Here is a 288,358-nt window from a genome sequence, read left to right as displayed (position 1 = left end):
ATAACTTTATGTTCTGTGATGCATACCTTTCTTTGTTGCCATAACTATCCTTGGTGGTTCTTTCTGGGCCAAACCCACTTGGTTCAGGGGATTCAGTCCCAGTAGTATGCAGATTGCGGGACAGTGTGGCTGGTTGTCCCTCTTTGTCTCTTTCCTTAGTTAGACCCTTGCTGCGACTGGTTTGCTTTCACCTCGTTGTGGGTGTTGTCGCAGTTTGGCAGCATAGCCCAAACCGGGCTTGCGTGAGTGAGCGCAATGCCTGTTACATCGGTGTGGTAGGTAAGATCGCCTACCCCTTTTTGGGAACTGTTCCAACACGGTGGTCGGACTCTCTCTCCCCTTTCGTCTTGTTTTCCCACTTCGATAGAGAGCTTCGGACTCCAGCCTATGGGGCTGCATTTATACCTACGACTCACAACCTGATGAACCTGCTATCTAGGTTTGTACCATTGTCTAGACTAGAGGGCCACGTGGGTTCGCATAGTATTATCACCTTTATGGTGTTTTGGAGACTTAAATCCCGAGTTGTGCGATTGCAGCACTTTAGCTGCAATCTACTTAGTGGTACTGCGACCTTTGGGCAAGAGTTTGGCCCTTGTTACAGTCAGATTGGGTTGTTGCTGCTGCGGTTTTGGTGCAGCAAGTGTTCAGGCTTCGTCCTTACAGTTTCGTAGTCCTCTATATGAGATAGCTAGCTGACTAGTCGTACCTTTCCTATTGCACGACATAGCCACCACTCTACTCGTTAATAACGACGGTCTCCGTCGCCGCCTTGATGGCAATAGTAAATAGTTAAATATGTATTTGTTATGTGTACATTGTTACGATAAATACATTGGAGTTAGCACTCTCTGTTATGAGTGGTTTGTCAAATATAAAGCATGTGAACACTTGTGTGTGACACGATTCCCTGTAACCATATGCGTATTAGTTTGCATGAAATTAGATTATTTGGAGGCTTTGGTTCGATGATTCGAACAATGTGTCTTTTCCTACGTGTTCATGACAGTCGGCTATTGCACTCCTTTCGAGGTACTTGTCCCTCATTGTATAGCTACGAGATTCGAGTGTGTTCGACACTACTCGGTATGTCCATGTCATAGGCCTCTTTAGCAAGTCATTTTTGGGCTGTAGACCCACTTTGCGAGATAAGCTCGCTTACATTAAAGATACATGCTTTGTATGACGTCTTGATTTGTTCGAGAGCGGTTTTACTGTGGCCACATGTTTCTAACTGTCTCATCATGAGGTAAGCTGTTCTGCAATGTTGAATTAGCTTGATTGTGTGCTTGTCGTAGTCAGCACATGCGCGACTACTTGCACTTGAGGTTTACTCGCTTAGTTTGTACTATTTCATTGAAGTATGATACTTGTTCACACTTGATTGTTCAGTACACACTCGTGCCGTTTTGCCTTGTTTGTGGATATGCGAGTGTCAATGTTAATGTTTTAGAGACAATGCTTTATGTAATGGAATATTGATGAAATATCATATGCATATGAATGTGTGTTTGCTTGTACACTTAACTGTCTCTTAGAAATGATATATGCAATGCCTTTGTGGTTATAATTGTGCAAAAGATAGAACTTGTGATATTCTTACACTTTGAACTTGGCACATCCTGACACAGTTGTTGAGTAGTGCGTACCCCGAGGAGGTACATTGCTTGAGGCATTGGTAAGTGCACCACGTGCCCTTACTTCATGAAATGAAAAGATAACACCATAGGGTATGAATAATGATATGATTTGATATGGGCTCAGTTAGAGTCCCCGGGCAATGGCCCTTGTGTGTGTGGACTCTTGTGTGATATACTCTGAATAAGAAATAAATAATATGGTGGTGTGACTGCTTTCACGAGCAGTGTGCTTTATTGGCCGCGTGAGGCTGAGCACGTGAATGGGCAGGCCAAGTCCTTGTTTTGCGTACCCTGCGGGGACCACGAGGCAAATTCCTCGTTGTGAGGTATGATTGAACATGAGCCTTAAGAAAGATAAACCTGCTTCGTCCCATTCACAAAACGGTTCACCTTGGGAGAGGGTGGATGGTACAACCCTGAGCGACTTATCGTTACTACGACAGGTGTTTTGACAGGAGCCGTAGCGCCCTTTGGCCTCCAGTCACTCAGAGTTAGGGAGGTCGAGGTTACCTTTTTAGGACCTCACTACTGCAGTAGTATGGATTGCAATCCTTGCCTATGCGAGTATTTTCTCCTAGTCGTGTGCTGCTCGCATGAGGTTGAACTCGGTCTGTAGCTTCCCCGGTTACCACACTAGAACGGTTCCTGTCTCATAGAATGCGAGGTTCCTTCGCGTACCCGAAAGAGTAATCAGAAGAACTTAAAGACTAACCAATCAGCTGACTTACTGTAGTTGATACTTACTTGTTTTGTAGTCTGTGCTCCAGTTGCCTTTCTTGTTCGGTTGTTACTTTGGTTGACTTGTTGTTCAGTACTTGGTACAGTTTGTTACTACTGTGAGTGTTTGTCTTACAGTTATTTCAGCTATTACTATAGTTCTTTGCTGCTTAGTGTTCATTACTGTTCAGTTTGTCGTTCTAGTTACTTGTTGTACGGCTGCTCTAGTTGCTTGTTCGTTTCCAGCACTCGTTACGATTACTACAGTTTGTTACCTTTCATTTGGCTTGTACTTGCCCTTTCGCACTTACCTGACACCGTTCACAGTACATTGGTAATTTATGTTCTTTGATGCATACTTTACTAGTTGATATGGATTGTGAAATGCATTAGCGTAGTTACTGTCCATGATATCCTGTTAGTTACTTCCACTTATAGTTTTGTGCTCTTGCTCATGCTGTAACTGCTTAATTATTGTAATGTGTATGCTATGTATTGTCATGAATAGCTCTGCTTCGTCTTCCACACTTTGGTTTTTTGAGTTGGGTTTGTCTCACCAGCTCGAAAGAGTACTGACCTTGTTTTATGGGGATACAGGTTGCTTAGGCGTGCGATGGAGCTCGATGTGCTGCAGCAGACTCTGGACCCACACTTCTGACACTTGCTGGATCTTGGCAGTTTTGGTTTTTGTATAAGGGAAATGAGATTTGTACACTTTGTAATGTATTTAATAAAAAGTTGTTTCCATTTTTGTTGTTCTCTTCTGTGACCCTCCCAGAGTTTCCACTTGTCCTTCCCTTTCGGTTTTTCGCACTTGTGCTCTCTGGTTTTCAAAAAAAAAATTCCTAGATATCCAAAGGATTTTCCAAGTAGAAATTCTGGGGTGCCACAGTTATGGTATCATAGCAGTGTTTTTAAAAGAGTTAAAGAAGTGTGATTCAAGTCTCTGCAAGCATCGACCATCGCACTGTAAGTATTTTAATTTAGTTCTGTTGTTTAATGACTTGTTCTGCTTGATTTGATGATCTTGTGTGTTTTTCGGGTGTCGTCCGATGTGAGACCCCATTTCGTGGTTAAGCCTCGTATATCGGGCTTAAGATGTCGATTGTCGAAACCTAAGGGTTCATTCGCGCTTGTGGACCTAGTTTCTCAAGCTGTTTCGAGTAGACTCCTGCGAGAGTTGAAGCTTTTGAGTTGGATCTAGGGGACTACTTGCGTAGTTCGCCCTTCTCGTTCCACATTGTGTGGTGGAGACGATTGATTTATTATAGCAACGATCGAACTACCATCCTAGTCATGTTAAGGATGAGATAGCTTTGATTACGCACGCTTTGAGGTCTTATTTTGAGAATGTAAGGTTGTAGTGGCAGTGACGAGTAGCATAGTGTGAATCTCCTTTATGATATGATGGTTTTGCTATCTGAATAGAATTATCGAGAGCATGCGACAGACGTTTAGATCTGATGTATGACTTTGGTTCATGGAACCTTGTTGAAAGAATGTGTGATTTTGTTTTCTGATGTGCCATGTGAAGTGGTGTGATGCATGTTGTTGTGTTATGTGCCTAAACCCTTGTTAGTGGTTTCTGACCCTAAGTGCGGTCAATTGTCTGGATGAATCGATTGTATTGATGTATCTCTGTGTACGGAGTATCTGTGAGGGTAGGTATGACCAAGACCAGGTAATCCGACTAGCGTGGTAAATCTCTATGAGGAAACACTGTCCAAGACCAGGTAAACCATCTAGGACGGTAAATTCGTGTGAGGTTATACGTTTCCCAGATCTGGCGATCCGGAGAGTAACTTGTGTGATTTTGATAGATATAGCTAGTTATGATCTATAAGTTCGATCTTTCTAGCGATAGCGACTCTGTAGGATGTCACCTGCAATTGTTCGTAGAACATGTTTCTCTGTCGTGTTATTGCACGATTGAGTTGCAATGTGACTTTTGTTTGAATTGTGTTGAATGTTGCCTGATTAGTCGTGTTGTGTGCTCGTGATTTCTATGTGATTGCGGCGATTATCGCTTAGCGAGCATGGTTGTTAGACCCTTTGATTGATTTATTCTGCCCTTTTGCCATGATAAATGACTCATAAGACTAGTTGCAACGATGTTTCGAGTGTTGTGAACAACCTTGCAGAGGTTGTGCAACAACAAACGATAGCAATTCAGCAGTTGGATGCAAATCTTTAGCTCATAGCCCAAAGTGGGCAGAATAATAGTGCAGAAACCTATGAGCTATCTATAGATTTGAATCTTCCTGCCTTTGAGAATGAGACAGACCCTGAGATTGCCGAATCAAGTATATGTGAGAGAGAGCAGAAGCGTTAGAAGGTATCTCAGAACCGCCAGCGTAAGCGATCCCAGCGATCGATTGTCCAGCAAAAGCGACCACAGCGACCGGAAGTTCAGTGGAAGTGTCGACGATGCGACGTAGATCACGGTCTTGGAACTTGTCCTCTCTTTGATGGCAAGTGTTTTAAGTGTGGACAAACCGGGCATGTTGACAGGTTTTGTCCCAAGAAGTCTATGGGAGACCTAGTTGTGGCCGATTAGGCATTGTTAGACGAGATCTGACCATTTTGTTGTTACTCCTTGTTTTGTGATTTCGCGGACGAAATCCTTTTTAAGGAGGGTAGGATGTAAGGTCCGGGAATATTTTTGAGGAGTTTACTGCTTACTTAATGTTGATATGTATGCTTTCATATAATTATGAAGTTATATTGCATAATTAAGTATATTTTGAATATACCTTGTGTTTTGGCTTTGTACGCGCGACCCGAAAATCGCGTAAATATACTATGTAAGAAAGAAGAGCCTAATTCTGGATGAATTAACCTTTGAAATTTTAAGGGTTAATTTATAATATGTTTTTATAGTTTGTCCCCGAATTTGGGATTTATACGACGTAAAAACCACGTCAGTGCATGTGAATTATGAGTTTTGGACCTGAAATCACAATACGCTTAATCCTAGCGAATGAAAGGTAATTTTATTAAAAGGCCTTGACCATTTTGTATTAATTGAGGTTAATTAGAGAACTAAATGATTTATTGGAATTTAATTAATATTTTAGTGCATTAATTAAGCGTAGTTTTGAAGTATACCAAATGGCAATTTCTGGATTTGGAGCGGATCTACTAGAAGAGGACCCAAATCCATTGGGCGCCCTCTCTAGTGGACATCCTTAACCTTGGTTGATCAGCTGGCCAAGGTTTGACCAGCTGGGTGGCACTTTTGAAAACTTATGCATGGCATTTGAAAAGGAGGCCACTATTGGCCCTCGGTCTTTTCAAAAACCCCATTATGAAGCATCATAAGGGGGCACACTTCTCAAAGAGAGCATGGGGCTGGCACCCCATGGCATTTTTGCAACACTTTTGAAGAATTTCAAACAACAAAAACCGATTGGCTGAGCCTTAGGGGCAGCCCTTGTAATTTCTTCAAGTTTTAAAGGTTTTTCTAAAACTCTTTCAATGACATTTTTGAAAAGACTTTTTAAAAGTTCAAAAGCACAACATGCATGGAAATCAATTTCTCAAGAAACTTCTAAAATTTTCAAAATTGGATTTTCCAAGTCAAGTTTTTTTTTGCATGATTTTCCCTGGAAAATGTTATTTTCTTAAGATTCATTTTCAAAAGGAATTTCTCATCTTTCTCAAAAAATCAAAATTGATTTTTAAATATTTTAAGGTCAATATTCTCAGGATTTCAGTTTCCCGAGTTTTGATTTTCCTTCTCCAAAGAGTTTTCTAATTAATTTTAGTCATTTTCCAAAGAAAGTTTTCAAAGTTTAAATTTTCCTTGATGAATAGTTCCTCTTCAAGTCTTTTCTCAAGAATTCTCTCCATTTTCTCACGATTTTCTCACATCCTCATAAACTTTCTGGTGATTTCCAAATCTTTTCATCTGAGTTTCCTGAGAGACTGATTTTAATCTTTTTCTGAGAAATATTTTCCAACTCCAAAGCTTTTCCCGAGCATACATCATGTTTTCCAACCTACATTTTACAAAATTTCATAACACATGCCTGAATTCTCTGTGCATTTAGGATAGAACACAATTTCGATGATTTACCTAAGTCAAGCACATTTTTGGTCCTTGGTTCGATTACCCCTGTTAAAGGCGGCAGGAACGGTCGAACCTCGTACCGACAGGTTGAGCCTCATTCTATGAATTTTCCCGCTATTTTCAAAACGGAGGCGAGTATTTCAAAACAATTTCCAAAATCCGATCAAGTTTGACTCGCGAAAGCATTTTCCTCTCTCTCCCGCAAGGAAGGGAAGACGAAAATTTTTTGCGATGATAACACCATGGCAATCTTGTGATTGACATGCATGGCCGCCCAAACAATCCACACATCTTCTAGAATTTGAAAAGCCTCAAAAAAAGATAAAGTGTGCCATGGGGTGCGGTCCCATTCACCCAATGAGGGCTCACCCTCCCCTCATAAATGTTTCCTTTGAAAAGGGTTTAAGGATTTTGAAAATCCCATGGGGCGTAGCCCCATGCAAGCCTTGGAAGGGCGTCCCACCCTCATGATGATGCCCCATGCATCATCATGCGGCCTAAGCCATGGGTAGGGACAATCGTGGCCCTCCCTTTAGATCTTGCCTCACACCTTACAAGAATGCCACTGCCCCAGCTGGTCAACTTGACCAGCTGGTCCTCGTGGCCAGGGTCATCAAAAATCCCAAATAGATGTCAACCAAGGGCTTGGGTCAACCACCTAGTCGGACCTAAGGCTAAAACAAATAAATTTTTTATTTAATTTCCTAATTATAATTAGATTTTTAAAGCACATTTTTAAATTTCCATCTCTTGCGAAAATTGTTCCCGTTATGACTCATTTCCTATCGATATACGCTTTTCACTAATTCACATGAAATAATGAGGTTTTTACCTCGTTTGGGCCCTAGATTCGGGATTCGACTAATCTTATCTATTATGAATTGAATTTAGGGTCCTCGGAAATTAATGTATCATAGATCACATTCATATCACTTCGTACATCTTATATATATGCATATTAGGGCCTTGTATATATATATATATAATTGTATGCAAAAGCCTCGCAATCATACAATAAATTCCAACACTGAATCACATCATATATTGCATTTTCTCAGAAATATCGTGGGCCTTACAATAATGTTGTTAAAGCTACTCGTGCTTGGGGTCCACACGACCATGAAGAGGTCGTGGGTCACCCAACCAAGGTGTTCGCAAACCACAAGTTACAAAGGAAAAAGCAAAACCGAGTATGGACTGTGTGCGTGTGTGGCAATGCTTGTGGTAGCATGCAAGTAAATTTAGAACAATGTCATTCACATCTAATCTGCCGAATCCACCATGCTTTTCTTGCAAATACATTGGGGAAATACTCGGTTTCATGTTTGCATGAAAAAGAAAGATGCATAATCAAACAAAACGAAAATGGAGTGTGTAGACATATTCTCACCTTGATCGGATTTTTCGGAAACCACTAGAGAAAATGCCAACTCCCTTGCTTGGAGTGTTGGGGAAAGTTCCAAAACTCGGCACCCACCCCTACACACAAACAAAGATGGAGCTACAATGGAGCCAAAGGTCGGATAGGGTGAGAGAGTCCCACGGTTTGGGGAGAGAGACAAAAAAGAGAGTAGAGAGAGAGGGAAGAAAAAATCGCCCTTTTTTCTCTCTCTTTCCTCTCAAACCTTAAGTAGGTAGGGTTAGATCAATGAGTGGCTGGGATTAATTCTTAGAAAAGGAAGGGCTAAGATGAGTTGCACACCCATCTAGGCCATGGCATAATTGTGGTTTCTCAAACACACTTGAGATTCAAGCATTCAAATTTTCTTAAAACTCTCTTAAAAATGCCATTGCATTTGGTCTTTAATGCCCTCTTGGCTTTTGAAAAACTTCAAAAGGTGCCCCAGGGTTGTTGCCCCTGTGGCCAATGAAAATGCATCCTTTATGCTACTTTTAATTCCTTTTAAGAGTGCCATGGGTTGCTGCCCCTATGGACAATGAGCATTAATTCTTCTTAAAATCCTTGTGTTATTTACAACTGAGCCACCGCCCAGCTGGTCAAACATCCTAGCTGGTCAAACACGCCCAACTAGGTTCATGTTTGAGCTCTCTAAGTCGAGCCCAAACATTCTACAAACCGATTTTTAGTTTATCACAATTTTACACCTTGAAAATTAATGTATAGATATATATTTTTTTATTTTGAATTGCTCAAGTTTTATCCCGGTAAAACCCATAATCTTTTAAAAACACCTTCCTTGCCAAATTACATAAAATAAAAGGGTTCTAAATCATTTAGAGGTCTCATTGATGAAATTCAATTAATTATATGCTTTTGAACAAAACTTAGGTATAATTACGAATAATATATATACATATATATAGACATTCATTTTAGGGTTTCCAATATGCATACACACACACACACACACACACACATACACACACACATATATATATATATATATATATATATATATATATATATATATATATATATATATATATATATATATATACGAATGTGCACACCTATATATGCAGATACATATGTATATACGAATACATCGATAATTGAAATTATGAAATTCCATCTTGTATTGAATAATTTCTCAAAAAAATTGTGGGTCTTAAATCTGCCCAAAACATATTCACAACATATCCATCTTCATCCAGTTGCATTGCAGTAAAGAAACCAGGGTCATTGCTTGATTTCTTCTGTAAGTAATCAACCAAAGAACATATTTCTCCATTCTTCATGTTATTTGTCATCTCCCTTCTCGAGTGGTTTCTTAGATCTATAGGTGTGAATGACACATTCTCGCGACCACCATCTATGTGCGCGCATAAATTGTATGTCTTCCTTGGTGCAATGTCAACGCTATCAGCGATTTCAGCAATTGCAGCATGTGTTTCAGTTACTTTACGATGTGACATTAACATAGGAGTCATAAATGAAGGTGCTAGTTCATGGTTATGATCACTAATTAAAGTACGAACTACATATTTTACATTCGAAAGTCTTCTTAACACCATTCTCGTTGGACAACCACATCTTGAATCTGGCTTGCTCCTTGTTGGATTTTCACTTGACTTCTTCCAACCTTCCTTAGAACAAACATGTCTTTCTCACCACGACACCCTGCGCATTTTTTTACCAAGAATACCTTCTAACACTGAAACCAAGTTTGAAGGCATAATCATTGTAAAATTTGTATGTAGCTTCCTCATTATTATACTACATTCCTTCTACGGGAACAGAGTCAAATGTACTGTCATGATCGTCTACCTCATTATCGAATTACATTTCTTTTGTTGGAACATTCAAGTCAAGAATGAATTCAATGCTTGCACCCTTCTTATCATGTGCATCATTAATGCACATGTTCACTTTTTCAGGTGCATCATTAGTACAGATGTTTACTTCTCCATAACTTTCTAATAATTGAGATACATCATCTTCACTGCAACCAGATGATAAGCTCACCACTGTCATAAGAAAGATATCAATGTGTTAGCCAGCGCATACGTTTACCATAATTTATTCAAGATGCATATAACAACGGATACTGATTAGTTAAGCAAGTCAAATAAATGATTGAATGAATAACAGTATAAAAGCAACAACGATTTGTTATTTGCTTATACTATGCATCGAGTTGTTATTTACCATGCCAATAAAAGAAACAATTTATCGTATATGTGTGTTGATGATAGTGATTCACGTAACAATGATTTAATTATATCTACGACGTTGTGAAGCGATTTCAATAGAAATCGCTAAATGAGCGGTGATTTGAATACATAAATTGCTACCGCAAGCACGGAACAATATAAATTTCACACGCACATGTTTTAAAATCATACTACAAATATCTTACAAATCGACAATAGAAAACAATAATATCTTACAAATCAATACGACAATTCAGCATAATAGTTTACAAATCGATATTAACAAACAAAACAATATCTCACAAATCGGTAGTATGTTACTACAATTGTGATTTACGATACATTGCATATACTGTGTGAATGGATGATACCGAATAGGATAGAGGCCCTTTCTCGCATATGTAACCAAGCATTCTTATCAACAGGTCTCAGCGTCCTACAAATATCTTTAATTTTCCAACCGTCGAAAAGCCAACATCCACCTGCAATAACAAAAAATGCCTTAATGGCACTCACGATGACATACGTTCTTCAACAATAGTATGATGACATGAAAAGGTACTCACGATGCCTTAATGGCACTTGTTGAAATGTTTGTGCGTCATTGCTTTTTTCCATACTGCTTAACAAAAATGAAGAAGAAGAGAAGACAGTAAAAAGAGATGACCGACAAATCACTCTATGACGCCCACCAATGATCGAACCAGTCGATCGGTTTATATTTATCTCTATGAGGTAGGAACGAACCCGAGAATGTTTTGTAACACAAAGCAGGAACAAAAAGGCAGCAATGTGTTGTAACACAAGCTAAAAACTAAAGCGAGAACCTGGACTCGCGGGAACATGCAAAGCTATTTATTGAAGGATATTTTTGTCAAACGTATATTTATTTTATGAGAGGACATTTTCGTCAAATGCATATCTATTTTGTTATATGTTACTTAATTTTTTTATATATTATTTTATTATAAAATCATCATGGATAACATTGGCATATGAATCATAGCAGATCCCAAGATATTCTTTTGTACACCCCCAAACACACGAATTTGTCTTCGGGGGAGAACACACAACCCCCTTGAAGAAACAGCCTCGCAAGCCACTGAATATCCCAGAAACACAATGAAAGAAAATCCAAAGTCGAACATTCCCATAAAAGACCATGTTTCACGACTTTTTGCTGAGAATATAGATGCTGCCAAGAAGTGTGGTATTGTTATTTCTGAAATCGAAGCTAGAATCAGAGATACAAATCTGGCGAAGATCACCCATTTGTTGTTCAAAACCATATCCTAGGTCTGACACAAGGTGAATGAAGTTGTGATTGTCTTCGTGTCACCTTAAAAGACATGATCCTCGAGCCTCCACCACTCCCCGCCGGGCATAAACCTCTGTAAATTCTCAAGAAATTTCACCAACAGGCATTTCATTCCAGGAATCGCTCTCGGCGAAAGCTACCCATGTACCCATCAACCGAGGCTGATGAATTCAAGGGGCGGAAACGAAGAACGCGCTCCTTGTGCACCAAAACTGAGGAAGGGAACGCCTTGTGCATAATGGGATGCAGGCATCTGACTCTGTTAGAAAGATGGTGGTGTCTCCATGGAGGGAATGAATTGGGTGGGAGCTGAGAGAAGACGACGGCCATGAGAGTCGATATATATATATATATATAGAGAGAGAGAGAGAGAGGGAATGGGAGTCAGCTAGGAGTAAAAAATACGTGAAATGGGGGTTTAAGAGAGTGAGAAATGGATCTGCAGAGATGAGAAAGGGTTTTTGGCTATGGGGAGTGAGAAAGAAAGAGAAGAGGGAGGATGAAGATGAGTTTCGACTAGGGTGAGAAATAGGAAAGGAAAATGAGGTGCCAAAGAAAAGAAGGGAATAAGGGAGGTTGGGTGCCTCGTGGGACCCATCTATCCCCTTAGGCGCATTTCCCGTTCCGTTCACATTTGGATCATTTTCGGATCCAAATGCCCAAAACCCTAAAAACTTATTTTAAGACATCTAAAAAATAAATAAAAAAATCCAAAAATAAACTAAAGTTATATTTATCCAAAATATTGTCAAAAGATAAAGCTATAATCAAATAAAATTTCTTATTTACTATATAAAGCCCATAACTTCAAGTTTGGTTCGTTTCATTTGGGACTAACTTGTATGGACTTTGGGTCCATTCTAAAATCCATAATCTTTTCAAAAGATTCATTTTTCTTATCTTATTAGCACAAAAATAGTTATACTAATTCTAAATAGTTCATGGTTTTGGTACTTTTTAAAATACTAATTTATTTGATTAAAATATTTCTCATAAATTATTAAAGACCAAAATATCCTTTTGATAGAATTTTCTCTGAAACAACCAAAATACGCCTAGTTAGGTTCAAAACACTTTGATGAGTCATAGATCACTAAAATAAATAGTTTTAATGATAGATTAAATATTTTAAAGAGTACTTTTGATTAAAATAATCAAAATGCCTCTTAGTTAAAAATTAAAATTTTTAACTGCCAAATTCATTTAGTAAATTTCAGAATTCGATGATATCATACCAATATTTTACAAACCTGCTAAAAACATGTTTTTGATTAGAAGTAATATAATTGATTATTAAATATCTTAAATAATTTTAAAAATACCAATTTTACCTTTGTTAACCAGAAATAAATACTTAAGCATGTAAAACACCAATAAATAAAATTTAAAAGATAGAAACACGTTTCTAACTCAGAGATAAAGCTGAATTCTTTACTTATTAATAATCCTTAAAAATTACACGTTTTCTCCATTTTTTCTCTCATGATCTTTTACAAAAAAAATTTCAAGATAACAAAAACTATTTTTTTTTGCTGGAATGGTTTTAAATATTAAGGAGTTGTAGCATGGCCTCTTATTGGCCACAAGGGAGGCCACCTCCTTGGTAGCCAATGAGGAGCCAACATTCAAAATGTGTATCTGTTATCGTCACAAATTTTTCTCTCTCTTTCTGCGAGAGAGAGAAAACGATTCTGCGAGTCAAACTTGACCAAAGTTTTGAAAATTGGTTTTTAAAATTACTTGCCTCCGTTTTGAAAATTTATAAGAAAATTTCGTGGAATGGGATCCGCTCTGTCGGTACGAAGTTCAACCGTTCCTAGCGCCTTTACCAGGGGTAATTGAACCAAGGATCAAATGTGAGCTTTGACTAAGTTAAATTATCTAAATTATGCTCTTTTTCTTAAATTGCCGAGAGAATCAGGCATGTGCTATGGAATTTTGAAAAGATGTAAGTTTGAGAAGTATGATGTTTGCTTAGAAAATTGAAAATGTACTTGGAAAATGACTGAAAAAGTGTTTGAAAAGGGAATTTCTGGAAAAATCTTTGAATTTCATTGAAAATCAGAAATTGTATTAGAAAATGGATTCTCAGGAAAACGAGAACTCTGAGAGAATCGATTTTTAAGATTGGAATTGCTTTTTCTAGGAAAATCGATTTCTGAATAGGATTTGAGAATTCTGGAAAAATCAATTTCAGAAGTAATTCAAAGTTTTTGAGAAAATCGATTTTGGGATTTTAAAATGAAATTCAGAATATGGAAAATATTTGGAATCTCATTTGAAAATCCAGAGTTCTGAGAAAATCAAATCCTGAGAAAGACTTGGAAAATTTTTGGAAAATCAATTTCTATGAAATGAAATTGCGAAATGAGTTTGAAAATGATACAAATTGAACGAATGAATATGAATTTAAAAGATAATTCATTGAGGAAATGGGAAAATTCTTTTGAATTTTTGAGAAATGCAGTGCATTTTTGAAGTTAGCCTAAGAGTGTAGGATGAATGTGGCTAATACGAAGATCATAAATCTGGGCATTTTTCGTATTCTTACTATGGCCATAAATACAAATTCCACCGAGTTTATGAACTCCCTAAGAGCTTGTGCATGTGTCATTCGTGTCAATCATAATGGATTTGTAAAAATATGCACATGAATGATACATCAGATATTAAGATTTGCAGAAATTAAACTATATGGAATGCAGTCCTATTCTAAGCTGAAAAGTAACTTTTATTCCAAATTATTACATCTGATATTACATTGAATTGAAATAAAAGAAAATAAAAGTCTTCTTTCTGGATATTCTTGTAAAACTAGAAAACAATATTAGCACAAAAATATAGGTCTATTTAGATTTATCCAAAAATATTAGAAATTATCGGATATTATTCAGATATAAACCCTAATTAATACCCACTTTGATATCAACATGAGAAATAAGTAATCAAATTAAAAAATAAACTTGGAAATTCGAAATTAGAGTAAAAATAACCAAAATACTCCGGATGATCTTGAAATCAGGGTTTTTTTAGAGATTTTTTGTAAAATTTGAAATTTTGAAATTTTGAAAATCAAATGAAGTAAAATTAAACACAATATGATGTAATATGATGATATGCATGAAAACTTAGAAAATTAAAGGTTGGGATTTCAAAATTAAGGTCAAATTGACCAAAATGCCCCTCATAACAAGACTATGGCCTTGAAACCAGGGTTTTCTGAAATAAATTTTGCAAAAAGTTGAAATATGAAATGCAAATAATATTGAAATTAACTCTAATATGATCTGATATGCTTATTCACATGATAAAAACCCTAAAATGGCAAAAATATCACAAATTACTGAATTTAACTTGATTTTCACCTGCTGCTGAGGACAAGAAAAAGAAGCTGTCGTTATTCTCCAAAAACTATCCCACACAGCCCTAGGATGTGCTTTTTAAGGATGGTCAATGGATCTGGGTCCGGACCCGGACCTGGACCCGGATCCGAACCCGAGAAGGCCTCAATTCTGGACTGGATCGGTGCTGAGCTGGGTTTTCCCTTTCCTGGAGTAGGTGCGCGTTATCTTCCGGCATCGAGTCAACTCACCTGGGGTCGGACCCTGCTGCTGGGTCCGATCGTCCATTCCCACTGGTGGATCGGGTTCTCTGGCCGTGCCAGGGTCACCTGGTACTGGTACTGGTACTGGTACCGCCTGCTCTGCATCACCTGTCAATGATCTTAGAAGCAAGCTTAGTTTGAGATAAGAAATACTCTCTATGAGAGTATGCTACTTCAATTCCCAAAAAATAAGTTAGAAAACCCAAGTCAGACATTTCAAATTTATCTTTTAAAATTGATTTTATACTCTTAACCCCATTAGAATCACTTCCGGTGATGAACATATCATCCACATACAACAACAAAATCACAATCCCTGCATTGGATTTTCTAATAAACAAAGCAGTGTCAGTAAAGCAAGAAGAAAATCCATTTTTCAACATTACTGAGTTAAAGCTATCATACCAAGCCTTAGGGGCTTGTTTTAGGCCATAGAGCGCTTTCCTAAGACGAAGCACTTTTCTTTGGGAGTCTCCATTCAGGTAGAGCATCCATATAAACTTCCTCATTCAAATCACCATTCAGGAAGACATTCTTAACATTCATTTGATAGATGTTCCAATTGTTAATTAATGCAATAGTGGTGGGACATCGAACAATGACCATTCGGGCCACATGCGCAAAAGTTTTTTCATAGTCAATCCCATACTCCTGACTGTAACCCTTGGCAACCAATCGAGCCTTATATCTCTCAAGAGATCCATCGCTCTTAATTTTAACTTTTAAAACCCATCTACACCCTATTGTTTTCTTACCCTTAGGAAGAACTTGAAATTCCCTTGTCTTAGCTTTTTTCAGAGTTCCGAGTTCATTTTCCATCGCAACTATCCATTCAGGACTTTTACTAGCTTTCGCAAAGTTTCTAGGTTCTACGTAGGAGTGAATGGCACTAAGACATGCTCTATATCTAGGTGAAAAAGAGTCATATGATATGAACCTAGAGGGAGCTTTTTTGTGTCTTTCAGTTCTACGAAGATTTTCCTCACCTTGAGGAATAGTCTGACTATCATCATATCTTTCAAGAGCACTTCTAAAAGTGCTCCTAGCTCTATGAGTATAGGTGATGGGATCTCTAGATGGCCTTTCATCAATAGATTGGTGAGAGGAGTAAAGCAGAGAAATGATTTTCTCAATATCAATATCACTTGAGTCATTCTGATTTGACTCATCATCACTAGAATCATCATCTTTGGCTAATAGTTCAAATAGAAAAGAATAATCAACATTTTCATTATGTAATTCTGGACTTTCAAAACCACTAAGATTTTCCAAAAAACTCACATTTCTGGAAACATAAAGTTTGTCATTTTTAATGTCATAACATCTAAAACCCTTATGGGTTTCAGAATAACTAAGAAAGACACACATAATGGCCTTTGGGGAAAGCTTATCATTTTTATCTGTAAAGACAAAGCACTTACATTCAAACACCCTTAACCTGCTCTAATCAGTTTTTTTTTTCATAAAACTTTTCAAAAGGAGAAATTTTACTCAAATTCTTTGACGGAAGTCTCTTTATGAGATATACCGAGGTAAGGGCGGCTTCAGCCCATAGTTTCTTTGGAATGTTTTGCGAAATGAGCAAGGTTCTAGTTGTTTCAATAATATACCTATGCTTCCGTTCGGCTAACCCATTTTGTTGTGGGGTTTTCGGGCAAGATTTCTGATGGATAATGCCATAACTTTCAAGGTAACTCTTGAATTCATTTGAGAGGTATTCACCTTCAGAGTCAGACCTAAGAATTTTTAAACTTTTATTAAATTGATTTAAAATCATCATATGAAATGTTTTAAACGTTAAAAAAACTTCATGTTTATGTTTAAGAAAGTATATCCAACAAAACCTAGTGTAATCATCCACAAAAATAACATAATACGAGAATCCTCCTTTAGATATCACAGGAGCGGGTCCCCATACATCGGAATGAACAATTTCAAAGGGCTTTGTTGAAAACATGGATCTTTGAGAAAAAGGTAGACTTTTCATTTTTCCAAGAATACAATCATTACAAACAAAATCTCCTTTACAAAGATGTTTAATAAAAGGTAAATAAGAGATTTTAACAATGTTGGGGTGTCCCAGTCTCTTATGCCATACATGAATATCTTTGTTTTGGACAACATTACAAAATTGATTCTTGGGAATTTGAAGAAAGTCAACGTAGTAGAGGTCGCCTCTCCTAGAGCCTTCCCTAATCAATCTCCCGGACTGGCGATCCTAAATCCAACATTTATCAGAAGTGAATTTTACATCGCAATCATGATCTGAGAGTTGAGAGACCGAAAGTAAATTTAAATTTAGTTTTGGTATAAGACGGATTTTAGGGATAAAAAAATCTCGTTTTTCAAAATTTTCTATTCCTTTAATTTTAAGAGGTGTTCCATCCGCCGTTGAGACAAAAGATGGAAGAGGATTTTTAGAAAATTCGGAAAGAGACCAAACACTTGGAGTCATATGAAAAGATGTGCCGGAATCTAAAAGCCAAGATATCTTACCGGAAGGTGAAGAGGTAGACATAGCGGCTCCAGAAGTTCCTCCCTTGAGAAGAGGTTGCAAAGCTTCTACAATTTGATGAAGAGAAAGACACCTATTTGATGATGATGGTCGTTCCTCTTGTTGAGATGTCATGGCCATAGCAATTATTTTCTTCCATTTGGGGCATATAGGTTTAATGTGCCCCGGTTCTTTACAAAAATAACATGTAAGCTTGCTATAGTCCTTCTTCACTCCTTGGCCAATAGAGTTTTGATTCTTGAAGTGAGTAGGCTTATAAGTCTTCAAATTGTTCCCCGGTTTTGATACAACATTAGCGCCTTCATTTTCTTCATTACTTGAAGTAGCGAGAACACTTGAATTGTTTTTGCTAATGTTCATACGAGTTTCCTCCCCACTTAGCTTTGTAATGACATCTTCAAGAGGGGGAAACGAAAGAGGAAAGGAGAGAGGACCGAATTTGCTCGAACTTGGGTCTAAGGCCATTCAAAAAATTAAAAAAGTGGTCCTCTTCCAATTGTTTGTATCTAAGCTCAATAGCTTCTCCACTCCACTTAGGCTCAAGCATTGCGAGTTCATCCCATATGGACAACAATTCCGCAAAGTATTCCCTTATGGACATCTCATTTTGTTGAAGGGTCAAAGCCCTTTTTTGGAGATAATACTTATGTAACAAGTCTCTTGACGTGTACATTTTTTCTAGATAATGCCAAGCTTCCGATGCTTTCTTGAATTTAATAATATTGGCATTTATCTTTGTTTCAACCGATGAAAAAATCCAATAAAGAATCTTGAAATTTTTCATTTTCCATTCTTCATGTTTCTTGAAGTATTCCTCAAGAGCTTTATTCCTCTCTTCTCCTTCGAGAATTTTGATTTCGCCTTTCTCTACCAAAGTAATCTTTGGTTCGGGTTTCGGTATAGAACCAAGAACGTATACCCAAAGACCCTTACCTTTTATTTGAGCTTCCATATTCCGGGCCCAAACATGATAATTTGAGCCATTCAATTTGAAGCCAAGAGAGAAATGAGTCTTTTTCGCCCATTAGAGAGGAAAGAAGTTGAAAAATAGTACGTACCTCAAGAAACTTTCACGCCTTCCTTGACAAAAGAGACTCAAAATATTGCTCAAAGAAGGTTATCCACTTTAAACGCCAATAGCTTGAAGGCACGTTTTTCGAGACACTCGAAAAACAAATAAATGCACGAACCTTCTTCTTCAACCAAGCTCTCATACCATGTAAAAGTATCTTCAACAAGATACTAATAACAATATTACAATATTCTTGCAAACAAATGCGTACACATACACAGAACAAAAACACTTGTGCACAAAAAGCACAACACAAACTCACAAATGCGCAAAAGCATACCCAAGAGTCATAAGATTGAAAAGGAGCTTGGGCTATAATCCCAAAAGCTTAAAGAATACGCAAGGGGAGAGCCACTTTAAATAGAGGAGGTGGAGTCCTTGGAGAGGCTCCACCTCTAGCCGTTGGACCCCCTTCCAACGGTCACAAATGTGACCGCTGGAAGGGGCCCAACCACTAGATGGTGGACCCCTCCAAGGTGCATAATATCCAGAATACATGCATCCTTTTAGCGTTAATTTTTCAAGATTTGTTGAAGAAAAATCTGACATGAAATAACACTTATATTGAATACACAAATCAAACTTATAAAATAATGAATAAGAACTTAATGATCTAATCTAAATACCCAAAGTAAACCTAAAACAAAATTGTAAATCTAACAATGATGCGTTTAAGAACATGAAATATGCAAAAAAAAACATAAATAAATAAATTGGGAGGCATGGTTCTTTCTTGATGTGGCTCTCAAAGTGAGAGATCCGATCCATTGAATGGATGAATCTCATCACTATTTCGGTCCATACACATAAGATGTATGTTTTTTTTTATTCATTTATTTATATGTATTTTTTATCATAAGATAAAACAAAGGGTCCCCTTGCCACCTTGGATCTGATTTGATCTTGGCTATATGTTGACATTCATGGTAATGAAGTTTGGGAGGTTCATGTCAAGGTGTGGCAAGGGAGGAAAGATCACATGATCCTAAAAATTAATATTGGAGGATCTAATAGTCCAAAGAGGTTCTCACCTTGGGTTGGATGGAAGGATAGGCTACCAAAGAGGGTTGGTAATAGTGGCTGCTATGGCTGGAGGCACCAATGAGATTGATGGTGCAAAAGGGGTAAACTAGAGATGATGGTGGCATTGGAGGAGTTGGAAGCTTGCAGTTGTAGCGTGGAGGGTGCTGGAAGAGGAGGCTTGTCTGGATCAATTGAAGGAGACTTGTTGTACCAATGGAGGGAGTAAAACCGTCTGGAGGGCTGCAACAAGTGGCTGACACCAATGATGATGAAGGTGAGCCGAAGATGGTGGCAATGAAGGTTGTTGCAACCGGCTGGGAGTGCTTCACAGGTGGTGTCTTGAAGGTTGAAGATGATGGACCGGTGGCTGGAACCAAAAGGGGACCAAGAGAGAGAGAGAGAGAGAGAGAGAGAGAGAGAGAGAGAGAGAGAGAGAGAGAGATGAATGTGAGGTGAGAGCAAGAGGGATTAGGCTGGAGCAAGGGGGTAGCTAACGTATGGTGTCTGGAGAATAGTAAGAAAGAATAGGTTTTTAAGGTGGCTGGACAATGGGGAAGGGAAAGAAAGAAGGAGGGGAAGAAAGAAAGAAAGAAAGAGGAAGAAAGAAGGAAAGAAAGGGAGAAAGGGAAAATGAAAGAAAGAAGAGAAGGAAGAGGAGGAAGGAAAGAAGAAAAGGAGAAGAAAATGGAAGGATACGGGGGTCGACCAAGGAGAGAGGGAAGGAAGGAAGGGGGAAAGAAAGAAAAGAAAGAAAGAAAGAATAGAAGAAGAAAAGAAAGAATAGAAGAAGAAAAGAAAGAAAAGAAGAAAGAAGAAAGGAAAGAAAAGAAAGAACAAGAAGGAAAGAAGAGGAAGAAAGAAAAGGAAATAAGGAGAGAGGGGTTGTTCGATCCCTCTTGTGGGTCCCACAGGGTAAAGGATAAAATAAAATAAAAAATAAAAAGATAAACTAAAAAAATAAAATAAAAATAAAAAACAATTACAAGGAAAAATGAAATTTTTTTTTATTTTAAAATAAAAGGGTAGATATGACTGAATGAGTCATCTCGAAGTGGGCTCACTTTCTAAATTTGAAATTCATTTTGAAGATCATAGGGGTAGAATAGTCTTTTTAGAAAATTTTTGGATGAAATGAGCTATTTTTGGCAGTTTTTGAAACGAGCTCAGAATTTGAAATTTCATACTTCGTTGCAAAGCAAATCCAGTTTAGAATTTAAAAATTTGAGTTTAAAAGAAATCTAAATTGTTTTTCTTGAGAAAATATTTTCAAATTTAGAATTCTGGGGGTAAAAATGTCAATTTAGGAAACCCCGGGTTTAAAATTGATTTCTAAAAACTTTTAAAACTCAATCTGGATTGGAATTTATAAAACTGGAGTTCTGGACTTCGAAAATGAAATAAAATATGATGAAATGTTATGAAATGTTGAGAAATTATATGGAATGATGAGAAATGACATGAAATGTTATGCGAAATGCAGACCCTGAATGAAGAATTTTGGATATTGGACTTTGATTGACACTTGTACCGGTTTAAAAAGTGTTAAAATTGATAAATTTTGCAAAATGGTTCAAGAAATGGTTTTTGGGCTCTACCGGGCCAGAGTGACACTGAAAATTGGGGTTTGAACTAAAATGAATTGGATTGAGCTGGGTTTTAGGGTTTCAGAACTCAAGTGAATTGACAAGACACTGACTCAACTGAACTCCCCGAATAGATTTTCAAGAAAAACTGCCAATTTTAGAGAAATTACACAGAATGGTCACTGAAGTGAAGTGAATTACAGACCAGAGCTGGGTTTGAGGTGGAACAAAGATTAGTAATACAGAGATGAACTAAAATTGAAGCTCGAACACTAGATCAACTGACTGGGCTCAGCTCAATTTCAGCTAAAATGGGCTCCTGGACACTTGGAAATGGTTTTGAACTGAAACTGGGGCACTTGAACTTCTGGTGAGCTCAAGCTAGACTCTGGGGAATAGGATTGACTAGGAATGACTGACTCAGAGACAATTGGCTTGGATTTAAGTGAGAAATGAGCTCATTTCTAAAGAAATGATCCCATTTTGGCAGGAATGATCAGAAATGAAAATGACCTTCTCACTATGAGCTAGAAATGGCTGACATTCTAACTGTTCTGAACTTATTAATGAGCTTGGTTGACTCCGACTGACTGGGTCTGGGATGACCTAGGGGTAAAATAGTAATTTTTCTAATGAAAGTGAGTAAATTGGTAATTTTCTAACATAGACTCGGGGTTGGACTTCTGTACTGACCTACTAGGGTTGGTATTCACATGAGGGGGTGTATCTAAGAGTAGATGAGGAAAATTTGGGGTGTTTACAATATCCTATTCTCCTCTCACGTGGCCAATAAGGAGCCACTAAACTCGTTAAGAGTGAATCTCTTGGGCAGCACCTCCATCTGAGCCCAACAAGGCTTGAGGTGAGGTGGCTAGCCCTTGGTTGGCCACTTAGGTGGCCACCTCCTTTAAGGCCCAATCAAAATAGACCAATTGTTTAAGTAGGGCTCTCTTTAAAAAATTGGATTTGAATATGGATAAAAAATCTATTCATAGACCAACTATACCCTCTAGTAGTAAAAAAAGGATCTTACTGGGTACTAGAACTACCAGGATCTGTAAGATTCGAATCTTACTAAAAAATAAATAAAAATATTATAACATTGCTCGAGGTTCCAAAATTCATAAAATAGGAATCAAATACAATGAATAAATTTCTTGAGATATATTACACTAAATTCTCAAAAAATTACTATAGATAAAATTACTAAAATACCCTTTGGTTCCAAATTAGCCTAAATAGATCGAAAATAGATCAAGTAACTCTAGTTTTGCATTTTTGATGGATTTGGATCTAGCTACCACTCCTCGCATGTGGGTGCATATCCTGATGCTCCTCTATCAAGAAGACACATACCAAAGAGCAAGGGCTAACTCATTAGGGTTTAGACACTCAAAACTTCCAAATTTGATGCAGTTTTTAGGCTGGTTCACTGGACTGCAACACTCTTCGGATGAGCTTCTTCTTGTGCAACAACTTTTGGACAAGCTTCCTGGTCTTAGGAATGGTGGCTCTCAAACCAATTGATCCATACATGATAGAGAGTGTCCTTAAAAATTCATCTGAGTTCAAAGCTTGATCGTTGAGTTGGAAGGGTTCCACTTGAGGAGGGAACCAAAATAGTAGAACATCTCCTTAGAGGAGTTAATCCTTGACTTGTGGGAGTGGAGAAAATTGAAAGAAAGTTAGGGATAATGAGCGAGATAGCAAAAAATTCACTCAAAATTCACAAGATGTCTCATTGCTTTTTGTTTCTACATTTAATGTCTTAAATCCAATCATTATGTATCCTTGCAGATGTAACAACTTCTTATAGCTCTTTGAAAAGGCTAGGGGCTCTAGTTTAGGTGGCATCTGCTTTGAATGTAACTCCTAAAGATTGGTTATTAAGGAGGTGTCTTGTGAGTGGTCATCTTGGGTGGTATGCTCATTGTTGATTGACCTTAGTGATAGGCTTCCCATGATGGGTTTGCAACCCTCTTCTTTTGCCTTGTTGGGCTGCATGATTGACAACTTTGCTTGGCTCCTTTGGGTGGCAAGAGAGCTCTTACAAGTGCAAGTAAGTGTAACACTTCAATTTTTAAAACTAAAATTTTAAGGATTTTTTTTCTTAAATCCTTTACATGATTTTCAAGAATACAATGAAAACTCTTTTTAAATATGGTTCAAGCCTTAGGCGGGTTACATATACAACACACATATGTAAGATTATAATAACTGAATCAAACCATCATAATATAAATCAAATCAACTACTAGTCTCACAAATTATAAGAGTTTACATAACTTAATAAAACAACCAAATAACAAAATCAAGTCCTCTCAACAGCCTTAAAGAATCGTGACCTTCTTGGCACCACAATAAATCCTAAACAACATGAAACCATGATTTTTTTATGCAATAACATGTTCAATCATGCTAAACACAAACTAGTCTACCATAAATGCTTAGATCGACTTTTTTTATTATAAAACATCAAAATCCTAAAACAATTTTATCAAAACCTTATTCAAAAATATTTTTTGCAAACAAGAACATGAATTCAAGCATATATCAAATTTCCAAAACTTATATTTCATCAATATAATATAATATTAACATCTTAAACATGTTAAAACAAATAAGATCTAACAAATAACAAAAAAGCAAGCTTTTCGAAATTGTTTTTCACATTGGAAGACACAAAATAGTTCTCTTTCGAAACCGTTTTTCTTTTTTATTCCAAAGTGACATGGATCCACCAAAAACATGTTTTCTAAAATGAAAATCAATATTAGATAGGTGTTTCAAGGTCTGATCCATATTGTAAAGATTTGAAAATCGTTTATATGCATATTTCATGTGTTTGCATAGATCTATGTATACGCGATTGATGTACCTACCTTAATTGGGTTCTCAAACATAAAATGACCCTTATCTTCTGTTTTTAAACTTAGAGAGACTTCAATAGCTGCTATAAAAGTTCCAAGAAAAAAGGAAGAAATAAGAATAAGAAAAACAAGAAGAATAGGATTCTAGAAATAGAGAGCTTAAAAAGCTCTCTATAAGGAGCCGTCCCCCCCCCCCTATGTGTCTCTCTCTATCCTACTAGAGACAAGACCTATCTCTAGTAGCTATCAGGTGGGCCCTACTAGGTGGGTCGACCAACCTAAAAGACTCCTATATTAGGTCTTCTAACAAAAATAAAACTCTTCTTCTTGAAGAGTTCTAAAAGATTATGAACTCTCTAGAGTCCTACTTGAATAAAACTCTATCTTGTCTAACTAATGTAGGGTCCACTAGCGAGAGACATCCCACCCTTTCTAGAACCCTTTAAAATAATTTAATTAAATGAATTAATTAATTAAATATATTCTAGAAAAAACAAAGTGGGTTTGACCTAGGTGGCACCCCACTTGGGTCCAGATCCAACTGATCTGGATCCACAACTCCAAATCTGAATCCAAACTCAGTTGGGTTGGATTCAAGAACCAAAAAAGAATCCAAAACCAAAACTCAATTTAAAGATTCATGCTCAAACATAAGATGCAAGTCAATATTGGATCCAAACTCAGGTTTGGATCTGAACCGAACTCATCTATGATCCATATAACCCGAAGTCACCTCTAAACCCCTTATGGGCCACCCTAGTGGCACGTGGCACCCCACTGAGCTAAGCGTGACCCTCTGTGCCTCTTCTGGAGCCTGGTTTGAGTCCAAAACATGACCCGATAAACTTAGAATCTAGAAATTCACATGAATTTAAAATTGATTTTAACCTAAATTTAAAAGTTAAACTTAAATCAAAATCGCAGGTGTTACAGCGAGAGGCAACCCTTCTCCTCTGATTAGATGCCATATGTCAAGGTAGTTTTGGGTAAGCCTTGAGGTAGGTTGTCCCTCTTGGATGTCGATAAGTAGCGACCAACTAGAGGAGGTGCTACATAAGGGTATCTTTGATAGTTTGTCCAGGGTTGGACAAAATGAATAAAAAAGACAGAACAAAACATTGGTTTTGTTCATTCCATAATAATTGTTCCAAGTCCAACGTTTGTTTGGACTATACTCAGATGCTATGTTCCAAATGTCTTTTGTATGATGACTATGTGCAGACAACTTGGATAGTCATGGATAGTGGGTCGAATTACTTCGTTTTGGACAGTTTGACCCGATTTGTTGTTTTCGTCGCGATATTTTTCCCCGTCTTCCCTTCCTTGCGGAAGAGAAAGAGGGAGAAACGATTTCGCGCTTCAAACTTGACCGGATTTTGGAAAAATTGTTTTGAAATACTCGCCTCCGTTTTGAAAATTGCGGGAAAATCCATGGGATGGGGCTCGACCTGTCGGTACGAGGTTCGACCGTTCCTGCCGCCTTTAACAGGGGTAATCGAACCAAGGACCAAAACTATGCTTGACTTAGTTAAATTATCGAAGTTATGTTCTATCCTAAATGCACAGAGAATTCAGGCATGTGCTATGAGGTTTTGGGAAAATGCAGCTTGGGAAAACATGATGTATGCTTGGAAAATATTTGGAGTTGAAAAGATTCTCTCAGGAAAAAGATGAAAGTCAATTTCTCAGGAAACTCGGATGAAAAGGGTTTGAAATCTCGAGAAAACTTATGAAATTTTGGGAAAATCATGAATAGATGAAAATCCTGGGAAAATAGAAGTGATTCTTGAGAAAAAGGTGAACATTTGAAAAGGGAAACACTTCTCAGGAAAACTCGGACTTTGAAAATTTTCTTAGGAAAATGGTGGAAAATTTATAGGAAAACTCATTGGAGAAGGAAATTCAAAACTTGGGAAATTGAGATCCTGGGAATTTTACCCTTGAAATACTTGGAAATCGATTTTGATCTTTGAGAAAGATTGGAAAACTCTTTTGAATCTCTTAAGAAAATATCATTTTCCAGGGAAAAACGAAGGAAACTTGGATTTTGGAAATCCAACTTCAGAAATTTTAGAAGTCTCTTGAGAAACTGGTTTCCATGGAAAACTATGAAAACTTGACTTGGGAAAACTGATTTTGGAAAATACTCAGAGTTTCTTGAGAAATCGATTTCTTGAGAACGAAGTTTTCTTAAGAAAATCATGGGAAAACCAATAATTTCATGATGCAAATGATATGAATGTATGAATGCACTTTGAAAGATTTTCTAAGAAATTTGTTGGAAAATGTGCATTAAGTCCAAATAAATCCTTCACATATTCTGACTGTGGTCATGAATATGTTCAGAGTTTAATTGATTTAATGCACAATACTTTGAAAATATTGGAAATATGATGTGCATTTTAAGATAGCCTAAGAGTGTAGGCTCAATGTGACTAGTAGAAAGATGATAGATCTGGGTCTCGTCCATATTCCGACTAGGGCCGTAAATATGGATCCCACCGAGTCCATCAACTCCCTAAGAGTTGGTGCACGTGCCATTCGTGAACATCCATAGTGCTTTTGAAATAAAATGCATGAATCATAGAAACATGATATTGCATAAAATCAAACTATATGATATGCATCCTAGTCTAAGCAGGAAATTAAATCACTTATTCCAAAATTTACATTATTACATCACTAAATAAAGGAAATAAAAGAAATTTGCAGACTTCAGCTCCTTCTTTGGAATGTCCCTGCCAAGCTTGAAATAAAGTTAGCTCAAATATGTGGGTTTTTCCAAGATTTTCCAATAATATTATGAAATTATTGGATTTAATTGGATATAAACCCTATGATCATGCTTCCTTGATATTTGAAATGATGTAAATGCAGGGAATTCAGTGGAAAACAGTTTGAAATTCGGAATTGGGGTCAAAATGACCAAAATACCCCTAAAATTAAAGTTACACCTTTAAAATCAGGGTTTTTTGAAGGAAAACTTAGTAAAATTGGGATTTCGAAATTCAAATTGAATTCAATGATGATGAAATGCAGTATGACATGCTGCTAAACACATTAGGACTGTAAAATCAGAATTTGGCATTTTGCAATTTACTCAAAATAACGAATTTCGCTTGTTTTTCGCTTGGATCTGGGTCCTGCGGGACCCTGTTTTGGTATTATGGATGATCCGAACCTAAAATGGATTTCAAATTGCACCAAATTCGGTATGAAGCATCTACTTACTCTGATAAACATCCTAGAATGCTAAAAATCATGAAATGATATGATTTAAATGCTACAATTCAAGGAAAGTCCTAAAATGATGGATTTTGCCTATGGATCCGAACCAAATACAATGTTTAATATGATAACGCAAGATTTACACCATGGAAATTTCTGATATTTTGCAGACTGCTAAAAGACCTGAAATGGAACATTTTTGGTTTTTATAGCCTCGGGATTTGAGCCATGGTGAGTTCAATAACAGAGATTTAGTTCGGACAGAGGTAAAAATCACACTAATCTGATGAAAAATGCTAAAGAAATACAAAACGGACATGGAAATTTATGAAATTAATCAGAGTTATGCACTACATCTACATGAACAACTTTCATGTTTATGAATTCGGCATTTGATCAACGGAAACACAGATAAAAATATAACTATTCCTGCCTAAACTAACAGAACAGACAAATGTAGCAAAACAGGGGGCTGACAAGAAAAATCCGAAGCAGGGGTCAACACTGTTCTAAAAATTACAGGCTTTCAGATTCAAACATAAGACATCTCGGACACCACTTTAATTTTTTACAGTTTCGGATTTGGAGCTACACACAAAGAGAAACCATAGCCCTAAGTCGATCCAAAACCTCAGAGGCCCAAATTAGGCTCTGACACGTGTACCGACATCTCGGATTTTTGTCAGACATTAAAAAAAATCATAAAAATCTTAGAAAATCATATTAAAAACTAGACATTCTCCCGAGTTCATAACAGCTTTCGGATCTAAAATCGGATCTTCCATGAGGGATATCTCGATTTTACAAGTCGGCAAATGATTTTCAAAACGTATCCCGGGTAACAAAACCCGACTTGCCATTTTGAATGTTTACCGCAGTAAACAAATTCAAATACCTCCGAATTTTTGGCAAAATTTCAGGGACACCTAAGGGCGCATTCAGTGATTTTTTTGGGATTTTTAATAAAAAATAAATGCATGAAATTACGTGTGGACTGACTGACAAAAACAGAGAACTACTGAAAATGAGCAGAATTGAAATAAATCCTAAATTAATCCTAATTAATTCATGAAATGTGCTAAATAAACGAAATAAAATGCAAATTAAATCTAGATAAATGCATGAATGATAAAAATCATCAAGGAAGCATAATTGAATATTTTTATGTATGTCGTTTTATGAGAATAGCTCAATCCATCTCTCGGATGAGCTCTTTCTTCAAACGACTCCCGAATCGAATTATGAAATCAAATCAAGAGGAAAAGAGGTGCACCTTGCTTCGTTAGGCAGCGTAGGAGCTTGCAAAAGGGGCGGCTATCACGAGCTTCATTCGTCCTTCGCTCCGGGCTTCGGATGGTTCACCAAAATCGAGCTCTGTTGGAATCGAATTCGCCACAGCACGAGCTTTACTCGACCTTCTTCAATGCGCCAAAGAGGGCACGATTTCCAAGGCTCCAAATCAGATGTTAGAAAGGCTAGGTCGGATTTTCCAAGTTCACAAGAGTTAAAAAAAATGATCTCCCTTTAGGCTGGGCGTGAACCCTTGTTTTTATAACTTTTCTGAAAATTTTTGAAATTCAAACAGGTTCAATCTAAGCCCTCCATGTGGCGCCGTCTCAGGGGGTGTCATCTGAGGGGTTTGAAATTCGAATTTGTCTTTTGCAGGGAGCCCTCAGGTGGCGCCACCTCAAAAGGTGTTTTAATTTTTGAGAAAAATAAAAAAAATGGAAATTTTGTGGGTGAGACACCTCAGCAGGGGGAATTTGGAATTTTTCAAAAGTTTGCTTGATTCTCTCTGCAGGGAACTCCCAGAAGACGCCACCTCAGAGGGTGCTCTCTTGGAGTTTGAATTTCAAATTCACTTTTTGTAGGGAGTCTTCAGGTGGCGCCACCTCATGGTGGGCTACCTTTATTAAAAATAAAATAAAAAATAAAAATGGAGCCAAGTGGAGTCCTGGAATGGTGCCACCTCAAAAGGTGTTTGACACATGTCAGAAGGTCAGAGCAGTGGGCTCAGAAGGCGCCACCTCAGAGGAATTTGAATTCTACCTTTTCTGGAGAAAGGAGATCTGGACATGTGGCGGACAAGTGTCAGATGTCTGGAGAGGCTTTCTCAAATGGCGCCACCTCAGGGGGAAGTTTGAAATTCAAATGGAGGTTGGCCCTGGAGGAATGGAGGATGGACATGTGGCGCCACCTCAGGGTGGCTCCTACAATGCCATGTGGCAAGAGGGAGGAAAAAGAGGGAAGGGACATGTGGCGCTCTCATAGGCCATCTGGGAAATCAGAGCTCTGGATTTTCGCCACCTAGTGCCCTGTTTGAATTTTAAATGGTTTGCTTTTTCTAAAGAAGGCCAGGAGTGACATGTGTCTCCTACTTTTCTGAAAGAGGTAGGGAGAAGACATGTGTCCTCTACTTTTTCTGAAAGAAGCAGAGAATGACACGTGGTAGAGGGGAGAGAAGGTGGGCCAAGCCATGTGGCGCCATCTCAGACAGGATGAAAAAGGTAGGAGTTCTTGATTTTCGCCACCTATGGGAATTTTTGAATATTTGAATTCTAGCTTTTCTGAAGAAAGCAGAAAATGACACATGGCACTTGCTTTTTCTGAGGAAATGAGAGCTTGCCATGTGTCCTCTGCAGGAGACACTCCAGATGGCGCCACCTCAGAGGAGACAAGCCTACTTTTTCTGTAGGAATTTATGAGTGACACATGTCTCCTACTTTTTTGAGAAAAGTAGGGAGAGACATGTGTCAGGCTACTTTTCTAGAAGGAGGGAGAGGTTGACACGTGTCCCCTGCAGGAGACACACTTCAAGTGGCGCCACCTCAGAGGAGACAAACTCCACTTTTTCTAGACAGGACAACCTATGACACTTGGCATCTCCTGGTAGTCTTTGAAATGACACATGGCGCAGGATGGATAGGGTGACACATGGCAGATAAATGGGATGACATGTGGCGGCTTCTGAAGGTAGCCCCACACTGACACTTGGCATGGAAATGGGAGGAGAGAGAAATGACAAGTGGCACCAATCCAGGGGACAAGGCTCCTATATTTTTGGGTTTTTCTCAAAATTCAAATTTTTCAAAAGGAAAGCTTGTGTGACACCACCTCAGTGTGGGTCCCACATTGCTTCTTTATTGAAATAAGGATAAAACCACAAAACCTCTTTTTGGAATTTTTATAAAATCTGGACTAATGGGCAAAACAGGAATTTTGGAAAGAGTTGGCCCTTGTAGGGCGATTTTGTAAAAGGAGGATATTTGAAATTGTAAAAAGGGGCAAAATCTGAGGTGAAGTGACTGAAATCCATATTGAAAACTATCCAGATGGTTTTCCTGAGGAAATATTTTGAAATTCAGAGTCCTGGGGGTAAAATGGGAAAAAATGATAATTTTGAAGACCCAGGGTTTTGAAATCAATTTTGAAAAGAGTTAAAATTCTAATCTGGATTGAAGATTTTGAAATCGAGAGTTCTGGACCTCGAAATGACATGCTGTGCCGTGCAGTGATTTGAAATGCTCATGCAATGATATGCAATGTCATGTCTTATGAAATGCAATCTTGAATCAAGACTTTGGAGATGTCTGTCTCCTGTCAGGAGTAAAATCTTGAACATCTGAGATAAAAATAGAGAAAATTTGAGAGTTGCAGATGAAATTTGGACTTTTGCAAGGTCCGAGCTCAGAAAATGACCATTTTGCCCTCCAGCGATTTCAGAGGCTGGATGATGATGTTTGGTGGAGATGTCGGGGAGGTGAGTGAAAATTTGGGGTGTTTACAGATGCCCCTCTTTGCTACTAAGCCGGCTCATGGCCGAGCTTAGTGGCAAAGAAAAACACACCAAATTTGAGCTATATAAAAAAAATGCCCCAGTTAGAAGGATCTGACTGGGTGTGAAGAAATTAGCCCGAGGAAGATGGTAGATATGAAGCGAAGAATGGAGAGAAAAGATTCACTCTATGAGAGTGAAGTTCAGGTTTATGCCCTTAACCTGGATGGGACAGAAATACCTCGCATGGAACGAAGCTCAGGTTTGACCCTTAACCTGATGGGACAGAAATACCTCGCATGGAACAAAGCTCAGGTTTTGACCCTTGACCTGATTGGGGAATGGAATATCTCATCGAAATGAGACTCAGGTTTGTACCCTTAACCTGATCGGGCGGAAGATGAAATACCTCTTTGATTGAGGCTCAGGTTTGTACCCTTATCCTGATCGGGCGGAAAATGGAATACCTCTTTGAATGAGGCTCAGGTTTGTACCCTTATCCTGATCGGGCGGAAAATGAAATACCTCTTTGAATGAGGCTCAGGTTTGTACCCTTATCCTGATCGGGCGGAAAATGAAATACCTCTTTGAGTGAGGCTCAGGTTTGTACCCTTATCCTGATCGGGCGGAAAATGAAATACCTCTTTGAGTGAGGCTCAGGTTTGTACCCTTATCCTGATCGAGCGGAAAATGAAATACCTCTTTGAATGAGGCTCAGGTTTGTACCCTTATCCTGATCGGGCGGAAAATGGAATGGAATCCTCGAAGGAAGAGACCATGATGGAACCTTTGGATTTTGCACAATAAATCCAATAGGGTTTTTGCAAAAGGAAGGAAAATGGGGTCCCTAAAGCTTGAAAAGGGATTGGTTTTGGGCGTCTCATTGCTGAGACTAAATAGCTTTTGAAATTGCCTTTTGCGGGAAATGATTGGTGGTTCGACCTCGAACCGAAATGGGACTGTCTATGGTGGGACAGTGGGGACACAGGGAAGTGTGCAAATTTGAGAGTTCATGCTCTCAAAGAAGGGAAGGAATCAAGTCCTTAGGAGGGATTTAAAATTGGTGTCAGGATGCATCGAAGACGGATATCGAGCTCTCACTTCATGTCAGGATAGCTAGGAAATATTGTCAAAATGTTGGAAATTTTGCTGTTGATTCAAAATATTTGAAAATGTTGCACATTGTTGCAAAGATATTCTTTTCTTTTCTACCCAAAGCATTACCTCCAAACAAGGTTCACTTTGTAGAATCGAGACTTGAAATCCAAATTGCTTGCAATTGACCTTCTTCAAGGAAGTTATCAATTTCCTTGATATGAGCAGGAAAGAGAATTTGATATTATGAAAGCAATTGATGAAAGAATATTGATAATAGAATTTCACAAAGTTAAAGAGGATTCTTGATAAATTTGGCAGTTTGATATCCTGGGAGCTTCTCTCTTGACAATCTTTCTGCACTCTTTTGGCTCTCTGGGTTTTTGCTACATTCTCCTTCATTTTGGAGATGTTCTGACTTTTTCTCTCTTTCTTTTTCCTCTCTTTCTCTCTTTTGGAAAGGATACGTCACAAACTCCTTCAACTTGGAGATGTTTCGATCCTTCTTGAATGATGGGTTTGGAGATCTTTGGGCGATAGCTGAAATTAAATATCTTTTAGGGATTGTCGAGAGGTTCATCGCATCTGCCTTCATCTCGACAGTGCTTTGGACTTTCCCTGGAAGGATCCGTCACAAACTCCGTCATCTTGGAGATGTTTCGAATCTTCTTTGGCCCCGGGGGTCTACTCGCCTAATTCGCCTTCATCTTGACGACAGGTGAGAGATCCCTTTTGCGGATATTTAATTACAGCTTAGGTGATTCTGAGGAAACGGGGCTTGGGTAAATGCTCTCTTTTCTAGCGCTCAGGATATTTCCACTGCCTTGTCTTTACAAGAATAATCCTTTAACGATGCGCCATTGACTGCGATCAATATCGATCATCTACGGCTTTTCGATAACCTTGAATCTTCTTTTCTGGCCATATCGAGGATTTATCCTTCATTTTTTTGGTTGGCCAATAGAAAGAATTTGAAGTTTGAATCCCTTTTCGCAAAAGCTTCACTCTTTTGGAAGTGATGCTGAAGGTAAATTGAGATAGATATTAGTGCAATAAAAGATTCTGAAATCAACAATTGATTGACAAATTTGACAAAATTTTCTTGAAATCCTTGATGAAAGAGAGCACATGAGGTCCAGCTTAACGCATCCGTGACGAAAATTCTCCTCTCTTTTTCTCAAAGGAGGTGACTATCAGTTCACTGAGAACAATATCAGTTCAATTAAGAACGACCATCGGTTCGCTGGAAACAATATTAGTTCAATTAAGAACGCCCATCGGTGGGAATAATATCAGTTCAATTAAGAACGACTATCAGTTCGCTTGGAACATTATCAGTTCAATGAAGAACAACTATCAGTTCACTTGGAACACTATCAGTTCAGTGGAGAACAACTATCAGTTTGCTTGGAATACTATCAGTTCAATGAAGAACGACTATCAGTTCACTTGGAACACTATCAGTTCAATGAAGAACGACTATCAGTTCACTTGGAACACTATCAGTTTGATGAAGAACGACTATCAGTTCACTTGGAACACTATCAGTTCGATGAAGAACGACTATCAGTTCACTTGGAACACTATCAGTTCGATGAAGAACGACTATCAGTTCACTTGGAACACTATCAGTTCGATGAAGAACGACTATCAGTTCACTGGGAACAATATCAGTTCAATGAAGAACGACTATCAGTTCACTTGGAACAATATCAGTTCACTTGGAACACTATCAGTTCAATGAAGAACGACTATCAGTTCACTTGAACACTATCAGTTCAATGAAGAACGACTATCAGTTCACTTGGAACACTATCAGTTTGGTTGGAACACTATCAGTTCGATGAAGAACAACTATCAGTTCACTTGGAACACTATCAGTTCGATGAAGAACGACTATCAGTTCACTGGGAACAATATCAGTTCAATGAAGAACGACTATCAGTTCACTTGGAACACTATCAGTTCGATGAAGAACGACTATCAGTTCACTGGGAACAATATCAGTTCAATGAAGAACGACTATCAGTTCACTTGGAACACTATCAGTTCAATGAAGAACGACTATCAGTTCGTTTGGAACGACTATCAGTTCGCTTGGAACGACTATCAGTTCGCTTGGAACGACTATCAGTTCGCTTGGAACACTATCAGTTCAGTGAAGAACGACTATCAGTTCGCTTGGAACACTATCAGTTCAGTGAAGAACGACTATCAGTTCATTTGGAACGACTATCAGTTCGCTTGGAACACTATCAGTTCAGTGAAGAACGACTATCAGTTCGTTAGGAACACTATCAGTTCAATGAAGAACGACTATCAGTTCGTTTGGAACACTATCAGTTCAATGAAGAACAAGGACCATTATAGAGAGTTGAATCGCTTCTATGAATGGTTTCAGGATTATCCCTTATCCTGAACGGGGAATGGAAATTGGATGACCTGGCGGTCGAAATTGAGAATTTTGGTAGTTTAAAAATTGGAGATTGGATGACCCGGAGGTCGAAATTGAAGAATTATGGAAAATGATTCAGGTTTATCCCTTAACCTGAAGAGGAATGTTGATGTAAATTTAATGCAAATGAATATGATTAAATGCAAATTGATGCAAATGAATGCAGAATTAATGCAAATGAGTGCATATATATGCAAAATGAGAGATTGGTTTATCCTGCCTGCATACAGGATGTTTTAAGGTAAAGATAAATTTTCAAAAAAAAATGCCCCAGTGTGACTGGAGAGGAAAATTTTGAATAAAAAAAGGATAATTGACAAGCTTCTTGACTAATATACGTCCTCAAGATCATTCCTCACAAGAGAGACATTTTGAAAAGGAAGAAGAAGCAAATAAGATGGCGCCAAGCTATTGAAAAAAATTCGATGACTTTATTGATGCTTTAAAATCAAGGAAGGAGAATGGGATTACATTATTCTTTTTGAAAAAGCAAGATGGGAAATGGGAAATTGTTGGCATTGTCATCTTCTTGAATGATTGTAGAAAAAATCTTTGTCAGGATGACTAGTCTTCCTTTTCATCTTCAACGAGGAGCTTCTTGTCAATGCAGTCTTGAACAATGTTCTTAAGGACGAAGCAGTTTTCTGTATCATGCCCTACTGCTCGATGAAACTTGCAAAATTGTTCTTTGAATCTGCCCATAATTGCTGGAGGATCAGCAGCTTTAGGCAACCGGACAAGGTCTTTCTCAAGCATATACTCGAGGATACTCTCGAGTGTCTGATCCAGAGGGGTGAATTCTCGATCAGTTCTCCAGTCCTTGCGCTTTGATTTTTCCTGATCTTTCTTTTGATGCTGAGGGCTGGATTGGAGAGGTTTATCACTGTTGATGTCCTTCCCCTTTTGTTTTTTGATTCCCTCCAAACTGTTGCCATGATCATTCTTGTTGCCTTTGCTATTATTGAAAGATTTAGCTGCAAAAGTGAAGTGAGCCTTCTTTTTGGCATCTTGACTGTTTCTTGCAATGGTAAGGCCTTCATAGACTCCATTCTCTATTCCCATTTCGAGCCATTCAGCTCGTTCAATGAGTTCAACGAAAGACTTGGAGGGTGAGGTAGAGATTAATCCTCTCAGAGGTTGCGAAAAATTGTTGAGGATTAAGGATAAAGCATGCCTTTCTGATATAGGATCCCTCATTTTGTTGCAGGTCTCTCTCCATCTGCGAATGAAGTCCCTTGCCTTTTCATTTTCATTCTGCCTTAGATTGCAGAGATGGCTCAATGTTGGGAGCGCTTCAGTATTGAACAAGAATCGTTCAACGAACAAATTCACGACTTTGTCGAACTCTTTCAGTTCTATAGGATTGACATGTTCCGCGTACCATTTGGACGCGACTCCTTCCAGGCTGCGAGGAAAGCATAAGAACAGTGCTCTATTGTCTCTTTTGAACCTAGAGCATTCAGCGAAGAACATGGCGAGATGGGCTTTTGGGTCGCCAGAACCATCGAACTTGATGAATTTTCGGGGAAGATTCTCCAGATCTTCGTCTCCTTCTAAGCCATCATAGAAGTCCTCGCTGGTGAAGACTTTCTTGCCCTTGTCGCGGGCTTGCAGATCCTTGACCACTCTGGCCATTTCCCTGAATTGTGCTTGTAGGGGCTCTTCTGCGACCCGACTTTTTGATTTGTGACTCCTCCTTTGGCCACATTTCTGAAATGCCGGAGGCACCTCATATTCTTCATCGGTATCATCTTCGTCTGAAGTATCTTGAACATTCTCCTCAGAGGACTTGGTTGACCTCTTGGCCACACGATCTCTAATTCTCTGACTGAATGGATTTTTGTCTGAGCTGGTGCCAGCCTGCTCACTCATCATCCTCTTCATCATTTTCTGAAACATCGCATACATCTGAGGGTCGATACCGTCATCTTCTGGCTGCTCTTGGTCTTTGTCTGACCTTGGCGAATTCATCTCTCCTTCTGATGTTGATGAGTAGCTGATACGCTGAATTGGTGCGGTCTTCTTCCCTGACCTTGTCTGAACCATCAAATGTTGTGAAGGCTTTCTTGTATTCTCTCTCTTTCTCTTTCTATGCAGGACTCTGCAGGGCAAAGATAGGATCAAATTTTGAGGAAATTTTTTTGGATTTTTGGAAGGAAATATTGAAGAAAATATGGTAGACCATTGGAAGATTATCCCATTACTAGGGAGTGAGTCGTCATAAGGATTATGACAATTGTGTTGTCATTCTTTATAAGAGAAATAAACAACAGAAAATGTGCCTTGTTACCTAGGCGAGGTCGTCAACCACGAGTAAAACACCATTTTTGAAGGAAAGAGATATCTTTTGGAAAAACAATCCGCAAACAGATTTAGAATAAGGAGAAGGCGAGTGGGTAAACAGTTTCCGCCACAATAATCAAGGTATGCACGAGGAAAATGCGGTGAAGAATTTTGCAAGTAAACAACAGGATCGAAAATCCAATGAGAGAAAACATATGATTTTGAAAAATTGCAGGCAGGATAAAAATGCAGCTGGAAATTCGAGATCCAGTAGAAAGGGAGAATGAAAAATCACCTGGAGTTTTGGAAGAAAAGGGATATTTGGGAAAAACCATCCAGGGTTTTAGAAAATAAAGGAAAATATGAGAATATGGATATTTGGAAAGATATTTTTGAAAAAAATATGAGAGAAATAAAAGTAGCATACAAACTCACATCCTGCATAAACATTTATGCACATTCAGCACTCCCTAAAAAGCTGACTCTAGATGCATCATTTTGAAAACAGCTGTAGGACCTTAATCCTAACTCTAAGTTCAGATCATCTTTGTCCAATCCAGTTATGCCGATATACCCGAATTGAAATCCGAGGTACGTGGCATAGAATTTCAACTCCGGTTCTAAGGTAAGGTTTTCCAACATCCTTGAGCGCCTACCGATATACTTCGGACTGTGGCCCGCGGTACGTGGTAGGGGGGTGTTAACCCAAATAGTTGGCCCAGTTGTGAGGCTCTGTCCCGAACTATGGTTCTGGAAGAGAGCCCAGCAACGTGAAGACCGGGTAATGATAGGTAATTGAGGTTTTGAAAAAATGATCACATGCAAGAAATAGAGGGCTCTAAGTCCTAGAGAGATAGACTTTTAAAAATCTTTGAAGAAGCATACAATGTTTGCATTCAGATCCTAAACTGAGGAGAGTTGTATTTAGACCTAAGTCTATGTGAGCATGAAAATTTCTCCTCAATATGGTCCTACCAAACCATGCCTAAACTATATGCAATCAATGTCAGCTAGGTCAGAATCTAGGCTCCTAGGCTCACATGATATTGAAAGTAAAGAGCTGACATTTAGTGAACATAATTTTGATAATTAAACTAAGTCAAGCATAATTTAGGTCAGACGAGGACAGGTCCCATCACGGTCGCCAAACCTGTTTTCGTCGCGATATTTTTCCCCGTCTTCCCTTCCTTGCGGAAGAGAAAGAGGGAGAAACGATTTCGCGCTTCAAACTTGACCGGATTTTGGAAAAATTATTTTGAAATACTCGCCTCCGTTTTGAAAATTGCGGGAAAATCCATGGGATGGGGCTCGACCTGTCGGTACGAGGTTCGACCGTTCCTGCCGCCTTTAACAGGGGTAATCGAACCAAGGACCAAAACTATGCTTGACTTAGTTAAATTATCGAAGTTATGTTCTATCCTAAATGCACAGAGAATTCAGGCATGTGCTATGAGGTTTTGGGAAAATGCAGCTTGGGAAAACATGATGTATGCTTGGAAAATATTTGGAGTTGAAAAGATTCTCTCAGGAAAAAGATGAAAGTCAATTTCTCAGGAAACTCGGATGAAAAGGGTTTGAAATCTCGAGAAAACTTATGAAATTTTGGGAAAATCATGAATAGATGAAAATCCTGGGAAAATAGAAGTGATTCTTGAGAAAAAGGTGAACATTTGAAAAGGGAAACACTTCTCAGGAAAACTCGGACTTTGAAAATTTTCTTAGGAAAATGGTGGAAAATTTATAGGAAAACTCATTGGAGAAGGAAATTCAAAACTTGGGAAATTGAGATCCTGGGAATTTTACCCTTGAAATACTTGGAAATCGATTTTGATCTTTGAGAAAGATTGGAAAACTCTTTTGAATCTCTTAAGAAAATATCATTTTCCAGGGAAAAACGAAGGAAACTTGGATTTTGGAAATCCAACTTCAGAAATTTTAGAAGTCTCTTGAGAAACTGGTTTCCATGGAAAACTATGAAAACTTGACTTGGGAAAACTGATTTTGGAAAATACTCAGAGTTTCTTGAGAAATCGATTTCTTGAGAACGAAGTTTTCTTAAGAAAATCATGGGAAAACCAATAATTTCATGATGCAAATGATATGAATGTATGAATGCACTTTGAAAGATTTTCTAAGAAATTTGTTGGAAAATGTGCATTAAGTCCAAATAAATCCTTCACATATTCTGACTGTGGCCATGAATATGTTCAGAGTTTAATTGATTTAATGCACAATACTTTGAAAATATTGGAAATATGATGTGCATTTTAAGATAGCCTAAGAGTGTAGGCTCAATGTGACTAGTAGAAAGATGATAGATCTGGGTCTCGTCCATATTCCGACTAGGGCCGTAAATATGGATCCCACCGAGTCCATCAACTCCCTAAGAGTTGGTGCACGTGCCATTCGTGAACATCCATAGTGCTTTTGAAATAAAATGCATGAATCATAGAAACATGATATTGCATAAAATCAAACTATATGATATGCATCCTAGTCTAAGCAGGAAATTAAATCACTTATTCCAAAATTTACATTATTACATCACTAAATAAAGGAAATAAAAGAAATTTGCAGACTTCAGCTCCTTCTTTGGAATGTCCCTGCCAAGCTTGAAATAAAGTTAGCTCAAATATGTGGGTTTTTCCAAGATTTTCCAATAATATTATGAAATTATTGGATTTAATTGGATATAAACCCTATGATCATGCTTCCTTGATATTTGAAATGATGTAAATGCAGGGAATTCAGTGGAAAACAGTTTGAAATTCGGAATTGGGGTCAAAATGACCAAAATACCCCTAAAATTAAAGTTACACCTTTAAAATCAGGGTTTTTTGAAGGAAAACTTAGTAAAATTGGGATTTCGAAATTCAAATTGAATTCAATGATGATGAAATGCAGTATGACATGCTGCTAAACACATTAGGACTGTAAAATCAGAATTTGGCATTTTGCAATTTACTCAAAATAACGAATTTCGCTTGTTTTTCGCTTGGATCTGGGTCCTGCGGGACCCTGTTTTGGTATTATGGATGATCCGAACCTAAAATGGATTTCAAATTGCACCAAATTCGGTATGAAGCATCTACTTACTCTGATAAACATCCTAGAATGCTAAAAATCACGAAATGATATGATTTAAATGCTACAATTCAAGGAAAGTCCTAAAATGATGGATTTTGCCTATGGATCCGAACCAAATACAATGTTTAATATGATAACGCAAGATTTACACCATGGAAATTTCTGATATTTTGCAGACTGCTAAAAGACCTGAAATGGAACATTTTTGGTTTTTATAGCCTCGGGATTTGAGCCATGGTGAGTTCAATAACAGAGATTTAGTTCGGACAGAGGTAAAAATCACACTAATCTGATGAAAAATGCTAAAGAAATACAAAACGGACATGGAAATTTATGAAATTAATCAGAGTTATGCACGACATCTACATGAACAACTTTCATGTTTATGAATTCGGCATTTGATCAACGGAAACACAGATAAAAATATAACTATTCCTGCCTAAACTAACAGAACAGACAAATGTAGCAAAACAGGGGGCTGACAAGAAAAATCCGAAGCAGGGGTCAACAATGTTCTAAAAATTACAGGCTTTCAGATTCAAACATAGGACATCTCGGACACCACTTTCATTTTTTACAGTTTCGGATTTGGAGCTACACACAAAGAGAAACCATAGCCCTAAGTCGATCCAAAACCTCAGAGGCCCAAATTAGGCTCTGACACGTGTACCGACATCTCGGATTTTTGTCAGACATTAAAAAAAATCATAAAAATCTGAGAAAATCATATTAAAAACTAGACATTCTCTCGAGTTCATAACAGCTTTCGGATCTAAAATCGGATCTTCCATGAGGGATATCTCGATTTTACAAGTCGGCAAATGATTTTCAAAACGTATCCCGGGTAACAAAACCCGACTTGCCATTTTGAATGTTTACCGCAGTAAACAAATTCCAATACCTCCGAATTTTTGGCAAAATTTCAGGGACACCTAAGGGCGCATTCCGTGATTTTTTTGGGATTTTTAATAAAAAATAAATGCATGAAATTACGTGTGGACTGACTGACAAAAACAGAGAACTACTGAAAATGAGCAGAATTGAAATAAATCCTAAATTAATCCTAATTAATTCATGAAATGTGCTAAATAAACGAAATAAAATGCAAATTAAATCTAGATAAATGCATGAATGATAAAAATCATCAAGGAAGCATAATTGAATATTTTTATGTATGTCGTTTTATGAGAATAGCTCAATCCATCTCTCGGATGAGCTCTTTCTTCAAACGACTCCCGAATCGAATTATGAAATCAAATCAAGAGGAAAAGAGGTGCACCTTGCTTCGTTAGGCAGCGTAGGAGCTTGCAAAAGGGGCGGCTATCACGAGCTTCATTCGTCCTTCGCTCCGGGCTTCGGATGGTTCACCAAAATCAAGCTCTGTTGGAATCGAATTCGCCACAGCACGAGCTTTACTCGACCTTCTTCAATGCGCCAGAGAGGGCACGATTTCCAAGGCTCCAAATCAGATGTTAGAAAGGCTAGGTCGGATTTTCCAAGTTCACAAGAGTTAAAAAAAATTGATCTCCCTTTAGGCTGGGCGTGAACCCTTGTTTTTATAACTTTTCTGAAAATTTTTGAAATTCAAACAGGTTCAATCTGAGCCCTCCATGTGGCGCCATCTCAGGGGGTGTCATCTGAGGGGTTTGAAATTCGAATTTGTCTTTTGCAGGGAGCCCTCAGGTGGCGCCACCTCAAAAGGTGTTTTAATTTTTGAGAAAAATAAAAAAAATGGAAATTTTGTGGGTGAGACACCTAAGCAGGGGGAATTTGGAATTTTTCAAAAGTTTGCTTGATTCTCTCTGCAGGGAACTCCCAGAAGACGCCACCTCAGAGGGTGCTCTCTTGGAGTTTGAATTTCAAATTCACTTTTTGTAGGGAGTCTTCAGGTGGCGCCACCTCATGGTGGGCTACCTTTATTAAAAATAAAATAAAAAATAAAAATGGAGCCAAGTGGAGTCCTTGAATGGTGCCACCTCAAAAGGTGTTTGACACATGTCAGAAGGTCAGAGCAGTGGGCTCAGAAGGCGCCACCTCAGAGGAATTTGAATTCTACCTTTTCTGGAGAAAGGAGATCTGGACATGTGGCGGACAAGTGTCAGATGTCTGGAGAGGCTTTCTCAAATGGCGCCACCTCAGGGGGAAGTTTGAAATTCAAATGGAGGTTGGCCCTGGAGGAATGGAGGATGGACATGTGGCGCCACCTCAGGGTGGCTCCTACAATGCCATGTGGCAAGAGGGAGGAAAAAGAGGGAAGGGACATGTGGCGCTCTCATAGGCCATCTGGGAAATCAGAGCTCTGGATTTTCGCCACCTAGTGCCCTGTTTGAATTTTAAATGGTTTGCTTTTTCTAAAGAAGGCCAGGAGTGACATGTGTCTCCTACTTTTCTGAAAGAGGTAGGGAGAAGACATGTGTCCTCTACTTTTTCTGAAAGAAGCAGAGAATGACACGTGGTAGAGGGGAGAGAAGGTGGGCCAAGCCATGTGGCGCCATCTCAGACAGGATGAAAAAGGTAGGAGTTCTTGATTTTCGCCACCTATGGGAATTTTTGAATATTTGAATTCTAGCTTTTCTGAAGAAAGCAGAAAATGACACATGGCACTTGCTTTTTCTGAGGAAATGAGAGCTTGCCATGTGTCCTCTGCAGGAGACACTCCAGATGGCGCCACCTCAGAGGAGACAAGCCTACTTTTTCTGTAGGAATTTATGAGTGACACATGTCTCCTACTTTTTTGAGAAAAGTAGGGAGAGACATGTGTCAGGCTACTTTTCTAGAAGGAGGGAGAGGTTGACACGTGTCCCCTGCAGGAGACACACTTCAAGTGGCGCCACCTCAGAGGAGACAAACTCCACTTTTTCTAGACAGGACAACCTATGACACTTGGCATCTCCTGGTAGTCTTTGAAATGACACATGGCGCAGGATGGATAGGGTGACACATGGCAGATAAATGGGATGACATGTGGCGGCTTCTGAAGGTAGCCCCACACTGACACTTGGCATGGAAATGGGAGGAGAGAGAAATGACAAGTGGCACCAATCCAGGGGACAAGGCTCCTATATTTTTGGGTTTTTCTCAAAATTCAAATTTTTCAAAAGGAAAGCTTGTGTGACACCACCTCAGTGTGGGTCCCACATTGCTTCTTTATTGAAATAAGGATAAAACCACAAAACCTCTTTTTGGAATTTTTATAAAATCTGGACTAATGGGCAAAACAGGAATTTTGGAAAGAGTTGGCCCTTGTAGGGCGATTTTGTAAAAGGAGGATATTTGAAATTGTAAAAAGGGGCAAAATCTGAGGTGAAGTGACTGAAATCCATATTGAAAACTATCCAGATGGTTTTCCTGAGGAAATATTTTGAAATTCAGAGTCCTGGGGGTAAAATGGGAAAAAATGATAATTTTGAAGACCCAGGGTTTTGAAATCAATTTTGAAAAGAGTTAAAATTCTAATCTGGATTGAAGATTTTGAAATCGAGAGTTCTGGACCTCGAAATGACATGCTGTGCCGTGCAGTGATTTGAAATGCTCATGCAATGATATGCAATGTCATGTCTTATGAAATGCAATCTTGAATCAAGACTTTGGAGATGTCTGTCTCCTGTCAGGAGTAAAATCTTGAACATCTGAGATAAAAATAGAGAAAATTTGAGAGTTGCAGATGAAATTTGGACTTTTGCAAGGTCCGAGCTCAGAAAATGACCATTTTGCCCTCCAGCGATTTCAGAGGTTGGATGATGATGTTTGGTGGAGATGTCGGGGAGGTGAGTGAAAATTTGGGGTGTTTACAGATGCCCCTCTTTGCTACTAAGCCGGCTCATGGCCGAGCTTAGTGGCAAAGAAAAACACACCAAATTTGAGCTATATAAAAAAATGCCCCAGTTAGAAGGATCTGACTGGGTGTGAAGAAATTAGCCCGAGGAAGATGGTAGATATGAAGCGAAGAATGGAGAGAAAAGATTCACTCTATGAGAGTGAAGTTCAGGTTTATGCCCTTAACCTGGATGGGACAGAAATACCTCGCATGGAACGAAGCTCAGGTTTGACCCTTAACCTGATGGGACAGAAATACCTCGCATGGAACAAAGCTCAGGTTTTGACCCTTGACCTGATTGGGGAATGGAATATCTCATCGAAATGAGACTCAGGTTTGTACCCTTAACCTGATCGGGCGGAAGATGAAATACCTCTTTGATTGAGGCTCAGGTTTGTACCCTTATCCTGATCGGGCGGAAAATGGAATACCTCTTTGAATGAGGCTCAGGTTTGTACCCTTATCCTGATCGGGCGGAAAATGAAATACCTCTTTGAATGAGGCTCAGGTTTGTACCCTTATCCTGATCGGGCGGAAAATGAAATACCTCTTTGAGTGAGGCTCAGGTTTGTACCCTTATCCTGATCGGGCGGAAAATGAAATACCTCTTTGAGTGAGGCTCAGGTTTGTACCCTTATCCTGATCGAGCGGAAAATGAAATACCTTTTTGAATGAGGCTCAGGTTTGTACCCTTATCCTGATCGGGCGGAAAATGGAATGGAATCCTCGAAGGAAGAGACCATGATGGAACCTTTGGATTTTGCACAATAAATCCAATAGGGTTTTTGCAAAAGGAAGGAAAATGGGGTCCCTAAAGCTTGAAAAGGGATTGGTTTTGGGCGTCTCATTGCTGAGACTAAATAGCTTTTGAAATTGCCTTTTGCGGGAAATGATTGGTGGTTCGACCTCGAACCGAAATGGGACTGTCTATGGTGGGACAGTGGGGACACAGGGAAGTGTGCAAATTTGAGAGTTCATGCTCTCAAAGAAGGGAAGGAATCAAGTCCTTAGGAGGGATTTAAAATTGGTGTCAGGATGCATCGAAGACGGATATCGAGCTCTCACTTCATGTCAGGATAGCTAGGAAATATTGTCAAAATGTTGGAAATTTTGCTGTTGATTCAAAATATTTGAAAATGTTGCACATTGTTGCAAAGATATTCTTTTCTTTTCTACCCAAAGCATTACCTCCAAACAAGGTTCACTTTGTAGAATCGAGACTTGAAATCCAAATTGCTTGCAATTGACCTTCTTCAAGGAAGTTATCAATTTCCTTGATATGAGCAGGAAAGAGAATTTGATATTATGAAAGCAATTGATGAAAGAATATTGATAATAGAATTTCACAAAGTTAAAGAGGATTCTTGATAAATTTGGCAGTTTGATATCCTGGGAGCTTCTCTCTTGACAATCTTTCTGCACTCTTTTGGCTCTCTGGGTTTTTGCTACATTCTCCTTCATTTTGGAGATGTTCTGACTTTTTCTCTCTTTCTTTTTCCTCTCTTTCTCTCTTTTGGGAAGGATACGTCACAAACTCCTTCAACTTGGAGATGTTTCGATCCTTCTTGAATGATGGGTTTGGAGATCTTTGGGCGATAGCTGAAATTAAATATCTTTTAGGGATTGTCGAGAGGTTCATCGCATCTGCCTTCATCTCGACAGTGCTTTGGACTTTCCCTGGAAGGATCCGTCACAAACTCCGTCATCTTGGAGATGTTTCGAATCTTCTTTGGCCCCGGGGGTCTACTCGCCTAATTCGCCTTCATCTTGACGACAGGTGAGAGATCCCTTTTGCGGATATTTAATTACAGCTTAGGTGATTCTGAGGAAACGGGGCTTGGGTAAATGCTCTCTTTTCTAGCGCTCAGGATATTTCCACTGCCTTGTCTTTACAAGAATAATCCTTTAACGATGCGCCATTGACTGCGATCAATATCGATCATCTACGGCTTTTCGATAAACTTGAATCTTCTTTTCTGGCCATATCGAGGATTTATCCTTCATTTTTTTGGTTGGCCAATAGAAAGAATTTGAAGTTTGAATCCCTTTTCGCAAAAGCTTCACTCTTTTGGAAGTGATGCTGAAGGTAAATTGAGATAGATATTAGTGCAATAAAAGATTCTGAAATCAACAATTGATTGACAAATTTGACAAAATTTTCTTGAAATCCTTGATGAAAGAGAGCACATGAGGTCCAGCTTAACGCATCCGTGACGAAAATTCTCCTCTCTTTTTCTCAAAGGAGGTGACTATCAGTTCACTGAGAACAATATCAGTTCAATTAAGAACGACCATCGGTTCGCTGGAAACAATATTAGTTCAATTAAGAACGCCCATCGGTGGGAATAATATCAGTTCAATTAAGAACGACTATCAGTTCGCTTGGAACATTATCAGTTCAATGAAGAACAACTATCAGTTCACTTGGAACACTATCAGTTCAGTGGAGAACAACTATCAGTTTGCTTGGAATACTATCAGTTCAATGAAGAACGACTATCAGTTCACTTGGAACACTATCAGTTCAATGAAGAACGACTATCAGTTCACTTGGAACACTATCAGTTCGATGAAGAACGACTATCAGTTCACTTGGAACACTATCAGTTTGATGAAGAACGACTATCAGTTCACTTGGAACACTATCAGTTCGATGAAGAACGACTATCAGTTCACTTGGAACACTATCAGTTCGATGAAGAACGACTATCAGTTCACTGGGAACAATATCAGTTCAATGAAGAACGACTATCAGTTCACTTGGAACAATATCAGTTCACTTGGAACACTATCAGTTCAATGAAGAACGACTATCAGTTCACTTGAACACTATCAGTTCAATGAAGAACGACTATCAGTTCACTTGGAACACTATCAGTTTGGTTGGAACACTATCAGTTCGATGAAGAACAACTATCAGTTCACTTGGAACACTATCAGTTCGATGAAGAACGACTATCAGTTCACTGGGAACAATATCAGTTCAATGAAGAACGACTATCAGTTCACTTGGAACACTATCAGTTCGATGAAGAACGACTATCAGTTCACTGGGAACAATATCAGTTCAATGAAGAACGACTATCAGTTCACTTGGAACACTATCAGTTCAATGAAGAACGACTATCAGTTCGTTTGGAACGACTATCAGTTCGCTTGGAACGACTATCAGTTCGCTTGGAACACTATCAGTTCAGTGAAGAACGACTATCAGTTCGCTTGGAACACTATCAGTTCAGTGAAGAACGACTATCAGTTCGTTTGGAACGACTATCAGTTCGCTTGGAACACTATCAGTTCAGTGAAGAACGACTATCAGTTCGTTAGGAACACTATCAGTTCAATGAAGAACGACTATCAGTTCGTTTGGAACACTATCAGTTCAATGAAGAACAAGGACCATTATAGAGAGTTGAATCGCTTCTATGAATGGTTTCAGGATTATCCCTTATCCTGAACGGGGAATGGAAATTGGATGACCTGGCGGTCGAAATTGAGAATTTTGGTAGTTTAAAAATTGGAGATTGGATGACCCGGAGGTCGAAATTGAAGAATTATGGAAAATGATTCAGGTTTATCCCTTAACCTGAAGGGGAATGTTGATGTAAATTTAATGCAAATGAATATGATTAAATGCAAATTGATGCAAATGAATGCAGAATTAATGCAAATGAGTGCATATATATGCAAAATGAGAGATTGGTTTATCCTGCCTGCATACAGGATGTTTTAAGGTAAAGATAAATTTTCAAAAAAAAATGCCCCAGTGTGACTGGAGAGGAAAATTTTGAATAAAAAAAGGATAATTGACAAGCTTCTTGACTAATATACGTCCTCAAGATCATTCCTCACAAGAGAGACATTTTGAAAAGGAAGAAGAAGCAAATAAGATGGCGCCAAGCTATTGAAAAAAATTCGATGACTTTATTGATGCTTTAAAATCAAGGAAGGAGAATGGGATTACATTATTCTTTTTGAAAAAGCAAGATGGGAAATGGGAAATTGTTGGCATTGTCATCTTCTTGAATGATTGTAGAAAAAATCTTTGTCAGGATGACTAGTCTTCCTTTTCATCTTCAACGAGGAGCTTCTTGTCAATGCAGTCTTGAACAATGTTCTTAAGGACGAAGCAGTTTTCTGTATCATGCCCTACTGCTCGATGAAACTTGCAAAATTGTTCTTTGAATCTGCCCATAATTGCTGGAGGATCAGCAGCTTTAGGCAACCGGACAAGGTCTTTCTCAAGCATATACTCGAGGATACTCTCGAGTGTCTGATCCAGAGGGGTGAATTCTCGATCAGTTCTCCAGTCCTTGCGCTTTGATTTTTCCTGATCTTTCTTTTGATGCTGAGGGCTGGATTGGAGAGGTTTATCACTGTTGATGTCCTTCCCCTTTTGTTTTTTGATTCCCTCCAAACTGTTGCCATGATCATTCTTGTTGCCTTTGCTATTATTGAAAGATTTAGCTGCAAAAGTGAAGTGAGCCTTCTTTTTGGCATCTTGACTGTTTCTTGCAATGGTAAGGCCTTCATAGACTCCATTCTCTATTCCCATTTCGAGCCATTCAGCTCGTTCAATGAGTTCAACGAAAGACTTGGAGGGTGAGGTAGAGATTAATCCTCTCAGAGGTTGCGAAAAATTGTTGAGGATTAAGGATAAAGCATGCCTTTCTGATATAGGATCCCTCATTTTGTTGCAGGTCTCTCTCCATCTGCGAATGAAGTCCCTTGCCTTTTCATTTTCATTCTGCCTTAGATTGCAGAGATGGCTCAATGTTGGGAGCGCTTCAGTATTGAACAAGAATCGTTCAACGAACAAATTCACGACTTTGTCGAACTCTTTCAGTTCTATAGGATTGACATGTTCCGCGTACCATTTGGATGCGACTCCTTCCAGGCTGCGAGGAAAGCATAAGAACAGTGCTCTATTGTCTCTTTTGAACCTAGAGCATTCAGCGAAGAACATGGCAAGATGGGCTTTTGGGTCGCCAGAACCATCGAACTTGATGAATTTTCGGGGAAGATTCTCCAGATCTTCGTCTCCTTCTAAGCCATCATAGAAGTCCTCGCTGGTGAAGACTTTCTTGCCCTTGTCGCGGGCTTGCAGATCCTTGACCACTCTGGCCATTTCCCTGAATTGTGCTTGTAGGGGCTCTTCTGCGACCCGACTTTTTGATTTGTGACTCCTCCTTTGGCCACATTTCTGAAATGCCGGAGGCACCTCATATTCTTCATCGGTATCATCTTCGTCTGAAGTATCTTGAACATTCTCCTCAGAGGACTTGGTTGACCTCTTGGCCACACGATCTCTAATTCTCTGACTGAATGGATTTTTGTCTGAGCTGGTGCCAGCCTGCTCACTCATCATCCTTTTCATCATTTTCTGAAACATCGCATACATCTGAGGGTCGATACCGTCATCTTCTGGCTGCTCTTGGTCTTTGTCTGACCTTGGCGAATTCATCTCTCCTTCTGATGTTGATGAGTAGCTGATACGCTGAATTGGTGCGGTCTTCTTCCCTGACCTTGTCTGAACCATCAAATGTTGTGAAGGCTTTCTTGTATTCTCTCTCTTTCTCTTTCTATGCAGGACTCTGCAGGGCAAAGATAAGATCAAATTTTGAGGAAATTTTTTTGGATTTTTGGAAGGAAATATTGAAGAAAATATGGTAGACCATTGGAAGATTATCCCATTACTAGGGAGTGAGTTGTCATAAGGATTATGACAATTGTGTTGTCATTCTTTATAAGAGAAATAAACAACAGAAAATGTGCCTTGTTACCTAGGCGAGGTCGTCAACCACGAGTAAAACACCATTTTTGAAGGAAAGAGATATCTTTTGGAAAAACAATCCGCAAACAGATTTAGAATAAGGAGAAGGCGAGTGGGTAAACAGTTTCCGCCACAATAATCAAGGTATGCACGAGGAAAATGCGGTGAAGAATTTTGCAAGTAAACAACAGGATCGAAAATCCAATGAGAGAAAACATATGATTTTGAAAAATTGCAGGCAGGATAAAAATGCAGCTGGAAATTCGAGATCCAGTAGAAAGGGAGAATGAAAAATCACCTGGAGTTTTGGAAGAAAAGGGATATTTGGGAAAAACCATCCAGGGTTTTAGAAAATAAAGGAAAATATGAGAATATGGATATTTGGAAAGATATTTTTGAAAAAAATATGAGAGAAATAAAAGTAGCATACAAACTCACATCCTGCATAAACATTTATGCACATTCAGCACTCCCTAAAAAGCTGACTCTAGATGCATCATTTTGAAAACAGCTGTAGGACCTTAATCCTAACTCTAAGTTCAGATCATCTTTGTCCAATCCAGTTATGCCGATATACCCGAATTGAAATCCGAGGTACGTGGCATAGAATTTCAACTCCGGTTCTAAGGTAAGGTTTTCCAACATCCTTGAGCGCCTACCGATATACTTCGGACTGTGGCCCGCGGTACGTGGTAGGGGGGTGTTAACCCAAATAGTTGGCCCAGTTGTGAGGCTCTGTCCCGAACTATGGTTCTGGAAGAGAGCCCAGCAACGTGAAGACCGGGTAATGATAGGTAATTGAGGTTTTGAAAAAATGATCACATGCAAGAAATAGAGGGCTCTAAGTCCTAGAGAGATAGACTTTTAAAAATCTTTGAAGAAGCATACAATGTTTGCATTCAGATCCTAAACTGAGGAGAGTTGTATTTAGACCTAAGTCTATGTGAGCATGAAAATTTCTCCTCAATATGGTCCTACCAAACCATGCCTAAACTATATGCAATCAATGTCAGCTAGGTCAGAATCTAGGCTCCTAGGCTCACATGATATTGAAAGTAAAGAGCTGACATTTAGTGAACATAATTTTGATAATTAAACTAAGTCAAGCATAATTTAGGTCAGACGAGGACAGGTCCCATCACGGTCGCCAAACCTGTTTTCGTCGCGATATTTTTCCCCGTCTTCCCTTCCTTGCGGAAGAGAAAGAGGGAGAAACGATTTCGCGCTTCAAACTTGACCGGATTTTGGAAAAATTATTTTGAAATACTCGCCTCCGTTTTGAAAATTGCGGGAAAATCCATGGGATGGGGCTCGACCTGTCGGTACGAGGTTCGACCGTTCCTGCCGCCTTTAACAGGGGTAATCGAACCAAGGACCAAAACTATGCTTGACTTAGTTAAATTATCGAAGTTATGTTCTATCCTAAATGCACAGAGAATTCAGGCATGTGCTATGAGGTTTTGGGAAAATGCAGCTTGGGAAAACATGATGTATGCTTGGAAAATATTTGGAGTTGAAAAGATTCTCTCAGGAAAAAGATGAAAGTCAATTTCTCAGGAAACTCGGATGAAAAGGGTTTGAAATCTCGAGAAAACTTATGAAATTTTGGGAAAATCATGAATAGATGAAAATCCTGGGAAAATAGAAGTGATTCTTGAGAAAAAGGTGAACATTTGAAAAGGGAAACACTTCTCAGGAAAACTCGGACTTTGAAAATTTTCTTAGGAAAATGGTGGAAAATTTATAGGAAAACTCATTGGAGAAGGAAATTCAAAACTTGGGAAATTGAGATCCTGGGAATTTTACCCTTGAAATACTTGGAAATCGATTTTGATCTTTGAGAAAGATTGGAAAACTCTTTTGAATCTCTTAAGAAAATATCATTTTCCAGGGAAAAACGAAGGAAACTTGGATTTTGGAAATCCAACTTCAGAAATTTTAGAAGTCTCTTGAGAAACTGGTTTCCATGGAAAACTATGAAAACTTGACTTGGGAAAACTGATTTTGGAAAATACTCAGAGTTTCTTGAGAAATCGATTTCTTGAGAACGAAGTTTTCTTAAGAAAATCATGGGAAAACCAATAATTTCATGATGCAAATGATATGAATGTATGAATGCACTTTGAAAGATTTTCTAAGAAATTTGTTGGAAAATGTGCATTAACTCCAAATAAATCCTTCACATATTCTGACTGTGGCCATGAATATGTTCAGAGTTTAATTGATTTAATGCACAATACTTTGAAAATATTGGAAATATGATGTGCATTTTAAGATAGCCTAAGAGTGTAGGCTCAATGTGACTAGTAGAAAGATGATAGATCTGGGTCTCGTCCATATTCCGACTAGGGCCGTAAATATGGATCCCACCGAGTCCATCAACTCCCTAAGAGTTGGTGCACGTGCCATTCGTGAACATCCATAGTGCTTTTGAAATAAAATGCATGAATCATAGAAACATGATATTGCATAAAATCAAACTATATGATATGCATCCTAGTCTAAGCAGGAAATTAAATCACTTATTCCAAAATTTACATTATTACATCACTAAATAAAGGAAATAAAAGAAATTTGCAGACTTCAGCTCCTTCTTTGGAATGTCCCTGCCAAGCTTGAAATAAAGTTAGCTCAAATATGTGGGTTTTTCCAAGATTTTCCAATAATATTATGAAATTATTGGATTTAATTGGATATAAACCCTATGATCATGCTTCCTTGATATTTGAAATGATGTAAATGCAGGGAATTCAGTGGAAAACAGTTTGAAATTCGGAATTGGGGTCAAAATGACCAAAATACCCCTAAAATTAAAGTTACACCTTTAAAATCAGGGTTTTTTGAAGGAAAACTTAGTAAAATTGGGATTTCGAAATTCAAATTGAATTCAATGATGATGAAATGCAGTATGACATGCTGCTAAACACATTAGGACTGTAAAATCAGAATTTGGCATTTTGCAATTTACTCAAAATAACGAATTTCGCTTGTTTTTCGCTTGGATCTGGGTCCTGCGGGACCCTGTTTTGGTATTATGGATGATCCGAACCTAAAATGGATTTCAAATTGCACCAAATTCGGTATGAAGCATCTACTTACTCTGATAAACATCCTAGAATGCTAAAAATCACGAAATGATATGATTTAAATGCTACAATTCAAAGAAAGTCCTAAAATGATGGATTTTGCCTATGGATCCGAACCAAATACAATGTTTAATATGATAACGCAAGATTTACACCATGGAAATTTCTGATATTTTGCAGACTGCTAAAAGACCTGAAATGGAACATTTTTGGTTTTTATAGCCTCGGGATTTGAGCCATGGTGAGTTCAATAACAGAGATTTAGTTCGGACAGAGGTAAAAATCACACTAATCTGATGAAAAATGCTAAAGAAATACAAAACGGATATGGAAATTTATGAAATTAATCAGAGTTATGCACGACATCTACATGAACAACTTTCATGTTTATGAATTCGGCATTTGATCAACGGAAACACAGATAAAAATATAACTATTCCTGCCTAAACTAACAGAACAGACAAATGTAGCAAAACAGGGGGCTGACAAGAAAAATCCGAAGCAGGGGTCAACAATGTTCTAAAAATTACAGGCTTTCAGATTCAAACATAGGACATCTCGGACACCACTTTTATTTTTTACAGTTTCGGATTTGGAGCTACACACAAAGAGAAACCATAGCCCTAAGTCGATCCAAAACCTCAGAGGCCCAAATTAGGCTCTGACACGTGTACCGACATCTCGGATTTTTGTCAGACATTAAAAAAAATCATAAAAATCTGAGAAAATCATATTAAAAACTAGACATTCTCTCGAGTTCATAACAGCTTTCGGATCTAAAATCGGATCTTCCATGAGGGATATCTCGATTTTACAAGTCGGCAAATGATTTTCAAAACGTATCCCGGGTAACAAAACCCGACTTGCCATTTTGAATGTTTACCGCAGTAAACAAATTCCAATACCTCCGAATTTTTGGCAAAATTTCAGGGACACCTAAGGGCGCATTCCGTGATTTTTTTGGGATTTTTAATAAAAAATAAATGCATGAAATTACGTGTGGACTGACTGACAAAAACAGAGAACTACTGAAAATGAGCAGAATTGAAATAAATCCTAAATTAATCCTAATTAATTCATGAAATGTGCTAAATAAACGAAATAAAATGCAAATTAAATCTAGATAAATGCATGAATGATAAAAATCATCAAGGAAGCATAATTGAATATTTTTATGTATGTCGTTTTATGAGAATAGCTCAATCCATCTCTCGGATGAGCTCTTTCTTCAAACGACTCCCGAATCGAATTATGAAATCAAATCAAGAGGAAAAGAGGTGCACCTTGCTTCGTTAGGCAGCGTAGGAGCTTGCAAAAGGGGCGGCTATCACGAGCTTCATTCGTCCTTCGCTCCGGGCTTCGGATGGTTCACCAAAATCAAGCTCTGTTGGAATCGAATTCGCCACAGCACGAGCTTTACTCGACCTTCTTCAATGCGCCAGAGAGGGCACGATTTCCAAGGCTCCAAATCAGATGTTAGAAAGGCTAGGTCGGATTTTCCAAGTTCACAAGAGTTAAAAAAAAATGATCTCCCTTTAGGCTGGGCGTGAACCCTTGTTTTTATAACTTTTCTGAAAATTTTTGAAATTCAAACAGGTTCAATCTGAGCCCTCCATGTGGCGCCATCTCAGGGGGTGTCATCTGAGGGGTTTGAAATTCGAATTTGTCTTTTGCAGGGAGCCCTCAGGTGGCGCCACCTCAAAAGGTGTTTTAATTTTTGAGAAAAATAAAAAAAATGGAAATTTTGTGGGTGAGACACCTAAGCAGGGGGAATTTGGAATTTTTCAAAAGTTTGCTTGATTCTCTCTGCAGGGAACTCCCAGAAGACGCCACCTCAGAGGGTGCTCTCTTGGAGTTTGAATTTCAAATTCACTTTTTGTAGGGAGTCTTCAGGTGGCGCGACCTCATGGTGGGCTACCTTTATTAAAAATAAAATAAAAAATAAAAATGGAGCCAAGTGGAGTCCTGGAATGGTGCCACCTCAAAAGGTGTTTGACACATGTCAGAAGGTCAGAGCAGTGGGCTCAGAAGGCGCCACCTCAGAGGAATTTGAATTCTACCTTTTCTGGAGAAAGGAGATCTGGACATGTGGCGGACAAGTGTCAGATGTCTGGAGAGGCTTTCTCAAATGGCGCCACCTCAGGGGGAAGTTTGAAATTCAAATGGAGGTTGGCCCTGGAGGAATGGAGGATGGACATGTGGCGCCACCTCAGGGTGGCTCCTACAATGCCATGTGGCAAGAGGGAGGAAAAAGAGGGAAGGGACATGTGGCGCTCTCATAGGCCATCTGGGAAATCAGAGCTCTGGATTTTCGCCACCTAGTGCCCTGTTTGAATTTTAAATGGTTTGCTTTTTCTAAAGAAGGCCAGGAGTGACATGTGTCTCCTACTTTTCTGAAAGAGGTAGGGAGAAGACATGTGTCCTCTACTTTTTCTGAAAGAAGCAGAGAATGACACGTGGTAGAGGGGAGAGAAGGTGGGCCAAGCCATGTGGCGCCATCTCAGACAGGATGAAAAAGGTAGGAGTTCTTGATTTTCGCCACCTATGGGAATTTTTGAATATTTGAATTCTAGCTTTTCTGAAGAAAGCAGAAAATGACACATGGCACTTGCTTTTTCTGAGGAAATGAGAGCTTGCCATGTGTCCTCTGCAGGAGACACTCCAGATGGCGCCACCTCAGAGGAGACAAGCCTACTTTTTCTGTAGGAATTTATGAGTGACACATGTCTCCTACTTTTTTGAGAAAAGTAGGGAGAGACATGTGTCAGGCTACTTTTCTAGAAGGAGGGAGAGGTTGACACGTGTCCCCTGCAGGAGACACACTTCAAGTGGCGCCACCTCAGAGGAGACAAACTCCACTTTTTCTAGACAGGACAACCTATGACACTTGGCATCTCCTGGTAGTCTTTGAAATGACACATGGCGCAGGATGGATAGGGTGACACATGGCAGATAAATGGGATGACATGTGGCGGCTTCTGAAGGTAGCCCCACACTGACACTTGGCATGGAAATGGGAGGAGAGAGAAATGACAAGTGGCACCAATCCAGGGGACAAGGCTCCTATATTTTTGGGTTTTTCTCAAAATTCAAATTTTTCAAAAGGAAAGCTTGTGTGACACCACCTCAGTGTGGGTCCCACATTGCTTCTTTATTGAAATAAGGATAAAACCACAAAACCTCTTTTTGGAATTTTTATAAAATCTGGACTAATGGGCAAAACAGGAATTTTGGAAAGAGTTGGCCCTTGTAGGGCGATTTTGTAAAAGGAGGATATTTGAAATTGTAAAAAGGGGCAAAATCTGAGGTGAAGTGACTGAAATCCATATTGAAAACTATCCAGATGGTTTTCCTGAGGAAATATTTTGAAATTCAGAGTCCTGGGGGTAAAATGGGAAAAAATGATAATTTTGAAGACCCAGGGTTTTGAAATCAATTTTGAAAAGAGTTAAAATTCTAATCTGGATTGAAGATTTTGAAATCGAGAGTTCTGGACCTCGAAATGACATGCTGTGCCGTGCAGTGATTTGAAATGCTCATGCAATGATATGCAATGTCATGTCTTATGAAATGCAATCTTGAATCAAGACTTTGGAGATGTCTGTCTCCTGTCAGGAGTAAAATCTTGAACATCTGAGATAAAAATAGAGAAAATTTGAGAGTTGCAGATGAAATTTGGACTTTTGCAAGGTCCGAGCTCAGAAAATGACCATTTTGCCCTCCAGCGATTTCAGAGGCTGGATGATGATGTTTGGTGGAGATGTCGGGGAGGTGAGTGAAAATTTGGGGTGTTTACAGATGCCCCTCTTTGCTACTAAGCCGGCTCATGGCCGAGCTTAGTGGCAAAGAAAAACACACCAAATTTGAGCTATATAAAAAAATGCCCCAGTTAGAAGGATCTGACTGGGTGTGAAGAAATTAGCCCGAGGAAGATGGTAGATATGAAGCGAAGAATGGAGAGAAAAGATTCACTCTATGAGAGTGAAGTTCAGGTTTATGCCCTTAACCTGGATGGGACAGAAATACCTCGCATGGAACGAAGCTCAGGTTTGACCCTTAACCTGATGGGACAGAAATACCTCGCATGGAACAAAGCTCAGGTTTTGACCCTTGACCTGATTGGGGAATGGAATATCTCATCGAAATGAGACTCAGGTTTGTACCCTTAACCTGATCGGGCGGAAGATGAAATACCTCTTTGATTGAGGCTCAGGTTTGTACCCTTATCCTGATCGGGCGGAAAATGGAATACCTCTTTGAATGAGGCTCAGGTTTGTACCCTTATCCTGATCGGGCGGAAAATGAAATACCTCTTTGAATGAGGCTCAGGTTTGTACCCTTATCCTGATCGGGCGGAAAATGAAATACCTCTTTGAGTGAGGCTCAGGTTTGTACCCTTATCCTGATCGGGCGGAAAATGAAATACCTCTTTGAGTGAGGCTCAGGTTTGTACCCTTATCCTGATCGAGCGGAAAATGAAATACCTTTTTGAATGAGGCTCAGGTTTGTACCCTTATCCTGATCGGGCGGAAAATGGAATGGAATCCTCGAAGGAAGAGACCATGATGGAACCTTTGGATTTTGCACAATAAATCCAATAGGGTTTTTGCAAAAGGAAGGAAAATGGGGTCCCTAAAGCTTGAAAAGGGATTGGTTTTGGGCGTCTCATTGCTGAGACTAAATAGCTTTTGAAATTGCCTTTTGCGGGAAATGATTGGTGGTTCGACCTCGAACCGAAATGGGACTGTCTATGGTGGGACAGTGGGGACACAGGGAAGTGTGCAAATTTGAGAGTTCATGCTCTCAAAGAAGGGAAGGAATCAAGTCCTTAGGAGGGATTTAAAATTGGTGTCAGGATGCATCGAAGACGGATATCGAGCTCTCACTTCATGTCAGGATAGCTAGGAAATATTGTCAAAATGTTGGAAATTTTGCTGTTGATTCAAAATATTTGAAAATGTTGCACATTGTTGCAAAGATATTCTTTTCTTTTCTACCCAAAGCATTACCTCCAAACAAGGTTCACTTTGTAGAATCGAGACTTGAAATCCAAATTGCTTGCAATTGACCTTCTTCAAGGAAGTTATCAATTTCCTTGATATGAGCAGGAAAGAGAATTTGATATTATGAAAGCAATTGATGAAAGAATATTGATAATAGAATTTCACAAAGTTAAAGAGGATTCTTGATAAATTTGGCAGTTTGATATCCTGGGAGCTTCTCTCTTGACAATCTTTCTGCACTCTTTTGGCTCTCTGGGTTTTTGCTACATTCTCCTTCATTTTGGAGATGTTCTGACTTTTTCTCTCTTTCTTTTTCCTCTCTTTCTCTCTTTTGGGAAGGATACGTCACAAACTCCTTCAACTTGGAGATGTTTCGATCCTTCTTGAATGATGGGTTTGGAGATCTTTGGGCGATAGCTGAAATTAAATATCTTTTAGGGATTGTCGAGAGGTTCATCGCATCTGCCTTCATCTCGACAGTGCTTTGGACTTTCCCTGGAAGGATCCGTCACAAACTCCGTCATCTTGGAGATGTTTCGAATCTTCTTTGGCCCCGGGGGTCTACTCGCCTAATTCGCCTTCATCTTGACGACAGGTGAGAGATCCCTTTTGCGGATATTTAATTACAGCTTAGGTGATTCTGAGGAAACGGGGCTTGGGTAAATGCTCTCTTTTTTAGCGCTCAGGATATTTCCACTGCCTTGTCTTTACAAGAATAATCCTTTAACGATGCGCCATTGACTGCGATCAATATCGATCATCTACGGCTTTTCGATAACCTTGAATCTTCTTTTCTGGCCATATCGAGGATTTATCCTTCATTTTTTTGGTTGGCCAATAGAAAGAATTTGAAGTTTGAATCCCTTTTCGCAAAAGCTTCACTCTTTTGGAAGTGATGCTGAAGGTAAATTGAGATAGATATTAGTGCAATAAAAGATTCTGAAATCAACAATTGATTGACAAATTTGACAAAATTTTCTTGAAATCCTTGATGAAAGAGAGCACATGAGGTCCAGCTTAACGCATCCGTGACGAAAATTCTCCTCTCTTTTTCTCAAAGGAGGTGACTATCAGTTCACTGAGAACAATATCAGTTCAATTAAGAACGACCATCGGTTCGCTGGAAACAATATTAGTTCAATTAAGAACGCCCATCGGTGGGAATAATATCAGTTCAATTAAGAACGACTATCAGTTCGCTTGGAACATTATCAGTTCAATGAAGAACAACTATCAGTTCACTTGGAACACTATCAGTTCAGTGGAGAACAACTATCAGTTTGCTTGGAATACTATCAGTTCAATGAAGAACGACTATCAGTTCACTTGGAACACTATCAGTTCAATGAAGAACGACTATCAGTTCACTTGGAACACTATCAGTTCGATGAAGAACGACTATCAGTTCACTTGGAACACTATCAGTTTGATGAAGAACGACTATCAGTTCACTTGGAACACTATCAGTTCGATGAAGAACGACTATCAGTTCACTTGGAACACTATCAGTTCGATGAAGAACGACTATCAGTTCACTGGGAACAATATCAGTTCAATGAAGAACGACTATCAGTTCACTTGGAACAATATCAGTTCACTTGGAACACTATCAGTTCAATGAAGAACGACTATCAGTTCACTTGAACACTATCAGTTCAATGAAGAACGACTATCAGTTCACTTGGAACACTATCAGTTTGGTTGGAACACTATCAGTTCGATGAAGAACAACTATCAGTTCACTTGGAACACTATCAGTTCGATGAAGAACGACTATCAGTTCACTGGGAACAATATCAGTTCAATGAAGAACGACTATCAGTTCACTTGGAACACTATCAGTTCGATGAAGAACGACTATCAGTTCACTGGGAACAATATCAGTTCAATGAAGAACGACTATCAGTTCACTTGGAACACTATCAGTTCAATGAAGAACGACTATCAGTTCGTTTGGAACGACTATCAGTTCGCTTGGAACGACTATCAGTTCGCTTGGAACACTATCAGTTCAGTGAAGAACGACTATCAGTTCGCTTGGAACACTATCAGTTCAGTGAAGAACGACTATCAGTTCGTTTGGAACGACTATCAGTTCGCTTGGAACACTATCAGTTCAGTGAAGAACGACTATCAGTTCGTTAGGAACACTATCAGTTCAATGAAGAACGACTATCAGTTCGTTTGGAACACTATCAGTTCAATGAAGAACAAGGACCATTATAGAGAGTTGAATCGCTTCTATGAATGGTTTCAGGATTATCCCTTATCCTGAACGGGGAATGGAAATTGGATGACCTGGCGGTCGAAATTGAGAATTTTGGTAGTTTAAAAATTGGAGATTGGATGACCCGGAGGTCGAAATTGAAGAATTATGGAAAATGATTCAGGTTTATCCCTTAACCTGAAGGGGAATGTTGATGTAAATTTAATGCAAATGAATATGATTAAATGCAAATTGATGCAAATGAATGCAGAATTAATGCAAATGAGTGCATATATATGCAAAATGAGAGATTGGTTTATCCTGCCTGCATACAGGATGTTTTAAGGTAAAGATAAATTTTCAAAAAAAAATGCCCCAGTGTGACTGGAGAGGAAAATTTTGAATAAAAAAAGGATAATTGACAAGCTTCTTGACTAATATACGTCCTCAAGATCATTCCTCACAAGAGAGACATTTTGAAAAGGAAGAAGAAGCAAATAAGATGGCGCCAAGCTATTGAAAAAAATTCGATGACTTTATTGATGCTTTAAAATCAAGGAAGGAGAATGGGATTACATTATTCTTTTTGAAAAAGCAAGATGGGAAATGGGAAATTGTTGGCATTGTCATCTTCTTGAATGATTGTAGAAAAAATCTTTGTCAGGATGACTAGTCTTCCTTTTCATCTTCAACGAGGAGCTTCTTGTCAATGCAGTCTTGAACAATGTTCTTAAGGACGAAGCAGTTTTCTGTATCATGCCCTACTGCTCGATGAAACTTGCAAAATTGTTCTTTGAATCTGCCCATAATTGCTGGAGGATCAGCAGCTTTAGGCAACCGGACAAGGTCTTTCTCAAGCATATACTCGAGGATACTCTCGAGTGTCTGATCCAGAGGGGTGAATTCTCGATCAGTTCTCCAGTCCTTGCGCTTTGATTTTTCCTGATCTTTCTTTTGATGCTGAGGGCTGGATTGGAGAGGTTTATCACTGTTGATGTCCTTCCCCTTTTGTTTTTTGATTCCCTCCAAACTGTTGCCATGATCATTCTTGTTGCCTTTGCTATTATTGAAAGATTTAGCTGCAAAAGTGAAGTGAGCCTTCTTTTTGGCATCTTGACTGTTTCTTGCAATGGTAAGGCCTTCATAGACTCCATTCTCTATTCCCATTTCGAGCCATTCAGCTCGTTCAATGAGTTCAACGAAAGACTTGGAGGGTGAGGTAGAGATTAATCCTCTCAGAGGTTGCGAAAAATTGTTGAGGATTAAGGATAAAGCATGCCTTTCTGATATAGGATCCCTCATTTTGTTGCAGGTCTCTCTCCATCTGCGAATGAAGTCCCTTGCCTTTTCATTTTCATTCTGCCTTAGATTGCAGAGATGGCTCAATGTTGGGAGCGCTTCAGTATTGAACAAGAATCGTTCAACGAACAAATTCACGACTTTGTCGAACTCTTTCAGTTCTATAGGATTGACATGTTCCGCGTACCATTTGGATGCGACTCCTTCCAGGCTGCGAGGAAAGCATAAGAACAGTGCTCTATTGTCTCTTTTGAACCTAGAGCATTCAGCGAAGAACATGGCAAGATGGGCTTTTGGGTCGCCAGAACCATCGAACTTGATGAATTTTCGGGGAAGATTCTCCAGATCTTCGTCTCCTTCTAAGCCATCATAGAAGTCCTCGCTGGTGAAGACTTTCTTGCCCTTGTCGCGGGCTTGCAGATCCTTGACCACTCTGGCCATTTCCCTGAATTGTGCTTGTAGGGGCTCTTCTGCGACCCGACTTTTTGATTTGTGACTCCTCCTTTGGCCACATTTCTGAAATGCCGGAGGCACCTCATATTCTTCATCGGTATCATCTTCGTCTGAAGTATCTTGAACATTCTCCTCAGAGGACTTGGTTGACCTCTTGGCCACACGATCTCTAATTCTCTGACTGAATGGATTTTTGTCTGAGCTGGTGCCAGCCTGCTCACTCATCATCCTTTTCATCATTTTCTGAAACATCGCATACATCTGAGGGTCGATACCGTCATCTTCTGGCTGCTCTTGGTCTTTGTCTGACCTTGGCGAATTCATCTCTCCTTCTGATGTTGATGAGTAGCTGATACGCTGAATTGGTGCGGTCTTCTTCCCTGACCTTGTCTGAACCATCAAATGTTGTGAATGCTTTCTTGTATTCTCTCTCTTTCTCTTTCTATGCAGGACTCTGCAGGGCAAAGATAAGATCAAATTTTGAGGAAATTTTTTTGGATTTTTGGAAGGAAATATTGAAGAAAATATGGTAGACCATTGGAAGATTATCCCATTACTAGGGAGTGAGTTGTCATAAGGATTATGACAATTGTGTTGTCATTCTTTATAAGAGAAATAAACAACAGAAAATGTGCCTTGTTACCTAGGCGAGGTCGTCAACCACGAGTAAAACACCATTTTTGAAGGAAAGAGATATCTTTTGGAAAAACAATCCGCAAACAGATTTAGAATAAGGAGAAGGCGAGTGGGTAAACAGTTTCCGCCACAATAATCAAGGTATGCACGAGGAAAATGCGGTGAAGAATTTTGCAAGTAAACAACAAGATCGAAAATCCAATGAGAGAAAACATATGATTTTGAAAAATTGCAGGCAGGATAAAAATGCAGCTGGAAATTCGAGATCCAGTAGAAAGGGAGAATGAAAAATCACCTGGAGTTTTGGAAGAAAAGGGATATTTGGGAAAAACCATCCAGGGTTTTAGAAAATAAAGGAAAATATGAGAATATGGATATTTGGAAAGATATTTTTGAAAAAAATATGAGAGAAATAAAAGTAGCATACAAACTCACATCCTGCATAAACATTTATGCACATTCAGCACTCCCTAAAAAGCTGACTCTAGATGCATCATTTTGAAAACAGCTGTAGGACCTTAATCCTAACTCTAAGTTCAGATCATCTTTGTCCAATCCAGTTATGCCGATATACCCGAATTGAAATCCGAGGTACGTGGCATAGAATTTCAACTCCGGTTCTAAGGTAAGGTTTTCCAACATCCTTGAGCGCCTACCGATATACTTCGGACTGTGGCCCGCGGTACGTGGTAGGGGGGTGTTAACCCAAATAGTTGGCCCAGTTGTGAGGCTCTGTCCCGAACTATGGTTCTGGAAGAGAGCCCAGCAACGTGAAGACCGGGTAATGATAGGTAATTGAGGTTTTGAAAAAATGATCACATGCAAGAAATAGAGGGCTCTAAGTCCTAGAGAGATAGACTTTTAAAAATCTTTGAAGAAGCATACAATGTTTGCATTCAGATCCTAAACTGAGGAGAGTTGTATTTAGACCTAAGTCTATGTGAGCATGAAAATTTCTCCTCAATATGGTCCTACCAAACCATGCCTAAACTATATGCAATCAATGTCAGCTAGGTCAGAATCTAGGCTCCTAGGCTCACATGATATTGAAAGTAAAGAGCTGACATTTAGTGAACATAATTTTGATAATTAAACTAAGTCAAGCATAATTTAGGTCAGACGAGGACAGGTCCCATCACGGTCGCCAAACCTGTTTTCGTCGCGATATTTTTCCCCGTCTTCCCTTCCTTGCGGAAGAGAAAGAGGGAGAAACGATTTCGCGCTTCAAACTTGACCGGATTTTGGAAAAATTATTTTGAAATACTCGCCTCCGTTTTGAAAATTGCGGGAAAATCCATGGGATGGGGCTCGACCTGTCGGTACGAGGTTCGACCGTTCCTGCCGCCTTTAACAGGGGTAATCGAACCAAGGACCAAAACTATGCTTGACTTAGTTAAATTATCGAAGTTATGTTCTATCCTAAATGCACAGAGAATTCAGGCATGTGCTATGAGGTTTTGGGAAAATGCAGCTTGGGAAAACATGATGTATGCTTGGAAAATATTTGGAGTTGAAAAGATTCTCTCAGGAAAAAGATGAAAGTCAATTTCTCAGGAAACTCGGATGAAAAGGGTTTGAAATCTCGAGAAAACTTATGAAATTTTGGGAAAATCATGAATAGATGAAAATCCTGGGAAAATAGAAGTGATTCTTGAGAAAAAGGTGAACATTTGAAAAGGGAAACACTTCTCAGGAAAACTCGGACTTTGAAAATTTTCTTAGGAAAATGGTGGAAAATTTATAGGAAAACTCATTGGAGAAGGAAATTCAAAACTTGGGAAATTGAGATCCTGGGAATTTTACCCTTGAAATACTTGGAAATCGATTTTGATCTTTGAGAAAGATTGGAAAACTCTTTTGAATCTCTTAAGAAAATATCATTTTCCAGGGAAAAACGAAGGAAACTTGGATTTTGGAAATCCAACTTCAGAAATTTTAGAAGTCTCTTGAGAAACTGGTTTCCATGGAAAACTATGAAAACTTGACTTGGGAAAACTGATTTTGGAAAATACTCAGAGTTTCTTGAGAAATCGATTTCTTGAGAACGAAGTTTTCTTAAGAAAATCATGGGAAAACCAATAATTTCATGATGCAAATGATATGAATGTATGAATGCACTTTGAAAGATTTTCTAAGAAATTTGTTGGAAAATGTGCATTAAGTCCAAATAAATCCTTCACATATTCTGACTGTGGCCATGAATATGTTCAGAGTTTAATTGATTTAATGCACAATACTTTGAAAATATTGGAAATATGATGTGCATTTTAAGATAGCCTAAGAGTGTAGGCTCAATGTGACTAGTAGAAAGATGATAGATCTGGGTCTCGTCCATATTCCGACTAGGGCCGTAAATATGGATCCCACCGAGTCCATCAACTCCCTAAGAGTTGGTGCACGTGCCATTCGTGAACATCCATAGTGCTTTTGAAATAAAATGCATGAATCATAGAAACATGATATTGCATAAAATCAAACTATATGATATGCATCCTAGTCTAAGCAGGAAATTAAATCACTTATTCCAAAATTTACATTATTACATCACTAAATAAAGGAAATAAAAGAAATTTGCAGACTTCAGCTCCTTCTTTGGAATGTCCCTGCCAAGCTTGAAATAAAGTTAGCTCAAATATGTGGGTTTTTCCAAGATTTTCCAATAATATTATGAAATTATTGGATTTAATTGGATATAAACCCTATGATCATGCTTCCTTGATATTTGAAATGATGTAAATGCAGGGAATTCAGTGGAAAACAGTTTGAAATTCGGAATTGGGGTCAAAATGACCAAAATACCCCTAAAATTAAAGTTACACCTTTAAAATCAGGGTTTTTTGAAGGAAAACTTAGTAAAATTGGGATTTCGAAATTCAAATTGAATTCAATGATGATGAAATGCAGTATGACATGCTGCTAAACACATTAGGACTGTAAAATCAGAATTTGGCATTTTGCAATTTACTCAAAATAACGAATTTCGCTTGTTTTTCGCTTGGATCTGGGTCCTGCGGGACCCTGTTTTGGTATTATGGATGATCCGAACCTAAAATGGATTTCAAATTGCACCAAATTCGGTATGAAGCATCTACTTACTCTGATAAACATCCTAGAATGCTAAAAATCACGAAATGATATGATTTAAATGCTACAATTCAAAGAAAGTCCTAAAATGATGGATTTTGCCTATGGATCCGAACCAAATACAATGTTTAATATGATAACGCAAGATTTACACCATGGAAATTTCTGATATTTTGCAGACTGCTAAAAGCCCTGAAATGGAACATTTTTGGTTTTTATAGCCTCGGGATTTGAGCCATGGTGAGTTCAATAACAGAGATTTAGTTCGGACAGAGGTAAAAATCACACTAATCTGATGAAAAATGCTAAAGAAATACAAAACGGATATGGAAATTTATGAAATTAATCAGAGTTATGCACGACATCTACATGAACAACTTTCATGTTTATGAATTCGGCATTTGATTAACGGAAACACAGATAAAAATATAACTATTCCTGCCTAAACTAACAGAACAGACAAATGTAGCAAAACAGGGGGCTGACAAGAAAAATCCGAAGCAGGGGTCAACACTGTTTTAAAAATTACAGGCTTTCAGATTCAAACAGAGGACATCTCGTACACCACTTTCATTTTTTACAGTTTCGGATTTGGAGCTACACACAAAGAGAAAACATAGCCCTAAGTCGATCCAAGATCTCAGAGGCCCAAATTAGGCTCTGACACGTGTACCGACATCTCAGATTTTTGTCAGACATTAAAAAAAATCATAAAAATCTGAGAAAATCATATTAAAAACTAGACATTCTCCCGAGTTCAGAACAGCTTTCGGATCTAAAATCGGATCTTCCATGAGGGATATCTCGATTTTACAAGTTGGCAAATGATTTTCAAAACGTATCTCGGGTAACAAAACTTGACTTGCCATTTTGAATGTTTACCGCAGTAAACAAATTCAAATACCTCCGAATTTTTGGCAAAATTTCAAGGACACCTAAGGGCGCATTCCGTGATTTTTTTGGGGATTTTTAATAAAAAATAAATGCATGAAATTACGTGTGGACTGACTGACAAAAACAGAGAACTACTGAAAATGAGCAGAATTGAAATAAATCCTAAATTAATCCTAATTAATTCATGAAATGTGCTAAATAAACGAAATAAAATGCAAATTAAATCTAGATAAATGCATGAATGATAAAAATCATCAAGGAAGCATAATTGAATATTTTTATGTATGTCGTTTTATGAGAATAGCTCAATCCATCTCTCGGATGAGCTCTTTCTTCAAACGACTCCCGAATCGAATTATGAAATCAAATCAAGAGGAAAAGAGGTGCACCTTGCTTCGTTAGGCAGCGTAGGAGCTTGCGAAAGGGGCGGCTATCACGAGCTTCATTCGTCCTTCGCTCCGGGCTTCGGATGGTTCACCAAAATCGAGCTCTGTTGGAATCGAATTCGCCACAGCACGAGCTTTACTCGACCTTCTTCAATGCGCCAAAGAGGGCACGATTTCCAAGGCTCCAAATCAGATGTTAGAAAGGCTAGGTCGGATTTTCCAAGTTCACAAGAGTTAAAAAAAATTGATCTCCCTTTAGGCTGGGCGTGAACCCTTGTTTTTATAACTTTTCTGAAAATTTTTGAAATTCAAACAGGTTCAATCTGAGCCCTCCATGTGGCGCCATCTCAGGGGGTGTCATCTGAGGGGTTTGAAATTCGAATTTGTCTTTTGCAGGGAGCCCTCAGGTGGCGCCACCTCAAAAGGTGTTTTAATTTTTGAGAAAAATAAAAAAAATGGAAATTTTGTGGGTGAGACACCTCAGCAGGGGGAATTTGGAATTTTTCAAAAGTTTGCTTGATTCTCTCTGCAGGGAACTCCCAGAAGACGCCACCTCAGAGGGTCCTCTCTTGGAGTTTGAATTTCAAATTCACTTTTTGTAGGGAGTCTTCAGGTGGCGCCACCTCATGGTGGGCTACCTTTATTAAAAATAAAATAAAAAATAAAAATGGAGCCAAGTGGAGTCCTGGAATGGTGCCACCTCAAAAGGTGTTTGACACATGTCAGAAGGTCAGAGCAGTGGGCTCAGAAGGCGCCACCTCATAGGAATTTGAATTCTACCTTTTCTGGAGAAAGGAGATCTGGACATGTGGCGGACAAGTGTCAGATGTCTGGAGAGGCTTTCTCAAATGGCGCCACCTCAGGGGGAAGTTTGAAATTCAAATGGAGGTTGGCCCTGGAGGAATGGAGGATGGACATGTGGCGCCACCTCAGGGTGGCTCCTACAATGCCATGTGGCAAGAGGGAGGAAAAAGAGGGAAGGGACATGTGGCGCTCTCATAGGCCATCTGGGAAATCAGAGCTCTGGATTTTCGCCACCTAGTGCCCTGTTTGAATTTTAAATGGTTTGCTTTTTCTGAAGAAGGCCAGGAGTGACATGTGTCTCCTACTTTTCTGAAAGAGGTAGGGAGAAGACATGTGTCCTCTACTTTTTCTGAAAGAAGCAGAGAATGACACGTGGTAGAGGGGAGAGAAGGTGGGCCAAGCCATGTGACGCCATCTCAGACAGGATGAAAAAGGTAGGAGTTCTTGATTTTCGCCACCTATGGGAATTTTTGAATATTTGAATTCTAGCTTTTCTGAAGAAAGCAGAAAATGACACATGACACTTGTTTTTCTGAGGAAATGAGAGCTTGCCATGTGTCCTCTGCAGGAGACACTCCAGATGGCGCCACCTCAGAGGAGACAAGCCTACTTTTTCTGTAGGAATTTATGAGTGACACATGTCTCCTACTTTTTTGAGAAAAGTAGGGAGAGACATGTGTCAGGCTACTTTTCTAGAAGGAGGGAGAGGTTGACACGTGTCCCCTGCAGGAGACACACTTCAAGTGGCGCCACCTCAGAGGAGACAAACTCCACTTTTTCTAGACAGGACAACCTATGACACTTGGCATCTCCTGGTAGTCTTTGAAATGACACATGGCGCAGGATGGATAGGGTGACACATGGCAGATAAATGGGATGACATGTGGCGGCTTCTGAAGGTAGCCCCACACTGACACTTGGCATGGAAATGGGAGGAGAGAGAAATGACAAGTGGCACCAATCCAGGGGACAAGGCTCCTATATTTTTGGGTTTTTCTCAAAATTCAAATTTTTCAAAAGGAAAGCTTGTGTGACACCACCTCAGTGTGGGTCCCACATTGCTTCTTTATTGAAATAAGGATAAAACCACAAAACCTCTTTTTGGAATTTTTATAAAATCTGGACTAATGGGCAAAACAGGAATTTTGGAAAGAGTTGGCCCTTGTAGGGCGATTTTGTAAAAGGAGGATATTTGAAATTGTAAAAAGGGGCAAAATCTGAGGTGAAGTGACTGAAATCCATATTGAAAACTATCGAGATGGTTTTCCTGAGGAAATATTTTGAAATTCAGAGTCCTGGGGGTAAAATGAGAAAAAATGATAATTTTGAAGACCCAGGGTTTTGAAATCAATTTTGAAAAGAGTTAAAATTCTAATCTGGATTGAAGATTTTGAAATCGAGAGTTCTGGACCTCGAAATGACATGTTGTGCCGTGCAGTGATTTGAAATGCTCATGCAATGATATGCAATGTCATGTCTTATGAAATGCAATCTTGAATCAAGACTTTGGAGATGTCTGTCTCCTGTCAGGAGTAAAATCTTGAACATCTGAGATAAAAATAGAGAAAATTTGAGAGTTGCAGATGAAATTTGGACTTTTGCAAGGTCCGAGCTCAGAAAATGACCATTTTGCCCTCCAGCGATTTCAGAGGCTGGATGATGATGTTTGGTGGAGATGTCGGGGAGGTGAGTGAAAATTTGGGGTGTTTACATTTGTCTACCGTTTTATATGTTTTAAGAAGTTTATTATGTTTTATGATCGGATATGGATCCAATTATGAAATTATATCTAAAATCATGAATTTTGGCCATGAATATGAATTTGGAATTGGATTTTTGCCCCAAATATGGATCTCAAATTTGATTTTTACTCCGAATATAATTTTTTGCTCCAAATATGTATCTCAAATTGGATTTTTGCCATAATATGAATTTTTGCTCTGAATATGGATTTTTGCTATGAAAAAAAAAAAGGTTAGGGAAGAAAAAGCGAAGATATTGAGAAAAGCACATGACCTCAAACATATCCCAAAATATTAAGAATACCCTATTATACTGAAACCCAGAACAAACACCCGGTTATAATGAAAGGGAAAATTTATTCTTCGAGAAAAATAAAAGTGAAAGAAAGAATCACTATGGAGGGAACCTTCTCTGATTGTTTTAACCTTGAAGAGAGAACGCTAAGCTAACATGTATTATGAAAACATCAACCATGGAATTTTTGCAGTGCCACAAAAGAGATCCTCCTCACAAAACAGAACCAACCCATCAGAAGTGACATAGAGAGGGAGAAAACTGTGAGAAGAAAGAGCAATTGTGGATGGGGAGGAGAAGGTTTATCCGCCATGGGGACACAAGAAAGAAAGATGAAACAACTCAGGTTTTTGATGAGACAACAAATACCCACCATGAGGAAAAATAACATAAATTTAAAGATGAATAAAACCATGAAAACTTTTCCCAACCAGAAAAACAAAAACTCAAAATATATATATTTTTATAGAACCTTAAATAACTTCGGAAAGGAAAAAAGAAGAAGCAAATGCTGCATTTTTTCTCTCCAAGGAAGATCACCCATCATCAGAAAAGTTGCAAAAGGGCAGCAAGAAACCCCGGTTTTTCGAGTTTGAGCGCTATGAAGGAGAGAGTACTATTCCTGTTCATTTTTGGTGCACCCATCAATGCACATTTTTTTTTCGTCCCCTCTGTTCGTGTTCATTTTGTAACAAGGGGGGAGGTGGATCGACAATTACACTATATATTGAACGTGGTAGACGGACGGAATGTCGTCTGCCTCATCCCATTCTCAGTGGAATTTGGATCCCGATCTATGGCAGTGACTCCATTTATATTTGGAGTGGGTTATGTGAAGAATGATTCTTGGATCTGATCCATTTGGGCCATATACAATTAACAGAAAAGATCACACAAATAACATATTTTTCGGGCATTTTTTTAAGGATCACGAAAAAATATATACGAATATACATTTAAGGGAGGTTTTGTCTTAGCTGATGTGGGGAACGATATATGGGGCGAACTTAGTGAGGTTCGCTTGTGCAAAATGTAAAAATGTCCTAAAAAGTTGTCTATTTATGGTTTTGGACACAAAGCATATTTTCAAAAATTCTAAGGTAATTGAAAAAAATAGGTCATATTAGTTATACAATATAGTTGTTTTTTTATTTTATTTTCCTAGATTTTCAAAGTTTAAGAGATATGATACACAAAAAGGGTCTCTCTTAAATTTGAACCCAAGTTTTGCAAAAGTTGTCCTTTATCGGTAGTAGAGAAGAAATGACTTTGGCTTGCACGAGCGACATCCCATCAACTTCAAAATTTTTTATTTTTAAAAGAAAGAGTAGATACCAATAAGGGGCTCCGCTTGTTGCTATGAGCAATTAGTTATTGCCACCTTGTGTTGGGAGGTTGCAAGTTCAAAACACATGGTACGGATGTATAATTAGTGGGGGTCTGATTAACCCAAGTTTGCTTATTCGAAAAAAAAAGGTAGGTATATCTCTGGATCGTTTGGATGTCTAATGCTCCGTATAACTAATTTTAAGTGACAAGGACGTAGATGGAGGATAAAAGTAACTGCACTGACTATTATCTTGAATATTTTAAACCTAATGCGACTAAACGTAAAATGGAAGTAGGTGAGCCGCTATATGCTATGTCACACGGATACGGCTGTAGATACGGATAATTGTTATGAAGTTTACAGTGCAACCAGAGAATCCAAAAGGTCTGTCAAAATGGAGTATCCGTGTGACATATGCTATGCAAACGATTACCCCCCTTGAAAAAGAATTTCCTTAGAAGGCTCTTGTCGAGCTCAAGGAGGCAGTTTGCCGACTTTCATGTGCATCCGTCCCGAACCGTGCTGGACCTATGGCTTGTAGGCTCAAACGTAGCAGCAGATAGATAGATGCCGTGGCACACACAGCACTTATCCTCTTAGAGAAACTGCTGGACGAGCAAATGAAATGCAATCTCAGTGCCGTTCGTTTGGGACGAGTCTCGTGAACTGTAGGTGCCGGGAGACTCTTTTCAACACAAAAGGGTTGTCGGTGGTCGCCTATCGCAGCAAACGGTGGTGGTGGGGGTGCGATCGAGGCAGAAGATCGTTCGCTCGTAAACAGAGTTTGGGGTTTCCATCTCGTTCTCGACTCCGCTCATCCTTTTGCGTCTCCAGTAAGAGAGGAATGAACGCCCAACCCGAGCAGGCCGTCCGGAGGTTGAAGGCCATCGACGCAACGCCCGAGAATTTCGGAGAGTTCGGTCAGGTGATCGAGCCATCCCAAGACGGCCAGGAGTTTGGCGCTCACGATGCCCAGCTCCAACTCCACCAGGGCGTCCCCAGGTCCCCCTCCATCCACTCCATTCCCTTCTTGTACCGCTATTTTTTTTTGGATTCTCAACAAATCGGTGTTTATGTCTTTCCTTCTTCTGGCTTGTTTCCTTTCTTTGTCGCGTCGTGGTTCTGGCTGTGATTTGTGTCCATTTCAGTTTTCGGCAGACGGTGGTCAAAATTTCTCCGTTTTTTTCTTTTTTTGTAGATGGATGTTTTCTCTCTTCGTACAAGAAGCTGAAATCGATTTTGATCGGCATTTTGCGATCGCCGGAATGCATTTGTTTCATGCGGAATTGGGTCTTCACTTCTTTTCGATTGTCCGGATACTAATGCACCCACTTACTCAGAAAATAAGGGATAAGTTGGGGGGGTTGCTTTGTGGACATCAACCAAACGATCATAAGATCCAACACCAATTGCACCAATTGAAGAAAAATATTTTTGTTGAAGAAAATTCAGACAAGATATTGTCCTCTTTTTGAGGACTATGGAGCACAAGCTCAATCACAGGATAAGATGATGGACATCTCTTCCTTCTCCTTCTACTTCCTTATATATATATATATATATATATATATATATATATATATATATATATATATATATATATATATATATATATATATATATATATATATATATATATATGAAAAACTACCCAATAAAAAACCTCCCAAACCTGCCCACTAAGAAACATTTATCTGATTTTCTGTGTTTTATGGAAATTCGGACCTTACAGATGTGATCTATGCACTTGTTTTTATAGGAATCGGTTCTTGGAGCATTTGATTCAGATGCATGGATATGTTTTTATAAGGTTTCAAAAATCAACGGCCTACAATTTCATAAATTTTCAAGGCTGCAAATACCATTTTTTTCATCCAAAATGCATGATCCAAGTGTCTATTTCTAGTAAATCAATCATGCTGAACACATCTGTAAGGTCAGAATTTCGAAAAAATGCTGAAAATTCTATGGGTAGATTTTCATATATATATATATATATATATATATATATATATATATATATATATATATATATATAGGGTAATACATCCGTGCTAAATGGGCACGATTCTAAATGAAACATGCTATTTGATTTTCATTTTTTTTTTCAAATTTCTGACCTTACAGATGTGATCTATATGCTTGTTTTTATAGGAATTAGTTCTTGGAGAATTTGATTCCGATGCATGGATAGGTTTTTATAAGGTTTCAAAAGTCAACAACCTACAATGTTCATAAATTTTTGATGTTCTAAATACTATTTTTTTTCATAAAAAATGCATGATCCAAGTGTCAATTTCTAGTAAATCAATCATGCTGAACACATCTGTACGGTCAGAATTTTGAAAAAACCACCGGAAATCCAATAAAATGATTCATTTAGCACCGTGCCATATTTAGCATGGATGTATTACCCTATATATATGTTTTGTTTCACATTCAAGAAAGGGGACTGTTCATAGGCCTGCCCAGACCATTCCAATAATGATGGAAGGGCAACAATCACCTTAGTATTCTTTCCAGCTACTTCAGGGCAACGACTGTATTTGTCTGCTCTCTAACTGCTGCAAAATTTCTATTTCTACTCGCACAAACACCTTATCATTTCCACCACCTTAATAAAGCAACCACATCAGCCGAAGGTCGTACTATCATAATCAAGGGGTCTCGGGTTCGAATCCCACAGGGACTATCTTCTAGCTTGACTATCAAAAAATGAAAAAGCAAACTCTTCCTCAGGATTGGAAGTTAGGGAAATTTTGCTGAAGTTTATGTCAAATTTCTCACGCGGCAACTTCTAGAGCCATGCCTTTCCAATGAACTAGCACTTTTGTGACAGCTTTATTATGACATTCAGCCATTCGACTATCCCAAATTGCATGAGGTTCTTCTTGGAATCCTCCATCCTATGCCATAGTGGGTAGGTTTATTTGTGCTATGATTTTAATTTTTCTCCTCTATACTTCTCTTCAAACAAGAAACATGAAAGACAGTCTTGGATTTTTCTGGCAAGTCTAATCAACAACCCACAGGTCCAATTTATCCAATGATTCTATATGGCCCCTGAAATCTAGGCGAGAGTGTCTCACAGTTATGCCTGTTATACAATTGTAAGTGCAGATATACCGGATCACCTACAACATTTTGATCTGTTTTTACCTGCGTGTTTCATTTCATGTTGAGCTGCTACTGGATTTCCTTTTTTCATAATGCAAGCTCCCAATCCCTATCTCCTAGCTCAACTTCCAATTAATTTGCATTTACTCACCTTGAAAGTCGTAAGGGGTTGTCCAAGGCAGTTTATGTTGTCATCTTTGTGGATGAATGAAAGATGTGTCTGTAAAGAAGCGGCTTTGAATATATTGGGTTCAATAATGAACCAATACACATGCACATGAAGTGCGAATATACCCACTAAAGGGAAAACACAAGCACATAATGTGCTAACACATAAACCCACAAAGGGGCAAAAATGCCTATAAGGCATAAGTTAATATCATTGAAGAAAATAAGGGTGTAACACCCATTACATGGAGCAAAAGCTCCTTATTGGAGTGAAGAATACAAAGGGGAAAGCCCCTATTTATAAGCACAAAAAGGGACCACCTTGGGGGCTCCCAAAGGAGACGTTGGAGAGCCCCCAACGGTCACATTTGTGACCGTTGGGGGCTCCCAACGTCTCTATTGGGAGGCCCCCAATATGGTACGAATACGAAAAACAAAAATATCTTTGCACTTTACTCAAATGGAACATTCCTAACAAGGTGCAAAATTATAACTTATGCATAGAAATTTGAAGCACAGGATAAGATAATTACTTTAGCATGAAAATAAAATTTAGAAAACCAAGGTTTCAAAATCATATATCATGTTAAATAGTGGGCGGAAACAAATTGCAAAAATGCATAACGCATTTATAAGGTCCAACATTGGACAAACACAACCCCATAATGGGGAATAACACAATGGTCCACTAAGGGACACCACAAGAAGCCTACGAAGAGGCGTAAGTTATATAAACTTCATTGAATGAGGGCCTAAAAGGCCAAAATGAGCATATGCATATACTATCATGAAATGAATCAACACTTAAAAGAAACATTAATGAACATGCCCCAAACGTATAGAAAGACAAGGGTTATTGATTTTAGCAATTCCTTTGAAAGCGATTTCAAGAGGGAAATGCTTCAAGAGCATAAAAAGAGTGTATGAAGCACAAGATTTCAAAAAGATTTTAAATCCATTTAAGAGGCAAAATAATGAGTGTTATTTGAGTAGAGAACCTCACACTTTTAGGAAAATCTCACTCAAATGACAAAAAAACTCATTTTGCATATAAAAAAGTGGCCAAAAAACCATAAGCACTTAATATATAGATTAAATGCCAAAATATTGATTTGATTTTAAAATATGCATATCAAAGATATGATTCACTTGTAAAAAGAAAGCAAAAAATGAATGTAATTTCATAACTTTCAACAATAGTTCATCCACTACAAGCAACTACTTCATTAGTCCTCCAAACCCCATAAATCAAGTGTATAAGCTACTAGATCAAGAATATAAATATAATGCCATTAAAGGCCAAATGACACACGCAAAGGTGTGCAAAAGAACCTCTTGTCTACATGTAATAATACTTGAAATGAGTGCATCAACGATAAGAACAAGAGAATACACGCCAACATGGACCAAAAACATCTCTTGTCTACGTAAAAATACACTCAAGACCAAGTATGTTCAGCTATTAGAACAAGAGTATGAAGCCAACCATGGGCTAAAAACACAATACATCTATTGTCTACATAAAATGACACTTGAATTGAGTGAAAGAAGCCAACCATGGGCATACATCTCAGCGACTAGAACAAGGACACAAATGCCAACCTGGACTAAAATCACACACCATTGTGTCAATCAACGTGCCTTGTCTACATATAATAACACTCAAGACAAGTGTGTTCAACTACTAGACCAAGAGAACAAAAGCCAACAAAGGGCTACCAACACACAAAGGTGTAATAAAATTCTTGTCTACATATGATGACACTTAGATATGAGTTATAAAAGGAGAAGACTTTTGAGGCAATAAAACTTGTAATGACAAACATATAAATAAAACCTTGAATCAATAGAACAATATTTTTCAAAAAAGAATACCCATATTTTGGAATAAACTATGTAAAAGTATCTTCAACAAGATACTACAACCGATAAAACAATATTCTTGAGAATAAATGTGTGAACATACGCACACCAAGAACACTTGTGCACAAAAGCACGAAATCACAAATGTGCAAATGCACTCATAAGTTTCATAAACAATAAAAGGTTGGGCAATAATCCCTAAAACCTTGATTTTAATATACCTTAAAACATTTAAGGTTTCAAAACACCATATTTCCATCACATATATAAATAAGAGCATCCATAAGATCAATGACCAAAATCAAACGAGTGACACACTCATAATTAGAGATCATATACCAAATCATTCTAGAGTCCTAAGGTACCCATAACTCACCTCAATCACCATCTATAATATGGCAAGTGGACAATCTAAAATGACATAACACAAGGTGCCCATAACTCACATTAACAATTATCTCTAATATAACAATAGGGCCATAAAAAAGGATTGATGCATCATATACCTTGTGATGGATAGAAGATAAATGCCATAAAAGGGCAATGAACTCTTAGGGAAAACATTTTCCAAATATGTGATTTTACAAAGAGGGCCGACTCAAAGGTCCAACATAATTAATCACAACAATATGCCATATAACAATAATGTTGCATATATACGAAATTATGTTCAATCATGATTATTATAAAAAGACTTAATAAACACAACATGAAATATTTAAGCTATGTCATGTGTGAGAAAGGAATTGGAATAATCCAAGAAACAAATCAAGCCTTTATAATTTGCAATTATATGTATACCAAGATGTAAAATGACAATAATCTTAAATGTGCAAATTTAGGACAACATGTACCAAGATATTGCAAAAACATTTATAATGATAAAAGAAACAATCTTACAAGTCCATTAAGGGATAAAAACAAACACAAGCCCTAAAGAAGGCAATAAAAGCATCTCTTTATTGAAAAGAGAGTACCATGTGAAAATGTCTATGAATAGACAATATGCATATAAGCATAAATATTTTATAAAAGAAGTGTACGAAGACACTCTTACAATCACTTGAACAAAATACGCAAAAAGCGTAATAAAGGCAAACATGCAATAATGCATGTCTTTCATAAAAAGGAACAAATGCTTGAGTCTCTCAAGCTTTAATTATGCAATTATATGCTTGATAAATGCAATTTAAGACAAAGAAGACCATATTATGGCCAATGTAGGCATCCTTAGAGATACAATCAAGAGGTTTTGAAACCTTATGTGAAAAATACAAACAAACATGTTTATAAAGTTGCATCATTAGAAGAAAAATAAAAAATTAATGAAATCTTTTATACCAAAGGATGCAATAGATACACTATGCATTCTATATAGTGTGAGAAGATTTTTAAAAGATCTTTCCTAATGAACACAATGGTTCATACAACATATTTATCACAAATAATTTTTCAAAATTCTTTAAATAAACCAAAACCATTGAGAGACTTTTAGGAGTTCATAAATATTTATCATTAACAAGAACTACTTAGGGTTCATAAAAAAGTAAACTACAAAGATTTAGATGTGAGAAATTCTCATACAAGAATTATATCAAAAATTTAGCAAAGATCATTAACTTATACAAGAATTATATAAGTTATCACAAAAAAATGCACTAAAAACCATACACAAGAGTTTTTAAACAAAGATCATTAATTTAGCAAGAAATTATATAAAAAGTTAACTTATAGGTTAATCACGAAATTCTTATGAAAAAATCATAAATCTCACATAATTGAAAAACAATTTTGCAAAACATAAATTACTATTATATGTGATGAGGAATCGATAAATATATAACCAAGAATTATAATAAACAAATTTACCAAATTTAAAAGGAGATATTTTAAAATATACAAACACGCGAAATGTGAAAGAAAATGATTCAACTATCAAAAACACTAAATGTGCAAGAAAAATAGTTTCATAATGCATAATATGTTAAGAAAAGAGATACATACCGAAAACTTCTAAAAAGGAGAGGAACAATGAATACTTACCATTTCTTGAGCACCACGCTTTCCGTTGCACCAGGAGACAACCCCATCTTAACCTTGCTCTGATACCATGTAAAGAAGCGGCTTTGAATATATTGGGTTCAATAATGAACCAATACACATGCACATGAAGTGCGAATATACCCACTAAAGGGAAAACACAAGCACATAATGTGCTAACACATAAACCCACAAAGGGGCAAAAATGCCTATAAGGCATAAGTTAATATCATTGAAGAAAATAAGGGTGTAACACCCATTACATGGAGCAAAAGCTCCTTATTGGAGTGAAGAATACAAAGGGGAAAGCCCCTATTTACAAGCACAAAAAGGGACCACCTTGGGGGCTCCCAAACGAGACGTTGGAGAGCCCCCAACGGTCACATTTGTGACCGTTGGGGGCTCCCAACGTCTCTATTGGGAGCCCCCCAATATGGTACGAATACGAAAACCAAAAATAAAAAAACAGAAAATAAAAGAAATATTACAATGCATATTCCAATTGGAATATGCGTAAAATGACAAATTACAAGAATACCCTTGAGGGTATTTTAGGAAGAGAAAATATATATATTTATATATATATATATAAAAATAGAGATAATATATATATATATATATAAATAGAGATACGTATACATATATATATGTATACGTATCTTTATATATATATATATAAATATATATATATATGTACATTTAAGGATTATATTTCAACATACATATATGTGTATGAGTACACATATTTTATCAGTGTCATGCCACCATCCTACAGTTCTTTGGTTTTGTCTGTTGCCAAACATTGTAACTAACTTTCCAAATAGTGATTAACCTCCTCAGTCTGGTCATTTGTTTATGGATGTACTGTACTTGTTCAATTGAGTGTCCTGTAATAGCAAAAAATTTCATCATAACTCGCTTATAGAAATCACATTTCTGTCATGAAATGTACAACCAGGCAATACCTTTGCCACAGTTACTGATGTATAATGATGTGATTATGGTGAAAACTATGCACGCTTTGGTAATAAGAATAGATCTCTTTCAAATGTGATGGGAAGCCCTCCTATGAAGTCTGTTGAAATATCTGCCCATATTTGATCAGGTATGCATAGACACAATTGTTTCACCCATATTTTGTTGAGATATTGCATTTTGTCACAAATTTTTCGATGTCCTCACTTAGGCCATCTCAATGAAACACTTGTGTGAATCATAAATGTTTCTAATCTTGGATCCTTTTCATGCTGAAGAGGAGAGAAAGATAAAAGGAGATGCATGATTGAAGAAAGAAAGGTTCTATAATGGAGTGTTGTGGGATGTCCTCTCTTAACAATATATTGATCACGTTTCGACAAACTCTTTTACACAGAAGTTGTACCATCATAAAAATTACAATAAAACAAAAAAAATGTGTATTGTAGGGTTAACTACAATAACCAAATTCACTGTGGTGAAAGGATGCAAGATACATTCTCAAAACCCCCCAATCAAACCAATCAAGGTTCATGACTATCGAGTGGTTTCCTCTTGATTATTGAATTGCATGCACACAGAGGGCTTTGTTATAATATCTGCCACCTGAAACTTTTCATAAACAAATTTTGGCTCAAGTTCATTGATCTTCAATATTTTTGCCAAAAAATTGCTTACCAATCCTTGTAAGCTGTCTTATTATATTGAACCATATTCAATGAAATTGCAATGGCATTCCAAATATCACAATATTAGAGATTTCAAATGGATTAATGCAAGAGCTGAGAAGGTTCATACTCTATGTAATTTTGGCAGTTACTGGGGCTGTAGCTCAATACTCGGTTTAGTGCTAGATCCTGCCATTATCCTGTGTTTTCTATTACTCCAAGAAACAAGTGTGAACTTAAAGAGATACAATAGCCAGATCAGCATCTATGTGAGTGACAATGATAACTTTGTGAGTATTTGAAGGCCTAAATTGTTGTTATTTGTAGACAAAATTGTTATTTGTAGACAAGGCCTTCAGTGGGTGTTCCTTTGATGTATGCTAATATTCTTTTAGTAGCATCCAAGTGAGTTCTTTGTGCATCCATAGTTTGAGACATTTGATTTATTACATGTTTGGTTGGGTGAAGCTTAAAATTGTAATGCCCTAGCGATAAATTGTTATTCTTATGGCTTTTGTAATATGTCTCCTTCTGTTTATATATATATATATATATATATATATATATATATATATATATATATATATATATATATATACCCGATAGGGGTATTTTTGTACTTTTACATAGTTGTTTCTAGAAACAACTATTCTTTTCTTTTTCTATTTTTTCTTATTTCTTATTTCTTTTTCCTTTTTGTAGCTTGCAATGGGGGTCCCAACATAGAGTCGTTGGGCCCCCCAACAGTCATAAATATGACCGTTGAGGGCTCCCAACGACTCCATGTGGGTGAAAAGACGCTGACATTCACGACTGGGTCCAGACCCAATTCATTTTATCTAACTCTTGTTTTATTAAGAGTTTTATTTAAATACATGCTCATTAATGGCATGTTATAATTTTAACATACAATGTAATGGGTATTTTCGTACCCTAAATATTGTTCCTATGCATACTTAATGAGAAAAACAAGCAACCGAATACCCTATTGGGTTTTCTGCAACTACCGACGCCTCTCTCCCTCTCTACTCTTATTCCTCTTATGATTGACGGTCGAATACCATTTTCTTACATGGTATGAAAGCTTCAGATCCTTCGTTGAAGATCGTGACCTCCTAGAGCATTCAATCCAGCCCCTTTGTTCTCTTATAAGGTATTTTTCTTCTCTTCTTTTCCCTTCTTTCACTGTTTCTTCTTATAAGGCATTCAATTCAATTCGATTTCTTCTTCTCCTGTTTGTTTCTTCTCTCACTGTTTTCTTTTATCTTTCATCCTGCTGTATCTTGATTTCACCCCTACAAAACTCTTACCTAACCACGCAAATTCAATGTTTGCGTGATTTCAAAGATTGAAATAATGTCAAACTCGTCCTTTCCTCTCTCCCATATTGACGTCAGTACAGAATCTAACTTGCTGTTCTGCCTTGATTGATTAACACGACTCTATCTCTGTTCTATTTTGACATTTTCTCTTTTAGAAAGAAGATACGTTAAAGAAAACATGTTATTTTCATATTAACGTGTTTTCTTACTGATTGAATATTTATTTTTTCTCAAAGTAGTTTTTTCTTTACTGCATATTCTGCCTCGGGTCCGCAGGTTAAAAAAAAAGGCAGCAGAGTTCTTTGAAATTCATTGTTCTAAATTTTTATTTTGTTTACTCTAAAGTGACTTCTCTTTTCGGTATCTTAATCCTCCTCATTTTTTCGCTCCCCATTGACTATGAATTTATTCTCTTCTTCGCAATCTAGCCTTTCTTCCAACTTTCTCAGTCAGCTTGTGTCTGAGAAGCTGAACAATTTCAATTTTCTAACCTGGAAAAGACAAATCATCCCATTCATAAGGAGTCAGGATCTTTCTGAACATCTGGATGACTCTGTTCCTGTTCCTCCAGAGTTCATATCACAAGAAGGCAAGAATGGGGAGGGTGACACTTTAATTACCTTTGTTAGAAATCCAGATTATGTATCCTGGATGAAGCGAGATCAGGCTTTGGTTGCCTACATCACTTTCACTCTGTCACAGGAGGTACTTGTGGCAATCCCTGATGACTGCTCAGCTATGCAGTTGTGGCATCGTCTTGTTCAGACATATTCTCAACTTTCTCATGCTAGAATTTTATTTTTAAAGAAGGAGTTTCAAATGCTAAGGAAGGACTCCATGACCGTCATGGAGTACTTAAACAGAATGAAGACTATCACAGATCAGTTAGCCATCGTGGGTTGCGCGGTCAGTGACAAAGATATGGTGCAACAGACTTTAAGCGGGTTGAGACCTGATTATCACATGATGGTTACTTTTTTGCTGTGTTTGCCTGAATTACCTACATTTGAAGACCTTCATGCTAAACTCTTACTATATGAGATGACCTTGAAGGGATTCTCCGAAGGAATTCACAACCCCATTGGAGCACACAATGTTCTTGCCACAAGAGTTACCTATGGTCGAGGATGTGACATGTATGAATCTCGGGAGAGGGGAGGTCAAGAGAAGAATGGATAAGGAGCCCGTGGAATATTACCTACTCCCAGTATGCCTCCTAATTTGCAAAGGCAAAGGACAATACCTACCTGCTTTCTCTGCAACAAATGGGGCACATCAAGGCAAATTGCTGGTATAACCCGCAAAATAGAGGAAAACAATTGGAGACAAGAAAGGGCACAGATACATTAAAGAATACTGGAGAAGTCAAATAGTTGTTATTATCTGCCTTGGCTGAATTGAATATCAAACAGAATGATTAAGGTACTTGGCATGCTGATTCTAGTGCAACCACTCGTCACTGGTGATGCTGGTAAGCTCCTAAATCTTGTTTCTTATGTTGGTAGAAACAGTATTGTCACTGGAGATGTGTCTCATCACCATATTTCGCATATTGAAAATTCTATAATCCCTATGTCCAACTCTTCCCTTGCTCTTTCAAATGTCATTCATGCTCCTAATATCAAGAAGAATATTGTTTCAGTCTCTAAGCTTGTAGATGACATTAATGCTTCAGTTGAATTTACTCATTTTTCTTTTCATATTAAGGACCTTCACACGAGGGAAATGTTCGCTGAAGGAAAATGACAAGGGAATATGTACGTGTTTCAAGAGAATCCTTCATCTCGTGTTCAATCTGTTGATTCCACCTTGAAGCTCAGATCATCGTCATCATCTTCAGTTCCTCCTGAGAGTTTTCTTAATATTTCTGAATGTATTGAGCCGCATCTTTGGCATGGTCGTCTGGGTCATTGTAGTAGTCGTTTTCTTGATAAGCTTGTTTCAAGCAGTCTTATTCCCAAGTCAAGTCTGAATTTAAGTGTCGATAATAAAAAATGTTCTAGTTGTCTTCAGTGTAAGAGTCGTGTTCTTCCATTTCATTCCATTAATAAAAGAGCTTAAAGACCATTTGAAATTATATGTTCTGATGTTTGGGGTCCGGCTCCAGTTCCTTCCATGTCTGACACTAAATATTATCTTATTTTTATTGATATCTATTCTCGATATACATGGATCTTCTTTATGAGAAGTAAATCTGAAACCTTCAAATTGTTTCAGAATTTTCATTCCTTTGTTCAAAATAAATTCTCTGAGAATATTACTTGTTTCCAATGTGATGGAGGGAGTGAGTTCTCTTCAAATGACTTTATTAATTTCCTCCAAACAAATGGAATAAGTAGGCAGGTGTCTTGCCCTCATACCCTTCAACAAAATGAGATTGCTGAACGAAAGCATCGTCATATCGTCGAAAGTGCAATGAGCATAATGCATGATAGTAATCTTTCAGCTAACTTCTGGGCAGAGGCTTTTCATACAACCTATGTCATAAATCGCTTTCCCATGAACATCTTGGAAAACAAATCACCCTATTTCTCTTTGCATGGTGTGCATCTCAGTTCATGCATGAACCGTGTATTGGACATATGGAAGCTGTTAAACGTATTCTCCGATATTTGAAGGGAACTATTGGGGATGGTCTTTTATACAGAAAGAGTATGAGTGAACATCACATGCATGAACTTCTTGTTTACACAGATGCAGACTGGGCAGGAGATCCAGATGAGCGTAGGTCAGTCTCAGGATATTGTGTTTTCGTTGGCCTAAATCTTGTCTTGTGGAGCAGTATGAAACAAAGGGCTATTGCCAGGTCAAGCACAGAAGCTGAATATAGATCAATGGCAGCTGCTACAACTGAAGTAACATGGATTAAACATCTGTTGGCAGAAGTAGGAGAATCGATATCTAAATGTATTCTCTTATCTGATAATCAAAGTGCCATCAACATGTCATTTAATCCTATCCACCACAGTCGTGCCAAGCATATTGAAATTGATCAACATTTTGTAAGACAGAAAGTTGAAGAGAAGGAAATTAAACCAGAATTTGTTCGGACTGCTGATAAAGTTGCTAACTTGTTTACCAAAGTCTGACTTGTTTACCAAAGTCTTTATAAAGGACAAATTTTGAATGTTGAAAGGCAAGTTGTTCATGGTTCAAAACCATGTACAACTTGAGGGAGGATGAAAAGAAGTCACCATTCACGATTGGGTTTGGATCTTATCCAAACCCAATTCACGTCTATTTAACACATGTTCATTAAGTTCATTAATGGCATATTGTAAATTCCCCTTGTTATGTAATGGGTATTTTCGTACCCTAGTAATTGTAACATCCTATATCTAAATGGAAGCCAATACAACAACCTCTTATTGAGGATTCTGCTGCTCTCACGTGTTTTCTCTTCAACCTGTGTTCTCTTCAACCTGTGTTCATTCTTGTGTATGACAGGAGGGATCCACGATTTCTATTACAAGATTCATTGGATGGCAAAGGTGTGGAATTCAAAAGAAAAAGAATCATAACACACCCAACACTGCGGCGGTTTTCGAATCCGTGCATATCTTCGAGACTGATTCAATTGAATTGTATCTATAGGTTCAATTGCAGTAGGAGTAGATTCTGACAAGGTAGGTGGAGGAGCAACAAGAGGAATCTGACCAACATGAGTAAATTGGGAAACATCTTCCTCTGGGGCACTATGGCGATGCCTGTGGTATGTTTTTGGATATAAGTTGAATAATGCATGTGTCTGGGACTGATTGACATCTCCAGTAATAGTTGGTGCAACATTATGATCAACACATGTAGTAGATGATATATCATCACTTTGCTGTCCATTGGTTGCTGATTTTTCTGGACTTGGTGAAACACGTGATGGCCAAAAAAATGAGGGTCACTCATGTGGGTGGATTGGGCGGGGATGGTTCTTGTCATTGTTGGTAGCATCAAATTCATTTTCATGAAAAGTAACATTGTAAAGTCTAATTTTTTTGGATTTTTCAGAAATAATAAGGGATTATTCTCAGTATTTTTATGAGAAATTCATCGATAGTTATTAATCGATGATCTTTTGGATGTTTATTAAGTTATTTAACTTATACGAGCTTTTTGGACACTTATGGATTGGATCTCGAGGGGGGTGAAATTCCACTAGAGGGGGTGTGAATAGTGAAATACTGTAATGATCGATAAAATAAAAATAAAATGCAATAAGGCACAACACATAAAACACAGAATTTATACTGGTTCGGTCAATCCCCAGACCTACATCCAGTCCCCAAGCAAACCACTTGAGCTTTCCACTATAACATCCGAGTTACCGGATAAATAGTACAACACCCTCTTCCTCAGAGGTCTTCTTCTCTCAACAGAGAAGGGGCACACCCTCTTTCACAGAGGTCTTCTTCTCTCAACAGAGAATGGGCACACCCTCTTTCACAGAGGTCTACTTCTTTCAACAAAGAAGGAATACAGTGAATAACAGAAAGTTACAATACTTCCTATAGAACCTTCAGAATGATATGAATGCACGAATGAAGGATTCTCAGAATGTTCTGTTCTTTTCACTCAGAAGATACTCTTTGTCAAAGAGCTATTCTTGACTTTTTCTCTTTCTTTTCTTTTTCTTTTTCAAGGCTCTCTTTCAAATATCGAATAGGAATTTTTCTCGTTGTAAGCTCACATGTCCTTGTGAAATAAGTAATTTGATTGTGTTTATATAGCCTTAGAAAAATAGTCGTTGCCTTTTTGAAATGATAGTCTTTTTGGGATGTGAGATGTCAAGTCATTTCAAAAAAAACATCTTTATGGATTTTCGAAAAAGTCTTCTTTCCATAAAAGTAGTATTTGGGGTACACTAGTCGTTGTAATATTTTAGGTATGATATATTTTATGTAAAAAGTCTTTTTCTTATAATAGTACATTGAACGGTTGGATGTGTAAGCCATCATGTAGTTTTGTCTTTATTCTAATTAATGATTTGTAGTACTTAAGTATTTTATTTAGAAATTGTCACTTCTTTACTTAAATGAGTGTAAGTACAATAAATGCTTTGAGATCTTTATTTGTAAATAGTCATTATCAAGAATTGCTTTATGATGTGCTATTTAATGTCTACAGAGAGAATGAAGATTTTAAGCAAGTCGACATTCTTGAGTGAAATTAAAATAGTTGTTGTAAAAAGATTTTTAGGGGAGGTATTAAATGTTTTACAAAGAGAATGATGACTTTGAGTAAGTCGACATTCTTGAGTTGTAAAAAGGTAACTAAAGTCTTTTCTAAACATATTATATTTGTTTTTCTTTGTCTAGCCGATTTCTATGTTTTGTCTTTTTCTTACATAGTTGAAATTATTTCTTTTTATTTCTTTTCAAGTTGTCTTATACATGATAGAATGTACAATTATTGCTTTTCGAAATCATGAGCTAATATGTCATGTCAAAATGCCTTTTCCATGAAGGTTTGTAAGAAGGTACAATTATTGGTTTTCAAAAAGGCGCTTTTTGAAACTATCGTATACTTTTATGAAATATAGCTTTTGGGAATGAGTGACTTTTATGATAAAGTATGCAATATGCATGCTTCTGAAGGTTCTGTTACATATGACTCTAAAGAAGAAAAAAGTCTTCATCTTGAGGAAGCCGATCTCTTTAGATGATCTTTAAGAATGCATGGCTCATCAAGCTTTTTCTTCAAGAAGTATGATTGCACCACGGTTGTACTTGAACAGTAGGTCTCCATCCTTTTGGGTGAGATATCCTTGCATCAAATATTCGTTTGATATATGGCAAAGCATATTCAATCATAATATAACATTTTTCAAGAATACATATTATCATATCATATTAAATCAAATATGACAGTGTATCATATTGTGTGTCATCAAAATATAGTTTCTCAACATTCTCCCTCTTTTTGATGATGACAAAATATGCTCCTCCTGTCAAAAAGATATTATGATAGTAATAATAATATCATAAGAATATTAAAAAATGTCAGAGTATTTTTCTCCACTATTGGAGACAGGGTTTTCTCCCCCTTTGTCATGAACAAAAAGGAGGGGATCAGAGTAAGTAGAGTTATTACAGACCAAATGGAAAAAATAGTTAAAGTTATTATAGACGACATGAAATGAAAAGTTCATTTTGTGCCGGATGAGAGGTGAAACTTCCTTAGTAATTCATCTTGGCCGATTTGTAGTGATGCTTGATTCTTGAGAAGGAGATCCTGGGTGTTCTGGACATTGACAAGTGCTGAGAAGATGTCAAGGTCAGAAGTTGCTGCTTGATCTGCTTCTTGAGGGCCTTCGTCGTCAGAGTTTAGGTGAGAGGACTCTTCCTCATGGAGAGAGGAGTCATCAAACATGCGGTTGGAGTGATAGACAATATCGGTGGCAAGAGGGATTTGGAAGAATTCAAGAATAAGGGTGATGAAGTACCCGAAGGGAAGAGACTGAAAGGTACGAAAGTTAATCATGTTATGGAAGATGACACTGGACCAGTTGATGGGAAAGGCACAAAAGATTGCATAAAGAAGAAGGGAGACTTCATTTGCAATAAATCCCCTAGAGGGCGACTTAGGGACAACATTGGAGGAAAGAATTTTGGACAACAACAGAGCATGAGGCTTTAAGTTGCTTTCATGCCATGGAAAGTGGGTGGAGCGAGTGGAGAGGAGGACTTTCTTAAACACGGTTTGGTCGAGAGGAACTATGTTGGGGAGCTCAATCCCGTAGGAAGAGATATTCAGAATGTGGCCTAACTTAGACATGTCGAAGGAGAAGACTTTTCCATGTACCATGGAAGTGATAGTAGAGTGATCATGGTCGACAGAAAGGTTTGTGTGGAACACTTTGATGAGATGGGGATAGATGGGCATTAATTGTGGAGAGGCTAGGACATGAATAAATTCGCAAAGAGATGCTTGTAAATCAAAAGATGGAAAGGCTGCAAGATGAACTAACTTGCCTGGTTGGATGGTCATGGAGTTTATGTAGTGATATGTGTGAATGAGATATGAAAATCTCAACTCCAAAGCTTCAAGCAAATTAATGTCGGATGTGGAAGAGGATGCCATTTGTAAGTACTTTTGATCAAAGAGAGACTTAAAAAGAAGAGCTTGGAAAGAGCGATAGCTTGTATGAAGATAGAGAAAATCGAGTGGAATGGTGAGGGATGAACCAATCTATTAAATAGAAGGAAGAAAATAATTGGGATAAGAAATGAATGACATTTGAAGTGAATGATTTTTATATTTTAGTTGAATAAGGAAATTCGTGAGTTGTAGCTTGTGAATGATAAATCAAATCAATTTTTAGAAGATAGTGTATTATATTAGTAGGTATGTCAAGAAGGACATAGTTTTAAATAATTTTTTTTACATAGAGAAAATTTTACTATGGGAGAGTTTATCGAATTGTGAGATGTGTCATGTATTGAGTATGGAGTGTCCTATAGACTTGATGTGTGATGAATGAATAAAGTCAAGAAGGTGAATAATCTATGGATTTCAAAGATTTTCGTGTGAGGAAGTGAAGAGATGTAAGGATTGTTATAGAGTGAAAGAAATAATGGCCTAATAAAACAAACAACTTTTTATATGATGTTTTTACTTTATGTGAAAGCATTCTAAATCCGTGAAGGAGTTTGGAATAAGACAAAAAGGATATATGAGTGAGAGTTGCAATAATTTCTTATTTAAGAAATTTTCTTATGGATATGCGTGAGAATAGTCATAAAGGACAATAATCACATGAGGTTAGATATGAGATGTATGACATAAAGTAAGGTTATGATTGACATGAATTGATGTTTTGCTTAAAGGACATGGTTTTAATGAATCTCGTTTGGAGGGAGTTCATGGTTTTTGAAAAAGATGATTTTTTTTGTAAAAAATAAAGGGGTCAATGGTTACGGATGGAGGCTTACTTCATATGAGAAAGAGAAAAAGAAAGGGTGGTACTAATAGTACTTATGAGAATAATAAAAAATGAAGGACAAGTTGTCGAGAATGAGTTTTTATAATAGTTTTTCATAAAAGGTGTGAATGACGAAAGAACAAAAATAGATTGTACTTAAGATATGATATAAAAGATGATATAGTAAATTTTATACGTGAAATATAAAAGAGCTTAATTTTGAAAAAGGTGATGAATAGAAAATAAGAAGGATAAACACTTGATTGTGACTCAAGTTTGAAAAACAATATTTCTCGTAAAGTGGTTTTATTATTTTTACAATATCATGTTGAAGATGGGCTAGCTTATCGTAAGAGAGGTTTTCACAAAAAGACAAAATTGATAAAAGGTGTTATGAGATGAGTGATGTGAACAATGTCATGATAGCTTTACTTAATGTAATTGGTTCTTATGGATATGTGTGAAAGGGAAATAGGACAAGGAGTTATTATTGATGTGTACTTGAAAGATGACAAATTGAAAGACATAAAGAATGTGTCATGATGAAAGTGTTTGGAGTATACGTGAATATGGAGACACAATTTGACTATAAGGAAAATGTATATGATAGATAAAAGAAAAGATCGATAAGAAGGAATCGGTTTTAAAATAAATACTTTATCAGAACTCATAAGATGTTTAATCCAAATAAGTGTGATTAATTATAAGTCACTTAATTTGCATATTCCTAATTCTCTTCTAATTCGTGTAAAGTCTTCGTGTTTTAAAGGTTTAGTGAAGATGTCTGCTAACTGTTGATTGGTGGATATAAATTCGAGTTTAATTATGTTGTTTAAGACTTGTTCTCTTAAGAAGTGATGTCTTATTTGAATATGCTTAGTTCGTAAGTGTAAAATAGGATTCTTAGATAAATTTATAGCACTAGTATTATCAAAGAAAATAGTTGTATTTTCAAAAATTAGACCAAAGTCTTTTAAAGTTTGTTTCATCCAGATGACTTGAGTGCATGCTAGGCTAACAACTATGTATTCAGCTTCAGTAGTAGATAAAGATACACAGTTTTGTTTCTTACTGAACCATGAAACTAGTGAGTGCCCTAGCATATGACATGTTCCACTTGTGCTTTTTCTGTTAGATTTACTTCCAGCAAAGTCAGCATCGCTGTATGAGATTAAATCAAATGTAGAAGATTTTGAATAAAATAATCCAAAATCAACTGTGTCTTTTAAATATCTTATTATTCTTTTTACAACTTTAAGATGTGATTTTTTTGGATTTGACTGAAATCTAGCACACAAGCAAACACTGAACATGATATCTGGACGGCTAGCAGTTAAATAGAGTAGTGATCCTATCATACCTCGGTATACCTTTGTGTTTACAGACTTACCATCTTCATCTTTGTCCAAAACAGTAGTTGTGCTCATAGGAGTATTCTTTGAAGCAGTTGAGTTCATGTTGAACCTCTTTAGAAGTTCATGAGCATACTTAGATTGATTGATGAAGACTCCATCCTTGGTTTGCTTAATATGCAGTCCAAGAAAGTAGGTGAGTTCTCCCATCATACTCATTTCAAATTCTTTCTGCATGGACTTAGAAAAGTCTTCACAGAGAGTGCTGTTAGTAGATCCAAAGATGATATCGTCCACATAAATTTGAACAATTAGGGTATGATAATTCACTATTTTCACAAATAGAGTAGAGTCTGCTTTGCCTACAGAAAAACCAGTTTTTAATAAAAAGGTTTTTAGTCTGTCATACCAAGCACGAGGTGCTTGTTTTAATCCATATAAGGCACGTTTTAGTTTGAAAACATGATCTGGATATTGTTCATTTTCAAAGCCTGGAGGTTGTTTTACATAGACTTCTTCATTTATAAAACCATTTAGAAAAACACTTTTAACATCCATTTGATATAGTTTGAAATTCATATAGCTTGCATATGCTAAAAACATTCTAATAGATTCAAGTCTAGCAACAGGAGCAAATGTTTCATTAAAGTCAATACCTTCCTCCTGGTTGTATCCTTGAGCTACTAGTCTTGCCTTGTTTCTTATAACATTACCTGTTTCATCTAGCTTGTTTCTGAAGATCCATCTTGTCCCAATGATCTGATGATCCTTTGGTCTTGGTACAAGATCCCAAACATCATTTCTTTGGAATTGATTCAGTTCTTCAGTCATGGCTAGCATCCAAAACTCATCGATGATGGCTTCATCAATCTTCTTTGGTTCAAGTTGAGAAATGAATGCCATGTTTGCAATCCGTTCCAGCTAAGCTCTAGTTTGAACCCCTTTGGTTAGGTCTCCCAAAATCTGCTTTTGAGGATGATCTTTGATTTCAACAAATGTTCTTTGATGATCATCTTCATTAGATTTAGCTGTGTTATCTAGGAATAAATCTGTACTTTCAACATCATCATCGTTAGTCTGGTTAAGAACAGATTGATCAATAGATTCACAAAAACTGACATGCATAGATTCTTCAATAGTATATGAACTCTTATTTAAAACTCTGTATGCTTTACTATGACTTGAATATCCTAAGAATATCCTTCAACAGATTTAGCATCAAATTTATACAGGCTATCTTTTATATTAAGGATAAAACATTTACATCCAAAGACTTTAAAATAGTCTATTCTTGGAGTTCTGTCATAGAATAATTCATAAGGAGTTTTATTTAATAAGTTCTTAATAAGAACTCTATTTGTTATATAGCATGGAGTATTAACAACTTCTGCCCAAAAAGATTTAGCAAGATTATTATGTTGGAGCATAGTTCTAGCAGATTCCTGAAGGGTTCTATTCTTTCTTTCTACTACACCATTTTGAGGTGCAGCTCTAGGAAAGGCAAAGTTATGAGAAATACCATGCAAGTTACAGAAATTTATAAAACGTTTATTATCAAATTCTCCTCTATGGTCACTACGGATTTTTATAATAGAACAAGATTTTTTATTTTGTAACTTTTTACATAAAATTTCAAATTCACAAAACGTATCACTTTTGTTTTTAAAAAATATAACCCAAGTAATTCTTGAGTAATCATCTACAATGACAAAGGCATATTTATTATGGTTAAGACTAGCTACTCTAGAAGGACCAAAAAGATCCAGGTGGAGAAGGTCTAAAGGTCTTTTACTTGAAACAATATTTTTTTATTTGAAAGATGATTTTGACAATTTTCTTAGTTGACATGCATAACAAAAGTAGTCCTTTTTAAAAGATATTTTAGGTAACCCACGTACTAACTTGTTTTTAGTTAATTTAGACATGTATTTGGAGTTGACATGACCCATTCTCATGTGCCATAAAAGTTGAGTGTCATTATTAGTTATAAGGCAATGTTCAATAATGTTTTATAGGTATAATTCATATATATTATTTCTTCTTATACCTTTTAAAATGATGTTTTCGTTGGTGTCTGCTATAAGACATGCATCATGTTTAAAGCTAACATTATAGCCTTAGAAGGTTATGTTTTAAGCCTTTAACAAGGAGAACATCTTTGATAAGAGGTTTATCAATATTGCCAATATTACCAATACCAATTATCAAACCTTTGTTGTTATCTCCAAAGGTGACAGTTCCTCCTTCTTTGTGATGAAGAACAACAAAAAGATCTGGATGTCCTGTCATGTGTTTTGAACATCCACTGTCTAGTATCCATCTGTTCTTCTTCTTTGGAGCCTGCAAAATATCAAGTAAAAATCCTTTGTGGTACTCAATCGGGTCCTTTTTTGTTAGACTTAGGAACCCATATCCATTTTGATTTGGGTTTGTCTATAACTTTTAGAGGAGTATAAAGTATGAAAAATGTAATGCTTCTGCTTAGGTTCAGTAGAACCTTTGATGAAAACAATCTTTTTATTTATACAAGAAGGTTTATTCATTTGAGAGTAACCAACACCATTCTTGTAAAAAGAGAATTTTTGAGAGGATATGAGTTTATCCAGGTTCTCTTTCCCTTTGGTAAACTTGAAAACCGCTTTCATAAGGTTTTTAGTTTTACTTTTTAGTTCTGAAATTTTTACTTGAAGTTTTATAGTTTTGGAGCTAGTAGAAGAGATTTTAGAAGTAAGCATACAATTTTTCTTTTTCAACTCAGAATTTTCAATACTGAGTTTTTCATTTTTCTGCATAAGCTCTAGATTTTCATATTTCAGATTTTTATTTTTGAGAATCGTTTTTCTTGATTCTTCAAAAAGATCTTGAAAAGCATTTTGAAGTTCTTCAAAAGAAAAATCAAGGGATTCACTTACAGAGCTTTCTGTCATGAAGCACATGTTGGCGGTTTCAGCTTCATCATCACTTGACTCTTCACTTGTGGATGGTTCTGAATCATCCCATTGAGCATGCAGAGCCTTTTTCTTGAAGAACTTTTTCTTTAGTTCCTCGGTTTTGGATTTTCTTTTTAGGAAAGGACAATCACGTCTCATGTGGCCTGGCTTGTTACACTGATAGCACATGGAATCTTCCTTAGATTCTTTTCTTTCCTTGTGCTTATTTTGAAGCCGGTTCTTTCTCATGAAGCGCTGAAATTTTCTGGTGAGTAGCGCAATTTCAGATTCTTTTTCTGAGTCCTCATTTTCAGAAAGAGCTGGGAAGGCTAGAGTTTTCTTTGTAGGTTGTTCCTCTTCCCTTCTTTCCTTCATATGGACTTCATAGGCCATAAGATTGCCTATTAAGTCATACAGGGCAAGTTTGGATAAATCTTGAGCTTCTTCAATTGCTGTAGTCTTTTTCTCCCAATCAGTTGTGAGAGATCTCAAGATTTTCTTCACCTTATCTGTCTGGGAATAAGTTTCTCCTAGAGATTTCAGGTCGTTGGTGATGTTGGTGAATCTTGTAAACATCTCTGTGCTGGGTTCATCTTTGTTCATTTTGAACAACTGATATTTTCGGACAAGAGATGAGATTTTGGCTTCTTTCACTTTGTTGGTTCCTTCATGAATAACCTTCAGAGAATGCCAAATATCATATGCAGATTCACAAATAGATATTCTATTGAATTCATTTTGATCAATGGCACAATATAAGGCATTCATAGCCTTTGCATTTAGATTTGCCATTTTTTTTTCTTCATCAGACCATAAGCTATAGTATGCGGATGAAGATATGTATGGATGCTCAACAATTTTCCATACAGCAAAATCTATGGATTTGAGAAATATAGCCATTCTGCATTTCCAGTATCCATAGTTGGAGCCGTTGAAGAAAGGAGGATGAGATGCGTGTTGACCTTCAATATCACGAGCATAAGAGGTAGATGCCATTTGTGCTGGAAGATTTGTTATGTCGAAACCAACAAACCTGCTCCGATACCAAATGAAATTCCACTAGAAGGGGGGTGAATAGTGAAATACTGTAATGATCGATAAAATAAAAATAAAATGCAATAAGGCACAACACATAAAACACATAATTTATACTGGTTCGGTCAATTCCCAGACCTACATCCAGTCCCCAAGCAAACCACTTGAGCTTTCCACTATAACATCCGAGTTACCGGATAAATAGTACAACACCCTCTTCCTCAGAGGTCTTCTTCTCTCAACAGAGAAGAGGCACACCCTCTTTCACAGAGGTCTTTTTCTCTCAACAGAGAAGGGGCACACCCTCTTTCACAGAGGTCTACTTCTTTCAACAAAGAAGGAATACAGTGAATAACAGAAAGTTACAATACTTCCTATAGAACCTTCAGAATGATATGAATGCACGAATGAAGGATTCTCAGAATGTTCTGTTCTTTTCACTCAGAAGATACTCTTTGTCAAAGAGCTATTCTTGACTTTTTCTCTTTCTTTTCTTTTTCTTTTTCAAGGCTCTCTTTCAAATATCGAATAGGAATTTTTCTCGTTGTAAGCTCACATGTCCTTGTGAAATAAGTAATTTGATTGTGTTTATATAGCCTTAGAAAAATAGTCGTTGCCTTTTTGAAATGATAGTCTTTTGGGGATGTGAGATGTCAAGTCATTTAAAAAAAAACATCTTTATGGATTTTCGAAAAAGTCTTCTTTCCATAAAAATAGTATTTGGGGTACACTAGTCGTTGTAATATTTTAGGTATGATATATTTTATGTAAAAAGTCTTTTTCTTATAATAGTACATTGAACGTTGGATGTGTAAGCCATCATGTAGTTTTGTCTTTATTCTAATTAATGATTTGTAGTACTTAAGTATTTTATTTAGAAATTGTCACTTCTTTACTTAAATGAGTGTAAGTACAATAAATGCTTTGAGATCTTTATTTGTAAATAGTCATATCAAGAATTGCTTTATGATGTGCTATTTAATGTCTACAGAGAGAATGAAGATTTTAAGCAAGTCGACATTCTTGAGTGGAATTAAAATAGTTGTTTCTAAAAAGATTTTTAGGGGAGGTATTAAATGTTTTACAAAGAGAATGATGACTTTGAGTAAGTCGACATTCTTGAGTTGTAAAAAGGTAACTAAAGTCTTTTCTAAACATATTATATTTGTTTTTCTTTGTCTAGCCGATTTCTATGTTTTGTCTTTTTCTTACATAGTTGAAATTATTTCTTTTTATTTCTTTTCAAGTTGTCTTATACATGATAGAAGGTACAATTATTGCTTTTCGAAATCATGAGCTAATATATCATGTCAAAATACCTTTTCCATAAAGGTTTGTAAGAAGGTACAATTATTGGTTTTCAAAAAGGTGCTTTTTGAAACTATCGTATACTTTTATGAAATATAGCTTTTGGGAATGAGTGACTTTTATGATAAAGTATGCAATATGCAATATGCATGCTTCTGAAGGTTCTGTTACATATGACTCTAAAGAAGAAAAAAGTCTTCATCTTGAGGAAGCCGATCTCTTTAGATGATCTTTAAGAATGCATGACTCATCAAGCTTTTTTTTCAAGAAGTATGATTGCACCACGGTTGTACTTGAACAAGAGGTCTCTTATCATATCATATTAAATCAAATATAACAGTGTATCATATTGTGTGTCATCAAAATATAGTTTCTCAACAGGGGGATCCATGATGATCCACCCCATGAAACCCAGTTCAAGTCATACATTTGACATACGTAGTATTAATTGAATCTCCTAATTAAAATATGTTTGGATCCAATATATGATCCGAATTTATGAAACATCGTAATAAGGACTCAGATCAATTCAATGGACCCGGTTCAAGTTTAGAATTATTTCGAGTTGGGTCTCAGAAGAGATCCAGATTACTCTAAGCCTTAAAGCTTAAGATTGGATCCATTAGATGTATCCAATCTCAAAACAAGTTGAATCCGAGAGAGATGCAAATTTATGAACACTCCGCATCTAGAATTGGATCCAAAAAGATGAATCAATTCTTAAAACATGCGAAAACCTATGTCACAGGGACTCGGCAAAACAGATGTCGCACCCGCGTCGACGCGACGCGGGTGCGCGTGCGGTCAACACGACCCTGGGTGCGGTCAACGCACCCAGGGTCATTTTTGTCCATAATTTGGGCATAAAAAAAAATTCCCCCGATGAAATGGAGGATTAGGGCAAATTTTTTTTTTTGCCCTAATCTCTCCTCTCTCTCCCCCTGAGCTCGAACTCTCTCCCATCGCCGCCCCAGCTCCGCCTCCCAGGCTCCTCTCGGCTCCTCCTCTCCTTTCGCAGGTATGTCTCTCACTCTCTTCTTGGGTCGGCTCGGGAGGGGTCGAGCACCCCCCCTCTTGGTCTCTTGTTGGGTCGGCAGGGGAGGGGCTGAGCCCCCCCTGCTCCCTCGTTTTTCGGCACAGGAGGGGCCGAGCCCCTCCCCCATCTGGCTCTTTTTTTGGGTCGACAGGGGAGGGGCCGAGCCCCTCCCCCATCTGTTTTTATTTTTTTTGGGTCGACAGGGGAGGGGCCGAGCCCCTCCCCCATCTTTTTTTTTTGGGTCGACAGGGGAGGGGCCAAGCCCCTCCCCCATCTGTTTTTGTTTTTTTTTGGGTCGACAGGGGAGGGGCCGAGCCCCTCCCCCATCTGTTTTTTTTTTGGGTCGACAAGGGAGAGGCCGAGCCCCTCCCCCATCTGGCTCTTTTTTTGGGTCGACAGGAGCCCCTCCCCCATCTGGCTCTCTTTGTTTTCAGCAGGGGAGGGCCCGAGCCCCCCTCGCTCTCGCTCTCTTGTTGGGTTGGCAGGGGAGGGGCTGAGCCCCCCCTTCTCCCTGTGTTTTCGAATTGATTTGAAAATTTTAATGTATTTCTTTTTTGTGTTTTCAGGATAAAAATGACGGATAAAGGGAAAGGACTTGCGTCATCCTCATCCCAACATGTGAGTTCTGCTGCTAGTTTTGCTGATAGTTGCAGTGGGATTGATGATGTGGGGCCACTATGGGTACATATAGATAAACTTGCAAAAACTGGAGAAGGAGGTGGTGAAAACAAGAGATTTCGATGCAAGTTCTGCGAAAAAGATTTTGTTGGGTCTTACACAATAGTGAAGACTCATTTGTTGAAGATACCAGGACATGGCATTTCAGCTTGCAGGAAAGTTGATGAGGCAATGCGAAGACAATACAAGAAATTACACGAAGAATATGAGAAGAGAAAGGCAATGGCCGATTCTTCTGCAGTCAGTGTGCCATTTGCAAGCCACCAAGAAGATGCTGAAAAAAAAGAAAAGTCAATGCAGGAGGTAGAGGAACGATACAAGCAACATTCAATAGATATGGAAGAGAAGAATTGGATAGAAAAGTTGAGAGGTATTTTTATTCTGGTTCACTCCCATTTAATGCGGCTAAAAATCCTTATTGGAAGGATTTAGTAACATCCTTGGCAAATTGTAATTTGAGTGGTTATGTGCCTCTAAGTTCAGAAAAAATACGAACCACACTTCTTGCAGAAGAGAGGGCAAATGTGGAGAGGTTGCTAGAGATTAAAAAATATTCATGGGAGCAAAATAGAGTTTCTATTGTGTCTGATGGATGGATAGATATTCAAAGGCGTCCATTAATCAATTTCATTGCTTGTTCGCTTAGTGACCCAATATTCTTGAAAGCAGTTGATGCATCTGGGGAATATAAAAATGCAGAGTATTTGAAGAGATTGTTTATAGAAGTGATAAAAGAAGTGGGTGATCAGAAAGTGGTACAAATCATTACAGACAACGCTCCATTTTGTAAAAGTGCAGCGTTGAGTTTGGAGAGTGAGTTGAGTACCCTCATATTTTTTGGACTCCCTGTGTAGCACACAGCTTAAATCTAGCCCTAAAGAGCATCTGCAACCCCAAAGAAGAAGAAAATTCACAAGCATATGCTTTATGTTCATGGATTGAAGATTTAGAAAGAAATGTCAAAAGCATTAGGAATTTTGTTGTTAACCACCATCGTGCTAATGCTATATTTAATAGGCATTCTGATTTGAAATTGTTGAAGGTCGCTGAAACACGTTTTGCGTCCATCATTGTGATGATGAAGAGAATTAAAAGAGTGAAGAATGCTTTGATTCACATGGTGACTGATGAAAATTGAACATTCTATCGTGCTGATGATGATATCAAGGCTCAAGAAATTAAGAAATTCATTCTTGATGATGAGTTTTGGGACAAATTGGTATACTTTCTTCAATTTACGCAACCTATTTGGGAAATGTTAAGAGAAGTTGATAAGGATGAGCCTATGCTTCACAGAGTTTATGAAATGTGGGATAATATGATTGAAAAAATACAAGCTATAGTTTTCATGCATGAAGAAAAAAATCCTGCATTGGATGATTCAGATTTTTTTAATCATATTCATTCAATTTTAGTCAGAAGATGGGATAAGAGCAACACTCCTTTGCATTGCATGACACATTCTCTTAATCCAAAATATTATGCAAATAAGTGGCGGGCTGGTGGTATTGGTCGTGTCCCTCCAAATTTAGACCCAGAGCTATCAAGACATTGAAATATGTGTATGACAAGACTTTTCCCAGAAGCATATCTTCTACATCAAGTCACACAAGAGTTTGGAAAATTTTCATCTTCGAGATTATATGCACCGACATTATTTGCGAGAGAAGAAGATAATATAGATCCTATCACATGGTGGTCAACATTTGGATCAGAAACACCTCTTCTGTAACGTCTTGCATTAAGATTGCTATCGCAGCCTGCTAGTTCATCTTGTTGTGAAAGAAATTGGAGCACATATTCTCAAATGCACAACACGAAGATAAACAAACTCACCAGCAAGCGTGCAGAGGATTTAGTATATGTTCATTCAAATCTTCGATTACTTTCGCGAAACAATGATGAATAAATGTACTAATTTGCTCTCTTAGTTATTTGATTATTTCTTAGTTTTCATTTAAATATACTTGTATTGTATTTATCATTTTCAAATTAGGTTTATAACGCAGACAAGGAACATCCAAATTTTGGGATATAAACCCAGAAGAGTGTGACTTCGAGGGAGAACATGAATTCAACGTAACAAACATGGATTTAGCTGAGCCCAGTATTCATTCTAATGATGCATTTGATGATGAAGAAGAAAATTATTAACATCCATTACTTCATCAGGATATACTTTGGTATGTAATTTAGTTCTTTTATACAATACTTATTTGATTGATATTTAGGTCGATTTATGTAATTGCTTTACTTATTTGATTGATAATTTGATATTTAGGTTGATATACTGCATGCATGATGAATCTTATTATGAGTTTATGACAATGTTTACTGTTAAATGTTAAACTGTTAAAACTTCAAAATTATATATATATATATATATATATATATATATATATATATATATATATTTTACATTTTTGCCCCTGCCGCACCCCCGCACCCGGGTTTTTTGGAAGTGCCGCATCCCCACACCCGCACCCATGTGACATAGGCGAAAACCTAATTATATATACATGAATGCTTATGTTTGGAACCGAAATCCAAACATGACCCAAGATGGATCTCACATAAGAGAATAAGGATTTTGGGTCTATCCGGACCCAAACCAACTCAAAACTCAAACACCGTTGCACTCAATTGGAAATTTGAATATGAATTTGGATCCAATCCAATCTAAATTCAATGCATATAACCTAGACATAAGTTTTGGAAATGGATTTGGATTTCTATCTAAATCCAAACCACACAACATGCAATTATATATATATATAATTAGGATTGAGTTGGATCTAAATGGACCCAGCCCAATCTGAATAAAAACACCTAATTAATATATATATATATATATATATATATATATAGAGAGAGAGAGATAGAGATAGAGATAGAGATAGAGATAGAGAGAGAGAGAGAGAGAGAGAGAGAGTTGGGTCCCAATGGACCCAATCCCTTGAACAACCCCCCTAAATCGCCCCTTTTAAAGAAAGAGAGAGAGGTTTGGATTAAGGTTGGATCCAACACAGATCCAAACCATTGAGCCTACACCCCACCACTGCCATACATACTCTATTTAACCCCCCCCCATACCTTGTTTCCCTCCTCTCTGCAGTCTCTGCCAGAGAAACAGGTCGGAGGCCTGCCCACCTCCCCAACCTCCTCCTCTTCTTCCTGCGGAGGCACTCAACGGAGGTTGCCCCCACTTGTTTCCCACCTCCTCTTCAACCTGACACTGTAACGATCCCAACTGTCGTAAAAATAGTGGATTTTTTTTAAAGAAACAATTACAAAAACTCATCCAAGGATCCGGGGCATCAGATATTTAATATTTCAAACCATAAACCACACTAAATCACACTTTATTAATTTAATTAAACTGTCAAATAGTCTACGAAAATCAAAAGCATCTATGTCAATATGAGCCATCCTGTCAGAAACTAGAACACCAGTCACAACTCTCGTAGTCTCCAGCGAACTAGTATAGAACATCACTGAGTATCTATGTCTGTTGCAATGAAGTAGGCTGAAATACAAATAACAAGTGATAACACTTGAAGGTTTAATAATGGACAAGAAATTACAAGCACATAAAGTGCAGATACACAAACCCACTAAGGGAAAATCACAAGCACATAAAGTGCAAATGCACAAACCCACAAAGGAGAAATGCCAAAAGGCAAAAATGAGTCAAGAGGTGAGAGAACATCTTAATGTGAGGCGGAGCACTCCTTTATATACAAAGCAAAAGAGAGAGAGGGATTATTGGGGCTCCTCACAAAGGAATCATTGGGGAGCCCCAACGGTCATATTTATGACCATTAGGGACCCCAATGATCCAAAAAGGAGAAAAAAAGGAATAAAATAAAATAAAATAAAATAAAATAAAGAAAATAAACAATCTTAAAATAAGTTATTTTAAAACAACTTATATTACATGTGAAAAGACCAAAATACCCCTATCAGGTATTTTGGATAAAATAGAAACACACACACACATATATATATGATGCATATATATATATATATATATATATATATATATATATATATATATATATATATATTTTAACATGCCCCCTCAAACTTTACGGGGAGAGGACGAAAAGTTTGGAAATACGAAAGGAAGGATTCCAAGTCTTAAAGAGTTTTTAATGGAAATCGCCATCTTTATAACATGTCAAATAATTTTGCAAATGTCAGCCTTCAACTGTCTTTAATGGTGATTATCCCCAAGCACCTTCATTGACTATCTCCATGATGTATCAAAGGTACTCTTCCATCACATCTTTAAGAACCTGTAGAACAAACCAAAAAGCTCCAAGTATACAAGAAAAATATCCTTGCCGATTAGTTATAAAGTTTTAAAACCAATATATTTTTTAAACAAAATAGAATTTTTCAAACAAGTCATTGGGTCTCCAATAAAGATAAATTCAATCATAAAATCAACTCATTTTTCAAGAAACCATAACATTGATCATAAGAAGATTCAATCATATGATTCGTTAAGAAGAGAAACAATTATGCATAAAAAAAATATCTTAAGCATTTCAATCAAGCACCATATGAAAATGTCTTCAAACTTGAAAAAGAATCAAGTTCTAAAAATGATCTTCAATAAAATCAAGTTCAAAGATGACTTGATTAACCCACAAGAATCACAAAGAGGTTAAGTGCACAAAGGCACAATGAAATACTCACAAAGGAGCACAAATACACAAAGGCATGCAAATGAATCTTTATTTAGAGAGCTCAAAAGCTTTAGAAAGAGCTAATTAACTTCATGTATACAATTATGTGAACCATGCTAACAGACACATATATGCATCATGTAGTTAAAACATATTTAATGCATATGAAACAACAATGAAAAGATAACTATTTTTATCAATAAAAGATGAGTTAATTAAATTTATGCGTACCATAATATGGACAAGATAATTGATTAGAAACATAATTTACTCACATTTAAGTATAGAGAACCAAATATCAATATATATATATATATATATGTATATATATATGTATATATATATATGTATATATATATATATGTATATATATATGTATATATATATATATGTTACCAATGAAATGCATGATCTTTTATCGATAAATATTTTTTCATACAAGGAAAAAACTAGTACTGGTTTAAAAAATTCATGAAAGAAGTAAAAAATCCCACATGACAAAGAAAATGATATATGCAAATCAAAACCAATTTGCGGAAGATGAAAAAAAAATTTCATAAATATCAATAAATGCTATTTTGCAAATTTTAACATTAGTTTGACCACCACGAGCAATCACCTCATTAGACCTCCAAACCTCAAAAATCAAGTGTATAAGCGACTAGAACAAGCGCATAGACACAATGCCACTAAAGGGCCAAAGACATACATGAAGGTGTGTCTAAACATCTTTTGTCTACATATAATGACACTTAAAACTAGTGTATCATCCACTAGGATAAGAGCACAATGCCAACAAAGGGCTAAAATCACACACGAAGGTATGAATAAACAACTCTTGTTTATATATAATGGTACTAATGATAAGTGTATCAACGACTAGATTAAGAGTATAATGCCAACAATGGGCTAAAACACACACATAAAGGTGTGAATAAACATCTCTTGTCTACATATAATGACACTCAGAAAACAAGTTTATCAGCTACTAGATCAAGAGCATAATCTTAATGCCAACAAAGGGCTAAAAACACACACGAAGGTGTGAATAAACATCTCTTGTTTACATATAATGACACTTAAATAAGAGGCATAAAAATGATAAGACACCCGGGGTAAGAAGGCTTGTAATGAAAATACACTAATGTAATTAATAAAAATATCAATTTTAGCCATATTTCGAAACACCATGGTTTCAAAAATTAGATATCCATCACAGATACACATAATTAAAAGCATCTATAATAAAAAAATGGCTAAAAGTAAATGAGTGATTCAATACACTCACAATCAGAAATCACATAACTGTTAGAGTCAAACTATAAGTTGAAAATCTAAAATGACATAAAACGAGGTGCACACAACTAACCCCAACAAACATCTTTGATTCAATAATAAGGCCAAGAAGATTGATGCATCATATAAAAATCTGTGATGGACAAAATCAATGCCATAAGAAGGCAATAAATACTCACGGAAATCATTTTCCAAATAGGTGAGTTCATAAAAGGAACCGATTTAAAAAAACAAATTCAAATAAAAAAATCAATAATGGTAGATGACCAACCATAGAAAAAGTATAATAATATGCACAACAATATGTCTTCTCACAACTTTTTATAATCTTGAATAAACAAGAATCATGCTTAACATAATCAATTCTTCAAATTGAAGTCATAAATTCACCAATCAAGGAATAGATGCACTAAGGCACATTGCATACAAAGGATCTAATAAGTTTTAAAGAGAAGACAATAACATATTATCTTAAAAGGAAGTCTGATAAATCAAAAGTCTACTATGAGACAAACAAATTATGTAATATTAAGGAAATAATACATATAGAGTTTTTAGAAGAACCTTTTACAATCCCAAAAGTAAACATAATTACTACCAACCATGAATACTTAAAGCAATAAGATAATCTAATAACTCATAGCCACATAGGTTATATAGAAGCTATGAAATTTAATATACCAAACATCATTCATAATGCAATCTATTTTGTGTGACTATGACACATTTTAGAGAAAAACGAGTTAACATTATAAAATGCATTCGAAGCATTCAATGCAAGATTTATTTTCTATATAAATGTCAAATAGAGATGAATACAAATATCTAAGATCATTCTCAAGTATAATCAATCGAGAATGTTTTTCAAAGAATTAGTTTTGCATAATGAGAGAAACATCTTAAAGCCAACCATTGAAATCACATAAAATATGGGACATGAATATGTCAATATGCAAAATATCCACGATATTACCAAAGAGTTAAAGAAAACATGGTGACTTAAGGTATACATCATACAAGTTTCTAAAATTTTAAAGAACACATAAAATTCATATAATATACCTAAAAATCATGTTTTAGCATATGCCTAGAATCACCAACGATCATTACGATAACACCAAATACATACAACAAGGGAATTAGCAACATGAAAGACATATAAGCATAATATTTAAGATTTTAAAGGAAAAACATATATTTTTGTAAAATATAATTTTTATGACGATATGCATAATTAAAACAAATATTTTATGAAAATATGCTTACACACAAGATCTAATGATTAATTTAAAAACCTATTTATTTTTAACATATTTAGCAAGAGGCTACTATATTTCAAATACATTTTCAAATGCGTACTGTAACTATCCAAAGAAAATAACAAATGTATATATATATATATATATATAAAATTATATATAATGATAAAGAAAATAAGTGTTTTCTCATGCATAATGTATGAAATAAATAATACGAGATACTTAAAAAATATGAGATACATACCGAGTAAATATTTTTCTTGAATTGGATATAAGGAGAAAAGAAGAAAGGAGAGATAGTGAATACTCCATCGATCTTTTACGTGATCACAATTTCACAAGAGCTTTGTTAAGAAGTAGTCGTCACATATGGGTAGTTTAGTAACTACTCATATGTGACAAGGGCATTATTGTAAATAAGGCGTGTCTAATCTCTCTATTTAAGTGAGATTAGACCTAACTATCAATACACGATTCTTCTCTTTCTCTCTCTGTTTTTCTTTTCTTGTTTTCAGGCAGTCTCCCTAGCTGACTTCAACATGGTATCAGAGCCATCCACCTTGGGTGCCTAACGCCGCCGGCGACGCTGCCTAGCCACCGCCGTGAGACGTCGTTGCCTGAAGACGTCTCTGCAATATCGCTGGGGTCGCCTCCGTGCGCAGGTGACGCGAACGACTGCAGGTTCACGCCGTGAGACGTCGCTGCCTGAAGACATCTCGACAGTGTCGCTGGGGTCGCCTCTGTGCGCAGGTGATGCGAACGATTGCAGTATAGTTGGGGTCACCGATGCTTCTGCCGTGTGGAAGACATATATGGGTTTCACAGCAGCCTCATGACCACATACGAGGTCTGAAATAAAAGAGGTCAGTTGATGGTGATGCAACCAGCTTTCATTATGGCTGAAGTTGTCGTCGATGGAGCAGGTATGTGCACGCAGCAGCAGGGAAACCCTGACCGTGTCAATGGTGCATAGCAGCAGGTATGGCAGTTGATGGTTGCGTTGATGTCGAAAATGCCTGAAGATGCAGTTGTGGTTTACAGGTTGTCGAATAATTTTTTTGTGTGGTATACATCTGGTCGCAACTTTTAAGGTGAATAGTTCAGATTTTATCAGGGTGATTCAGATCTGATAGAATAAGTTTTTTTTTGGTTGGTAGTTGGTGTGCACAGTAGTTTCTGATCTGAGCAACGTATTATGTTTTTTTTTATATATCAGATTTTATAAGTATGATTAAAATCTGGTAGTGTCAGACTGGTAGTTGGTGCGCACGTCAGACCTGAGTTTTCAACAATGGTAGTTGCGTGTGGTTGTAGTTTCATGGCTGATATGTAGAAGTCAGACATGAAGACTGAAAGTGTGTTTGATTATAAGGCCTTTGCAAATCCCTTTTCATACGGATCATCTGTAAAGTTAGATGAGACTAACTATGCTAGACGGTCGCATACATTCTTGATGTCTGTTTCAGGGCATCGACGAAAACATATTTTGTTGGAAAATGAGCCTACAGAAAAAACTGAAAAATATGCTACATGGGAAGAGGACAATGATATTGTTATGTCTTGGATTATGAATAGTGTGCAACCTCACATAGCCGACAAGCTTATTTATTACACCTCTGCAAAACAAATGTGAGATAATTTGCAAGATACTTATTCTCAAGAAACCAATGTTAGTCGTATTCTTCAAGTAGAACAGGAGATCTATAAATTGCAACTAGGAGAACAAACTCTAGCCCAGTATTATGCCTCTGTGAAGGCAACTTTTGAGAGACTAAATGCTCATCGACCATTATGTTGTGACAAACAAAAACTACACCAGGAGCATACCATGGTCGCACGGTTCCTGACTGGCTTGTCAACTGAATTCTCAGTTGCCACCATTATGTTGTGACAAACAAAAACTACACCAGGAGCATATCATGGTCGCACGGTTCCTGACTGGCTTGTCAACTGAATTCTCAGTTGCCAAAGTTCAGATGTTGACAGGCTCAGATGTTCCCACTCTTACTTAGGCATATAATCGATTGAGCAAGCTTGCCATGTCCCTTCCTTCAATCTCAATCAGACTCACAAACCTTTGCTCTGTCTATTTCCTATGGTCGAGGCTAGGGTTTTCTTCCTAGTTCTCGAGGTTGTGGTCGAGGCCCGGGAGGACGAGGCAAGCTCCAGTGTACCTACTGCGGAAGATTTGGGCATTTAGAAGATATATGTTTTGACAAGAATGGACGACCTCCTGCATCTTCAGCTAAAGTTGTTCCTACAACACAAGTGGCTAAACCCGAGTCCCCCACCGTTCCTCCTAGTGATTCGGTTACACTCACTCGTGCTGAGTACAATGATTTGTTGGCACATATTCCGTCTAGTTCTACCGTGGCTGATATTGCATGCTCTGCAGGTGATGAATTCTCTTGCCAAAGTAGTAGGTGGATTATTGATTCAGGGGCATCTAGCCATCTGTGTGGAAATGAATGTGATTTTTCAAAGTTGAATAGTGTTGCTAATTATAAAAAGGTTGTTCTTGTCGATGGGAGTTCCTCTCCCATTGTTGGCCAGGGAAATATCTCTATCTCCCCTATTCTTCAGTTATCAAATGTTTTCCATGCCCCTTCATTCCCTCAAAATTTGTTATCTGTTAGTCGTGTTGCAAAGGAATTGAATTGTCGTGTAATATTTGATCCTGCCTGTTGCACGTTTCAGGACTTGCTGACGGGGAAGACGATTGGTGGAGGCTATGAGGAAGGTGGAGTCTATTATCTACACCAACCAGTTGGCTCTGTTCATTCCGCAGTTGAATCCTCTTCTAGTCCGCTGCTTTGGCATCATCGTCTTGGTCATCTTCCGTTGCTTAAATTGCATAGAGTTATTTCTCACATCTCGCCGTCCACTACTTTGTTGTGTGAAGCATGTCACCTTGGGAAGCATCATAGGAGTTCATTTCCGTCCAGTCAGAGTCCTTTGAGTCAAAATCTGTTTGATCTTCTTCATGTTGATGTTTGGGGTCCAAGTAAAATTCTTAGTCGTTCTAAGTCTCGTTATTATTTAGTCATTGTAGATTTTTCTAGATTATCATGGGTATTCTTGTTAAAAGATAGGGCTGAAGCCCCCATTATTCTTAAATCCTTGATTATTGAAATAAAAACTCAGTTTAATTCTTGTGTCAAAGTTGTTCGCACTGACAATGCTCTTGAATTCAAATCCTTTGACTTATTACAATTTTACAAAAATCTTGGGATCCAACCTCAGACTTCTTGTCCTCATACCTCGCAACAGAATGAAGTAGCAGAGCGCAAGCATAGATACATCCTAAATATTGCCCGTTGCCTTATGATTCAGTCTAATATGCCTGCATCTTATTGGGGAGATGCGGTTCCAACTGCGGGATACCTAATAAACCGTATGCCTTCAACCTCGGTGGAGGATCATATTCCCATTCAAATTCTCAGACCTGAAGCTCCTCTTTTCCCTATCTCTCCAAAGGTGTTTGGTTGTGTGCTTTGTTCATAAACTTGGTCTCAACCGAGATAAATTGTCACTCCAATCTATAAAATGTGTTTTTGTTGGGTATCCTAAGCACCAAAAAGGATATCGTTGTTATGATCCCATATCCCAGAGAGAGTATGTCAGTGCAAATGTTTCATTTTTTGAGTCTATCCCATATTTTTCTAGTACTTCTCCGAGAATACATGCTACTCAAGGTGATTCATTCCCTCTTCCTGTTCCTCCTTTTCCATTAGAGTCTGTTCGTCTTGAGCCTCTTGTTCCAGAGTCCGACTCTGTCTCGGTACAAAAATCCTCTTGTGGTGTACACACATTGAGCTCCACCCAACTTTATGCCTGTGCCATCAGCTTCTCCAGAGGTGAGTGTTCCTGATCCTACTGACGATTCTCTTGTTGATGGTGATTTACCTATTGCTCTTCAGAAAGAAAAAAGGCAATGCACACTTCATCCTATTTCTCAGTTTGTTTCTGAGGCCAGATGAAAATATGAAGAATTTTGTATTAGCATTATCTGCTACCTCAGTTCCTCTCAATCACCATCACGCTCTTCTAGACCCCAAATGGGCGAAGGTCATGCAGGATGAAATGGATGCACTGCTTTCTCGAAGAACATTGGGACTTAGTTGATCCTCCTCCTGAGGCTGATAATGTTGGTTGTAAATGGGTCTATACCATTAAGTATAACTCAGATGGATCGATTGAAAGGTTTAAAGCTCGCCTGGTTGCAAAAGGCTACACTCAAACTTATGGGGTGAACTTCTTTGAAACATTCTCTCCTGTCGCTCGCCTTGTGACTATTCGTCTTGTTTTGTCCGTCGCAGTACTCCATGGTTGGTCTCTATGTCAGCTTGATGTGAAAAATGCCTTTCTGTATGGAGACCTGGAGGAGACAGTTTACATGCAGCAACCTCTGGGGTTTGAAGTTCCGGAGGAGTGCCCGAAGGTGTGCAAGTTGAACAATGCAATCTATGGTCTCAAACAGAGTCCCCGTGCGTGGTTCTCCAAGCTGGCTGAGGTCATGTCAACATTTGGGTTTGTCCGCTATGCCTCAGATCACTCTCTTTTTATTAAAAAGACCGACACAGGGATTGTGGTCATGATAGTATATGTTGATGACATTATAGTCACAAGAAGTAGCAAAAAAGATATTTCTAACACAAAGCTCCATCTTCAGAAACACTTTGTGACTAAGGATCTGGGACCACTCAGATATTTCTTAGGAATAGAGGTTGCAAGGAGTAAAGATGGACTAGTTCTGTCACAGCGGAAATATGTCTTGGACCTGCTGAAGGAGACAAGGATGTTAGGTGCCAAACCTGCAAAGATTTCTATGGATCCCAACTCTCATCTGTTTGATGAAAAATCCGAGTATGTGGACTGTAGCCGTTATCGCTCTTTGGTTGGCAAGCTATTATACGTGACTGTGACCAGACCTGACATATCTTTCACAGTGAGCAAGATAAGTCAATTTATGAACAAACGTACAAAGACTCACTGGGATGCTGCTATGATGATTCTCAAATATCTAAAGTTCTCCTCAGGTAAAGGACTGGTTTAAACAAAACCTGTCTTTAGATGTTACTGCTTATTCAGATGCAAATTATGCAGGGTCGATCGTTGACAGAAAGTCCACAACTGGATTCTGTGTGTTTGTTGGAGGGAATCTGGTTACTTGGAGAAGTAAAAAACAAACTGTTGTTGCCAGGTCAAGCGCTGAGTCAGAATATCGAGCTATGGCTCAAACTGCTGCTGAGATGATGTGGGTTAAATCTGTGTTGACTGATCTTCAAGTGAAAGTCTCATTACCTATGGAGATGATATGTGATAATAGAGCTGCTACCTATATTGCTAATAACCCAGTATTTCATGAACAACCAAAGCATATTGAGGTGGATTGTTACTATGTACGTGACCTGATTCAGACTGAGTGGATTTGCACCAAGCACATATCTTCATAAAACCAAATTGCTGATGTCTTCACAAAACCTTTAGCGAGTTTAAATTTTTCGAAATGTTGTGACAAACTGAGCATTATTGATATATATGCTCCAGCTTGAGGGGGAGTGTTAAGAAGTAGTCACATATGGGTAGTTTAGTAACTACTCATATGTGACAAGGGCATTATTGTAAATAAGGTGTGTCTAATCTCTCTATTTAAGTGAGATTAGACCTAACTATCAATACACAATTCTTCTCTTTCTCTCTCTCCTCTGTTTTTCTTTTCTTGTTTTCAGGCAATCTCCCTAGCTGACTTCAACAAGCTTGAATAGGAACTGTAAGAGAGCTTCACCGCCTTTTCAAATTTTGAATGACACATTTTTCGATGTATAAAAAAGAAAATTTAGCTTCATCTCAACTTGGCTCTGATACCATGTAATGAAATAGGCGAAAATACAAATAACAAGTGATAACAGAAGGTTCAATAATAAATAAGAAATCACAAGCACATAAAGTGCAAATACACAAACCTACCACGGAGAAATCACAAGCACATAAAGTACAAATATACAAACCCACTAAGGGGAAATACCAAAAGGCAAAAATGAATCAATATTATTGAGAAGAGGTGAGAGAACATCTTAATGTGAGGGGGAGCACCCCTTTATATACAAAGCAAAAGAAAGAGAGAGGGAGCATTGGGGCTCTCCACAAAGGAGCCATTGGGAAGCCCCAGCGATGATATTTATGACCGTTGGTCACCCCAACAACTCCCTTTGTGGGGTCCCCAATGATCTAAAAAGGGGAAAAAAAGAAAAGGAAAAGTAAAATAAACAAAGTGAAAAATCCTAAAATAAGTTGTTTTAAAACAACTTATATTACATGTGAAAAGACCAAAATACCCCTATCAGGTGTTTTGGATAAAAAAAATACATGTATATATATATGATGCATATATGTATATATATTTAACATCTGTAAAACATTTTTAAGAAAACGGGTAAGAACCAAAGTCCTCGTACGAATTCCTATAAAAATTTAAATAGTAAAGGAAATATCATAAACAAATATCATAAACAAATTCATGCATAAATTTTAAAGAAATCGTAAATAATAACTTACCACAACTAATTTACCATTCAAGCATTGAAACCAAATATCATCCAGAAACAAATATTATGCAAAGCCAAATATGCATAAATGCATGAACTAATGTTGAATAGTAAAATATGCATGATTCAATTCACATGCATGAATAACTTATTAAGTTATTCATCAGAGTTGCTTTTGCATGCATGTCCTTATTAAATACACAACTTTAATTTTCATTTTTTCTTAAACCCGTACATACTAAAAATAGGTACAAATTCTCAAAGTTCAAGTTAGGTTCTCAGTTGTAGATTAACACATAATTTGTATTTTATTATTGGATTACACACTTTTTCTTCGATCGATATCACGAATCAATACCGTCCATCGAAACATTAGAAATCAACATCTAATGTCGGGACATCAGGGAAATCAACATTCACTGACGCCACTTTCTTAGTATACCAAAACTACAACTCAGTCAACAATACCACCCTCAGGCAAAGTGGCTAAATCTCCCTAAATCTGTGGCAAGGAGGTGAACCACCATATCGGGTTCAGGAGCACAATCACACATAAAGTTTTAGCCTCTTAAGGGTTTTCTAAGATCACCATCCAAGATTCCCACACTATCGAAGGGACATCAAGGAAGCGATTAATTACACTGTTTGGTCTCTTTTACCATTTCAAATAATTTTCAAGTTCTTTACGCAAGAATCGTTTTGCAAATCAACATCCAAAAACAATTTGGGGCCCTGACTCTCACAATTTAATAGTATAATTAAATTTGGAAAACCAATAATTTTTAGAAATAAATTTTGCAATGAATAAATAAAATCAACAGTTGGAGCAACACATGCTCTTGACCTGCACAACCCGCAGTGGTTCACATATGACCACTTATATATCTCAAAAGTAATTTATGCATCTTTGCAAAATTTCAGTGAACATGTAACATACTCAGTTTCCAAACATGTTCATAATGCACATTTAACACACAAAATATGAATGCACATTAAGCCAAGCACATACGCATGTGAATACAATGCTTATAGAACACACCATTCATGATTACAATGCTTATAGAACACACCATTCATGATCAATTTCATGCATAATCAATCAAACATGCACATGATCACATTCATTCCAACATCAAATTAATTTCAGATTCATGCATATGATATGCACAATTGCAAACTAATCAAATTAGGATCAGGTTTATGTATTAATTCAGAAAATACATAATCCAATCACAATCGTGTATGTGTATCTACCAGCACAAAAACCATACACAGCTTGCCCGATTCATGTACATACTCAGAATTATGTACATGTATCGACCATAACAATACTTGTGCAATCCACGGATCATATTTGTATACATGATCATATTCATGTACATGAATCGACTACTCAACATAAAACATGTCATTGCTGTTTCGATTAATAGGAAAACAACTGGGGCTGATCCATGTACACGATCAAAATCATGTACATGGGTCAGTCAGGCTGAAATATACAAGCGAACAATATGCTGGCTGATCCATGCACATGTTCAAATTCATGTACATGGGTCGGTCAGACCACAATCAAACATGTACCAGCCCTGCTGGCTGATCTGTGTACATGAACATGTACATGGGTCGGCCAGACCTGTACCACTATAACGACCCCAACTTATTCTTGTAAAAAGTGATTTTTTTAAAACAATTGCGGAAAATAAAACCCAAGGATCCGGGGTCTCACAGATTTAATATATACCAAACCACGTGAATAAACCAACAAATAATCAACTTTATTAATCAATATAATAAATATCATATAAGCTGAAATAATAAAATAGTCTATCACAAGGAGCCACTCTGTCAAGAACCCAGAACATGTCACGCAAATCTCGCAGGCTCCAGCTAGCAAGTCACCCCATCACTGAGCTCTTTGTTCTGTAAAACAATTTTGAAAGACGGGTAAGAACCAAAGTTCTTTATACGAATTCCTCTAAAACTCCAAACAGAAAGGAAATAGCATAAACCAAATTCATGCATAATTTCAGAGGAATATAAAAACAACAATTTTCATAATCAACTTACCATTCAAATATTTAAACAAGTATCATACAAGAAAGAATAAGTATGAGTGCATTAACTAATGCAGAACAGTAAAGATACATGATTCAATGCTCATGTATGAATAACTTATTAAGTTATTTATCAGAGTTGCTTTTGTATGCATATCCCTATTAAATGCATTCAAATTTGCGTTTTTACTTTTTCTTAAACCCGCAGATACTCAAAACGGACACAAGTTTCCGAAGTTCAAGTTAGGTTCCCAATTGTAGCTTAAAACACAATTTGTATTTTATTATTGGGTTTCACCTGTTCATCGATCGATATAAGGAATTAACACCATCCATCAGAACATTAGAAATCAGCATCTAATGCCGGGACGAGACATCAGAGAAATCAACATCCACTGACTCCACTTTCTTGCTATACCAATAACTACAGCTGAGTCAACACCACCACCAACAGGCAAAGTGACTGAATCTCTCTAGAACCGTGGCTAGGAGGACAACCACCATATCGGGTTCGGGGGCACAATCGCATACGGAGTTTTAGTATCCTCACTATTTTTCCAAAACCGCCATTAAAGATTCCAACACTGTGGAAGGGACATTAAGGACAAAATTAATTACACCGTTTCTTTTATTTTACCTTTTTAAATAAATTCAGGTTCTTTACACAATAACCGTTTTGCCAATCAACATGCAAAACCAATTTTGGGTCTTGGCCCATACAATATAACATGCAATTAATTTTGGAAAGCTAATAATTTCATAAACAAATTTTGCAATGCATAAATTTAAATCAACAACATTGGAGCAACACATGCTCCTGGCCCACATGGCCTGTAGTGGTTCACATCTGACCACAAAAGCTTTTCTAAGTGATTTATGCATATTTTTGTAAAATCTCAGTGAACATGCAACATACTTGTTTCAAAACACGTCTTCATGTAACGCCCCAAAAATCAAGGACTTGTAACTTTTAGAATAGTTTAGAAAGCTTTGAAATCATACAATTATCAGAGCCTAAATAGTACTTCAACGGAAAATGATATTTTTAAAACAACAAGTCAATGGACCTTGAGCGCATTACAACGTAAACATTCATTTACCGAATTTCGCACAAATATTGAAATCAAATGGTTTTAAAATGCAATTTCAATGATTAAGAATTTGTTTGTTGAAACCAAGAAGAAGTTTACTAAAACAGTTTTAGTAACTCAAGGTTTAATAAAAAGAGAAAATTTGAAATACACTTTATACCAAATTTACCAACATGTCCTTAGAAGCGAAACGTCAGGGAAAGAGCTCTATCTTGATCTCATCACGCCATTGTGCCATCGCAGATTGTATTACCTATCCATTACCTGCTCATAAAATGGGTCAGTTCTACTAAAAACTGGTAGGTGCACAAAAAAGACAATATTGAACATAATTAAGCAGAATAATTTAATATGTCAAGTAGACAGACAATTATATAGCAATTTAATTTCAACAAATTCACGGAGCAACTATCATGAGCACAATGCTAAAATTTATTACAAGCATTTTACTGGCACAAGTAGGCTAACTATTACAAGCAAAGAACTGCATAAGAAATTTAACTAGCAAAATACAATGCTTCATCAACCACACACACACAATTCCATAAGTATTGAACCTGTTGTACACTATAACTTTCATACGCGTATAACTCAACAAAGTGTGTGATCGGATTTAAATTATGTTTCGATATTAACTAGCCAAGTGGGTACGCACAAGGCATGACTCTAGAAACAACCTAGACTGATCCGGGGGTTTATTATGCTATGTATTTTAAGATAATCCGAATAACTGACTGAGTCCGCACCTAAGGGGACGGTCAGTGACCAAGAGAGAAATCCCCAAAAGCAGCATAAACAATGGATGCATCCCGAACATGGAGAGCTACCACCTAGGATAATTATGGTAGTCCCCTTCCCCTAACTCCGATGACTGGGAAAGCCGAGTCTTTTGCTCGTAACTGCCATTAATGGCTTGTCCATCGAAGTTTTTGTACCTTCCCATCCTCTCTCCTGACAGGCTTCAGCGGTTTGAATGAGTACATCAGGGGTAGTTAACTGAAGACCCATTCTACATACTCTGGTCTTTCGACCCAACTCGAGTATCTTGCCGGTGAAGGCGGAAATCTTCACTTATTTAGGTGATCTCAGCATTTTGTTATTTGCACTCATCAAGGTTGCCACAACCTACCCATCCAATCATCGCAACGTAAGAAGACATACTTGTCAAAAAGTACGGACGTACTTGTCAAAAGTACGACTACGATGAAAGGGATATGATTTCACCAAAGAAACCCCAACAGATGTTATCTGCAAAAGAAGTAGCACAACACAATTTGGCAAGATAAGTCCTAAATTCATTTCAACAATATTTTGCATATTTCATGATACAAGGTCGTCTCAGATCTCTCGTCCGATCAATAAAGTACTTAACACGTCGTGCATGACTAAAGTACTTAACACGCTACACCAAAAAAAGGAGGGTGCATAGGCTTCTCAAAAGGAACACCCAACACACAACTTCATAACGATCAAAAGAATATAGGAGTGCTCATTTAGAACAATTCATCCTTAAAAGCCATAATACCACATTGAGTCATTCACACAAGGCACAACACTATCAATCTTGCATCCAAAATTTATCTTAGTATCGACATGCGACACTAGATTGATAAATGAAGAATGGGTCCTTCAACAGAACCCCACTCATTCATAGGCTCATACCCCTGATCAGGGTTATTCGAATTGGGTCGCAACTCGAATCGGGGTTATAAAATATTTCTCCCAAGTGTGTGGATTTGGGAGGGCCCAAATGTGACTTCGCAATCCGACAGGACTTAAAACTTAACTTTGCAAAAGCTGTGCATTTTGAAGAGCACTGGGTTTGCAGAAGGAAATCCTCTTTAAAAGAACTATAACACACAAGCGCAACTTCTAGTGTTTTGAAAACAACTGAAATCAGGATAGGCACAAGACTACGTTTATGTAAGTTTACCATAAATGTGAGCATATGCAGGTTATAACATGACAACAAGCAACTCTCGACTTGCGATGCCGCACATCGAGGGAAAAGCACATAAGTAATACACGAGGTACCAAAATCATACCTTGGCCACTTATATAGGCAAACACATAAGGTCATAAGTAATACATGAGACACGAAGTCGTACCTTACTCAAAGGAAACATGCAGGCAAAAATATATGCAAGCAAACAAGGGCATAGGTATTGCACAAAGTACGAAACCACACCTCAAACTCATAAGCCCCTATGCAAAATAATGATCGAAGAATGAAATTGTACCTCGACCCATGAGCATGCAAACAAGAAAATACACAATGCAGAATCAATATAACTCTAAGCGTGTCTAGCATGGGCATCTTAATTATTTCCACTTAAATAGGTTCATTTATTGCCCTTTGTGCGACTTTACCCTACCTCGAAATGTTGTGTAGCTGCGTACGCCTACGTGTGAGGATAATACCAGGGTCGGGCCGCGGAGCACGAACGGGGCCTGTTGCGTAAGCTGCAAAGGTACGTTATTAGTATGCATTTAAATGAATAGGGAAAACGACAACAAAGGATTGGGGTCTCGGCTTCTCTGCAAAACAAGGCAGGGATCAACGGTCCCTGCTGACCTGAAACAGAACGGGGTAGGGTCCAATGACCCATGCCGCCAAAGCAAACAGGTGCAGGGGCCATCGGCCCCTGCCGGATATTTTAAGAAGGGCAGGGGCCATCGGCCCCTGCCAGACGACTAAGAGAGGGGCAGCGGCCATCGGCCCCTGCTGGGTTTCCGAAAAGGGAGCCAGGAGCCAAACGCTTCTGCTGGCTTTAAAGGAAGGGCAGGGGCCATCTACCCCTACCAAAAAGAGAAATGGCAGGGGTTGATGGCCCCTGCCGGAAAAATGAGCAGAGAGAGGGAGCGCAGGGGCCAAAGGCCCCCTGCGACTTTCAAAAGAGGAGCCAGGGGCCAATGGCCCCTGTCGTTCATGGAGAAAAAGGGCAGGGGCCATCGGCCCCTGCTGGTCTTTAAAAGAGGAGGAATGGCCTCTGCTGGCTTTTAAAAGAAGAGGGGCAGGGGCCGATGGCCCCTGCCAGAAGGTAAGCAGAGAGAGAGAGACGCAGGGGCCTGGCCCCTGCCTGCGGCTGTCGGGAGGGGAGAAGGTAGAAGAAGAGGAAAGAAAAACAAAAAGGGAGGAAGAGAAGAGGTGGGAGGGCTTACCTGGGGCTGCCAAAGAGGAGGGAGGGTGCCGCAGGGGTGACTGCCCCCCTGCTGGCTCTCCGGCAACCTCAAGACAGAGGGGGAGACGACAGGGGCCCCGTAGGCCACCTGTCGGGCCTCCGATTGATGCAAAGAGAGCGGGAAGAGGATCAGAAGGCGGGGGAGGAGAAGACTGAGGAGATAGAGGGCGTACCTGGAAGGGGGGCGCCGTCGTCGATGTCAGCTCCCTTGCGAGGTCGTCGGTGGCGGCGATTGGAGAGAGGCAGCAGCGTCGAGGCTTGCGGGAAATCACAAATGAGAGAGAGAGACGTCGGGAGGAGAGAAGGGAGATGTGCCTCCCCTCCCCTCCTACCCTTCTCTTAAAGACTTCAGGGGAGGGCGATCTTCGGGGAAACCCTAAAAGGGTTTCCCTATCCTACCGAGGGGGTGGAGTAGCGTGGGCAGGGCAGGGCGCGACGCTCAGGGGAGGGTTTTGTCTTAAAACCCTCACCCTGCGTCGGGTTTTTAAAACCCAAATGAGGGCGGGCCTGGGTCGGGTCCCGACCCGACCCGGGTCCGATTTTTTTTTACGTGGGTTTTACGCTACAATACACATTTAATCACACAACAAGAATGCACATAAAACCAATTTGCATACGTATGCGAACAGATGCTTGTAGCACATATTATCGTGATCCAATTCATGCATAAACTCCCAAACATGCATATGATATGCACATTTATAACATAATATTTGAATGCATAAACATGCACAATAAAATCCAATACATTCAAAGCACCCTGTAGTCCACGTGAATGCAGGTTTGAACATAACTACATTATTCAGAAAAGTAACATACCAAGCACTGCCAATATGATCAAAATCCATGTGCCACAAATCATGGAAATATGTTCAGACTGCACATAACTCACCATTCGACAAATCTGATCGAATTACACATGTGAAATCAGTGTCAAATCTGATCTGGTTGCATGTGCACAAACAATGCACAAATCTGGTCAGATGGTACACCCGCAAATAGTGGCAAAAACTGACATATATTTTTGTATCATCCTGAGTAATGACATGGTGTCAACAGAGCAGCATGCTGTTGCTGCCAAAGGTGCACAGCAGCATGCTATTGCTGAGTAGCATCATGTTGTTGTCGGCATGTTGCTGTTGCGGGACACGCACAATGTGCTGTGGACAACATGATATGGCTGCACACAGGTGCCACACTGCTACCCATAACAGCTCGCCAAAAATGAGCTACAAGCAGTCGATAACAGTCTATAACATGACAAAAAAATTCACATTTACTGACTGCCATTAAACATGTATATAGAATTCATCCAAACAAGTAACATAGTAAAGTATACTCAAATTTGATAACAATTGACATAACATAAAAAAAAATCAGAGTTTATGACAGTCAACATAGTAGTGTAAAAAAAAATAGTTTTTTATAAGGCAAATTCAAATTGATAACAGTCACAATATGACTGAAAAAAGATCAAGTGTGCTAACAGTCCACAATTAATCAAGGAATCAGTTTTTTAGGAAATCAGATTTTTTTTTCTTTCCCAAAAGCCAACTGATTCACACATATTCAAAATTCTGAACAGTCCTTATGCAGGAAGAGTTTATGTGGTCGAATCAGATTGACAAACAAATATTAATGACAGTCGGCAAGAAATCAGTCTAATATAATCTAATCATACCCGATATCAGTTAATGATGACCCTAAAAAAAAGAGTTCAATAACAGTCCACAGGTTTAGTTTATCAAATCTGATTATCAGTCAACAAGATCAGTCCATAAACAATTTGATAACTTCTCAAAAAAAATATTTACACCAGTCAACATGTTGACATCAAAAACTGTTTTGATGTTAATCCGAATGACAACATCAAGATAGTCATGATGTCAACCAACATATACCAAAATCGTGTATAGATAAGTGCTCATCATATGTTTGATCACAACCAACCAAAACAATCTTGAACCAAAAATTGGCAGGGCAAAAACAAAAGAATATATATATATATATATATAAACAAGTTCATGTCTATGTCTATATTCTCTTTTAAACACCTAAAAATAGGTCTATGCCAAAATCGGCAGGGCCAAAATATATATACACATATTCAAAATAAAAAAAAGGATTAGATGCAGGAATCAACATGTATGTAAACCCAATAATACATGATGTTAAATCCATGTTTAGACATAAACATCGTTGGTAAGGTTACATAATCCACGGATATACAAAATCGTGATTCAAAGCATAGGTTTAAACATGATTTTAAAAAACAGATTTTATTTTTCCCTTGAAAATTTTACATGAATTAAATGTAAACTTGTTTCTCCCTGTTCGAATCTATAGAGGAACTTGTACCTTAGTTGAACGTAGAAAAGGATCGGAAAAATGATGGATGTTCGACATGGGAGATGAATTTTGTAAAACCCGAGATTTTTTTTTGGCAATTAAAATGAATAAATGATGAACTTTATCTGCATCTATGACATGAGTGCAATTTCTTGTTTTTCTTGAAAATCTTGAATTTCTTGATTTCAAATTATTATGAAATTAAGTCTCAAGTTATGAAGAACATTGCAAAATTAATTGTAAAATTTAAAATATGTAGACTAAAGAAGAAAGTAAATGATTTGTATATGTTTAGATTATGGATATTGGATTTGGATCTACATCCTAGCATTCGGGTCCAATATGGATTTGAAAATTAAATTCGGTTAGATATAATCCATGACATTTGAATCTAATTTGGGGGTGGATTGGATATAACTCAGGATATTTGGTTCTAATCTCATTGGATTGGACCCATAGGGTCAGACACTCAAAATAACATCATTATTGTTTCAAGTTTTTTTTGGCCAATCGGTGATTCACCTATTAAATTGATGTTCCTAATTTTTGAGGGCATCAAAATCGACTATCTATACGCCTAAATTGGTGTTGATTTGAGCGTTTTGTCATTGACCGAAGTTCATGCATAACTGTAGGTCGAAAATCAACGTTTTGCAACATCCACTAAATTTTTTTGTCAATTCGTGTATGTACGATTAAATCTAAGACCATCACGATGATCTACGTTTCGAGGGCTATCAAATCGACTATTTAAACGTCAAATTCTGATGAGTCTTTGGGTTTGTAGGCCTCCCAGAAGGTTACCATATTACTGGAGCTCAAGCCAAGGTAAGAAGTCCCCACTCTTCTTTTTTACCTTAATTAATTTTGAAATCTAATGAGTTAAGACCCATAATTTATTTTTTTTATTTTATTAATAAAAAAAATTAATAGATATTAACCTCTTATATTAGAGATGAGACTTTTGTCAAAGCCCATCTATAAATATCTCCTTAAAATTTATTTTGATTTGAAGTAAAATGGTTTGTACAAGTATGAGAGGTTTTGGAGTTTCACTATTTGTTTTTTAACAATTACTATCTTATATTGTTTACTGTTTTTTGCTCTTAACCTGTTGGTTAGGCACAATTATGATGCAAATATTTATGTTATTATGTTGCAATGCCATAATTTCTCTTTTTTAAAATAATAATTCATTTTTGAATATTTATGTGTGAAGCAGGGTCCAACGCTTCACTCACTTTTTAGCTTTTAACAACACTGGGTGTTCCACCAACAGATAACATTATGCATCCATAGATGCTCAACTGCAAAGTGGTTTTTCGAAAGTCCAATTTTGTTTACAGTCAACTCTCAAAATAAAAGGGATGAATGTAAGGGATAGTGATTGTAAAACCCGCGTTTAAAAAAAAAAAAAATTATCATACCCGGGCCGGGTCGGGTCCGGACCCGACCCGGGCCTGCCTGCGATAGGGTTTTAAGATAACCCGACGCAGGAAGAGGATTTTAAATCCACTTCCCGAGCGCCGCCCCCCCCCCCCCCCCCCCCCACCGCGCCTTCTGCCCGATAGGGAAACCCATCGGGGTTTCCCCTTTTGTCGCCCCTCCCGAGCTCTTTAAGAGCATTGCGGGAGGGGAGGAACGATGCCCCGCCCCCCTTCTCGTTCCCTGCAGGCGGCAACCACGACCGACGCCTCCTCCTTCCCTGCGCACGCCGTCGATCGCCAGCCACCTCGCCTCCCAGGTACGCCACTTCTTCTCCTCCCTCTTCTCTTCCTCACCCCCCTCTCCGTCACCAAGCCGGGAGGCCGACAGGCGGCTCACAGCCCCTGCCGCGGCCTCCTACCTTCCCTGTGCCCATCGGGGGCCCGACAGGTGGCCTATGGGCCCCTGTCGTCCCCTCTTCCCTCTGGGGGTGTGCCGGAGTGCCGGCAGGGGACCAATGGCCCCTGCGACACCCCCTCACCCCTATGGGTGATAGGGAAACCGACGGAAGGTCGGTTGCCCTCCCTGTCACCCCCGCCTCGGTCTCTCTTTTTCTGGCAGGGGTCAGTCCCCCTGCCACCCCTAGATCACCTGTAAGGCAGGGGCAATGCCCTTGCCGCTTCATGTTTCCCGGCAGGCAGGGGCTCGCCCTGCTGCCTCTGGTGTTTTGGCGCGCAGGGGTAGTGCCCCTGCCGCCTTCCTATCTCGGTTGGCAGGGGCAATGCCCCTGTCGCCCTTTGTTTTGTTGGGCTGGCAGGGACTCACCCCCCTGCCGCCTCTTGGCTTCTGGGAGGGCAGGGGATAACCCCCCTGCTGCCCCTTGATTCTCTGCACGCAGGGGGCTTGTCCCTCTGTCACCCCCCCGTCCCGAGCTCTCTCCCTCTCTCTGTCGGCAGGGGCTGGGCCCTGCCTCCTTGTTGCTGTCGGCAGGGGCTAGCCCTGCCGTCTCGTGGCTGTCGACAGGGGCTGCCTCCCTTGCCGCATCGATGCTGTCGGCAGGGGCTGGTCCCCTGTCGTCTCGTGTTGTCGGCAGGGGCTGGCCCCCCTGCCGTTTCATGGCTGTCGGCAGGGGCTCATCCCTTGCTGTTTTGTTGCGGTTGGCAGGGGCTCAGCCCCCGCTGCCTCACTGCTGTCGGCAGGGGCTCAGCCCCTGCCGCCTCGCTGCTGTCGGCAGGGGTAGGCCCCCTGCCGCCTCGTTGCTGTCCGCAGGGGCTGACCCCCTGCTGCCTCGCTGTTTTTGACAGTGGCTCATTCCCTGTCGCCCTGTTGTCGTCGGTGCCGCCATCGCCTAATTCTACCCTTGCCCCGTTGCACCATTAATTATATTAACATAATTGAATATTTAACACTCTTGCATATTTACGCAACAGGTCCCGATCGTGCTCCGCTGCTCAACCCTCGTATTATCCTCACGCGTAGGCGTACGCCGCTGCACGACATCCCAAGGTAGGGTAAAGTCGCACAAAGGGCAATTGATGAACGTATTTAAGTTGAAATAATTAAGATGCCCATGCTAGATATGCTTAGATTTATATTGCTTCTGCGTTGCATATTTTCTTGTCTGCATATTTATGAGTCGATGTATGATTTTACTCTTTGAGTATTAATTTGCGTATTTGCTTTTGTGGTTGAAGGTGGTTTCGTACTTTTTGCAATACTTATGCCCTTAATTGCTTGCATATATGCTTGCCTGTTCGTTCCTATGGGTCGATGTACAATTTCATTCTTCGATCATTATTTTGCATAAGTTGATTATGAGTTGAGGTGTGGTTTCGTATTTCTTGAAATACATATGCCCTTAATTGCTTGCATATATGCTTGCCTGTTCGTTCCTATGGGTCGATGTACAATTTCATTCTTCGATCATTATTTTGCATAAGTTGATTATGAGTTGAGGTGTGGTTTTGTATTTCTTGAAATACATATGCCCTTGTTTGCTTGCATCCATTTTTGCCTGCACGTTTCCTTTGAGTGAGGTACGACTTTGTGTCTCGTGTATTACTTATGACCTTATGTGTTTGCCTGTCTAAGTGGTCAATATATGGTTTTGGTACCTCGTGTATTACTTATGTGCTTTTCCCTCGATGTGCGGCATCGCAAGTCGAGAGTTGATTGTTGACATGTTATAACCTGCATATGCTCACACTCATGGTAAATATGTACTTACATAAATGTAGTCTTGTGCCAATCCTGTTATCACTTGTTTTCAAAACACTAGAAGTTGCACTTGTGCGCTATAGTTCTTTTAAAAGAGGGTTTCCTCCTGCGAACCCAGTGCTCTTCAAATGGCACAACTTTTGCAAAGTTAAGTTTTAATCCTCGCAGGATTTCGAAGTTGCATTTGAGTCCTCCCAAGTCCGCACACTTGGGAGAAATATTTTATAACCCCGATTCGAGTTGCGACCCAATTCGAATAACCCCGATCAGGGGCATGAGCATATGAATGAGTGGGGTTCTATTGAAGGACCCATTCTTTATTTATCAATCTAGTGTCACATGTCGATACTAAGATAAATTTTGGATGCGAGTTTGATAGTGTTGTGCCTTGCGTGAATGACTTAATGTGGCAGCATTATGACTTTTAAGGATGAATCATGTCAAATGAGCACTCCTTTATTCTTTGGATTGTTATGAAGTTGGGTGTTCCTTTTGAGAAGCCCACACACCTCCCTGGTTCAGTATAGCGTACTTTTAGACATGCACAACATGTTAAGTACTTTGTTGATCGGACGAGAGATCCGAGATGACCTTGCATCATGAAATATGAAAAATGTTGAATTGAATTCAAGACTTATCTTGCCAGGATGTGTTGTATTAATTCTTTTGCAGATAAGATCTGTTGGGGTTTCTTTTGTGGAACCATTTCCCTTTCATCGTAGTCGTACTTTTGACAAGTACGACCGTACTTTTTGACAAGTACGTCTTCTTACGTTGCGATGATTGGGTAAGTAGGTTGTGGCAACCTCGATGAGTGCAAATAACAAAATGTTGTGATCACCTAAATAAGTGATGTTTTCGCCTTCACCGGCAAGATACTCGAGTTGGTCGAAAGACCAGAGTATGTAGAATGGGTCTTCAGTTAACTACCTCTGATGTACTCATTCGAATCGCTGACTTCTGTCAGGAGAGAGGACAGGAAGGTACAAAACTTCGATGGACAGGCCATTAATGGCAGTTACGAGCAAAAGACTCGGCTTCCCCAGTCATCGAAGTTAGGGGAATGAGACTACCGTAATTATCCTAGGTGGTAGCTCTCCATGTTTGGGATGCATCCATTGTTTATGCTGCTTCGGGGATTTCTCTCTTGGTCACCGACCGTTCCCTTAGGTGCGGACTCAGTCAGCTATTCGGGTTATCATAAAATACATAGCATAATAAACCCCCGGATCAGTCTAGGCTGTTTCTAGAGTCGTGCCTTGTGCGTACCCGCTTGGCCAGTTAATATCGAAACATAATTTAAATCCGATCACACAATGTGTTCAGTTATGCACGTATGAAAGTTATAGGGTACAACATGTTCAATACTTATGGAATTGTGTGTGTGGTTCATGAAGCATTGTATTTTGCTAGTTAACTTTCTTGTGCAGTGCTTTGCTTGTAATAGTTAGCTTACTTGTGCCAGTAAAATGCTAGTAATAATTTTAGCATTATGCTCATGATAGTTTGCTCTATGACTCTGCTGAAAGCAAATTGCTATTTAATTGCCTGTCTACTTGACATATTAAATTATTCTGCTTAATTATGTTCTATATTGTTCTGTCTGTGCACCTACCAGTTTTTAGTGAAACTGACCCATTTTATGGGCAGGTTTTGGATAGGTGATACAGTCTGCGATGGCACGATGGCGTGATGAGGTCAAGATAGAGTTCTTTCCCTGACGTTTCGCTCCTTAGGACATGTTGGTAAATTTGGTATAAAGTGTATTTCAAAATTTCTCTTTTATTAAACCGTGAGTTAATAAAACTGTTTTAGTAAGCTTCTTCTTGGTTTCAACAAACGAATTCTCAATTATTGAAACTTCGTTTCTAAACCATTTGATTTCAATGGTTGTGCGAGATTTGACAAAATGAAAGTTTACGCTGTAATGTGCTCAAGGTCCATTGACTTGTGGTTTTAAAAATATCATTTTCCGCTGAAGTATTATTTAAACTCTGATTATTGTATGATTTCAAAGCTTTCTAAACTTTTCTAAAAAGTTACAAGTCCTGGATTTTTGGGGCGTTACAGTGATGATGCTACCAACTACTTGGGGTCGGTTTGCAAACGCTCCTAAATAGCTAATTTGGAATGCGGAAGCGATTTGATTTCAAATAAAGATGTAATTTTGAAAACAAGTTTAGATTTGATGGGTGAGTACAAATCAGATCGAGTATATGCAGTTTCCTCATACTATATATATATGATGCGACCTTCAGCAAAACACTCCGAACTATATCCTCCAATTCCCACCAAATGCCAAGAATCAAAATAAAATGCACTTCAATAATCACTTAATCAAATATGACGATCACACGATGATCAAACACTTTCAGCAAACCAAACACACACAAACGATTAAAAAGATTCACGATTTGAGGCCACAACAGATCCAAACGGATCGGTTCAGCTGGTCTCATATATGGTAACCCAATGCGCAGTACACACGTATAGAAGTGAATTTGTTGGGGTCATGTCTAGACCCAACAAATTGAACGTCTGTCCTGTGTGCACAACACACTAACTGGCTTAGAAACACAGGCAACACAATCGAGAGTGCTGCAAACGGATGTAGCGATTCCCAGGGAAAAAACGCTATCAGCGGTTTTCTCTGCTATATCGATTTTCAGAAATGAAAATAAAGCAGTGCAATACTATGCAGTTCAGCCAAATTTATCCAGAATAAATTCTTTTCACGATTCTTAAACCTTTAACATGATCAGGAAAATATAACTGAATCAGCAACAATTGATAGATCATTTTTCAGATTCTCACTAGCAAACACATGCAACAAACTCAGCAGGAAATTACTTTCAGCAAACAACTATGATGAGGTTTATATGAGATTCAAACTTTAAGTTCAGGAAATTGGTAGAAACCTTCACGATTCACAAAAGGATCTCCAAACATAAAAACATACGTAGTTATGATATAGTTATATTTAACGACAACAATTTGCAAAATTTCAGCACAAAAGAGATTAAACTAGAACAATTTTAAGTATTCAAACGATGTGGAAGAATGGTAGCAGCGACACTCTAGATTTAGCTTAGCCACCACCACGGTTCAGCTGGGGGTTCTTGAACAACAGCACAAACAAGATCAAATGACGACTTTGTTGGGCAGCACCCTTGACATTGAACAGGTTCTGCAACGACTTGATTCACGCCCAACGCTGGTCCGCTGAACTAGAGATTTTTTTTTTTCCAGCAAGAGGCAAAAAAACCCTACACCATTTTCTGGAAGCCTTTTAAAGGGGAATAATGATAGCACTTGGTTCTCATTGTGCTCTTGGGAGGTCACCTTCTAAGATGCCAATGAGAGATCGTGATTTGAATTTCTTGTCTATTTCTTCTCTTGGCTGGCCAATGGAGAATCACCAAGAATGACAAGAAGGCTCAAGTTGGGCGGCACCTCTAAAGGCCTCTAAATGGGTTTGAGATGAGGTGGTTTGCTCATAGTTGGTCACTTAAATGACCACTTCACTCAAAACCCAATCACTATCATCCACATGACATGTGGTTCTTCATACAAAAAATAGATCAAGATTCTGGATCAAAATAAAAAACCTACCCAATAAACCCACTACAACCTCTAGTACTCGAAAGAAATCCTACTCGATACTAAAACTATGCGAATCTATAAGATCCGGCTCTTACCAAGAAATAAAAATGCAAATGTTTTGTGTGGTTTCAAAAATCACAAAAGTAGAACCAACTATCAAAATAGATTTTCTGAGATGTACAGAACAAAAATATCAGAAAATAAATATATGTAAAATGGCAAAATTACCCTTAAGATCCGTTTGGACCCAAATGGGTCGAATTTGGCTTGGATCTTCTTGAGTATGTTTTCCCATATCGGGTTGTCAACGGTGAATCATCCTCCAACTCCTCACATATGTTGGGATGATCTGAATGCTTTGTATCAGATAGTAGTTTTTTCTGCTGAACATAAAATTGTATGGTGATGGATGGCTATTCATTTTGAAGCTGTGCAGAAACCTTGCAGTCAGATTAAGAACGATGATGGTAATTTTCAATTTGTATGCTTATTATGTTTCAAGAATTAGGTTTGTTATTTATGTTGTTTGTTCTTGTAAGAAAGAACTATTGCTTGCATATCTTTGCTTGGTTGGGCTTGTTACAGAGAATTCCAGTCAAGAACTAACGGATGGTTGATGGTTACAGGTTTTATATCATGCATCTAGAAGACAGGGAGTTGAAGTTTTCATCTATAACTCATCATGCAAGTGTAACTCAGTGCCTGGGCAGTATTGCTGGTGAAGAATGGTACCTGGGCCTTGCTAAGGCTTCTATCATGAATAAGGATGAGATCAATGATAAAGTGAGGATGGAACACTTACAACGATCTAAATGTGGGCACTATTATATACCTCCTGTTCCTGATGAAGTATGTGTCTTCAGGATATCTGGACCTAAGTTTCTGAAACTAAATAAGGGGACATGGCATGCTGGCCCTTTGTTCAAGGCAAAGACGATGTATTTTTATAATCTGGAGCTGAGCAATACTAATGTGAGAACCTTTCTCTCATTCAATTTCATTTTTTTCTGTTTTCTTAGCAAAATTGGCTATTGTCACCGATCTACATATTTGTAGTGAGTATTAAATGTTTTATGTTATAGTGGGTGCTTAAGTCAATTTGTTTGCTTATACACCTAGAGTATTTTATAGCAAATATAGCATGAATTTTAGATAAACACAGAATATAGCAGGTTTTACATGGTTGACTGGGACATCAGATATTGTGAGCCTTTGTGGAGACTCCATTTTCTTCCTTTTCTGCTCCTCTTTTTAAGTTTTCTCCTTTCCTTCCATTGACCTAACAATCCAAGGATTGGCAAACCATCCATATTATAGTCTACCAAAAATGACGTTATCTTCATTTTCTTTTATGTTTTGTGATATGTTTATTTGAAAAAGGTAATTTATTATGAGAAACCAAAAAACATAGCCTTTTTTGTTCAATTTTTATTATCACCAAAACATTTTGAAAATATCATTTCGTGAGCAAATTTTCTAATTCTCGATCCATCGGGAGGGCTCCCTCTTTCATTCTCCCTCCCTTCCGATCATCGCTCTCTATCCCTCCCTCTTCGTCCTTCCCACTCTCCCCTTCCTCCTTCCCCCTTCTTCCTTCTCCTCGTCCTTCTCCCCCTTTCCTCCTTTGCTCTTTTCCTCCTGCTCCTTTTTCCCCTTCCTCTTCTATCGCCGCCTCTGAAATATCTCATGATTTTTTGCTTAATTTAAAATTTAATAAACGTTATCTTTATTAAATAAATATATTTTAGTATTAAATTGATTTAATATATAATATTATGCATATGTGGTTAATGAGATTTGGATCTAGATATGGATCGTGGACCCTTTGGGTTAAGATCCAAGATCCATTTGAGGTAGGATGGATTCAGATATGGATCTTGGATCCTTTGGGTCAAGATCCAATATCCAATTATAGTGGAATTGTAATATCGTGTATTTTCCATGAGTTTTAAAATTGATAAATATATTTTTAAATTATATATTTAATTAAAGTGCTAAAATCATGAGAAAATATATCATTTTATAGGTGACGTCAACTAGGTCTGGGCGTGGCCCAGAGCCACACTAACAAGACTTAGTTGAGCCAATTATACTTTGAGAATTTTTTCATTTTTAACCTTGAAATTCAAGCGAAAATCGAGCAAAATTCAGGTATTAATACCGTTAGATGTGCCTCGGAATACTGATTGCATTGGCAGCCTATTTGTCCAAAATCGGATTACAGTTGACTCGAAAATTGCATTTTTTAAAAATGACTTGCCTCTATTTTTGACTTTTTCTGGATTGGATCGTACTGGATTCGCTCCGTTTGATCCAAGTTAATATGGATCTGGACCCAATACAAGATCCATATTAGATAGGACATGGACCCAATCCAAGATCCATATTAACTAAGATCTGGTCTAGGTAGTATCTGTAAAAGTATCTTCAACAAGATACTAATAACAATATTCTTGCAAACAAATGCGTACACATACGCACAACAAAAACACTTGTGCACAAAAAGCACAACACAAACTCACAAATGCGCAAAAGCATACCCAAGAGTCATAAGATTGAAAAGGAGCTTGAGATATAATCCCAAAAGCTTAAAGAATACACAAGGGGAGAGCCCCTTTAAATAGAGGAGGTGGAGTCCTTGGAGAGGCTCCACCTCTAGCCGTTGGACCCCCTTCCAACGGTCACAAATGTGACCGTTGGAAGGGGCCCAACCACTAGATGGTGGGCCCCTCCAAGGTGCTTTCCACCTTTTACAAAAAGAAACAAAAATAAAAATGAAAAAGAATAAAAAAGAATTACAAAAACATATTCTGAAAAGAATATGTTGCAAAAAGACTAAACTACCCTTACGACTAAACAATTGGAAATATATATTTTATATATATAATAAGTAGATACATATATATATTAATATATATATGTATTACCTTATATATAAAATATATATATTACATTGCATGATTAGATTACATAATTTAACATCCCCCCTCAAACTTAGGGCAGGATGACTGAGAGTTTGCTAAGAAAGAAGTTGAAGCGCGGAGCACACAAAGCTTTGGTGAAGAAATCCGCCAACTGATATTTTGACATGACATATGGAAGGTCAATGACTCCTTTGAGGTACGTCTCACGAACATAGTGACAATCCATCTCTATGTGTTTGGTCCGCTCATGAAAAGTGTGATTCTTAGCAATATAAATTGCACTTTTGTTGTCACAGCATAGCTTGGTAGGTCCTTCGATTGTGATCCCCATATCTTCCAGCAATTGATGAATTCATACAATTTTCATGGTAGTAGTTGCCATGACACGATATTCGGCTTCAGTTGATGATAAAGATACTTTTTGCTACTTCTTGCATCTCCATGAAATCAGCGAATCTCCTAAGAACACACAAAAACCAGTGGTGCAGTGACAATTATTGGGTCACCTCCCTAATTAGAGTCAGTATATGCAATTAACTTTAAATCAGACAAAGAGGATAGAAAAACTCTCTTGTTTAGAGTACCCTTAATGTAACTTACGACTCGTAAGATAACACTCATGTGGACGGATGTTGGTGCATGTTAAAACTGACTTGCAATATGTACTGCATGAGAGATATCTGGTCTGATAATACTCAGATACATCAATGATCCTACAAGCTGTCTGTAGGGAGTAGGATCTAAAAGAGAAACACCGTCATCAATCTTCATTTTAGTTCTCACTATGGCAGGAGTTTCACAAACCTTTTCATCTGTAATACCTGACCTGTTGATGCAGCCTTCAAGGGGCTGTGATAAGATCAATGAAGACTCAGTCTGTGATGCGCACTCCAGTTCCTGCGTAACTCTGATGAAAGTTGGGCAGGCACACTTGAATATAATAGGATGCTGAACAGACTTAAGGAAAACAATAAATCTCACCCAAATGGTGAGTAGAAACTGATTTTATTAAATACTCGATGTCCCTGGCAGACTGATGAATAACAAGTGAATAAAGAATGAAAAGAACTACGAACTTTAATGAAAGAAAACAAATGCAAAGGGAGACGAAAACAAGGCTGCTGAGGACAAGAAAAAGAAGCTGTCGTTATTCTCCAAAAACTATCCCACGCAGCCCTAGGATGTGCTTTTTAAGGATGGTTAATGGATCCGGGTCCGGACCCGGACCTGGACCCAGATCCGAACCCGAGAAGGCCTCAATTCTGGTCTGGATCAGTGCTGAGCCGGGTCTTCCCTTTCCTGGAGTAGGTGCGCGTTATCTTCCGGCATCGAGTCAACTCACCTGGGGTCGGACCCTGCTGCTGGGTCCGATCGTCCATTCCCACTGGTGGATCGGGTTCTCTGGCCGTGCCAGGGTCACCTGGTACTGGTACCGCCTGCTCTGCATCATTTTCCCCTGGTTGGGAAGAAGTCGGCTCCGACGACTTGTTGTCTCCACAGTAAGCATATAGATCAGACACATTGAAAATTGGGGAAATGTTCCAATCGGGAGGCAGTTCTATAAGGTAGGCATTCGTCCCTAAACGTCGTAGGACCTGGAAGGGACCATATTTCTTAGGACTCAGTTTATTATAGGTGCCCACGGGAAAACGCTCAGGACGCAGGTAGAACCAAACAAGCTGACCGACTTGAAACTGAATGTCGCGACGACCTTGGTCAACGAAGGCTTTGTACGCTTCGTAACTCTCGATGAGTTTGTCCCGGACTTGCCTATGTATATCACGCATGTATTCAACAGCATCAAAGGCGTCTGGGGCGGGGTCAGGGAGACTGGACACTGGAGCTAGATCGACGACATGAGTGGGCGACCGACCATAAACCACTTGAAAAGGAGACTTACCTGTGGACCTATTGATGGAACTATTATACGCAAACTCGGCTTGAGGCAAGACTAGATCCCAGGTTTTAACATTTTCCCCTACTAGGCTCCTTAACAAGCTTCCTAAGGTGCGGTTCACAACTTCGGTTTGACCATCGGTTTGGGGGTGGTACGCACTACTGAACTGAAGCTTGGTCTTCAACAAAGCCCATAACGATTTCCAAAAATGGTTCATAAAACGCGTGTCACGATCAGAAGTGATTGTGTGGGGTAACCCATGGAAGCGAGCGACGTCCTTGAAATAATAGGACGCTACTAAAGAGGCATCGGTTGTTCGCTTACACGGGACGAAAATAGCCATTTTGGAGAACCGATCAACAACGACAAAAATTGAATCAAAACGACGTGGCGTCCTTGGGAGGCCCACGATAAAATTCATGGATACGTGCTCCCACGGCCGTTCAGGAATGGGTAATGGAGTATACAGACCACTGTTTTGACGATGACCCTTGGACACTTGACACACATGACACCCTTGGATGAACTTGACAACATCTTTGCGCATTTTAGGCCAAAAGTATCGTTCATCTAACAGAGCGAACGTCTTATCATGCCCTGCTAACCCTCCTTCATGTAATTCAGAAATCAACTGAAGCCTAAGGGAGAAATCAGGCACACATAATTTGTTCCCACGGAAGAGGTAACCATTATGAATACTAAAACGGGGGTCGAGGGTGCGATCTGAAGAGATGCACCTCTCCCAGAATTGTTGAAAATCCGGGTCCGTGGGATATAATTCTTTGCACTGTTCGAACCCAACGACCTGCACTGACATAGTCATCAGGAGGCTGTTCTTCCTGCTAAGAGCGTCAGCCACCTTGTTGAGGGTACCCGATTGATGGCGAATTGAAAAGGTGTACTCTTGCAAGAAACTGACCCACTTAGCATGACGAGCACTCAACTTCTTTTGACTATTCAGATACTTCAATGCCTTATGGTCCGTGTACAAGACAAATTCCTTATAAATGAGATAATGTCTCCAATAACGAAGGGCTTGTACAACTGCATAAAACTCAACATCATACGTGGAATACTGACACCTGACATGCGTCAGCTTCTCACTAAAGAAGGCAACAGGTCTGCGATTCTGACTCAAGACTGCGCCAATTCCCACCTTGGAGGCGTCGCACTCAACCTCGAAGACTGCACTAAAATCAGGAAGGGCTAAGACAGGGGCACTAGTCATTTTCTCTTTGATGATAAAAAAGGCTTTTTCCGCAGCAGGCGTCCACTGGAAACTAGTACCCTTGAGGCACTCCGTGATGGGGGCCATGAGGGTGCTGAAATTTCTCACGAAACGTCGGTAAAAAGTGGCCAATCCGTGAAAACTACGGATCTCTCCAATAGTCTTTGGGACAGGCCAATCGACAATCGCGCGAACCTTCGCGGGGTCTGCCTTAACTCCATCAGATGACATAATGAAGCCTAGGAAAACAACACTGGACGTCATAAACTCACACTTCTTCGCATTGACATACATTTTTTCTCTCCTTAAAATCTCTAAGACCTGACGCAGGTGACTCAAATGGTCAGACACAGATGAACTATAAATCAAAATATCATCGAAATATACCACGACAAACTTCCCTATACAAGGACGTAGCACTTGGGTCATCATATTCATGAAAGTACTTGGGGCATTGGATAACCCAAACGGCATGACTAACCACTCGTACAACCCATCACGTGTCTTGAATGCCGTCTTCCACTCATCCCCTTCTCGGATACGAATCTGGTGATACCCACTTTTTAAATCGATTTTGGAGAAAATGGAAGCACCAACCAACATATCAAACATATCATCCAATCGAGGGATGGGAAAACGGTATTTGACAGTTATGCGGTTTATGGCTCGACTATCCACACACATGCGCATGGACCCATCCTTCTTAGGGGTGAGCAGGGCGGGTACTGCGCAAGGGCTCACACTTTCACGAATAAAGCCCTTTTGCAGTAACTCCTGGACCTGCCTTAATAACTCGGCATGCTCGGAGGGGTTCATATGATACGCGGGGAGATTGGGAAGACTCGACCCTGACACAAAATCAATAGCATGCTGCACGACACACATGGAAGGAAGACCATCTGGAAGGTCATCTGGCATAATGTCGCTAAACTCTTCAATAAGGGGTTTGATGTCCGTAGGAACTGGTAACGACGTACTCACTGAGGGTTTAGCCACTACAGCATAACAATAACCATCCTCCTGACATTGGTTCAAGAAAGACCGGTAGGATAGTCCGGCCAGTCGGGGAACTCGCTCAGGCTTATCTACCGTGGGAAATCCCGTCTCCTTGATGGGGAGAAGGATTATCTTATGACCTTTAAAGATGAACGAGTACGTGTTCCTACGGCCATCATGAATGGTTTTGCGATCAAACTGCCAAGGACGTCCCAACAGGATGTGACATGCACTCATAGGGGCCACATCACACCATACCTCGTCGTGGTAGTGTTCCCCCATGGAGAATCTGACTAAACAACGCTGGGTGATGGGAACCTCATTTCCTTTTTTGAACCACACCATCTTGTAGGGGTGAGACAGTTTCTCGGTTCCCAGGTTCAAGGTAGACACAACGCTCTCGGACACCATGTTCTCACAAGCACCAGTGTCGATAATAACATCACATGCGTGACCCTCACAGTTGCATCGGGTTCTAAAGATGTTGTTCCGTAACCATTCGGCAGGGGTCGACTCACGGGGTGCGGTCAGGACATGACGGATGGATAATAGATTATCGACATTGCCGTCGAACTCTACGACTTCTCTCTCATCCTCATCCTCGCCCAAGGACTCACTCTCACTCTCGGATGCTGACTCCACAATACCTTCGACGAGATGGGTGTTTTTGGCCACAGTGGGACACCTAGACGCGACATGCCCTAGCTCCTGACACCTAAAACAACGGATGGTAGACTCACTAGGTTTGGTTTTAGACCGGGTATTGAATGCGGGTCTGGACGGATCAGGTTTGCTAAATTCTGCTCTAGGGGTAGACTTTGAGTCCTCCTTCCTAGGGGAGATCGCTCCCCTGGTTGGAAAACTCGACTTGTGTCGACTCGACTGGTCACTACGGGAGGTCCTATATTCCTGCCTCCGTTTCAACTTTTCCTCGACGTTCATGGCATAACTGCTGGCCTGATCTAATGTCTCAACCGTGATACAACTGAAGTCGTCAGAAATAACAGGACGGAGACCAGAGACGTACCTCGTGACCTGTTGGCGGGCAGTTTCCTCGATCTGCACCCGTAGAGAAAGACGATGGAACTCGGCAGTGTACTCCGCCACAGTACGAGTGCCCTGACGCAGGGTTAGATACTCCTTATAAGCTCTCTCAGCGTGATCCGAAGGCACGAATTTTGATTGCATCCGTCTTTGCATCTCCTCCCACGACTGTACGCGCCCTAGCCTGTGCCGCTCCCTCGATCGCTGCAACTCCACCCACCATGTCTGTGCTAACCCTGTAACGACCCCAATTCATCCACTTTGAAAATGCGGATTTTTTTTTTCTATAACAGTGCGGAAAACTTCCCAGAGACCCGGGGTCCTCACAGTTCCAATTCCAACTGGATAGCCATAAACCACAAAAGAACTTGCAATTAACATCCATAAACTAACCATTACCTTTATTCATGAATTAAAAACTAATCTAAAAAATAAAGTGTCTGACTCAAGTAACCACTGATGACAATAAGCAAATAACAAGAACACTAGACTGAAAAACCAAAATAAAGAGCCACTCTGTCCACAAAGAAGACTATCAAAACCCGTTGTGACTCTCGCGCCCTCGCAGTAGCTGTCGACTTCACTGATCAACTGTTCCTGCGAAAAACCAATGAAGTAGGGTGTCAGAATCGAAATCCTGAGCACAACTACTTCTTAATGAAACAAGTGAGATAAGAGTCAAGATGAGATATCATGCAACAATTAATGGAAATACATACAAGACAGTTTATAGCAATTGAGAATTTATTCATGTAAAAATCATAAATGCTAAGCACGCAAGGACAGTAAAGCAGTAGCATCTACTAAAATTTCAGCATGCAACAAGAATTAAACATTCAACACCTACCCTCATGTATTGAGTAAGGAAACCATTAAAGTATGCATGATCTAATGCATAACAGGAAAAATGCATGTTTTTTTTGTGCAATGCATGAATCCTTTTATTATCTTCCATTAAGTCTTTTGTTTCCTTATGCATGCCCTATTAAATGCATACAACTTTAAGTTTCTCTTTTTAATTACCGTTGCCCGCGGATACACCAAACGGGTACAAACCCCGAGGTTAAGTTAGGTTCCCAGGGTAGCTTAGCACACAATTTATATTTTATTACTGGGTTCCAACTTAGCCCTCGACCGAATCACCTTCGGAACATTAGACCTCCACATCTAATGTCGGGGACACAAGGGACACCCCACGCCCACAAGTGCCACTTTCTTGGTACCAAAAACAACTGTGTCAAACACACCACTCCCGGGTAAAGTGGCGGACTCTCCCTAAAACCGTGGCCAGGAGAAGGAACCTCAATATCGGGTTCAGGGGACCAAAATAAGCACACGGAGTTTTGTATCCTCACAGTCTCCCCAAGACCGGATTTCTAGGATCCTCATTCTCCAGATGGGTGATCCCAGAAGGTATATTACACTGTGCTTTGTTATTACTTTTTAATTAATTTCTTAAGTTTTGCAACATCATATGCAAAAAGAAAGACAAAAGCTCGCATCTACCTCGTGAGAGCCATCACAGGACTCCGGCCTGTGGAAACATATAGAACAGTGCAACAAAGCTGAAATATTTATAAAGCATGATCTTTGAAATGCATTGAAATGAATAAGGGAAAATATTCCCACAGCTCGGGTTTACCAAACCCTCGATGATTCATTTTGATCACCGGAACACTAATGCAGGAATCACAATCATATGTAATGTAACAACACACATCAAGTACATTAATGAGTAAACATGTTCCAACAGTCATGTACACCACCTTAACTCCTAACACAAAGAAAAATGAGACTGTAGGTACATAATTCATGCTCAAGATTTATCAGGCATCAAATGATTAGAATTCTTAACTTTATCAATCACGTAACCAGGCCCTGTTTTCATATGCTAACAACCTATGTTACTAACATGGCATGGTTCCCAGCATAAGAGAAGTTCTGAAATTAGCAGCTCAGCCCAGCCGACCCTATCGGCTGGGTGCGACAGCATAGACACAGGCCCATACAGGGGCTGTGTATGCTGTCCGAAAACGCACCAAAAGGGATGCCATATGCTAATATCCCTGTTTACATATATACATATATATATATATATATATATATATATATATATATATATATATATATATATATATATATATATATATATATATATGTATATATATACAGACAGACCTATATATGTATATGTATGCGAAAAGACTGGACCCAGCCCAGCCGATCCCATTGGCTGGGTCTGGCAGCATATTCACAGGTCCAGTATGGACCTGTGTATGCTGTCAAAACGACAGCCTATCCTATTTCGAAAACCACCATTGAATTACTTTATATGTATATCTCTTTTTGAAATCACTAGGTACAATCCCTTTTTGTCTCAGGTTTTCCTAAATGCCCAGCTGGTTAAGCTTTAACAATTGCTAAGCAAGGATCACAAATTCAATACCATAATTAATTTCTAAGACATATCAGAATTAAACTATGGATGAATTATCATCTCATTCTAACCATTCAAGTTCAAATAAAAGATGCCTATTAACATGATAATTTTGATGCAAAACTTTATTAAATAATATCAACGTTATTCTGACCATTCAAGTTCAATTAAAAGATATCTATCAACATGATAATGCTGATGCAAAACTTCATTAATCAATATCAACTTATTCTAACCATTCCAATTAAAATAAGAATGCCTATCAGCTTGATAAATCTGATGCCAATTTCATTAAACAATATCAACTTATTCTAACCATTCAAATTAAAATGAGAATGCCTATCAGCTTGATAAATCTGATGCCAATTTCATTAAACAATATCAACTTATTCTAACCATTCAAATTAAAATAAGAATGCCTATCAGCTTGATAAATCTGATGCCAATTTTATTAAACAATATCAACTTGTTCTAACCATTCAAATTAAAATAAGAATGCCTATCAGCTTGATAAATCTGATGCCAATTTCATTAAACAATATCAACTTATTCTAATCATTCAAATTAAAATGAGAATGCCTATCAGCTTGATAAATCTGATGCCAATTTCATTAAACAATATCAACTTATTCTAACCATTCAAATTAAAATAAGAATGCCTATCAGCTTGATAAATCTGATGCCAATTTCATTAGAAAATATCAATTTATTCTAACCATTCAAATTCAAAATAAAAATGCCTATCAACATGATAATTCTGGTGCACAACTTTATTAAACAATATCAACATTATTCTGACCATTCAAATTAAAATAAGAAATTTGGAATAAAAGACTCAGCTAAAACTGGGTCTAGCACCCAGCCAGACCCACCCAGCCGACCCAGTTGGCTGGGTCTAGTTCACGGCCCAGCCGACTGCATACCTGGGCCCCAAACCATGCAGGAAAAGCTTTTAAATCGGTTTTTTTTTTCTTCAATACAACAAGAGCACAGAAGGTGCAAGGGAGTAACAGTGGAAACTGTTCTCCGTGAGATTTCCATCGACTGTTGCATGGAGATCAAATCTCCACCGATGCCCCATTTGAATCAAAAAGAGGTACCCGTACCTTTTGAAGGGTATTCCGGCTATCGGATGCTGGGGACGCGAAAACACGGTCGGCTGGGGTTGCCCCTTGCTGTTGCCGTGACAGGGAGCTCGCTGGAGGGCTTTTGATGGCTGTCGCAGCTTTCCGGCGACCTCCTCTCCTCCGGCGTGTGCGCACCGAGCAAGCGGGAGAGATGGGGAAAGATGGGGAAGAGAGAGCCCGAGTGAAGAGGGCATAACCCTCTCTTCACTCCCCTTTTATCGACCCCAGGCCCCCTCCTTCCTTGCCGAGATGGGAGGGGGAGGTCGGTTACGCCCTGCGTAACACCCCCTTCCCCCCTTTCCTTTCCTGTTAGGGTTTATCGGGCAACCCTTATCGGTTGCCCTTTCTGTTTTAAAAGGGCTGTTATTTGGGGTGGGGCTCGGGTCCGAACCCGGCACCCGCAACCCGGCCCCAAAACAAAATGGGTCCACAAGTGGATCCAAATGGATCCACTGTGGATCCTCGAATTAAATTAAAATTTTAAAATAGAAAAATTTTCATTTATCTATTATTACCATTAAATCAAGATTTCAAATAAATAAATCCTAATTACCCCCCTTTATGGGTCCTGGATCCGTAATGTGGATCTAGGTCCGAATTGAAAAGTTTGAAATATTTTCTAATAAAAATCTCGGGTTTTACAAACCCTCTCAACCGAGTGGACGCTAAAGAGACACGCCGGTGCTCTGCTACGGTGTGGTAGTCAAAGAAAAACTGCACGGCATAGGACCAATCAAAGAACTGCTCGGCGTCGAATCGTCCTGCAAACTCCGGAAGGTCCAGTTTCACTCCATACGTGGAGGGATGCTCTGCTGTCCTCTGTTGTCGAGCCTCCACCATTCCTGAAGGATACTCACTCCAGAACGCGTCGTCGTCCCAAGCTGCTTCATCGTCCTCTATGCGGTGCTGTTCGCCTGGATGCTGGTGCTGACGGACTCCACCGAGGGGTGGTCGATGCTCAGGTCGCGCTGCTTCCTGCTGAAATTGTCGCGGCCGGGTTTTCCCGCCGGCGGGCGCCACCTGTGGCTGTCGCTGTGGTACTGGTATGTAAGGGGGTCCTACTAAAGGGGAGGGGTTGGGTTGGGTCTCTGGCTCTAAGTGGGTAGGAAAGGGGTAGTAAGGGTTTGGGTTATGATAATGGGGTAGGGTCAGGCGAGGTACTGGGTTTTGGATCGGGAATGGGTTATTGTGTTGGTTAGGGTTCGGGTATTTAGTTGGGTTGGGGTAGGACTGGGATGGTTCGCCCGACTGGATATGGATCGGGCCTAACCCTAAACTATTCGTCGGACCCAGATTCGGGTAGGTTGGATCGGGGATCGAGTTGTGGGGATAAGAGGTTTTGTTCGAACTCGATCCACGATCCATATGAGTATGGGTCTGGTTTTGACCCGGCTCAAGATCAAGCTGGAGTTCCGTCCGGGTCCGATACAAGTTCGGGTCGGTATGGGATCCATGTTGGGTTTCAAACATCACGGGTTGGATCGGATTCGGAGCGAACTGCGAACCAAACCCAACTGGGTAGGCTGGGTATGGGGCTGCCAGACCCGGACCCGCTCCTGAGAACCCAAAGGGTGGTCCTCGGTAATCGAGTTCGGACCCGAATAAAATAACCTCCTGACCGGTCCCTGAGGGTTCAGGTCCAGACCACAGGGGATCGATCCCCTTAGTTTTCGAGTTCCCAGCAGCCACACCACCGCGCGCGGGCGCCGGGAGGATTGACAGACCCCTCCCTGCACGAACTGACGCTGGCACACCCACAGCCTGAGTCGGCGTCGAACCCGGGTCATGCAGGCCAGGTCCCGCCTGCATTCCCAAGTGCGTGGGTCGATGCCAGGCCTGCGGGTTTGCACCAGTGAGGGAAGGATCTCCCAAAGGCCCCGGGGTAGGCTTCATCGCAGTCCCACCAGAGATCAGGGGGGGCGTACCTTGCTGACGCACTTCTCGACAGACGGTCCGGCGCAGGCCTTCTCCAAAACCCTCCTGAGTCACCGCTGGCTGGGGACCCACTTGGGCTGTTTCGTTCATGGCAGCCGTGAGGATACCAGCGTCGCCCACAGGGGCCTCCACTGGTTGGGTCGTCGCCGGGTTCGATCCTGGGGTCGATTCAATGGCGACGAGTCGAAAGTCCATCCCGTCCATCCTCTTTGTGATTCCAGCCATCTCTCGGTTCAGGCGCAACATATTTTCCTGCATCTTTGTCATCATCTTCATCATGCGCATCATTGGGTCCTCGGTAATGGCTTCTTCCCGTTCCTTGCCACGTGCCGGGTCGTCCCTCGTCTCTTGAGCCATGCTGCTGCTGACGGAGGATGCCTGGGCTCTGATACCACGTTGATGCAGCCTTCAAGGGGCTGTGATAAGATCAATGAAGACTCAGCCTGTGATGCGCACTCCAGTTCCTACGTAACTCTGATGAAAGCTGGGGAGGCACACTTGAATATAATAGGATGCTGAATAGACTTAAGGAAAACAATAAATCTCACCCAAATGGTGAGTAGAAACTGATTTTATTAAATACTCGATGTCCCTGGCAGACTGATGAATAACAAGTGAATAAAGAATGAAAAGAACTACGAACTTTAATGAAAGAAAACAAATGCAAAGGGAGACGAAAACAAGGCTGCTGAGGACAAGAAAAAGAAGCTGTCGTTATTCTCCAAAAACTATCCCACGCAGCCCTAGGATGTGCTTTTTAAGGATGGTCAATGGATCCGGGTCCGGACCCGGACCTGGACCCGGATCCGAACCCGAGAAGGCCTCAATTCTGGACTGGATCGGTGCTGAGCCGGGTTTTCCTTTTCCTGGAGTAGGTGCGCGTTATCTTCCGGCATCGAGTCAACTCACCTGGGGTCGGACCCTGCTGCTGGGTCCGATCGTCCATTCCCACTGGTGGATCGGGTTCTCTGGTCGTGCCAGGGTCACCTAGTACTGGTACTGGTACTGGTACTGGTACCGCCTGCTCTGCATCACCTGTCAATGATCTTAGAAGCAAGCTTAGTTTGAGATAAGAAATATTCTCTATGAGAGTATGCTACTTCAATTCCCAAAAAATAAGTTAGAAAACCCAAGTCAGACATTTCAAATTTATCTTTTAAAATTGATTTTATACTCTTAACCCCATTAGAATCACTTCCGGTGATGAACATATCATCCACATACAACAACAAAATCACAATCCCTGCATTGGATTTTCTAATAAACAAAGCAGTGTCAGTAAAGCAAGAAGAAAATCCATTTTTCAACATTACTGAGTTAAAGCTATCATACCAAGCCTTAGGGGCTTGTTTTAGGCCATAGAGCGCTTTCCTAAGACGAAGCACTTTTCTTTGGGAGTCTCCATTCAGGTAGAGCATCCATATAAACTTCCTCATTCAAATCACCATTCAGGAAGACATTCTTAACATTCATTTGATAGATGTTCCAATTGTTAATTAATGCAATAGTGGTGGGACATCGAACAATGACCATTCGGGCCACATGCGCAAAAGTTTTTTCATAGTCAATCCCATACTCCTGACTGTAACCCTTGGCAACCAATCGAGCCTTATATCTCTCAAGAGATCCATCGCTCTTAATTTTAACTTTTAAAACCCATCTACACCCTATTGTTTTCTTACCCTTAGGAAGAATTTGAAATTCCCTTGTCTTAGCTTTTTTCAGAGTTCCGAGTTCATTTTCCATCGCAACTATCCATTCAGGACTTTTACTAGCTTTCGCAAAGTTTCTAGGTTCTACGTAGGAGTGAATGGCACTAAGACATGCTCTATATCTAGGTGAAAAAGAGTCATATGATATGAACCTAGAGGGAGCTTTTTTGTGTCTTTCAGTTCTACGAAGATTTTCCTCACCTTGAGGAATAGTCTGACTATCATCATATCTTTCAAGAGCACTTCTAAAAGTGCTCCTAGCTCTATGAGTATAGGTGATGGGATCTCTAGATGGCCTTTCATCAATAGATTGGTGAGAGGAGTAAAGCAGAGAAATGAGTTTCTCAATATCACTTGAGTCATTCTGATTTGACTCATCATCACTAGAATCATCATCTTTGGCTAATAGTTCAAATAGAAAAGAATAATCAACATTTTCATTATGTAATTCTGGACTTTCAAAACCACTAAGATTTTCCAAAAAACTCACATTTCTGGAAACATAAAGTTTGTCATTTTTAATGTCATAACATCTAAAACCCTTATGGGTTTCAGAATAACTAAGAAAGACACACATAATGGCCTTTGGGGAAAGCTTATCATTTTTATCTGTAAAGACAAAGCACTTACATTCAAACACCCTTAACCTGCTCTAATCAGTTTTTTTTCCATAAAACTTTTCAAAAGGAGAAATTTTACTCAAATTCTTTGACGGAAGTCTCTTTATGAGATATACCGAGGTAAGGGCGGCTTCAGCCCATAGTTTCTTTGGAATGTTTTGCGAAATGAGCAAGGTTCTAGTTGTTTCAATAATATACCTATGCTTCCGTTCGGCTAACCCATTTTGTTGTGGGGTTTTCGGGCAAGATTTCTGATGGATAATGCCATAACTTTCAAGGTAACTCTTGAATTCATTTGAGAGGTATTCACCTTCAGAGTCAGACCTAAGAATTTTTAAACTTTTATTAAATTGATTTAAAATCATCATATGAAATGTTTTAAACGTTAAAAAAACTTCATGTTTATGTTTAAGAAAGTATATCCAACAAAACCTAGTGTAATCATCCACAAAAATAACATAATACGAGAATCCTCCTTTAGATATCACAGGAGCGGGTCCCCATACATCGGAATGAACAATTTCAAAGGGCTTTGTTGAAAACATGGATCTTTGAGAAAAAGGTAGACTTTTCATTTTTCCAAGAATACAATCATTACAAACAAAATCTCCTTTACAAAGATGTTTAATAAAAGGTAAATAAGAGATTTTAACAATGTTGGGGTGTCCCAGTCTCTTATGCCATACATGAATATCTTTGTTTTGGACAACATTACAAAATTGATTCTTGGGAATTTGAAGAAAGTCAACGTAGTAGAGGTCGCCTCTCCTAGAGCCTTCCCTAATCAATCTCCCGGACTGGCGATCCTGAATCCAACATTTATCAGAAGTGAATTTTACATCGCAATCATGATCCGAGAGTTGAGAGACCGAAAGTAAATTTAAATTTAGTTTTGGTATAAGACGGATTTTAGGGATAAAAAAATCTCGTTTTTCAAAATTTTCTATTCCTTTAATTTTAAGAGGTGTTCCATCCGCCGTTGAGACAAAAGATGGAAAAGGATTTTTAGAAAATTCGGAAAGAGACCAAACACTTGGAGTCATATGAAAAGATGCACCGGAATCTAAAAGCCAAGATATCTTACCGGAAGGTGAAGAGGTAGACATAGCGGCTCCAGAAGTTCCTCCCTTGAGAAGAGGTTGCAAAGCTGCTACAATTTGATGAAGAGAAAGACACCTATTTGATGATGATGGTCGTTCCTCTTGTTGAGATGTCATGGCCATAGCAATTATTTTCTTCCATTTGGGGCATATAGGTTTAATGTGCCCCGGTTCTTTACAAAAATAACATGTAAGCTTGCTATAGTCCTTCTTCACTCCTTGGCCAATAGAGTTTTGATTCTTGAAGTGAGTAGGCTTATAAGTCTTCAAATTGTTCCCCGGTCTTGATACAACATTAGCGCCTTCATTTTCTTCATTACTTGAAGTAGCGAGAACACTTGAATTGTTTTTGCTAATGTTCATACGAGTTTCCTCCCCACTTAGCTTTGTAATGACATCTTCAAGAGGGGAAAACGAAAGAGGAAAGGAGAGAGGACCGAATTTGCTCGAACTTGGGTCTAAGGCCATTCAAAAAATTAAAAAAGTGGTCCTCTTCCAATTGTTTGTATCTAAGCTCTATAGCTTCTCCACTCCACTTAGGCTCAAGCATTGCGAGTTCATCCCATATGGACAACAATTCCGCAAAGTATTCCCTTATGGACATCTCATTTTGTTGAAGGGTCAAAGCCCTTTTTTGGAGATAATACTTATGTAACAAGTCTCTTGACGTGTACATTTTTTCTAGATAATGCCAAGCTTCCGATGCTTTCTTGAATTTAATAATATTGGCATTTATCTTTGTTTCAACCGATGAAAAAATCCAATAAAGAATCTTGAAATTTTTCATTTTCCATTCTTCATGTTTCTTGAAGTATTCCGCAAGAGCTTTATTCCTCTCTTCTCCTTCGAGAATTTTGATTTCGCCTTTCTCTACCAAAGTAATCTTTGGTTCGGGTTTCGGTATAGAACCAAGAACGTATACCCAAAGACCCTTACCTTTTATTTGAGCTTCCATATTCCGGGCCCAAACATGATAATTTGAGCCATTCAATTTGAAGCCAAGAGAGAAATGAGTCTTTTTCGCCCATTAGAGAGGAAAGAAGTTGAAAAATAGTACGTACCTCAAGAAACTTTCACGCCTTCCTTGACAAAAGAGACTCAAAATATTGCTCGAAGAAGGTTATCCACTTTAAACGTCAATAGCTTGAAGGCACGTTTTTCGAGACACTCGAAAAACAAATAAATGCACGAACCTTCTTCTTCAACCAAGCTCTCATACCATGTAAAAGTATCTTCAACAAGATACTAATAACAATATTACAATATTCTTGCAAACAAATGCGTACACATACACAAAACAAAAACACTTGTGCACAAAAAGCACAACACAAACTCACAAATGCGCAAAAGCATACCCAAGAGTCATAAGATTGAAAAGGAGCTTGGGCTATAATCCCAAAAGCTTAAAGAATACACAAGGGGAGAGCCCCTTTAAATAGAGGAGGTGGAGTCCTTGGAGAGGCTCCACCTCTAGCCGTTGGACCCCCTTCCAACGGTCACAAATGTGACCGTTGGAAGGGGCCCAACCACTAGATGGTGGACCCCTCCAAGGTGCTTTCCACCTTTTACAAAAAGAAACAAAAATAAAAATGAAAAAGAATAAAAAAGAATTACAAAAACATATTCTGAAAAGAATATGTTGCAAAAAGACTAAACTACCCTTACGACTAAACAGTTAGAAATATATATTTTATATATATAATAAGTAGATACATATACATATATATGTATTACCTTATATATATAAAATATATATATTACATTGCATGATTAGATTACATAATTTAACAGTATCCATATGGATTTGGATTTTGGATCCAGATTTGGATCCGAAATTCATCTATGGCCAATTTAAAACTCTAAAATCAACTTTAAATTAAAAGAGGACCCCATAGAGTCTTCCAGAGGGGGGCGACACCCTTTGGAATATTCTTTAGAATATTAAATCAAATAAAATAATTAATTTAATGGATAATATCTAGAAGATAGTGTAAGTAGAACTCTACTTAATTAAGGCCATCTAGAGGGGATGTCACCCCCTTCTAGATTAAATCAAATTAGAAATAAAATATAAAGAAAATAAAATATTATAAGAGGGGTTGGTCTATCCCTCTCTCTAGAACTCGTGTTTTAGAGGGAGAGAGAGACAACAACAACAACTACGCCTTCATCCCAAAACAATTGGGGTCAGCGATATAAACCAAAAAAGAAAATCATTCTGGGTCTTCCACATGAATCCTTCTCCAATCATTTCTATAGAGGGAGAGAGAGAGAGAGAAAAAAAGGGAAAACCCAAAATCGTGTGTGTGTGTGTGTGTGTGAGAGAGAGAGAGAGAGAGAGAGAGAGAGAGAGAAGAAGAAGAAGAAGAAGAAGAAGAAGAAGAAGAAGAAGAAGAAGAAGAAGAAGAAGAAGAAGAAGAAGAAGAAGAAGAAATGTTCTTTTCATACATCCATCGATTCTTTCTGGTGTTTTTTCGCTTTTCGATTAAGGTATGGGTTTCTTTCTAAGTTTTTACGGAAAGAAATAGGTATAACTCGATTTGTGTGTACATATTTGAGGAAAAAGAGGGGAATTTGATTATATATATATTATGCAGAGTTATTGTTTTTATGGATGGCGGTTTCCCTTATGAATAAAAAAATTTAGAATATATATTTGTCGAACGTCAAACATCTCTCTAAAAATGTCAACTAGAATGAGAAAGAGAGGGAGGAAAAGATGAAAAAGATGAGAGAGAGAAAGAGAAGAAAAAGAAAAAAGAAGAGAGAGAAAGAGAGAGGGAGAGGAGAAAGAGAAAAAAAAGCGAACTACGTCACCTTCTTCTATTCTTTTTGCATCTTTTCTGCAGTAAGGTATGGGTTTCTCTCTTTTTTTGATAGAACGACGGTTTAACATGTCTTAAATCATACGGGTTTAAGGGCTGATTATATTTGAAATTTTCTGCATGTATATACTATGTATTTTTAGTGTTCTTGATGCTTAAAATTGATTTTCTGCATCCCTGAACATGGTAGGCTGGTCCGGACTGGTCAGCCTTGTGGGGATCAGCTTTGGGGGAAAACTTTGAGTCCTCATTCCCTGGGGAGCTTGCTCTTCTTGTTGGGAAGCTCGACTTAGGCCAACCAGACTGGTCACTCACGGAAACCCTGTACTCTTGTCTCCTTTTCAATTTCTCCTCCACATTTATGGCATGACTGCTTGCATGATCTAGTGACTCTACTGTGACAACTAAAATTGTCATAAATAACTGGGCGGAGGCCAGAAATATACCGTGTAACCTATTGCCGGGCGGTCTCCACAATCTGCACTCGTAGGGATAGACGGTGGAACTCGGCAGTGTATTCCACCACGGTACGGGTCCCTTGATGCAGGGTCAAGTACTCCTTGTAGGCTCTCTCCGCGTGGTTTAAAGGCATGAACTTGACTTGCATCAACCTTTGCATCTCATCCCAGGTCTGCACTCGTCCCTGTCCCTGTCTCTCCCTCGATCTTTTTGGAACTCGACCCACCACGTCTGTGCTAGGCCCCTCAGTCATGTGGACGCCAAGGAGACACGTTGATGCTCTGCCACATAGTGATAGTAAAAAAAGAACTATACTGCGTAGGCCCAATAAAAAAACTGCTTCGCATCAAATTTGCCCACGAACTCCGGAATGTCCAACTTCACTCCATAAGTGGTGGAATGCTCCTATGCCCTGTGCTGACGACGATTTACAATTCCTGGAGGGTGCTCATGCCAGAAGGTGTCATCTTCCAAGTCAAGAAAACCCTCTTCATCGCTGTCTCGATCAACGCGCTGTTGAGGGCATCGATCTTTGTCACCCTGTGGCAGGCGCTCAGGGCGCGCCTGCTCATGCTGTACCTATACTGGTGTTGCTGGAGGCGGTCTCAGTCGGTCCCGAGCAGGAGGAGGAACTTGCTGAAATCGCCGCTGAGGATCTGGTGGAGGAGGTGGTCCCAACAAAGGTGGAGGGACTGGGTGTGTAATAGAGTTAGGGTTTGGATTTGGATAATGGGTCGGGTTTGGGATAGGATTCGGGTTTGGATAATAGTTTTGGGTTGGATTTGGATAAGGTATTTGGATTGGATTTTGGGTTGGATAAGGGGTCTGAATTTGGGTAGAATAATGGGTTCAGATTTGAGTTGGTTTTGGGTTTGGGTAGGGGGTTTGGATTTGGTTTTGATTGTAATTTGAATTTGAACCCAATTGGATTTGGATCGGGTTTGAACCTAAATTAATCGTCAGACCCAGTTTTGGATAGGTTGGATCTTGGATCGAGTTGTGGGGGTAAAAGTCTTGGTTTGAACTCGATCCACGATCCATATTATTATGGGTCTGGTTTTGATTCGGCCCAAAATGAAACGGAGGTTCTGTCAGGGTCCGATTTAGGTCTGGGTTGGTTTCGGATCGCGAATTTGGACTAAAAACACTTTGTCGGACCTAATTTAGGCGTGACCTCAAATCAAATCCAACTGGGTTAGTTGAGAAAAGGGTCTCAGACCTTGGACCTGGCCCCAGGGACCCAAAAATTGGTCCTTGGGGTCCGAATCCGGCCCCATAAGCCCTATGGACCGGTTCAGATCCAATTGTATCCGGGTCGGCCCAAGGGGGTACGGTTCCCGCGGTGGGGAACCCCGCTTGGATGGGTTCAAGAAAGGGGGAGGGGCCGACGCCGCCGTCCCTTACGGAGACGATGGTGGGGGTTCGGCCAATCGTCTGGGGAAGTTCCCGCCGGGGGGACCTTCCTCGACTGTTGGAGACTCGCGGGTGGCCCTTCAGAGAATTGAGCCCCCCGCAGGACTTGGCCCGTCAGAAAACCCCGTTCGGCGATGAAAATTCCATCGTCGGTTGTTCCTTGCGGTAGGTGCTCACCACCGGAAAAATATGGTGCCGGAAAGTGGGGTTGACCGCTCGACGTGGAGGCTGCCGGTTTTAGAAGGACAGGCTGGCCGACGTCCCTGCGCAGACCCACTCCAGGGTGTTCCGGGTATGTGGCCGGAAGGCTGAGAGTCGCTTGGAAGGGGTCGACCACCGCAGTGCTCGTGAGTTCGACAACATCCGGCGACGGCACAGATCTGGCCTGGTTGAAGGCAATCAAACTTGAACCGGGTTGTCGTCCAACCCGGTGTTCTATTTTTGCATTGCCGCCTCATGCGCCTCCACCGACAACTCAAGGGTCGTTATTCTGCCCTCTATCCCATCCAGCTGCTTCGACATACCGGCCATGTCCTTGCTCATGTCCAACATGTTTTCTTATAGTTTCGTCATCATGTCGAACATACGCATCATGTGATCATCATTGCTCGTTTCCAGCCCGTCTCGTTCCTTTTCGCTTGCAGGATCGTCCCTTGCTTCTTGTGCCATGTCACCGAATAAGGAGAGCAGGGCTTCGACTCTGATACCACTTTGATGCAGCCTTTGATGCAACGCCGGATGCACACAACAGGAAGATACTGAAAGACATGAATGATGGTGTGTAAAGAACAAACTATCGAAAGGAAAATGCGCTCAGAAGTTTATTAAAAGGAAGGAAAATAATAAAGAAGGAAATGAATCTTCTGTTCTCAATCATCTCTACCCCCTACGTAACCCTAGTCTATTATTTATACATAACATGCTGGATCTGGATCCCAGATCCAGTATAAGATCCAAATATCAAAGTTCAAAAAAACCAAAATAGTAGTGCAGGCAAATTCACTAATCCAGCATCTCGCCTCCCTCAGACTTTCGCCCGTCTTGAGTACGTACGCGGAGGTGCTTCCCCTTGCCTCGGTGCCGTGCTTGATGTCGTATCCACCGCCATAATCCGTTCGTCTATCCCAGTGGAGCACAGGACCTGCGTTGCCGATCCTGGGTTCGGTAGAATTCGGGCTTCTCCCTGTTTCTGCACTTCATCAATGAAGAAGAAGGCTTCCTTCTTCAATCATCCATCGTTTTCACCATCAAATCCATATTTATTTTCGATCTACGGTTAAGGTACATGTTTCTCTTTTGTTTCGAGTGAGAAAAAGGGCATGGATTTGTATTCATTGCAATGGTTTAGTGAAAAACCACGAGAAGAGAGTAAATCTGAATACTTACTCTAAGATCCATGGTTAAAATTAATGTATTTGCATCGTTTTCAAAATTTATTTTGGGAATAAAAATTTATTTCAAAGTCTTAGTGTGATTACTTGAACAGTTATTGTTCGGGATCAGCTCCAAGGGGGTAAGATCATAGAGGGTCTAATTTTGTGAGACTTACGGGTGATATTTAATTTTGGTACTACTCACATTTAGTACATTCTAATTTCGCGGACGAAATTCTTTTAAGGGGGTAGGGATGTAATAACCATAATTTTAGGCATTTATTTAAATAAATTATGATATATGGGTGATTTGGGCCTGGGATCCAGTTTCGGATCCAAGACCCATAAAGGGGTATTTATGCTTAAATAATTGTGTTATATTAAAATAATTTTAATATTAGTAATAAAATAGAAATATACATATATATATATATGTATATATATATATTAAGCGAACTTGAGGATCCACAGTTGGATCCAACTTGCGGATCCATATTGATGGGGGTTAAATTATATGTATAATGTTAAATTCAAATTAAATAAATAATTAATATTAATTATAAGAAAAAAAATAAATAAACTGTTGGACCCACAGTTGGACCCGCAAGGATCCAACTGAGGATCCACTAGCGTTTGGCGACCCGGATCCAGTTGTAAACTGGATTTGGTATCGCGGGTCACGGGTTCAGACCCGGAACCGGGGCATGCCTTATAAAACCTGTAAAAGAGAATCGTGCCTAGGGCACGATTCTTTCTATTAAGGAAAGGGGCAGGGGGGGTTACGCAGGGCGTAACCGATCTCCCCCCATCTCGGCATGGAGGGGGGGGGGTCTTGGCCGATAAAAGGGAGTGGAGAGGGGGCCCTCTTCACTCGTCTCTCTCTCTCTCTCTCTGTCTGTGTGCGTGCGGCGGAGGGTAGAAGATCGCCGGAAAAAGCTGCGGCAACCCACATCCACCATCGCCGACCTCCAGCGAGCTCCCTGTCACGGCAGCAGCAAGGAGCAACCCCAGCCGGCCCTACCCACGCCATTGCAGCCTCCGATTGCCGGAAAACCAGCGAAATAAGGTACGGTGCTTCTTGGATTTCGGGTGAGGGATCGAACATGGGTTCAATTCCATGTGGGGGTTTGAGGGTAGGATTTGGGGTTTACATCAACCCTAAACCTAAAACCCCAAATCTGTGATTTGGGGGTTTGGGATCTTTCCTAATGAGGGGTGTTTTCTTTTGTTTTTGTTGGATTTCTGGAAAAAGGGGCGGCTCAAGAGAAGCTATGGCATTATCGATTTTGTTATTGTTATGATGAGGCTGTTACACTTTTGTTCAAAGGGCCGTTAGTCATTCAGTCCTAAGAAGATAGTTCTTGTGATAATGCTGAAGTATTCTTGTGTTAAAAGCCATTTGATACTGTTTAGTTGAATAAAAGAAATCGCTTCATTTACACGTTAGTTTAGACATTAAGATGATTTGGGGATTTTCACTGGGGTGGTCGACCACATGGCCAGCAGGGTGGTTGAGAGGGTGCTGAGACAAAAGCACCAGATCAAACCCCATTGACGCGGGTATGTCAGTAACTTTCAAAAGTGGGTCGGATTCAGGTTCTTGGTTAGGATCCATATTCTGGGAAGGGATTTACGTCAGGGTATAAGATCCATAGTCGTGGGGGTTCAAGTTGATTGTGGTTTCAACAAGTAATGGGTCTATGTGAACCCATGTTGGAATGCCATTACACAGCTCAACGTGTGTTCGGTTTAAGACTTAAAACTGTGTATATTGGCCTGCGTATTTTGCCTTGTATTCTTGTACTGAAATTTCAGTGGACTGATAGTGAGACCGTGACCTGTCAGAATGGAGTTTTCATTTGAGTCGAGCTGGAAATCATATTGTCCTTTCACACTCTTGCTTCCTTTATTCTTTTTACTTGTGCTTGTTTATTACTAAACTAATGTCTTCATGGCATAGTTATACCAGAAAAGAATCTGTAACCTGATGCATGTGAAGAATGATTTGTTTTGCTCTTGCTGTTTTCTTTTGGGGTTATCAAGCCTCAGAAATCTATTTCAAATTTTGTCTTGTAATGTCATACTGTGATGTGCCAAATAGGAGGACAACATTATTAGGTACACATAGCCGACCTCCACTATTTTGTACAGTTCCCCATTCATATTCGGTAAACTGGGCACAATTGTTATCATTAGAGCATGGGTTCATTAGTATTTTTCTGTTAGGCAATCTATTGACATTAAATGAATAAAATGAAGCATGACTAACTAGTTATACTTGTTAGTAATCATTAATGGGTCAGTTGAATATCTTGGTGTATGTTAAATTTTGGTTTAGACATACTGTATGTGTGTTAAATCCACAGGGTCTGGTTTATGTTAAATTTTGGTTTAGGCATGTTGTGTTCTATGAACATGATTGAGTTTCATCAGTCTGTGTTCTGAAAGTTTATGTTGAATTGAGTTTTGGTCTGAGAATGTGCAATTTGATGAATTGAAGTAAATTGAGTTGTTCTAAAGTAGCTCAAGCTGGTTCTTGAGTGTGGTTAAGCTCAAAATTTGTAAGATGCAGCGTGGGATCATTGAAATATAACCTGAAAATTTTCAATTATGTATAATAGTGCTCATGTTACACTATTTAGGGAGGATGGATACATAAAACTGAAATTATATATGTAATGTATCTTGCTTGGACGTCTCTAGCTGAACATTATATTTTTGTCTAGAGTCCATGTGTTATTTAAAAGCTTGTGTATTGGATTGTATGAAAACACTTGCCGTGGAGGTTTATGCTTTCACTTGACTGTTATGATTATGGTACGCATGAGTGTGAGCATGATTCAATTATTAGTAAGTCTTCTTGAACATGTATGCTTGATTTATATGTGAAATGGTACATGTACACTCATACACTTAAAGAAACCATGGATTGGTTAATACCCGTATGTGATGTAGGTAACACACACATATTGAAAATGCATATGAATGAATTATGACATGCGTATGTTTGGGTGTATGATTGCATAAGTGCACATGCTTTTGGCACTATTGGCCTAGTGTTACGAATGAAACACTAATTTGGTTTTATTATGTGGTGCACCGATGGCCTAATTGGACCATCATCGGCCTGGAGAGCCGTGGGTTTGGTTTGCTTTCACATATGTTTTAACTGCATCACTTAAACCACATAAGATGGTTTGGCACATTACTACACTGTTCAACTGGTTTATACGATCTGGAGTCCCGAATGAGTTCCCGCAAGGGAGGATGCAGGTTTTTCACTTTACTTTTGCATATGGTGTTGCAAACTTAAAGAATTAACTTTAATAAAGATATAATAAGAGCAGTGTAATATACATTCTGGGATATCTCATCTGGAGTATGAGAATCTTAGATATCCGGTCTTGGGGAGACTGTGAGGATACAAAAACTCTATGTGTTGTAATCTGGTCCACTGAACTCGATATTGAGATTCTTTCTCCTGGCCACGGTTTTAGGGAGAGTCCGCCACTTTACCCGGGGGTGGTGTGTTTGACACAACTGTTGTTTATGGTACCAAGGAAGTGACACTTATGGGCGTGAGGTGTCCCATGTGTCCCCGACATTAGATGTGGAGGTCTAATGTTCCGATGGATGGTGCTGTTTCCTGATATCGGTCGAGGGCTAAGTTGGAACCGAGTAATAAAATACAAATTGTGTGTTAAGTTACCCTGAGAACCTACTTGATCTCGGGGATTGTACCCGTTTGGTGTATCCGCGGGCCACGGTAATTAAAAAGAGGAACTTAAAGATGTGTGCATTTAATAGGGCATGCACATGGAAAGATGAAACTTAAATGAAAGATAACAGAAGAAATCATGCATTGCACTTAATCATGCATTTTTCTGTTATGCATTAGATCATGCATGTTTGAATCATTCTTGATATCATGACATAATTTGGTGGTAGCATATGATTTACTTCGTGAAATCATGCTGCAAGGTTTGATTATTTAGTTCCTGATATATGATACTGTTTTACTATTCTTGACTGGTGAGCATATGCAATTATTGGTAGTTATGGATATTTGAATGCTGTAAATTTTATATCTGCACTCACTCAAATCATTGCATGAAATCTTATCCATGTTCTTTCTCTCACCTGGTTTCTTTAGAAGTAGCTGTGCTCAGAATTTCGGTTCTGACACCCTACTTTGTTGGTTTTTTCACAGGTCATGGTGAACAGTGAGGCTAAACTGACTACTGGGGATGGATGAGAGTCATACTTGGGCTTGTCGGCTTTAACAGAGGACATAGTGGCTCTTTCTTAAATTCTTCTTGCTTCTTTTCAGTTGTCGCTTTATTTTTCGTTGGATAAAATCTTGTCTTTAAAATTTACTCTTACTCATAAATAAAGGAATTGGTTTGGTTCTTATGGATGATGATTGCAACTTCGTTTGTGGTGGTTGGGCTATCCAATGGAAAGTGGAACTGTGAGGACCAGAGATCTTTGGGAAGGTTTCCGCAACTCTAAGAAAAAAAAAATTTCCGCAATTTCAAAAGTTATGGATTGGGGTCGTTACAGGTTTGGTATCAGAGCCCACCACAAAGACTTGCAATTTCATCATCTTTTGAGTATTAAATTTTTACTTTGGTATGTGAGCCCTGTCCTGAAGCATCGACAAGTGTGACTCGTCTTCCAAAGCAGTCTTCTTCACTGGTATGACTATTTAATACTTTTACTTTAATTATGTGAATTCTGTGTGATTGATTACAATTATAGTTCAATATTCTTTAGTGTGAATTTAAAAGTCTTAGTGTGATTACTTGAACGGTTATTGTTCGGGATCAGCTCCAAGGGGGTAAGATCATAGAGGGTCTAATTTTGTGAGACTTACGGGTGATATTTAATTTTGGTACTACTCACATTTAGTACATTCTAATTTCGCGGACGAAATTCTTTTAAGGGGGTAGGGATGTAATAACCATAATTTTAGGCATTTATTTAAATAAATTATGATATATGGGTGATTTGGGCCTGGGATCCAGTTTCGGATCCAAGACCCATAAAGGGGTATTTATGCTTAAATAATTGCGTTATATTAAAATAATTTTAATATTAGTAATAAAATAGAAATATACATATACATATATATATATATATATATATATATATATATATATATATATATATATATATATATATATAAGCGAACTCGAGGATCCACAGTTGGATCCACTTGGATCCAACTTGCGGATCCATATTAATGGGGGTTAAATTATATGTATAATGTTAAATTCAAATTAAATAAATAATTAATATTAATTATAAGAAAAAAAATAAATGAACAATTGTTGGACCCGCAAGGATCCAACTGAGGATCCACTAGCGTTTGGCGACCCGGATCCAGTTGTAAACTGGATTTGGTATCGCGGGTCACGGGTTCGGACCCGGACCCGGGGCATGCCTTATAAAACCTGTAAAAGAGAATCGTGCCTAGGGCACGATTCTTTCTATTAAGGAAAGGGGCAGGGGGGGGGTTACGCAGGGCGTAACCGATCTCCCCCCATCTCGGCATGGAGGGGGTGGGGTCTTGGCCGATAAAAGGGAGTGGAGAGGGGCCCTCGTCTCTCTCTCTCTCTCGTCCCTCGTCTCTCTCTCTCTCTCTCTGTCTGTGTGCGAGCGCCGGAGGGTAGAAGATTGCCGAAAAAAGCTGCGGCAACCCACATCCACCATCGCCGACCTCGAGCGAGCTCCCTGTCACGACATCAGCAAGAAGCAACCCCAGCTGGCCCTACCCACGCGATTGCAGCCTCCGATCGCCGGAAAACCAGTGAAATAAGGTACGGTGCTTCTTGGATTTCGGGTGAGGGATCGAACATGGGTTCGATTCCATGTGGGGGTTTGAGGGTAGGATTTGGGGTTTACATCAACCCTAAACCTAAAACCCCAAATCTGTGATTTGGGGGTTTGGGATCTTTCCTAATGAGGGGTGTTTTCTTTTGTTTTTGTTGGATTTCTGAAAAAAGGGGCGGCTCAAGAGAAGCTATGGCATTATCGATTTTGTTATTGTTATGATGAGGCTGTTACACTTTTGTTCAAAGGGCCGTTAGTCATTCAGTCCTAAGAAGATAGTGCCGCAAAAGGGATAGACATAGGATAAATCTTGGAATTAAGTGGTGGGCACTAAAAGGAGCTAAACAAGGAATGTTTGTAGAGCACGTAGTTAAGGAAGCTGATTGGTGTCTCGAGGAGGATTCAGAATCAATGTGGAATAAGATAGCGGGTGGCATGCGAAAGGTGGCTAAGGAGGTATTGGGTGAGTCTAAAGGCGGTGCACCGCTAGGTAAAGATACATCATGGTGGAACGAGAATGTCAAATTAGCTATTAAGGTTGAAAGAGAGTGTTATAGAAATCTAAGTAAGAGTCGTGATAATGAGAATTTGGAGAAGTATATCATAACAAAGAAGGAAGCTAAAAAAGTAGTTCGAAACGCGAGATATAAGGTATATAAGAAGGTTTATGACAAGTTGGATACCAAAGAGGGCGAGAAGGATATTTATAGGCTTGCAAAGATGAGAGATAGGAAATCGAGGGATCTGGGTATGGTTAGATGTATCAAAGATGAAACACAAATGGTTTTAGTCAAAGATGAGGAGATTAAGGAGAGATGGAAAGATTATTTTGATAAGTTATTTAATGGAAGTCATGCTCAGGATCTTGGAGACTTCTCCATTCCTTTTCATGAGATGAATCGTGATTTCATGCGCAAGATTCAAAAGAAAGAAATTGCAGAGGCTTTGAAGAAAATGAAATCAAGAAGAGCAGTTGGCCCAGATGGTATACCTATCGAGGCTTAGAAATGCTTGGGAGAGAAAGGTTTAGAATGGTTGACAAATCTTTTTAACAAGATTTGGCGGACAAATAAGATGCCTAATGAGTGGAGGAAGAGTACTTTGGTGCCTCTATATAAGAATAAGGGTGATATACAAGATTGCACAAACTATCGTGGTATAAAACTCATGAGTCATACTGTGAAACTTTGGGAGAGGGTGATTGAGTCTAGGTTGAGGAAGGTTGTCATGATATCGGAGAATCAATTTGGTTTTATGCCTGGAAGATCAACTATGGAAGCTATATATCTTCTTAGACAACTTATTGAGAGAATAGAGAGAGGAACAAAGATTTGCATATGGTTTTTATTGATTTGGAGAAGGCATACGATAGAGTACCTAGGGACGTTCTCTGGTGGACAATGATGAAGAAAGGTGTTTCTCTCAAGTACATTAATATAATTAAGGATATGTATGAAGGAGTAGTAACAAATGTCTGCACTTGTGGAGGGGTGACAACCAATTTTCCTATAACGACTGGGTTATTGTAATGAAATATGCGGAAAAGAAATGTATGTCCTACAATGGACATTCACACATAGAAATCAAAGAACAAGTCCAAAAGAGGACATACACAAAAGCCAATAATGGCTAGAAAGTATAAAATCTTATAAATGCACTAAAGGGCTTGAAGAAGCCACACATTACAAAGGGGGAGACCCCACTTATTTATAGGCAAGAGAGGAGTGAGGGAGAGTTAGAGAAAAGCAAGAGAGAGGGACCATTGGGAGTCCCAACAAGGAGTCGTTGGGCTCCCAATGGTCACAATTGTGACCGTTGGGGGCCCAACGACTCTTTGTTGGGGCCCCCAATGGCTGTGCATTAAATGCACAAAAAGAAAAATAAAAAAAGACAAAAAGAAATGGAAAAAATAGAAAAAGGTAAAAGGAAAAAAATAGAAAAAGAAAAAGACTAAAATGCCCCTATTGGGCGAGTTTACAGAACTACCCCTTATCGGGTAGTGAATGACAAATATATTTATATATATATATATAAATATATTACATATATTTTAACACCCTCCCTCAAGCTTTACGGGGATACAACGAAAAGCTTGTTGAGAAGAAACATGAAGCGAGGAGCAGCAAGAGCTTTGGTGAAGAAGTCCGCCAACTGGTACTCGGATGTGACGTAGGGCAGTGTAATGGTTCCTTTTAGGTATTCATCTCGAACATAATGGCAATCCATCTCAATATGTTTAGTACGCTCATGGAAGGTGTGGTTGCTTGCAATATAGATAGCACTCTTGTTATCGCAACACATCTTCGAAGGAGTTGAGATGACGATGCCCATATCACAGAGGAGACTCCTAAGCCACACAAGCTCCATGGTTGTAGTGGCCATTGCACGATATTCCGCTTCAGTTGAGGACAATGATACTTTATGCTGCTTCTTGCATCTCCAAGAAATCATAGTCACCTAAGAAAACACAAAAACCAGTGGTTGAGACTCTATCGTTGGGATTTCCTCCCCAATCAGCATCTGTATAGGCAATTAAATCAAGTGATGATGAAGAGGAAAGAAAAACTCCCTTAGTTATGGTGTTCTTAATATATCTAACAATCCTTAAGACTGCACTCATGTGCACAGTTGTAGGTGCATGTTGAAATTGACTGACGGAATGAACTGCATGAGCTATGTCTGGCCGAGTGATGGATAAGTATGTCAGAGACCCAATGAGTTGACGGTAGGGAGTAGGATTCTCAAGAAGTGTCCCATCTTCCAGCCTTAGCTTTGCATTGATAACCTCAGGGGTTTCTGTCTTTTTATCATCTGAAATTTCAGACTTGGCACAAATGTCAGCCGCAAGTTTCATCTGAGAGAGAATATACCCTCGGGGTGAATATGCAACTTCAATACCTAGAAAATATCTTAAGAAACCAAGGTCAGACATGTCAAAATTTTCTTTTAAAATTTTCTTAATATCATGGATTCCTTGCTCATCACTTCCAGTGATGATCATATCATCAACATATAGTAGTAAAATAACTACAGAGGACCCTGCACTTTTCACAAATAACGCAGTGTCAGTATAACATGAACGAAAATTTAAGCTAGTCATCACATTGCTAAATCTGTCATGCCAAGCTTTTGGAGCTTGTTTTAACCCATATAGTGCCTTTTTTAGTTTAAGAACTTTGTTTTCACCAATGGATACTCCTGGTGGAGGATCCATATAGACCTCTTCACTTAGTTCGCCATTAAGAAATGCGTTCTTAACATCCAATTGATAGATAGGCCATTTTTTAATGGATGCAACCGCAATAAGAGTCCTAACACTAGTCATTCTAGCTACAGAGCAAAGGTTTCCTCATAGTCTATTCCGTACTCTTGAGCATATCCTTTGGCTACCAACCTAGCTTTATAACGTTCTAATGACCCATCACTTTTAGTTTTAATTTTGAAGACTCATCTACATCCAATAGACTTCTTTCCAGTGGGTAATGAAGTTATTTCCCAAGTTTTAGCTTTTTCAAGGGCACTAAGTTCTAGTTTCATGGCTTCAACCCATTGAAGAATGTTTTTGGCTTCATTATAGTGTGATGGTTCATGATAAGAGTGTAATGCAATTAGACATGCCCTATATTTAGGTGTTAGGGTTTCATAGGAAACAAACCTATTAGGAGGGTTGAAGATTCGGCTAGATCTCCTTAAAGAGGTTTCTTCTATGTTGGAATTTTGAGAATATTTTTCTAAGGCACTTATGGGAATTTCTTGACCACGCCTAGCATAGGTTTGAATTGACCTATTTTCAACATCATTACTTTCAATTTCATCATTACTAAGAGGAGTATCCTCTAAATCATTGGGAACATCCTCTAGGTGAGATTACAAATATCGATACATAATTTAACACCCTTGTGGTGGTTGTTGTGTTTAACTGTAAGGCCCCGAGTTTTTGAGATTGTTTATGCACTTGTTTTAAATATTTTTTTTGCCACTTTTTCATGGGTACGAGTTGGGGTCGTTACAAAGATAGTGTCAAAAAGAAAAATACGATCAATTTATCTGCTTAAGTCAATATGTTGATCGTGTTTAAGTCTGATCTACATAGCTGCAAGCTTGAGTTTTGAAATCTGATTAGAGACGTATATATATATATATATATATATATATATATATATATTAACATCAAACTTAAGAGTTTCTGTTGCAGTCCGACTGCAAGTATAAACTTGTTTTTAAGTGTCATATATACCTGAATTAAAAATTGATGTGAAACCTAAATTTTTTTTAGTTGCCTAAAAATCTGATTTTTTTTAGTTGCAAATCTGATCTGTTTTGGATATTTAGACAAATCTGAAATTTTTAGATGCTGAATCTGGTCTGTCACAAAAGTTTGGATTGTTGGCTCATATGATAAATCAGATTTGCTTGGTTCAATATGCATTCATTTATTTACTGTGAATATGCATTGATGTTGCATTGTGAACACCAATTTGAATATCTTTGTGTGATTTATATTTAGTAAAATTTATGTCATTTAAATTGTATAGTGGTTGTGTGTGAACTACTGATGGGCCTTTTGAGGCCAGGAGCACTTGAATGCTCTTGGAATGGTAAATTGAAAATGCATTGCAAAAAAATTGTTGGTATTGTTTTTGAATTTAATTACATTGCTCTATGAAAAAGAGTAATGACCCGAATATGGAGTATGTTATTGCATGATGATTTGTATAACTATAAATTAATTAAGACTGGTAAAATAGACTAAACTGTGTAATAACTTTTCTTCCTTGGTGTTCTTTTGGAAGGATGAGAACCTTGGATGGCGGTCATGGGTGACCGTGAATATACTTAACACCGTGTGCGTTTGTTGTCTCAAGAACCCGATATGTGGTTAGTGTTCCTGACCACGGTTGTAGAGAACTTCCGCCACTTTGCCTAGGGGTGTTGTTGTTGACTCAACTGTAATTATTTGTATACAAAGAAAGTTGCGTCAATGGATGTTGATTTCTATGTCGTCCTGGCAGTAGGTGATGATTCCTAATGTTTTGATTGATGGTGATGATTATTGACTTTGGTCGAGGAATAAGTATAGGACCCAGTAAATAAAATATAAATGTGTGTTAAGCTACCATTGAGAATTTCCTTGAATCTCAAGAATTTTGCAATTTTTTAGTATTCGCGGGTTTATAGAAAGTGAAAATTAAAATTTGTGTACATTAAATAGGGACATGCATGCAAAAAAAATACTGATAATTGAACTTAAAAAAGTTATTCATGCATGTTGCATTAATTCATTTATCTTTAGATGTTTGATTTAGCTTGAAAATTATTGGTTATTTATTTGATCTGCGTAAATTATAAGTTAATCTGTATGAGTGTTGTTTAAGAACCATCTTAAACTTGTGTTTGATTTGATCTATGTTAAACTCTTTACTGTTGGATTTTGAGAGGGTCTCTTATGAGAACTTCGGTTCTTACCTAGTTTTTAAATTTTTCTTTTCAGGTACAAGGCACCGTGATGGAGAGACCAGCTGGTTGTAGGTCACAAGGGTTATGATCTGGTGGCCTGGGTTCTGACGTATATGAGGTATTCTATTTTTGTTTTGGAAACTGTGTGAACCTTCGTCGAGAATATTTGATTAAGTCAATTCAATTTCAGTTCATGGATAGATTTTTATTATAACCCCAACTAACCCTCGAAAATAGTGTTTTTTTTTTAAAAGCATTTGCGAAAAACCTCCTAAGGACCCGGGGCACATCACAAATTTAATATATCCAAACCACAAACCATTCCATGCATTGAATCAACTTGAAGTAATAAATCAACTTCATTAATTAATAAGTCAAAAAGCTTAAGAACATAATTTTGACTCTAGCAGAACACTGCTTTCCGATTAGAACCCAAACACCATCACAAGTCTTGTATCCTCCAGCTAGCTACTCTAAGACATCACTGAGCATCTGTGCCTGTAAAACAGTTTTAAGAAAACGGGGAATTCTTCTAAAAATCCAAACAGTACAAAAAATAACATAAATTAATTCATGCATAAATTTCAGAGAAAATCACAAGCCATAACTTACCACAAAGACTTTACCATTCAAGCATTCAACCAAATATCATGCAAAACCAAATATGCATAGATGCATGGACTAATGCTGAATAGTAAAATATGCATAAATAACTTAAGTTATTTATCAGAGTTGCTTTTGCATGCATGTTCCTATTTAAATGCATACAAATTTAATTTCCACTTTTTCTTAAACCCGCAGATACTCATAACGGGCACAAATTTCCGAAGTTCAAGTTAGGTTCCTAGTCATAGCTTAATACACAATTTATATTTATTTACTGGGTTTCACATTTGTTCTTCGACCGATATCAGGAATCCTTACCTTCGATCAGAACATTAGGAATCCTCACCTTCTATCAGAATATTATGAATCCTCAACTAATGACGGGATCTCAATAGAAATCCTCAACCATTGCCATCACTATCTTGGTATACTAATAACTACAACTGAGTCACCACCACCACCCCTAGGTAAAGTGGCTGAAAGCTCCTTAAAATCGTAGTTGAGAGGTGAACCACACATCGGGTTCTTGGGCACAATCATACACAGAGTTTTAGTATCCTCAGAGTCCCCTTAACCGCCATCCAAGATTCCAACACTGTAAAAGGGACATCAAGGAAGAGATTAATTACACTGTTTGGTCTCTTTTACCATTTCAAATCAATTTTAAGTTCTTTACGTAAGAACTATTTTGCAAATCTAATACAAAAACAATTTTGGACACTAACCCTCACAATTTAACAATGTCACTAAATTTGGAAAACCAATAATTTCTATAATTCATTTTGCAATGCATAAACGAATCAATAACATTAGAGCAACACATGTTCCTGGCCTATACGGCTTGGAGCAACACATGTTCACACATAACCACTAACATGTCTCAAAAGTGAGTTATGGCAGTTGCAAAATTTTAGTGAACATAAGCACACACACAGATTCCAAACATGTTTACAATGCACATTCAAAACATAAAAAGAATGCACAATTACCCAAGCTCATACACATGCGATTAGAAGGCTTGCAGAGCACACCATTCATGATCAATTTCATGCATATAATCACAGTCATGCAAACACCTAATTAATTTCTACTTCATGCGTATGACATGTACAATTCACAAACTGATTGGTTTAGGATTAGATTTATGTATCAAAACAGAAAATACATATTCCGATCAGATTCATGTACATGATCATCTTCATGTACATAAATCGGTTATCTAGAAATTTTGTAAGAGTCGATAAGATTTGTGTATATGCTCAATTTTATGTACATAATTGACTATACAAAAATTTACATTGCTGGTCAGATTCATGTACAATATCATAATCATGTACATAGATCAGCCACATCATGAAATACAATCCACGGGTCAGATTCATGTACATGATCAGATTCATGTACATGAATCGACCATTCACAAATAACCATAGCGGGTCTGATCCATGTACATGATTAGATTCATGTACATGGGTCGGCCACTCAAAGAGTAAACAAATGACAACTGGTCTGATTCATGTACATGATCATATTCATGTACATTGATCAACCTGTCATAAATTGTTATATTACTAGCTAGGCTGATTCATATACATGATCAGAATCATGTACATGGGTCGGCCAGTTATAAATTAAATTCAGTTGGGCATAAAAGTAAGTAAACAGTTGGCCAGACAAAATTAGATTTAGCTGGGCTGATTCATGTAATGTACATGGATCGACCAGACATACGCATCATATCAATAGCTGGACTGATCCATGTACATGAACAAGTTTATAACCACATAATAACAGCTGGTCTGATCCATGTACATGATCAGATTCATCATGTACATGGGTCGGCCAGTCACATATTAACTTCACTAGAGCTGGTCTGATCCATGTACATGGGTCGGTCAGACCTGTCTAACATAACAGTAATTGAAAAATATCATGATCAGAACTGAATATTCATATGCATATTTTAGGACCAATAAAATCAGCAAAATCAAAAACATATAAATGAGTATGAAATCGGCAAATGAGGAAATATATATATATATATTTCAAATACTTGAGTGTTGTAATCGACAAGTCTGAAACATATGCATATTTTAACAAGGAAAAATCGAGAAACCATATATATATATATATATATATATATTCAGTATACATGAGCAAGAAAAAACCCCAAAACTAAACTGTATATATATTTTTAAATGCATGCTTAATGAAATCGATAAATTTGAACTACATGCTTATTTTCCGATGCATGATAAAAAAATTGACATATATATATTCAGATGCATGCTAACGATTGATACTTTTGTCTTTTACATCAATCATGCTAACGAAACAAAATTGCAAGTTGACTTTATACCGGGGGACTGGCTTAACTTAATAAGGCACCTTGCTGCCGTTTACCGGGGCTTCCATTTAAAGCTTATAACACTTCTCCTTTTGACCTTCTAGCACCGGGCAGGTGTCAACCCCTCATCCATCCTTTTAGTCGTCTCATGTTTCGAGCGCTCTAGCATAGAAAGAAGGTCTGCTCATAGAAGCTTCTTGTTTCACACACTCCCTTCCTAAAATGGCTCCTCCTCGCTCTCTCTCGCACACTTCATCATTTAGAATCAACAAATCATGTGTATGTGTTTCTAATGAAATCGACAATCGTGAAAAGTATAATATATATATATATATTTGAATTCAGATTACCCTTTTTTCTCTCTAAACTTATGCCCAATTCAATTTATACAACTCCCTTTCTCGTGCGAATTAAGAGATAAACCCGTACCTTGAATCGTAGATCGAAAAACTAGAGAAATTGTAGATGGCTGCTGTATTTTATTTTTTTTTCTTTTTTTTTCCTCTTTTTCTTTCTTTATTTTTCCTCTCACATGAGTTCTCATTTTTCTCTTTTTTTCTCAACTCTCTCTCTCTAGAACACGAGTTCTAGAGAGAGGCCTTCTAGTTCCCTTTTTATATTAGTTTAAGCCTTCTAGAGAGGGGGTGACGTCCCCTCTAATTGTAGAACTCTACTCCCTTATCTTTTAAATTTTTCTTAATATTTATTTTATTGTTTTTTTAATATTCCTAAGGAATATTCCAAGGGGGACGCCCCCTCTAGAAATTCCTCGTGGGGTAGAGTTCTATCAACTCTACCTCAGGTAAAACTCTACCACATCCTTATTCTTATTTAAAAGTGTTTTTAAAACTTTAAATTCATTCAAGTTTTAAAATTGCCATTGATGGATTTCGGATCTAGATTGGATCCAAGATCCAACTCCATATCCAAATCCAAATGGATCTAACTTGGATCAGATTCTAGTCAATATGGATCCTGGACTAGGTCCGGATCCATATTAACTTGGATCAAACGGAGTGGATCCAGTCCGATCCAACACAGAAAAAAGCTCAAAAAATAAAGGTCGGTCATTTTTAAAAAACACATTTTTTGGGCCAACTGTAATCCTATTTCGAGAAAACAATTCTCCTACTTGATCTACGTTCCGAGGCGGATATAACGGTGGTCATATCTCAATTTCGCTTCCGAATTTCGCATGAATTAAACCTGAATTTTGCCTGAATTAAACCTGAATTTTGCTTGAACTTTGCTCGAATTTAAAGGTTACAAAACTAAAAATTTCTCAAATTATACTTAACTCAATTAGCTCATGTGAGTGGGATCAGGGCCATGCCCAGATCTAACTGATGTCACCTCTATTTAATTATATTTTTCATGATTTTATCAATTAAATATAAATATATAATTTTAAAATTATATTTTAGACTTTTAAAAATCATGAAAAAATTATGAGATATTACATCCCTACCTCCTTAAAAGAATTTTGTCCACGAAATTAAAACGTACCGAATAAATGTGGGTAGTGTTTGCGCATATCGCCCTCAGGCTTTCAGGTGCACTCGTCCAGTACGTGATGTTGCCAACGCATTTTTACGAACGGAATCACCCTACTCTGAAATGTCCTCTCCTGTCGATCCACAATCTCCACGAGTCTCTCTTTCGTCGTCATATCAGGCTGTACCTCGACCGTCTCATAATGAATAACGTGTGAAGAGTCTGACACACACTTCCTTAACATCGAGGCGTAAAACACATTGTGAATTTGGGAAAATTGAGGAAGCGCCACGCGGTAAGCAGACTCGCCAACGTGCTCGAGGATCTCAGAAGTTCCAACGTACCAAGGACTCGACTTCCCCTTCTTGGGTTTGATAAGGTATTATCGTAGATTCATCAAAGACTTTTCTTGTATATGTAACACTCCAAAATTCCAAACTTGCGAACCTTTCAGAAAACAAGCAAGAGATTAGAAAAAATCTCTTTTCTTCTGACAACTTTGGGCACGTTAGCTAAAAGAACCAAAACGCACAATCCATGTTACTTGCAAAACACTTGGAAAAGCCACTTTCATTTAAGAAGTTCCCCAAATAGTACAAAATTTGGATATTCCAAGGAAAATCTATTACAAAACACAAAAACGTCCACGACGCGAGCTAAGAGCAGGAAAAAGGAGTCTTTAGGCCATCTTGCAATCGCGTTATCGCTCGTGGTGTACTTAATCATCACTTGTACCCATTAAATGGGTTAGTTTCGCGAAAAACTAGTAGGTGCACAAGAGAGACTACATGAAACTGAATTAAGAGCATTTAATTCAGCATGCTAAGCAGTTTAAAGCAGATCCACAGTTAAACATGTAAGCCATATCAAAACAAGCAGTTTAAAACAAGTAGGCAGTTGTGAACACCCCAAAATTTTCAAAATGTTGTAAATATTCCTTTTTTGCCCTTGGCCCCGATTTTCTGAGAAATTGAGTAGTTTTCAATCAAAATTCCAATTTATTGTTCAAGTTTACTGGAATCAAATTTATTTTCTATATCTGACTCAATTTCGGATCCGGATCCAGTTCAGAATCCAAATCTGAGTCTCGTTATCCAATTTTTAAAACCAATTTTACAAAAATACCAAAAATAATTTCTAAAATGCTCAGATAGTCGATCCAGTGTCCATTTGGATTCAAGACTCTATATTTCTCGATTCGAGGTTAAGAACTCGAACATTTCCTCAAAACTCGGATCTAAACCCATTTTCTGAAGAAAACAAACCTGAATTCTCAGAAAACCCTTCTTTTGTAAATATTTCCAAAATTTTTGCAAAAATAGTTTAAAAATTCCTTAGTTTTAGAGTTTTTACATCAAAAACACAAAAAAATATATATAGAAAATACAATATATATATATATATATATATCCAAAAAAATGGCTTTTGAACCACCCTTTTTGAAAAAGAAATCGTAAAAAGGCCCCTTTTTGAAGATTGGCTTTGTTAAAACCATTTTTTAGAAAAAAAACTTTTTGAAAAGCGCTACCCTTTTGTAAAATTTCAGAAAAATCAGGACCAATTTTAAAGAAGGCCTAACGGCCTTCTGTTATAAAACAGAAGCCAAGGCCTCCCCTCTTTCCCATCCGCTCTTACCCCATCTCCCTCCTGATCCATCTTCACCCCCTCCTGGCTCACGCGCCATTTCACCTTTTTCCTTCTTATCCATTCTCGATCCCTCCACCTGAGTTTCTCCTTCTCTTTCCTCCCCTGCTTCTTTCTTTTTCCCCTCTTCTTCATTCCTCTTGCTCTTCCTCTTCAGCAGAAGGGGGGTCTCCACAATACAAAGAGAGGGAAGGCTTCCTCTTCTTCTTCAGGACATCCACATAATTACATGTAAGTAAGTGTCTCTCCTTTCTTTCGATTTTTGATTTTCTGCAAAATCCTTCGCATTTCCTTTTCGTTGTTCGCATCTTTTCCTTTTGGTCGTATCTCCTTTCCCTCTGTTTTTCCCGATTTTCTTTTGGTTTTCTTACTGTGAACCCATTGACGCACTATCTGTAACCTTGATTTGCATATAGCAAATCGGGTTACAGACAAGCAATATCAAGAGGAACGTATGCGTTCCAATATTTTTCCTTTTTTTTTTCTTTTCTTCTTCCTTTATGATCATCTTTCAGCTTATGATTTTCCATTTTTCATTTATGGCATCTCATTTATTTTAATTGCATTTTACTCAGAGTTACCGGAAGCGCCTAGGCAAAAGGGGAAGCGCGCTTCGGAAGCGCGAAACGTCGCGCTTCCGAAGCGTGAGGGGAAGCGTCCCCCTTTTTTGGGAAGCGCGCTTCCCTTTTATGGGAAACGCGCTTCCCATAAATGGGAAGCGCGCTTCCCCCACGCTTCCCCCACGCTTCCCCCACGTTTCCCCCACGCTTCCCCCTCGCTTCCCCATTTTTTTCATTTTTTTTTCGCTTCCCCTCGCTTCCGGTTCGCTTCCTAGGTCGCTTCCGGTTCGCTTCCTAGGTCGTTTCCGAGACGGTTCGGAATTTTCTTCTAAGTGGTCCCACGCTTCCCCGCTTCCTAAATTTTTGAAAGTGCCTCGCTTCCCGCTCCCGCTTCCTCGACTGGTAACTCTGATTTTACTCCATTAAGACATCCTTGATAGCATCGATTTGCTCATTGTAAGTCGATCTATCTACATGTAACATTATTGAAATGTTTTCATTTCGATGTTTCCATTCTGTTTCCTTGTAATTTATTTTGATTATCTGAATGTATGTTTACGTTGTTCAATGATCCCTTGCAAATTCACCCGAACCCCAGCTTGTTTTCTGTTATAAGGTTCGATCCTATATTATCCAATCTGGTAATTCGCTCTAGCAGCATCGTATCTTATGGTATGATGGCATCGGTGCCACTCTGAACCAATTTGGGTTCATAGTGAAAATTCTCTGTTAAGACTCATCGTTACAAGGAAGCTATCTGAAATATGCCTCCCTTTTGAGTTGTACATCATCGACCTTAACGAGACACACTGCAAGTGTATTGTGCGGCAGAATACTATCCTCACCATTTTGTGTCAGCAATAGCAAGGCTTACAGTCTCAAGGTTCAACTCAGACGATCTCTCTATCTATGACGCAATCGGCTCATCACGGGTCTCTTGAACCAATCGCAACATCTGAGGCCGATGAAACAAGCAATAAAGAGAAGCATCCACGAGTTGGTCATCCAGGCCATACCAAGCTTGCAAGGGATTCGAGCAGTTGGGATGACAATCATACCTTCAGATTCACAAATTCATCTGGGAGGTGTTACTGGGCATCTTCCACAACGACCTGGTCAGCCACAATCGAGATCACAGCCTCCTAATAACCAACCCTCAGCACCTCAGCAATATCCTTTTGGTTTTGCAGTTATTCCATCTCTTCTCATTTCACCAACACTACATACCATTTAATTTCAATCTGTTTCATATATTTTGATCTGAGCCCTGTGTTGGATTTATGCCTCTTGCTTGATTTGATGTACATTCTCTCCTTTTGCTATATGTCTTTCAATATCATCAATTGTTTGATTTCCTTTCAACTCATCTATGTATCTCAGCATATCCCCTGCATTTATCAGGTCCAGCATGATCATCGTGGTCTGCACTGTCTCATTTTAGTTAACATTCATGTATATAGATCACATCGTTTATGCATCGTGCATCCTTTCTTCCTCTTGCATCTGCATATTGCATCTGTTGTATTTCATTTAATTACCATTTCCCTTCCATAATGTATTTGTTCATCCCTTATATCCAAGTTCAATCAGGCCTCCCAACTTATTTGCATTCCCCCTGTAGTTTTTCCTGCAACCATACATCCTTCATCTGTTATTTGTGGCAGAGTCACTATTAAATAGTTGGGCCTGTTGATATTGGGTTGATAGAGTTCAGCTAATACTGGTGATCGTCATATGGGTCGCATACTGTGCTCTGTAACGCCCTCCCCTTGGAACCGATCCGCAGATCTAATATTTTCACATTTATCTGTTCCCATGCTGGGCATAAGTCAAAATTTATGACTCTTTTGTATTGGTTGATCCTTTTTCCGACTTCTGAAGGTATAGAACCAGTTCATCATACTATGCATCATTGGCCTGAGTGATCCTTTAGCAGAGACTAGGTTGCTAATCAGGTTGCTACGATTTGGTGTAACCTCTTTTACCCATCTTATCAGTTGTTAAGATTTATACATTGTATGATATTTTTGTTAAGTTGAATCCTTCAGTCACATAATTCTTCCCATGAATTTGTTTTGGCTCTGCTGTTATCCTCACAAAACAGTGTAAGTTCATCAGTCTTTTTTTAAGCATCTTCAGAGATTGGCTGGGCAAAGCTGAAGGAGAAGCCCTCACTTCTCCTACAAGTTCAGCTGCACTGCTGAAGCATCCAAGGACTCCTCCAATCAACAATCTTGCTGTTGATTACCACTCAACAGACTATGATCGCATCTCCAAAAGAACAAGGCCCATTAAAATATCTGATAAAGTTTAAGCCTTCCTGTGAATATATTGCCTGGGCAGATCCATGGAGTATGGATTTCCATCCTACTCAACAGGTTATACTTCTCGTTGGTACAAAGGTGGGCGATGTAGCATTATAGGGAGTTGGCTCCAGAGAGAGACTGGTGGTGAAAAATTTCAGGGCTTATTGTGCCCATATACTCCTACCCTGGTGCTGATGACATACTATAACACTTGGAGATTGATGCCCATGCCGGCAGTGTCAATGACCCTGCGTTCTGCCACCCCAACAAGTAACTGTGTGTTGTAACTTGTGGTGATGATAAGACCATAAAAGGTGTGGGACGCTGCCATTGGTACCAAACAATATTGCTTTGAAAGACATGAAGCATCTGTTCACTCTGTTTGTTCTCATTACAGAGAAAATAGTCAGTTCATCTTTTCCACAATCATCCCATCTCCATCATATTTTCATCTATCATCATTTTAGTTTCATTAATATCATGTCATTTCTTATTCAATCCAATATGTCATATCACAGTTCGTTTTTTTTTATAAAGCCTGTATCTTTATTTCTATCATTCATTCTCAGTCATATCCCTGTAGCATAATATAGCATTTCATGCCTTCAAATCTCATGCAGAGTATTTCTCCCTCTTCTTTTCTCATGAGGACATATACATATATGTGTTTTCCTATATATTCTCATGTACATTTAGATAGATCCATTCTCACATGCATATACTTAGCCCTATGCATCTCATGTGCATTCTTCATTTTATCTTCTTACATATAAAGTGTTATTTCTTTCACCTGTACATTTTTTTTTTCACTTTGTACTAACACTTGATTTTTTCAGGAAATACACAAAGATTGCTATTTTCCTTCCTAGAATTAGAGACCCTTGTGATGTTAAATTCAAGTTGTAATAGCTAGACTATAATGAGAATTTTACATTTCCTGCATTAGTTTAGAATGTATGAGTATGTATATCTTTTAGAAGTGCTTGTTTCATGTCATTTCTCTCTTTTATCTCAAAAATTCACGGATGGGAAACACGAATGTCACGTGCACCATTCTAATGAGAGGTAATTAATCCTAAGCAAATGACTCACATTGATGGCCATAGTCAAAATGTGGACAACGCTTAGGATTTTCATCTTATATGGAATAACACTGGATCCACACTGGTTCTCCTTTCAAAATCATCATATTTTTAAATATTTCCTTCCTTTATCAGAGTTCAACTTAAAATTAACTCGAAATATATATCAATGGCCATAGTCAGGATATATTGAGAGTTAATTTCATTTTAAACTCTATAAAGGCACAAAAAAATGTATTTTATTCTTCACTTGAATTTAAATATGATTACTATATAATACATTCAATGACCATAGTCAGAGATGTATTATATCTTCAATCTTATTTTAATTCACCTAAAGAATGAAATATGCTTTTCAAATCCAATTTCAAAATTCTTTAAATTCATTCATCATTTAGGATAGAATTGCATTATATTTTCAAAATTCTTTTTTTTTAAATCCAAGTGATCGTGAATATCTTTCTTCAAATTCTATTTCAATTCATCAATTCTATCTCATTTCAAGATTCAAAATTCAATTTCAAAGTCCAATTTGACTTTGGAATTTCAAAATTCATTTTTATATTCAAAGTTCCATTTCAAATTCAAATCAAATTTCAAAGTTCAATTCAACTTTGGAATTCTAAATTCATTTTCAGGATTCAATTTCGAATTCAAATTAACATCTCAGATCAAATTTCAAAACTCAATTTAAAATTTTGAAATTCCTGATTCATCTTCTAAATTTAAACTTCAAAATCAAACTTATTCTTCATCTTCAAAGTTCCACCTAAAGATTGAGTCTTGATTCTCTATTCAAAATCAAAGTTTTGAGATTGATCCTGAATCTCAAAATTCGATGTTTCCTAAGTTTTAAATTCAATCTGGGTTTTCAAAACCCAGATCCATCTTCAAAAGTCCCATTTTGGATCTTCAAAAGATTAAAATTCCACCTTGGGTTCTAAATTTAGAACTCAATTCCACTTTGGATTCAGATCTTCAAAAATCAATCTCATCTAGGATTCCAGACTTCAAATCCAACTCTATCTTGGATCTCAGACTTCAGATCCAATTCCATTTTAGGATTCTTGACTTCGGATCCAACTTCATTTAGGATTCCAGATTCTGGATTCAACTCCAATTTTGGATTCCAGACTTCGGATCCAAATCTATTTAGGATGCCAGATTTTAAATCCAAGTCTATCTTGATTTTCAGATTCTAAAAACCAATTCCATTTTTCATATCCCATCTTGATCTCTTAAACCCAATTCTATTTTCAATCTCCATTTGGATTTCTCAAATCCAAATTCCATCCTGATTTCAAACTTCGAATCTGGAATTCAATTCCATTTCAAATTTCATCTCCTCTCCTAAATCTAGATTCAAAAATTCAAAGTCCATTTCTGACTCTGAAACTTCATCTCTTTTTCTCTCAGCTTCAAATCATTCTTTTTAATTCAAGATTTATTTTCCCAACTCTGATTATTTCAAAGACTTAGAATTTCAAACATCTTTTCAGATCTATCTTAAGTTCTAAGTTAAATTCAACTATTCAAAAATCATTTCTTCATTCCCTTACCACATTTACTTCAGAATCACTTGGAAAATCTCATATTTCCAAAAGTGTTTTCTCAAAAGCATACATTTCTGCATTTACATTGCACAAGTATGATTCTCTATGCATTTTTTTGACTTAGAATAAATTCTTAGATAATATTTAGGCAAAGCAAAAAGACATAAATTCGATCCTTGGTTCGATTACCCCTGGTAAAGGCGCCAGGAACGGTCGAACCTCGTACCGACGAGCGAATCCCGTCTCCCAGTTTTCCCTTAAATATTTTAAAACAAAGGCGAGTAATTTTTTTAAATATTTTCAAAATTAAGGTCAAGTGAGACCTTCACAAAAGAGTTCTTCTCTCTCTTCTCTTCTTTTCTGTCTTTTATTTTCCCCTTCAAAAAGGAAAAATAGAGGTTAGAAAGGAAAAGAGAAGGAAGAGAGAGAAACACAAGAGGCAAATTTTTGCGATGATCACAGCAGTGCAACTGTCAAACGCAGTATGACGATTCTTTGATCGTAAGCTGTGAACTACCACACAACAAGTTTGTTTTCGTTCCTAGAACAGGGTCTCTGCATTTAATCATTATCAGGTCATCATTTGTCGCTCTCACTACTTCTAACGAACTCTTTGTCCTGAACAACCTTAATTTATTCTCATCTCTTAAGGCCTTACGCAACCATTTGTCACCTGTTATGACTCGCTTAAGGCGTCATAATTTCTCAGAAAAACCCATTCTTCCATAGAAGGTCCAAAACATGATCTAAAATCAATAAAGATCTGATTCACACATCTGGATTCAACATATAATCATGCTAAAACAGAAAGCCAAAACTATAGATTCATAACTGACTATCTCAATAAATCTCAGAGGATCATCACAATTGACCATAACTTTTTATGGTAATCAAAATTCACAAGATCCACGTCGGATCGCTTGGTCCGGGAAATATACGACCTCACAAGGAATTACCGCCCTAGATGGTCTACCTGGTCTTCGACCATACACTTCCTCACAGGAGTTCACCATCTTTGCGGCTACCCGCTTGTGGACATTGTACATCCTCACAGAGAATCTACCACTTTAGCTTGGTCACCTGATCTTGGACAATACACTTCCTCATAGGATTCCTTTGGAAACCCGATCCTCAACAAAAACCATATTCAATTAAAATCATTGCGACACACGCATTAACACAAATGACCGCTCTCAGGGTCGATAGCCACTATTATAATTAATAAGATCAACGCCGGATCACCTGGTGTGGAAAATGTACAATCTCACAAGGAATTACCGCCCTAGATGGTATACCTGGTCTTGGACCATACACTTCCTCACAGGAGTTCACCGTCTTTGTGGCTACACGCTCATGGACAATGTACATCCTCACAGAGAATCTACCACTGTAGTCGGTTATCAGATCTTGATCATACATACCCTCATAGATAATCCTTTGGAGATCCAGTCCTCAACAGATACCATACTCAGTGATACATGCATCAATACAATCGACTGCTCCGAACAATTGACCGCTCTTGGGGTCAGTAGCCACCAATATGGGCACAAGCATGTATACCAGCAATATGCATCGAATCACTTCACCTGGTAAAATAAATCACAAGATCACACATTCCTCCAATAAGGTTCCATGAACCATGAACATTTATCTCATGCTTTCAACATTTCTTATCACGTGGCATTTCAATCACATCATACAAAAGCATATAATACTACGCATCGTATCATTGCCACAAGGAACATTACATTCCTCAAATAGGACCTCAAAGCATGCATAAATAAAGCATGAGTTCTATACACATGAAAATACACATATTACATAATATGAATCAACTAAACATCAACATATGTAACTCCTACATAGTTCAATAAATTTACATAGGATTCAAGTTATATGTGCAAATATTCAACTTATTGCATCATCATATGCATTCACAATTCTTATCTCAAAGCACATCACATTCGACCTATCTAGCGTGTAACTCACGCACATATCCTCAAGATATTTTAATCAAATATTCATGATACTTATCAATCATGTTATACAAGTATGATATATTTACACAAACAATCATAATGCAATATTTTACAATACAACTATGTAGGCGTGACTTGTCATTTACTTGCATAAGCATCATAATCATAAGAATCTCGGAGACACCAAAGTCATACGTAATTTCTTTATGTGTTTACAACATTGTGCATTTAGCACGGTTCGAGGTCACACGACCGTCTTATCCGATCATCGCAGTACTAGCGTGTAGTGCACGACTACAAATACTCTATGATAAAAGGGGTATAGTTCCTCAATAGGAGCCTCAACAAAAGTGTTTCACAAAGATGTAATGTTTCTGAAGCTCTGCTTTTGACATTATTTATCTTTCGAAACAACCAACAACTTGTGCCAACATTCGGCATGCGATTTTCTCGAATCTCATCCGCTATCGTGGTATCTACATGTCTCACATGACTCGATACTGGTCTCGATGAACGGAATACAAGTTTCTCAACAGAACCCCCGCTAAGAAGTTCGCTCGAGCCCCAATTCAGGGTTACCCGAGATATGTCGGATAGACAAACAGAACCAACAAATCACATCCTTCCAAATACTTCGATTTGGGCAGTCTTTGATGCTTTTGCGTAGCTCCCTAAATTCTCAAGTCTAATTTGCAGGACTGTTCACTCGAAAAGCTAGGATCCCTGCTAGGGATCCTTCTCCTTAGACGATGATGTATCGTTAAGCTCCCGACTCAACTCTTGTTGGAAGAGGAAGAGTGGTAAATGCCTCTTGCATCCTCCACGAGGATGTCTTTTATAGAACATGCAATGAATGAAAACCTGAGCGTCATTTGCAATGACAAGGCAGTAACAAAACATTTGCAAAAGCAAGAGCCTGGGCGCAAAGCACGACGACAAAGGAAAGACTGTAAGCAGAAGTGAAAACACAAAGCCTCGGCGCAAAGCACGACAACAAAGTAAAGACTGACAGAAAGTAAAGGACAAGGATCGCAAAACCGCGTCCTTGAGTTAAATGCGTACTCGTATAAATATATATATATATATATGCGTATATATTTATTTGATTATTCTTTTTAGTTAATTGAACTCAATTCAATTATCCAAGTCATCCGTGCAATCTTTTCCTACCTTGGGGAGTTGCGCGATTGTTGGCGTCTGCGGGTGTAAGCGATGGATGGCTCGGGTCGCGGGGCGCAAGCAGGACCTGTCGTACGAGCTGCAATGCTTAGAACATTAGTAATATGCCATAATACAAACGAAAAGTGAGTCCAGTAAGACCTGCTGTGGTACTGGACCCCAAATACGAGGGTAGGCAGGGAGCTCATCTCCCTGCAGAAGTGGGGCAGAGGCGGCAAGGCAGCTGAAACAGTAAAGGGCCCTTGTTAGGGCCTGCTAGATGCGAGCGACAAACGGTGGCAGAGGCAGGGGCAGAGGCACTGCACCCTGCCTACAAGGGTGCAGGAGGCAGGGGCCTCACTCTTGCCGACAAAAAGCCACAGAGGCAGAGAGCTCATGCTCCCTGCCTGCCAGGACAGAAAAGGCAGGGGAGGGAGCAGAGGCTCCCTGCCGAACCTGCCTCAACAGGAAACAGGACAGGGGGTGCAACCCCCTGCTGGAAACGAGACATGTCCCTGCCGGCAACAAGATCAAGGCAGGGGCCTTGCTCCCCTCATGCAGAACAACAGAGAGCGCTAGGGGGCACGACCTTCTGCCATTTATGCGAAAAGTACAGCGACGGCGGTGACTCTGACCTGTCCTGCAAGAAGAAACAGAGACAGGGGACGAGCCCTTGTCTGCAAAGCAAAACGCAGGAAAAGAAAAAGAGAGGAACGGGGGACAGAGCCCCCTGTCAACCAGAGGTGACGACAGAGGGGCTTCGACCCCCTGTCGACCGAACAAGGCAAGAGGCAGGGGAGAAAGACCCCCTGCCGGCAAAACAAGAGGGACAGGAGGAGCGGAGCCCCCTGTCGACAAGGCAAACAACAGGGGGGCGGAACCCCCTGCCGACAAAACAAGAGGAACAAGGGGAGCGGATCCCCTTGTTGACAAGGCAAACGGCAGGGGGACGGAGCCCCCTGTCGACAAGACAAACGAGAAGGAAGAGGGGGGGGGGGGGTTACCTGGGAACCACCGGCATCGGGGTTTCAGTGAAAACAACGAGAAAGGCTTCGGATGGCTGGAGGGTACATAGAAGAGGAAACAAAAGATTGGTGGCAGCGTCATAGTCGACTGCTATCGCCAGGCACGGTGGTCACATGTGGTAGAAGAGAGGGAAGAAGGGGTTGGCAGGTCATCGAAGGCAGCGATTGCTGGCCGCAGAGAGAACACGGGAGAGAGAAAGCTTGGGCGACGTCGGGGATGTCGATCGAGGTTGCCGGAGCGAAAGGTGGTGGCGGATTGTCGACGCCTTCATAGCAGAGAAAAGGAAGAAGGTGGTGGCCGACGTCTTCAGTCGCCAGTGACTCTGGGCGTCGGTGGCTGCAGGGGACGAGAGGAGGCGGGAGAGGCGGGGAGGAGAGAGTGAGAACGAGAGAGCAAAAAACTAAAAAATTTAATTTTTTTATATTTTTTATATATATATATATATATATATATATATATATATATATATATATATATATATATATATATATATATATATATATATATAGCCAAACTGTGCAACTGTGCAGTCATAGATTGTGCAACAACAGATTGGGCTATAGCTGTGTCCCCTAATGGGCTATAACCGACTTATTATTTATATATATATATATATATATATATACAACAACAACAACAACAACTACTCCTTCATCCCAAAACAATTGGGGTCGGCAATATGAACCAAAAAAGAAAATCATTCTGGGTCTTCCACATGAATCCTTCTCCTCCAATCATTTCTATCCAATGCCATGTCCTCGGTGAGGTTCAAAGCATTCATATTCTTTCCTATCATCTCCATCCAAGTCTTCTTAGGCCTACCCCGACCTCTTTTAACTAATATATTTTCCCATTTCTCCATCCTTCTAACTGGAGCATCATTAGGCCTTCGCCGAATATGTCCAAACCACCGTAAACGATTCTCTCTTATCTTATTTTCAGTGGATGCAATGCCTACCTTCTTACGTATCTCCTCATTTCGAATCTTATATTTTATTGTATTTCCACACATCCATCTAAGCATACGCATCTCAGCTACACTCATTTTTTGAATATGATGTCTCTTGGCAGCCCAACATTCCGTACCATATAGTAAAGCAGGCTTAATTGTCGTCCTATAAAACTTTCCCTTCAACCGCAATGGCATTCTACGATCGCACAACACTCCAGTTGCACTCGAATTTTGAAATTGATTTTGAAATTCAATCCAATTTTCAAATTCTCTTCTGATTTCAAATCTCAAACTCAAATATTAAAGTTCAAATTCTTTATTTCCATTTCAAAATCCAAAAATCTCCAAGTTCTATCTAATTTCAAATTCTGAGTTTAATTTTTCAATTCAATTCTAGATTGAGATCATTTCGAGATTTAAAAATCAAATTTTGAGACTGACTCTGAGTCCCCGTGGAATCAATTTTTTTTAAAAATATATATACATATATATAGCCGAGTCCCCATGTCTAAAATTTTTTAAATTGCGCCGCACCCGCACCCATGTGACATAGATATATGCTGAGATTATTATCAAAATTTTGTAGACACACACACACACACACACACACACACACACACACACACACACACACACACATATATATATATATATATCAGGGTTGTGAATACAGTCTAAAAACACACTGTTATGCATACATTAAGGATACAAAATAATCCAGATTTGCGGACTGATTTACATACATATCAGTACTCCAAATCCATTCAAAAAATGCAGACTGTTATGCATACATTAAGGATATGAAACAATCCAGATTTGCTGCTTGATATATATATATATATATATATATATATATATATATATATATATATATATATATATATATATATATATATATATATATATATATATATATACAAATCAGTGATGCAAATCCATTAAAAAAATGAGACTAATTTATATGCATTAAGGCTGCAAAATAATCCAGATTTGTGGACTGTTATGCATAAATATCAGTGCTGCAAATCTAGTCCAAAAACACAGACTGTTATGTATGCATTAAGGCTACGAAACAGTCCAGCTTTGCGGACTGTTATGCATACATATTAGTGCTGCAAATCCAGTCAAAAAATGCGGACTGATTTGCATGTATTAAAGCTGCGAAAACAAATCAGATTTGCAGACTGATATATATATCATGGCTGCGAACAAAATCAAAATCGCAGTCTGATATATATATTGCGAATCTTGTTAAAAAACGCAAAAAAGAAAAAAACAGGTTTATACATGCAGAAAAATTGCAGATTGCATACAGAAATTTTGCAAGCATGTTCATGATTAAGAACACAAAAAATAGCAAGTTTATGCCTGCGGAAAATCATAGACATGCATATAGAAATTTTGCTTGATGACTCACCCTCTTTTTTAAATAGAGGAGGGTTGGGTTTTTTATTCGAACTAAATCTCTCTCTAAATGTTTCCTTGGTGACTCACCCTCTCTCCTTGGGTTTAGGTCTCCGAAGGGAACACCTTCAAAATTTTGCAAATGTGTTTTTTATAAACAAATAATTTAGAAACATTTTAAAAATTATCCCAAGAACCTGGGGCACTTTATAGATTTAATATACACAACCCAACAATCATTCCAAACATATAGAATAAAGCAAACCATGAATTTAAATCGAATTTAATGTAATTAAAAAGTCCCCATTTAGGGTTCACATGTTCCCTTAAAACTAGAACTCCCCAACACAGTTAGAACCCAGACCACCACATCATAACCTTCACTCCCTCCAGCAAGCTGGTCCCTCATTGTGCCTCAATACCTAAAAAAAAGATTTTTAAAAACAGGATAAATCAAAGTTCTCGTACGAGACCTTCTTGAAATCCAACAATGAGGAAATTAACATACATCAAATCAAACATAAGTTTTAAAGAACTCTACAAACATCACACATTTAGAACAAACTTTTAATATAAGCAGTTCAAATAAAACAACCAACAATCTCATGCTAAATTAAACATTTAGGGATTCATGAATCAACACAACATGCATGAATAACTTTTTAAATTCAATTATCAGTATTGCTTTTGCATGCATGTCCTTACTTAATGCACACAATTTAATTGCCACTTAACACCCGCGGATACTCAAAACAGGACAAATTCTTGAGGTTCAAAGCAGTTTTCAGTGGTATTTTAATGCACAATTTATATTTTATTTACTGGATTCTACACATGTTCTTCGATCGACGTCAGAAATCATCACCATCAATCAGAATATTAGGAATCATTATCTAATGCCGAGACGACAAGAAAATCAATATGTATTGACGTCATTTTTTCGGTATATCAATAACTGCAGTTGAGTCTAACAACACCACCCCCAAGCAAAGTGACAGAAGTTCCCTACAACCGTGGCTACGAACATGAACCACACTTCGGGTTCTTGGAGAAAACAATGCACACAATGTTTAGTATCCTCACGGTCCCCCATGACCGCCATCCGAGGTTCTCACCCTTTCATAGGGCCACTAAGGAAGAAAAATTATTACATTGTTTGATCTCTTTTACCATGTTTCAGTTATGTAAATCATCATGCAATAACAATTTCAGGTTTTTGCCCTGTCAAATTCAACAGTATAATTAATTCCAAAAGCAATACCAAAATAGTTTTACAATTTACTATTGCATGAGCAACACATGCTCTTGGCCACTATAGGTAACCACTACATAAATTAAATAGCATTGCAAATCGTACAATAACAACAATCATCCATAGACGAATACAATTTAGTGTTCATAGTTCACAAAACATGATACCCAAGCATACCCATGACTAGTGAACAAATGCAAACTTTGTAAAGCACAATCAGATTTCTTATATTGGCCTAGAATCCAAACTTTTGAAACCGACCAATTTCAGCACTCTTTAGGTTCGGATTCAATTAAATATCCTTGACCGACCAGATTTCTTAGTTCCAAAAGAAAACAGATTTTTGGAACAACATAAGGAAAATTTTAGTTTTTCGAACAACCTTTTAAATCTGATTTATAATCCATTTAACAAAACAATTTGCTCAAATTTAAGGAAGCAATCACTGAAATCAGATTTGAAACTTAGTAAACACTTAAATGAATTTGTGCATGCATCCTTGACTAAAACATGAAATTAAATATGATATGCATAACCAAATCATTGGATAAAGAACCGGATGCCCAAAAATTTCAGAATGCATTGGCTACAACACATAAATACACACATATATATATATATATATATATACACCTATATATATATATTAATCGATATATATATATATATACATATATGCTGATCGATATATATATATACACTGACTGTTATGCGTGTGTATATATATATATATATATATATATATATGCTGACAGTTATATATATACATATATGTATATCCTGGTCGATATATATATGTGCTGACTGATATATATAAATATATATATCCTGGTCAACATATATATACGCTGACTGATATATATATATATAACTGTCAGCATATATATATGTAACGCCCCAAAATTTCGACTTGTGATTTCGAAAACCTTATCGAAAAAACCTTTCAAAGATTTAAAGTTTAATATTTGAAAACAACTGAGATCGGGTTAGGTACAAGACTACATTTATGTAAGTACATATTCACCATAAGTGTGAGCATATGCATATTATAACATGACAACAAGCAACTCTCGACTTGCAATGTCGCATATCGAGCGAAAAGCACATAAGTAACACATGAGGTACCAAAACCATACCTTGACCACTTAGATAGGCAAACACATAAGGTCGTGAGTAATACACGAGACACAAAGTCGTACCTCACTCAAAGGAAACAAGGGCATATGTATTTCAAGAAATACGAAACCACACCTCAACTCAAAATCAACTTATGCAAAATAATGATCGAAGAATGAAATTGTACATCGACCCATAGGAACGAACAGGCAAGCATATATGCAAGCAATTAAGGGCATAAGTATGACAAAAAGTACGAAACCACCTTCAACCACATAAGCAAATACGCAATTTAATACTCAAAGAGTAAAATCATACATCGACTCATAAATATGCAGACAAGAAAATATGCAACGCAGAAGCAATATAAATCTAAGCATATCTAGCATGGGCATCCTAATTATTTCAACTTAAATACGTTCATCAATTGCCCTTTTGTGCGACTTTACCCTACCTTGGGATGTCGTGCAGCTGCGTACGCCTACGCGTGAGGATAATACGAGGGTTGAGCAGTGGAGCACGATCGGGACCTGTTGCGTAAATAGGCAAGAGTGTTAAATATTCAATTTTTGCTAATATAAAAAAATGGTGCAACGGGGCAAGGGTAGAATTAGGCGATGGCGGCACCGACGACAACGGGGCGACAGGGAATGAGCCACTGTAAAAAACAGCGAGGCGGCAGGGGGTCAGCCCCTGCCGACGGCAACGAGGCGGCAGGGGGCCTACCCCTGCCGACAGCAGCAAAGCGGCAGGGGCTGAGCCCCTGCCGACAGCAGTGAGGCGGCAGGAGTTGAGCCCCTGCCGACCGCAACAAAACAGCAGGGGCTGAGCCCCTGCCGACAGCCACGAGATGGCAGGGCTAGCCCCTGCCGACAGCAACAAGGAGGAAAGGGCCAGCCCCTGCCGACAGAGAGAGGGAGAGAGCTCGGAACGGGGGGGTGACAGAGGGACAAGCCCCTGCGTGCAGAGAATCAAGGGGCAGCAGGGGGGTTATCCCCTGCCCTCCCAGAAGCCAAAAGGCGGCAGGGGGGTGAGTCCCTGCCAGCCCAACAAAACAAAGGGCGACAGGGGCATTGCCCCTGCCAGCCGAGATAGGAAGGCGACAGGGGCACTACCCCTGCGCGCCAAAACCCCAGAGGCAGCAGGGCGAGCCCCTGCCTGCCGGGAAACATGAAGCGGCAGGGGCATTGCCCCTGCCTACAGGTGATCTAGGGGTGGCAGGGGGACTGACCCCTGCCAGAAAAAGAGGGACCGGGGCGGGGGTGACAGGGAGGGCAACCGACCTTCCGTCGGTTTCCCTATCACCCATAGGGGTGAGGGGGTGTCGCAGGGGCCATTGGTCCCCTACCGGCACTCCGGCGCACCCCCAGAGGGAAGAGGGGACGACAGGGGCCCATAGGCCACCTGTCGGGCCCCCGATGGGCACAGGGAAGGTGGGAGGCCGCGGCAGGGGCTGTGAGCCGCCTGTCGGCCTCCCGGCGAGGTGACGGAGAGGGGGGTGAGGAAGAGAATAGGGAGGAGGAGAAGTGGCGTACCTGGGAGGCGAGGTGGCTGGCGATCGTCGACGTGCGCAGGGAAGGAGGAGGCGTCGGTCGTGGTTGCCGCCTGCAGGGAACGAGAAGGGGGGCGGGGCATCGTTCCTCCCCTCCCGCAATGCTCTTAAAGAGCTCGGGGAGGGGTGACAAAAGGGGAAACCCCGATGGGTTTCCCTATCGGGCAGAAGGCACGGTGAGGGGCGGCGCTCGGGAAGAGGATTTAAAATCCTCTTCCTGCGTCGGGTTATCTTAAAACCCTATCGCAGGCGGGCCCGGGTCGGGTCCGGACCCGACCCGGCCCGGGTCCGATAAATATTTTTTTTTTTGAAAAACGTGGGTTTTACATCCTACCCCTCTTAAAAGAATTTCGTCCGCAAAATATTTATTAAAAGATTATCTGCGACAATCTGGTTCTTAGATAATCGTTGTTAACGGGGATACAATATATGTGTGAGTGATCTGAAACACGTATGCTTATTAAAGTAATCAGGATAGCACATAATAACTTCTTGAGAAAGGTTCGAAGCCAACAACTCGATCGAACAAGATGTGAGCAATTTTGTTAATAATTTATGTCTTCGCAAGAGTTTATACGGAGTCACAAAAAGGGTTTGGTAGAAGACTGTAAGAATGTTTATTCGTCACCTTCTACTAGATTCGATACGAATGAAGAGACACAACAAGACATTGCTCTAGTTTGTTTACGTTCCTTGAACGGAGGTTTCTGTACTTTATCATAATCAAGTTGTCGTTCGTTACCCTTACTAATTCTAACAGACTCCTAGTCCGGAATAGCCACAACTTATCCCCATAACTCAAGGCCTTACATGGCCAGTTGTCCTATCTTGCTTAAGTTATCCTTCTTAGAATGGCCCGAACTTTCATAGAAGACAAAAACATAACCTAGTATCAAGATCTAGAATCAGCAAGGATCCGATTCTCTAATCTAAAACCAGTATATAATCATGCTACAACAGAAAGCCAAATTTAAAGATTCATAACCGACTATAACAAATGCTCTCAAAAGAGCATCATAACACACCATAATTTCCTACGAAATCAAAATCTACAAGTTCCACGCTGGATCACCTGGTCTGGGAAATGTATGACCTCACAAGGAATTACCGCCCTAGATGGTTTACCTGGTCTTGGACAATATACTTCCTCACAGGAATTCGCCGTCTTTGCGGCTACCCGATCTTGGACAGTGTACTTCCTCACAGAGATTCACCACTCTAGTCGGATTACCTGATCTTGATCATACATACCCTTCACAGAAAATCCTTTGCGGACAAGGTCCTCAACATGTACCAAAATCAATGATACATGCATCAAAACAACGGCGACTCTCAGGGTCGATAGCCACCAATAATGGGCAAAAGCATCACATCACTTCATATGGTATTCAATTCATAAAATCACCCATTTCATCAATGAGGCTCCATGAACCATAACTCACTTAAACATATATCGCATACTTTCAAATTTTGAGGTCACATGCATTTCAATCATATCATACAAAAGCATATTATTCTATGCATAATATCATTACCACCAGGAATATTGCATTATCCAAATCTAACCTCAAAGCATGAGTTCTATACAATGTGATCATGTATATATCAAGAATCCACTAAACCTCAAGATACGTAACCTCTACGTAGTTCGAGTTATGCACACAAGATTCAAATCATGTATGCATCTAAGACATCCAAATCATGGCACCATCATATGCATATTTTTACCTCAAATCACATTCAACTATATTCATCATGAAACACACGCACGAATCTACAAGACATTTTAGTCCAATATGATATTCATCAATCATGCTATACAGGTATGATATATTCTCACAAACAATCATAATGCAACACCCTGCAACACCGCTACGTAGGTATGATGTACCATAAAAAAAAAAACCTAAGTGTTTGTAGTCGTGAGGTGTCATTCCTCTAAATAGTCTAACTAACGATTTGTAGGCGTATAAGTCAACCACTTAAAAGTTAATCATTTGTAGGCGTAACAAGTCAACTACTCAAAACTAATCAGTTGTAGGTGTGGCATGTCATTTACCTGCATAAGCTTCATAATCATAAGGGTCTGGGTTGGACAAAATTCATACGTAATTTCATTAATAAACTTTTACTACAAGATCCGTACTGGAAAATAAAAAGTCTTACCCGAACTTATTAAAGTGTTTATTTGCTAATTCTCTACCTAACCCGTCATGACAAAAATAAAAATGGTTCTCTACTTTCATTGTTACTAGTGAGGCAGCTTGGGTTGTTGTTGCTGACTTTCCTTCGCGGTTCGCTTCTTCAGATCTGCTTCCTTCTTGCGACAAACTCTGGCGAAATGTCCCATCTTTCCGCAATAGAAACAACCTCCAGTGTCTCGAGGGCATAGTTGTCCCGGATGGCCATAATTACACTTCGAGCATTTACTACTAGACGATCGATGTAGCTTGATTCCTTTGCCTTGCTTTTGTTTCTTAGATGGGGATCCCTGCATTCTATCATTGGCAAGTCGGCATTTGCTAACTTCCTTACTACCAACTGACTTATTGTTCTGAATATCTTTAACTTGCTTCCGTTGCTCCAAGCCTTGTGTGGCCAGCTGCCACCCGTCGTACTTTCGCTTATGGCAGCATTCTTTCCCTGAATGGTCCACGTTACCACAAAAAGAGCAAACAATAGAATTTCGGGGGTACAATAGATTAGGGGTAACTTGATGGTTATCCATCTGTTGATCGCACTGACCCTGAAAGGTGTTCTCGCAAGCCACACTATGACTCAGGTTTAAGCAATGGATGGCAGGGGGCCAGCTCCTGCCGGAAGCAATGGATGGCAGGGGGCCAGCCCCTGCCGGAAGCATAAGGATGGCAGGGGGCCAACCCCTGCCAGAAGCACATGGATGGCAGGGGGCCAGCCCCTGCCGAAAGCACAGGTCGGCAGGGGCCAACCCCTGTCGCCAGCACGAAGTGGCAGGGGCTGAGCCCCTGCCGACAACACAGGTCGGCAAGGGCCACCCCTGCCGACAGCACCAGACGGCAGGGGGCCCAACCCCTGCCGAAAGCACAGGTCGGCAGGGGCCAACCCCTGCCGACAGCACGATGTGGCAGGGGCTGAGCCCCTGCCGACAACACAGGTCGGCAAGGGCCACCCCTGCCGATAGCACCAGACGGCAGGGGGCCCAGCCCCTGCCGAAAGCACAGGTCGGCAGGGGCCAACCCCTGCCGACAGCACGATGTGGCAGGGGCTGAGCCCCTGCCGACAACACAGGTCGGCAGGGGCCAACCCCTGCCGACAGCACGATGTGGCTGGGGCTGAGCCCCTGCCGACAACACAGGTCGGCAAGGGGCCACCCCTGCCGACAGCACCAGACGGCAGGGGGCCAGCCCCTGCCGAAAGCCACGAGGTGGCAGCAAAAAGGGGTGCCGCAGGGGCCACCGGTCCCCTGCCGGCACTCCGGCGAATCGCAGAGGGAGACGGGGACGACAGGGGCCGCGTAGGCCACCTGTCGGGGCTCTGGCGACACAGAGAGGCGGTGGGAGGCCGCGGCAGTGGCTATGAGCCACCTGCCGGCCTCCCGGCGAGGTGACAGGGAGGGGGTGAGGAGGAGAATAGGGAGGAGGAGAAGTGGCGTACCTGGGAGGCGAGGTGGCTGGCGATCGCCGACGTGCGCAGGGAAGGAGGAGGCGTCGGTCGTGGTTGCCGCCTGCAGGGAACGAGAAGGGGGGCGGGGCATCGTTCCTCCTCTCCCGCAATGCTCTTAAAGAGCTCGGGGAGGGGTGACAAAAGGGGAAACCCCGATGGGTTTCCCTATCGGGCAGAAGGCGCGGTGAGGGGCGGCGCTCGGACTGCGTCGGGTTATCTTAAAACCCTATCGCAGGCGGGCCCGGGTCGGGTCCGGACCCGACCCGGCCCGGGTCCGATAAATTTTTTTTTTTTGAAAAACGTGGGTTTTACAATATATATATATATGCTGACAGTTATATATATATATATATATATATGTATATCCTGGTCGATATATATATGTGCTGACTGATATATATAAATATATATATCCTGGTCAACATATATATACGCTGACTGATATATATATATATATATATATATATAAATATATATATATATGCTGACTAATATATACTATGCTCAAGAAAATTGCAGATGTATGTGACAAACAGCATACATGCTGGTACAGATTCAGGAAGAATCACAGGTACATGTATTCACTTGTCCAGAAAAATCACTGCTGCGTATACACAGTGAAATACACGTGTTCCTGTTTAGGAAACGCGGATGCACAATACATGCTTTCCACGATACATTCCAATGGCTCTCGATCTTATCCAAAACCCGTGTAATCAAACAGAGAAAAACACAGATCAAAATTTTCAAATGTCATGCAGTCCATCACAGCTACCATAATGGGTCTTGAAACCACCATAGGTTGACCGTGCTGACCCATCCAAGCCCAAATCAAAATGGATGATTGGGACAGCCAAGAAAAATAAAAAAAATGTGTGTATGGAAGCACAGATTTAATCTTTTTCTAACCTATGCTTGATTCAGCCTAAGCTAAATCATTTTCTATCAAATTAGGAGAAGAATCTCATACCTTTGCTTGAGGATCCTTGAAAGGAGAACACTCTGGAGAAGGCGGTAACGCCTCTCTCTATATAATATATATTTTTTGTGTTCCAGCCCTCTCTCTCTCTCAGTTCAGTCTCCCCTTTTTTCTCTCAAAATTGATGTTGAAAGAGGGAGGTGTGTGTTAAAATATTATGTCTCTTTTAACTGTAAACTGAAATACCCATCAGGATGGGTATTTCAGTCCTTTTACTCAATAGGCGTCAGCCACCCTAATGGGCTAACATTTTTACTTTTTCTTTTTTTATTTACTTTTGCCTTTTACACCTTTTCTTTTTACACTTTTTTTCTTTTTGACCCTTGTGAAAGGGACAGCTCCATATAGCTGTTGGAGCTGCCCCAACAGTCACAAATGTGACCGTTGGGTGCAGCTCCAACAGTCATATTGAGCTGCACCCTGTGGCTTCTTTTTGCATTATAAATAGGCCTTAGTGGCCCTTGTAAACAAATCCTTTTTTTGTTAGTGCATATGCAATAACAATGCTTTTGTAAAGCTCCTCTTGGGAACTTATGAATTGAAGTTCATTTTGTTTCATGCTTTTGTGCATGTGTATCCGTGCCTTCGTGCACTTGTGAGTGTTCTCCTTTGTGCCTTTGTGCACACTTTGTATTTCTTGTATTGTGGTGTTACACACAATCTCTTTTTGTAGAGATTTTCACTGTTAAATTATGTAAATAATTATGTAATGTAATATATATATATTTTATATATATAAGGTAATACATATACATATATTAATATATATGTATATGTATCTACCTATTATATATATAAAATATATATTTCTATTTGTTTAGCCGTAGGTGTAGTTTAGTCCTTTCCACTGTTTTACGCACATTCACTTTATGAATGTGATTGTAAATTTATTTTATTTTTCTTTTCTTTTCATTTTTTCTTTTTCCTTTTTTAAAGTACCAAAAGGTACCTTGGGGGGCCCACTCAAATAGACGTTGGGCCCCTCCAACGGTCACATTTGTGACCGTTGGAGGGGTTTCAACGTCTATGAGTGGAGCCCCTCCAAGGCTCCCTTTGTGTTGTTATAAATAGGGGCTCTCCCCTTTGTATTTCTTCATGGCTTTGAGTCAAAGCCCAAGTGCTCAATAAAGTGATTCCATTATTTTTATGCCTTTGTACATTTGTGAGTTTTTGTGAGTTGTGCTTTTTTGCACAATTGTTCTAAAGTGTTCTTATTGTGCATTTGTGCCGGGTTTATTATCAAGAATATTAAGGTCTTGATCTTAGTATCTTGTTGGAGATACTTTTACATGGTATCAGAGCCTCGTTGAAGGAGGATCGTGCATCTCTTCACTTGTGAAGTGCCTCAAAAAACGTGCCCTCAAGTTAGTGAAGTTTTGTAGTAAACCATCTCCTTCGAGCAATATTTTAGAAGCATCTTTTGTCAAGAAAGGTTTGAAAATCCTTTAAGGTACGCATTATTTTCTATTTTCTTCCCTCTCTAATGGGTGAAAAAGATTCTCACTTCTTCCTTGGTTTTAAACTTAGTGGTTCGAACTACCATGTTTGGGCCGACAATATGGAAGCCCATATCAAAGGGAAAAGTCTTTGAGGTTACGTTCAAGGTTCCATATCGGAACCCGAACACAAACTTACTATCATAGAGAAAGGGGATATTAAGATTCTTGAAGGTGAAGATAGACAAAAGGCCCTAGAGGAGTATTCCAAAAGACATGATGAGTGGGAGATGAAGAACTTCAAAATCTTGTCTTGGATTTTTTCATCCGTTAAAACCAAGATTAATGCCAACATCATTAAGTTTAAAAGGGCCTCTGAAGCTTGGTTGTACCTTGAGAAAATGTATACTTCAATGGACTTATCTTACAAATATTACCTCCAAAAGAAGGCTTTGACCCTTCAACAAAACGATTTGTCTATTCGGGAATATTTTGCCGAACTATCATCTATTTGGGATGAGCTTGTTATGCTCGAACCAAAAATGGAGCGGAGAAGCTATTGAGTTAAGACACAAACAACTAGAGGAAGATCGATTCTTCAACTTTCTAAATGGTCTTAGACCCGAATTTGAGCAAATTCGGTCCTCTCTTCTATCCGCCTTCACATCTTCCTCTATTGAAGATGTTATCACCAAGCTAAGTGGTGAGGAAACCCGTATGGGGATTAGTAAAAATAATCCTAGCATCCTTGCTACATCTTCTCAAAATGATTATGAAGCGATTAATGCTGTGTCATGACCCGAAAATAATTTGAAGACCTACAAACCTCCCCATTTCAAAAATCAAGGACAAGGAGGAAATGATCGATATGGCAAAAGAGACTATAGCAAATTAACTTGCCATTTTTGTAAAGAACCGGGGCATATCAAACCCATTTGTCCCAAATGGAAGAAATTTCTTGCCGCAACTTTGGCATCCCAACCAGAGGAACGACCTTCTTCATCAAATGAGCCTCTTTCACTTCAACAAATTGTGGATGCTCTTCAACCTCTTCTCAAAGGAGGCATTTCTGGAGCCGCTATGTCATCCTCCTCTTCTCTTGGTAAGACATCTTGGCTCCTAGATTCCGATGCTTCATTTCATATGACTCCAAGTCCTTGTTTTCTTTCTGATTTTTCTAAAAATTTTCTTTCATCTTTTGTCTCAACGGCGGATGGAACACCTCTTGAAATTAAAGAAATGGGCAATATTGAAAAACAAGACTTCTTTATTCCAAAAATTCGTCTTATACCAAAACTAAACTTAAATTTACTTTTCGTTTCTCAACTCTCGGACTATGGTTGCGATATAAAATTCTCTTCTGATAAATGTTGGATACAGGATCGCTAGTCCGGGAAGTTGATTGGGGAAGACTCTAGGAGAGGAGACCTCTACTATGTTGATTTTCTCAAAATTCCCAAGAATCAATTTTGTAATGTTGCTCAAAACAAAGATATTCATGTATGGCATAAGAGATTGTGTCATCCCAACATTGTTAAAATCTCTTATTTGCCTTTTATTAAGCATCTTTGTAATGAAAATTTTGTTTGTAATGAATGTATTCTTGGGAAAATGAAAAGTCTTCCTTTTTCTCAAAGATCTATGTTTACAACAAAATCTTTTGAAATTGTTCACTCCGATATATGGGGTCAGTCTCCAGTGATATCTAAGGGAGGTTTCTCATACTATGTTATCTTTGAGGACGATTTCACTAGATTTAGTTGGATATACTTTCTTAAACATAAACATGAAGTTTTCTCAATTTTTAAAACATTTTATATGATGGTTTTAAATCAATTCAATGGAAATTTAAAAATTCTTATAACCGATTCGGGTGACGAATATCTTTCCAATGAATTCAAAAGTTATCTTGAAAATCATGGTATTCTCCATCAAAAGTCTTGTTCTAAAACTCCACAACAAAATGGGTTGGCTGAACGAAAACATAGGCATATTATTGAAACAACACGAACTTTGCTCATTTCACAAAATATTCCGAGAAAAACTTTGGGCTGAGGCAGCCCTTACATTCGCCTATCTCATAAATAGACTTCCATCTAAAAACTTGAACAAGATTCCCCATTTGAAAAATTATACGAAAAAGAACCTGATTATAGCAGGTTAAGGGTTTTTGGATGTAAATGTTTTGTCCTTACTGATAAAAATGACAAACTCTCTCATAAGGCCATTGCTTGTGCCTTTCTTGGTTATTCTGAAACTCAAAAAGGCTTTCGTTGTTATGATATTAAAAGTGATAAACTATATGTTTCCAGAAATGTAAGCTTCTTGGAAAATATTAGTGGTTTCGAAAAACTTGAATCTAATGACGTGAATATAGACTATTCCTTTCTGTATGATTTATTGACTTAAGATGATGATACTAGTGATGATGAGTCAAATCAAAATGACTTAAGTAATAATGGAACCAATTCTGAGCCCTCAACGCTTCATCAACATATCAATAAAAAACCGCATAGAGATCCCATAACCTACTCTCATAGCGATAGGAATACTTTCAGAACTGCCCTCGAAAGATATGATGATAGTGAGACTACTCCTCAAAGTGAGGAAAACCTTCGTAGGACCGAAAGACCAAGAAAACCCCCTTCTAGGTTAATCTCATATGAGTCTTTTTCACCTAAATATAGAGCCTGTCTAAGCGCCATTCACTCTTACATAGAACCTAGGAACTTCGAGGAAGCACGAAAATGTCCGAAATGGATAGTCGCTATGAATAATGAACTTGAAGCTCTAAGGAAAGCAAAGACATCGGAGTTTCAAGACCTCCCTAAAGACAAAAAAGCAATAGGGTGTAGATGGGTGTTTAAGGTCAAAACTAAGAGTGATGGGTCCCTTGAGAGATACAAGGCCCGTTTAGTTGCAAAAGGATATGGTCAAAAATATGAGATTGATTATGCGGAGACCTTTGCCCTGGTAGATCGGATGGTCACCGTCCGATGTCTTATAACCGTTGCCTCAATCAATAAGTGGAACATCTATCAGATGGATGTTAAGAATGCTTTTTTAAACGGAGATCTAAACGAAAAAGTGTATATGGATGCTCCTCCTGGAATGGAGTCTCCTAAAAGAAAAGTGCTTCGCCTTCGAAAAACACTTTATGGTTTGAAACAAGCCCCCAAGGCTTGGTATGATAAGTTTAACTCCGTAATGTTAGAAAATGGTTTCTCATCCTGCTTTACTGATACTGCGTTGTTTGTTAGAAAATCTAATGCAGGGATTGTTATTCTGCTACTATATGTGGATGACATGCTTATAACTGAAAGCGATTCTAAAGGGATTAAAAGCATAGAATCAATTTTAAAGGATAAGTTTTAAATGTCTGTCTTGGGTTTCTTAACTTATTTTTTGGGTATTGAGGTAGCATACTCTCATAAAGGATATTTTTTGTCTCAAACTATGCTTGCATCTGAGATTATTGACAAGTCAGGTATTACAGACGATAAATTTTGTGAAACTTCTGCTATAGTAGGAGCTAAAATGAAGATTGATGATGGTGTTCCTCTCTCCGATCCTACTCCCTACAGACAACTAGTAGGATCGTTGATGTACCTAAGTATTACCAGACCAGATATCTCACATGCTCTGCATACGGCAAGTCAGTTTCAGCATGCACCAACTTCTATTCACATGAGTGCTATCTTACGTGTCATAAGATACCTAAAACACACTCTTAATAAGGGAGTTTTTCTGTCTTCCTCTTCTGAGTTAAAATTAATTGCTTATACTGACTCTGATTGGGGAGGTGACCCAAATAACCGTCACTCCACCACTGGTTTTTGTGTATTCTTAGGAGACTCATTGATCTCATGGAGATGCAAGAAGCAGCAAAATGTGTCTCTATCATCAACTGAAGCCGAATATCGTGCCATGGCAACTACTACCATGAAAATTGTTTGGATTCATCAGTTGCTGGAAGACATGGGGATCACAATTGCAGGGCCTACCAAGCTATGCTGCGACAATAAAAGTGCGATTTATATTGCTAAGAATCACACTTTTCATGAGCGGACCAAACACATAGAGATGGATTGTCACTATGTTCGGGAAGCATACTTCAAAGGAATCATTGACCTTCCATATGTCACGTCAGAATATCAGTTAACGGATTTCTTCACTAAAGCCTTGTGTGCTCCGCGTTTCAACTTCCTTCTTAGCAAACTCTCAGTCATCCTGCCCTAAGTTTGAGGGGGGGTGTTAAATTATGTAAATAATTATGTAATGTAATATATATATTTTATATATATAAGGTAATACATATACATATATTAATATATATGTATATATATCTACCTATTATATATATAAAATATATATTTCTATTTGTTTAGCCGTAGGGGTAGTTTAGTCCTTTCCACTGTTTTACGCACCTTCACTTTATGAATGTGATTGCAAATTTATTTTATTTTATTTTTCTTTTCTTTTCATTTTTTATTTTTCCTTTTTTAAAGTACCAAAAGGTACCTTGGGGGGCCCACTCAAATAGACGTTGGGCCCCTCCAACGGTCACATTTGTGACCGTTGGAGGGGCTCCAACGTCTATGAGTGGAGCCCCTCCAAGGCTCCCTTTGTGTTATAAATAGGGGCTCTCCCCTTTGTATTTCTTCATGGCTTTGAGTCAAAGCCCAAGTGCTCAATAAAGTGATTCCATTATTTTTATGCCTTTGTGCATTTGTGAGTTTTTGTGAGTTGTGCTTTTGTGCACAAGTGTTCTAAAGTGTTCTTATTGTGCATTTGTGTCGGGTTTATTATCAAGAATATTAAGGTCTTGATCTTAGTATCTTGTTGGAGATACTTTTACATTCACATGGTATCAGAGCAAGGTTGTTTGGAGAAAGAAATTGGTGTGATTCTTCTCAATATCAAGTGCCTCGAAAAACGTGCCTTCAACTTTTTGGTGATTGGAGTGAAGACTCTTCTTCATTCAATATTTTAGAAGATTACTACAACAAGAAAGATTTAAAATCTTATTGTAGTACGCATTCTTTTCTTTCTTCTTTCCTCTCTAATGGGTGAGAAAGACTCATTTTTCTCTTGGTTTCAAGCTAAATGACTCAAATTATCACGTGTGGGCCGAAAATATGGAAGCTCACATCAAAGGGAAAGGGCTTTGGGGTTACATTCAAGGCTCGATTCCGGAACCAGAGCCTAAAATTACTTTGGTTAAAAAGGGGAAATCAAAATCCTTGAGGGAGATAAAAGAACTAATGCTCTTGAGGAATATAGGAGGAAACATGAGGAATGAGAAATGAAGAATTTCAAGATCTTGTCTTGGATTTTCTCTTCCGTTGAGACAAGGATTAATGCCAACATTATAAAGTTTAAAAATGCTTCTCAAGCGTGGGAGTATCTTGAGAAGATGTATACTTCTAGGGACTTGTCCCATAAGTATTATCTTTAAAAGAGAGCGTTGACTCTTGTTCAAGGTGATATGTCTATAAGAGAGTATTTTGCGGAACTCTCTTTTATTTGGGATGAGCTTGCCATGCTTGAACCCAAGTGCAGTGGAGAAGCCATAGAGCTTCGTCATAAGCAATTAGAAGAAAACCGATTCTTCAATTTTTTGAATGGGCTAAGGCTCGAGTTTGAGCAAATAAGATTTTCTCTCCTATCCTCTTTTACCTCTCCCTCTCTTGAAGATGTCTTAACTAAATTAAGTGGAGAGGAAACCCGTATGGGCATTAGCAAGCAAAATCCTAGTGTGCTTGCAATGTCCACAAATCAAGAAGAATGTGATGGTGTTAATGCTGTTTCTAGACCCGGTAACAATTTAAGAACATATAGACCTCCTCATTTTAAGAATCAAAATCAAGGTAATCAAGGAGGAAGAAGAGATTATAGCAAAATCTCGTGTCACTTTTGCAAAGAACCAGGTCATATCAAACCGGTTTGCCCAAAATAGAAGAAACTTCTAGCAATGGCAACTACATCTCAACCATCTAAAGAGGAATCTTCAAAAGAAACTCTATCTCTCAATCAAATTGTGGAGGCTCTTCAACCTCTTCTAAAGGGAGCTATTTTCAGCGTCGCCATATCCACTTCTTCTCCTCTAGGTAAAACTTCTTGGCTCTTAGATTCGGGTGCATCCTTTCATATGACCCCAAACATTTCATCTCTTTCCGAGTATTCTAAAAATGTGTCACCTTCTTTTGTTTCGACCGCGGATGGTACTTCTCTCAAAATTAAGGGAATTGGAAATTTTAAAACCCAAAACTTCTTTATTGCAAAAATTAGACTTATACCAAAATTAAATTTAAACTTGCTTTCCGTTTCTCAACTCACGGACCTTGGGTGTAACATTCAATTCTCATCTAATAAATGTTTAATACAGGATCACCGGTCTGGGAGATTGATTGGGGAAGGCTCTAGGAAAAGGAGACTTGTACTATGTGGACTTTCTTCAAATTCCTAAAAACACCTTTTGTAATGTGGCCCAACATAAAGACATAAATGTTTGGCACAAGAGACTTGGTCATCCCAACATTACCAAGTTATCCTATCTACATTTTACTAAAGATCTTTGTAAAAATACTTTCTCTTGTAATGATTGTATTCTTGGAAAAATGAGAAGTATACCTTTTGAACCAAGAACTATGTTTAGTACTAAACCTTTTGAAATTATTCACTCGGATGTCTGTGGACCGGCACCTGTCATATCCAAATGTGGTTTTGCTTACTGTGTGATTTTTGTGGATGATTTCTCACGATATTGTTAGATATATTTTCTCAAACATAAGCATGGAGTTTTTCATGTTTTAAAACATATCATATGATGATCAAAAATCAATTTAATAGTAATTTAAGATATTTATGACCGATTTCGGAGGTGAATATCTCTCTAATGAGTTTAAGAAATATCTTGAGGATTGTGGCATTGTCCATCAAAGATCATGTCCTAAGACCCCACAACAAAATGGTTTGGCCGAAAGAAAGCATAGGCATATCATTGAAACCACTAGAACCCTTCTCATTTCCCAAAATATTCCTAAAAATTTTTGGGCCGAAGCGGCTCTTGCTTCCGTCTATCTTATCAACCGACTTCCAATCCAAAAATTTAGATAAAATTTCTCCCTTGAGATTCTATATGAAAAAGAACCCGATTATAATAGATTGAGAGTTTTTGGTTGTAAGTGCTTTGTTTTTACCGATAAAAATCATAAACTCTCACCAAAAGCCATTCCTTGTGCTTTCCTTGGCTATTCGGAAACTCAAAAAGGATTTCAATGTTATGACTCTAAGAATGATAAATTATATGTTTCAAGGAATGTAACTTTTTTGGAAAATGATAATGGTTTTGAAAAAAATGAATCTCATTTAGAAAATGCCGATTACTCCTTTCTTTTTGACCTTTTATCTAAGGATGATGATATCTCTAGTGATGATGAATCAACATATAATAGTGAAAATGAAATGGTTGAGATCAACAATAACTATAACCCTTCTACCCCTCAAGAAGAAAATGTATCTAGAGAACCCATTACTTATTCTCATAGAGATAGAAACACCTTTAGGAGTGCTATTGAACTATATAGTGAACCTAGTGAGACTATTTCCACTCATGATTCTCATCCTAGGAGAACTGAAAGAACTAGAAGGACTCCCTCTATGTTAATAACAAGTGATGATATCAAAGGAATCAAGAGCATTAAATCTATTTTGACTTCAAGATTTGAAATGTCAGACTTAGGATTTCTGACATATTTTTTAGGAATTGAGGTTGCCTATTCTCAGAGAGGCTATTTTCTGTCTCAAACTAAACTTGCTTGTGAGATTCTTGATAGATCAGGAATCACAGATGACAAGGTCTGCGAAACTCCTGAAATAGTAGGTTCAAAGATGAAGACTGATGATGGGATTCTCCTAAAAGATCCCACACCTTACCGGCAACTGGTTGGATCCCTAACGTATCTCAGCATTACCAGGCCTGATATTTCTCATGCAGTATATGTTGCTAGTTAATTTCAACATGCACCTACTACAGTCCATATGAGCGCCATCCTTCGCATCATCAGATACATAAAGGGTACAGTAAACAAGGGAGTATTTCTATCTTCTACGTCTGAATTAAGTTTAATTGCTAATACTGACTCTAATTGGGGATGTGACAAATAACCGTCACTCCACCACTGGTTTCTGTATTTTTTTAGGTGAATCATTAATCTCTTGGAGATGTAAGAAGCAGCAAAAAGTATCGCTTTCATCCACCGAAGCTGAGTATAGAGCCATGACATCTACTACTATGGAGATTGTTTGGATTCACAACTTGTTGGAAGATATGAATATTCAAGTTCAAGGGCCCACAAAATTATGTTGTGATAATAAAAGTGCAATCTACATTGCCAAAAATCACACATTTCATGAGCGCACGAAGCATATCAAGATGGACTGCCACTATGTTCGCGAAGAATATTTAAGAAAAACCATTGACCTTCCTTATGTTACATCAGAATATCAACTGACAGACTTCTTCACCAACCGCTGTGTTCTCCAAGATTTAACTTCCTTCTTGGCAAACTTTCGGTTGTGACACCCTAAGTTTGAGGGGGAGTGTTAAAATATTACGTCTCTTTTAACTGTAAACTGAAATACCCATCAGGGGTATTTCAATCCTTTTACTCAATAGGCGTCAACCACCCTAATGGGCTAACATTTTTACTTTTTCTTTTTTAATTTACTTTTGCCTTTTAAACCTTTTCTTTTTACACTTTTTTTCTTTTTGACTGTTGTGAAAGGGACAACTCCATATAGCTGTTGGAGCTGCCCCAACAGTCATATTGAGCTGCACCCTGTGGCTTCTTTTTGCATTATAAATAGGCCTTAGTGGCCCTTGTAAACAAATCTTTTTTTTGTGAGTGCATATGCAATAACAATGCTTTTGTAAAGCCCCTCTTGGGAACTTATGAATTGAAGTTCATTTTGTTTCATGCTTTTGTGCATGTGTATCCGTGCCTTCGTGCATTTGTGAGTGTTCTCCTTTGTGCCTTTGTGCACTTTTTGTATTTCTTGTATTGTGGTGTTACACAGAATCTCTTTTTATAGAGATTTTCACAGTGTGAGCCCCTTCTTATGGTTCTAATAGGACTCCTCTCTAAAGAGGACATCCCCTAATGTTTTGGAAAGATTTCTATTCAATAGAAATCTTAATAAAACTAAACACTAATTATAATATATATCTATATATATATCATCCATTCTATTTTTTTTTAAAGCTTATCTTTCCAGCTATTATTGGATCTTGGATCTCAGCCCATAGGGTCCAAGATCCATATTTGGATTGATATAACATCAGCCACGTATATATATTATATATACATATATCAATTTGAATAATTTAAAATGTATTTATTTAATAAAAATTACATTTATTAAAATTTAAAATTAGGCAAAAAATTGTGTGATATTACACCCCTAGGGGACGTCCACCCCTTCTCTCTCTAGAATACTCTAAAATTAGGTTGAAAAATCAACCTAATCCTAATTAAGGTTTTCAAATAAATTTTTTAAAATTAAATTATTAATTTCTATGGATAATAGGTTCTCACATGGATTATGGAACAAATCTTCATTAAAATGGCCATTAAATTAAATTAAATTGATTTCCAAATTTTGGAAAAAATACCAAGTATTACAGGTGAGGGTGACAACCTTTCGTTAGGGACTTTTGATAGTTCAAACCAGAGTTGTCAGTCAGGGAAGCAATTTAGGAAGCAGAAGCGAGACAATTCCAAAATTTTAGGAAGCGAGAAGCGTGGGACGACTTAGAAACGAACCAGGAATCGTTTCAGAAGCGAACGGGAAGCGACCTAGGAAGCGAGGGAGAAGCGAAAAAAGAGAAAAAAGTAAGAAAAATAAAAAAAACACAAAAAATGAAAAAATAAGGGGAAGCGCGCTTATCAATTTTTTTGGGCGCTTCCCATCACGTTTCGGAAGCGCTACGTTTCTCGCTTTCGAAACGCGCTTCAGGGAAGCACGCTTCCCCATATACTATGGCGCTTCCGGTAACCCTGGTTCAAACTTCGTTGGTGGCGTATTAGATGGTTATCTCATATGCTCTCTCGACCTCTTCTGCTTTGAAATCTTGCTGAATGGTTTGGTTTGTTAACTTATTGAAATGCATGGCTGGTTCTGAATTGTAACATTTCTGGAAAAGGGTATCTCTTTATAGACATATTTTGCTCAAACTCTATGGAGGAAAAAAGAAAAAAAGGCAAAAGCTGATTACCCTTATAACATCACGGATGGTACAAACCACTTAGCTCAGTTTTGATTGGGAATATCAAAATAATAGAAAAATCCAGTGATGTAATAAACAAATAAACAAAAAAAGAAGTGTTATGTACGTGTATAGAACACACCAACAAATACATACCTAGACACACCTTTGATCTGACATTGTATTATGACTTTGTGCGGTCTTCAAATCCGAAGAATGAAAACAAGCTAAACCATCTTTGTGATGAACCTTTCTTGTTTATGCCAAGGATAAAACAAAGAAACCATCACTTCTGAATTCATCAAGGACTTTGTGCTGTCTTGGTGGTAAAATCCATTGGTTAGAGATGTCTTCCTAGACAGACTTTCATCATTTGTTATCTTTTGGAAGACTGATGATTAACCATCACCACTCTTTCTAATTACATTATTCAAACTCCATCAAATCTCAGTGGTAAATATGTATTGATTCTTCAACCTGCTTAATATGATACATCATGCAATGATGATGGAATTGCATGACACTTGAATTCACATTGATCTTCCAATGCCATTGGTTCGGCATGTCAGATATGCAGTCTTATATGAAGACCTCTAGGCATCTTGTGTCTGGTAAAAAATAATATTTGTTTAATGTCTCTTAGGATCATCATCATTTTTAAGAAATCTATTTTGCTAAATTAAAATTGAAAAGATCCATGGCCAGTCACATGTATTTGCAAGGATGCTCAACCTGGTTGTACAACAAATGCATCTGCCTGAACATTGTTGTTTCAAGGAGCAGGTGTCTCTCTCAATATTGGTCATCATCATTCTGAGAAATCTGTTTTTGCTATCATGAATTTGTAGAGATTCATGCCCAGTCGCACCTATTTTACAAGGATTTCAATCTGGTTGTACAACAAATGCATCAGCCTAAATGTTGTTTGCTTAAGGAACACATATTTCTCTCAAGATTGGGTTTTATGCATGAGAAATTAGATCATATTTTGTCATGCCTATGATCAGGTCTTGGATTCCTTTTTGTTCTGCATGATTGGTCATTGAAAATATCCTTACCTGTTTTAGCCCCAGCCGGTTTCAAAAGCTTGGAGGCTAATACTTGATCTATATCAGACACTGTTCTGTCCTAGGTTTATCTTTCCTGGATATGACTTGGCTCATTGTTTGTTGAAATGGTGCAAAAAAAGATAGAGAAGGTAGCGTGGTTTCAGGCTTGTACATGGGCAGGAGACTCAGAACTTTTTCAAACACAACAAATCATCCAACTACTTCCCTAAGATTTTCCCAGAGTTTTCTAGAATTGTTTTCTGATCAAGTTAGAAGCATGGCCTAGCAGCTGCCTACTGATGTGTAAAAGGTTATTCCAGTTATCCCTAAGGTCTCCTTCATCCTTTTGTTTATTCTAAAATGCCTCATTTTTATACATACGTGGCAGCACAAGATTGCATTTTTGAATTTTTACGTTCAATTTTTACTACTTATTTGCTTTGGCCATCAATCCTTCATGATACAAATAGGGTCGTGGGATATGGGCATCAAGATGTCTATTGGGAAGAATGGAATAAAATTTTGAACATGACTTCCTTTTTACAGAAACTACTTAAATGCAGGGAGCTGATATTCTTGAAGTTTGGCTGGTTAGCTTGAGTCCCTGCATGTATGGGTGCATGTTTGTGTTTATGGCATGCACACATTTTCCAATTACGGGTAGGCAGTGCTTGGTCTTTTAACTTTTAATGAAGATTCCGTACGGATTCCCAATGCAATTGAATTGATCTTCTTATACCTGTTATTCACATGCTCACACACATGCTTATGTATGTGTGTGCACGTGTGTTTTGACAACTTTGACCATAAAAACAAAGCCGCCAATGGAACGCTGCCATTTGCACCATGCCATGTGGTGTTCTGGGAACTAATAGACAAAATACGGAACCATGCAAAAATGGAGTTATGCACATGGCAGCACAACCACTGGGGAGCTTGATTCTAATTGCAACATGTTCTTTTTGTGTTGCCCCTTTTTCATTTGATGTTATTTTTATGTAGGTGGTGGATCACACAACCCATTCATTCAGCGAAAGTAATGGTGTTACATTCTTGATTGAAGACTGATCCTCCTATGTGCGTAAAATGTTTTGTTATGGTGACCTAATTTACTTGTTATGAAACATCATTTAGTCAACCTCCTGAGGTAATAGAATGGCTTGAATCTTAGCATATGAAGTAATTTATTATTTTTTCCTTTTTATTTACGTTACTTTCTTGAGAATAACTCCTTGAGTCCCATATCCTTCAATTAGTTCCATACTTGCGATGACGCTAATTCCAAATGCTAGTAATGTGCATAATCGAAACTGCTTGACAATTTTTTCGTAGAAAAATTTCAACAGAAATTCGGCCCTTTTTTAATTCATAGGGACGTCAATTCTTGGTTGGATTCACCTCTTAATTCTTTCTTTTCTATTTCGTGGCTGGGAATAGGTTAGCACCTTTCATTTCCTGTCCATTAGCCGTTTAGCTGCAAAACCCTTTTTTGCCTTGTACCCTATTAATTGTATCTGCTGGCAAGCCAATTCAGATGAAAGATCTTGCAATTGAACAGTGCTAAAATGGATTCAGATTTGTAGGTTGTGTATTTTTGGGTTTTTCATTAATTTTTTTGAAGGCTTGCTGAACTTGGATTATGAACTCGTAAATTTTTGATATTTTACGAGAAATAATATTGAATTAAACTTCAAAATATTATTTAAGATTAAGATGAAAATTAATTTATAATTTGAATATTTATTAGGATTCAGAATAAATTTTTAGTGAAGAATTTATTCTAAATCAGGGTTTTGATTTTTATTCGAGTTTGCATTTGAATTCAGATTTAATAAATATCTTTCAAATATTATAATTAGATTTGAGTTTGATTCAAATCTAAATTACTACTTAATGGAATGTTAATTCAAGTTTGAAAAATACAATAAATTGCATTTTTGAATCTGCGATTTTAAGTTTAGTTCAAAAGCAATACATGTGATTCTTCAAGATTTTTTTAATAAATAAATAATAACTTTTATTAAAAAATATATAATAATATAAATGAGCCTAAGAGAAATGATAAGAAATATTGTATGAAAACCTAAAGTTGATTCGAGTTGATTTTTATAAAATTTGTATTTTGAATCGAATTTATGAAAATGATCAAAATTTAATAAAATAATTGATAAATTTTATGAAAATAAAGTCGAATAGGATTTCAAACGAATTTAGGATAACTTGATATGTATGAAATGTAAATTCAATAAATTTAAATTTAGTTTCATGAAAATCAAATAAAACACTCATGACATTGGTCTTGTCGACCCTGGTAGAGATCGCTTTCGAAGTTTGTTTATGAGAAAATATTATTTTTAAAAAATAAATTAAACAGTCTAGATAATGATAATCTGGGTTGAGTATAGAGTACGTAAGACCTAGACAAAATTTTTTAAGTGTAAGAAACACCCTTATACGCTCAAGGGTCTCATCGACCTTATTGAATTTCAATTTTTCAGAAATTATTTATGAAAATTTTGGATTAATCTCTTAAGGAATATTTAAAATAATTAATTTAAATACATAAAAATTTATAGATAAAATCTATTTACATTTAAGCTTAATTCAGAATTGAATTTTTATTTAATTAGGCATGAAATTAGAATTTAATTATAAGTAAAAAAATTTATATGAATTTGGACCTTAAATTAGGTAGTGAATTTAACTAATGATATTTAAATCAAACTCAATTAAGTTAGATATAATCCATAACATTTAGATTAATTTAGGGATAGATTAGATTGAATATAACTTAGGATATTTTAAATCATATATCATTTGATTGGACCCATAGGGTCAGACACTTTGAAAGTGTCATTGTTGCTTTGATAGAAATTTCAGTTGATAAGTAGCTTATCTATTAAATCAGATTTCATCTTGTCGTTCTTCATTTTAAGAGCATTAAAATTGACTATTTACACTCTCAAATTGCTGTTTATTTCAGCATTTTATCATCGACTGAAGTTCATGCCTAATTGTAGATAAAAAATAAACATTTTTTGACATTGTCTAAAGTTTCTTGTCAATCTGTATGCGTGCGATTAAATCTAAGACCACCACGATGATCTACATTTCAAGGGCTATCAAATCAATTATTTAAACATTGAATTTTGATAAGTCTTTGGGTTTGTAGGCCTCCCGAAAGGTTATCATGTCATTAGAGCTCAAGCGAGAGTAAGTTCCCACTTCTCTTTTATAGCTTAAGTAATTTTAAAATCTAATGAATTAAGACTCATAATTTATTTATTTATTTTAATAATAAATAAAATTAATAGATATTAACCTCTTATATTAGAGATGAGACTCTTAACTAAGCCCATCTATAAATAAAGACCCTCATGAGGAAAATTAACAAGGTTAGTTATTCCTCTTTCTCCTATTCTTATTCTTCTTTTTCTTTCCTATTCTTTTTCTTCTTCTTTTTTCTTGGAGCTTTTTCAGCTGCCATTGAAGCTCCTCTAAGGTTTGAAGATGGTGATGAAGGATGATCTACGTTTGAGAATCCGATTAAGGTAGCGAGTTCTATACTCTATATGTAATCCAAAATTTATATATATGAATTTCTTCCATTTTTTTTAAGTACAGACCCTAAATCATGCCTTTCACACGTGGCTTTGGTTTATGTTTGTCAAATCATGTGGTTGGAAGGGGTTTTCGAAAGAAAACCCCTTTAAAAATCATTTTCTACCAAACTGATTTTCTCAAAAAATAAAATCGTTAAAACTATAAAATATGCATGTTACTTGATTGTTTTTCTAAATATTTTGATTTGGGTTTGTAGATTATGATAATATTAATTTGTGTAAAAATATGAAGGATTTCTATGGTCATTTTCATGAAAATTTATATGTTTTGGATTTTGGGTTTATTAGAAAATTTCTTGTTATTACATTTTTGGCATGACACCCGACCAGTAAATCTCTTGTAACTTTCTTATTCAGAAGAGTTTTAATGAGCGATTTGTTGCGTTGGAAAGCTAACAAAATTTTGCATCGATTGTGAAATTTTGGGCCTTGTTTATGGACTAAGCACAGATCTGTGATAGTCGAAACAAAAAACTGTAGGTCTGCACCAAAATATTCGTAACTTTCTCGTATGGATGAATTTTTATGAACTGTTTGCAACATTGGAAAGCTTTCAAAATTTTTACAAATTGAAAAAGTTTCAGCTCTATCCACCGAACAAAAAAATTTATGTAGCCTTTGTAACAATCAGATAGAGAGAGGCTTTTCACAAATTTGAGACTGGTTTAAGAACCGATCTTCGAATGTAGGGTTTTGGATGTTCTTGTTAAAGAAAGATGAACTAAGCACATAGGGTAGATTATTTCATGTTTATCATTATTAAACAATATGTCATTGCATAAAGATTTCATGTTTCATGATTGTTTAGGGTTTTGTATGATTCTTGCATAGATGTAAGTATGCTTGATATATTTCTTGATGAATTTATGATTCTTGAATGATGTGTTATTTTTTTAGCAAGATTAACATGAATCTGATTAAGTATTTATTATATAATGACATAATCATATTTAGAGCATCAAAATTCATGATTGTATGGATTTCTACCTTTAATCTTGTTATTTTTTGATGAATCTTGCATGAGTTTAAATCTTGTTTTTTCTGTCATTTTTATCCCATCCTGTTTTAGAAAAAAATCGATATCTCAGTCAAACTGAAGCCAATAAATTCAAATAAAACTATTAGAGTGTTTTACACATCTAGGGCTTGAATTTAGAGTCTTATTTTGCTTCATTTGGATTAGTATTGAGGCCAAAGCGTTTCATGCAACAGAGCAAACATTTTCTACCCTTTTTCCAGGATTGTTTCAACCCACAGTTTTGATGGTTATAAAGCCCCAACCAAGACTGATCAAAATAAATCTAGAAAAATCTGGGTGAATGATAACATATATAAAATGATTATGTAAAAAATGTTTTGTTAAAAGATTTATTTGTAGGTCTGGAGAAGTTCTCCAAACTGAAAAAAATATTATGTAGATGACAGGGTCTGTCTTACATTTTTCCTGAACCGAGTTTAGTCCCAGATTTTTTTTTTATTTTATTGTAACGAATTTTTCAGTTCTATTTTACACTACAACAAAGCAGTAGATTAGCGACGACCACATTCCATCGCTAATCCGTCGCTACAACTGTTAGCGACGGATTAGCGACGACGAGGCGACGGTATGCTTACGTCGCGAATTTTTCGACGCTAACTGGCGACAGAATAAATCCGTCGCCAGGTTCGTCGCTAAGTGCGACAGACTAACGAGCGCTATATTCCGTTGCCAATCCGCCGATACTAAACGGTGACCACGGCTTGACGACGGATTTACGTCCGTCGCTAGGCCGTCGCTAGATTTATATGAATAGCGACAGATGGTTTCGTCGCAAACACAAAAAAAAAATTTAAAAAATTTATTTGAAAATTAAATACCGAAAATGGTACAATTTATATTTCCTGTACAATTTATATTTCCTGTAAATAAAAAACAAACCACACAAAAAATTCCATATAAAAAGAATCTACAATAATTAATCGGTCCACCTTAAAATTAACAAGTTTAATTATTTACAATTCAACAATTACAATTAGGAAACATAAAAAAATAGAACTTCTTCAACACAGTTCTCTAATCATCGCCAAGATTTTGTGTGTCTTCTTGTTCATTGCCTTTATCTGTCCCTTCAGCTCTGCTACGCTGATTATCGCTAGCAGCCTACACATGAAAAGAACAGTCAGTATTGATAAACAAAATATAATGAAATAAATTACACACTATATGTGATTCTATCATGTGCTCATGTGTGTTCTAAGGCAATAAAAAAACTCTATATGTGATTCTATCATGCTCATATGTGCTCTAAGGCAGGCAAAAAGTTATATATGTGATTCTATCATGCTCATATGTGTGCTAAGACAGTCAAAAAATTGAATATGTGATTATAGCATGTTCATATGTGTTCTAAGACAGCTAGAAAAACTCTATATGTGATTCTACCATGCTCAGAAGTGCTTTAAGGCAGACAAAAAGCTATATATGTGATTCGATCATGCTCGTATGTGTGCTAAGGCAGTCAAAAAATTGAATATGTGATTATAGCATGCTCATATGTGCTCTAAGGCAGGCAAAGCAAAAAAAATTATATGTGATTCTATCATAAATGATATATGTTCTAAGGCAGTAAAAAAACTCTATATGTGATTCTATCATGCTCATATGTGTGCTAAGGCAGTCAAAAAACTGAATATGTGATTATAACATGCTCATATGTGTTCTTAGGTAGTCAAAAAACTGAATATGTGATTATAGCATGCTCATATGTGTTCTAAGGCAGTCAAAAAAACTTTATATGTGATTCTATCATGCTCATATGTGTTCTTAGGCAGTCAAAAAACTGAATATGTGATTATAGCATGCTCATATGTGCTCTAAGGCAGGCAAAAAAATTTATATGTGCTTATAGCATGCTTATATGTGCTCTAAGGCAATAAAAAAACTCTATATGTTATTATAGCATGCTCATATGTGCTCTAAGGCAATAAAAAAACTCTACATGTGCTTCTATCATGCTCATATGTGCTCTAAGGCAGGCAAAAAGTTATATATGTGATTCTATCATGCTCATATGTGTGCTAAGGCAGTCAAAAACTGAATATGTAATTATAACATGCTCATATGGTTCTTAGGCAGTCAAAAAACAGAATGTGATTATAGCATACTCATATGTGTTCTATGGCAGTAAAAAAAACTTTATATGTGATTCTATCATGCTCATATGTGTTCTTAGGCAGTCAAAAAACTGAATATGTGATTATAGCATGCTCATATGTGCTCTAAGGCAGGCAAAAAAATTTATATGTGCTTATAGCATGCTCATATGTGCTGTAAGGCAATAAAAAAACTCTATATGTTATTATAGCATGCTCATATGTGCTCTAAGGCAATAAAAAAACTCTATATGTGCTTCTATCATGCTCATATGTGCTCTAAGGCAGGCAAAAAGTTATATATGTGATTCTATCATGCTCATATGTGTGCTAAGACAGTCAAAAAATTGAATATGTGATTATAGCATGCTCATATGTGTTCTAAGGCAGTCAAAAAACTAAATATGTGATTATAGCATGCTCATATGTGTTCTAAGGCAGTAAAAAAAACTTTATATGTGATTCTATCATGCTCATATGTGTTCTTAGGCAGTCAAAAAACTGAATATGTGATTATAGCATGCTCATATGTGCTCTAAGGCAGACAAAAAAATTTATATGTGCTTATAGCATGCTCATATGTGCTATAAGGCAATAAAAAAACTCTATATGTTATTATAGCATGCTCATATGTGCTCTAAGGCAATAAAAAAACTCTATATGTGCTTCTATCATGTTCATATGTGCTCTAAGGCAGGCAAAAAGTTATATATGTGATTCTATCATGCTCATATGTGTGCTAAGGCAGTCAAAAAACTGAATATGTGATTATACCCAAGAGGGACCTGCAATCGAAGATCCCCTGTTCAACACAAGATTGTTGATCTCATCTCGAAGAAAGAGGGCGACGGTGTCATGGAAGTAGTCATCCAATGTGTCCTTAATGATCTGGCGTACATCATCACCGAAAAGAATAGGCTGCTGCTTGGAGCTTATGTCGGCGAAAGTAGCCTTTGAGCCGTAACTGGAAGAAGCAATAACTGATGAAGTGTTCAGATTACTCCCAAACTCGATCACACGACCTTTTTTGGGTTCACCTGCTGCAGTCACCCATGCTGCAGGATCAAATGATGGATGCTGAGTAGCGTCATCGCCATATCGCTCTATCATCTGTTGCTCATATGCCTCCTACAAAATAATGTTTAAAGTATGCATTAATAATTAATGATAACATTATGATAACTTGCATATTGCAATGATTATTAATAGAATAAATACATACCATCGTTGTTCTCGCCTTCTCTGATACGAAGACTCCTGTGGTCTTCCGTTTATGTGTTTCAACAAACACATCCTTATATGGTACACTGCCTCATTTTTCTGCTTCCTGCGAAGTTAAATGACAAAAGATTTAGTACACAAGTTTGCAACAATACTTATAAAATTAATATTATATATTGATGAGTTACCATTTTCTTCAAGTGGCTCCCAAATGTCTTAGATCCACCTGTGTGTAGATGGGCTTCGGGCATCTTCGCTCGATTTTGTGCAGCCTTCGCAGAGCGAGTTCTAAATGCATCTCCCGCCCACTTATCGCACATTTCATCCCAGTAATCTCTCCTGATAGTAAAAGGGCCATGGACCTTCCACAGTAGTGGATCATCTACTACGCCAGATGCTTTTTTTGTTGCAGTCTTCATAGTGTGCAGCATGTCTGCAAATCGATTGGCAGCCACCTTCTGCCACACCTTCTTTGTATCATTTTCTTCTACCATAGTTGCGAAGTGATTCAAAGCCTACAAATATTTTCAGAAAGTTAGTAGACATTACTTAAATAAATTAAATATGAAACACATTCACTATGAGGAACAACTGTATACCGTGAATAAGGACCACAATCTGTCTAACACCTCCTTTGGGTACTCTTTCCATTGAGCAACCGGTCCTGGTAGATGTTGAAGAAGTGAATTCCTAATCTCCCGTACTACTTCTTGTGGCTCAAACCTCGTGCTGCACATGAATTGTTACATAGTAAATATCAATATAAAATATTTATAAGATATGCAATAATTGAAAACAAAATACTTACGGTCGATTATCGATATACACTATTTGAATGAGTCTTCTTGTGCCAGACTAAGAAGACCCTGCTTCCTGTGTTGACTCCTGACTTGTGTGATCAACTGGTGTAGGTGGGTCGTCTATAGGCGAAACATCATCTGTAAAAAAATACGTTAGAAGTTCTCAGAATGCGCATTTGAACTAATCAAGCATCCAATTAGTTAATCAATATACCTATCACAGGAGCCCGCGAAGATGAAGGTTGGGCCTGGCTACTACTGGATGAGCGACCACTGTAACCTCCACGAACCATATTCTAACAAATAACATATGTCATATAATACATTCAAATAATTCACATCAAGTATTACAATACATTCAAGTCATTCGCATCAAGTATTATAATAATTCAAATCATTCATATCAGGTACTGCAATGCATTCAAGTCATTCACATCAAGCATTGCAATGCATTCAAATCATTCGCATCAAGTATTACAATGCATTCAAATAATTCAAATCATTCACATCAAGTATTGCAATAATTCAAATCATTCGTTGCATAAATTATAATACATTCAAATAATTTAAATCATTCACATCAAGTATTGCAATGCATTCGAATCATTCGTATCAAGTATTACAATACATTCAAATCATTCACATCAAGTATTACAATGCATTCAAATAATTTATATCAAGTATCATAATACATTTAAATAAAAATTTTAATCATTCACATCAAGTGTTGCAATAAATTTGTTAATCATTCACATCAAGTGTTGCAATACATTCACATCAAATTTTTATCATTGATTTGTTTATACCGTAATCTTTTGTATGGAATCGATAACCATTTACGATATACCTGTTGTAGCATTGCACAACTTTGGTCGGACCATTTTCTAAATCACATATTTCTTGATCTTTAACATCACCATGGCGAACCTACGCACAGATATAAACAATGATTGTGATCACGATCAATTTAGTAACTTAGTGTTGTTTATAAGTACAAAATTTATGTTAGCTTCTTTACCAACTGTTTCAACCACTCCACAAACTTAGTTTCACATTCTTTTTGTACTTCTGCATCAGTGAGATGTGAAACTTCGCTTTGCAACTCCAGATCAAATCGTCTGCAAACCACAAATAATTATATTACCGAGCCATGTATCCACATATAGAACATAAAAGGATTTATAATTGAGTTGCATATACATATACTTACTCGATGTATGGGTCGATCTGAGCAATTAAAAAGAATATAGATGTGTGCTGCGTCTTGCTCTCGATCTGTCAATAGCCTTGATCGGCAACTACCAAATGCATTCCCAAGTGGTTGAAATATCGACAGCTTGTCAGCTACAGTTACTTGTTCTCCATCATCGTTACGGGGCGGGCATGTGTAACATGTTGGAATATGAGGTTCGAAGTACATAGATGAGAAATTTGAAATCTCTTCTAAAGTGTACGCCTCACAAATAGAGCCTTCTACTCTTTCTTTATTACGAACCTTTTTTTTAGGTCGAACATGCATCTGACAAGAATATACATTTCAAATTTTAAATATCTGTCATTAAAGAGACAAATATAAAAAAACATATACCTTTAAAATGGGTACATCCATCGATATTGCACAGGACCACCAACCCTTAGTTCATATGGCAGATGTATGATCAAATGTTCCATAACATCGAAAAATGCTGGCGGAAATATCTTTTCTAGCAGACAAACAGTGGTGATGACAGAGTCCTCGAGATTCTTTACATCTGATACTACGACTTCCGATGCGCACAATGTTCTGAAAAATCTGCTCAACTCAGACAATACACCCCATATAGGTCTGTCTAACATATCATGTAATGCTAGGAGTATCAATCGTTGCATAAAGATATGACAATCATGGCTCTTCAACCCATATAATTGTCCATCGTCAATCTTCACAGCCCGAGTAATGTTAAAGACATATCCATCTGGAAATCTCAGTTGTCTCAACCATTGACATAATGTTTTATTTGATCAGGTCCGAGCACGTACTTTGCCTTTGGTTTCGGTACTTTGCCATTATACTCTTTGAGTTTCAATTCTGGTCTTTTACATATTAATTTTAAATCCATACGGGCCTTCAGATTATCCTTCTTTTTTCCTTTAATATTCATTACTGTATTGAACACATTATAAAACACATTTTTCTCTACATGCATCACATCCAAATTATGTCGTATCAATAGGGTCGACAAATACGGTAGTTCCCAAAAAATAGATTTTTTCGTCCAATTGTGATCCTTCTCAAATCCATGGAAGGGTGTAGGACTGCGGGCATCTGTTAATACATCTGGAAAGTATCGCAATCTTCTTAGAATCTCTATGCCAGACAATCTTGAGGATGGACCTTCCGTTTCAGTTATGCCTGCTTTAAACACATTCTTTTGTCGTCGGAACGGATGATCGCTGGGTAGAAATCGACGATGACACTCAAACCAGCAAGGCTTCCTTTAATGCCTCAATCTAAAAGCTTTGGAATCCTCCATGCAGTATGGACAAGCCAACCTCACATGTGTGCTCCAACCAGATAGCATACCATATGCAGGGAAGTCACTGATTGTCCATAGAACAACGACCTTCATGTTGAAATTTTGTTTTTTGTGGGCATCATACGTGGTAACACCGTCATCCCACAGTACTTTTAGTTCATCAATCAATGGCCTTAAATATACATCAAGATTTTGGTCAGGTGAGGTCGGACCAGGGATCAACAGAGACAAGAAAAGATTTAGACGTTTCATACACAAGTTTGGTGGAAGGTTGTATGGAGTTACAAATACTAGCCAGCATGAGTATGGAGTTGATCTACCCCCAAATGGATTAAATCCATCTGTACATAGACTGAGTCTAACATTTCACACTTCCATTGCGAAGTTCTGATGAGTATGATCAAAGTGCTTCCAAGCTTCAGCGTCAACAAGATGCGTGATCTTGTTTTCATCGTGTCAAACTTTATTTGCATGCCATCTCATGTGTTTAACTGTCCTTGAAGACATATACAATCGCTGCAATCTAGGAGTGATAGGAAAGTAGCAGAGTGACTTGTATGAAACTTCCTTTGATCTCGTGCTACCATTGCCTCTTGTCTTTGACGTGAACCGAGGATGCCCACATGACGGGTATGATATGTTGTTTTCCTGCTCCTTGAAATATAACATGCAATGATTTGGACAAGCATCAATCTTTTTGTAACCCATACCTAGAGCGTTGACCATAACTTTCGCACGATAGAAATTTTGTGGCAATTTCTCATCTTTGGGCAACATACTCTTCACAATCATGCATAAACGGTCAAAACATGATTGACTCAAATTATACTCGGACTTCAAATTCATTAGTTGAAGAACTGCAGACAAGATAGTGTGACTCTCGCAACCGTTCCAAAGTGGCTCATCAACATCTTTAAGTAAATCATAAAATCTACTAGCTACATCGTTTGGTGATTCTTCATCTACGACAGTTCTTACATTACTAGAACTCATAGCAGAACCCAGTTCTGTTCCTGCGGCATCAAATATCAAATCCGTATATGGATTATTGTGCACCACATTCACCCGTACATCAAAATCATTTCTAAATTCTTCTCCATGAAACGTCCAGTTCTGATAATCACTCACAAAACCCTTCCTGTATAGGTGATGTCTAACGCTATGAGGTTCTACAAATCGATTATTCTTACAAATCTTGCAGGGACACCTAATCTGACCTGTGGGATCTACTGTACTGACACTTGCCGTTGCAAATTCAATAAAACTGTCAACACCATCCATATATTCATGCGATAACTCATTATCCACTATCCTACGGTACATCCATTCATGGTTTGCAGTCATTTTCTTATGATGTTACGAATAATAGCCTAACGAATTAAAAGAAAACAATCAGAATGCTACGATGAAGAACATATCAAATTTATCATGCAATATATGATGTCATACAATAACAAGAATTTTGATGCATGCATTGATAACTTAATATTTTCATGTGCAAACTATCAATGACACGATACAATCATTTGAAGCATGCTTTCATTATACAATTTCACATGAAAGTCATAATCAAATTGAAAGTAACTACATGCAAGCATGGATACAATTACATCAAACATTGCAATACATTGTAATCATTTATATCAAACAAATGGCAAACATGTACCTGCAGCAAACACACTTCAATATCTCACTAACTACTACCATGCCTAGCATGGACTCCGTACTCCAAAAATAAGAACACTTCAATATTCATACATTAAAATCATGCCCAGCATGATCTCCGAACTCCAACAAAGCAACCCTAAATATTAACAACTAAGTGAGTGCGTGAACAATAAAGTGTTACATCTAATAAATTAAATAACATGTGATACACTTGCATCACTTACTCACCACGGGTATTTACCCGATTTGCATTGTTTTTGTCCCTTACTTACTACAAGTGGCTGAGTACGAGCTGGTTCCGTTGAAAAATCTGCACAAAAAAATGCTGTTTTAAAATGAAGTCAACACAAAAAAAACCAGAGCAAATAAAAACATCTTGCATAGGGCTTAAGAAGCCTAGTACCTAATGACCTACCGAAACCATAGGGGGTCGACCCTCTGCCGGAACATAGGGGGTTAACCCCCTGCCGGAATAGCAGGGGGTCGACCCCCTGCCGGAAACCCCAGGGGGTCGATCCGCTGCCGAAAACCGTTTCCGACAGCGGGTCGACCCCCTACAGGACACGACAGGGGGTCAACCCTCTGCCGTGGTCGACCCCCTGTCGTACACGGCAGGTGGTGGACCCCCTGTCGGACATGGTAGAGGGTCGACCCGCTGCAAAAACGACAGGGGGTCAACCCTCTGCCGGGGTCGACCCCCTGTCGGAATCGTAGGGGGTCGACCCCTTGCCGGGGTCGACACCCTGACGGGGTCGAGCGCCTGCCGGGGTCAACCCTCTACCGGGGTCGACCCCCTGCCGGACATGATAAGGGGTTGACCCCCGGTCGGACACGGCAAGGGGTTGACCCCCAGCCAGACACGGCAAGGGGTCGACCCCCTGCCGGACATGATAAGGGGTTGACCCCCGGCCGGACACGGCAAGGGGTTGACCCCCGGTCGAACACGGCAAGGGGTCGACCCCCTACTGGACACGGCAAAGGGTCGACCCCCTGCCGGAATCGCAGGGGGTCGACCCCCTGCCGAAATCGCAGGGGGTCGACCCCTTGCCGGGATCGACCCTCTGCCGGGGTCGACCCCCTACCGGACACAGCAAGGGGTTGACCCCCTGACGGGGTCGAGCACCTGCCGGGGTCGACCCTCTACCGGGGTCGACCCCCTACCGGACATGATAAGGGGTTGACCCCCTACCGGGGTTGACCCCCGGCCGAACACGGCAAGGGGTCGACCCCCTGCCAGAAAATGCAGGGGGTCGACCCCAATCCATTTAACGGTGGGGCCCGGAAATACCTACGCTTCCTCCGGGCGGCGGCGGTGGAAGGTTGACGGAGATCGACTTCTGGCGAACGGTGGGGGCTGGCAGAGAGGTCGACGGGAAGGAAGAGGGCAGCAGGAGGGAGAGGGCGGCGGGCGGGAGCGGGAGCAGCGAAAGAAGAAAGGAAAAAGAGGGCTGGGATTAGGGGTTATGCGACATTTAGCGACGGCTTAGCGACATATTACTTCCGTCGCTAAGCCATCGTAATTCAAAACACGAAAAAGGTGATGGAAAATATTCCGTCACCCAGGCCGTCGCTAAATAGCGACGGAATATAATCCGTCGCTAAATGCCGTATTTATTATGACAAAATATTCTCTCGCAAAATTCATCGCTTCTTAGCGACGGATTTTGCGAGGGAAAATAATCTCTCGCTATTTTCGTAAAATTCTCCAATTATAGCGACAGATGCATTTCTCTCGTTAATCCGTCGCTAAGTCGCGACAGAATAATGTTGTCGCTAAATTCTGTCGCTAATCAACTATTTTTTTGTAGTGTTATAGACTATTTTTCTGAGACATAGGGACATTCATAGTAAATTTGGGATGGACTGTGATCATCGCAAAATTTTTCCTCTCGTTCCTCTTTTCCTTCTCTTCGCCTTTCTAGCCTCTATTCCCTTTTTAAAGGGGAATAAAAAGATAGAAAAGAAGAGAGAATGATAAAAAGAGAGAAAGAGAGAAAGAGAGAAAGAGAGAGGAACTCTTTTGCAAGGTCTCATCTGACCAAAAATTTGAAAAATGTTTTAAATCACTCGCCTCCGTTTTAAAAATTTGCGAAAAAAATGGAGAGACGGGATTCGCTCATCGGTATGAGGTTTGACCGTTCCTGACGCCTTTACCAGGGGTAATCGAACCAAGGATCGAATTTATGCCTTTTGCTTTGCTAAAATATTATCTAAGAATTTATTCGAAGTCTAAATGCACAAAGAATCATGCTTGTGCGATGCAAGGATGTATGCTCTTTTGAAAAGAATGATTTGGAAATCTGAGATTTTTCCAAGTGATTTATGAAGTGAATATGATGAAGAAATGATTCGAAATATTTTAATTTATAACTTGAGATAGATCAAGAAAGAGATTTAAAGTTCTAAGTCTTTGAAATAATCAGAGTTGGGAGAATAAATCTTGAATTTGAAAAGAATGATTTGAAACTGAGATGAAGAGGAATGAAGTTTTTAGAGTTAGAAATGGACTCTGGATTTTGAATTTTTGAACATGGATGAGATTTTGAAATGGAATTGAATTCTAGATTCGAAGTTTGATATTAGGATGGAATTTGGACTTTGAGAAATCCGAATGGAAGTTAAAATATATTTAAGAAATTCAGATGGGATTTGAAAGTGGTTTTGGATTTGAAATCTGGAGTTGGATCTGAAGTCTGAGATCCAAAAGGAAGTTGAGTTCTGAAATCTGGATTTTTAAATGGAATTTGGATCTGAAGTCTGAGATCCGAAATGGAATTGGATTCCGGATCCTAAAATGGATTTTTGGATCTGAAGTCTGAGATCCAAGATGGAGTTGGATTCTGGATCCTAAACGGAATTGGATTTGAAGTCTAAGATAAGGTTGAAGTCTGGATCTAAATGAAATGGGATCTAATGTCCGAGATCCCAGATTAGATTGGATCCAGGATCTGGAATCCTAATCTGAATTGGATCCTAATTTTGGATTCGGATTTTGAAAGTCCAAATGTGACTTTTGGAGATGGTTCTGGATTTTTTAAAACCCAGATTGAATTTAGAATTTAGAATTTAGGAAGAGTCAAATTTGAGATTCAGAATCAATCTCAAAACCTTTATTTTGAATTGAGAAACATTTTGAAGATAAAGAATAATTTTGAATTTTTGAAACCAGAAGATAAATCAGAGGTTTTCAAAGTTAGATTGAACTTTGAAATTGAATTTGAGATATTGAATTAAATTTGAATTTGATTTTGAATCTTGAAAATGAACTTAGAATTTCAAAGTTGATTTGAACTTTTGGATTTGATTAGAATTTAGAAATTGAATATAAATTTCAAAGTCAAATTGGACTTTGAATTTGAAATTTGAATTTGGGATCAAAAGATGAATCAGAATTTTCAAAATTAATTTGAACTTTGAAATTGAATTTTAAGATTGCCGAATTGAATTTGAATTTGGTTTTGAATTGAAAGTTGAATTTTGAATATAGAAATGAATTTTAAAGTCAAAATTGGACTTTGAATTTAGAGTTAGAATCTGAAGATGGTATTTGAATTTTACCAGAGTTTGAAAATTGATTTGAGAAGTGAAGAAGATATTTGAAGGAAATCACTTGGATTTTGAAAAAGAATTTTTGAAAATATGATGCAGTTCTATCCTAAATGATGAATGAATTTAAAGAATTTTGAAATTTTGATTCGAAAAGCATATTTCATTCTTTAGGTGAATTAAAATAAGATTGAGGATATAATACATTCCTGACTATGGTCGTTGAATGTATTATATAGTAATCATATTTAAATTCAAGTGAATAATAAAACATATTCTAGTGCTTTTATAGAGTTTAAAAATGAAATTAACTCTCAATATATCTTGACTATGATCAGTGATATATATATCGAATTAATTTCAAACTAAACTATGATAAAAGAGAAAAATATTTAGAAAAATATGATGATTTTTGAAAAGGGATCCAGTGTGGATCCAGTGTTATTGCATAAAAAATGAAAATCTTAAGTTTTGTTCACACCCTGACTATGGCTATTGATGCAAATCATCAACTTAGGGTTTAATCACTTCTTATTAGAATGGTGCATGTGCCATTCGTATTCCCCATTTATGAATTTTTGAAATAAAAGAGAAGAATGATATGAAAATAAGCAATTTCTAAGATATATACATGCTCATACATTCTAATCTAATGCTTGAAATGTAAATATTCTCATTAATACCTAGCTATTATAATTTGGATAAATTGAAATTCAAATTCCTAAACTAAGAAGGAAAATAAACTTTTTCTATCTTATTCCTGCAAAATCCAAATTAGTCCAAGATAAGAGATTTATATAGAAAGGGAATCTCACATTGTATTTGAGATGCAAAGTGATGGAATGTTTGTGCATTTATTTTGTACTAATGAGGGATTTAATGCATCATGATTGGTGGAGGGAATATAGGTAATGAAACAACTCTCTACAGAAAACCTATGCAAGTGAACTTATCCCCAGATAACACCTACCTACCTAATTCTTAAATGTATATTATCCAACTATCATCCAATGCACTACCTGATACTTAAATGCATATGACCTACCTGATACTTAAATGCATATGACCTAACTATTAACTATTACAACATAGGGTTTTAACTGTATAACCCTTAATTGTATCATACCCTTATGCCCAAGCAAATGATAAGAAGTAGGTGTCGGCAAGAGTATATGCTATGATTTTGGGTGATTCGGTAAATTGCTGTGACTTGTGAAAATATGAGAAAAATCACAGCATTCTCACAAATTGTTGTGATTTAGAAAGTGTGATCACAGTAGTTCACAGTGAACTACTGTGAAAATGTGAGAAAAATCATAGCATTCTCACGAATTGCTGTGATTTAGCAAGTGTGATCACAATAGTTCACAGTGAACTACTGTGAAAATGTGAGAAAAATCATAGCATTCTCAGGAATTGCTGTAATTTAGTAAGTGTGATCACAGTAGTTCACAGTGAACTACTGTGAAAATGTGAGAAAAATCACAGCATTCTCACGAATTGCTGTGATTTAGCAAGTGTGATCACAATAGTTCACAGTGAATTACTGTGAAAATGTAAGAAAAATCACAGCATTCTCACGAATTGTTGTGATTTAGCAAGTGTGATCACAGTAGTTCACAGTGAACTGCTGTGAAAATGTGAAAAAATTACGGATGTAAGGTGTGCAACTGGTGATTGGTGATAACTGGAGGTCGATGTGAGTGGCAGGTGTTTATAGGTAGAGGTTATGCAGGTTGCTGTGAGGGTGGTTGAAGAGGGTGTCATGTGACCCAGGAAACGAGTGGGGGATGGTGACAAGGTGAATGGTGTATGCTGTAGTGTTTGATGAAGGGTGATTGTGCCATTATGCAGTGAAGGTGGCCAGAGGAAAATGCTGTAGCAGTGGACAAAACTTCAATATACCATTTCAATGCAAATTCCCACCAGATCAAGAACGACATTTCTGCAGAACCAAGTAATGAGAGTTGAACAATGTGGAACTGACATAGGATTCTCTTGGAAAGTCCAAATCCAAAAAAAAAAAATTCTTCCAAGCCTTTAAGACACGATCTTATGGATGTTCCCCAGCCTATGCTAAGGTTGAAAATCGTAGCCCTGCTGTAGGGATGGTCGATCTTCAATAGCTTTAAGGGGAAGCACCAGATGGAGGGAAAAAGGGAAATTGGAGAAGAAGAAAAGAGAGAAAGATGGCTTGCGAGAAGAGGGAGCGTGATGGGAGGGTCGAAGATGGATGTAATCGATGGGGAGGCGAGTTGTGGATGGAAATGGATGGGATTATCGACCTCCTAAGGGTCTATCTTATAGGAGGTGGCCGTTAGGCCCCTCTCAGATCGGATCCCCTTTGTTTTGAATTTTCTCAAAATACTGACTCTTTTGTAAAAATTTTGCTAAAGGAAGGTTTTCACTAAAACATCTTTCATAAAAAGGGGTTTTCTTAACCTATCTTTCATATTTTTCTTTTTTTTTATATTTTTCTTTGTTTCTTTTCTTTTGTATTTTCTATATTTTTTTTTGTATTTTTGAAAATAAAGACTCTAGAATTATGGGATTTCTAAACTATTTACACAATTTTTCAAGTATTTACAAAAGGAGGCTTTTCTGAGAATCCGAGTTTATCTTTTTTGGAATTTTCTTCAGAAAACAGATTTAGATCTTGGATTTGAGAAAAATATTCGAGTTTTAAAACCTCGAATTGAGAAATACCGAGCAGTGAATTCAAACGGATGCCGGATGGACTGCTTGAGCCATTCAAAAATTATTTTTGGTATTTCTGTAATTTTAATTTGAAAATTGGACAACGAGGCTCAGATTTGGATTCTGACAATGGATCCAGATCCGAAATCGAGTCAGATATATAAAATGAATTTAATTTCAGTAAAACTTGAGAAATAAAGTGAAATTTAGATTTTAAACTGACTCAATTACTCAAAAAAAATGAAATCAGGGGCAAAAAGGAAATATTTATAACATTTTGAAAATTTGGGGTGTTCACAGATGCCACTCTTTGCTGCTGAGTTGGTTGAAAGCCGAGCTTAGTGGCAAAGATAACGCTCCAATATTTGAAAATGCCCCAGTCAGCAGATCTGAACTGGGTATGGAAGAATTTATTTGAAAGTCTTGGCTTCTCAGGCTTAATACCTTATCCTGAATGGCTTTGAGGAGACGAAATCCTCGAAAATAATATGACTGAATAATAGAAATGAGGAAATTGTGATGGGACTTTGGGAAAAGATACCGAAATGATGAAAGATAAGAATTTTGATCAAGTCTCATGGGTGAGGCGAGATCAGTTTTTTGGAACGATTCAGGTTTAGCCCTTAACCTGGATGGTACGAAGATATATCCAGATGAATTGAATGAGGAAAGGAATATAAGCGGACCTCGATGGGACATTTTTGAGAGAAATGCCTCGTGAGATGAAATTCAAAATATGACCCTTTTCTGGATGGATATACATAGAGCATGGATTCCTTTGCGGGAAAAACCATGACGGGATTGGGAGGATTGCCTCGTTGAAACGAGGCTCAGGTTTAACCCAAACCTGAACGGAAGATACCTCGTGGAATGAGGTTCAAGCTTAACCCTTAACCTGAAGGGGACGATACCTCGAGGAGCGAGGTTCAGGCTTAACCCTTATCCTGAAAGGGATGACCATACAGAATCCTTGGATAAAGAGTCCATAATGGGACCTTCGGAGTTTGGACAAACAAATCTGAAAGGGTTTTTTGCGAGAAGAGAAGAGCAAGAGATTCCCTAAAGCTTGGAAGAGGGATGATCTGGGGCGTCTCATTGCTGAGACTAAATCAACTTTCTAAAAATAGACGACCTTTCGCAGAAGGTTGGGTGATACCTCGAGGAGCAAGGTAACATGTTTGATCCTTAGCCTGAATGGATACAAATTCCTTGAAGAGCGAGGAAACTGTGATGGGACCTCTAGACTTTGCACAACAAGTCCAAGAGGGTTTTGTAAAAGGATGAAAATGGGGGTCCCTAAAGCTTGAAAAGGGGTTGTTCTTGGGCACCTCATTGCTGAGACTGAAAATAGCTTTTGACAATAACAAACCTTTTGCAGAAAGTTCAGGTTCAACCCTTATCCTGAGCGAGAACTGCCTATGGCGGGACAGTGAGGAACACAGGGAAGTGTGCAGATCTGAGAGTGCTCAGATCAGACGAAAGGAAAGGACTTTTCAGTCCTAAGGAGGGATGACGTCAGGATACGTCAAAATGAACATCAAGTTCTTACTTCATGTTGGGATAACAAGAAAATATTGTCAATAAGATGTCAAAGATTGTAGTTGATTTAAAATGATTGAACTGTGTTCATATGTGTGAAAATATCACCTCTTTCTACCTAGAGTATAAACTCCAATTGGGCTAACTTTGTAGAATCAAAAATCTAATTCAAAATTTGTTGTTGTTGAGCTTCTTCAAGGAAGATATCAATTTCCTTGATATGAAAAGAAAGAAAACATTCTTAGCTTTATAAAAGAAATTGAGTGAAAAGATATTGATAAAAGAATTTTACATAGATAAAGATGATTCCTGGCAGTTTCAGGCAGTTTGATATCCTGGGTGTTTTCCCATGATAATCTTTTTGCACTCTTTTGAGTCATGGAGCTTTTACATTATCCTTTATTTTTGGAGATGTCCTGACTTTTCTCTCTTTTCGGAGAAGGGTACGTCACAAACTCATTCATCTTGGAGATGCTCCAATCCTTCTTTTTCTTTATCAGGAATTAGGCTTGATGATATTGGTTCATTGGTCAAAAAAGTCTCTAAATGATAGCAGAAATCGAATAGCTTTTAGGGTTTGTTGGGAGGCTCATCGCAGTCACCTTCATCTTCACGGTGATCAAAACGTTCCCTGGAAGGATCCTTCACAAACTCCTTCATCTCGAAGATGATCCAAATCTTCTTTGGCCCCGGGGGTCTAGCTTGCATATTCATATTCATCTTGATTATAATTGAGAGATCCCTTTTGCGAATATTTGATTGCAACTCAAATAACTGAGGATATATGGATTGAGTAGGTTCCTTTTACTGCCCAGGATATTTCCACTGTCTTACTGCCAAAAGAATGATTTTTAAAAATGTGCCATAGCTATGGTCAATATCAATTCGCTTATGGTTTTTCAACATCATTGAATTTTTCCTTTGCCGGTCATATCAAAGATTTTTTTTCATCCTCTTGGTTGACCAACAAAAAAAAAGCTTGAATTCAGTTCTTATTTCATAAAAAGTCTTGCTTTTTTTGGAAATAATACTAAAGATAGTTTGAGGTAATTCTTTATGCGATGAAAGCTTTGAGATCAACAATGGTTTTTTATAGCAAATTGGCAAAGTATTCTTGAAATCCTTGATGAATGTAATTGCTTGATATCAAATCGATATGTCCATGACAAAATTCTCCTTTCTTTTTTCCCAAAAAGAGAGACTCAGGCTTAGCCCTTACCTGAATGGGAAGTTGGAAATGCTTCTCTCTTCCCCAAAGAGGAGGTGTTTGCAAAACGGAACTTTCAAAGAGAAATTAAGTTTTCGTCAAAACTCCCTATCTCTAGGCTTCTCTTATGGAAAGGCCATCGAAAAACAAAGTTGAGAAAGTATCACAGAGGAACGAGTCCATCACACTCTCCCTAAAATAGGGTCCTCTGTGAAGGGGTTGGCCAAAGATGAGAAAAATGGGGGCCACAAAAGAAATGAGCTTCCGTCAAAGCTCTCCCTGGAAAAAGGGTTCTTTTTGTATAAAGTTGGTTGTTTTGCAAACTGTTCGCGAAGAAAACGAGTTCCTTCAAACTCTCCCTGGAAGAGGGTTCTTGCGAACGAAAGATGATTGCATGCAAAAGGAACGTGCTCCCTTGAACTCTCCTTGAAGAGGGTCCTTCGCAAGAGAAAAAGATTGATTTTTTTGACAAAATGATAACCCGAAGGTTAAAATTGAGAATTTAGAGCTTGAATTGTTGATGATCGGTCAATACAAAGACTGAACCTGGAGGGCTAACTTGATCAGTCAGCCAAACACTAGCATGATCGCTAGATGTACTGTAAGACCCATGAATTCCTGAGTGCTTCATTGTTTGATTTGAGTTGGAATGTATGCTTGTGTGTACTTTTGAGATGTAGCACGTGATTTGATGAGTTTTGATTGTGCTTTGTATTTCTGCCTTGTACGCGCAACCCGAAGATCGCGTAAATATATTGTGCAAGTAAGAAGTGTCAAATTCTGGACGAATTAGCTTCTGAAAATTTAAGGGTTAAATTATGTTATGTTTTTATGGTTTGTCCCCGAATTTGGGACCTATACGACGTAAAAACCTCGTCAGTGCATGTGAATTACGAGTTCGAACCCAAGTTTGGACCTGAATCGTGATACACTTAATTCTCGCAATTGGATGAGAATTTTCTTATAAGGCTTCATGCATTTCGTATTAATTGGTGTTTAGCAGAGCACTAAATGATTTATCGGAGTTTATTTGATATTTTAAGGCATTAAATAAGTATTGTTTTGAAACTTATAAATTGGCGATTTTGGATCTTGGATCCGGGTCAACTAGAGGACCCAAGCCTTATGGGCGACCCCTCTTGAGGACCATTTTAGGCATGGTTGACGAGCTGGTCAAGGTTTGACCATCTGGGTGGCACTTTTGAAAAGTATTGCATGAGTTTTAAAATATAGGCCACGATTGACCACTTCCTTCTTTTTGAAACTCATGATGAGTCTTGAAACTCATCATGAAAGGCGTTTTTCAATAAAGGGGACCATGGGGTTGGCGCCCCATGGTGCTTTTGTAATTGTTTCAAAGAGATTCAAATAACCAATGCTGATTGGGTGAGTTGGGGTGACTCTTTTGTAAAACTTTTAAACATTAAAGGCTTTCTTAAATGACGTTTTTGAAAGAAAAGTTGGAGATTTCAAAAGATGGACATGCATTGGGCGTGGATTCCTAGGGGAGGGGCATGGAGCACTTCAGCCCTCCATCTAGGCTGGATTAATCCTATCCATCCAATGTTTTTGACCCTACCTACTTAACCCTTGAAGAGAGAGAAGAAATCCCTCTCTTGGGTGATTTTTCTTGGAGGAGCCTCTCTCTCCTCCCTTGCTCTTCTCCCCCTTCTTCTTCTCCAAACCGAGTTTGTGAGTGAGAGTGTGATGCAGCTCCAGCCGTGAGCACCTCCTTCTCCATCTCCTTAGTTGAGTCAAAGCCACGAAGGTGAGACACCTCCCTCCCTATGCCTATTGTGGATTTCGTTGAAGCAAGGTTCTACCTTGGCTTGCAATTTGAGCATTTCCATTCCTTCCTTATTTCTCATTTATGTATTTTACAAAATGGGTGGCATGCATTATGAATGTTCGGTTGAGTACGTTTTTAAGCTTATTCCTCATGCAATATTGGCATTATAGCTTAAGGCCATACGGTTCTTCGTGTTTGCACGATTATTGGTACTTTTAAACCTCGTTTTAGCATTGGTAAAATGTGTTTACAAGCAAACATTTTAGCCTTGCCGTTTTCCTCAAAAGCTTCAAGTTTGTTCTTGTATGGTTTAGTTTGTAGCAGCAAGGTTTTTTTTTTTCTAATGCCTTGTTGCGGGTGGCAAAGAGGCCACGGTTGGCACATGGCCAGCAAACCCAGCTCATGCGGGTTAGCCCCTTTGCGGGTGCTGCTGGTTTTGGCCAAACAGGTCGAGCCGCGACTCTATGTGTGTAAGGTCCGCAAATATTTTTGAGGAAATTATGGCTTACTTAGTGTTGATATGTATGCTTACGCATAATTACAAGGTTATACTGCGTAATTAAGTATATTTTGACTATGCCTTGTGTTTTGGCTTGGAACGCGCGACCCGAAAATCGCGTAAATATACTATGTAAGTAAGAAGTGCCTAATTCTGGATGAATTAACCTTTAAAATTTTAAGGGCTAATTTATAATATATTTTTATAGTTTGTCCCCGTATTTGGGATTTATACGACGTAAAAACCTTGTCAGTGCATGTGAATTATGAGTTTTGGACCCGAAGTCATAATACACTTAATTCTTGCAAACGAAAGGTAATTTTATTGAAAGGCCTTGACCATTTCGTATTAATTAAGGTTATTTAGAGCACTAAATGATTTATTGGAATTTAATTAATATTTTAGTGCATTAATTAAGCGTAGTTCTGAAATATATCATATGGCGATTTTTAGATTTGGAGCGGATCAACTTGGAGAGGACCCAAACCCATTGGGCGTCCTCCCAAGAGGACGTTTTTAGTCTTGGTTGACTAGCTGGTCAAGGCTTGACTAGCTGGGTGGCGATTTTGAAAACTTTTGCATGGATTTTTAAAAGGTAGGCCACTATTGGCCATTGCTTTTTCAAAAAGAGCCATCATGAAGCATCATGAGGGGCGACTTTTTAGAAAAAGAGCATGGGGCTGGCGCCCCATGGTAGTTTTGTAACATTTTCAAATGAATTCAAATGTTGAAAAACGATTGGGCATAGCCAAGTGGCAGCCCATGTTATTTCCTCAAGTTTTAAAGGTTTTTCTAAAGACCCTTTCAATGGCATATTTGAAAACCTTTTTAAAAGTTTTAAAAACTCAACATGCATTGGGTGTGGGCTGGCCATGGGGGGGCGTGGAGCACCCCAGCCGTCCATCACCTTTCCTTAAATCCCAGCCGTCCATTAGAAAAAAAACCTAGCTATTTAGGTCTTGAAGAGAGAGAAGAGCCCATTCCCTTGGGTGATTTTTCTTGAGGAGCTTCTCTCTCCTCCTCCCCTTTCTTCTCCAACCGTGTGTGAGGGTGTGTGCATAGTTCCAGCTCCAATCGTGTACACCATCCTTTTTCCACATTGCTAAAGCCTCGAAGGTGAGACTTTCCATCTCTTCCAAGTGTTGTCAAAATTGTGGGTTTCCTTTCTTCTACCCTTGTGGGTTTTGATTTGAACAAATCTTTTCATGTTCATACATGTTTCAAGAGCTACCATTACATGTTGTTATCTTAGATTTGCGGTTTGTTTGAGCATGTATACAATGCATTTGTTTTGGTTATTGTGAAATGTGGTAGTGAGTTACCATTGAAAATCGTTTGGGGTTTTTCCTTACTAGAAAATGTTTTGGGTTTTGCCATTTGAATCATTTTGGGTTTTCCCATTGCAATCATATTTCGCTGCATGCATTGTGAATGGACTCTCGGTTAAGCATGTGTTAGGCGTTTTCTTCATGTAGGATGGTCATTGGTAAGCCTTAATCATCCTTCGAGCAATGTAGATAATGCACTACTAGAGACCGTTACTCCTTTGTGTTTTGGCAAGTATGATTCCAGTTTTTCTTCCATGCATAGCTGGATTTCGTGTTAGCTAAGCTTTTTTGTTTAAGTAGCCTTGTGAGTTCATGGCAAGGAGGCCAAGGTTTAGACTGGGAAAATAGAAGTGATTTTTGAGAAAAAGGTGAACACTTGAAAGGAAATTGCTTGTCAGGAAAAGCTTCAAGTTTTAAAAAGTTTCTTTGTAAAATGATTGAAATTCATTGGAAAACCCTTGTGGAGAAGAAAATTGAAACTTGGGAAATTGAAATCCTGGGAATCTTAGCCTTAAAATCCTTGAAAATTTGATTTTTTTGATTCTTGAGAAAGATTGGAAAACTCTTTTTGAAAATCTTAAGAAAATAACATTTTCCAGGGAAAATCGAGGGAAAACTTTGATTTTGGAAGTCCAACTTATAAGTTTCTTGAGAGACTGGTTTCCATGGAAAACTGTGAAAACTTAACTTGGGAAAACCGATTTTAGAAAATCCTTAGAGTTTCTCGAGAAATTGATTTCTTGAGAATGAAACTTTCTTGGGAAAATCATGAGAAAACCAATGATTTCATGATGCAAATGATATGAGAGAATGAATGCATTTTGGAAGATTTTCTAAGAAATTCGTTGGAAAATGTGCATTAAGTCAAAATAAATCCTTCACATATTCTGACTGTGGCCATGAATATGTTCAGAGTTTAATTGATTTAATGCACAATACTTTAAAAATATTAGAAATATGATGTGCATTTTTAAGATAGCCTAAGAGTGTAGGCTCAATGTCACTGGTAGAAAGATGATGGATCTGGGTCTCGTCCATATTCCGACTAGAACCGTAAATATGGATTCCACCGAGTTCATCAACTCCCTAAGAGTTGGTGCACGTGTCATTCGTGGACATCCATAGTGCTTTGAAATAAAATGCATGAATCACATAAACAGGATATTGCATAAATTCAAACTATATGATATGCATCCTAGTCTAAGCAGGAAATTAAAATCTTATTTCAAGGTTTATATTATTACATCACTAAATAAATGAAATAAAGAAAATTGCAGACTTCAACTCCTTCTTTTGAATGTCTCTGCCAAATCTTGAAATAAGGTTAGCTCAAATATGTGGGTTTTTCCAAGATTTTCCAATAATATTATGAAATTATTGGATTTAATTGGATATGAACCCTATTCTCATGCTTCCTTGATATTTGAAATAATGAAAATGCAAGAAATTCAGTGGAAAATAGTTTGAAATTCGGAATTGGGGTCAAAATGACCAAAATACCCCTAATTATAAAGTTACACCTTTAAAATCAGGGTTTTTTTAAGGAAAACTTGGTAAAATTGAGATTTTGAAATTCAAATTGAATCAAATGATGATGAAATGCAGTAAGAGACATGATGACATGCTTCTAAACACATTAAGACTGTAAAATCAGAATTTGAAATTTTGCAATTTATCCAAAATAACGATTTTCGCTCGTTTTTCGCTTGGATCCGGGTCCCGCGGGGCCCTGTTTTGATGATATGGCTAAACCAAGCCTCAAATGAATTCCAAATTACACCAAATTCGGTATGAAGCATCTACCTACTCTGATAAACAGCCTAGAATGCTAAAATTCATGAAATGATATGATTTGAATGCTAAAATTTAAAGAAAGTCCTAAAAATGATGGGTTTCGCCTACGGACCCGAAACAAATGCAATGCTTAATATGATAATGCAAAATTTACATCATGAAAACTTCTGATATTTTGCAGACTGCTAAAGGACCAGAAATGGAACATTTTTGGTTTTTACAGCATCGGGATTTGAGTCATGGTGAGTTCGGCAACAGGGATTTAGTTCTGACAGAGGTAAAAATCACCCTAATCTGATGTAAAATGCTAAAAAAATAGAAAACAGCCATGGAAATTTATAATATTTAACAGAGATGCTCACTCCACATATATGAACAACTTTCATGTTCATGACTTCGGCATTGGGTCAACAGAAACACAGATAAAAATATAACTTTTTCTGCCTAAATCAACAGGACAGACAAATGTGACAAAACAGAGGACTGACAAGAAAAATTTGAAAAAGATATCACAGCTTTTTAAAAAATCATGATCTTCCAGATGCAAACAGAGGACATCTAGGACATAACTTTAACTTTTTACAGTTTTGGATTTGGAGCAACACACAAAGAGAACCCATAGCCCTAAGTCGATCCAAAATCTCAGAGGCCCAAATCAGGCTCTAACACGTGTCCCGAACTCTTGGATTTTTGTCAGACATTAAAAAAAATCATAAAACTCTGATAAAATCAGGTTAAAAACTATACCTTTTCCCGAGTTCATAACAACTTTCGGATTGAAAATCGGATCTTCCATGAGGGAGATCTCGATTTTACAAGTCGTAAAAGATATTTTGAAATGCATCCCGAGTAGTAAAACCCGCCTTACCTTTTTGAATGTTTACCATAATAAACGAATTCAAATGCTTCTAAATTTTTTGCACATTTTTAGGGACACCTAAGGGCGCATTACATGATTTTTTTAGAATTTTAAACAAAATTTAAATGCATGAAATGACGTGTGAACTGACTGACAAAAACAAAGAACTACTGAAACTGAGCAGAATTGAAATAAATGCTAAATTAATCCTAATTAACTTATAAAACATGCTAAATTAACGAAATAAAATGCAAATTAAATCTAGCTAAATGCATGAATGTTAAAAATCATCAAAGAAGCATAATCATGTATTTTTATATATGTCGTTTTATGAGAATAGCTCAATCCATTCCTCGGATGAGCTCTTTCTTCAAACGACACGTGAATCAAACCAAAAGCATTATCATGGTGAAATCAATAGGAATGGAGGCTTACCTTGTGTTCTCCAGAGGTTTTGGAACTCCCGAAAAGAGCGACTACCTTGATAAGGGGTTCCAGAGGGGTGTGAATCCAAAGGACACCAAAAAAAAATGGAATTATGAAGTTCAATTCTCAAACAGGGCTCTCCTGAGCTGGGCATGGGCTAGGGTATTTGTAGAAATTTTGGAGATTTTCAAATTTCAAACACAGTGAATCTGGACCTTTCATGTGGCGCCATCTCAGGGCATGCCATTTTGATTTTTTGAGAAAATAAAAATAAGAATTTTGTGAGTGAGACACCTCAGCAGGTTAATTTGGAATTTTTCAAAAAGCTTGCTTGATTTTCTCTGCATGAGTCTCCCAAATGGCGCCACCTCAGAGGATGTCCTCTTGCAGTTTGAAATTCAAAGCTTGGTTTTCCTGGAAGAAGGAGAGATTGCCATGTGGCGCCACCTCAGGGTGGCTCCACACTGCCATGTGTCAGAAGGTAGGAGCAGAGGAAACAGAAGATGCCACCTCAGAGGGGTTTGAATTCTACTTTTTCTAATGAAAGGAGAGACTGACATGTGGCGCCATCTCAGAGCATCTTCATTGACATGTGTCAGAAGGAAAGGCAGAGGATTCAGATGGTGCCACCTCAGAGAGAGTTTGAAATTTAAATTTCTGCTTTTTCTAGAGGAAAGGAGAGACTGCCATGTGGCACCACCTCAGGATGGCTCCTACAATGACATGTGGGAAGAGGGAGGAAAAGGAGGGAAAGGGACACGTGGCACCATCTCAAAAAATGAATTTAGGGAGGAGACTTCAAGATTTGCGCCACCTCATCCTGGAGTTTGAATATTTGAATTGTTGCTTTTTCTGAAGGAGGCAGAAAATGACATGTGTCATTTGTTTTTTCTGAGAAGAGCAGAGAATGACATGTGTCATTTGCTTTTTCTGAGAAGAGCAGAGAATGACATGTGTCATTTGCTTTTTCTAAGAAGAGCAGAGAATGACACGTGTCACTTGCTTTTCTGAGAAGAGCAGAGGATGACATGTGTCATTTGCTTTTCCTAAGGAAAGGAGAGAGTGACACGTGTCACTTGCAGGAGACATAATTCAAATGGTGCCACCTCAGGGGAGACAAACTCTACTTTTTGTGAACAGGACAACACATGACACGTGGCATCTCATGGTGACCTTGGAATGACACATGGTGCAGGGTGAAGATGGTGGATGCTGACACATGGCATGGAATGAAGAGGGGGTCTAATGATATGTGGCGGCTTCTTAAGGTAGCCCCACACTGACACTTGGCAGATAAATGGGAGGAGAGAGAAAAGACAAGTGGCGCCAATCCAGGGGACAAGGCTCCTATATTTTTGGGTTTTTCAAAATTCAAATTTTTCAAAAGAAAAGCCTATGCGACACCACCTCAATATGGGTCCCACATTGCTTCTTTATTGACATAAGGACAAGACAGTAAAACCTCTTTTTGGAATTTTTATAAAATCTGGACTAATTGGTAAAACAGAAATTTTGAAAAGGGTTAGCCCCTGTAGGACGATTTTGTAAAATGAAGATAGTTGAAATAGCTGACAAAAGGCAAAATCTAAGTTGAACTTTATTGAAAATTATCCAGATTGTTTTCCTGAGGAAATATTTTGAAATTCAGAGCCCTGGGGTAAAATGGGAAGAATTGATAATTTTGAATACCCAGGGTTTTGAAATTGATTTTAAAAAGAGTTGAAACTCGAATCTGGATTGAAAATTTTGAAATCAAGAGTTCTGGACCTCGAAATGACATGCTGTGCAATGCAGTGATATGAGATGCTCATGCAGTGATATGCAATGTCATGTCTTATGCAATATAATCTTGAATTGGGCTTTGGAGATTCCCGTCTCCTGTCAGGAGTAGAATTTTGAACATCTGAGCAGAAATAGAGAAATTTTGAGAGTTGCAGATGAAATTCAGACTTTTGCAAGGTCCGGGCTCAGAAAATGACCATTTTGCCCTCCGGCGATTTCAGAGGCTGGATGCTGATGCTTTGTGGAAATGTTGGAGAGGTGCGTGAAAATTTGGGGTGTTTACAGATGTGCTGATGCGCAAATGGAGGATGGTGATGTAAAGCCATGCATGAATGAAGGGCATGCCAATGCTACAGGAAATGCATAAGATACATGGTAGTGAATGCAATACAGATACCGAGCTAATATGGCAATGCTACAGATATAGTGAAGGGGAAATATAAAAAAAACTGAAGATAGTTTTAGGGAAGGTAAAGCAACTAGAGACTTCCTCATTTTGTATCTAATCCAACAATGGCCCTCTGAAGCATTTTCAGAATAGTTACTTAATATGCTATGAGAAAAATCATCATTAAGACACAATTCTGATATGTTAAGTTACCAGAACTTACCGATCTCCTTGGAAACAGTGGTATTGCTAGGCTCTCGAACTGTGAATACCTGCAACAAAGATTTTCCATATGAGGTGATTCAAGATTCTTAACATTTGATCATAATTGCCGACTGCTAGAAAGTGGTCACATGGTGACCAGGCAACAGTTTTTGGTGTTGTTATTTGTTTGATTTAGCATATCAACATCAATCACCTCCCTCTCCAGAGGTCTCAAATTCTTCAGAAGCTGGAGGATGTCACATCTTCGTCAACTGCCACCGATAAGTAAGTATCAATTTCTCATTTCCTTGGACAATATCAGTTCCATCAAGTACTGATGAGAGAGGACTTCAACTCCTTCCCAATCCCTATAACCTGGTTTGCAATTTTCCATTATCTTGAATGACATCTTAATTGGAAGTTTTGTTGCTTACATCCATTTAGCCATTTCCTGCAGGTGCTCCATCAAGAACTAAAAAAAAAGAAGTCATCCATTTCTGACATTTTCAAATACATTGTTTGACATATGTATCGACACCAAGACGGTTAATCCACAATCTGAATGCTTGTTCGTTTCTGCAAGTTTTCGCATCCAAAATTTTTCCCAACGAATCGCAATTGCCAAGGTTCAAGGGTCTCCAACAACATACCCATGTAAAGAGGCAGATATATTATAACTTGGAATGCGGGACAGAACACCAATGCCCCTACTTCAATGGCAAAACCAACTGCTTTCAAATTTTTACTCCTTTTTTTTTATATGACAGATCGGTACCATTGAATGAATTGAGGGCATGTGTCATAGAAGAGGTCGTGATCAGGGAATGGATCGCAGCAGGGGACAGGTAATATGTAGGTGCAAAACATAATTAGATGAATTAAGATTCAAATTAGGAAAGGCAAATGCAATGAAGAAATTTCTAGGTTAAACCAAACATAAGATGTAATAGGAGGTCAGATACGATGCTAAGATGCTATAATGATGCCAACGTTGCAGATGAGATAAAGTGGAGGGATATGCATACACAGGTATGAGCAGCGATGCACTAATGAATAGGGTATGGTGAACAAAAAAAAATTATGGTGAAATGTGCAGTCATATGTGAAGACAAGATATCAAAATATCACGTAAAAATTAAAATGTAAAACTGAAATCACCATGAAGATAGGAAATTGAAAGGTCAATAGGAACGATATCGACAAGAAATTAAGATCAGCACCCAGAACAAGATGAATATGGGAAAAATTTTCGAAAAAAAACATGAAACCAAAAGAAGATCAAAGTGCTAATCGATTCCTCGAGATGGAACGAGATATTAGAGGAATTACAGTACAAACGAAGATACAAATAACACTGAAAGTATATCACAAAAAAAAGGAAAAGTTGAAAGAGAAACCAGAAGAATGAAAGGGGAAAATGTAAAATAAATGCAAAAATGAAATTAAGATTTAAAACTCAGGTGGATCGACGATGCCATTGCGAGGCATCGTCGATCCTCAGTAAAAAGGATCAACATAGATTGTCAAAGGGTATTTTCCAGAATACGCAAAAGGAATTGCAATCCGCGCCGAAAATCAAAGAAAGTGAATACAAAGTGCGAAATGGAAAATACCAAAAGAAAAGTCAAAGCAATTTAACTAAACAGGGGATCATCTTACAATGTATGGCAAAATTGTAGAAATTGAAAATCATAAGCTAACGGATATATGAAAGCCAATGTAGCCAACCAAAGGGCCAAAGTTTTATTGCAAAGCGCAAGCCGATATCGCTTATAAGCAGATCGACATTGCGTGTATTGCTTCAGTAGAAAAGGAACAACAAATGAGAAAGAAGATCTGAATTAAGGAAAGAAAAGAGAAAAAAAAAGGACAGAGGTAGATTCATGGAGAGAACATAACGGTAGAGGAGAGTGATGACTTACCTTAGTTTGCAAAGATTCTGAAGATCAGAGAAGGAGAAAAGGCGCTTCTGTGTGAGGCTGTAAGGGGGCTGACCACCTGAATTTGCAGATGCTTTCGATCTTCGACTATTTGGAAGGAGGAGCCGATGCGAGAGAGTGCTAGAGATCGATGATTCTAGAGGGGTGAAGCGGATGTAATTGATCGTGTTCGTTGATGCCCTTCCTTCCTTTTACGTGCCCTTTTTATAGAGGGAGAGGAGACTTCTGGAAGGCGGGGACGACAATTGTGTGTCAAGGGCCGAGATGAGGCAATCCTTGATCGTAGGGTGGATCGAGTGGGAGTTCGATGGTAGATGGCAGATGTGGTAGATGGCAGATGAGGGTGGAGATGAAAGTCGTTGGTTATCGGTGGTTGAGATGAGGTATGAGGAAGATGGCGATGGAGGAGTGCGATGAGGGTTCTTGAGGAAGCTTCGTGAAGAAGAGAGGGCGATGGACCGACTCTGAAACCCTTAATTTGATTTTTTTTTAAAACACTGAGGGTAAGATTTTCCAAAAAGGGGCCTCTTAAAGAGTGTTTTCTAAAAACGAGTTTTTAGAAAACCATTTCTTTGTAATTTCCTTTATTTATTTTATTTTTTTGTTCATTTCTCGATATTTTTTGATTTTTTTTTATTTCAAAAACCCTAAAACCTAAGAAAATATGAGGGATGAAGCTATTTTTTTATATTTTTTGGTAAGAATTTATAAAAATAGGGGTTTTCTAAAAGTTTGGATTTTAAAAAAAAAATGAGTTTGGATTCAAAATTTGAGAAGATTTTCGAGTTTTTTAAACTTGAATTGAGAAATATAGAGCAATGAATCCGAACGGATGCCGGATGGACTGTCTGAGCTACTCAAAAACTATTTTTGGTATTTTTGTAATTACAATTTGAAAATTAGACGAGGTTCAGATTCAGATCTGAATCCAAAACTGAGTCAGACGTATAAAAATGAACTAAATTTCAATAAAATCTGAGAAATGACTGGAATTAAAATATAAAACTGACTTGATTGCTCAGAAAATGGGGTCAGAGGCAAAAAAGGAAATATTTACAATATTTTAAAAAATTTGGGGTGTTCACAGATGCCCCTCTTTGCTACTAAGTCGGTTGAAAGCTGAGCTTAGTGGCAAAGAAAACACTCCAAATTTTGAAAAATGCCCTAGTTTAGTAAACCTGAACTGAGTGTGGAAGAATTATTTTGAAGTGACATGATTTTTCAGGCTTAAAAACCTTATCCTGAATGGTCCTAGGGGGACGAAATCCTCGATAATGATACAACTGAATGGTAGAAATGAGGAAATCGTGATGGGACTTTGGATGAAGATCCCAAAATGGTGAAAGATAAGAATTTTGATCGAGCCTCATGGGTGAGACAAGATCAACCTTTTGGAATGAGTCAGGTTTAGCCCTTAGCCTGGATGGGACGAAGATAGATCAAGATAATTTGGATGGGGAAATGAATATAAGAGGACCTCGATGGGACATTTTTTAGAGGAATGTCGCATGAGATGAAACTCAAGCATGATCCTTTCCTGGATGGGACGTACAGAGCATGGATTCCTTTGTGGGGGAAGAATCATGATGGGAATGGTTGGATTACCTCATCGAAAATGAGGCTCAGGTTTAACCCAAACCTGAACGGAAGGTACCTCGTGGAACGAGGTTCAGGCTTCACCCTTATCCTGAAAGGGACGACCATACAGAATCCTCGAGCGAGGAAGCCGTGATGGGACAACAAAATGCATCGCCAAAGCGAGATTCAGGTTTAACCCTTGACCTGAGTGGGGGAGAATCACACGAATTCTTTAAACGAAGAATCGTGGTGGGACTAGAAAGGATATCTAGTCGGAACAAGACTCAGGTTTAACCATAATCTGAATGGAAGGATACCTCGCGAGGTGAGGTTCAGGCTTAACCCTTAACCTGAAAGGGGCGACCATACGGAATCCTCGAATGAAGAGATTGTGATGAGACCTTTGGAATTTGGACGAACAAATCCAAAAGGGGTTTGCGAGAAGAGAAAAACAGAGGATTCCCTAAAGCTTGGAAAAAGAATGACCTGGGGCATCTCATTGTTGAGACTAAATCAGCTTTCTGAAGACAGACGACCTCTCATAGAAGGTTTGGGTGATACCTCGAGGAGCGATGTAACAAGTTTAATCCTTAGCCTGAATGAATACAGAATCCTCGAAGAGGAAGGACACTGTGATGGGACCTCTAGACTTCGCACAACAAGTCCAAGAGGGGTTTGCAAAAGGATGAAAATGAGGGTCCCTAAAGCTTGAAAAGGGGTTGTTCTTGGGCACCTCATTGCTGAGAATAACAATAGCTTTTGACAATAACAAACCTTTTGCAGAAAGTTCAGGTTTAACCCTTATCCTGAGCGGAAACTGTCTATGGTGGGACAGTGGGGAACACAGGGAAGTGTGCCAATCTGAGAGCGCTCAGATCAGACGGAAGAAAAGAACTTTTCAGTCCTAATGAGGGATGACGTCAGGATACATCAAAACGAACATCAAGTTCTTACTTCATGCTGGGATAACTGGAAAATATTGCCAATAAGACACAAAAATTATAGTTGATTCAAAATGATTGAAATATGCATTCTTGGTGCAAAAAAATATTACCTCTTTCTACCTAGAGTATTACCTCCGATTGGGCTAACTCTGTAGAATCAAGAATCAAATTCAAATTTGTTGCTGTTGAGTTTCTTCAAGGAAGATATCAATTTCCTTGATATGAAAAAAGAGGAAATATTCTTAGCTTCATAAAAGCAATTGGGTGAAAATATATTGATAGAAGAATTTCACATAGATAAAGATGATTCCTGGCAGTTTCGGGCAGTTTGATATCCTGGGAGCTTTTCCCATAATGATCTTTTTGCATTCTTTTGAGTCATGGAGCTTTCTTGGGCTTTTTACATCATCCTTCATTTTGGAGATGTCCTGACTTTTCTCTCTTTTCGGGGAAGGGTACGTCACAGACTCTTTCATCTTGGAGATGTTCAAATCCTTCTTTTTCTTTCTCAGAAATTAGGCTTGATGATATTGGTTCTTTGGTCAACATGTCTGGATGATAGCAGAAATCAAATATCTTTTAGGGTTTGTCAGGAGGCTCATCGCAGTCGCCTTCATCTTGACGGTGCTCCGAACGTTCCCTGGAAGGATCCTTCACAAACTCCTTCATCTCAGAGATGATCCAAATCTTCTTTGGCCCCGGGGGTCTAACTCGTCTATTCATCTTCATCTTGACGAAAATTGAGAGATCCCTTTTGCAGATATTTGATTGCGGCTCAAGTGACTGAGGAAATATGGATTGGGTAGGTCCTTTTCTACTGCCCAGGATATTTCCACTGTCTTACTGTCAAGATAATGATATTTAAGAATGTGCCATAGCTATGATCAATATCAATTCACTTATGGCTTTTCAACATCATTGAATCTTTCCTTTGCCGATCATATTGAAGATTTTTCCTTTATCCTCTTGGTTGACCAACAGAAAAAGTTTGAATTTTAGTTCTTATTTCGCAAAAGTCTTGCTCTTTTGGATATAATACTAAAGGTAGGTTTGAGGTAATTCTTTTCTACGATGAAAGCTTTGAGATCAACAATGACTTTTGATAGCAAATTGACAAAGTATTCTAGAAATCCTTGATGAAAGAAATTACTTGGTATCGAATTGACACGTCCATGACAAAATTCTCCTCTTTTTCCCCAAAAAGAGAGACTCAGGCTTTTCCCTTACCTAAATGGGAAGTTGGAAATACTCCTCTCTTCCCCAAAGAGGAGGTGTTTGCAAAACGGAACTTTCGAAGAGAAATTAAGTTTTTCGTCAAAACTCCCTATCTCTAGGCTTCTCTTATGGAAAGGTGGCCGAAAAACAAAGTTGAGAAAGTATCGCAAAGAAACGAGTTCATCACACTCTCCCTAAAAGAGGGTCCTCTGTGAAGGGGTTGACCAAAGATGAGAAAGCGGGGCCACAAAAAAAAATGAGCTTCCGTCGAAGCTCTCCCTGAAAAAAGGGTTCTTTTGTGTAAAGTTGGTTGTTGTTTTGCAAACTGTTCGCGAAGAAAACGAGTCCCTTCAAACTCTCCCTGGAAGAGGGTCCTTCGCAAGAGAAAATGATTGATTTTTGACAAAATGATGACCCGAAGGTTGAAATTGAGATTTAGAGCTTGAATTTATGATGATTGGTTAGTACAAAGACTGAACCTGGAGGGCTAACTTGATCAGTCAGCCAAACACTAGCACGAGCGCTAGATGTACCAGCATGAGCACTGGATTTGAAGATGTACCAGTACAAGCACTGGGTTTTGAAAAACACACCAGTATAAGCACTGGATTTCAAAATGCCCCAATACGAGCATTGGGTTTTGAAAATACACACTAGTACGAGCACTAGGTTTTCGAAATGCACACCAGCACGAGCACAGGTTTTTTCGAAAATGCACACCAGCGCGAGCACTAGGTTTCAAAATATACACCAGCACGAGCACTGGGTTTTCAAAAATGCACACCAGCACGAGTACTGGGTTTTCGAAAGTGTACACCAGCACGAGCACTGGGTTTTTCGAAAATGCACACCAGCACAAGCACTGGTTTTTTTCAAAAATGCACACCAGTACGAGCACCAAATTTTCAAAATGCACAGCAGTACGAGCACTGGGTTTGCATACCAGTACGAGCACTGGATTTTGAAGATGCACCAGTACGAGCGCTGGTTTCTCAAAACGCACCAGCACGAACACTAGGTTTTGAACATGCACCAGTACAAGCACTGGTTTTTTTCAAAATGCACCAGTACGAGCACTGGTTTTTCAATGGAGAATTTGAGGAAGAGACCGACATTCAAAGATACTTGAGAATTAAGCAAGAATGATTGTCGGTGCTTCAGGATTATCCCTTATCCTGAAGGGGAAGTTCAAGTTTGTACCTTAACTTGAAAGGGAAATGGCAAGGAGAACTTTTGGTCCAATACGAGCATTGGATTGACAGAAAAATTTGAGTCGAAACTCAAGGAAATAAGAATATACAAAAAGCAAAAATCCGAGTCGGAACCCGGTTTTTCAAAATAAAAGAATAAGTGAGAATCAAGTTTGAGAACTCGCATTCTTGACGTAGAAATTGGTTCCAATACAAGCATTAGATCCAAAAGGAAGTCTGAGTCAGAACCTGGAACTTCAGAAATAAGAATATATAAAAGGGAAAATCCGAGTCGGAACCCGGTTTTTTCAAAAATAGAAGAATGAATGAGAATTGAGTTTGAGAACTCGAATTCTTGACGCAGCAATTGGTTCTAATACGAGCATTAGATCCAAAAGGAAGTCTGAGTCGGAACCCATAACTTCAGAAATAAGAATATACAAAAGGAAAAATCCGAGTCGAAACCCAGTTTTTTTCAAAAATAGAAGAATGAATGAGAATCGAGTTCGAGAACTCGAATTCTTGATGCAGCAATTGGTTCAAATACGAGCATTGGATCCAAAAGAAAGTCTGAGTCAGAACCCGGAACTTCAAACGAAAGATAAAAGGAGAAAACCCGAGTCGAAACTCGGATCTTCCAAAAATAAAGAATAAAATGAAAGCAAAACCTGAGTCGGAACTCAGACGGGAAGGAAATAACTCCTACCCAAGAGTCGGATTTTAGAAGGATTGAAAAAAAGCATGAATAGATTCCGACGATGAGGATGAGAAATTTATTCAAGATCTTCAACCCAAGATGGCTTGAGATTCTAATTTTATTTAGGATGGTCTTCAGGATTATTCCTGATCCTAAAGAGAATTTGACAAAGTCTAAAAAGATTGATAGAAATTGATAAAGGATAAAAGGATTGATAAAAGAAATAAATTAATGAAATTGAAAATAAAGATTTAGTAGAAATCAACAGAAATTTAAGGAACAATTGATGATAGGAGAATTTAGGATTATCCCCTATCTTGAAAGAAAAATAAAGGGCCTCGCGGGATGAGGTTCAGGTTTTATCCCTTAACCTGAAAGGGGAATACCTCATTAAAACGAGGCATTAAGTTTTCTCTTAACCTGAAGGGGTTTTATAAAGATTTGATAAAATTTAGTAAAGATTGATAAAATTTAATAAAACTTGACAAAACTGATAAAATTGACAATAAATTGATGAAAACTTGATTAAATTGAAAAATGAAAATGAATGTAATTTAATAAAGATAACAAAATTAACCGAAAAGTTGATAAGATCCTTAGAAAGAGATTCGTCTGATCTTTCCTGCACATGATAAAGGAAGAAAAATAAAATGCTCCAGTATCATGGAGAAGAATGTGAGAATTTGATAAAAGATTATTGCTTTATTGAAAAGACTTTTGAAGAGTACAAAGGATAGGATGAACAATTCAAGTGTAAAATCTCTTCAAATGTAGAGCATTGATAGGGTCTGGCAGTTCCACCCCATCTGCGTTGATCAGACGATAGGAATTGCGAGGCAGCGCTTTCTTAACCACATAAGGGCCTTCCCAATTGGGTGACCACTTGCCCTTCGGCCGATGCTTGAGATGAGTTGTCGATCTGAGCACAAGATCATTAACTCAGAATCTTCTCTTAATGACTGATTTGGCATAGTGCCTAGCTATCCTCTGATGATAAGCTTGAGCATGCTCTGCTGCCTTGAGTCTTTTCTCATCTAACAGGTCACGCTGTACTAACCTCTGCTGCTGATATTGATCAAGCGGAAGTTCAATGAGCGACGCAAACTTGAATGCGGGCTTTTGAACGTGAAGAGGTAATACTACTTCTGTTCCATAAACAAGCTCCGAAGGAGTAGCGTTGGTTGGGGTCCGAATGGTGGTTTGGTATGCCCAGAGTGAATCATGCATCTTCTCGTGCCAATCGCGGCCTGTTTCCACAGTTCTTTCCAGAATGCGGATCAAAATCTTGTTGGTGGCCTCTACCTGGCCATTTCCTTGAGGATAGTAAGGAGCTGAGAAATGGTGATGAATCCTGAACTTCGAGCAGAAGGTCTTCATCCTCTCATTCTTGAAGTGACTGCCATTGTCTGACACAATATCATGTGGGATGCCAAAGCGGCAAAGAAGATTCTTATGAATGAACGAAACCATATGCCAGCATTCTACCGATCGCAGAGTTACAACCTCCACCCATTTGGTGAAGTATTCTGTAGTTGCGAGAAAGTATCTGTGGCCATTAGAAGCTGAAGGGGTGATTGGGCCCACCACATTGAAGACCCACATCGAAAAAGGCCAGGGAGAAACCACAGATTGCAAGTATGCGGCTGGCGCATGAATGGAAGGTGTGTGCATCTGACATTTGACGCACTTCCTCACAAATTGATGGCAATCCTGCTGCATGGTCTTCCAATAATACCCTGCCCGAATAATCTACTTGACGAGCGTTTGGTAGCGAATGTGGCCTCCACAAATTCTCTCGTGTGCCTCTCGGACAACTTCCATGGTTTCGTCCCTGTCTAAGCATCTGGCGTACTCAGAACTGAACCCACAACGGTAGAGAGTATTGGCAAGGATGAAATAACGGGCCGACATGCGTTGGATCGCATGCTGCTCCTTTCTTGGCGTTTTCGCTGGGAATTCACCAGTTTCAATAAAAATTTTGATGTCCTGGTACCAAGGCTTCTCTTTCTGAGTGGCTTGGTTTACTTGCTCAACTGGAATATAGGCAGGTTGATCAAGTCTGCCGATCTCGAAGGAACGACAGGATTCACTGTCTTTGAAAGACAAAATGGAACCCAGACAGGCTAGGCCATCGGCTATGTGATTGTATTCCCTCTTGACATTATTGAGCTAAAATTCTTCAAAGTTGCCTATGAGAGCTAAGGCAATCTTCTGATAGGGAATCAATTTTGAATCTTTGACTTGCCACTCAGCATTAACTTGACTGACAACAAGCAATGAATCACCAAAGGCATGTACTCTCTTGACATTGAAGTCTTGCAGAATCTTGAGGCCTTGTATTAGACCTTCATACTCGGCCATGTTGTGAGTACACTGAAAGCTGAGTTTGAGAGAATAAGGGATCATCTCCTTTTTGGGAGTGATTAATAAGATCTCAATCCCTATGCCATACATGTTTCTGGCTCCATCAAAGAAAAGGGTCCAAACTGGGGACTCCTGAATACTGCAAATGTGATCGTCAGGAAAGTCATCTTCTACCTTGATCTCTTCAGTCAACGGGAAATCTGCCAACTGATCTGCGATGGACTGACCCTTGACTGACTTCTGAGATACATACTCCAAATCGTACTGCATCAGGAGGACTTGCCATGTTGTGATTCTCCCACTAAGGAAAGGCTGCTCAAGGATGTACTTGAGAGGATTGAGTCTTGACAAAATTTTAATTTCTGATGCCAGCAGATAATGTCTCAACTTCTAACACATCCATACCAAGGCTAAACATGTCTTCTCCATCTGAGAATATCTTTTCTCATAGTCGATGAAGGTTTTGCTGATGTAGTAGATGGCATGCTTTATCCGGCTGCCTTCTTCATACTGCGCAAGAAATCCGCCACAAGCATTTTGATTAACAGAAATATATAAGAGAAGCGGCTTTCCCAGTTTTGGTGGCTTCAGAACAAGTGGATTAAGGAGATACTGCTTGATGTGCTCAAATGAGAGCTGACATTCTGGTCCCCACTCAAATTTCACTTCTTTTCTCAACAAGTGATTGAAGGGCTCGCATCTCATGCCCAAATTTGAGATGAAGCGCCGAATAGACTGAATGTGACCCTGAAGGCTTCACAGTTCTTTTAGATTGGTGGGAAGTGGCATATCAATGATCACCTTTGCCTTGGCAGGATCCACCTCTATGCCTTTCTTGCTGATCATATAGCCTAGCAGTTTGCCTGACTCTACTCCGAAGACGCATTTCTGCGGATTGAGTCTCAACTTGTAGAGAATAAGTCTTTCAATGACTTGGTTGAGAGCATCAAGGTGATCCTCTCCTTCTTTCGACTTGACCAGGATGTCATCCACATAGACATCCATGTTCTTATGCATCTGGTCATGAAAAATAACAGTCATTTCTCTCTGATAGGTTGCCCCAACATTCTTGAGCCCGACCGGCATGACTGTGTAGCAAAATGTGCCCCAAGGCATGGTAAAAGAAGTTTTGGATTGGTCTCGAGCGGCCAATTTGATCTGATTGTAGCCTAAGTATCCATCCATAAAGGAAAACATGGCATGGCCTGCCGTGCTATCGATCAGAAGATCGATGTTGGGAAGTGGATAATCATCTTTTGGGGTGGCCTTGTTCAGATCTTTAAAATCAATACAAATCCGGACTTTGCCATTCTTTTTGAAAACTGCCACGATGTTTGCCAACCAGTCTGGGTATTCGATAGTCCGAATGAATCCTGCTTTTAGCAACTCCTCAAGTCCTTCTTTAACTTGTAGTACTACTCGGGGATCCATCTTTCTCAATTTTTGCTTGATTGGTTTGCAATCTGGCTTCAGTACGAGACGATGCTCGACCAGCTTGGGGTCTAAGCCTGACATATCCTCATAAGTCCAAGCAAAGACTTCTTGGTGCTGTTTGAGAAAATAGATGAGCCTTTCCTTCTCATATGAATTCAAGCTGGAACCAATTTTGAGGGTCTTCGAATCATCTTCTAAACCGATGTTAACCTCCTTTGTCGGATCCTGAACCAATGGTGATGGTTCATCCTGCTTTTGAATTCTGGCAATTCTTGAATCGCTGAGTCGAAATCTGCTAACTCTTCGATCTGCCCTGTCACTTTGCTGATTTCTGCCCCTGCCTTTGCTCTGCAGATTCTAGCCGGTTTGGATTTATTTTGAGAAACGTTGGTATTGATAACGAGATTTTTAAGCGATTTAGGAGCCATAATTCCGACAATCCTGAAAGCGCAAAGAAGGTTTTTGAGAAAAGGGTAAAATGTTCGAAGATAGCCTTTTATACAGAAACAGAGTGACAATATAGACAAGAATATAAGCAAAGAATTTGTGTATGCCAAGATGTTAATAGGAAATCAAAATTTCATTGATTGAAATAGCTTTGATATTTACATATGACTGTTGAAGAAAGAAAGAAGCTGGGGCAGATTTTTGCCCTTACAAGATGACACTAAAAAAAGAGAAAGCAGAAAACACTGGCATTGTCTTCATTGTGCTCCTTTGATGAAGGTAGTGCGCTTGCCAGATGACTGTCCTGAGAAACCCAAACCTGCACTGGTGACATGCCGAGCGGGGATGATTGGCTCCAGAATGCCATCTTCATTCTTACCAAGGCCCCTGAAGGGCTGATATCCATGCTTCATCAGAAGGTCGAATCCCTTCTTGGTTTTTAAGAATTGAGGAAACAGAGGGTGATCCTTGAATGAAGTGCAATCGAGGCACCCACTTAGCTTGAAGAAGCAAGGTCCCTGCCACGTTTTTTGTTGGCTGAACTTCTTTCAACTTCAACATGTCCAGGCTTTCACTGAAACTGATTTCATCGACTTCCCGGATGCTCGGGATGTCGGTAGTGAAAGTAGGACGGGGGATCATTGGCTGTGGGAGTCGCTCTTCCGGATCCTCTCCTAGGACCGTGGTAATCATGCCTCCCTTCGACCATTTGATACATTGGTGAAGGGTTGAAGGAACAGCGTTGGTGTTGTGGATCCAAGTGCGCCCTAGAAGAAGGTTGTATGTAGGCGGCACATTGACCACATGAAACAGGACCGTATGCACCGAATAGTTGATGAAAATTTCAAGAAAAATCTTCCCCCTGGCTGTCTGCCCATGGTTGTCGAAATCGTAGATCGTGATCGGATCCGAGGTATATTCTTCTTCCTTGAGGCCCAAGGCCTTGGTCGTCATTTCTGGACAGATATTGAGGCTGCTGCCTCCATCAACCAACACATGAGGGAGTGTCATGCCCCTAGTCCGCACCACTATGTAGAGAGTGTTGTTGTGGAAAGAATGAGGCTTTGGTAGATCCTCATCAGAAAATGTTATTGGTGCATTTGTCATGGCCTGATTGACGATTTGAGCCATGTCCAGCGGTGTTGTGCTAGGCTTGACTTTGATCTTTCTTAACAGATCTTCTAGCACTTGCTGATGTTCAGGTGAAGCATGGGTCAAATCCAGGATAGAGATATTTGATAAAGCAGTGATTGGCTTCTGTACTGATCTTGAAGCTTCACCCTTCTTCGAAGTTGCCTTGACGAAGCGCTTCGGAATCCTGGGGACTAGCTTGGCAATGTCTGCCATTACTTTTGTTGGTTCCTTGGTGTTACGACAATAAAGCCGTACATGATACTTCAAGTACAAGGTTTTGATGATGAGCAAGTGAATCAACTGCATTTCAGCTAAGGCAATGAAGAAATTGAAGAATTCAATAAAGAATCTTTGAAGACTAGTGTGCAAATGTTAAATTCATTAAAAGTCTTAGATTCTTGTAAGAGCCTTACTTAGAGTGCATATTTAGGTTGCGTTTCACCTAAAAAGTCTTTAGAAAAACTTTTCTAAAAGAACCCTTCATGAAAATATTTTTAGAAAACTCTTTTCTTAAATTTTCGTGTTTATTAGTCGACCAATAGACTCACCAGTCGACTAATCCTTTTGCGCCATATTTTCTAAAATGTCATTTTTGTCAAATTAGTCGACCAAAGGTTTTATTAGTCGACCGGACAGAATGTCTGTTTTTTGGAAATTTTAGCAGCAGTCGACTAATGACTTTATCAGTCGACTGGACAAAACATCTGTTTTCTGGAATTTTAGCAGCAGTCAACTACTGCTTTTATCAGTCGACAGGACAGAACTTGTGTTTTTCATAAAATTTTAGCAGCAGTCGACTGAAAGGTTTTTCAGTCTACTGATGATATTATCAGTCGACTAATTTTTTCTCTAGTCGACTAAGTTTCAAAAGTTCAGATTTTCAAACGGCTCGATTAACAGATCAGTCGACCGACGATAACTGTCAGTCTACTAATAGCTAATTATTAGTCGACTAACTACTGTTCTAGTCAACTAATTTTGCCATTTTTCCTGAAACTTCAAAAAGGCGTGTCTTTTTATTTTTCAAACGTTTTGATTGTTCAAAATGGACTGTTTTGACACCCCTTCATACCCTCAACATATGAAATGTTTCAACTATAAATATGAGTGTATTTTACACTCAAAAGCACTGCAATTCAATCAATTTGATTCAATTACTTTTTGCTTTTCACTCATATTCATTTTCTCACTCACGTGATATTTTTCACTTCAGTTTTTCACTCAAATTCCTTTGAGAGAAAGTGAATTCGTGAGTAGAGTATTTCAACAACCTCAAAAGCCAATTGCATCTCATTTGCATTCAAAAGAAGGGCTCATAGGTTGTATTGTAAGTTGTTACTTGTTTCAATTTTTTGTAAAATGAAGGACTCGTTGGTTTAAAGGAGTTGTTTGCTTTCAGTAGGTGTGTTACTGGAAGTGGGACCGAATTTGGTTTGTATGATCTTGTAGTTACACAAGGTTGATAGTGAAAATCTCAAGCAAGTTTTGCTTGGGGACTGGATGTAGGTCGGGAAAGACCAAACCAGGATAAATTATTGTGTTCTTTATGTGTTTGCTTTTCAAATTGCAAAATCCGTCAAAATTCCGCAGACGAGATTTAAAAGCACTATTCACCCCCCCTCTAGTGCTCATTGCCTCGATCCTACTACACTTTCATTTGGTATAAGAGCAGGTTTGCTATTATTTTGATTTGACCATCATCTAGCATGGCAACTACAACTTCTCAGTACAAAGAAGGATGTTCCTCTGTTTGTCCTCCTCTCTTCGACGGAACAAACTATGGATACTGGAAAGTGAGAATGACAATATTCTTACAATTCATGGTTCTCGAAATTTGGAGAGTTATTTCAGAAAAGTACCAAATGCCATCAACTGATTTCAGTCAATGGACCGATGAAGAAAAGAAAATTGCTTCACTTAATGCCAAGGCTATGAATGCATTGTATTGTGCCGTTGACAAGGTAGAGTTCAATCGCATCTCTCAATGCTCTACAGCAAATGAAATCTGACATACTCTTCTCGTGACTCATGAAGGTACGTCAAAGGTAAATGAATCTAAAATTGCTTCTTTAGATCATAAATTTGAATTGTTTAAAATGAAACAAAATGAATCTATATCGGACATGGTAATAAGAATGACCAATATCACAAACACTCTGAAATCTCTTGGAAAAGAATATTCACAAGTGGATTTAGTCAGAAAGATCCTAAGGTGTTTAACTCTTGAATGGGAGAGAAAAACTACAGCTATTGAGGAAGCAAATGATTTAAACACTCTTACTCTTGAAGATTTGGTTGGTAACTTAATGGCATATGAAGTCAAACTTGAAGACAAACAAGAAGAAGAACCCAAGAAGAAATCTCTTGCTTTTAAGGCTACTTCTGACTCTGAAAATTCAGAAGAAGATGAAAATGAAGATATTGCCCTCATCACAAGGCAATTCAGAAGATTCATCAAAAAGGGAAGATTTCAAAGAATGGTAAAGAAAGCAGATTCTTCCAATCCCAATGAAGTCAAGTGCTTTAACTGCAAAAAGGCAGGACATATCAAGAAAGATTGTCCTCTTCTCAAAATCAAGCCCAAGGACCAATTCAAGAAGAAAAAGGCATTTCAAGCATGTTGGGATGATAGTGACTCCTCTTCCGATGAAGAATCAAATGAAGAAGTCGCCAACATGTGCTTTGTAGCATAAGAAGATTTGGTAAGTCAATTTGACTATGATGATTTATTAGAAGCATTCAATGATTTATATGCTAAATTTAAGAGTCTAAGTTCTAAAAACAAAGAGTTAAAAACTGAAAATTCAACTCTTGACTCTCAAAACAAAGTGTTACTTCAAGAGATAGAAGATCTCAAGAAGGAAAACTCTTGTCAAGCATTTGAGATAAAAGAAATTGGAATTAAAACCAATCTCTTACAAAAAGAAATAACTAGTCTAAAAGAAAAATCAAATAATCTTCTTTCTATAGTGACCAAATTCACAAATGGTCAAGAGAATCTAGAAAGACTTTTTGGTTCTCAAAGATGCTCGATTAATAAAACCGGATTGGGATATAGCTTCTTTGATACTCAAAATAGACCAAACTATGTGGTGAAGAATAAAAGACAATATTCTCAACCATTTGTTCATAGAACTAAATTTTCCACTTCTAATAGAAATGCATCTAATCATGAAACTTATAATGCTTATAAGCCTAGACATGATTATTCGAGAAATGCTAAATCTTGTTATAGAAAGAATACTTTTTATCAAAGGAAACCAAAATCCAAATGGATATGGGTTCCTAAGACTAACTCTCATGGACCCGAAAATAGAAAGGGGTCAAATGCTTTGTCTTCTAATTTTGTTGTAGGTACACAAAATAAGGAGCAAATGGATATTGGACAGCGATTGTTCCAAACATATGACTGGAAGGTCGAAGTTATTTTCCACCCTCCAAAGTAAGGATGGAGGAACCGTCACCTTTGGTGACAATAACAAGGGAAAAGTAATAGGTATTGGTAATATTGTGTAAACACCCCAAATTTTCCTAATCCATTCTCAAACAACTCTTCTCGTGCAGTGCCAACCCTGTCAGGTCAGTGTAGGAGTCAAACCCCGAGTCAGTTTCAGAAAATTACCATTTTACCCATTTTTATTAGGAAAATTACCATTTTACCCCTAGGTCATCCCGAACCCTAGTCAGTTGGAGTAAAAAAAGTTCACTGGTCAGTTCAGAATATTTAGATTATCAGTCATTCCAAGATCATCTGAGCTCATAGTGAGAAGACCATTTCTATTTCTGACCATTCCTGCCAAAATGGGATCATTTCTTCAGAAATGAGCTCATTTCTCACTCAAATTCAAGTCAATTGTCTTTGAGTCAGTCATTCACAGTCAGTCATATTCCCCAGAGTCTAACTTGAGCTCACTAGGAGTTCAAATGCTCCAGTTTTAGTTTAAAATCATTTCCAAGTGTCTAGGAGCCCATTTTAGCCCGTTCTAGCTCTTTCAGCTAAAATTGAGCTGAGTTCAGTCAGTTGAGCTAGTATTCGAGCTTTGATTTTAGTTCATGTCAGTATAACTGATCTTTGTTTCAGCTCAAAGTCAGCTCAGGTTCGTAATTCACTTCGCTTCAGTGACCATTTCGTACTATTTCTCTAAAAATGGTAGCTTTTCTTGAAAATTTAGTCGGAAAGGTCAGTTGAGTCAGTGTCTGGTTAGTTCACATGAGTTCTGAAACTCTAAAACCCAGCTCAATCCAGCTCATTTCAGTTTAATTCAGCTCGAACCCCAATTTTCAGTGTCACTCTAGCCCAGTAGAGTCCCAAAAACCATTTCTTGAGCTATTTTGCAAATTTTATCAATTTTAATGCTTTTTGAACTGGTACAAGTGTCAATCGGGGTCTAACATCTAAAATTCTTCATTCAGGGTCTGAATTTTGCATGTCATTTCTCATTATTTCATATCATTTCTCAGCATTTCATAACATTTCATCACATTTCATTCCATTTTCGAAGTCCAGAACTCCAGTTTTATAAATTTCAATCCAGATCAAGTTTTAAAAGCTTTCAAAAATCAATTCCAAACCCCGGGTTTCCAAAATTGACATTTTTACCCCCGGGAGTCTAAATTTGGAAATATTTTCTTAAGAAAAATAATCTGGATTTATTTCAAACACAAATTTTTGAATTCTACACTGGATTTGCTTCACAACGGGGTATTGAACTTCAAAATCCGAGCTCGTTTTAAAAACTGCCAAAAATAGCTCATTTCGTCTGGAAATAAATTTGGAAGTATTTTCTCGAGAAAAATAATCTGGATTTCTTTCAAAATTAAATTTTTTAATTCTATATTGGATTTGCTTCGCAACGAGGTATTGAACTTCAAAATCCAAGCTCGTTTAAAAAACTGTTAAAAATAGCTCGTTTCGTTTGGAAACTTTCTGAAAAGACTATTTTACCCCTCTAATCATCAAAATGAATTTCAAAATCAAAATTTGGTCCCGCTCTGAGATGGCCCATCCATTTGCATTCTCTTGTTTTAATTTATAAGAAAAGAAAAAAAATTTATTTTTTTCTTTATTTTTTGTTGTTTGTTTTATTTTATTTTATTTTATTTATTTTATCTATTATTTTATTCTTCCTAAGATGGGACCCACAAGGTGGTCACCCAAACCTCCAGCCCCCTCTCCTTTCCTTCCTTTCCTTTTTCTCTTTCTCTTTCTTCTTCCTTTCTTTCCTTTTCTTTTTCTTCTTTCTTTCTTTTCTTTTCTTCCCTTTCTTTCCTTCTTCCCTTTCTTTCTCCCTTCCTTTCCCTCTTGCCCAGCCATTCACGTAAACTTCTTTGAGCTTTCTTTTCATTAAACCTAGAAAGACCTAAGTATGGAATCAATTAAACCCTAAGTTGTCATAAGAAAAAGCTAAAAAGAAAACCTACGGCTGCTCCTTTCTCTCTCTCTCTCTCTCTCTTTCTCTCTTTGCAGCATATTCAAGTCCAGCAGCCCCAATCTTGGTGGCTACAGCCGCCTCCAAAGCAACAACACCATCATCATCTTGGCAGCCATTCCAGCCAAGCAAGCATCTACCTCCTTCCACCTTGAAACACTTCAACCGGTGTTGCCAACTCCTTCACCTCCTTGCAGCATCAATTAGCTCCAACCGTACAAGACGACCACCTCCATCAGCAGCTTCCTCCACTCTTGCCTTCCAGCTACCTTCAAGGCCTCCAACGGTGCAGACTTTTCTCCAAGATGAGCCTTTTTTTTTACTTCTCTTACATCTTTGTTTCTTTTCCTTTTTTTTTGTCGTAATAGGGCCATCAAATGAGGTGTTTCATCTGTTCCATGGATGAAGTTCCTCACTTCAATGGCTGACATAAACACAAAAGAAGTCATGCCTCCTTGGTTATTTTCTCATTTTTCGTATTTTAGCATTGCATTTCATGATTTAATTAGTAGTTCTATTCATATAATATAAATTTCATTAGTCTTGTCTAAAATCTATAGGTTTTTTTTTATGTAAATTCCAATTATGAGTTCATGTAACTCTTTTCATTCTAAAATCCTGAAAAATTGCATTATAGTTGTGGTTATGTATTCTTGATTTCCTGTCAAAGATTTGATTCATTTCGTGTTTCAGAACCCATCTAAACCAATCAAATCCTAAACTAGGATTTCACACTCTCCAGCAATTCCAATTTCTGCTTGTGCAGACAAGAACCTCCGGCACCACCCTTGTGGAAGATTCAGATTGTCCTCCAAAAATCACAGTGGATTTATAATCGAATCTACTGATGATCTGGAAATTTTGAGGTTTTTCCAGTTAGTTTTGACCTCTGTAAAAAATCGGATTTCCCAGCTTTTTGGGAAAATCTTGATTTTCCTTCATCAGGGTATAGACAGACCCTAATGCACCGAGTCCACCCAATCCATAGCCCTTCCGCAAAACCTTTCAACATAAAAGTTGTTTATAACATGTTTTCCTATCATTTCCCAAAATTTGGGAATTTTTGGAACAGTTTCAGTATTTTTATTGAAATTTTATTTTCTGTCTGAAGACCGATTGGATGAGTTGGGCGGCAGCCAAGGGCGCCCCCTTGTAAATTTTTGAAGTTTTAAAGGCCTTTTTAAAGAGTGTTCAATGACATTTTTGCAAAACCTTTTTGAATGTTTTAAAAGCTCAACATGGATTGGGTGTGGGAGTGCTATGGGGGGGGGGGCGTGGAGCACCCCAGCCCTCCATCTTAGCTGGGTTAATCCCAGCCGTCCATTAATTTTAACCTAGATATTTAAGTCCTGAAGAGAGAGAAAGAGGCATTCTCCCCTTGGGCGATTTTCTTGGAGCCCTCTCTCTCTCCCTTTTTGCTCTCCCCTCCCTCCTCTATCTCTAAAACGTGAGTTTGAGTGTGAATGAACCTGGTTGCAACTCCAAAACCGTGAGCACACACACCTCCTCCTCCATTGACTCAAAGCCTCGAAGGTGAGACACTCCTTCACAAGACCATGAACGTGGTTTTCGATTGAGCATTTTCAGTTTTGATTTCTCATTTATGTGTTTTACGAAATGGGTTGCATGCATTGTGAATGAGCTTTCGGTTAAGCACGTTTTTAGGCATTTTTCCCGTGCAATATTGGCATTGTAGCTTAAAGCCATTCGGTTCTTCATGTTTTCACGCTTATTGGTACATTTTAAATCTTGTTTGAGCATTGGGAAAATGTGACTACAAGAAAATGTTTTAGCCCTTGCATTTTCCTCAAAAAGCTTTAAGTTTTCTTCTTGCATGGTTTGATTTGTGGCAGCAAGGCTTTTCTAAAGCCTTGTTCGGTTGGCAAGGAGGCATCGCTTTGTCATAAGCCCAACAACTCACCCATTTGGGTTAACCTCTTTTTGGGGCTGCTGGCTTAAGCTCAAACAGTCCGAGCCATGGGGAAATCACACTATCTCTTTTCATTTCCCATTTCGTTATTGCTTGTTTGCCCATGAACGCCATGCCTTCTCTGTTTTCTTTGTTGGCTGGACGTTCCAGCATGTGTGACCCAGGCCGACCGCAGCTGGGTCAGCCCAGGTGGCCTCAATCCCCTTGGTTCCTTCCAGTTTTGCGCAAACCCCTTGCCAGCGCCCATTTTGGGTGGCTGGGGGTTTCTTTGGGTCTGGCATGGTCTGGACTGAATCGGTCCAGACCTGTCAAAGGCCATGGTTGGACCCAGTCAGGAAGGGCGTTAAGTGTGACACCCCAAACCTCGACCTTATAAAAACCCTTGGTTTTTGAGCAAATTTTTTTTTTTGGATATACAGAGTGAAGAACAACTAGCACTATAAGAAAATTGTTAATTAGCGACGGAAATTTGTGACGGATTTTTTCCGTCGCGAATTAGCGACAGATTAGCTAGAGAAAAAATCTGTCGCTAATTCGCGACGGATTAGCGAGGAAACAACTTTTATCGCTAATTCGTCGCCACTTAGCGACGGATTAGCAACTGCAATTTTTTGTCGCTAATTCTTATTACAAGAACACCATTTCAGCGATGGATTTATTGAGGGAACTCTGTCATCGCGAATCCGTCGCTAATTAGCGACGGCTTAGCGACAGAGTATATTCCATCGCTGTTTTGGTTTTTTGATTTACGACGGCTTAGCGACAGAATTATTTCGTCGCTAAGCCGTCGCTAAATGTCGCGTAAATCCCTAATCCCATCCCTCTTTCTCTTTTTCCTGTTTCGCTGTCTTGCTCCCGCCCGCCGCCCTCTCCCTACCACCGCCCTCTCCCTACCGCCGCCCGTCGGCTCTCGCCACCGCCGCTCCCCGTCCACCGCTCGCCAGCCGCCGCTCACCTGCCGCCGCTCCCCGTCCACCGCTCGCCAGCCGCCGCTCCCCTTTCCTGGCTGCGCCCTCTCCCCACTGTTGCTCCTCCATCGCCAGACTACCGTCATCCTTCGCAAACCCTGCTACCTGCGAACCATCTTCCTCAAAACCCTCTCACCTTCTCCTATCCACCTGATCCCTTCACCACCATCTTCCTTGAAACCCTCGAATACCCAAAAGGATGATCCCGTACATGATGCGAGATCGTCGGGGTTCAAGTTTTGCTCGATAGGGGTTTGAGCGACGGAGTTAGATCGTCAGGTTTCTATAGTTCTTGATCGACAGGGGTCTGAGCGATGGGGTTTGATCGATAGGTTTCGTTTGGGTACTACAACGAGCATTCAGTGTTGCCTTAGCGAGGTAAAGAATTCTGTCATCTCCCTTCCTCTTTATGTTGATTTTCGTATTTTCAATGCCTTTCAATATGGCCAGGAAAAAAAGATTCATCATGCAGGATATTGAAATTTTGAGATTTGTTGACTGTATCTGCTCATTGTTAGGTGCCTTCTAATTGTATTTGTGCTATATTTAAGATAAGTCTGCTTCTACTACAATTCGTGTGTTTTTCACTTTAACATCACATTGCTATATCATGCAATTATGGCATGACTATGATTTAAGCAATTTGTTTGTATCGGTTTAAGCAATCTTACAATGGGCACCCATTCCCATTGTCTTCTTCATCTTGATAGGCATCATTTCAGCCTTCACATTGTAACAGATTTGAGCACAACATGCATATTTATTGTTTGAACTGAGGGTTTGTCTATTTTTTTCTAGCACTCTAGTTTGTATCTTTGGCATTTCAGACAAGTTATCTTGGTGGTTTTAATTTCTTCAAAAGAGTGTAAAGAAAGTAGCAGTGATCATAATCATCCGTTTAAAGTTCAAGTTTTGATATTGGGAACATAATTGTCATTTGTACAGTTTGATTGAGGTCTGAGTACCAAACAACTAGATATAGATTGAATATGGTATCTGGGAGTGTACGCAGGGGGAGCATTGTGAGCTTTGAAAAATATTCATTTTAACACAGTGTTTTTTGCAGATTTCTCAACGGAACTCGCTTGTGCCCCGCCACCCGTGGTAAGTAAGTGACAAAAACACTTTATTGTTCAGTAAGTGCCCCGTGGTAAGTAAGTGCCCCATCATCCCTTCACATGTTATTTAATTTGTTGAGTGTAACACTTTATTGTTCACACACTCACTTAGTTGTTGATATCTAGGACTGCTTTGTTGGAGTTCGGAGATCATGGTGAGCATGATTTTAATGTATGAATATGGAAGTGTTCTTATTTTTGGAGTACGGAGTCCATGCTAGGCATGGTAGTAGTTAGTGGGATATTGAAGTGTGTTTGCTGCAGGTACATGTTTGACATTTGTTTGATATGAATTATTTCGATGTATTGCAATGTTTGATGTGATTGTATCCATGCTTACATGTAGTTACTTTCAATTTGATTATGTCTTCCATGTGAAATTGTATACTGAAAGCATGCTTCAAATGAATGTATCGTGTCATGAATAGTTTGCACATGAAAATATTAAGTTATCAATGCATGCATCATAATTCTTGTGATTGTATGACATCATATATTGCATGATAAATTTGATATTTTCTTCATCATAGCATTTTGATGGTTCTCTTTTAACTGGTTAGGATACTATTCGTAACATCATACGACAAAATGACTGCAAACCGTGAATGGATGTACCGTAGGATAGTGGACAATGAGTTATCGCATGAATATATGGATGGTGTTGACAGTTTTATTGAATTTGCAACGACAAGTGTCAGTACGGTAGATCCCACAGGTCAGATTAGGTGTTCCTGTAAGATTTGTAAGAATAATCGATTTGTAGAACCTCATGGCGTTAGACATCACCTATACAGGAAGGGTTTTGTGAGTGATTATCAGAACTGGACGTTTCATGGAGAAGAATTTAGAAACGATTTTGATGCACGTGTGAATGTGGTGCACGATAATCCATATATGAATTTGATATTTGATGCCGCAGGAACAGAACTGGGTTCTGCTATGAGTTCTAGTGATGTAAGAACTGCCGTAGATGAAGAATCACCAAACGATACAGCTAGTAGATTTTATGATTTACTTAGAGATGCTGATGAGCCACTTTGGAACGGTTGTGAGAGTCACACTATCTTGTCTGCAGTTCTTCAACTAATGAATTTGAAGTCCAAGTATAATTTGAGTCAATCATGTTTTGACCGTTTGTGCATGATTGTGAAGAGTATGTTGCCTAAAGATGAGAAATTGTCACAAAATTTCTATCGTGCGAAAGTTATGGTCAACGCTCTAGGTATGGGTTACAAAAAGATTGATGTTTGTCCAAATCACTGCATGTTGTATTTCAAGGAGCAGGAAAACGACATATCATGCCCGTCATGTGGGCATCCTCGGTTCAAGCCAAAGACAAGAGGCAATGGTAGCACGAGATCAAAGGAAGTTTCATACAAGTCGCTCCGCTACTTTCCTATCACTCCTAGATTGCAGCGATTGTATGTCTTCAAGGACAGCTAAACACATGAGATGGCATGCAAATAAAGTTCGACACGATGAAAACAAGATCACGCATCCTGTTGACGCTGAAGCTTGGAAGCACTTTGATCGTACTCATCAGAACTTCGCAATGGAAGTGCGAAATGTTAGACTCGGTCTATGTACAGATGGATTTAATCCATTTGGGGGTAGATCAACTCCATACTCATGCTGGCCAGTATTTTTAACTCCATACAACCTTCCACCAAGCTTGTGTATGAAACGTCCAAATCTTTTCTTGTCTCTATTGATCCCTGGTCCGACCTCACCTGGCCAAAATCTTGATGTATATCTAAGGCCATTGATTGATGAATTAAAAGTACTGTGGGATGACGGTGATACCACGTATGATGCCCACAAAAAACAAAATTTCAACATGAAGGCCGCTGTTCTATGGACAATCAGTGACTTCCCTGCATATAGTATGTTATCTGGTTGGAGCACACATGGGAGGTTGGCTTGTCCGTACTGCATGGAGGATTCCAAAGCTTTTAGATTGAGGCATGGAAGGAAGCCTTGCTGGTTTGAGTGCCATCGTCAATTTCTACCCAGCGATCATCCGTTCCGACGTCAAAAGAATGCATTTAAAGCAGGCACAACTGAAACAGAAGGTCCATCCTCAAGATTGTCCGGCATAGAGATTCTAAGAAGATTGCGATACTTTCCAGATGTATTAACAGATGCCCGCAGTCCTACACCCTTCCGTGGATTTGGGAAGGATCACAATTGGACGAAAAAATCTATTTTTTGGGAACTACCGTATTGGCCGACCCTATTGATACGACATAATTTGGATGTGATGCATGTAGAGAAAAATGTGTTTGATAATGTGTTCATTACAGTAATGAATATTAAAGGAAAAACGAAGGATAATCCGAAGGCCCGTATGGATTTAAAATTAATATGTAAAAGACCAGAATTAGAACTCAAAGAGTATAATGGCAAAGTACTGAAACCAAAGGCGAAGTACGTGCTCGGACCTGATCAAATAAAACATGTATGTCAATGGTTGAGACAACTGAGATTTCCAGATGGATATGTCTCTAACATTGCTCGGGCTGTGAAGATTGACGATGGACAGTTATATGGGTTGAAGAGCCATGATTGTCATATCTTTATGCAACGATTGATACCCCTAGCATTCCATGATATGTTAGACAAACCTATATGGGGGGTATTGTCTGAGTTGAGCGGATTTTTCAGAATATTGTGCGCATCGGAGGTCGTTGTATCAGATGTAAAGAATCTCGAGGACTCTGTCATCACCACTGTTTGTCTATTAGAAAAGATATTTCCGCCAGCATTTTTCGATGTTATGGAACATTTGATCATACATCTGCCATATGAACTAAGGGTTGGTGGCTCTGTGCAATATCGATGGATGTACCCATTTGAAAGGTATATGTTTTTTTATATTTGTCTCTTTAATAACAAATATTTAAAATTTGAAATGTATATTCTTGTCAGATGCATGTTCGACCTAAAAAAAAAGGTTCGTAATAAAGCAAGAGTAGAAGGCTCTATTTGTGAGGCGTACACTTTAGAAGAGATTTCAAATTTCTCATCTATGTACTTCGAACTTCATATTCCAACACGTTACACATGCCCGCCCCGTAACGATGATGGAGAACAAGTAACTGTAGCTGACAAGCTGTCGATATTTCAACCACTTGGGCATGCATTTGGTAGTTGCCGATCAAGACTATTGACAGATCGAGAGCAAGATGCAGCACACATCTATATTCTTTTTAATTGCTCAGCGATCGACCCATACATCGAGTAAGTATATGTATATGCAACTCAATTATAAATCCTTTTATGTTCTATATGTGGATACATGGCTCGGTAATATAAGTATTTGTGGTTTGCAGACGATTTGATCTGGAGTTGCAAAGCGAAGTTTCACATCTCACTGATGCAGAAGTACAAAAAGAACGTGAAACTAAGTTTGTGGAGTGGTTGAAACAGTTGGTAAAGAAGCTAACATAAATTTTGTACTTATAAACAACACTAAGTTACTTAATTGATCGTGATCACAATAATTGTTTATGTCTGTGCGTAGGTTCGCCATGGTGATGTTAAAGATCAAGGAATATGTGATTTAGAAAATGGTCCGACCAAAGTTGTGCAATGCTACAACGGGTATATCGTAAATGGTTATCGATTCCATACAAAAGACTATGGTATAAACAAATCAACGATAAATAGTGGCGTGTGTGTCAAGGGTAGCAGCTACGGTGAAAATGAACATGATTACTACGGTGTTATAGAGGAAATAATGGAGTTGACTTACTTAGGCATGAATAACAGGGTTACGATATTCAAGTGTCATTGGTTTGATCCAACTGCAACAAGACTCGACAAAGCTTCAGGCATTGTGGAGGTGAATCATAAATCCAGGTTTGGAACATATGAACCATTCATATTAGCCTCGCAAGCTCAACAAGTTTATTATACTTCATATCCGAGTATAAAAAAGTCAGATAGAAATGAATGGTGGGCAGTTTGCAAGGTGAAATCCAAACTATACCCCGAGTATGATCAGTTACAGGAAGATGAGTTAGCTGAAGATAGTGATTACTATCAATCAGATGATGTCTATGACTTCGCTTATGGTCACGATGTTGCACATGATATGCATGTCATATCTCCATTGGCCGATGAAACATTCATAGAGGAATGTGATCCAAATGATGTACAAAGTGGATGGGCAAACAATGAAGAAGAAGAAGAAGAAGAAGAAGAAGAAGAAGAAGAAAGTCAAACTAGTGACGAGGAAGAATTCTCAAGCTAGTGAGCAAAATCTTATACTACAAACCTCTATTTAAATGCATTGTAATACTTGATGTGAGTTGTATTGCAATACTTGGTGTGAATGATTAAAAATTTTATTTGAATGTATTGTAATACTTGATACGAATGATTCGAATGCATTGTAATACTTGATGTGAATGATTTCAATTATCTGAATGTATTATAATTTATGCAACGAATGATTTGAATTAGTGCAATACTTGATGTGAATGATTTGAATTATTTGAATGCATTGCAATGCTTGATGTGAATGACTTGAATGCATTGTAATACTTGATGTGAATTATTTGAATGTATTGTATGACATATGTTATTTGTTAGAATATGGTTCGTGGAGGTTATAGTGGTCGCTCATCCAGTAGTAGCCAGGCTCAGCCTTCATCTTCACGGGCTCCTGTGATAGGTATATCATATAACTAATTGGATGCTTGATTAGTTCAAATGCGCATTCTGAGAATTTCTAATGTATTTTTTTACAGATGATGTTGCGCTTGTACACGACCCACCTACACCAGTTGATCACACAAGTCAACAGCCAACACAAGAAACAGGGTCTTCTCAGGCTGGCACAAGAAGACTCATTCGAATAGTGTATATCGATAATCGACTGTAAGTATTTTGTTTTCAATTATTGCATATCTTTTAAATATTTTATATTGATATTCACTGTGTAACAATTCATGTGCAGCACGAGGTTTGAGCCACAAGAAGTAGTACGGGAGATTAGGAATTCACTTCTTCAACATCTACCAGGACCAGTTGCTCAATGGAAAGAGTACCCAAAGGAGGTGTTAGACAGATTGTGGTCCTCATTCATGGTATACAGTTGTTCCTCATAGTTAATGTGTTTCATAGTTAATTTATTTAAGCAATGTCTACAGAATGACTGAAAATATTTGTAGGCTTCGAATCGCTTCGCAACTACGGTGGAAGAAAATGATGCAAGGAAGGTGTGGCAGAAGGTGCTGCCAATCGATTTGCAGACATGCTGCACACTATGAAGACTGCAGCAAAAAAAGCATCTGGCGTAGTAGATGATCCATTACTGTGGAAGGGCCATGGTCCTATTACTATCAGGAGAGATTACTGGGATGAAATGTGCGATAAGTGGGCAGGAGATGCATTTAGAAATCGCTCTGCGAAGGCTGCACAAAATCGATCGAAGATGCCCGAAGCCCATCTACACACAGGTGGATCTAAGACATTTGGGATCCACTTAAAGAAAATGGTAACTCATCAATATATAATATTAATTTTATAAGTATTGTTGCAAACTTGTGTACTAAATCTTTTGTCATTTAACTTCGCAGGAAGCAGAAAAAGGAGGCAGTGTACCATATAAAGATGTGTTTGTAGAAACACATAAACGGAAGACCACGAGAGTCTTCGTATCAGAGAAGGCGAGAACGACAACGGTATGTATTAATTCTATTAATAATCATTGTAATATATATGCAAGTTATCATAATGTTATCATTAATTATTAATGAATACTTTAAACATTATTTTGTAGGAGGCATATGAGCAACAAATGGTAGAGCGATATGGCAATGACGCTACTCAGCATCCATCATTTGATCCTACAGCATGGGTGACTGCAGCAGGTGAACCCAAAAAAGGTCGCGTGTTCGGGTTTGGGAGTAATATGAACACTTCACCAGTTATTGGTTCTTCCAGTTACGGCTCACCGACTTCTTGCGCCAACATAAGCTCCAAGCAGCCAACTATTCTTTCCGATGATGATGTACGCGAGATCATTAATGAATCACTGAATAACTACTTCCAATACACCGTCGCCCCCTTTCTCCGAAATGAGATCAAGGCCGCTATTCAGGATAGGGGATCTTCGATTCCAGGTCCCTCTCAGGTATAATCACATATTCAGTTTTTTGTCTGCCTTAGAACACATATGAGCATAATCGAATCACATATATAACTTTTTGCCTGCCTAAGAACACATATGAGCATGTTATAATCACATATTCAGTTTTTTAACTGCCTTAGAGCACATATGAGCATGCTATAATAACATATAGAGTTTTTTTTATTGCATTAGAGCACATATGAGCATGCTATAATCACATATAAAGTTTTTTTGCCTGCCTAAGAACATATATGAGCATGATAGAATCACATATAAAGTTTTTTTGACTGCATTAGAACACATATGAGCATGCTAGAATCACATATATAGTTTTTTGACTGCCTAAGAACACATATGAGCATATTATAATCACATATTCAGTTTTTTTGACTGCCCTAGCACATATATGAGCATGCTATAATAACATATAGAGTTTTTTTACTGCCTTAGAACACATATGAACATGCTATATATCATTTATGATAGAATCACATATAATTTTTTTTGCTTTGCATGCCTTAGAGCACATATGAGCATGCTATAATCACATATTCAATTTTTTGACTGCCTTAGCACACATACGAGCATGATCGAATCACATATATAGTTTTTTGCCTGCCTTAAAGCACATATGAGCATGGTAGAATCACATATAGAGTTTTTCTAGATGCCTTAGAACACATATGAACATGCTATAATCACATATTCAATTTTTTGACTGCCTTAGCACACATACGAGCATGATCGAATCACTTATATAGTTTTTTGCCTGCCTTAAAGCACATCTGAGCATGGTAAAATCACATATAGAGTTTTTCTAGATGCCTTAGAACACATATGAACATGCTATAATCACATATTCAATTTTTTGACTGCCTTAGCACACATACGAGCATGATCGAATCACATATATAGTTTTTTGCCTGCCTTAAAGCACATCTGAGCATGGTAAAATCACATATAGAGTTTTTCTAGATGCCTTAGAACACATATGAACATGCTATAATCACATATTTAATTTTTTGACTGCCTTAGCACACATATGAGCATGATAGAATCACACATATATATATATATATATAACTTTTTGTCTGCCTTAGAGCACATATGAGCATGATAGAATCACATATAAAGGTTTTTTGACTGCATTAGAACACATATGAGCATGCTATAATCACATATTCAGTTTTTTGACTGCCTAAGAACACATATGAGCATGTTATAATCACATATTCAGTTTTTTGACTGCCTTAGAGCACATATGAGCAAGCTATAATAACATATAGAGTTTTTTTATTGCATTAGAGCACATATGAGCATGCTATAATCACATATAAAGTTTTTTTGCCTGCCTAAGAACACATATGAGCATGATAGAATCACATATAAAGTTTTTTTTACTGCATTAGAACACATATGAGCATGCTATAATCACATATTCAGTTTTTTGACTGCCTAAGAACACATATGAGCATATTATAATCACATATTCAGTTTTTTGACTGCCTTAGCACACATATGAGCATGCTATAATAACATATAGAGTTTTTTTACTGCCTTAGAACACATGAACATGCTATATATCATTTATGATAGAATCACATATAAAATTTTTTGCTTTGCCTGCCTTAGAGCACATATGAGCATGCTATATTCACATATTCAATTTTTTTACTGCCTTAGCACACATACGAGCATGATCGAATCACATATATAGTTTTTTACCTGCCTTAAAGCACATCTGAGCATGGTAGAATCACATATAGAGTTTTTCTAGATGCCTTAGAACACATATGAACATGCTATAATCAAATATTCAATTTTTTGACTGCCTTAGCACACATATGAGCATGATAGAATCACATATATATATAACTTTTTGTCTGCCTTAGAGCACATATAAGCATGATAGAATCACATATAGAGTTTTTTTATTGCCTTAGATCACACATGAGCACATGATAGAATCACATATAGTGTGTAATTTATTTCATTATATTTTGTTTATTAATACTGACTGTTCTTTTCTTGTGTAGGCTGCTAGCGATAATCAGCGTAGTGGAGCTGAAGGGACAGATAAAGACAATGAACAAGAAGACGCACAAAATCTTGGCGATGATTAGAGGACTGTGTTGAAGAAGTTCTATTTTTTTATGTTTCCTAATTGTAATTGTTGAATTGTAAATAATTAAACTTCTTAATTTTAAGGTGGAACGATTAATTGTTGTAGATTCTTGTTATATGAAATTTTTTGTGTGGTTTGTTTTTTATTTACAGGAAATATAAATTGTACAGGAAATAGAAATTGCTCGGTATTTAATTTTCAAATAATTTTTTTTTAATTTTTTTTCGTTTTTGCGACGGATTAGCGACGGAACCATCCGTCGCTATTTATATTAATCTAGCGACGGCATAGCGACGGAAGTAAATCCGTCGCCAAGCCGTGGTCGCCGTTTAGTACCGGCGGATTGGCGACGGAATATAGCGCTCGTTATTCTGTCGCAATTAGCGACGGACCTGGCGACGGAATAATTCCGTCGCCAGTTAGCGTCAAAATATTTGCGACGTAAGCATACTGTCGCCTCGTTGTCCCTAATCCGTCGCTAACCATGTTAGCGACGGAGTAGCAACGGATTAGCGACAGAATGTGGTCGTCACTAATCTACTGCTTTGTTGTAGTGTAGCAGAAGTAAAGGAGGGAAACAGGGGTGAAGCAAAAGCAGCAAGTCTGAGCGAGCCACAGTGAGAAAACCAAACCACAGTAGACAAGTAAAGCATTTTTCATGTCCACAATAGTTATAATGATACAAAAATGAGTCTGGGTACAAAAAGGGTCAGTCTCACAAAAAGGAGAGGTACAACCCCTCAAAACCCCAAAACCAGAAGACGCCAGAATCTGCTGCAAAGTGTGGGTCTCAAGGCTCCTGCGGTGCGCCGTCGCATCGCACTGCATCTACTCGTCACCTATATCCCCATAAAACGAGGTCAGTACTCTTGCGAGTTGGTGAGACAAACCATCCATACATTATCATTCTCAAGGAAAAGCAGAAAGTAAGCAACATGCTACAAGTGTGCTAAGTACTAGACTAACTAGTATGATGGAACAGTTAGAAGCATTTGAATAAAAGTACAAGTGCGTGTCAGGGAGGTGCACATGCCACAAGACTGTAAAACTACACGTAAGTAACAGTGCAACATCTAGAGTAACAAAGCATAAACTGAACAACAGAAAGTAGCAGCTAAAGTAACAGAGTAGGAACTAACCAACAGAAAGTAGCAACTGAATACAAGTATATACGGCTCTAGAGTAACAACTACAGTAAGTCAGTCTGATTGGTTAGTCCTTATGTTCATCTTTTTACCTCCTTCGGGTATGCGAAGGAAAACCCTCGAGTTCTGTGAGACATGCACCCGGCGTCTGTTATTCAATTTCTAATGTGGTAACCGAGGATGCTACAGAACGAGAAAACCACCTGCGGGCGACACACAGCCAGGAGAAACCTTTCGCGGGGGTAAAGGATTGCAATCCGTACTACTGCAGTAGTAAAGGTCCCTGTAGAGGGCAACCTTGACCTCCCTAACTCTGAGTGACTGGAGGTCAGAGGTCACATCGGCTCCTCAAAAGAACAAGTCGTAGTAACGACACGTCACTCGAGGCTGTACCATTCACCCTCTCCCTGGGTGACCAAATTGTGAATGAGGCGCGACAGGTTTATCTTATTTAGGCTCAAGCTTCAAATCATACCTCCTCTCGAGGTAGTCGTGCCTCATGGTCCCCGTGGGGTACGCAAATGAGGACTTGGCCTGCCCATTCATGTGCTCAGCCTCACACGGCCACCATAAGCACACCGCCTGTAAAGACGATAATATACAATTTTATGCCTAGGGTGACACGAACTCGTGAACACATTCTCACATCCCTGGGCCATTGCCCGTAGACTCCAACCGAGTCTCAAAACCTCAACAAGTCAAAGGTGTCGAACCCTACAATATTTTCAGTTCCTTTCCCAAGTGTATGCCATGTCGAGTGTAAAGCATGCCACTGGTGCAGCGTATATCCGTCGATATATGAATGAAATCCAAACAGGAAGGCACTCGACACCTGAGCTAGTGACATATGTGTCAAGACGTGCCAACTTGCACGGGCGAAACAGGACACCCCACACAGGTATAATTTCGCCCAAGTATCGTGCTGTGAGCAACGATACGTCGACAAGCAGGTAAGGTACCACTAACTACAATTCTGAGCGGCACAAGGCTCAAAATATATATACTGCAGTTACGGGGTATGCGAGGAGCGTCTTGAGCCTAGACTACGTATTTCTTCCAAATATGCATACAATTATCATAACGCGGCAAAACCTGCATAGTGAAACCGTTCGTGAAGGATCCTCGCAAATCCGATACTCACGAGTGTCAAGGGATAGAATCTGACATAATCCCATACTTATGGGAACAACATTGGCATATCCAGATGCGCGACCGCACTCTGTCCGCACAACCGGGGCACGAACAAGACTGAAGCCAGAAAGTCCGCAGGACCAGACAAACCCACGCAAGTGTGTGTCGCTACACCGCTGGCAAGCTCAACCGTACAGCTACCTCTACGGGGCTGCGGGATACGAGCAACCGAAGCCTGAAGTAGCAACAAGCGTTGCTTGCAGGCGATGAATTCGCTACTAGGCTAAAGCATCGCCTATTGACACGGAAGGGCAACCGTTGCCACAAATGAGTTCCTATGAGACTCCACGGGGCCGTGCCAATCTTGTCGAAACCCGTGAGTGGTCCGGACCCCATGTCGAAGTCCAACAAGGGGTTGCTCACACTGGCGGCAAGGTGGCCGGGTGCCTTAGCACCCGGTGCCGAGTTGGCGCCAACGGGGGGCCAAAAACCTGGAGGGGCTGAACAAGTGGCTAGGCCACGGGGGCCCTGCCACCCTTGTCCACGCCCAGCGGTAGTCCAAGTGGGGCTGACAACCACAATGGCTTCAACCCACACTGGCAGACCCGGGTGTGTCAACACCCGGCTAATCCTAGCGCGCCCATAAGGGTGCTAGGCTTAGCTCAGGGCCCAACGGGCCAACCAAGACCTCAAGCGAGGTCGGGTCCGCACGTGACCTGACCCAGCTGGGTCACAAAACCCCTGGTCTGAACCCAGCTGTGGGTTCGGACTAGGGTGTTGGGCCTTAGCCCACACCCTTGAGGGCACGGCTAACCCAACCACACCACCAAGTGGGTCAGACCCACCGATCTGGCCTGGACCCTATTGGTCCAGGCCCAGCCGACAAAAAGGGGGCTGGGGCACCTGGGAGTGTGCCCCATAGGCACCCCTGGTCTGGCCCAAAAGTGGGTCTAGACCCAAGGCACCCGCTGGGTGCGCAGCAGCCCACAAGGGGCGCCAAGGGGGATATGGTGGGGCGCCCACCCGGGTTAGGTGGCGCCACACCAAGGAGGTGGTCTGGGCCACTGGGGTCCAGACCCAGCCTGACTACCCCAGCAACTGAGGTTGCTGGGGGCAGGCCATGCTTGGTCTGACCCAGCCATGGGTTCAGACCAGGCCCATAAGGGGGCCAGCGCGCCACCAAGGGGCGCGCCCAGCACAAGCCCGGGTGCTCTAAGCACCCAGCCTCAAGTTGCACAACAGCTAAACAGGTAAGGGGGGGGGGGGGGTCAGCTACTTGCTACAGACCATAGGTCTGTAGCACCTAGCTTAACCCAGCCCAGGGTTGAGCCTAGTCGCACCAGCTTGGTGCGCCCACCAAGTGGGTGCGCCAAGAGGATGGCCCGGGTGCCACGCGCACCAGGCCCTCAGCTGCACCTAGGCAACGAGCAAGGGGCAAAAAGGGGCCTGCACAGGCCCCTGGTTCGAGCCAAAGGGTGGCTCGGACCAGGACTGTGGCCCCTTTGACTACGCAGGTCAACACCCACACAAAACCACCGGGTGCTAAGGCACCCGGGTGGTTCGGTGGACTAACTAGGGAAGAGGCTCACCAATGGTGGGCTCACTAATATAGGTGGGTCCACCCCGGGTGGGTCTGGGCCCAAAGTGGCCCACACCACTCTGCCAAGCCATGTGCTGCAGCAGTCCAACTAGGACTGCTGCATGTCCAAACTGCAGCCTGAGCTGCAGCTGGCCCAGCCGAAATGGAGAATGGAGCCGGACTGACCAACTTTGGGTCAGTCCGGGGCTCGTGGCAGGGCCTGCAACGGCCCAGCCCACACGCTGTGGGCTCAACCAGGCCACCAAAGACCTGGGCTGGCCATGGAAAGGCCCAGCCCAGCACCCTACCAAAGCATCAGCCCCAAAGGGGCATTAAAACCACAAAAAAAAACAAACGAACAAGAAAAAAAAATTTAAAACTTAAATGAAAAGGCATAAAAAGGGTGCTCACCTTGGAGCTGGGTTGGCCCAGCTGAAGGAACCACTACGTGAGGGGAGGAGAGAGTAGAGAGTTGGAGAAGAGAGGAAGAAGAGAGAGGGTGTCGACCCTCTCTCTCTTCCCTTCCCTTATTTAAAAAGGGAGAAGGAGAGATGGACGGTGGGGAGGGAAGGAGGGGAGATGAGAGGTCTCCCCCTCCCACGCCCCACCCTCTCCTAGAGCCTATGGGGGGGGGGGGGGGGTCAAAGGTGGCCCCAACCACTTCCCTTAGTTTAAGGGGAGTGGTTGACCTTGACCTTTCAAGGTCAAGGTCAAGCCAAAATCGCCCTCCCCCCCCCCCCCCCCCCTTTTTTTTTTGAAATAAAGTAGGGGCTACCCCCCCCTAAGGGGCGCCCATCCTACTCCCCTAAAACGTGGGCTGAGCCCACCCACTTCCCAAAATCCCATTCTAAGACCCCAAATTAGCTATTTTTGAAACTTTTCAAAAATGCCAATGAAAGGTGAGTTTTTTTTAAATTAAGTTTTTCATAAACCTTTAATATGACATGGGCTGAGGTGGAGCCCATGCCAAATCTTTCTAAATGCCAAAACCCACCCCATGTAAAAGTGTTTTCAAAAATCCACTTCTAGGTTTTTACGAATTTGCAATTTACCTCTTTCCCTTTTTTTTTTTATAAAACTCAATACAATGAGTATTTAAAAGGACTTATTTAAACTAATTCAAAAACTAAATTTTTAAATTACATTTTGTGAATTAAGGTTGAAATTATCATAAAGTATATTTAATTTTCCAACTACGGCGAAATTGGGCCTCGGTATGACTCATAATTACCGATATACCCCTTATTTGCCAAATACTTGAAATAATGAGATATTTTTCTCGTTTAGGCTCTAAAATCAGAGCGAACCCATGTGAATATAATATAAATATAATCCACAAGTATTGAGGTTCGATTCGCCGCGGTTTGCCCTGAATCACCTTGTAGAGCGAATCTACGCGATTCAGAACCTCAGAAAGCGATAATTGCCAATTTTACGAGAAATGCTTGTGCCGAAACAAGAATTTCCCAATCATGAAATATATATATATATATATATATATATATATATATCATTTAAAATCCTTCAAAAAAAAAATAGTGGGGCTTACATTAAGCCCTTTCATTTTTGGGTTTGTTCAAACCTTGTTGCAACCCTGACGTGTTTAGTCTGCAGCGGCGTGCTCGCAGCGGGGCCTGCACCCCTCCCGTCGGTGCTGGCTGGTGCCTCACGGACCCGCTGCAGCGTTGCAGCAGCTGGGCTGCAACCGGGTGCAGGCTGGCAGGCCTGCACCCCTTCACTCGTTGGTAGCCGAGCCTCGTGAGGTCTGGACACATGGTCCAGACCTTGTCAGGTCTGAGTGCAGTCGTTTGAGGGTCTGGACCAACCGGTCCAGACCTGAGTCTTCGCAATGACTACAACCCGCGCGGTATAGCCTGCCCTTGACCAATCTCTTTTGGTCCCGGTGGTTCAGCACCAGCAGCAAGTAGCTTGCTGCCACCTCGTCGCGGGTGCTGCCACAGTTTGGCAGCACAGCCCAAACCGGGCCTGCAGTAAGCGCGTGGGGCCCCATGGCACCAAGTGGTAGATTTTGGAGTGGGTCCGCCTTTGACAACTCCAGCGCGCAGCTAGTTTTCCTTTCGTTTTTCCGCCCATTGTAGTCGGGTTAGCAACCTCCAAGCTGCAGCCTATGGGGCTGCAAGCGTGCTTATGACACCGGTTTCATTTATCCCAATAACTTCATCGTCATGGTGCGATGGACTCACACTTATGTGCGTGTGTTCGCTTTGCAATGGAATGCGAATTTTGTGCTAATGACACCCTATCGAAGGCTTCTAATTAAAATAAGAGATTTTGCGTAGTTAGGGAACAAATGGCTCGTGACAAATGAAATAAATTTAACGGTGGCAATTCCCTTGTCATACGCACTTAACATCATGGCACTTCTCTTGTCATACACAACACAACCCAATTTTAGTATTTACTTAGAACTATTATCTTGTGTTATGTTTGAATGGCATGTGCACGGCCATACACATTGGCACGTAACGTAGCGTGCGTAATGAATGCAATCTTATGCTCAAATTGGTGATGTTTGAATGTATAATCACATTGGTAAATTTCATGTAATTTCCCTAAGTACGCATGGATTCTCGAGAATCATGTTGGAATCGCAGTCTTGGGAGACTTATGCGACAATTCGAACTCCTTGGCGAGTTGTTTGTGGGCGATGGACCCGCTTAGCGAGATGAGCTTGCTCATGGTTGAAATACATGGTTTAAGAACTTTGGCACAGCTTGTGAGTCACGCTTTATCGTGGCAAAATGCTTCTAACTGTCTCATCATAATGTGCAATGTTTTATATCGGCACTTAGCTAGTTCTCATACTTATGGCACGATGCACATTATTGTCCACTTGTATCTATGCACAGTTCACGATGACACATCTGTTTGCATGTCTCAGTCTTTTATATTGTTACATTAGTAATTTATGTTCTGTGATGCATACCATGTTGCAAACGTTAAAAATTGTGTTAGATTTATGTTCCTTGATGCATACTTTACAATTGATATGAATTGTGAAATGAATAGTCATAGTTAAAAGCTCATGTTTTGCCTGATTGCATTGATTCATGCTAGCTACATTCTCTTACAGATCCATGTGTATCTTTGTACACTTGCTTTAATGTAACTGTTCAATTAGTTAAGCATGCTATGTGTTCTTGTTAAACTGTGCTCTCGATTTTCACACATTGGTATATCGTGGTTTGGTTTGTCTCACCAGCTTGAAAGACTACTGACCCCATTTTATGGGGATACAGGTGTTTTACTTAGGCGTGCGATGGAGCTCGATGTGCTGCAGCGGACTCTGAACCCACACTTCTGGAAACTTTGAGGATCTTGGCAATTGTTGATTTTGTATAAGGGATTTGGTTGTACATTTTGTAAATATTAATAAAAGTTGTTTCTTTCACTGTTGCTTCACTCTTGCGACCCACCCCGGAGTTCGCCGCTTGTTTTCCTTTTTGGTTTCTTCCGCACTTGCGCTTTTGTTTTCAAAAAAAAAAGTTTACCCAAAATCCAAAGGATTTTCAAGGATTTTACAAGTCGGGAAATCTGGGGGCGTCGCAGCTGCAGCCTGCGCCTGCCACAAGAGTGCCAGCACCACAACGGCGCCAGCGCATGGGCGCCAGCGCCACCTGATGACCCGAGTGCTCTTCCAACACTCGACGTGACCTGGGCACACCAAAAGTCACCCCAGGCCGGTCTGAGCCCGTGCTCAGACCCGGGGTGCCAATGTCCAGTCTGAACCAACTTGGTTCAGACTGAGACAAACCGAGAGAGAGAAGGGAATGACGGGTTCGGCTATGTGCAAGCTCGAACTGCCACCCAAAACCCAACCGTGAAGGTGGCAACATTGCTGCTACCTCCCCCACCATGAGTGGTGCTGCCACCGAGCAGACCACACCCAGACCCCAAAACATCAAATGAAGAAAACAAAGAATCAGAACTCCAAAATGATGAAAGGAAAAAAGAGGAGCATTCCAAAATCATAACACAAACATGCAACACGAGTTAATATATATCTAATCCACCGAAAGAAAAACCTATATGCATAACATAAAATGCACACTAGGAGTTCGGTTTCATGCTATCAAAATGGAAAGAACATGCATACACATCTTTTTAACGAAAACAAGAAAACATGCGAATGGAAAAATGGTCGAAACCTCACCTCCGAGGCTTTCAAAACGATGGAGAGGATGCTATGAGAGTGAAGCTTAGGAGCTTCAACAAAAGTGGTGCTTAGCACCCACACAAACCCACTTACACAATTTGGGGAAGAAGAAAGGAATGAGCGAGAGAGACTCCAAGGAAAAATCGTCCAAAAAAATGCCTTTCTCTTTCTTTTTGAAGGTTTATGTAGGTAGGGTTTTAAAAATGTAGGGCTAGGATTAATTGAGGGAAGATGGAGGGCTGAAGTGCTCCACGCCTCCCAGAGCCACCCCACTCCTCCATACGAAAACCTTCTTTCAAAACTTTAAAAAGATCTTTAAAAAATGCCACTCTTTGAGGTTTTAAAATGAAATTAATGTTTTGGCTAAATTACAAGGGTTGTCCTAGGGTTTCCGCCCCCTACAACCAGTGCATGTGCAGCCTTTTGGCTGCACTAAAAACTTTTCAAAACTGCCATGGGTTGCCACCCACATGGCCAACCCATGGCTGGGATTAAAATCAAACTTGGGTTTTTTATGCTCATGCTACCGCCCAGCTGGTCAACCCTTGACCAGGTGGTCCTCATGGTCACAAACGTCCACCTATAGGGGCGCAGAAAGGGTTTGGGTCATCCATGGGTCTGGGTCATCTCCAGATCCAAAAACGATAATGTAATACTGTAAAGATAAAAGCTCATTTAATGATTTTAAAATAAAATTTGACTTCAACACATCATATACTCATTTTCAAATTCTCGATTGACATGAAATGCTCAAAGCTCCTTAGAGAAATTTCCCATCGTTTGCGAGAAATACTCTCGTTATGATTCACGTATTATCGATATGCAATTTCAGTAATTCACATGCACTAATGGGGGTTTTTCGTCGTATAGGTCCCAAATTCAGAGACAAACTAAATACATACATTATGAACTTACCCTTAAATTTTTAGAAGTTAATTCATCCAAAATTGGGCTCTTCTTACTCATATATTATACTTACGCGATTTCGGGTCTCGCTCATTATGAACCGAAATTCAAAGCATAGTTCAATTATATCTAATTACGTGCTACAACCTTATAAACATATGAAAGTATACACCTCAACTCTATGCAAACAGTGAATTCCTCAGAAAAAATCGCGGGTCTTACAATAACTGTCAGTCTGCTAATATTTGATTTCAGTCGACTAACTACTGTTCTAGTCGACTAATTTTGCTGCTTTTCCTGAAACTTTTAAAAGGTGTGTCTTTTCATTTTTCAAACATTTTGATCGTTCAAAATGAACTTTTTTGACACCCTTTTATACCCTAAACGTATGAAATTTTCAACTATAAATATGAGTGCATTCCACACTCAAAAACATCAAATTGAATCAAATCCAATCGAATTACATTGAATTATTCTTTGATTTTCACTCATATTTGTTTTCTCACTCACTTGATATTTTCACTCCAGTTTTTCACTCAAATTCCTTTGAGAGTTAGTGAATTCGTGAGTTGAGTATTTCAACAACCTTAAAAGCCAATTGCATTTCATTTTCATTCATAATAAGGGCTTGTAGGTTGATTGTAAGTTGATTATTTCATTTTTCTATAAAAGGAAAGGACTCCTTGGTTTAAAAGAGTTATTTGCTTTCAGTAGGATTGTTACTGAAAGTGGGACCGGATTTGGTCTGTATGATCTTGTAGTTACACAAGGTTGATAGTGGAAATCTCAAGCGGGTTTTGCTTGGAGACTGGATGTAGGTCTGAAAGACCGAACCAGGATAAATTCTTGTGTTCTTTGTGTGATTGCTTTGCAAATTTCAAAATCTGTCATAATTCTAAAGACGATATTTAAAAGCACTATTCACCCCCCCTCTAGTGCTCGTTGCCTCAATTCTACTGCACTTTTATTTGGTATCAGAGCAGGTTTGCTATATTTTGATCTTACCATCATCTAGCATGACAACAACATCATCTCAGCACAAAGAAGAATGCTCCTCTGTTCGTCCTCCTCTCTTCGACAGAACAAACTATGGATACTGGAAAGTAAGAATGACAATATTCCTACAATCCATGGATCTCTAAATTTAGAGAGTTGTTTCAGAAAAGTACCAAACACCATCAGCTGATTTCAGCCAATGGACCGATGAAGAAAAGGAGACTGCTTCACTCAATGCCAAAGCTATGAATATGCTGTATTGTGTCATTGACAAGATAGAGTTCAATCGCATCTCTTAATGTTCCACAACAAATAAAATTTGTCATACTCTTTTCGTTACTCATGAACGTACATCAAAGGTAAAGGAATCTAGGATTGCCTCTTTGGTTCATAAATTTGAATTATTTAAAATGAAGCAAAATGAGTCTATATCGGACATGGCAACAACAATGACTAATATTACTAATACTCTCAAATCCCTTGGGAAAGAATATTCACAAGTGGATTTAGTTAGAAAAGTCCTGAGGTATTTAACTCCTGAATAGGAGAGAAAGACTACAACTATAGAGGAAGCTAATGATTTAAATAACCTTTCTCTTGAAGACTTAGTTGGTAATTTGATGGCATATGAAGTTCAACTTCAAGATAGACAAGAAGAAGAACCCAAGAAGAAATCTCTTGCTTTCAAGGCCACCTCTGACTCTGAAGACTCAGATGAAGATATTGCTCTCATCACAAGACAATTCAAAAGATTAATAAAAAAGGGAAGATTTCAAAGGAAGGTAAAGAAAACTGATTCTTCTAATCCTAATGAAGTCAAGTGCTTTAACTGTAAAAAGGCAGGACACATCAAGAAAGATTGTCCTCTTCTCAATATCAAGGCCAATGACCAATTTAAGAAAAAAAAGGCATTTCAAGCAAGTTGGGATGATAGTGACTCCTCTTCCGATGAAGAATCTAATGAAGAAGTTGCCAACATATGCTTTGTAGCACAAGAAGACTTGGTAAGTCAATATGAGTACGATGATTTATTATAAGCATTTAATGATTTATATGTTAAATTTAAGAGTCTAAGTTCTAAAAACAAAGAGTTAAAAACTGAAAATTCAACTCTTGACTTTCAAAACAAAGTGTTACTTCAAGAGATAGAAGATTTTAAGAAGGAAAACTCTTGTCAAGCATTTGAGATAAAAGAAATTGGAATCAGAACCAATCTCTTACAATAAGAAATAACAAGTCTAAAAGAAAAATCAAATGATCTTTTTATAGTGACCAAATTCACTAATGGACAAGAGAATTTAGAAAGACTTCTTGGTTCTCAAAGATGCTCGGTTAACAAAACCGGTTTGGGATATAGCTTCTTTGATACTCAAATTAGACCGAACTATGTGTTGAAGAATCAAAAACAAAATTCTCAAAGAACTCAATTTTTCAGTTATAATAGAAATGCATCTAATCAAGGTACTTATAAAACTTATAAGCCTAGGCATGATTACTCTAGAAATGTTAAATCTTTTTATAGAAAGAATAATTATTCTCAAAGGAAACCAAAATCCAAATGGATATGGGTTCCTAAGACTAACTCTCATGGACCCAAAAATAAAAAGGGGTCAAATGCTTTGTCTTCCAATTTTATTGTAGGTACACAAAATAAGGAGAAAATGGATATTGGACAGCGGTTATTCCAAACATATGACTGGAAGGCCAGAGTTATTTTCCACCCTCCAAAGTAAGGACGGAGGTGAAAGTGCACTAGGATCGAGGCAACGAGCACTAGAGGGGGGGTGAATAGTGCTTTTATAAATTGTCTGCGGAATATTGAAGGATTTTGCAATTTGAAAAGCAAACACACAAAGAACACAAGATTTTATCCTGGTTCGGTTTATCCCGACCTACATCCAGTCCCCAAGCAAAACCCGCTTGAGATTTTCACTATCAACCTTGTTAACTACAAAATCACACAGACCAAAATCGGTCCCACTTTCAGTAACAACCCTACTGAAAGAAAACAACTCCTTTAAACCAAGGAGTCCTTCTTTTTACAGAAAATAAGTAACAACTTACAATACAACCTATGAGCCTTTCTTTTGAATGCAAATGAGATGCAATTGGCTTTTGAGGTTGTTGAAATACTCTACTCACGAATTCACTATCTCTCAAAGGGATTTGAGTGAAAAACTCAAGTGAAAATATCAAGTGAGTGAGAAAACAAATACTTGAATGAATAGGAGTGAAAAACAAGAAGTAAATGATTTGAATTCTTGTTGTTTTGAGTGTAAAATGCACTCATATTTATAGTTGAAAGATTTCATACGTTGAGAGTATGAAAGGGTGTCAAAACCATCCATTTTGAACGATCAAAATGTTTGAAAAATGAAAAGACACGCATTTTTGAAGTTTCAGGAAAATAGCAAAATTAGTCGACTGAAACATCAGTTAGTCGACTAATAGTTAGTTATTAGTAGACTGACAGTTATCTTCGGTCGACTGATCTGTTAATCGAGCCGTTTGAAAATCTGAACTTTTGAAACTTAGTCGACTAGAGAAAAATTAGTCGACTGATAATATCATCAGTAGACTGAAAAACTTTTCAGTCGACTGCTGCTAAAATCTTCTGAAAAACAAACATTTTGTTCGGTCGACTGATAAAAGCATTAGTCGACTGCTGCTAATTTTCAGAAAACACATGTTCTGTTCAGTCGACTGATAAAACCATTAGTCGACTGCGGCTAATTTTCCAGAAAACAGACATTCTGTCCAGTCGACTGATAAAACATTTGATCGACTAATTTGAAAAAAATGACTTTTTAAAAAATATAGCGCGAAAGGATTAGTCGACTGGTAAGTCGATTGGTCGACTAATAAACATGAAAATTTAAGAAAAGAGTTTTCTAAAAAGATTTTCAAGAGTGTTTCTTTTAGAAAAGTTTTTCTAAAGACTTTTAAGGTGAAATGAAACCTAAATATGCACTCTAAGTAAGGCTCTTACAAGAATCTAAGACTTTTAATGAATTAAACATTTGCACACTAGTCTTCAAAGATTCTTCATCGAATTCTTCAATTTCTTCATAGCCTTAGCTGAAATGCAGTTGATTCTACTTGTTCATCATCAAAACCTTATTCTTGAAGTATCATGTATGGCTTCATTGTCGTAACAATCTCCCCCTTTTTGATGATGACAAACTTAATCAAAGATGAAGCATTTAGATGCATAGATGGAGATTTTACTCCCCCTATCAATATGCTGCAAAACATTAAAAGTTAGCACATTTAAAGCACATTTTCATTCATCATTACTTCATGTATTTACAAATGCATTCATTCAAAGCTTACTTTTTCTCTTAATTTCGCATTTCTCTTGCAAGATCTCCTGCAATTTCAATGTAATGCTATCTTTTATCTTTTATCTTTTATCTTTTATCTTTTATCTTTTTCTCCCCCTTTGTCATAATAAAAAAGAATATGGGCAGAAATAGCATAAGCAAAATAGAGATATAAGTTTAAAATATTACAACCCATAAAGTATGAAAGTTTAGACAACAAAGATCAGAAAAGTGAGTTGAGCAAATCCTTGATTGAAGTAATCTCTTTCTGAATCGAAGATAGTTGTTGAGTCACATCTTCACGAAAAGTGTGTTGATGCAGCTTCAAAGCTTCCAGTCTCTGCATAACTTCATCATTGTCTTGATTTGTAGAAAATTTCTTTCTTTTTGCATGAGATGAAGGTGTCGTAGAAGGTGAAGGATCAGAAATTGATGGTTCAATAGGATCAGATGGTTCAGTTTGATCAACATTTAAAGGAGGCAGATATTTAATTTTCATTCTTTTAAAAATTGTTTGATCAAAGTACTCTTTTTGCTCAATATATTTTTCATTTGTTAAGGGAACTTTGAAATGTCTAAAAATACGAGTTAGAAGACATCCATAAGGAAGAAATGGTTTTTGTTTCCACAAATTTGTAAAATACACATTAGCCCAATTTACAAAAATATTTCCAAATAAAACATAAAGAGCCGTAGATAGATCTGTGGAATAATAATCAAAAGAACCAGTTTTAGGAAGAACATTGTGGGCAAGGATTCGTCCAACAATGCGTGCACGAGTTTGAAGATTAGTATTTTTGAAAGGAGGATAGTGAGGTGCACCTGGAAGAAGAATTTGTTAAAAAATTCTTTCATCATTTAGTTTAACAGTGTTGAAAAGAGTGTCTGAAGGTGGAATTTCTAGAATTTCTCCAAGCAGTTTAGAATCAAACTCGATTTCAACATCACGAACAAGAGAAGAAAGAACTCCAGTTTCATGATTAATTTGTAAATTCGTGTAAAACAAGTGAATCAGAAAAGGATAGTGAAGGGTATCTGCACAAGCATAAAAAAGATTTGAAATTCTAGGAAATAATTCTCTTATGTTGTAATGAGAAAATAAGTGAAATAGAACATTTCGGCCTGGTAAAATAGGTAGTGCAGAAATTGATCCAAAAGTATCATACAAAAGAGGATTTCTGAGTGAAAAACCATGTCTTGAAGAAGGTGTAGGAGGAGGAGAACCTAAACCTTTTGCAGATGCAGACTTCGTACGAGGCATGATTAAAAATAGAGTTACCAAAAAATGTCAGCTTCCAAACGATTTCTGGCAGAAGGAGAACGATGTCCGGCGTTGTGAAACAGAAACAAAGGAGGATACGATGGTTGACGGCAAGTGTGAAGTCGGCCACAAGGGGATTCCAGCAATGGCGGAAAATACACTGTCACGGCAAGAGGGTTCCGGCGTGTTTTGAAGATGCGCCAGTTACTGCAAGAGGATTCCGGCGTTTCAAGATCACGGCCAGAAGATTTCGGTGTCTCCCTGTCACGGAAAGAAAACCTGGCGAAGATGGGATCGAACGACACTTTAAGGATTTTTCGGAAGAGAGAGGCAAAAGAGAAAGAGGGTTTTCGTTTTAAGGGTTTTGTTTTTTAAGAAAAACGAAAAGGTACAAAATTGAAGTGAAACGATGCCTATTTAAAAAAGACAGTTTTTTAAAAAAAAAAACCAAGGGGTATCGGGTCCCTTCATTTAAAATTTAAAAAATAATTTAGTCGACTAAAACTTTATCGGTCGACTAAGAATGTGCGACTCATTCTAAAAACATCAGTCGACTAGAAATATATCGATCGACTAATATGGTGCGATTCATTCTAAAATTTTAAAACATCAATCAACTAGAATTTTATCGGTCGACTAATATAGTGCGATTTTGAGATTTTGTTCAAAAATCAACATTTTTACAAATCAAAAAATGAACAAATACCTAGTTCTCTCCTAATTCTTATAAAATCTTTATTTTTAAGAGGTTTAGTGAAGATATCAGCATGTTGTTCTTTAGTGAAAATAAAATTTAACGAAATATCTCCTTTTAAAAACATGATCTCTTATAAAATGATGTCTAACTTCAATATGCTTAGTTCTTGAGTGCTGAACTGGATTTTTCGAGAGATTTATAGCACTAGTGTTATCACAATAAATAGTTGTTGTGGAGTAATTTAAACCAAAATCTTTTAAGGTCTGTTTCATCCATAGTACTTGTGAACATGCTACACTAGCCGCTATATATTCTGCTTCAGTTGTTGAGAGTGACACTGAATTTTATTTTTTACTAAACCAAGAGACTAAGGAATTTCCTAAGAAATTTCCTAAGAAATGACAAGTTCCACTAGTACTCTTGCGATCAGATTTACTTCATGCAAAATCTACATCACTATATGAAACTAAATCAAAGGAAGATGATTTTGGGTAAAACAAACCGAAATTTGAAGTATCTTTCAAATAACGAAAAATTTGTTTTACGATAGTTAAATGAGATTCCTTTGGATTAGCTTGAAATCTTGCACACATACAAACACTAAACATAATATCAGGTCGACTAGCAGTTAAGTATAATAGAGATCTGATCATACCTCTGTAGAGCTTAGTATCTACACTTTTACCATTTTCATCTTTATTAAGAGAAGTAGTTGTACTCATAGGATTCCTTCTTGATTTCGATGAGTCCATCCCAAATCTCTTGAGAAGATCTTTTGTATACTTAGCCTGATTGATGAAGATTCCTTCTTCAGTTTGCTTTATTTGAAGTCCAAGGAAGTGGTTTAATTCGCCCATCAAGCTCATTTCAAACTCTTCCTGTATAACTTTAGCAAATTCTTTACAAAGAGAATCATTAGTAGAACCAAATATTATGTCATCAACATAAATTTGCACAATAAGAATATCTGAATTAAGATTTTTAATAAATAAAGTGGAGTCTACCCGACCAATGGAAAAACCAGATTGTTCTAAAAAATTTCGTAGTCTTTCATACCACGCTCTTGGTGCTTGTTTGAGTCCATACAAAGCTCTTTTTAATTTGTAAACTTTTTCTGGATATTTCTCATTTTCAAAGCCTGGAGGTTGCTCTACATAAACTTCTTCATTGATGTGTCCATTTAAGAATGCACTCTTAACATCAATTTGATATAACTTGAAGTTCATGTAACTAGCAAAAGCAAGCATCATTCGAATTGACTCTAATCGAGCCACTGGTGCATAGGTTTCATCAAAATCTATGCCTTCTTCTTGATTATAGCCTTGTGCTACTAACCTTGCTTTGTTACGAATGACTTCACCATTTTCGTTCAGCTTATTTCGAAAGACCCATCATGTTCTAATTACTGGATGATCCTTTGGTCTATCAACTAGATCCCAAACATCATTCCTAGTAAATTGGTTAATTTCTTCAGACATGGCCAAAAGCCAAAATTCATCATCACATGCCTCATTGATATTCTTTGGTTCTAATTTAGATATGAAAGCAACATTTGCAATATATTTTTCTAATTGCCTTCTAGTTTGGACACCACTCTTTATTTCACCAATAACTTGTTCATGTGGATGATTAGGAACTTCTTTCCAAACCGGTTGAAGAGGAATATTTTCTTGAGAAGTACTCTCTATCAAGGGTTCTTCTTGAAGTATTACTTCTTCTCCTTCGCTTAGAGGTATAATCTGCTCACATGTCTCATCAAATGCAACATGCAAAGATTCTTCAATACAAGATGTTCTTTTATTGAAAAAACGATAAGCTTTACTTCTAGAAGAATATCCAAAAAATATTGATATTCTTTGATTTTGAATCAAACTTATCAAGATTATCTTTGGTATTTAACAAGAAACATTTACTACCAAATTTTTTGAAATATGAGATCTTTGGTATACGATCATAATACAATTCAAAACATGTTTTATGTAAAATTGGTCGAATAAGAACACGGTTTAAAACATAACATGTTGTATTTATTGCTTCAGCCCAAAAGTATTTTGGTAAATTTTTATCTTGAAGCATGGTTCTAGCACATTCTTGCAAAGTTCTATTCTTTCTTTCAACAACTCCATTTTGTGGAGCCGCTCTAGGAAAAGCAAAGTTGGGAGATATACCATGTAAATCACAAAACTTTAGAAAAGATTCATTTTCAAATTCACCACCATGATCACTACAAATTTTAATTATAGATGTAGATTTTTCATTTGTAATTCTTCTACAAAGTTTAGAAAATTCCGAAAAAGCATCATTTTTGCTTTTTAGAAAAATTACCCATGTAAACCGAGAATAATCATCTACTATAACAAAAGCATACTTGCTACCATTCAAACTTTGAATTCTAGATGGTCCAAATAGATCTACATGTAGAAGTTCAAGAGGACGTTTTGTTGAAACTATATCTTTTGCTTTAAAAGAACTCTTGATTTGTTTACCCCTTTGGCAAGCATCACATAAGTGATCTTTCTTATATGGTATTCTAGGTAGGCCTCTTACAAGATCATTCTTGGATAACTTTGAAATAATTTTAAAGTTAACATGTCCAAGTCTCTTGTGCCATAACCATTGAATTTCATTTGAAACAATAAGACATTTTTCATTAAAAGTGGGTAATTCATCTAGATATAGTTCATACACAATGTTTCTTCTTTTACCTTTAAAAATGATCTTTTTAGATTAAAAATCAGAAATTAAGCATAAATCATTTTCAAAAGAAACATAAAAACCTTTATCACATAATTGACTAATAGATATTAAATTATGCATTAAACCATCTACTAAAAGAACATTTTCTATCAAGGGAAATTTTGGATTACCAATATTACCAATACATATTACTTTTCCCTTGTTATTGTCACCAAAGGTGACGGTTCCTCCATCCTTATTTTGGAGGGTAGAAAATAACTTCGGCCTTCCAGTCATATGTTTGGAACAACCACTGTCCAATATTCATTTGCTCCTTATGTTGTGTACCTACAACAAAATTAGAAAACAGAGCATTTGACCCCTTTCTATTTTCGGGTCCATGAGAGTTAGTCTTAGGAACCCATATCCATTTGGATTTTGGTTTCCTTTGATAATAAATATTCTTTCTATAAAAGGATTTAGCATGTCTAGAATAATCATGTCTAGGCTTATAAGCATTATAGTTTCCATGATTAGATGCATTTCTATTGGAACTAGAAAGTTTAGTTCTATGAACAAATGGTTGAGAATAATGTCTTTGATTTTTCACCACATAGTTTGGTCTATTTTGAGTATCAAAGAAGCTATATCCCAATCCGGTTTTATTAACCGGAGAACCAAGAAGTTTTTCTAGATTCTCTTTACCATTTGTGAATTTGGTCACTATGGAAAGAAGATCATTTGATTTTTCTTTTAGACTAGATAGTTCTTTTTGTAAGAGATTGGTTCTAACTCCAACTTCTTTTATCTCAAATGCTTGGCAAGAGTTTTTCTTCTTGAGATCTTCTATCTCTTGAAGTAACACTTTATTTTGAGAGCCAAGAGTTAAATTTTCAGTTTTTAACTCTTTATTTTTAGAACTTAGACTCTTAAATTTAGCATATAAATCATTAAATGCTTAAAATAATTCATCATAGTCAAATTGACTTACCGAATCTTCTTGTGCTACAAAACACATGTTGGCGACTTCTTCATTTGATTCTTCATCGGAAGAGGAATCACTATCATCACAACATGCTTGAAATGCCTTTTTCTTCTTGAATTGGTCCTTGGGCTTGATTTTGAGAAGAGGACAATCTTTCTTGATGTCCTGCCTTTTTGCAGTTAAAGAACTTGACTTCATTAGGATTGGAAGAATCTGCTTTCTTTACCTTTCTTTGAAATCTTCCCTTTTTGATGAATCTTCTGAATTGCCTTGTGATGAGGGCAATATCTTCATCTTCATCTTCTTTCGAATTTTCTGAGTCAGAAGTAGCCTTAAAAGCAAGAGATTTCTTCTTGGGCTCTTCTTCTTGTCTGTCTTGAAGTTGGACCTCATATGCCATTAGGTTACCAACCAAATCTTCAAGAGTGAGAGTGTTAAGATCATTTGCTTCTTCAATAGCAGTGGTTTTCCTCTCCCATTCAGGAGTTAAACACCTTAGGATCTTTCTGACTAAATCCACTTGTGAATATTCTTTTCCAAGGGATTTCAAAGTGTTAGTTATATCGGTCATTCTAGTTACCATATCCGATATAGATTCATTTTGCTTCATTTTGAACAATTCAAATTTATGAACTAAAGAAGCAATTTTAGATTCCTTTACCTTTGACGTACCTTCGTGTGTCACGAGAAGAGTATGCCAGATTTCATTTGCTGTAGAGCATTGAGAGATGCGATTGAACTCTACCTTGTCAACGCCACAACATAATGCATTCATTGCCTTGGCATTAAGTGAAGCAATCTTCTTTTCTTCATCGGTCTATCGGCTGAAATCAGTTGATGAAGTTTGATACTTTTCTGAAACAACTCTCCAAATATCTAGATCCATGGATTGCAAGAATATTGTCATTCTTACTTTCCAGTAACCATAGTTTGTTCCGTCAAAGAGAGGAGGACGAACAGAGTAGCATCCTTCTTTGTGCTGAGATGTTGTAGTTGCCATGCTAGATGATGATCAAATCAAAATAATAGCAAACCTGCTCTGATACCAAATAAAAGTGTACTAGGATCGAGGCAACGAGCAGTAGAGGGGGGGTGAATAGTGCTTTTATAAATTGTCTGCGGAATATTGAAGGATTTTGCAATTTGAAAAACAAACACACAAAGAACACAAGATTTTATCCTGGTTCGGTCTATCCCGACCTACATCCAGTCCCCAAGCAAAACCCGCTTGAGATTTTCACTATCAACCTTGTTAACTACAAGATCACACATACCAAAACCGGTCCCACTTTCAGTAACAACCCTACTGAAAGCAAACAACTCCTTTAAACCAAGGAGTCCTTCTTTTTACAGAAAATAAGTAACAACTTACAATACAACCTATGAGCCTTTCTTTTGAATGCAAATGAGATGCAATTGGCTTTTGAGGTTGTTGAAATACTCTACTCACGAATTCACTATCTCTCAAAGGGATTTGAGTGAAAAACTGAAGTGAAAATATCAAGTGAGTGAGAAAACAAATACTTGAATGAATAGGAGTGAAAAACAAGAAGTAAATGATTTGAATTCTTGTTGTTTTGAGTGTAAAATGCAATCATATTTATAGTTGAAAGATTTCATACGTTGAGAGTATGAAAGGGTGTCAAAACCATCCATTTTGAACGATCAAAATGTTTGAAAAATGAAAAGACACGCCTTTTTGAAGTTTCAGGAAAACTACAAAATTAGTCGACTGAAACATCAGTTAGTCGACTAATAGTTAGTTATTAGTAGACTGACAGTTATCGTCGGTCGACTGATCTGTTAATCGAGCCGTTTGAAAATCTAAACTTTTGAAACTTAGTCGACTAGAGAAAAATTAGTCGACTGATAATATCATCAGTAGATTGAAAATCCTTTCAGTCGACTGCTGCTAAAATCTTCTGAAAAACAAACATTCTATTCAGTCAACTCATAAAAGCATTAGTCGACTGCTGCTAAATTTTCAAAAAACACATGTTCTATTCAGTCGACTGATAAAACCATTAGTCGACTGCTGCTAATTTTCCAAAAAACAGACATTCTGTCCAGTCGACTGATAAAACCTTCGGTCGACTAATTTGACAAAAATGACTTTTTAGAAAATATGGCATGAAAGAATTAGTCGACTGGTAAGTCTATTGGTCGACTAATAAACACGAAAATTTAAGAAAAGAGTTTTCTAAAAAGATTTTCAAGAGGGTTTCTTTTAGAAAAGTTTTTCTAAAGACTTTTAAGGTGAAATGCAACCTAAATATGCACTCTAAGTAAAGCTCTTACAAGAATCTAAGACTTTTAATGAATTAAACATTTGCACACTAGTCTTCAAAGATTTTTCATCGAATTCTTCAATTTCTTTATAGCCTTAGCTGAAATGCAATTGATTCTACTTGTTCATCATTAAAACCTTGTTCTTGAAGTATCATGTATGGCTTCATTGTCGTAACAAGAGGAACCGTCACCTTTGGTGACAATAACAAGGGAAAAGTAATCGGTATTGGTAACATTGGTAATTAAAAATTTTCCTTGATAGAAAATGTTCTTTTAGTAGATGGTTTAATGCATAATTTATTATCCATTAGTCAATTATATGATAAAGATTTTCTTGTTTCTTTTGAACATGATTTATGCTTAATTTCTGATTTTCAATCTAAAAAGATCATTTTTAAAGGTAAAAGAAGGAAAAATGTGTATGAACTATATCTAGATGAATTACCCATTTTTAATGAAAAATGTCTTATTGTTTCAAATGAAATTCAATGGTTATGGCACAAGAGACTTGGACATGTTAACTTTAAATTAATTTCTAAGTTATCCAAGAATGATCTTGTTAGAGGCCTACCTAGAATACCATATAAGAAGGATCACTTATGTGATGCTTGCCAAATGGGTAAACAAATCAAGAGTTCTTTTAAAGCAAAAGATATAGTTTCAACAAAACGTCCTCTTAAACTTTTACATTTAGATCTATTTGGACCATCTAGAATTCAAAGTTTGAATGGTAGCAAGTATGCTTTTATTATAATAGATGATTATTCTTGATTTACATGGGTGATTTTTCTAAAAAGCAAAAATGATGCTTTTTGTGAATTTTCTAAACTTTGTAGAAGAATTACAAATGAAAAATCTACATCTATTATTACAATTCGTAGTGATCATGGTGGTGAATTTGAAAATGAATCTTTTCTAAAGTTTTGTGATTTACATGGTATATCTCACAACTTTGCTTTTCCTAGAGCGGCTCCACAAAATGGAGTTGTTGAAAGAAAAAATAAAACTTTGCAAGAATGTGCTAAAACCATGCTTCAAGATAAAAATTTACCAAAATACTTTTGGGCTGAAGCAATAAATACAACATGTTATATTTTAAATTGTGTTCTTATTTGACTAATCTTACATAAAACATGTTTTGAATTGTATTATGATCATATACCAAAGATCTCATATTTCAATTTTTTTTGTAGTAAATGCTTCTTGTTAAATACCAAAGATAATCTTGATAAGTTTGATTCAAAATCAGATGAGGCAATATTTCTTGGATATTCTTCTAGAAGCAAAGCTTATCGTGTTTTTAATAAAAGAACATCATACATTGAAGAATCTTTACATCTTGCATTTGATGAGAATTGTGAGCAAGTTATACCTCTAAGCGAAGAAAAAGAAGTCATACTTCTAAAAGTGCAGTAGGATCGAGGCAATGAGCACTAGAGGGGGGGTGAATAGTGCTTTTAAATATTGTCTTTAGAATTATGACGGATTTTGAAATTTGCAAAGCAATCACACAAAGAACACAAGAATTTATCTTGGTTCGGTCTTCCAGACCTACATCCAGTCCCCAAGCAAAAACCCGCTTGAGATTTCCACTATCAACCTTGTGTAACTATAAAATCATACAAACCAAATTCGGTCTCACTTTTAGTAACAAACCTACTGAAAGCAAACAACTCCTTTAAACCAAGGAGTCCTTTCCTTTTACAGAAAAATGAAATAATCAACTTACAATCAACCTGTGAGCCCTTCTTATGAATGCAAATGAAATACAATTGGCTTTTGAGGTTGTTGAAATACTCAACTCACGAATTCACTGTCTTTCAAAATAATTTGAGTGAAAAACTGGAGTGAAAATATCAAGTGAGTGAGAAAATAAATACTTGAATGAATAGGAGTGAAAAGCAAAGAAGTTGATCTTTGTAATTCGATTGGATTCGATTCAATTTGATGTTTTTGAGTGTGGAATGCACTCATATTTATAGTTGAAAATTTTCATACGTTGAGGGTATGAAAGGGTGTCAAAACAGTCCATTTTGAACGATCAAAACATTTGAAAAATGAAAAGACATGCCTTTTAAAAGTTACAGAAAAACAACAAAATTAGTCGACTGGAACAATAGTTAGTCGACTGAAATCAAATATTAGCAGACTGACAGTTATCATCGGTCGACTAATGTGTTTATCATAGCCGTTTGAAAATCTGAAGTTTTGAAACTTAGTCGACTAAAGAAAAAGTTAGTCGACTGATAATATCATCAGTAGACTGAAAAATCTTTCAGTCGACTACTGCTAAATTTTCTAAAAACACACGTTCTGTTCGATCGACTGATAAAACCTTCAGTTGACTGCTGCTAAATTTTCTGAAAACACATGTTATGTCCGATAGACTGATAAAATCGTTAGTCGACTACTGCTAAAGTTTCCAAAAAATAGACATTCTGTCCAGTCGACTGATAAAAACTTCGGTCAACTAATTTTACAAAAAATATATTTTTGTTTAGAAAATTTGGTGTGAAAAGATTAGTCGACTGGTGAGTCTATTGGTCGATTAATAAACTTGAAAAATTAAGCAAAGAGTTTTCTAAAATGATTTTCATGAAGGGTTCTTTTAGAAAAGTTTTTCTAAAGACTTTTTAGGTGAAATGCAATCGAAATATGCACTCTAAGTAAGGCTCTTACAAGAATCTAAGACTTAATGAATTTTACATTTTCACACTAGTCTTCATAGATTCTTCATCGAATTCTTCAATTCTTGTCATCTTTCTTCATTGCCTTAGCTGAAATGCAGTTGATTCACTTGTTCATCATCAAAACCTTCTACTTGAAGTATCATGTACGGCTTCATTGTTGTAACAATCTTCCCCTTTTTGATGATGACAAACTAGTCAAAGATGGAACATTTAGATGCATAGATGAAAATTTTACTCCTCCTATCAATATGCTGCAAAATATAAGAAGTTAGCACAATCAAAGCATATATATATCACATATGGATTGTTTTGCATTTCAATCATTACTTCATGCATTTCTAAAACTTTTTCAAGAATGCAATTTTCAATGCTTTCACATGATGCAATTGCCATGTCCATGTGTCTTGTTCATTTTCTCCAATTTCCATGTGTCTTGTTCATCTTGTTCTTTTTCTCATGCAATTTCCGTCTTTTTCTCCCCCTTTGTCATAATAAAAAAGAGTAAGTGCAGACATAGCATAAGCAAAATGCAAATTCAAGTTTAAAATATTACAACCCAAAAAGTATCAAAGTTCAGTAATGACAGTAAACAAAGTTCAAGAGAAGTGTTGCTTGATCATCTCCTTGAGTTTAGCAATATCCTTCTGAATTGAAGAAAGTTGTTGAGTCACATCTTCACGAAAAGTGTGTTGATGTAGCTCCAAAGCTTCCATTCGCTGCAAAATTTCATCATTATCTCTTGACTAGTAGAGAATTTCTTTCATTTTGCTTGAGATGAGGGTGTCATAGGAGATGATGATGGTTCAGAGGGTTCAGTTTGATCAAAATTGAAAGGAGGTAAATATTTGATTTTCATTTGTTTAAAAATAGTTTGATCAAAGAACTCCTTTTGTTTAATATATATTTCATTTGTTAGGGGTACTTTGAAATATCTAAAATGCGAGTAAGGAGACATCCATATGAAATAAAAGGTTTTTTGTTTCCACAAAGTAGTAAAATACACATTGGCCCAATTTACTGAAATGTTTCCAAATAAGACGTAAAGAGCCGTAGAGAGATTTGTTGAATAGTAATCAAAAGATCTAGTTTTAGGTAGAACATTGTGGGCAAGAATTCGTCCAGCAATGCGAGCGCGAGTTTGAAGATTGGTATTTTTTAAAGGAGGACAATGAGGTGCACCGGGAAGAAGAATTTGTTCAAAAATTCTTTCATCATTAAGTTCAATAGTATTGAAAAGAGTTTCTGAAGGTGGAATATCTAGAATTTGCCCAAGTTTAGAATCAAACTCAATTTCAACATCGCGAACAAGAGAGGAAAGAAATCCAGTTTCATGATCAATTTGTAAATTAGTGTAAAACAAATGAATCAATAAAGGATAATGAAGGGGGTCTGCACCAGCGTTAAAAAGGTGTGAAATGCCTGTGAATAATTCTCTGAATTTATAGCGAGAAAATAGATAAAACAGAACATTTTAGCCTGGTAGAATAGAAAGTGCAGAAATCGATCCAAAGGTATCATATAAAAGAGGATTTCTGAGTAGTCTAAGAAAAAATCCATGACATGCTTATGGTGTAGATAGAGGGGAACCTTGTGCGGATGCTGTTTTTTGACAAGGGATGGTTGTTAAGAACGAAACAAATTCACCTGTCAAAGAGAATCCGTGTCACAGGGAGTGACTGATCAACTAGGTCTTTGAGAGGAACGGGTCGAGATGCTGTTGATGTCGGCTTTCCAATGACGTCGGGTGGGAGGAAAATGTCGTCCGGCGTTGTAGAGAATATGATGGACAATAGGCCTTCACCGATCACAATCGCTGTTAGTAGCCAAATCAATCGGCAGTAACAGTCTACCAAAAATGGATGTCGAGTTTCCACGGATTTTAGGCAAGAGGGAAGAGGCGATAAAGGGTTCGGCGAACAAGAGGTGACGCGGTGGATGGCGACAGGTGAGAAGATGCTATTGCAAGCGTCGCAAGCGTTGTCTCCTGTCACGACAAGAGGATTCTGACGAGAGCAAGTTCGTCGGGCACTCCTAGGGTTTTTGGAAGAGAGAGAGAGAGAGAGAGAGAGAGAGAGAGAGAGAGAGAGAGAGAGAGAGAGAGAGAGAGAGAGAGAGAGAGAGAGAGAGAGAGAGGGTTTTGTTTAAGAAAAGGAGAAAAC

At 38.5% G+C, this 288,358-nt stretch overlaps 1 protein-coding gene across 3 annotated transcripts; it reads left to right on the top strand.

Moving 5' to 3' along the window:
* The first annotated feature begins 71,216 nt into the window (after nucleotides 1–71,216).
* On the top strand, nucleotides 71,217–201,879 carry LOC149823503 (uncharacterized). 3 transcript variants are annotated; one of them, XR_016434772.1, is made up of 4 exons: nucleotides 71,344–71,762; nucleotides 127,512–127,857; nucleotides 201,221–201,334; nucleotides 201,677–201,879. XR_016434772.1 is itself a non-coding variant. In XM_090018887.1 (4 exons), exons 1-4 carry the CDS (start codon nucleotides 71,386–71,388, stop codon nucleotides 201,712–201,714), a joined length of 858 nt encoding a protein of 285 aa, XP_089875013.1. In that variant the 5' UTR covers nucleotides 71,344–71,385; the 3' UTR covers nucleotides 201,715–201,879. The 3 variants fall into 3 exon arrangements, 2 of the variants coding, with proteins under 2 accessions (XP_089875014.1, XP_089875013.1); XM_090018887.1 differs by having other exon boundaries at nucleotides 201,238–201,334; XM_090018888.1 differs by lacking the exon at nucleotides 201,221–201,334 and having other exon boundaries at nucleotides 71,217–71,762.
* The last annotated feature ends 86,479 nt before the right edge of the window (nucleotides 201,880–288,358 follow it).

This window comes from Nuphar pumila, chromosome 10 (genome assembly GCF_984573655.1).
Source record: "Nuphar pumila chromosome 10, dmNupPumi1.hap1.1, whole genome shotgun sequence".
NCBI classification, from domain to species: domain Eukaryota; kingdom Viridiplantae; phylum Streptophyta; class Magnoliopsida; order Nymphaeales; family Nymphaeaceae; genus Nuphar; species Nuphar pumila.
The sequence above is the reverse complement of the archived record's forward strand: the minus strand, read 5'-3'. Positions and strand labels throughout refer to the sequence as shown.

Bases quoted from the DNA above. Each gene is read 5' to 3' on its own strand.
- LOC149823503 (XM_090018887.1), top strand. From the start codon at position 71,386: ATGCAATCTCAGTGCCGTTCGTTTGGGACGAGTCTCGTGAACTGTAGG. The intron at 71,763-127,511 runs GTCCCCCTCCAT...TGATGGTTACAG, and splicing joins CTCCACCAGGGCGTCCCCAG to GTTTTATATCATGCATCTAG. The intron at 201,335-201,676 runs GTAGGCAGTGCT...ATTTTTATGTAG, and splicing joins CACACATTTTCCAATTACGG to GTGGTGGATCACACAACCCA.